The sequence below is a fragment of the Ischnura elegans genome, chromosome 11 (genome assembly GCF_921293095.1).
Source record: "Ischnura elegans chromosome 11, ioIscEleg1.1, whole genome shotgun sequence".
NCBI lineage: Eukaryota > Metazoa > Arthropoda > Insecta > Odonata > Coenagrionidae > Ischnura > Ischnura elegans.
In genome coordinates, this window is record NC_060256.1 from 57,619,127 (window position 1) to 57,907,484 (window position 288,358).

The 288,358-nt window shown below is 38.4% G+C and overlaps 2 protein-coding genes and 4 non-coding genes across 7 annotated transcripts; 3 read left to right on the forward strand and 3 right to left on the reverse strand.

The window, feature by feature from the left end:
- The first annotated feature begins 8,453 nt into the window (after window positions 1–8,453).
- On the forward strand, window positions 8,454–63,549 carry LOC124167638 (zinc finger CCCH domain-containing protein 13-like). Its single transcript, XM_046545617.1, has 18 exons — window positions 8,454–9,109; window positions 10,388–10,469; window positions 11,291–11,812; window positions 13,115–13,554; window positions 13,877–14,211; window positions 15,948–16,347; window positions 18,032–18,504; window positions 21,761–22,979; window positions 25,197–25,454; window positions 29,260–29,757; window positions 32,634–32,701; window positions 34,533–35,071; window positions 41,929–41,967; window positions 51,263–51,498; window positions 55,169–55,302; window positions 59,302–59,598; window positions 61,742–62,084; window positions 63,291–63,549. The coding sequence occupies exons 1-18, from the start codon at window positions 8,877–8,879 to the stop codon at window positions 63,403–63,405; spliced, it is 6,231 nt and encodes a 2,076-aa protein (XP_046401573.1). The 5' UTR covers window positions 8,454–8,876; the 3' UTR covers window positions 63,406–63,549.
- A 1,192-nt stretch (window positions 63,550–64,741) lies between these two features.
- LOC124168304 (myosin-VIIa-like) lies at window positions 64,742–172,487 on the reverse strand. Of its 2 annotated transcripts, XM_046546457.1 has the most exons (39): window positions 172,353–172,487; window positions 141,002–141,115; window positions 119,530–119,676; window positions 118,610–118,794; window positions 117,498–117,619; window positions 115,514–115,770; window positions 109,035–109,200; window positions 108,730–108,860; window positions 107,164–107,348; window positions 106,796–107,006; window positions 105,578–105,713; window positions 104,080–104,360; window positions 102,958–103,113; window positions 102,259–102,452; window positions 101,210–101,384; window positions 100,680–100,796; window positions 99,099–99,209; window positions 97,984–98,235; window positions 96,853–97,062; window positions 95,781–95,963; window positions 93,755–93,987; window positions 91,585–91,831; window positions 90,787–90,960; window positions 89,716–89,943; window positions 86,863–87,039; window positions 85,440–85,557; window positions 84,911–85,034; window positions 83,839–84,020; window positions 81,576–81,778; window positions 80,631–80,755; window positions 78,553–78,811; window positions 74,699–74,836; window positions 73,408–73,590; window positions 72,378–72,579; window positions 71,889–72,017; window positions 69,174–69,270; window positions 67,985–68,082; window positions 65,956–66,125; window positions 64,742–65,331 (listed from the first exon to the last, which is right to left on the reverse strand). In XM_046546457.1, the coding sequence occupies exons 1-39, from the start codon at window positions 172,374–172,376 to the stop codon at window positions 65,131–65,133; spliced, it is 6,645 nt and encodes a 2,214-aa protein (XP_046402413.1). In that variant the 5' UTR covers window positions 172,377–172,487; the 3' UTR covers window positions 64,742–65,130. The 2 variants fall into 2 exon arrangements, with proteins under 2 accessions (XP_046402413.1, XP_046402414.1); XM_046546458.1 differs by lacking the exons at window positions 141,002–141,115; window positions 172,353–172,487 and adding an exon at window positions 122,463–122,565.
- Trnav-uac lies at window positions 130,594–130,666 on the reverse strand. The gene has a single exon. It is a non-coding gene; the product is annotated as a tRNA-Val (tRNA).
- On the forward strand, window positions 166,076–166,148 carry Trnav-uac. The gene has a single exon. It is a non-coding gene; the product is annotated as a tRNA-Val (tRNA).
- Window positions 172,488–175,767: 3,280 nt separating the features above from the next.
- Trnas-gcu lies at window positions 175,768–175,840 on the forward strand. The gene has a single exon. It is a non-coding gene; the product is annotated as a tRNA-Ser (tRNA).
- A 48,794-nt stretch (window positions 175,841–224,634) lies between these two features.
- Trnat-cgu lies at window positions 224,635–224,707 on the reverse strand. The gene has a single exon. It is a non-coding gene; the product is annotated as a tRNA-Thr (tRNA).
- Window positions 224,708–288,358: the final 63,651 nt, after the last annotated feature.

Genomic DNA, 288,358 nt, shown 5'->3' on the forward strand with positions numbered 1-288,358 from the left:
CAGTAACCATATAGTTACGATCCCATGTATATGGACAAAAAATGCTTAAAATTGTCTCCCCTACCACCTCCTGAAATATAGAAGATTCCTCCTGGAACACCCAGTTTTTTTTAGGGATTCACAATACTTGCCATGGGAAAAAATCCCCTCGATTAAGAACCAGACTGCCTTTCTTTACTATTGCGCAGACCACCGCGCTATTCAAGTTCTTATGTTCCTGACAGATATCTTAACTCCGGTAGTTCGGTTGCCGGTCTAAGGCAATTTTTTTACCCATTGCAATGAAAGTAAATCTCAAGGTGCAGCTAGGCTTCCGGTTTGTCCTCTGCGTCGATTCATTTTCGTGACGAAAGTTTCGACGGCATAGCAGCGTCGACGGCGTCTCAAGGTTTTGAACCTTGAGACGCCTGCTGCAACGACGAAACCGCCTGCGCCTGCTGCTTGCTGAATCGGCGAAACTGCGGTCACGAAGACGAATCGGCGCGGAGGATAACCCGGAGGCCTATCTGCGCCTACTGCACCACTCCGCGCGAGCCTCCATCAACAACTATCTTTACCCGTGACGATGTATCGATGCCGGCGAGGAAGGGGGCCGAACCCAACTGAAAAACCGTGAATAATTTTTGACAGTATGACCATTTTCCTGGTTTGGATAAGACCCTTAGTTATGCATGCATCAGTGGCGCAGCGAGGGGGGGTTTTGGGGGATAAACCCCCCCCCCCCCCTCAGAGCTAAGAGAAATTTTTAAGTTTAATCCATTTTACTTAATTTGATTGATATTACTAATAGAATAGTGTAAGGATTAATCAAATATCCCTCAGAAAGCCATAAAACTCACCATTTTCAACCATTTATCTTAAAATTCCGCAGTTTATTAACATTTCACCGACCGCTTATCCTGGTGGGTATACCATACCCCAACACACCCAGTATTAGTTGCACCTAAACCCCCCCCCAGCCTTAATTCCTAGCTGCGCCCCTGGCATGCATAACCTAGTTCGTTACCTTATTATTGCTCCGTGATGGTTAATGCAGTTCACCAGGTCATCGTCTACTTCCTTCCAGTTGATAACGTCTAGTGCGGGTGTTGTGGCAATCCTTTTGGTATCCTCTTCCAATTCTCTCAACCTTCTACGTAAGTTTCTCAGCAGGAAATACATGTAGTAGCTTAGGGAGCCGATAAAGGTGTCGCTCATCATGAACAGGAAAGCCGAAAATGCGGTCCCTATCCCAAGTGCCGGGTACAGAATCTCGTAAGCCGGACTCTCGTCGTACGCAAATGGGTACCAGACGTTAGACGGCTGGTCTTTAACCCATTTCTCGGACGGTTGCAGCAAATTTCTCAGGATGGGATTGAAGAACCAGTGGAAAAAGACCACCAAGCCCGATATTATGTACACGATTGAGGCTCTCTTCGCCGTCCTCAAGGCTCCGTGGACGTTGTCGGGATTTTTGCCGAACTTAACGCTCTGGTCGAATAGTTCATCCAGATTGGTGAAAAGGCGCCAAAACTTATTCTTTTTGAACACGAAAACCACGCGGGTGAAGCACAGTATAGACACAGCGTTCAGGGGTATAATGTTCACTGTTTTTTCCCTATCGTCCACGTGAAGCAAAAAATTAAGTGTTTCACCCGTTACCCTGAAATGCAAAATGAGCAATATAAGATAAAACGGTACTCCTTAGCATTTATTAAGGCCTGGTTACACGGTACACTAGCATGTACAAGTTAATGCCTGTTTGCGTGCATGACTTTTGTGGACCGGAACGGAACATGTACGAATGCACGAACCAAATTAGAATAGGTTCTATTTTCTGTGCATGCATTCGCACAAGTTGGGTGGTTACACGGTGCATTTTGGCGTTCATTCTCGCGTTCTTACATTTAGACATTAACCCGTACGTGTTAATATATCGTGTAGCCAGGCCTTCACAAGATACTTTATCCAAGTGTTACCACCCTCCAGACCACTTTGGGATTGACTTATCAGTATGAGTGAGTGGAATCGCTTCAAAGATCCTATGACTGGATCTTCCATATGTTTCTGGGGGTTTGAACCCCTTTACCCTCATCCCCCACGATAGTTACCTGCCCGGCACAGAAATTCTCTCAGCAAAAACATGGGTATTGCTCACAACCTAGTAATAAAAATACAGAACTAGCATTTATAGTGATTTTGTGAATTATGACGGATACATAAATAATCCATCACCTAGGGTAGGGTTCAGCAACCTGTGGTTCGGGAGCTGCATGGGGATCTTTCGATGTGAAATTGCGACCTTCCACTTCCTCGCGCAAAAAATAATAATTTTATTATTTTATGATCAAAAATCGAAAAAAATATCACAAATAGGATAAAAAGCATTAATATAGGACGGAGAGAGGATAAAGCGTCCCTATAATAAATGAATTGCCGGTAATCAAATTAAAGCTCTGTCGAAATGTAGTTTCGCTGGTGGTTGCATAACCTGTGCAAATTCCGTCTGAAAAGGTTGCCGACCCCTAACCTAAGGTAACAGCGTCACTCCAGCGTTGAATATTTTTCTCTTTTCTTTTCTCAGACGTGAGGAGGTTCCACCACTCCCTTGCTTCTTACTTATTGTCCTACTTATCCGAATATTTGGCTAAATAATTTTCAGTAAACCGGATAAAACTTATTTAATGAATTGAAATCCAATCATGTATTCCTTTTTAGAGCAAATCCTTTTTCTCTCGCAATTTATCCAATTTTGTCACGAAAAAGTGCATATATAATGGCGTTTTATGAGAAGTAATTCAATATAAAACGTTTTAAGGGGATCGGGTTGGTGTTTTGGCTCTATTGTTGGCCTCCTGCCTAGAGCGCTCAGGTTCAAATCGGTAACCTATATAATTTAGATGATCTCGACTTCTGAGAAGTAATTCAGTATAGGAACTTTCAAACTTTCAAGGGGATCGGATTGATGTTTTTACTATATTGTCTTCCTCCTACGGGGAGCGCTCAGGTTCAAATCGGTTATCTAAATAATTTAGAGGATCTCGATTTCTACTTGAATACTATTTCTTGGGCATCCTAAGTACACCTCATTTCGTGGAATGGAACGTTGAGCGGCATCGAACGAACTGCAACGAACCCTTTGGGGTTGATTACCGAGTATAGTACTATTAACGAGAATAGACCCCCTGGTGTGAACCTTTGAGTACACTGTGAATGATAAGTTTCCAGAACAATCTCTGTAACGTGGAAATCAAAGCTTGAGTAATATTTCGAATCCTGCCGCGTGAACCACGGTGAAACATACATGAATTGCCGTGAGAAAAAGATTCCCCTGGGCCGGGAATCGAACCACAGATCCCAAAGTATATTCCACTAGTAGTCCTATCCTAGTAATGCCACTGCCCAAGGCAATTATACCGATGCTCGTGTTAGGCCCTGTTGTTGCTACATTGAAGTAATTTCTCTCTCGCGTTGCCATCCTTGTTGGACCTCGAGGGAGAATCACTCGCGGCATGACGTTTGTGCAGTGGCTCGGAAAGCCAAAGGTCCGTGGTTCGATTCCTGGTTCAGGGGAATTTTCTCTCATGGCAATTCATGTATATCAAAATTTGAGTTGGAAGTCTTGCGTGGTAAACTGATAAGACAAGCAAGTAGGTACCTGAGTACATTCAGCGCAAGGGATGTGAAGTGGAAAACACCAATCAAGAAAGACCGTACCGTGCCATTTGCCTGAAAGGGAAATAACATAAATGGCCTGAAAATATCCACGTGGAATTTCAAATATTTCAATCTGCGACTTTCCATTTTGCGGGAGACAAACTACGGGACAAGGCGGGAGTTACAATACATTTTGAGGCTACCAGTTCGCGTAACTTCGAGATACTACCATGGGAGTGGTATGAATTTGGTCGGGTGTCGAGTCACCTCTTCGTCGCCTAAATTACGACAACCAAGAATTTCGATCAAATTACGCAGAGCCATCGTGACATAGCGTTTCGTTTCCAATTGGCGTTAGATAATCACTCGTGGGAAATCAGCCAGCCTGCCCCAGTAACGAGATCACGGAAAGAGCGCGCATTATCTTTGATGATTGAACTCCCAAGTCTTGGCGGTGACCGATTTCATGACCAATTACTTGCGAAATTGCACCGTTACTGTCAAGTATTCTGCTAAAAATTGCTCCTGTATTACTCATCCCTTGCAATTATTAATACAGCATGCGTAGCCTTACACAGTGTACTTTCAAAACGCACAGAAAATATAACAGTGACGAAAAAAAAAGTCAAAGTTTTCTCCTGCTAAAACTTTTTCTTTTCCTCCATCAGACTTACCATTTTCGAATACGTCCTTATACTGTGTAAGAAAATTCTTTAACACTCCCTGAGGGTCTGAAATTGGAGTAATTTTGCTAAATCGTCATGTAAAGTTTTAAATTACATCATTATTCGAAGCCAGAGAATTCCGGATGGATCTTGATGGGGTAATGGAGTCGCCCATTATTTGTTACTTCTTTTATTAATTTCAATTTTACTGGAAAATGTTTCTAGCCTCATTCTCTCACCAACCTCACCGTTTTCGTCAATAGGGTGGTTTCCTATTATTTTTTTATTGCCTTAATCGAAAGATTATTACTCCTGGAGTACGTATTTCGCGCTTTTAGATTTTTAAATGACAACATCTATTTTTCGCGATTAAATGAAAAGTGAAAATTTTCAAGCGCGCGAAAACGAGACGCTTAAGTATGAATGTCGGGAAATATCTCCGTACGTCGTATTTCTGGTTCCCCCTCCCGCCCGGTGAGGTGACCTTGAGGCGAGGCTTAGCTCTGATACGTCGCAGGATGCTAGCGGATAGCTGAGTACCTTCCTGAACGGTAGCGCTTGGCTTAAAAAAGGTTTATTAATACCTTATCAAACGAAGAAAACTTTCCGACATTAGCCAGTTTTAATAGGTGATTATTAAGACATGTTTCCCTGAGCTCTGTGCCTCATGCTTGCATTGGTAACCTCAGACGATGCATAACTCCTATCCTCTCGTGTAGAAACTAGGTCCCTGTGACGTCACGCGGAGTGGAATCGCATGGGCGCCAATCTGGCCTTTTTCAAATGAGGATAAAATTTGACCCTTGCCATTCGTCTAAACCGGTATTTCAAAAACCAAATAATTTGTGTATTATGAATACACTAATGGTGGGTAACGAATCGCAATCAATGCCTTTCGTTTTCTTTGATGAAGGAAACTACCCTATTCTGGCATTTTCTGGGGTCAAGATGGACATTTTGTGTTCCGCCGAATGAGGGAAGTATACTTGTAAACAGAGAGGAGTACCTCGTTTTAATGTAGGATACTCGACAGTAAACCCCAAATACATTATGTTCCTCTCCGTTATCCATGAGTAGGGACGGATCATAATCGTTCTTTTATTGGGGTTAGAAGAGGGATGCTGCTTTTTGTGTTCCTAGTGGCTTTGCAGTACATTGCAGTGCATATATGTTTAGCCAATAGCTAACGATGAATTTAACTTTTATAACTATGCTAACGAAATATAAAGCTAATTTCATGAAATTTAATAATTATATCAAACCAAATGAAATTTATGGTTTTCCAATGCTTGCGAGTTGACAAGAAAACACCAGTTTAGGTAACCAGCATACCTCCAAACCGTGTAATCCTGCATCGTGAATTTTGAAAAAAACATTGAATAGTAGGGCGGATCGGGAAAATCGTTTTTTTCCATGAAACCTGCCCCAATGAAAAAAGTTGTCTGACTGATACAATATTATGCCAAAAATTTGAGACCTCTAGGTAAACCTGACCCTCGATCATAGACAAAATATGGGGAGAGAGTCACAAATCGTCGAATTTTATATTTCTTGGTCATTCCCTATAGATTTTATGGGCTGTTTTTGTGGACGGAAAATCAGGGTGGACAACCGCTTGATTCTCCTGATGGTAAGACAAGGCTGTCTCTTATCACCATGGCCTTTAATCGTGTACACTGAGGAGATGGTACGAGAGGCGTGGGATTAATTTTAAGGAGTTTGTTTAAACTAGTGAGGTTCGCGGGTGACTAGGTGTTGATTACCCAGTCAGCGAGGGGGCTGCAGGCTCTAGTGAACGCGTTAGGCAAGCGCTGTGCTAAGTATATGGTATGAGGATTAATTGCAAGAAGACCAAGGTTATTCGGTTTTGTAGAGCATCGCGAATAAGGATGGTAATATGTAGTGGCGGAACTACGGGGGGGGGGGGGGGGGGGGGTGATTAAGGGGATATATCCCCCCCCCCCCCAAAGCCTCAGAGAGATAAAAAAATTTATTCAAAACTATTGTCTAGTTTTCACGCATAATATCTGCTTCTGCTTAAAGTTAAATTTTAAGTGCCAAAATGATGTAAAATGTATTTCCAGACATGTCGTTTTTCAAGCATTTTCCCAAGTTTGCATAGGGGGGGGGGGTCGACCCTCCAGGATCATATTTATATTCTGTCCCTTAGAATGATAGCTTCATCGCTAAGTTTTCAAGGACCTAAAGGAGATCGCTTGACCTATCATTTTCTGAATCACAAGACAATTCCCATCAATCCTTTTTCCATAGCTTATTCCGTCACTTTCCGTATTTACAACCGGCATTCAATTAAAACCAAGTGTGGCGTTACAATCGCTGTTAGCGGCCGTGCGTCCTTAAAGATGGTGCCAGCGACGGAAAATGATACGTGCCGAGTCATGGAAAAAGATTCAAAAAGAGTCAAAAAAAAGATGGATGGGATTTCCATACCTCCAGCCATGACGGAAAATTTCCGCGTAGAACGGTCATTTTTTCGCAATCATTGGACATATCGCTGGAGCTGTCCTCGGAAGGGATGTATTAGAAATTATTGAAAAATATTGCCGGGAAAGGAAGGAAGATGGATGCCTTGGAAATTCGGAGATTGCAACAAAGGGAAGCCTTGTGAACGCCGTAACCTTTCCCCACCCATCCCCCTAATTACTCATCACCTTCCCAAAACCCCCATTCCCACAACCCGAATGACAAACTTTGTTTGCCCCATTCCCCTCCAGGAATTGCCAATTTCAGCTCTGAACTACCACCCCCCTCCATTAACAACCATGGCATATATTAACCTGTCCTTTCCATATTTTTTTGATATTTTATGGACTTGATAAAGGTGTAAAAGCCGAAACCGGTCGAAATTTTTAAACACATTGTGGAAGTAAGAAAGTGTCTTTTATTGCTAATACAGAGCCCTTCCACCAGGCAAAAGCTTCAACTTTCGTCATAATTCACAACTCTTATTCTAACATCTCCCTCCAAAAACTTTTCTTGGCCGAGGTGCAAGGGGATTTTCCCCTTTCTTTGCTCTTTTGGCTCATTACCGCTTCCACCTTACGCGGAGCCCCGTTGGGGGACATCCATTAATTACGTTCGGCGTTTAGGGGTTGGAGGGGATCAAGCAGAATCTCACTGGCAAGTATCACGTAATTTTTTCCCTCAAGAAACAAAGTAAAATGTGATTCTAGATTTTAGATGGAGAGTAATCTTAAATGATAGTCTTAACCGTCTTAACTAACCTCAAATAAAAAAGATTATACAAATTATTTTTTAATACATTCAACGAAATGAAGCAAGAATAATGTAATTACAATGAAAATAGGTACGCATTTAAACTATCTCACGTTAGATTAGAGGGAAGGGGTCGAGCAAAATCTCATGATATCTCACAAAAGGGGGAGGGGGTCCAAAATTCGCCAAAATCACCTCACGTAATTATTGGATGCCCCCTTGTCTGTAGGAAACGCCCACTGCGGTGATGGCTCCATTTAGTGTCTGTGACTGCTCTTGAGTTTAACGCCACTGAATCCCCAGTGACTCACATAAAAATGCCTCTATCAATGATTGCAGCCCTATATAGGGCGCGCGTGGAGGACCGTTCCCTTAAAACGCATAGCATACCTTCGCTACTCGCCCTAGCCTCGTATTCATTCGCTCCTTGTGGTTAGGATGCATAGTGAAGAGTTAAGATTTTGATATGGACTTATGCAATGGAACCTGAGGGCTTATCAAATTAGCAGGATTGTAGTATGATGTGTTCTTATGAGATTTCAAAAAGCATTGAAATTCTCTCATACACTTGCCAGCCTTGTCAAAGTAATAATCGGTGGGATTTAATGCAGTTGTAGGATTTATCAAGTCTATTTTTGAAGAAGCCGCGGAACTCTTGTCAAACAGAGATGCTGCGTTTCTTCATATATTAAACGAAGGAAAATTAATCCGCTTAAGCTAGGGGTGATTTGATATTCTTCTCTGCTGAAATGATTCATTACAGTGAAATACACAGCCATTTGGGGGCGAAGGGCAGTCGGTTCCTCCAACTTCTCTTTCAAACACGCATTTTTTTCCCTGACTGATGTTATCGACATCTTTTGCATATCGATTTCCAAATCGATACGAGCGTTGAATCGATAGATGCGATATTATCCGACTATCGTTGCGTTCCGTGTGTTTGTGTGTGCGTTTGCTGGAAGGCTGTGTGTCGGTGGATTTTCGGTGTAATTATTTTTGTGCAAGGAATTTAAAATGGCTAAGGAAGCCTTAGGGATAGTAATCTATAGTATAATTTAAGTCATCGGCATTTCTAGAGTTTTGGACTAACGGAAAACGTTCAGTGAGTGACAAATCCCGGTGGCCGCTGTTGTGTTGTTCACTTGATTCTTATGATCCATGGGATTAAAGTGAACTTATAAGAATCATAAGTCTCCCTGTGCATTTAATTCGTTGTAATCCACTAACTAATGGTTTTAGTTTCATCTAATTGTTACAAGTAACGGTGAGGATCGATAAAAAGCAATGTATTGGTTAGAGGCACATTCATGCACATAACTTGATGAGGAAACAGCAAAAATGTCTAAGCAGACGAAGCGTAAGATAACAGTCGAACCGTCTCCTCCCACATCTTCGAAGAACAGTAGTTCAAATAAAGATTCTCAGCGAAGACCAAGCGTTTTCGAGCGACTGGGAACGAAGACCACCGCCTCTAACTCGTCAAGCCAGCAGAGTGGTGCTCCCAGCAGCGGTGATAATTATTGCCGGCAGTGGGCCCAGAACGGGAGCTGTACTTTTGGAAAAAGCTGCAAGTGAGTGTTTCTATAAGCTGATCATTTTCCTTAAGATGGGAGGCCGTAGAACTTTGGAAGAGTTTGTTGGGTTGCTATTTCACTGGTGGGGAAAATATTTTGCGTAATTTTAATTAAAATGAAGGGATCAGGTTAGTGTGGTGGCTTGTGTTCCTTTCCCACACCGTGAATTCAGGTTCAAATCCTGGAAGTGCCTAAGATTATTCAAAGGTTGCCCTATCCTTGCTCGAATGCTGTACGGAGGGCAGTTCAAGTACACACCACTCCGTGAGATGTTACCGTCCCCTTATAGCTGGCATTAAGAGACTCATAGCAATCGTTACCAATGCATCGATTATCTCTTCAAAATACCTATGTTCATCAAATTTATAAGTCAATTTCAATACTTCGTAGTGTACTCGGATATATGATCATTGATGTCACTACTCAACCATTGAAGTACATACAGTTCTTTATATCTCTATTTTCCCTGTTGGTCTGCATTTTCATTCCTAATGTCATGTGAACCTCAGTGTGTATGCTGCTATATATATTCATTGAATTTTATAGATGTACTTCATGGTTAAATTTCTCAGAAATCGCATGTTAGGTCAATTAATGGCAATGGGCAGGTTCCGTCCGAATGAAAGTTCGCTTTTTTTTATATTTTTATAAACTTTCACGCACTTATCACTCCATTGTCAAGTGAAAGTTCTGTGTATGATTGCCACAACAACACGGTATCAGAACTATTATTTAAAAAGGAGTGCCGTATTAAGCTACAAGTGAGTAGATAATATTATATGAGCAGTGTTAAGTTTTCAAGCATCCAATGTGGTTGTATTCTGATGCTAGTGTATTGCGTCTTACCCTTGCCAAATGTCAGGCCTGTTAAGTTGAATTAACCTAACCTAAATTGTATAAAATTTTAATGTAGTCAGTGAAATATTTTGTTATGGTCTGATGCTTAATTTAATTGCAGTTTAATGTTTTATTATGTCTGACTTAGTTGTCAGCATTCATGATCTTTGCATGCATTTCTCTTCGTGAAATGGTCAAATTATCTATGGAGTAGTTCCCTTAAATTGAAATGCATAAAAACCTTAATGTAACATTTTTTATGCCTAAAGATCACTCCATTTCTCTAATATGTGTAACTTTTGTTTGGAATTCCTAGTGACCTTTTTTCGCAAGAACTCAACTTTGATAATATATTACATGTACATGGAAATCCTTCCCACTTTGTGATACTGTGTTAATTTTTTTCTTTAAAATTGTCTTTTTTTTAATTGTGAATAGGTACTCCAATACTCATACCTTGACCAGCCCATCTAAACAGCGTGCAGCCAAGAAAGAGGCGAGTGATTCTAAGCAGAGCAAGGTAGGGTTGGTCTTTCAGTTCCATATTTGTAATATTTTATGCTATGTATGAATTATAACAGTTGCTCAGGCCATCCACCAGTACGATTCCTCAAAACAACTACTACTAAGTTTTTGCTAGTTCCAGTGTGTGAACTTAAAGTAGCTCCCGCAATTAAAAAACTTAACCTAATGTTCTTAAATCATTTACTTACTTTGCCTGAATTTTTATCCCATTTTTGCTTCAATACTGGCCAAAGAATTTGAGATGGTACACTCGTAGGATGAGATGGAGATAATTTGTAAGGTTTTCTCATGCTGGCTTGGTGACACATGCACTCAGCCTGCAGAATAAGATCACCCTTACCATGACAATCCTCCTGGTTTACAGAATTGGAATTTTTTTTCCCTTTGATTCATAAATTAGAAGTGTTACTAAGTTACATATGAGCCCCTTCAAGGACATGGCATATTTACCCCTTACTGTTAGTGCTACATATTCTGCCTCAGTGCTTGAAAGTGAAATAGTTCTTTACTCTCTGAACTCCCATGACATTACACCACCATTTAGCTTGATAGTGAAGCCTTTATATGATTTTATCTCTATTTCGTCATTACTCAAAGTGGAGTTCACTTACTCAGTCATGTTTCGTCTAGCTTTTCTAATAGTAAAATCTTCCATCAAAATAATTATTAGCCTGACTCAGCTGGAAAGTGAATGATTTTCCCTCTCTGGAATTTCACATATTTGAGCACTGCAGGTGACTCTGTTAAGTTATCACTGTGGCCAGTCCCAGTATACTAGAATGAGTGAATAATGCTTAGTACAAATGTCCTTCACAGAGTCGAGGAGGTGGATCGAAGTCTAGTCGAGATGATGGTGGTGGTGGTGACCGGAGCAACAGCCAAAAGCGCCTGCACTCTGCAGTGGTGGTAAAGAAGAAGCAGCAGTCTTCCCAGTCAAAGAGAGGGTCTTCCGGTGGTCACAATGCTCCGTCATCGCAGGACGGTGCGCAGGGTCAGGGCAAAGGAGAGGGAGGGAGCTCGAACAAGAGGGGCTCCGGGGGAGGAGGTGGGAGTCCCTCTCGACACCAGGGCTCAGGCGGTGGGGGTCCTCCACCACCCCCTGGGAATAACGGTGTACCTGGGGAGGACGTGGACTGGGAGGAGTGGGACCAGCGTGAGTTGGAGTATGAGGATGAGAAATCTCTGGAGAGGAGGAGGCGTTTGCTGCAGAGGGAGTTGGAGCTGCAGATGAGGCGCGAGAAGGAGCAGGAACAAGGGGGAGCCAAGAAAGGAGGGGGCAAGCGGATGCTGTCAGGCGCGGGTGGTGCCGCCAAAGAATCCAAGAAGGGAAAGAGAAAGGTGAGCGAATAATCATATGTACTATTGTCTTACTCTGAGGTTATTTGGCTACTCTCTCTTTTGAAGCTAAGTTTACTTGGCATTCTGACTTTATCTGCATTTTGGAAGAAATTTGAGAAACAAGATATTTTGTGAAATGAAAATCCAACTTTTTTAACCCTTAATCAAAACTACTGTAGTAAGTTCGATACTTCCACTGCAGAAACGCTCAGCAATCGCCCATCGAATCAAATGCGCTCATCTAGATAGCCCTTATTATACTAGATGAGCAGATTTGATTCAGTGGGTGATAGTTGAGCATTTATCCAGTGGAGATATCGAGTTATTGAAATGAAAAATAAACGTTGTCAGGTGACATGCTGACTTACTCTGCATTTTGAACGTTATGAGGTGACTCACTAATATGTATATGAAAAAGCATGACCTGGGTGTCATAATGTAGTTACATCATCAGGGTTGTTCTTTTTTAAATATATTAGTGAGCCTAGCGAAGTTTATTTTTCATTTTTCATAATGGGGAGGTTTCACATAGTTAAGCCTGAAATCATCAGTTATGTAATTACATAGTTAAACTCAAAAAACTAGTTTGGTCACCATTAGATCCTAACCGAGGAAGTTATAAATGCAAGTCATTCAGCATGGAAGGAATTATTTCATCACATTGTTTAACTTATAGCGTAATGAATCTAAGCATTGATTTTAGGTTTTAATAGCCTTGTAGAATTTTATCTGGTTAATAAATTTTTATTTTATTTCGCCGTTATATTGATCTTCCTATCGATGGTTTGAAGGAGAGAAAAAAAAAGAAGGGAGTCTGTGCTAGAGAAACAAAAGGTTGGATTTATTCCCCATCAAATTAGGAAATTGCCAAGAATAACTGAGCAATATGTTAACATTTTTTAGTGTAATAGCATGATAACCTTAGTTCAATTCCTTATTTGATATTATATCTACATATCTACATATGTTCTAATGTGCAACATTTTGGGAAATTAACTTTAAGGTTTTCTGTTTAGGCTTCTGTGGTAGTTTGTAGATGAATGTGAAGTTTTTGGGTTACTCTTGGATAGGCCTAGTAGTCTATTAGGTAGAATGTTTAGCTTCTGGCTTAAGGGTCCTGGCCTTATCTCTGTTTAATTTGGACCCCTTAGGCAAAAATCTTTTAGGGACTAGGTTGTCCTGGGAAGGCAACTGGGCCATTATCCTACACATGGGGAGCTTCTTATTCCATCGTCTCATTTGGTATCTTTATCTGTGCATCTGAGTTGCTGCTAATTTCTTTCATCCTATAATGTTTTTCAGGGATCTAGGTCATCTTCCTCTAGTTCTGTCAGCTCAAACTCTTCAACATCAGAATCGACGAGCAGTAGTGAAGAAGAGGAAGAAGATGAAGAGGATGATGATGACTCATCAAGCAGCTCTTCAACGTCGACATCTAGTCGTGGACAGCAGAAGCCGAAGAAGTGGAAGTCAGGTGGCGTAAGGCATTCGAGAAGTGGTGCAGGACGGAGTTCATCAGCTGCCAGGAAACCCAAGGCACCGTCAAGTGGAGGAAAGAAACCAAAGCCTGCAAGTCCAGCTCGCACACCAAGTAGGGGAGGAGGTGGTGGGGTGAAGAAGGTGGTGCGGAGCCACTCGAGGAGCCGGTCAAGAAGTACCTCCAGTTCAGGTGGTGATAGAGGGAGGGGAAGGACCAGCAAAGGAAAAGGGAGCAGCAGCTTGCAAGGGATGAGTGGTGGAAGGTGGGTGGAGATTTTCTTGTCCTTAAACATGTTTTTCACGTCAGCAAGATACTGCCTGTAGCATGTTTAGGCAGTCAGCTGGTGAATTTACCATTCCTATTCACAGAAGTTATTTGAAAACTTACTTTTCTAGGATTCATTAACTTCAACTTTTTAAAAACCTGATGAAGCTATATGGAGGTCTTGCAATATATCGTTGTTAGTGAAATGTGCAAAATAAAACTTCAGACCAATGTTTAGCTCTATGATGTGCACATTTGCTATTTATTTTGGGTGAACTTCCAGGTTTATTGAAATGTTGATTTTTCTGTGTTTAATGCAGATCTGGGAAGGGTGGTGGCTCAAGAGGAAGCAGAGGCTCAACACCTCCCCCACCTCCTCCGCCACCCTCAAATCAGAAGAAAGTGTCGTCGCACGGCAATTCGTCCGCTAATTCGTCATCCAGGAGGCGGGAAAACTCCCAGACCAGGAAGAAGGGTACACCGCCACCTTCATCTTCGAGGGGCAGTGGGGGTCACCGGAGGAGGTCTGCTTCCCCTCAGGCAGCCCCTCCTCCGCCTCCACCGCCCCCAAGGGCTCCCCCTCCACCTCCGTCGTCAAATTCAAGGAACAGGAGGAGTGGCAGTGCAGGAAGGTCAACTGGGGCTAGTAAAAGTGGTAAGTCATTCATAGTCATTTAAAAATGGAAAATTAACACAAAATGGACAGTTTGAGACGTGGCGGATGTGCATTCAGCATGCGGAAAAAGTGGTACACATTTTTTTTTAGAATTTTAATGCAAGAAACCTATAACTCAGAAATTCCACTTGAAAAGGATTTTAGCATTAATTAGCATAGACCTGTCAAGCAACCCCTAGAAGAACATTCATCGCCATAGATGTATTCAAGTACACTAAATTGAAGGAGGCAAAAAACTTGCGGAATAAGTCGTCAAATCATGACCGCAGCTTCCGCAGCATAAACTATCGTTGGTAGCATTCGCTAGCAGATGTTGAGATATCTATCGATACCTTCCTTAGTCGGACAGTAAATCTGTGCTAATGCTTCTATATTTTGTTAATTTATTAATTTGTAAATGCATTCAGGCTCTGGTGTTTGATATATGAGATCCCTACGTGTCGCTGCATAGGTTGTTCGAGTATATTCATAGTGTGTGCTAACTTCCTACTTGTCCCAGAACAAGGCTGGGAGAGTGGTGGCACAAGGAGGCAAGTCGAAACATTACACAAAGGAATTTTCAAACGCTCCCGATTTCTGGGTTTCTGGATTCCGGATTTGAGGTCCTCAACTGTATGTGAAATCTTCAAACATTTTTCGATTCAACATGAAACAATTTCATGAATTCTTACCTCAAACTATCCATTTTATTATGTGCCCTATTACCGTGAGCTTTTAATACATGTGAAAGCAATGTACATATTCAAGGTTTTTCGATTCAACATAAATCAAAGATACCCAATGCAAATCCAGCTCAGATTGCCAATCACTTTTACTGAAACGCTGATAAAAATGCTGTAAAAACCCAGGAATGGACTTTTACCTGTAATAATAATTTTAAAATTGTATGTGGTGGTAATCTACTGCAGCTCTTGGCTGTCTATTGCACCAGAAATATCTGAATCTCAGATAATTTTCTTGAAAAATTTTAGGGGAAGAACTCTATTTTTGATTGTGACTGAATTTTTCCCATTTTCTACTTAATGCAAGTGCAAAAAGTTGTGGTAAGAACATGTTACTCATCTGCCAGGCTAAGATTGAGGATTTTTCATTACATCATAGTCTGACAATGGTGGGATCAATTCCACATTGTATTCACAATAAATGCCACGAATTTCATGGCCATTCCCTCAGCAGGTTAGAAATATATCATCAGAATCTATTCTAAACTTAATTCTCTTTATTAAACAATCATGTCTTTCTGTCGAGACTTAAATTTACCCCATCACTATCTAAAAGGTTGTAGAAAACTTCTTAACACATTGCGTATGGATGGCGAGAATTCTCTTCATTTTTTTCCCGAGTGTTCCGGATGGATGACGAAGATTCTCATCATTTAGGCGCGTCAACGTAAACAATTTTAAAGCGTACGATATGTATTCCTTAGTCCATTTTCAGTTGTTGCTCGTTATTCATAATTAATTGATGCATCATAAAGTTTGATTGGGTAATAAAGTTGTATTCTAAACATTAGCTTTTTAAGCATGTTTAAACCAAAGGCATATTTCCAATCTCAACACCTCCACCCAGAATCGGCGTTCCTAGGAATTTAAATACCCCAGTATTCAGCATGCTCATTCTCTCCTTCTTTTTTGGATATTCCATTCAATACCACATTGGTTGAGCTAACTTTGTTGACAGGATGAGTAAACTGATAATTATTTTTTATGCTTCAGGCTCCCGCCATCAGTCCCCTGGTCGTCGCGACACCAAGCGTTCTCTCTCTAACGAAAGGCGGGATCGACGAGGAAGGACGCCACCCTCACCGCCCCCATCGCAGTTGCAGCAGCAGGCGAGGGGTCGAGAGAGGGAGCGAGATCGCAGCAGGTCACCAAGGTCAAGCAAAGGCAGCCGCACTGAGCATACATCTCGGTCACCTGGGAGGAGGTCGGACACCAAGGGTGGGGACATGAGCGACAGCCGTAGGGGTCGCAACTCCAGCCTGGATTCCTCCGGGAGGAGGGGTGGAAGGGGTTCGTCTCCTCCCTTGCTGCCCCCAGCTGCTCGTGGTGGTGGTGGAGGAAATGACAGCCGTGGTGGACCAAGGGATATGTGGGGACGAGGCTCTGACTCAAGGTGAGAATGGGTGACAGCCTGCTTTTGGTCATTTCTGGTTAACTTATTTTGTACTAACATGTTCTGTAGTATATCTTTTAGAACTCTCAGGATAATTTTCATCGTAGCCATTTTAGGGCAACAATCCTGTGATTTTAAGATCTGATGCTTTCCCGGCGAATATATTCGGAAAAGGCTACGAATCCGACTATTGAGTCTATTGAAGGCTATTAAATCTGACCATATGGTGAAGTGGGATCAAGTGAAAATTCTATGCTGTGAGACTAAATTCTGGGAAAGATTGATTAAGGAATCCATCGAGATCCGGCTGACAAGTTACACCCTTAACTGTGGTGCCGGGTATTCACTAAGTTATGCATGGAAACTGGCACTTAGGAAAATAAGATTGGCTGCCTCCCGGCTAATCACGTTAGACCTTCCAAGCGATGAAGCCGGCAAACTTCATCCACTCACCATTAGCCCTGAGGATGTAATCCGACTAGTGTTCCGAAACGTCGGCAGAATGGAGAGAGAACACCCGGCTGGAAGCCCGAATAGCCTTTTTCGAATCCTGTGATTGTTTTGAATTAGAATCCAGATTCCAAATGTATTATGGGCTGTGATATTTGGAGGAAGTCCAATCAGTTGAGATCATAATACTCGACTTCTCTGTGAAGGCCACCTCAAGTACAAGATTGTTTGTTTGTTCTGACCTTTAGCCATAGTCTTCTTTGCAACCTTCAAAATTAGCATTGTAGTGGACTTCATCCTGTGTTTCTCTACCATGCCTTCCTACTCTTCTCTCATGGTTTAAAAGTATTTTAAATGTTGAATACCTTCTCCCAATACTAAATAATTATAATGCAAATATGATTTTAGGTCAACAGGAGTGTATATTTTGTAGAGGGAGAAAGAACGGTCTTCATTAATGTTTCTCATTCCTTGCTTCTAGTAATAGGCATCATCTTTTTGACTTAAGCTGAATGACTCTATTCTCAAGGCCTGTGATCTCCATCGTATAAATTTAAACTCTGATTTGAACTGGCCACCCTTTTATGCTCAACAAGTAAAATTGTATTAGGTAACATATCGTGTTTGATGTTGAATTATTATTGTTCTTCTAGTCATTTGAATTTAATCAAGATTTAGAGGTGTTACTTAATTTAAATCTGGTGTTTCAGTCGAAATTTGGTGGGTGTTGGCAAATTTTGATGACTTAGATTATTTGGTCCTGATTGTGCTTTTGACAGCTTAGAATTTTTATTTATTGCCTTTACAAAACATGGGAAAAAATTCATTAATTCAGTGCGCTGTAATAAATTGGCCATAGTCCTTATCTAACTTTTTCCATATGGTGATTTATTTTGTCTGACCATGGTTCTGTTACTGCGTGACCTTGTAAATGTTACGCTTTAATTTGGATTTGTTGGTAGAATGGCCATAGTGTTTTAAGTTATCACGGAGGTCCCTGAGATTTTGTGAATGGTCTTCTTTTGTTGATAAACTCATTTTGGGATTCTCACTAGGTTAAATTCTTGCTAAAATGGAGAATTTAGCACGGTGGGAATCCCAAGAAGAGTTTTTCCACAATATTTGCTGGAAAAGCATTAAATTTTGGTCTTCTATTGCATATTTCTTTCATGTATTCTGGAAGTAACTCGTTATATCTGGATATTTTTTTCTGACATCTCCATGTCTTTTGCAGGAAAGAGTTTGAACGTAGCCGCGAGAAGGAAGAGGAGCGACGGAAAGAGGAGGAGAGAAGGCGAGAGGACGAGAGGAGGAGGGAAGAGGAGAGGCGCAGGGAGGAAGAGGCGCAGAGGCGTAGGGAAGATGAGCGCAGGAGGGAGGAGGAACTGGCTCAGAGGCGTCGGGAGGAGGAGGCGCAGCGGAAGCGGGAAGAAGAGGCGGCTGCCGCAAGGCGTAGGGAGGAGGAGCAGCAGCAGAGGCGCAGAGAGGAGGAGATGCAGAGGCGAAGGGAGGAGGAGGCGCAGCAGAGACGTAGGGAGGAGGAGAGGCAGAGGGAGGAGAGGGAGCGTGGGCGCAGGGGAGGGAGGGGGAAGGACGACCGGGGCCGAGATGGGGACTACGGTGGCAAGGAACGAGACCGTGGCGGCCGGAGGGGGGATAACATGCCAATGCTTGGTGACAAGGGTGGCCGTGATGACCGCAGGAAAAGTGAGTTCTCTTTGTTCTAATGTTTGTTTATTCCAATTTTGTGCAAAGCTAAAATCTATTTTAAATTTCATTGCAACTAGCCTTTCGTGTAAGATCGTGCAGGGCAACCGATTTAGACTAGTTGTTAGAGTCAGTTGCTACCACATGGGGGGCCCACGTTCAATGCTTCCTGCTGGTGTATTTTTGTCCTGCCTCTCAGGGGCAAAGATATTTGAAACTCGTGAAAGATATGCACCCCTATTTTGAGCATCGGAGTTAAAGAAAAAATTTTCACCATTTTTTTCTATTCCATCACGCAGTGTTGCAGACGTACGCGTGGACTCATCAACATTTCCACTTTCAATGCTAAAAATTTATGCGGCATTTTTCAGCTAAATTTGCACAACTTGAATGGCACTCAAAGATAAATTGGTATTACTTTTTGTCTTAACCTTATGATGCTTACTAGGGATGGTTGGATCGGATACCTCAGATCCAAATATCCACGGATAATGCCCTTCACCGTATACTTTGGATCCAAACTTGCTGAAGGAGTCGAATCTGGATATGAAATTTGAAATCTATGCTTTCATGAATGCAGCGTCCTATAAGAGAGGGTTTCAGAGTTCCGGTCCTCTCTTTGCACATGCTGTTGCACTATGATGCTTGCCCTACTAAGGAACAATTTTTAAAAAAGCTATCTTACGAGTATTACAACTGAATTGCTGTGGAAAATTTTAAGGCAAAATACGATATGCACATAGCATGAATCTTCCTAAGAGATTGAACAATATTGGATGGAATCTCAGCACAGAAGGATAATTACCACGCTAAAAGTATGTCTACTGCGTCGCACATTTCACAAAATCACTGACTCACTCCCTTGACTCTCACCCCAAGCCTCTGATGTTTTTTATTTCTTTCCGAGACCGCACAGACCATAAATCATTACCTTCAAAGGAAAATATCAGGAACAATAAAAACGTGTGTTATACCTATCCTGTCTCACCAAATGTCCTTTTCCTGTCTACCAGCTTCAATTCTCCCAGTTTCTGGAGGCCAAATACTAGGTTAGTCATCTACTGAGCCTGAAGATATCTTGATAGCTTTCAATTGGATGACACACACGAGATTCAAAAAAGAATGAGACCAAACGGGACACATTTCTGATAGCATTTAAGTTTTTTATCCTCTAATTGATTGACACAAAGCTTTCTAGTTACAACAAAGCTACTAATATTCAATATAGTCCAAGCAACTCAATTTCGGAAGAAACAAGCATAGCTTGAGCACATTCAAACAAGACGAGACAGACTGGCAACTTCTGGCAATGCAAACTGCGCACTTGACATAGCTCGCCGGCCTTTGCTTTTAAGGCAATGATGTCACATGCAAGATCGGACGTGTTCGTCCCTTGTTCCCTGACTCGTAGCCTCGTTGCTTGAAAGATGGACAGAGCGCACTCCTTCCCTTCAGTCTCTCCTTTAGTGCTCTTCACTTTTAAACATTTCTGATATCTTCTATTTGCCATTTCATCCAACAGTGTACACACTTGTTTGAATGTTTCAAATCACAGGTTTTAACATTAATGTCAATTGCAACAATCCTTATAATAGCGTCTGAAGATGAATTTTGAAAAATCAGGCCCAAAGCATAATGGAATTACCCGGCCAAATAGCTGTTGACTATAAACTTGCTCTTGCCCTTCAAAACTACATGTTTCTCTAAGTTTGACATGCAAGTAATATTTGCAGTATAAATTCCGTAGGATTCACACTAGTGGCAGTGAATTTAACATGCCTTCTGGAGTGATAAACCTTGCACAATAATTTCTATGTTCACCTCTGAGGTTTTTGATGCGACAGTGCAATGCTTATGAGTAAGTAACGCAAACAGGAGCATTGTTAAACTCCGTCACTAAGGGAGATACTCCCCTCTCTCCCTCTTGTTTTTGACCTGGGGCTTTATATGACTGACTCGCACTGAAAACTAAGGCCACTTTGTTCCCCTTTGGACTTGGGGGAGAGGAGTGGAAGAAATTCATGTCAATTTTTGGTTGCGATTTATGGGAATAAAGGTGCGTCTCTTAGACGAGTTTGTACGGTATGTTAAGTTTTACTTTACTTATGTATTCATCTCTTGTTGATACACTATCCGAACATGTGTGAAATTCAGTAAAAGAGACTGAGAAGTCAGGAAAGTTATTATAAGAGCAGTCACTCTCATAGGCCAAAGTCACGCTCACATTCATGAAATTCACTATCACTGGTTCCTAAAGTTTTTTATGCTGCAAAATTAAGCATTCTTTCTAGTTGAGAGTGTAAAAATGCATGTAAGTTCTTGGAGTTGGATGGTTTCTGGCGATACTTTGTGGAATTTGCTGAACATTTTGGATGAATAAATTTAAACTTTGAAAAATATGAAGAACTTTGTAAATTTCACTTATGATGTTAATAACAACCAGTTTTGTTGCTGTGTGACATTGTCTGGTGCAAATACAAGATACAGGGAGAGTATGGTCTTATATTCATTGAGTCAGTAGGGGTGGAAGGCTGGCTAAGGTGGGCCTCTTGGCCTCTCATTTTGTTACATTGTGTGCTTCCCATTTTGTAATTTTGTAACTTAGTGTGCCTCCCATTATATGGTAACTTTGTATGACTGGAGGACCACCATACCCTCCTTCCTAGCTTCCCCACATTGGCCAGACTTCCTTCCACCGTAACTGTCCCAATGAATATAAGGTAATACTCTCTCTGTATCCAGTATTTGCACCTGAGGATGTCGCACAGTGATGAAACTGGCCGTTATTAAAATCATTTATGTTAAATTACATTTAGCAATTTCTCTAAGTCATGCTTCAAACTAACAATTTTAATGTTATCTATTACATTTTACAAAGTTTATTAATATCATTACCACCCTGTCATTTAGGATTAAATGCTAGCCCTAAAAATTATTTCCTAATCCTCTTTTTTGGTTTAGTGCTATCAGTGGAAACGTTTCATTTTCTTTTGAATTAATTTTAGTTCGCACAAGTTCATTCTATGTTTTCAAAAATCTCGAGCAACCTAGGTTTTATATACATTAACTTGGGCTCTAAATGTTTCATCCATAATTTCAGTCTGCAAAGTGCAATGGGTGGAAACATTTCGTTTGCACGTGTCATAATTTTACTTCTTTCAATGTGTTTGATAAAATCTTGTTCCACCTAGTATTCTGGTTTTGTGTATGATTTCTTCAACAAATCTGTGATAAGGGAAAATGCTTGTTTTTGCAGGCCGAGATCGAGACATGGGTTCTGATAGAGACCGTGATCGTGGTGGTGGCCTCCGTGGGAGCGGTTTGTCGGAAAAGGAGCGTGATAGGGAGCGAGAAAGGGAGAAAGAACTGGCCAAGGCGAGGGAGTATGAGCGGGAGATACCCTCGCTGCTCAGCTTGATGACGCACAAGCCACCTGTGGTTCCTCCCCCAGTGGTCAGTGGCCCCCCAGCTGTCTGGGGTCACCATCACCAGGGCCAGCCAAGGGGAGGAAGGCAGCACTCGCCACCCCCAATGCACATGTCCAGGCAGCAGGGATATCGACGAGAGGGAAGAAGCAGGGAGCGAGACCCTATTGGACGTGGAATGGGAAGCATCAGTGGTGATAGAGACCGAGGCCTCTCGCGTGAGAGGGGTCTTTCAAGAGACAGGGGAATCTCGCGGGACCGTGGCATGTCGAGGGACAGGGGTCTATCCAGGGATCGTGGTATGTCCAGGGACCGGGCTATGTCCAGGGAACGTGCCATGTCGAGAGACAGGGGAATGTCCCGAGACCGTGCCATGTCTCGGGATCGTGGTATGTCCCGAGACCGCGGGAAATCGAGAGACAGGGGTATGTCCCGGGATAGGGGAATGTCCAGAGATCGTGGAATGTCAAGGGACAGGGCACTGTCTCGGGAACGTGCACTTTCAAGAGACCGTGGCATGTCCCGGGATAGGTGCATGTCAATGGAGAGGGGTCTGTCGAGGGAGAGGTGTCTTTCAAGAGAACGTGTCATGTCTCCGAGACCATTATCGAGGGACCGTGATGGTGGTCGAGGGGGTAACGACCGGCATCGGCACCATCACCATGCCCAATCACGAGACTATCCCCCGGACGGCCGTGGCGTGATGCCCCCTATGGGCGACATGCGGGACAGAGGGCGAGGCAGGGAGCGAAGCCTTGAAAGAGTGTCAAGGGGCGGTGGTTCGTTGGATGGGGACCATGGGATGTTGGATCGAGGACGCCTCAGCAGGGAGAGGGAAAGAGACCGAAACATGGACAGGGGAGAAGTGGAGAGCCGGTCCAGGGGTTTGTCTAGGGAAAGAGATTTCGGAGGCCATGTTGGAAGAGATGAAGGTCCAATGCCTATGTATGGGGACAGGATGCCGAGAGGAGGACAGAGGTTTGAGGACCAGGGAATGGATCGACACATTCCAATGGATCAAGTCAGGAACTTCCCTGAGGAACGGAGGAGGTAAGAATCTATGAAAGAATTTGTTATCCCTGAGAAAATGTCATACATATTCTCCCTGTGAAGAATGATCGCAGGCTTTTCCGGCATATTGTGTAATGTGAAGTTACTTGGGATTTCCACTGGGTCAGGTTCTCCATCACTGCCGATGTTTCGATGAACAAGTTATCCATCAAAACGTGGGCGGTAATGTAGAACCTGGTCTGGTGGAAATTCCAAATAACCCATCACAACTTTCTCCCTGTGTTCTGCTCCTGTAAACAGAATAGTAAGCAAAGGTTCGATTGATAACTCCCTTGTTGATGATGGCTATGGCCGAATGGCTGTGAAGTCAGCGGCAGAGGTAGTTTTTAAAGCGTTCAGCAATCTCACCTAGTGGGAAGAATCCTGTCAAGTATTCATCAAGTTATGAATGATTTCAAGATCTCAGAGAATCATATTTAGATATTTAAATGATAAAACCTCATGAATGATGGAAAAAATTTAGTTCCAGCTTGATTACATGATCTATACAAAAATTCTTTCAAAATGTTTTCCAGTTCTACAATGTGGACTGGTGATTCAAGCATTTTGTTCAGCTAAATCCCCTCAAATGTCTTTTCAAGTAATGATGGTTTTTTGGTGTATAACATGGTTGGTTTTGGTTCGGTGGCATAACTTGGAAGAATCGGGAGATTTGGGTTCAAATCCTGGCGAAGTCAATTAATGTTTTTGCTGCAAATTTCCTTGTTTGATGATTATTCACGGTTCATATGGTAGAGAGTTTGGGAAATAAAATTGGGACTGGAAGTCGCGCAAATATTTGTTAAATCAGGTTATGCTCAGGGAAATACTCCTGAGGCACTGCGGAAAGATAAAATTGTAGTTGAGTGAGCCGAGCATTAGTGATTGTGGTATTTCAAATCATGTGGTACGTTGGATTTCTTAATAGGTTTCATGGGGGATTTTATCTCAAATTAGACAGAGGAGTGTAGGGTGAACATCACTGATTTCACTTAAAGTTATAAGCAGTGTCTTTGTGATGTGAAAGCAGTATCTTTATGACGAATAATGATCACTATATCTCAGCTCGGAACTGAACTGTTATGAAAGTATTATCCTCTGAATATTGCTGAGTCAGGCCTCAGGGTAAAAAATGAAAAATGACATCAATGCTGATTACTAAGGAACCTTGGCCCACAAAGCAGTGGATATTATTTCATTTTGAATAAAATGTATTTATCAACATTCTAACAACTTTCAAGTAATTTTAAGTTATAATTAACAAATAGGGCTTTTTTAAACCATAAAAATCAAAGTAACTAAATCTGATGCACTGAATTGTTGAGGCCTTTACTTTGTAGAATTCCATAATATGGTTGGAATGAAATTACTTTGCTTTTCTACAAAACACACACTTTATTGCCGATTAGTTTTGGTTACACTGTACCATTTTCAAGACTAGAAAATGGTACAGTGTAACCGAAACTAGTCGGCAATAAAGTGTGTGTTTTGTAGAAAAGCAAAGTAATTTCATTCCAACCATGTAACTAAATCTGACATTTCAAGTCACCACAAGTAATTAAGATAAATAGGGAAGACTTAGAATCAAACCCGTTGGTCTTGAAATTTTCCAATTCAAAGATATCCAGCACTCCAATGGCATTTAGAGATTAAACCTTACCTGCTTATACAGTAGACTCTCGTTATTACGAAGTTCACAGGACTGAAAAACGGGAGATTCGTAAAAACGAAGTTCGTATGAACGTTCGTATGAGTATCCCTCACGTCAGTCAACTGCTCCTTGAAGAGTCTTGAAACCTATTGATAAATGAATGGATAGGCATGCCAATGTATAATTTTTTCAACAATGGAGAAAAAGTGAATTAAAAATAATTTGGGTTAAAATTAGGGCTTAGCAAACACCAAATTTTCTACTCCAGTTTAGTGTTAGTATAGTTGGGCTAAAACACGCAAGTTTTTAGATTAGTTTGAGTTTCAATGCCATATTTTTATGTTATTAGGAAGAAAAACATTCACTTGCCTTATTTAATTCCATATTAACTTCCTCATTGTCATCAATACAACAAAGAGAACAGATATACATAATTGAATTTTGTGTTGTATTTACATAAACCTAGACAATGTTTTAGGCATTAGAAAAAACAATTCTATGAACTATGTAAAAATTGAAGACTTTTCCTTTTGAGTTATTAATTTAAAATGAAATTTTATTCACAGTCGTCGGGATGGACGTGGCAGCAAGGACAACTCAAGGGGCGGCAATAGGGATGTGTGGGAGAGGGAGAGGATGGGTGGAGGCGATCGGGATGGTAGGCGAGGTGGTGGAGGGGGTGGTGGTGGTTATGACCGGGATGAAGTCATGCCTGGCCTTAGGGAGAGGGACGGTCAAGCCTCGTCCTCGACCATTGTGAAAGGGAGGGACTGGGAGACCAGAGATTACACGGACAGTCGTCGAGAATGGGATGGCCGAGGAAGGCAAGTCATAGCATAGCAATATTATTATTCTTGATTATAATTCAGTTTAAACTGCTCAAGTGTCTAGGTGCCAGAATCTAAGAAATTGTTTTTTTTTTGTTTTCTGTGTGGAAAAAATGTTTTTTTTTTGGTATTGGAAAGCAAAGTACTTGTGCAGATAGATTATCTTATTGAGATATGTATGGTTATGTGAATACAACATTGCTTATACATAATCAGGAATGAGTTTGTTTGGTTCTTTGGTTGTCGTTTCCATTGGTTCTTGAAGTTTAAAAGGATCAGTACCGAATTAGTTTTTGCAAGAGCCCATTTGACCTCTTTGCACCTGCTGAAAATGAAACGCTCTGGATTTAATCATGTGTGAAAGTGAGTATTAATAGTATTTACTGGCAAATGTAACTCCATCAACTACCATATATAACTGATTATAGTCCCCCCTTTTTTTTCCAAAATTGTCTTTGGTAAAAGTATAGGGAGGGACTATATTCCTATGCATTTTTTCATTTTTTTCCCAAAACTGAAGCCTCAAAACTAAGGGGGGGACTATATTCGGAGAAATATGTTAAATTATGAATAGTCGTAATATGTAGTGGTCTGCACAGCGGCCTGCTAAGCCAAAGGTCCATGGTTTGACTCCCAGTTTAGGGGAATTTTTTCTCAGGGCCATTAATCTGCATTAAATCTCTCTTCACACTGCAGGTTTGAAATTTATTAGAAAATTGTCAGTTACCGTTATGCAACACTTCATAATTGCAATGGCTGTGAATTAGTCTTTTTCCATCTCTAGGAACTTGGGGAGCCAACTTGGTGTGATATCATAGTGTTATGAATTTTATGAAGTTCATAACTTAAATTTGGGCCAATGTATTATTTTTTTACTTCTAATCGCCTAGTATTAGATCTTATTTGTGTTAGTAATCATATTTTTAGCTCATAAGAAATTGGATATGTTTGCTACTTTTCTTAGTATATCTGCCTAGACAAATTCTGCTTCACTATTGCTGACATATTTACTTTTTTGTGTGTGACTAACAACAGAATTAATTGCTCATAGATTTATTTGTGCCATACATTTCAACCTTTTATAATATTGTGTGTGGCACCCTGTGACCTCCATTACAGTGAGTCCTCGTTCTACGTCACCCCGTTTAACGTCATTTCGCGATAACGTCACGAAAACTTTGAGACCATCATTCGTTTATCGCACCTTTGCTTCGCGATAACGTCAGGTCTGGTCATGTCTTTTAAATTTCGCGCGAGAAAAAATGCGAAGCGGCGGGCGTTGCAGGTTGTTCGTTTTGTGGGCGGTAATACAGTGAGTCTAAACGAAGTGTAAAACGGTGTGTTTATTGTCAATTTCGATTACGTTTATAGCAAATTTTCTGCTAAATGAATTCTTAGGTAGGTGCGCAAATGTTAAGTGCGTAAATGTCAAGTAAAGTCAATGGTTTTCTGGAACCTGAAAAGTGATTTCTTGGAATTTTTCCGTGTAGAACTCGGAGTATTTGTCGTCACTTTTTCGCCGTGTTCTCAAAAATCTTCGTTCCTGTAACTGCGACAATGTTTCAGCGATGATGATGCCCTGGCGACGCTCGACAAGGTGACCACCATAGCGAAGCCGAAAAGCAAATGCGGGAAGATACAAAAATGGAGAAGGATGTACGTCGCTGCTGGTATTGCCGTCGATGAAGACAGGGACTCGTATTTATGCCATAGTTTGGCATTCCCATCGTGAAAAATGGCCCAAATATGATACGCTAAAATTTTTTCACGTAGGAATTGTGAGGTCTAGGAGCCGATATTCACTTTTTACATTGTTTCTTATGGGATATTGTGCTTCGATTAACGTCATTTCGTTTATTGTCACATTTTTCAGGAACGGTAAGTTACGTTAAACGAGGACTCACTGTACATTAATCACTTGGTATTATTTATATTTCTTGCATTGGTTTTCCTGCACATGACACCTTGAAATCTAATTGTAGGCCTTGATTTGTACCTAATAGTATTGGGGCATTACAAATGTACATGGTGAAAATAATAGTTGGAGGAATTAGGAGCTTGTTACAGAGGGAAGATTTTTCTGGTTCATGTGCAATATTTTTTCCCTATATTGCATATTTAAGACACACCAATTCAATCAACCCAGACGCAGGGTTGTTGACCAGTGATGATGAGTCATTGTGCTTAGCTGTATGCCATGTATTGCTGCTGTAATTTAATTTAATGTTTGGAGCTGAGGAAATATTAGGTAGCCGATATAAAATAGATACTGAGACTTTTCTTCTGTCGCTCACCTGAAATAAAAATCTCTGGTAGTGGGTGAGAAAGCATTTGCATTCGTAACATAATGGTTGATCATGACTGTATACATTTGATGAAGTCGGGATCTCATAGTGTCAACAGTCCCTTGTATGTTTCAGTTACAGGGAATAAAATAGAAAACAACTTTACAGGGAATAAATGGAAAACAACTTTATTACAAAATATTTGTTAAGTTTAGTGAAGAAGTTAAATAGCTTTTATAAAGGTGAAGCTGTGGAAAAGTGTTTTAAGCATGCTAGAATGCATACTTTATCTTAATTTTGAACTTATTAATTCGTAGAATATTTTTTATTATTACCAACTAATTTGCTCTGTGCTATAGGTCTTTCTTGGATACCGGCACATGCCACAGAAAATATGCCTGGATGCGGCAGTAATAAAATTTTTGCCGTCAATGCACATTCCCAATGGTGATCCGATGATTGCCAACAGTGCATATCTGCCGCATTCTCTAGTTCATGATGTAACAAAACTTGGTTGAATTTGGGAAGGTAGGGATGAAAAATATGACATATGCAACATTTTACGGCTTATATGAAAGCTCACTTTTACAGTTTACATGATGCATTTAGAACTGGAGAGAAAATCATCACGATTCATTACTTTGAGGAGAGAGATTAAAATATACCAATCCTCTCTTTCCTCTGGTTAACACATTCAATGCAGGCCCGATTCTCATGAAAGTCGTCAGAATCGACCTATAAAATAAGGAAGTAAAACAGAGTGAGGTTTTCGTGCTACAAGTTCTGTTAAAATACTGCTATTTACAAATGGCGCACACGGGATGAAAGAGGGAAGCTTGCTGAAGGTCATGCACACTATCGGAAGACTCAGAATTGGATATTAGTCACGTACGGAGGGGGAGAAAGGGCTTCCAGCCCGACCGGCAGTGCACGTCAATTGACGTGCTCCGTATCTCGGCTTGGATGAGACCATGTCAATTGACATCCGCGCTGAATGTGTTAATAAGCACCAGGTGTGCACCACCTTCACCATGGTTGATGTTATCTCTGTTGATGAACTAATTCTTATTCCATATTTAATTTTTTTCCCTCTAACCTCAATCTTTTGGCCTGATCTTCTCCCATCTCATCTTTGCATTATGTGTAGTAAGACTTATTTGTTCAGTTTGTACCCGAAGATGACACTGAGAGGTTCAAATGCATCACAGTAAATTTAGAAAATTGTAAGCAATACCACTTGCTGGTCACATTTTTTTTTAGAGTGTTCATCTCAGGTATCTCAGGCCTGACGAAGTTGTATTATTTTATTCGTGAGGCATATTTGGTCAACTTGACTTCTGGCATTGGTATTTGTGTTACAGTTTGAGACCTCTGAATTGGGTTTTTTTGCGCCCTTCGAATAGCAAATTACCCATTTGGAGGTAATAGTGTTGTAGTGCTATGTCACAGAACGAAAATGAACAAAAATTTTGAGCATGTGCAAGAGTCGCTCACGAGGAACCTTGCTTCATGAACAGGCGAAGCGATTGGGACCCAAGACCTCTCCGTGGCGAGGAGGAGGAAGAGGGAGCTGCGGCATGGGGTGGTGGTGGTGGTGGGGGTAGCGGTAACCGTTTCCTTCAATCGGGTGGCGGAGGCAGCGGCGCGGCGCCCGCACCACAAGGCAACATATTCCCAGCATCCTCGAGTTCCAAGGGAGGTAGGCGCGGGTGGGGAACAGCTGGGGAGGAGATGGTGGGGAGCCACTCGAAGCCGCGGCGCAGTTGGGGTGGAGCGCCAGAGCCCGAGCGCGGGAGGCGCATGCTCCCACAGCCCCTTCTCGCGGCCCCCCTCCTGCAATCTCCGCTCCTGCCCACGCCCGCGTCCCAGCAAGGGCTTCTGCCCACCCCTGGCTCCTTGCAGGCGCACCAAGTCCACCAGGTGGCCCCTGGGGGAGTGTGCATGGACAAGGGGCTCGAGGATGGTGTTGAAGTCGGGAGGGATGAGGATGTTTACAAAGGAAGGAGGGGGGAGAGGTAGGTGTGGCCTTCTTGGAAGAGGATCTCACGTGCATGGTTGCTTCTTCGTCTGTGACACGTCTTGACCCTCTCATCTCACTCAGTGAATTTTTTCGTACCATTTAAGTGATGGAAAAGTCCAGGGGTTCAGTGCTAAGACTTCCAAGGCCAGCTGTTTTTCCTTTGTATTTTGTTTGTGTTTAATACTGAGATCCAAATTCTCCTGTGTAGTTTTTACTTTTCAAAGAATTAGTCAATTCCACATTGAATGGTGGAAATTTAGATTTACTGAAAGTACACTTAACATTTCCACTCAATTTTAATATCATCAATGTAAATCAGTAATTATTGTGTAATTTTCAAGGCAAACACCCATATGGTTTGTCGCTAATCTATGATATAATGAGCAATTTTACTTTATAATAGTTAAATGTAATGAAAATGCAATTCTTTTTTTTTGTGCTGAAAGAATCATTTTATATTTCATTCGAGTTCATTTTTTTTTCTTACATTTGCAATTTTGGGTTGAATTTTACTATTCAATTTTAATAACCATTCAAGTATTTCATGGCTATCAAAATTGACGTCTACAATATTATGTGCATAATAATATGGATCATTTTTCAAGCCGAAGTTAAACATGTCCTTAGCAATTTACAGTTATTTTAAGTTAATACATGATGATAAATTTTGCAAATTTTCACTTCATTTGAATATAATTGGGGTTCGATTCTGAAAAATTTGGCAGCCTTAAAGTCTACTTTGTTAGAATTAAATTTGACAACTTTGGGTATACAAACAGGGTGCACTTAGAAATACAATATGTATTATGTTTTGGCCATTGGAAGTTTTTGCACATCTACTATAAAGCTAGCAAGAGAAAGAGTCCAGTGAAAAACCCCTCTGGAAGCAAAAGGGTTCATTTTCTGATGAATGCACATAGAACTTGGAAATGACCTAGAGATTTACTACCAAATTATGTATGCTGTGCTTATATCTCCATGTGTGAACATATTTCCTCTTCATGTGGTATTTCAACAATTCTGATTATCGAACAATTTTTGAAGAGCTTCTTGCAAAAAATGAAAACATCATATGGGATGGAGGATACAGGTTGAAGTAAGGAAATATGTCACAGAATATCAGGATCTGGCTTTCTCATGTTTCTGATGACTGTCCCTTCTGTGTTGTTTGGTTGGCTGGGTACTAAGAACATCATATTTTTATTACTTCCTTTAAGAAATTTTTCTTGAATGATCACTCATTGATGTTCATAGTTCATGCATCTCTCAGACAGCCATAGTGTGCAATATCAACTCACATTTTTTATCCATAGGAAATTCTTGTGCCCAGCACAGATCTTCGAAGAAAATTGCATCAAAACAAAGGCTGTTGAGGCAATATCATTTCCTGATCTGGAAGTTATGGCTTTGTGGATACTACGTCTTCTAATGCTGTTTCCTCTCTTACTCTGCACTTACTCTCTACTCAGTAAATCGTGATTCAAGATTTTATAATCTCTTTCAATACATTTTTAGCTGTTAAAAAAGTGAATGAAGAAGATTTGAAATACTCAAAAGAAATCACTTTCATCGTTCAAGGACATATTTACTCCATGCAGGAAATACATTCCTTAATTTTTACTTAACTGGGAGATGACAGAGTTATTTATCTATCTCTTTTCTACGGTGATTTTTTAAAATGAAAATCAATGATGATTTCCAAATTTAATACCATGTCGTCTCACAAGCATATAATTGAGATTATCTCATCCAGTGAAATATGAACTATGCACGTCATCACTGGTTGATTCAAGAGGTTCCACATTATGTTGGGAGTTGCAATTTTGGTGGTTGTCTCTCTCAAGTTGGAAATTTTGCAAGGATAATCTTTAGGTGTGGTGTGATGATTGTCCATTGCACATGATGTAATGCATTTGATTTTTAATTCATAGAATGGTAGTGATTGGTAGATAACTGACTATATGCCTTTTCTATGCACATTATCTGTGATCTTTCATTAATATGGAGCCACATTTGAAATGTGTAGTATCAGATGTCTAAAGGTGATGTTCTTCTGATATTCGACTTCCAGGGTCATCAATGTATTCTTTGAAGGCTACCTCTTTTGGACCTGCTACACCCGTGTTCATTTCTAGGAAAAGGTCACTTAAATGTGATCACTTAAATCATCAAGTTTTCATTGCAACTTCTATCTCTCAAATGAAATGAATGGGCACAATGTAACGCAATTTTCCGTTAAGCTGCTTCTCATTGTTGATTTTGCTCATCAGTAAATTTATGCTGCGTTATCACCATTGTCCCTTTCCCTCAAGATCTATCCACTAATTTCATTGCTGTGAGGGATATTTTTAATTTTCTGCTTTATCTTGATTCAACTGCATGGCTAACCATTATAAAAGAATTTGTTAACTATTTTGCATGGTGTCATTTCTATGTAACCAATCATCGGAATAGTTATTTTATGGACATCTGCTTTTCTAGTTTACCTCTGCGGAATCATAATTCTATGAAGGAATGACATAATGGTGATTTTTAGAAAGAAATTGAAATCAGGATAATTACTTAACTCTCCTATGATAGATTGTGAACATCAGTAGTTCAGTGGTTGGGAGTAATTATGCTCTAAGCAACTGAATATTGTTTTCAGTACTAAAATATCATTTATTTTATAGAAATACTGAGGAATATGATAGATATTTGATAACATCTAGGATATTGAAAATGTAAATGTAATTTATTACTGTTATTTTAGAACTGAGGAAGTTTGTTTTTGTGTTTTAGTTTATTAGTAGTAAAGTATTTTTTGAGTATTAAAAATATAATTCATATAAAAGTTTGGTAAGGAAGTAATATCTTGCAATTACATTTCAGCCCGTCAATGAGATCTTCTGGAGACATGCGAGAAACTGAGTTAATGTCAGAGATAAAGGATGACCATGGTAAGGATACCCACTTATGCTTACTTTCAGAGTAGAAATTTTGTGTTCTCAAACGTGGATGCAAGTAATTTGGTAGCAGAATTTGTGACTGAAAAACTACTAGTGGCAGAATTTTTTGCACTCAATACTGCCTTTATTTTCCCTATACTTTGACGTAAAAAAATTACATTTCACTAGTGCAAATTTTTCAAATAGACTGCAATAAACTTTTCAAATGAATTGCATATTTTGCAATTTGCAAAGAAATGCATTTCATTTGCACTTATCACGGTTATAACAAAATACTTGTCTATTATTGAGGATGTTCAAGCAAAGAATAAACTATGGTGACATTAGCAGCTGAAGTTGAGGACTTATTACATATGCGTATCATTTATTAATGATGAAAGTATCAATCTCATGTACATATTTCACAGAAAGTGAATTTTTGCCTATCAATTGTGTTAAATAAAGCTTAGCAGAATTTAATGTCATATTATTCTTTTAGTTTGGTGATAATGCTCATGATTGTAGAAATGAAAATCAGTCCACCTTTATTAATTGTATTTTCATAAAACGAGCAAATTTATTTCTTCTTGGATTCAAATAACAATTTGGTCATCTCGCAATGAGAGGCTGAGTCTTCAACTTCAACTGAATTGCATGATTTCATTATTACATACACCTACGATGAAATTAGCCACGAAAAAATATTTGGCGTAACCAGGATTTTAACCTAGGTTGGAGGTCATGCTTACTTCGCCACTGTCGTAGTAATAAACATATTTATTTCTAGAAAGAAGAAATTTATTTCTCAGTTATATATTGACACTCTTGGGGTACTTTTCTGTAGATAGTGGTTGCAAGATATTGTTCTTGGGCTACTTATATATCATTATACTTCCATGTGTAAATCAGTCTTTAAGCTAATTGTAAGTTGGACTTGACTTTTTCCCAGCTAATAGTTGCAGTAAATTCTTCTCGGGATTTCATCCAGGAAATCTCCTCAATCTCCATCGTGGTCAACAATAGGGTGGTTTCCTATTATTTTTTTATTGCTTTAATCGAAAGATTATTACTCCTGGAGTACGTATTTCACGCTTTTAGATTTTTAAATGACAACATCTATTTTTCGCGATTAAATGAAAAGTGAAAATTTTCAAGCGTGCGAAAACGCGATGCTTAAGTATGAATGCTGGGAAATATCTCCGTACGTCGTATTTCTGGTTCCCCCTCCCGCCCGGTGAGGTGACCTTGAGGCGAGGCTTAGCACTGATACGTCGCAGGATGCTAGCGGATAGCTGAGTACCTTGCTGGATGGTAGCGCTTGGCTTAAAAAAGGTTTATTAATACCTTATCAAACGAAGAAAACTTTCCGAACTTAGCCAGTTTTAATAGGTGATTATTAAGACATGTTTCCCTGAGCTCTGTGCCTCATGCATGCATTGGTAACCTCAGACGATGTATAACTCCTATCCTCTCGTGTAGAAACTAGGTCCCTGTGACGTCATGCGGAGTGGAACCGCATGGGCGCCAATCTGGCCTTTTTCAAATGAGGATAAAATTTGACCCTTGCCATTCGTCTAAACCGGTATTTCAAAAACCAAATAATTTGTGTATTATGAATACACTAATGGTGGGTAACGAATCGCTATCAATGACTTTTGTTTTCTTTGATGAAGGAAACTACCCTATTCAATGGAAAAGGATTTTATTGAAACGTTGGCAGCGATGGAGGTCACCCAGATGAAATCCCGAGAAGAATTTACTGCAGTCTTTAAGCACTTTTGAGTTCTGGTTTGAACCCTTCGTTATCTTTTGTGAATCATGTTGCCTTTTCATTTCATTGCAGGCAGTGCCACTGGATCCCTCGACAGCAAGGGTAAGGGGTCACGTTGGTCCAAGAGGAGGCGCGAGGAGGATGAGCGGGAAGAAGGGGAAGCAAGGAGTGAAATAGGGGAGAATGAGGACGATGAGGACTCGGAAAGAAGGAGGCCGTCCAAGAGGCCGCGTCGGGAGAGCCCCGAGAGGGAGAGGGAGGAGTCGATTGTTGGCGAGGTGGACGAGGAAGAAGGCCGAGCCAGGAGCACCAGTCCCGACGTGACGGGTGCGTCAGGAGTCAAGTCGGGATCGTCTTCAGGATCCTCAGGTTCCTCATCTTCGTCTTCATCCAGCTCGTCATCCTCTCGCTCCTCAACGCCGCAACACCCGTCATCAACGCCACCACCTGAAGTGGGTTCTCAGCCGCCCATGTCCCCTTGCGAGGGCAAGGTCATGGATGGTAAACCGTCTTCGCCTTCCATGGGTATACCACCACTCGATCACCCAGAGGAAGACCTGAGTGACATCAGCGATGATGATGCAGACGAGATACTCAACCGAGATGATCCGGTGAGTTGCTGTGTCTTTTCATCTCAAACCTTTGACTCTATTGTTGTTTTCAGTTGCTTGGTCACGCGGCAGCATACCTGTCTTATTAATGCTCATCATCTATTTTGATTAGGGTGCCCATTCACCTAGATTTCAGATAATGCTGCGAAGGTGTTGATACTATTGCCTTGATTTGATTAAATTTCTAGTCTATTTGAACAATAATAATAAACCTTTCTTTTTTTCTGGTAGTTGCTATGATTTGTTTGATTGTGCGGGTAGTTTTACGACTGTTAAAACTATATAATCTACACAGAAATGGAAGCAGTCATTCCATTATCATAGTCATTTGAATGTTGCCTCCCTAAGTTAAGAAATGTGCATTTAAATAATATTCGTTTTTCATTACAAGAAAAAAAGGTAATCTTGTTATTTACAATATGATGCACTGAAGAATTGATAATTATATTCCAGGCATTTGTTTTCCATCATTAGTATAACAAGGCATAGTTCAGTATTTTTATCTGGATAATATTCAACCAAAGCTGAATATTTTTCAGTATTTGACAGATACATATCTGACTACTCATTGGAACTTGTACATGTAGTGGCTATGCAGTGTAAAATGATAAAGAAATCAATATATTTACAATCGCCAACAATTTAATAATCAGAGAATACCGTATATCTCTTAATATAGTCCTCTGAATATAGTCCCCCTCTGAATATAGTCCCCCCCTTTACTTTTACCACAGGCAGTTTTAGAAAAAAATTGGGGACCATATTCAGTTAAATATGGTACTTATTAAATAATGGACTGATTGAAATGGCCTACTGCAATGCTCTATTGATTGTCCCTGAACATAAAGTGGGGATTGTTGGAAAGTGTTCATGGCATGTCAAAATTTGGAATCCTACATTTTTCTCTGAACTTTAGAAATATAGTCCCTTTTCCTGAGGAATAACCTCTTAGCAGCTCCAAAACTAACTATGCCACCTTAGTCCTTCCTTGCTCGGGGGTTTCCTTGTTCAGCAGAAGGTTTGCGAATGTTAATGGCCCTATACAGGGATGGGGATTGGCTGAAGTGTTACCCCAACTTCAACTTCAGGCTAAGAAAATTTTCACGTCTGGGGTGATAACTTTTTTTTGAACTGAAGTGTACAATTTTCCATCCCTGAACACTCATCATAGTATGTGGAATAGTCCATTAATGTATGTATGTCAGTAGACCAGCTTTCACAAGAGAAAATGGTGATAACTGTTGAAACCCTTAGTCAGAGTGTTGATGCTTAGTTGTGGGCCTAGGTGGGCATTCAATAGATGTGCAAAATGTTTTATGTAGGCAACTATCTGCTTTAAGGCTCGTATATTTGCAGGTATTTTAATTTTTTTCTGCCACTAATTATGAAGGAAGTTTATTCCTCTTATGTGCTGGTATTACCTTATTTAAGGTAATGGTGCATTGAAGCTAATTTACGTTCAGATAAACTCCTTGGTACTTGAACATTGTATCTGCTCTCCCTTCGTAATATTTTTGTGATATCAGTGGGATGGACCAATGTTAGTCTTAAGATAGGAATTCATATTTTATTGCTGGCTACAGTACACTCCCGATTATCTGGGCTAATGATGGGGAAAGACGGCATGATTAATTGGAAACATGGATAACCCAAACTTTCACTTAAATGTCTTACAATGCTCATAATTTACCTAAAACATACAATATGCTATTATTTTTTGCAGTTATTCTGTTATTTTAGAGTGCTTCCCGGACTCAATGAGGGCTTTCTTTGCCAGTTTGCGATCTTTTTAGTGGAGCGAGGTTGCGCACTGCAAGGCTTGGAAAACAGGAATACGGTGCTCCCGTGAGTGCAGCTAGTGCGCAATCGCTTCCATTTTACGAAGGGGATTCTAACGGAAATAATAAGCCTTGTTCATCCTAGCATTAATGGAGTAATTCCGATGATTTTGCGTCTGATTTTATTTTTTAAAATAAAGATCGCGGAAAAAATTGAGCAAGAGTATAAATCATGCACGGATACTCTGCAACCTGGATAAACCGCAGCCAGATAGTCGGGAGTCTGCTGCACTTAATTTTTTCTTTATAATTCATAATTTCTTCATTTTTAATCAATGTAATAAACAACATTTACAGCTTTTAAATTTTCTCTGATGGCATGTAAATTTTCAGGTTCTATTAGTTTTGATACACTATAATTGATAGACATAATTTGCATGCTCAAGGTATTCACTCTTACAGTATAAAGGGTGTTGAGGTATTCCAAGTGGGAATAGATTTCACATACTTATTGGAATGACTTTCTGGTCCCAAAAGGAGGTTTATTGTGACTGATTTCTACTACAAATTGTTTTTCCTTAATCATATAAGCTAAAAGAATGTATTTTTTTTTGTGCTTATAAGATTGGATTTACCAGGCAATTTTTTAAAGATTAGTTTTCATTTCTCCAAGGCAGTATTAGAGTGATGTTATGAGGGGAATTCAAATACAAACAAGCCGATCACAAAAAGTAATGTGTTTAGCATTTAAGAAAGAAACACATTTTAATGTTTTTTCTACATATGTGCACAAATTGTTCAACCATTTGATCGTTGCAAAATCCTGTCGTCCTGTCGTCTTTCTGGAGAGGCTGACTTATGTGGAAATCACAAACTGAAAGGTCAGATCTGTAATTAGTGGAATCAAATGTAGTCCAATGAATTTTATACAGTTTTAGGGTTGTTAAGGCCTCTGCACACGGTGATTAATTTAATTTGCATGATCATGCGCATGATCATTCACAGTGTATGACGGGACAATTTGCAAATGAACCTTCATGCGCATGATCATTCAGTGAAAATTAGAACATGTCCTATTTTTCTCGCATGATCTTGTGAATGATCACGTGATCATTCAGGATGATCATTTGCATGATCATTCACCGTGTATAGTGGCCTTTAGGGTTGCAAGATCACCATAGTAAGCAGTGTTAATTGTGAGACAGTTATGAATGTAATCAATGAGTAAAACTCCTCAATAGTCCCAAAAAAACCGTTGACATCAACTTAGTGGCTGGCAAGCTAGTTTTGACTTTTCATGGTCCTTTTTTTTTCACTGCGTACAGGCCCTTATTGGCTGGGGTAGTGTAGTGGTGAATCCTAGTTTCATTGCATTTCAAAATGTATAGAAAAAAAAGCCTTTCCTCGTTTTTGAAAATAAGCAGAGAAGTTACTGCAGGATGAACCCATCTTATGCTTATTATGAGGTCAATGAAACAAGACAGCCAGCAGTGTGTTTCGCCTTGAGTCATCTAGATGGGTTTCCCTCTACACTTCCTGATGCTCCACCTATCTTTGACATGCTTTCTAAGTCCTCAAAAGTCAAAGGCTCGTTTATGTTTGAATTCCTCTTGTATGTTTGCATTACATGCATTAACAGTTTGTGCTCACTCTTATGATGTATTCTGCTTGTTCAATCAATTCCATCATGAAATCATTAATATGTATGTGGTTAAAGTTCTGTTTAGTGCTTATACTCAAGGCTTTATTGAGCTGCAGTTTGATGACTAACGGTTGTTCTTGCAATATGGATGGCTATTGAATGTTTTGAGTTTGTGTGAATGATTCATAAGTGAAATATGCAGGTTGCACACATCCTGCATTAGGTCTCTCTTTAGAATCTTACCATGATTTTATGTAGATATTCTGGTGAAGTTTTCATTTAATATTAGATGAAAATATTACTAGTTGTAATTTTCAATTAGTGCCACATTTTGTGGCATTGTTATTGATGTTATTGTTATTGATTGGATAAGTGGGCCAGTAAATAAGTATGTCTTAGAATGCATATTTGAATAAAAATGGGCCTAAATCACATTTTGATGGCATAAAAATTTGCTGATATAAAAGAATGTGTAATTCGGATCGTTGTGACTTAATGTCTGTTATTGGTTACTGTTTAGGCTAGGGTAAGATCAAAAGATTTTATTGAATCGAATCTATCTAAATTGCATGTAATTGAATGCGCAACCATTTTTCAAGGTAATTTTAGGATTTTGAATTACTGTCCAATCTATTCACGATGTCCAAACATGTATATACAGTAAAACCTCTATGTAGTGAACCTCTTTACATCATAAACCTCCATACATCATACCACCCCTATGGTCCCGTTTGATTAACTTGCAAATTTATAGGCAAACCTCTCTGTAGTGAACCTCTTTATATCGTAAAACCTCCACTTATCATACCAAGGAGACACCCCCGAGATGGCCTAACTACCTCCGCAAATCGTACTGAGACAACAAGAGACCATAAATGCAGCCATGGTTACGCACATGGAATGATACTTTCAGCAATACATTTTTCTCTCTTTTTTTTTCTTATACACCTCATTATGCTGTCATTTTCACGTTAGTAATAAGTTGTGGCCATTTTGTTCAATATGAGACCATACCTAACAGTAAATAAGAAAAAAGGTTTCCAAATATCCCAATCATTTAAAGTGACTGTTGAATTGAGAGATCACATAATTTTCTCTAAAATCATGGTAAAAATCATGTGATATCGTTCGCTGTCTGTTATTATTAAATAATAAATATATGTTCACTGATGCATGCATGTGTGTTTAAACACATAATTATAATGGTTTAAAAGACAGTAGTGCCTTTCATTTCCAAAGGATATGAAAAAATGGTGCCTATCACTAAAACCTCTCTTTAGTGAACCTCCATACATCAAAATGCCCAAATTTAGGTCCCCTCCATTACGATGTAAAGAGGTTTTACTGTATCTATGATGTGTATTAGCCTTACATGAAATGCATTTCATTATTAGTAAGATCCCCGAAGTAAGCATTGACGTTGTGAACGTAATACCTTTGATTATGTAGTGTGATGGAAGGAAAGCCCTAGACACAATCTGAAGTGAGAGATAATCCTTCCATGATCATTTTTTCTCGGCCATTAAATACCAAAGTGTGATGAATGGGAATGGGTTTGTAACACATTTCCTCGGGACCTATTCCAAATTTAAGGCTGTTTCCACTGTTTTTGTCGTAATTGGCACTGAATTGATACAATCTCTAGCGTGTGTCTTTGCTTGTCCTATTGTAAATTTTGGGCCAAGTCAAATTTTGTTAGAGTTAAATAAGGAAGACTTTTCACTGTGGAGATAATCAAGGACTTGCCGTAGAAGGTGTAAGATGAGGAAAAACATTAGTAATGGTGGCAGGAAAGCCAATTTTCTACTGTATTTAACATTTTATATGAGTCGAATGATTTAATTTCTCTGCAAACTACCTCAAAAATTTTCACAGAAACTAGTAATTTACGTGATGTTTTTGTGGTTATTGCGCTTATGAAAAATTTTGGCATCTCTAGCTATCAGTATTTCATATTTGATTTTGTTTCTGTACCTTGTGATGTAAAGGCAACTGGCAGAATTACTTTTACAAAGTGTGGTACATCGAGGTGGTTCCAAAAGTACTTCACGAGATGAAATCCTGAAGGATTACTGAAAAAAAAGAATCATTATGATCGCAACAAATACACTTATAATTCTTGGGATTACTCCTTATAAATCGGTGGATTGCAAACTAAATATTACACAAATTGGCCTTGGTTACCAATTGCTAATAAACTTTAGATGAAGACAAGACAATATAAAATGGGAACTACCCCATTCAAGTTTGCCTAGTAACTTTTTGTGGTAAATACGTATGAGAAGTTAACTGTTTACTAACGGAAATCTCAAAAAGATAAAAATCTGAAGGGGTGTGGTTCAGTAGTGGTCTTTTTTTGGAATGCCATCAAGATGCTTGTTCAATGTTTAAGTTTCAATACTTAGTGATTTATAATGATAGGATATTGGACATATAAAATTTTGGAGCGTACAGTCAATTTGATTGGATGAGTGCCGAAGGCTATTTCTGAAAGCACCAAACATCTAGTTAACTTAGTTTCATACTTATGTGGAATTTGAAGACAGTGTTCTAGAATAATACTTCTAAAGTTGGTACCTCCCACATAAGAGACATTATGCAGCATTACTGTGTTAAAAGTTAAAACAATGAGCATGACAATTTGAATGGCATAGTTACCATTAGTTACAGGCAAAAGTTACCTCCTCAAATCTATAATCCGGTCCTCATCAACTGCTGTTAACTGCACTCAGGTCAGAAAAACAAATTTTAGTGTATGTATGTTTATTGACTTCAGTAATGTTGGGATTTATATGCTCATTCATTTGATGTGGCGGTGGTAGAGTGTTGTCTCTCCCATTGGAGGATCTGAGTTAATCTGCTGTTTATCAGTTTAAAACTGCATTGTAGGGGCTGGCACACTGTACAGTGAAATATCTTTATAACGAACGCCAGTGTAACGAAATATTCAGTTTTTCAAAATTATTTTCCGTCCCATATAACGAAATTTCCCATATAACGAAATTTCAATTTAACGAACGTAATTTGGCAGTCCGTAGGATTTAGTTATAAAGACATTTCACTGTATTTTTCTAGGAGCCCATGTACATATCTGAATGGGCCTCGAGGGCTAGCTTTTGAAATATATAAATGATTGCTGAATGAACTACACTTAAGTCATTTATATGTTGTGTTTTGTGGAGAGAAATGAATGAAATGCCATGAATATTGAGTATTGAGAAGAGCAAAGATGGATCTTTTAGTTCTTTCCTCTCTTCTTTCACTCTCTTCCTTACCTCCTCCAAATGCCTATCCCTCTTTTTCTCCCTCTGAACTCGGTCATCATTTCAACCTCTATCGTCGTCATCGTCTCCCTTCTCGTGCATCCCGAAAACGAAATCCCTTCTCCACCCTCCCCCACCCATGGTGGACGCTTTCTTCAGTCCCCATCCCAGCAGGCCAAGGAGGAGTCGAGGGAAGCATTGGACGAAGAAGAGGTAAATGAGCGCGTCGAGGAAGATCGCGTCGTTGGTGGTGGCTCGGAGAGGGTGGGGGCATGTGGTGGTGGGGTCAGTTGCCCCCCTCCTCCCGTAAACGTTCCCCCCCCGTCCCCAATGGTCCCCCCGCAGTTGGGTGGCGTCGGTGGGGTAGTGCCCCCTATAGTGGCCGCCGCGGGCTCAGCCGCCTCGGCGGCGACGGGGGTCATGGTGGGCAACACGCCCATCTACTCGGCGGAGACGGTCATGATGATGGTGATGATGCGCTTGCTGCCGCAGTCGGCCCTGGCCGCGGTGGCCATGGCGACGGCCGCCCCTGCCCGCGCCGCCATGGCCGCGGCTGCTGCGGTTGAGGAGGAACGCCGCAGGAGGAGGATGGCCGCAGTGGCCGCCGCTGCCGGCAGCATTGACGGAGTTGTAAGGGGGGAGAAATTGAGGGTGCATGGCTTCATCATTGTTTGTCCCCAAAATCCCAATTTACTCTACCCTCTTGACTCCTGTGCATATTCAGGACAACAGGTGCCCTGTTGTTTTTCCCCCTTAAGATCATACCACCAAAGTGAATTTATTATAATTATGTATAGTGATACAAGTTACCACGGCGTTAGTAGCTAAGAATACCATTTTCAGGCTATTCTCGGTGTCCTTATGTTTAATTGGGCCATTTTACTCAATGCTTAGGTCAACACTAATTTCAGTACTGAAATCTTTAACCTGTCTCGAATTGAATTTGATCCTATGGAACCTGTTTTTACAAGATACTATTTGCAGTTTTCAGTGGTGCTGTACTTGTACTTATAGAACTCTACATAGGAAAGAAACTGCGTAAATCGGATCAGAGATAATTTAGGAGTTGCTGTTAGACTTTTTTTAGCACCACCAAAGTTATTCTATCCGTACGTTTAGCATGGGTGCTTTACCAAAATTGGTTGTGGGAGATGCAGGTTGTTAGATAAAACATGAGAGAAGCAATGTGTATATATTCATAAATGGATGTATTCACACCCTATTCATGGCATAGTTGTATACATGCTGAATTCTATTTGATTATCCGTACTGAATTAAGCATGGCGTAAAGTGACCTGTTGCTAATTACACAGCCTCATTATTTTTATCTCTTAATATCAAAAGACTGTCATTTTACTTCTAATTTGTTGATATCAATAGGATGCATGGATAAAAATTTGTCATCAGTAGCTTACGTGATGTAGAGGAAAACTCTGAAAACAGCTTTTACAAATACATGACCATTAGCCACCACTTAACATTTTTGTCTTATTTTGTAAGTATCATATTTAACAGTAGTAATCCTTAAGTAAGTTTAGCAACTTGTAGGTATTGTTTATTAGAGGTTTTCATGTTATGGGCTACAAGATAATTTGGCTTTGTAAATTCCTTTGACTTATGTTTCAAAGTGATTTTCAGTTAATGTATGAGTTAAAGAAGTCCGTTTGGTGTACTTAAATTGTCTTTTTTGGTGATTTCATCACTGCAGTAGTTGGTCGATAATCAGGAACACACTAGATCAGCGGTTTTCTGGTATTAACATAGGTCTGGTGTTTAAATCCCTTTCTTTTCAGTGAGCAATTTAAACATTAATTAGCATTTAACAGTTTATTAGCATATTGGAATAGGTGATATTTGATATCCATAAGGGTTATAGATATAAGGGAGGTTAGATAGATATTGAGATTGGAAAGAAAGTTTCCCTTATTAGGATATCATCATTTTGTGATTGAAGGCTATTGGAATTCATTGTTTTGGCTTTGAGAATATGTTGAATCTTATCACAACTCCTGAAGAAAGTAGGACTAAACTCATTATAATTCACATTACATGAGGAAGCAAGGGAATAGAACCCTTGAAGTTTTAACATAATCTACAATTTTTGCCTTCCACATATTTTGTGCCAAATACTAACTCTAACTAAATTATTTTCTGAGCCAATAAATTTTTATTTACCATGCTTATAAATGTTGTAATTAGAATTGATCATTGTTGCTATTTCTTGAAACTAAATTAGTGGTTGTTATTTTATGTAAATTTTATTATGCTTCTCTCCTTTTATTTGATTACGATTTTCATACACTGAGGTATGAGTCTTAAACATTAGGATAGTGCCTTGAAGATTAAAGACAGATACATGGCCCATGAAGATGTTCAAATATTTTTAAGCTTCTTTTTGTAAGGCAAGCATACTATGATTTTGCTGCGTGTAAGTAGAATCATGTGTTTATGATGCTAAGAACCATCAAAATACATAGTTTACATATACTATAGAAATACATGGTATACATGCATTATAATAGAGCTTCTTTTGGAACAAAAAATTTCAGTTGAATTTAAAAAATGTGAGTGATGGATCACTTCTGTATCGTGAGCGACTCAATGCTAGACTGAGAAAGAATCTTAGTGTGTATCTTACTCGAATACCTTAAAGTCACTGGTGAATGTGATTCCCTCTGTTATAAGATTTTCGTCTTATGTTTGTCAGTTTTCATCATCATTAACATTGGGATAATGACTATACCTACAATCTATCATTCCATGTATGCATTTTGCATTACGATTTTGTTGTCTTGGATGTTGCATCATGGAATTTACTTATTATTTTAAAATTCTTGTAGGGTATTAGAACAGTGAAAACTGAATGCAAGGTAAATTATGAAGGCTTTTTTTTTATTTTTGTGCTATCTGGGGATCTCAGTTGCTGTTTTATTTTCATTATTCCCTATCTTTTATGCCTAGTTAATTTTTTCATTTAAGTTTTTGTGGTGTATTTATCTCTTTTTCCTTTCATTTTCGACCAAAATTAATTAATCGTTAGAAAAAGATTAATTACATGTATTATTTTTCAACTTAAGGTATCAATATGCTCAATTCCATGATTTTTTGGGATAAATAAAGAAAGAGTGTATAGCAATGGAGAAGCCTTTAAATCAAGGTAGAGGGAGGAAAAAATTAGGATTTATGGTTCGAATGAATGAGAGAAATGTACAGTCTCACCTTCTTTCCTCAGCATCTACACTCCACTTAAGATAAACCTTTTGGGTTATTTAGAGCATGAGATGTCAATAGAGGTCGCCCACCTCTTGCCAACCTTGAGAGAAGGTGTTTGCAAAATTTGCTTCTGTCTTGTTGATTGTTGCCTTTTATACATGAAATGAGTTTTGATTAGGTACCTACCAAATATGTATCAAAACTTGTGCATGTATTTCGAAAGTGCATGTTGCCAAAGCATGTCTGTAACATGTATCATTTAAGTGCTTAGGCTATTACAGAATAATGCACATAGGCTGTCAGTTTTTCTCTCGGTGATAATTTAGACTGATGTACAGTGGAACCTCGTTAAAGCGAGTACGGGCTATAGCGACACCCCCGTTATTACGAGAGATAGCCGATGCACCGTCAATTGACCCTAAAATAAGCGTGTTAATACATTCGTTTTTACGAGACCCTTTCGGTGTTGGCTCTCGCCATAGCGAGGGTTTCACCGCCGGAAGTCTTTCATCAAGACTCCTTAACCTCTGTAAGCGATCTGTTAGAAATGAAGTTAATGGAGTGCTCAGTCTCAAATTTATGTGGTAAACTGTCGTTCGATAAATATGATTGATGAAACAATGCTTTGCATGATTTTTATTCAGTGCGGCGCTTATAAATTGTTTGAATAGTTAGTCGTTATTTGAGTAAGGAAATTAAGTGATGCAAAAAAACATCGCCTTTCGTCTGGATTTATGCTTACGTATATCAGATAGATGTTTATCTGTCGCCGCACCACTCCTGTTCCAGTATATCTGTTCGCAACAGGTATATTGGCTATTATTTGCTCCACCTCCGGTAAAGCGACAATTCGCTATAGCGAGTGTTTATTAGTGCACCGTGGGGTGTCGTTATATCGAGGTTGCACTGTACTGAACAGTGATTCATATGTGTTTTGTTGTTATTAACTCCTTATTTTATGAACTATATCAGGCATGCATATCTTATTTACCAAATTTGTATTCTGAAGTTTATACATTTATACTCACCATGATATTTTTATTGATACCAGGCTGAGTTTAAAAACATGGAAAGAGCTTTTTGAAGAGCTTCAAATTTAAATATGTAATATGTTTATCAGTGCTGCTAACTTTTCTTCTCCTTTAAAAGGGAAGAGTTAGTGGGAGCTAGTGGATATGGCTCATTTGCAGGTCGTGGAGACCAGCAAATGATCCAGGAATCACTCACAAGAGTATAAGTAAAGAAAAACCATGCAAGGCTGATGCACAAGATGATGAAATAGCTGACACATGGTGAAGTGCCAGGCATAAGTTGGTGGCATCATCAACTTATCTATGAAAAGGTTAAGGCTGTCAATTTTTTGCAGCGAATAGCTCATGATGTAGGCATGGTATCAATCAGGAGAAGTTTATGTGTATCTTCATTTTTCATTTGCTGCCACATCAATCAGACGAGAAAATTAGTGACTAGCCCCTTCCTTCAGAATTATCGCAAGAGCCTTAAACCTGACTCTCCTGGAATCCAATATGTTATGCAAAATTAAATTACCATGCTGAAATGTCACTTGAACGTCAGAAGAACGACTGAATTATAAATTAAACCATTACTTCAAGTAATTTCTTATGGCTCCCATTGTGCAATTATGTAGTATAATGTTATCTTGATTTAATATTACATATTATATGAACTGGCCCTATAATTTTTTATGCAGAATATACTTAATGTTATTAATAAAGTACTCCTTGGGTAGAGGCTGCAGGTTTGAATCAACCATTTGTGCCTTATTCCTTCTATCTCCCATTCTTCTTCAGTTCACTATAAGATCTATTTCCTTTCATTATGTCCTTAAATACTATTCTCTACCTTCAGCTCCTCTGAATACAAAACATTCCTCTCTCTTGTTACTGTTTACCCATTAGATTTTATCACCAAGTCTGTTAACATATTCACTGAGTTATAAAGGAGAACGTCCTCCTCAGTTATTGGGAAAACTACAATACATCATCAAATGTATTACTAAGTTTTTGATTGAGTTGTTGCGTAGATGTTTGTTTTTTCATGCTATCATCTCGATATATTTGTTAGGAAATAACAGTCGAGTCAGTAATCTTAGGAAAAGAATATTTAAGTTTAGAATCACAATTTAAATGCTGAAAATTTACTACATAATTACTATTGTATAATCAATGATACAAAAAGGATTTCAATCAAAGTAAATATGTTACATTTAAGGATATTTGTCCCTGTCGTTTGAATGGTGATGAATTTATGAGCTTGAGAGTGGTACTGCTGTTCTTCTGGGGTGTCATTTTTGCACTGAGCATCTATTATTGATGTTCATAAAACTCAATCTAAAAAGAAGTCAGAATCAAAGTTTATTAATAATTATTTGGCTCCATTAACTTTTTCCTAATTTTGTGGTATTATTATATTGCTGATTACTCCTAAAATTTTAGGATAATTATTTTATTAGTCCAGGATATTATGAAAATTCCTCTATGAGGCTTCAAATGTGAAACAACTGTTGCCGTTGCTTTTTGGCACTATGAAATTATGTAAACTATCCATATTTTTCTTTGCAATTTCCCATGCATGCATGTCAAAGTTAAATCATTTTAAGGTATAGTTTATGATTGTAGCAAATTCCGTCTTAAGATTGGATCAGTCATGCCTGTTTAGGAACACTTTTGTGCGACATAAATGATAAATGTCTGGACATGAGTGCAGTGTGTCTGTATTTCTAATGAAGCCCAATATATAAGTTAAGTTTTACATATTAGTTATGTTTTGCAATCTGCCATGCGGTTTTATAGTTTTTATGTTACATTGCTTGTTTGTTCACTTAATTTGTTCATCCCCTATCATTGCATTAATTCTCTTAATTTTAAATTTCTTTTAGCATGTGCCTTAAATAATACAATTTTCATTTTTAAATTCCCTTACAGATAGCGCATAATATTTTTAACCTTTGTATTTGTTTATTCTAGAGATGTGCGAATAGTATCCGCGAATACTCGAATACCTCGAATATTAGAAAGTATTCGATATTCGAGGTTTCGAATAGTTATGCGAAAAGTACCGCCTCGAATACCTCGAATACTTGGAATTTCGCGTCATACACTGTAGCGCGCACGTCGTTGGTAGTTGACTCGGAAAAATGTAGAGAACTGTAGTCATTTAGTGCTCGCAGCGCCGTTTTACGCAAGTTGACGAATTACATCAAATTCGTGGATTTTAGCGGTGAAAAGAGTTCGACGAGGGGAACCGAAAATGGTCGGGTGAAAAAATCCGAAAATTCCCGATTCCCCCCACCAGGAGAACCTCACAATCAGTGCCGTGGGATAGCAACCTTAGAGCATTTCCCACGATCCGCTATCCCCCTCCATTCAGCACTTGTCTAACCCACTCTGACGCTTTCCTCTTCTCCGAAATCAAACAAAAGGCCCCAGATCGCGTAGGGATCGCATTACGAAGACCCCTGCTTCGAAAAAAATATCGAGTTACGAGAACAATAAAAACGTGTTTCAAGCCCTCCCCCCTTTTCTCACCCACTGACCTTTTTCTGGCTACCTGCTTCGAAGTTCCCCATTTCTGGAGGTCAACTGCTGTGTGAGTACCGTGGGATACTTACATTAGCGCATTTCCCAAGATCCGGTATCCCTCTCCATTCAGCACTAGCCACCCTCTGAAGCTTTCCTCTTCTTCGAAATAAAAAAAAGGTCACAGCTCGCGCAGGGATCATATTACGAAGACCTTACAATTAGCTTCGAAAAAATACCAAGTTACACGAGAACAATAGAAACGTGTTTCGGGCCCTCCCTTTTCTCCCCCACTGACCTTTTTTTTCCTACCAGCTTCGAAGTTCCCCATTTCTTTGGAGGTCAACCGCTGCATGAGTCATCTATTACCACAAAAGGTGTCTAAGAATGACTTTCGTCGGTTGATGTTACACCTTTATTGAATTGAAATATTAGTAATGTGCGCGTAATTTCAAAAAGAATAAGACCAAACACGACGTATTTCTGAGTTTATTTAAGCATTTTACGCAAAGAAATAAATGTCAAAATACGACGGAGACGCATTCTGGCGAAACTCGATATGAGCAACAGAGCTTCTCGGAAGTTGATGCGGTATTTTTTTCCGAAAACATATATCAAGTTACAATTTATGAGTGGTCCTATAAATCTTTATTGTTACAGTCCCAGACAAAGGGATATTTTCTCAGAATATTTGGTTTCTCCCTGATAGCAATTTCAATTCATCTTCTTATCTCGTGAGAACTCCCAAAGATGGACTGAAAATAATTGAAGAAAATCCGGTGGACAAGAGCTTGTATTTTACAAAATGCCTCAGATTGTCAGCTAGCACTTGGCAGCAGGAGTGAGGGTTAAGCGATGTTAGTTGAATTAATTATATGCCCAATTGTTTCCATAAAATTAAAATATTCATTAATCAGCTAAATATCTGTTCGAATCATTTAAAGGAAATCAAAGTTACTCACCAAAATCCTGTGTTGCCTGCTGCATAGGCAACCGAGTCAAAAATACCAGCATTCATCATTTAGTATTCGAGGTATTCGAAATTCGAGGTATTCGAATATTCGAGCAATGATTTAACATTCGAATTCGATATTCGAATTCGAGAAATCTACTATTCGACCCATCTCTAGTTTATTCCATGTGAAAATTTATTCCCACTGGTAACTAATATTTTTTTATCCTTTAATTTTTGTTTTGCCTGATTTAACCGTAAGTTAAATCCAGTGTTATCTGCTGCATTGCCGATATCTGGTGTTATTTGGGAAAGCTTTTGTCACCTGTAAAACTCCTATTTGCCTCCCTATTTTTCTGTTGTATGGCTTGTGTTATTTATTTTGAGCTTAATGAAGCTGTTGTTCTTTGCAGTTGCTTCATTTTTGATTTTCTGTCATGGCTTCTGTATTACAAATATGAAACATTAATGCAACCATTAATGCACAATATGCTTAGGCAATGATTGATTTTTAAGAAATGTGAATTCATACACTACGCTTGCTAAAAGCTTTTCATTTTTTATTATGATTCTCAAAGTAGCTGCAAATTGGCTTTGATGGCTTAACATTCACAGTTTTGCTTGTGGTTATTTGTACGTCTCCTTTGCCGCAGGCATGTAACTTCTAAATTCAGTCAATGATTTTACTTTTTCGTGAGCATAGAGGTAAATTTTTTCCACTCAAGAAGAGTTATTGTTGTGGAATGTGAAGCATGCCCCGTTTGACTAATATCATTTTAAATGAACCATACTTTTTTACATAATTTTGCATTTCAAAATAGGAACAAATAGCTTTTGTCTGAAAATTCATCAAAAGTTTCGTCATATCTGATTGCGTCATAGTTTGGGGTCTTATTTGTGATGGCAGTAAGTGCCTACGTCTTTCTTCTTCTTAATTCTTAGACATTGGACTGTGCCAAGAAATGGAGCAGTGAACAGCATTAAAGAATAGAACCTACTACTGTTCGGGAAGTAGCACTTTTCACATTAGGCCCTAGGTCAAATTCTATCATGTGCATCCAATCACAATTTGCTAGACTATTTAAATGGATCTAGTGGTAATTTGGTTTAGTGTTACCTTAGAATGGAGTCTTCTATGTTATTTGGATGCTTGATGTGAAAAAATGCATGATGGTGCATTGATAATGTGGAACACATTCATTAGAGACAAAAAACTGGTACACATGAGAGTCAGCCATTGCCATTGTGATGGTTAAGTTATCAAATTACCTCTCACACAAGTACATAGTGAGTCACCCTCAAGTTATACTTTAAACTTATACTTGATATGGAAAATTACTGGGGCTGCAATGTGAAGACTTTTCATGAATGGTTTCTGGTCAAACTTTCTTTAGTTTTTGCATTAACTGAGTTCCAAGTATAATTTACCAAAGCCAAAGCCTTAAGGTTACATTCAATGGGTATTGTTTAATGAATTTACATTTCTTAAAGTTCTTTACCTGGAATTTTGAGTGCCCAAGTCCTGTCTGAATTGGTTAAGGCACCAAAAGGCACTAATGAAAAAGTATACATGTTAAAATAAAGTTCTACTTTTAATGCAAGCCACTCTTGTAATAATGTAAGTGTATATTGAAAGACTTTTGAGTCAGTAATAGTGTCAGTCATTATTGAGTCAGTAATAATGAAAGCCGAAAAAGTTGGTCACAGAAGCACATAGAGTTATCATATCACGTACTCATTGTCGTGGTTTGAGTGTAATGTACGGAATGATTTTATAATGGTGCCATATTTGGACTTTTCACAGGAAGCTGGATCTCTTGGTACGGCTTCACCTTCTGGTTTGCCACCAGTACTTCTTCCATCTCCTGGAGCTGCAGTGGCAGGAGTGAGGGCGTTGGACCTTGAGGAGGCCAGTAATGGCATCGAGGGCATTGGTGTGTCCTCAGGACTGGATGGTGAGGTTGGTGACGATGAGAGTGGAGAAATCGGAGAAGATGGCCAGAAAGGAAAGGCTGTTAAGAGACCAGGATCTAGGGGAAGGTAAGACTAGCTGCTAATGTTTCTTTGTTAGTATTGGAAGCTTTCCAGACCAGCTGCAAGAGAGAGATCATCATTCATTGCCCGATGATGCAACCTGAAAAGCCCGCTTAAGGTTGCTTGCGCTATATGCAGCTGTTCCCGAAAGCCTCCGGTAATAATGTATCTTGTAGCAAAAGCTTATGTTTCAAATGTTTCTTTATGCCTTCATTTTTGTGACCAAACTGCTGATAAATTTATCCCTTGATTAAACACAATTTACTGAGCATGATTGGTTCTCTTGATTACTCTAAGTTCAGGCACTCTTCATGTACACCCATGTCTCGTATAGCGCAAGGGATGCGTGCCTTGGGGTCTTTGCGCTATACGAATTTGTGTTATACGAGAGCGTTTTAACATTGGGAAGATAGGGATGCGTTCCTGGTAGCATAGGTCTTGGGTATTGAATTTCCTCTACAAAATATATATTCCCATAAATAGCCTTAGAAAACATTATTTATATAAATGTTTATAGTTTAAAACATCTTTAAAGATAGTATGCTCGCATTTGAAGACTTTTATTCACGTTAAATAAAATTCTTACGTGCTTTTGAAATTCCCTCCTGTCGTGCGGGTAGGCTAACATCAGCTATCTCAGGGGTTCGTAATGCATTGCCGGCAGTTGACGATTTTTCAAACCAGTCTAAAAACAACTATTGTGTCACCCAGGCCCTTTTGTCGCTCATCGAAATGACAGGCAAATGCTACTTTGAATGCCATTTCATAGCTAGCGGAGTTTATGAATGATAAATCATTTTAATTTGAAGTCATCCGAGTCATTAGCAGCTACGTGAAACAGTCTTTAAATGCCTTGAAACCTGACCCAGGTTTTCCTTCCCTGAAAATGAATGAACGAGAATGCATTCTTTTCCAAATGAATATCGTCTCGTCAACTCTAAAAACTAGTTGAGGGGGAAAGGAGCCACTTTCAATCACAGCTTGGAGTTCATCAGAAAATGTTGTGGTGACTGCGCTATCAACACTTGCAGATTCACCTGATATCGCCGCACTGAAAATACCTGCTTGCCGTTTAAATTCTGGAACCAACCGGAGCTTTCACTTAATGTCTCGGAGCGATTACCACTCTCGTCTTTTTGTACTGATTCACCATGAACTTTCCGTATGTGTAGACCGCTTGGTTGAAGTTGGTGCGGCTTAGGTCACTGATGTTTTAACTTCGTCTTTATTCAGAATAAGGCATCGTGCGTTTAAACTTCCGCGCAATTTCGCTTTGACGTTCTCCATTTTCAAAGCAATTGACCTATATCAATTTCTCTTCTAGGTTTATGGTTTTTCTTGATAAATTCTTGATTTTTCTACCCGCATTCCTATTTTTTGCCATCGTTCTCTTGGTTTTTACTCTGCATGGCTCTATCGAAATCACCTTCTACTGCTGAACTGTATTCTTGAGACGTAGAGGGCCTACGACTGCGGGGAGGGAACGAAGCTATTGTGTTTGAGACTCTATAGCCGACCCTTTTATGTGTTGATGCTATTCATGCGCAACTCGGCCACCGCTCCATTTCTCTCCCGTGAATACCGATGACCTTGAAGGCTTTAGCGTAGACCCTCTACCTGGAAGTCAATCGCCCGATAACTTATGACGGCAAAAATGACGTCTCAACCAGTATTGCTTAAAAAAAACTCATTTCCACTAGCCCCATGCTTAATTAATGATCTAAATTAATTCATTCTTTTAAGGAGACGAGATAAATTACTTCGGTAGGCCGGCTATCTGGACTCAATGACGAGTAATACTTTTGGCCATTGCACAGCAATGGATTTAGATTAATATATAAACAAAAAAGAAGATTTGAGGCAAGCAATAATATTAATATGCGTAAAATGATAGAAATTTCGTGTGTACTTAGCGCAAGTTCACGTTTTATCACGAGAGCGTTTAAGATTTTTGATTAGGCTACACTGCATTGCTATGTTTCCCCGTGGAACGAATTTGCGCTATATCAAAATTGCGCTAATCGAAATTGCGCTATATGAGACATGGGTGTATTAACTCTGCTACAGATGCACTGAAAACTCTTGTGTTACCTCTTTCTCCATTAATAAAATAAGGAACAAGTAAAGAAAAAAGAGAGGATGTCATTTAGCCTTAAATTTTCACGAATTAATTGACCCAGCCTTTCCGAGTGCATGCAATATTGGTAGTGACGAGCTTAATATTGTACTAAATAATAAACTGGAAAATAAGCTCTACATTGCATTACTAGCTTACTATTTGTCTTGTTTTGCTTCTAAAACAGCATGTTACGAAGAAGCATGATGCCAAATTGCGTGGTCATTAGCACAGAGCTGCCAAATGAGATGCCTGTATGGTGCAATGCAAAATTTAATGTTTCCGCCATAATTTTACTTCTTTGCCTTTCTTCCACTCAATTCCTAAACTTGCAGAGAAAAGAGTATGACCGTAGGGAATTTCATTTTATTCAACAACATAATCATTTCTCATTTTCTCACATGCATTTCTTAGGTATGTCATCAGTGTATTTTTTGGCTATCAGTTTTTTAAGATAATTAGTTTCTTCTTGTAGTAAGCATTTATCGTCTTTAACCCACAATCAAAGCAGTAAAGCGACACGGGTTGTACTTATTTTGTTTTCCTATGGGTTTTTGCCATGGTAGATTATTATTTCTTAGAATATGTCACAATATCATATTTTTTTAATCTTCCTGGCGGATCCCTCTTTGTCCTGTGGGTATTACAATTATGTATTACCTTCAGGGACTGCAGAAATTACTGGTTAGTTCAAAAATGCCACTTACTCTGTCATTTTCCGAATTGTTGTCCTCAGTATTTTTCTTCATTAAGTATGTTTAGTATTATAAATGAAATTCTGAAGCCATTGCTCTCTGGGTGGATGAATGGTGTTGCCAGGATAGAACTAGAGCATGTTCAAATGAATTCAGAAATGGACAGTACCAGTATTGCCATTGCAGGAGTTGAGACACTTATGTTTTGGTGATAATTTGAGTTAACCTTGAAAAAAAAAGTGAAAAACTCATTATTAAAAATGAGCAGTGTTCGTCAGCATTAAATTAGCCTTAGGTATAATTATATCTCTTGTCCAGCAATGTTTCTTTTAGATTAATACCTGCATCAAGTATCAAAAGGCCATTATTTCATTCTCGATACTGGAAATTGCTGTACACAGCAAAAGTTTTAACAAAGGAGTAAACCTTGTGTTTAACTTGAAATTCCTTAAACCTGACAGGAATACATCTCTTGTGGTGAGTGGAGTTTACATGTATTCTCTGAAGCGAATTTTATGAAAATAAAAATCTGTGGATTGGAGTTGTCAATCAATTCCTATGTGTTGTGTTTCAGCCCTTGTAATCAACACTACTGTTTAAATAGGAATTAAATGTATTTTTACCTCTGAACATTTTTTCAATCATTTGTGAAATAACTACCGACAGTTTCCATTTTTCCTGTTATATTTGACATGCTGAAAAAATAGCCTTAGCATTATACCATGCGGAAGGAGGAAATGAGAAGTTTTCTCTGGAAAGTAATGGCAAGCATCTATTATTTTTAGCCTTTTACAATAGATAGGTAGCTTCATTCACTATGGAAACAATATCACAGTATGATGCATTATTTTTTAATTTTTTTCAGCAAATCTTTCCTTCTTGAGGAGGGAGAGATGGTTGATGATGTCAAGACCAAAGATGGTGGAGAAGAGGAGCCTTTGGACAATATGGACTTTGAGGAAATTTCTGACGAGGAACTTGAGGAAGAAAACCGCCCACGTAAGTATGCATTATAGATTAATAAAACCCCTTTATTTTTTTATATTAAACTGTAGTGGAATTAGGACTTTTTTATATTTTTTTTGTAGAATTCATGTGAGGTCGTTAAAAAAACTTAAAAATAGTGAGATTCCACAAATTTAGATGCATATGTCGTACAATTTTAGCTCAATAATAGAATAAAATATTAGTTTTCTCTATATGTCGCAAATATAAAGAATCAAGTAATCTTACTCAAGAAAGATAGGGGGTTGAATGGGGTTCGAAAAGTTCTTATTTTGTGCTTGCAAGGGGAGGGGTTATAAATGCCTTAAATATACACTTCATTGCTCTCATATTTAAATTACAATTATTGGACCGTATAACCCAATTATATGAATAAACTATCATGGCTGAAACTCGACTCTCGACGCCGGCTGCATACTCTTTCTCTACTTTATCAAATTCTAAACACAAAAACACCTCCTTACCTATCATACCTTTAGAAGTCTTGCCTATGTCCACATGACAAATACAATAATATATATCTCTCATGCTATCGCACCCCATTGTGCTACTTTCTGTTGTCTCCAATGTGCATCGTGTTCTCATTACTGTTTGTTATGTTACGTCATACATAGGGGCACCGAATTTTCGCGAACCGCAAAACGCAAATTATAACGCGAAATTTCCAAGGCTGCGCGAAATTTACTTGGTTCCGCGAAATTTCGCGTTTCAGCACTTTTACTGCGAATTTGGCGCGATATTTTCTACTATTGCCGATAAAAAATACCACGTCACTTCAAGGTCTATTTTAAAACCGGTATCAAGAACCGATCGCATAAAGTCGGTGCTTTGCAACCGGCTCGGAACTGTGGCGAGGATTTGAATTTGGCGCCCAAAGCCGAAATGGTCTGCAGCGTATTCGTGGCAAAAAAGTGAAAAAAAGTAATAAAAAAATGCATATATTACTTTCCGATTGCATGGCGTCCATGTTTTTTTTCTTTTGAGAGTTGCTTGCTAACTCGTGCATATAAGGGTTTATCAGTTTGTCGCTCTCGCCAACATTGTAACATTCTGTTGCATTCTGTAGCCGCGGCCATGGAAGGAGGAGGAGGATATTATCTCCTCCTTCTTCCATGGCCGCGACCACGTAGGCCGCTTTCAAACAAGCTGACTTTTCGTCTGCCCCAGTCCACAGCACGGTGACGTTCTCTCAATTAACTGTAGCTCTGCATATCTTCAAACGAGTGGAATCGCTCCGTTGACGGCACGGCGCCCATTTCGATCCGGCCCGGCGATGCGTCGTCTGCGGGGGGTGCAGTCCGTTGAACGCAATATAGTCAACGCTACATTGAGGCCGCTTTCAGACGAAACGACCTTTCGCCGGCCGCCGTTCACGTGAAATTCAGGCGGCTTTCTGACGAGACGATTCTCTGCAACGCCGTGTGCCGTGCCGTGGACGGCGCCCGCGGCAAATCGTTTCGTCTTAGAGTGGTCTTAAGGTTGATTCATGTATATATACATTAAATCTTCGACATACGAGCAAAATGCGTTTCGAGGGCCTATTCGTTGTTTGATAAACCTATGCAAGGCCGGGAAAAGGGTGGTTATCCTGCAGAATGCAACACCGCATTACAATTTTGCGTTAATTCATGGCCGCTCAGTTCATCCAGTGTCGCTGTACCGGCGTGTTGAGCAGTTTATTGTTGAGGTTATAAGAACTGCGACAGTGAGGCATGCATAATAAGTTTTCAATTAAAGCAACAATTTAAGCTAGCTACATCAGAGAATGTATTTTGATCTGACGTACAAGTTACAACAAAAAACCTGGTGAAAGGACCAGTGGCTGCCTGATGTAATGAGACATATTGGTCGATCATGCATTCTTAATAACGTGTTATTTAACTTTTTGACTTAGAAAATAAAATTATGGAGACATTTTTTTACAGAGCTTTCCTGCTGATTAACATCTTTCGTGGAATTATTTTCATTCACTTCTTGTGGTTGTTCATTTAAATTTGCCATTAATTAAGGTAATTAGAGTTCATCCTTGGAACTGAGTATCGAGAACCGGTGGGGGAGAACCAGACCGGTATCTATCGAGATCCGAAAAAATTTAAGAACTGACTCAACCTTAATTTATTGAATTCCTTTACCCTAGTCAGCAATGCACAGTTTGGAAAAGAAACTGAATCTTCTCTTAATAGTCTCAAAAAATCTGTGCAAATTTTCATGTGTGAGGTCCTGAAGCAAATAGGCGGAAAGACTAATATGAAGTTGTCATTCCTTGCATACAGTGACCCAGGGAGGAACATTATTATAACCATGGGAAGATAATTCAACACAAGGTGTATATTGACAACTTATGTGAAGGACTTAAGCACAATTGTTGCTAATGTCCTCATATTATCATTAACAGAAACTCAAGAACTTCTTGGCTATTCTGCTTAGAAGGATTCTGTTAGATCAGTTCAGGAAGAAGGAAAAGAATTTTCAGTACTTCTTATTCTTGCCCTTTAAAATGATTTTCCCCATTTTGTAGAAAATTGTGTGAAAACCCTGTGGATACCTGTGGCAAATGTAGATGCAGAAAGAGGTTTTTCCATGCATGGAAGTATAAATAAAAGAACCACTAAACTTCCAAAAAATGTAGAATTAAAGTCAAGTTTGACCAATGGATCTCAATTCCAGTAAAATAAGGATTCAGCAAATTTTAAATTCCATAGTGTGAATAATTTCAGATGGCATATTCCAAAAAAAACTTTTATAGATAGAAGCAACCTATTGGTAGATAAATAGAATAATTTGTAGATAAAGTGTTGATATTATATTTTTGTGTAAGACCTTAAAGACTTTTGTTATCAATGTTTTAAGTGAAAACTATACGTTTTTTACATCATGCAAGCCAATGAGACAGTGAAATGTAGACAAATCAAATATATTCCCCGTCTGTACAACTCCCACATTTCTCTAGCGTTATGAGGTTGAAATATGTACACTTATAGCAAAGGGTGTTTATGGTATGTGTATCTTACAAATGCTTAACTTATTCCTTTAGCATTTGCTTTGACCCTTCTTTATCAAGGTTTTTACCATTAAAAATGTATTTAATATAGTAATAAGCATTTTTGTTGTTGAAATTATTGTTCTGGTGATAAAAAAAGGAATATTTATGACGAGTGAATTTTTATGACGAAACTGTATTTTTTGTGACGAAATTGAAATTTTATGACGAAATTTTAAACCGAAATTGACAGATTTTTATGACGAAATTCACAGTTTTTATTCACAGATAATCTTTGCCTCTAGTCATACAGCTTCTGTGGTTAGGTATCCTGTCGGGTAGGCACACCCATTGACACCGTCGAAGAGAAAACGTTACGTAAGTCGCAGATCGAAACGTCGGGAGACATGGACGACATCAACCGGTGGAAAACCCGAGAAACCTTTCTGCAACTGATACGCCGGGAAAATCTAAGATCATACGTTACTCGAGGGTTCTACACTTAAATATTTATCCTCTCGGTACAAACCTTATTTCTAGGGAATGTGTTCACTTTATTTCTAGGGAATGTGTTCACATTTTGGTCTACACACTTAGGGATACACATTTAATGTTCAAAAATTTTGTTTTCTGTTAGTTTTTATTTATTGTGTTATCTTTTAGCTATTATTTATTTACGTAAACAGCCAATGTAAAAGCCTTTGTGCAGTTTTTGGTGGTGAAATAAATAAATAAATAATGATGTTGTGGAGCAGGGTATAAGCTGACTCCATGCACGGCATATCTATGGAAACCGTTTTTTCCATTGTTTGCTGCTACATATGTATACCATCATCATACCAGCTTTGTTCCTTTACTTAAAATTCCTACCATATAACCATGAATTCCAAGTTCCAAGTTTTCCACTTCAATGGGTACTATCCTTCCCGAGCAATGTCGGGTGGCCCGCTAAATTTATGTAAAATTTCAAACTTTTATACAGTTTTCTTTTCTTCTCTTTCCTTGGATATTAGCTGTTGGAGATGCGCTAGGAGTGGATTGGGGTGAACTTGTATCAGAGACACGACTGAAGGCTGGTGCCGAAGAGAATGAAGCTGCAGATGATGACCCTGGCTCTGCATTGGGGAAGAACTATTGGAATGGAAGGAGCATACTAGCCCGATTGGGTGTGTCATTCAAGTATGCTGGAGCGAATATCCTCAAAGAATTAACAAAGAATGGAAAGACAATAAAACCAGCAGAATCAAAGGGTAGTGAAGAAAATAACCCAGATAAGGATGTGACGACAAAAGATGATAGTCTAAATGAAGGTAAGCTATTATGTTTACTCAAATTTGTGTAAAATCTATTTACTATTTGTTTCTGATGGTTATGCTGTCATAGTTTGAATTTCACACCTCATATGTCCCCTTGGGGTATTTATTGGAACTTATTTCTTAAACTAATATATTTAATGTGAGGTCATCACACAATATCTTGCGTGGAAATGTCATCTTGATTTTTATTAAACGTTTTTACTGAAAGTAATGATCTGTTTCTTAGAGGCTGGTTTGCATCATTGCTGACTTAAATTTCTCACCTTGTCAGTACAGGCGGTCCTCAACTTTCGTACACTCGACTTTCGTACAATTCGCACTTTCGTACGCTCAAAATTGACACATTTTACTCGACTTTCGTACGCTTAATTCGGACTTTCGGACGTTGGTCTGTAATTTTTTAAAAATTCCCGCGATGTTTATTGCGTATCCCAACATTCAATTGTTTCAAATGGCAGTTTCAGCAGTATATGCGAACAATACGAACATATATAATGAAGGGAATTGTTGGTAATTGACTCTAATCTAGGTGATTTATTTGGGAGAGAGACTGCCTGCTATAGGATGCTTTATCAAGAGAAGATGAAAGCCTTCATTGAAGATATTTTTCAAAAGTTGACAAGACATCATCGAATAGCTTTCAATAAAACTAGTAAGACCTTCTTTCTAATTGTGTTTTTTCGTTTGAGTGCTGTTTAATTCATATAAACCTTCAGCAACGATATTGCACGAAATATCACCCGAAGTCCGTTTGTCTTTTTTGAATAACATGCGGAATATACGCGATCACGAATGTCACCTGCCAAATATCGAATTTTGGTGTAAAAATTAAAAGGTATGCAGAGTGCGGGTTCAACAAATACATTTTGTTATGCTTCTTGATATGTCCTTTTATTTATAGTGGATGTAATAAGTGGAATGTCAACTTAAACGCCAAGAGGAAGTTTCACTCGATAGCCAACGGAGTTCTTGTTTTTTAAACTTTTATTTGCATTTTCTGCGTATTTTCGAAAGAAATTAGATGATTTGAGGAGTTTTATTAACATAATATTAAAATTAAGTCAATTGAAATGAATTCCGTGAAAAAAAAGGTTTCAGTACGTATATTCCGCTCTTTTGGAACGTAACCCCTAATTAGTATGGAAGTCAATGGTTCGACTTTCGTACAAGTTTTCGGGAACGCATTGTGTACGAAAGTCGGGGACCGCCTGTATTGCTTTTGTGCCTCCCTAAGTCAGTATTTGCGCAAATTTGATCACACATTCTACATGCAACAGAAGATGATGCATTTGGGCAAGGTTGTGGAGTTATTGCAGGAGATCTTCGTAGACTGAAATGCATCTGTGTACATGTTCATTCTCATCATCAAATTCAGGACCTTGAAATTTATCCAAAGGCAGTCGTGCCTAATGAATATGAAATGTATTAATTTGTAAAAATTTGTTGATTATGTGCTATGTACTTTCTTAGGAACCTTGTTAAATGTTTGATGGCTTTGAGATAAGAGTAGGTGTGGGATTACTCGACATTAATTCCTATGCATTACCAGGGACTGACCCAACAATGAAGTAATGAGCTCTTGGGTTCGTTCCATGCCGGAATCAATCTGTCAAATCAAACTGTCCACAGTCTGTATGTATATAGAGTACTTGTACATATGAAAGACAATCTCGAATCTTTCACAATTAGATCCGACATACATGACCACGACACTAGAAGAAAGAATCACCTATTTGCAGGTCAAATGAGACTAAATATAACACAAAATTCCTCCTCAAACATGGGTATTAAGCTCTTCAATCACTTACCTGCGTCTGCAAGACGAAGCAAGAGTACTAAATTTAAATCTGTTGTACACTCCTGGCTAGCATCTAAAGCACTGTACTCCATAAATGAGTTTTTTACTCAGGAAGCAGAAATGGTTTTCTGAATAATCCTGTTCTTTATTTAAGTATGCAAACTGTAATTATATGTATGTAACACTGAACTGACGAGGTCAAGTGTAAATTATTTACTTAACGACCAATGAATCTATTATTATTATTAATCTTGCCCATTTTAAAATCATCCCACTAAGGGCAGAGTAGCATGGGGTGAGGCTATTAACTTATGATTTTGCTTGAACGGTGACTCTTAGGTGAAGCAGAGAAGAGTCAAGCCGCTGAGGAAGTGATGGAGACTGGTGATGCATCAGGGAAGCAGAACCATGAACAAAATCACTTGCCGGAAGGAAGCGCTGAAGAAGAGTCGTTGCAGCAGACTGACGCAAAGGAAGTGAAGAATGAAGGGGAGGTCAAGGAGGAGAAGCAAGCCTCCAAAGAGGGAGAAGAGGTTGATGGTCTGCAGTTCCTTCACCCTGTGCCAGGCATTCATGTTTCTCTGCGTATCAAGCGGCAGCGCATCAAGAACCTTTTTTCATTTGCCACCCACAAGGGGCAGCATGGCATGGCCCTTTCTGCACGCCGTGATCTTGCTATCAGGTTAGTATGTACTCTCTGATCCTTTTCAAGTATCTTTGAGAATGCCAGTTGTGCAAGCTTCGATCAATGGATTTTTCTTCCTCATAGGAAAATCCACTAGGATAGCTAGAACATTAATTGCGTAAGCTTGGTTTCGCTAGTAGTAGGGCCCGCCCGCCTTTGTGACGGTGCGGGATTCCTCGTCCCTTCCCTTCCTTTCCTATCCTTCCCTTGGAGGTGTCGTCGGGCTCTTATCGCGGCGATGCCTCCCATCCTTATCCTTCCTCTGTCTTTCCCCTCTCGAGGTGGCATGGGCGTATAAGTCTCGGGCTGGTTCCCGGCCCTCGAGAGCGTATCCTATGCGGGGCCCGTTCTGGGTTTCCCGAAGCCACTGTGCAAGCTTGGCATTGTTTCGAGTGGTATTGCATTAGTAGGTGGGACCTGTGACACTAGGGATGTTTGATGGAGAATCAGAGAAGCAGGATTTGCCATGTTTTCTCGAAAGACTTGGCTAGTGCATGAAAATTAAAGACTGTCTCAAAATCCCTCTTCCCACTCGGCAACACAGTTAACTTAATCACGAAGCATACATCATGGAGGTTTGGAAGTCACTGAATTTCCTATAGGCCATGCACTGGCTATCGCATTTTGGTTGGTTTTCAGGAAGTCACCTGACCTCCACCCTCACCCCCACAAAAAAAACTGTCACAAAGACATTTGAAGGAAACTCTAGACCAGTGTGTGTTACCTGAGTTTTTGTAGCCACATCATATGCAATAAAAAGTTTCCCCTTTTACAAGTTTCATATTGTTATTATGATAGTATTGCTATCCTAAGAATAGTATTCTACAGCTTTCCATTTCTGCCTTTCCCATGCTATGTAGTTCCTTCATTTCCCTGATGTTTCAATTTCCCATTGCGTTGCCAGCCCCTTGAAATGAATCACTCCGAATGGTAACTGGTAGTAATAATTCAGCCATTAATTTCCCCAAGATAGTTCATTACCAAAGTTGAAACATGCTCTTTGCTCGTGGATGTTGAGTCAAGCCTTCTATTCACTAAATGAATTTTTGGACAACAATGCACTGATTTGTATTCTTTAGATTTAGCATTTATTGGCGAATAAAGTTACATGGTATTGTGTTTTATGTTGAAATAAGTATTATTATTATTAATCAGTTTTTGTAGATTTCAAAGTAATTAATCTCATTTCTGTTTGTGTTGCAGGCGACAGCTGTGCAATTTACCTGCTAAGGAAATGTGTGGATTCACCTCATCTTCTAACATGGACAATGATCTTTATCGCTTAAGTGTTCAGCTTTTCGAAAGAGCTGCAGTTTAAAGTATCTCCTCATCATGAGCCATTCTCTAGGGAGGATGTAAATTTTATGTAAGTTCTAATTTTTTTCTGATTCCTTGTTGGATAAATGCAGTTTTAGAGTATTTTATTTGTATATGAAGACGATAAATAAATAATCAAGACTGATTATTTAATAATTAATTTTTATGTAGCCCACTCAGGTATCTGCTCTCCAGATGTGATGTGGAATATTTAGTATTTTTGTATGATTCAATGTATTATGAAATCAACTTAAAAAATTAGTTCCAGTACTCAACCTAGCTATTCAATTTTTTAAATCTAGCTTTTTTGAGGCTGTAATGGTCCAAACATTATCATTTTCCCAGGTAAGAAAATTTCATGGAGGAAAAAATCGTCCCACTTGAGTTGAAGTCAGGTCTGATTTTTGAGTAGAAAGGTTTAGGTTTGTAATTGATAGCATAAAAATTGTAATACTTTGGAAGTTTATTTTAATGTGTATGGCATATTGTGGCAATCATGTGATGACAAGACCGTCCAAAGGATTTTGATTAATATGTATAAAAATGAGGATTCAGCAAGGTGAACTAGTCCTTGCCTTGGTATTACAAGTCTCTTCAGAGTGGTACATAACTAGCTAACTTGAAAGTAAGTGGGGGAACGTATTTTACTGGTGACAGGGAAAATAATAACTCCTAGAACAGGTCTACGATGTTTATTTCGCCCTCCACTAAACACCTAACCGTTATGAATGTATACTACAGCTCCTATTAAATTGCTAGGCACAAATCAACTTAGTGACTACTTGGAATGCAGGTATGGAGTCTTTATGAAAGGGAGGTGTGGAATTTGGGAGCACTTGACTATTGATCTCTGGGAAATCCCTGGAAATGAGAGGAGTTCAGTTCGTCCAAGGGTATGGATAATTTCCCAATGAGATATAAGGAAGAGATGCCTGTACTACTGCTGTATCTGAAGCATCAGGGAGCATAAAATCTGCCACTGAAATGAATCTATAAGTAGTGTGTACATAAATGGAAATGCCATGCCAATGCCAGAAAGAACCAAAGGCACACATAGTGTGAAGCCCCGGTGTGAACAAGGAAAGTGCTTTGAAGTTGGGAAAAAAATAAAAAGATAACACTTTTTAGCAGCAAATATGAGAAAAGGAGCCACAAATATGTGCTGGGCAGGGATCATCTTAAACTTGGATAACTGTAATCAGTCCGCCCCTGTCCCAAGATTACAAATTTCCCTTGCTCTCAGGAGGGAAGCAATCCATCGTGATATAGGATATGAGGACTGAAGAATGCTGAAGATAGGCCTTCCTCAAATCCTCATAAAAATTGAGACATTAATATAAACAATAATAATTTTTAATTACATGTAATTACATAATTTGATAATAGCATTCAAATAAAATTTCTTGAACTAGGGTATAATTACAATACTTGGTCAAAAAATAATTCATCTTCTACAATTCAGCTGGTGGCACCAGTTTTTCTTTCAGCCTTCTCTTTCTAGATGGTTCCATTGCCCACATTGGACCATTATTATATAAATAATAAGAATAACATTTAGACATTTTGTCATAACTTATCATAGTATGAGCAGAGCAATATCAATGGTGGCACACTCATATTAGGGCATGAATCCAAATTAGAATGATTATGAAACCAAAATTGAGCTTCCTGATTATTTCATCAGATTAACACACAAAATCATTCACCTATTCCTCAAAACTCATCCTTAAATTAAGCTCTTCCTTCTTCCCATATTGGATACAAGCAAAGATATGTATGATGACAGCAAGTCATCCATCTTATACCCCAGAGGAGTTTCAAACAGAAGCTTTTGGCCTCTCACAAGACTTCCAGCTGTCATGTGGAAGTAGGTGTTCCCAGAAGACCAGTTTGAGATGCGTGTGAATGGATGAGTATCCAAGATATCCTGTAACAAAATTCAAGTCTCTGATAAAAACGTAATAAGAATGGAAGATAAAAAAATATGTGTTAGAAACCTAGGTGAGAATAACTTTAGCAAGCAAATGGGGAATTAGCATTCAATCTCTCAAATTGATTCTTAGTCTATCATTTGGCATCTTTAGATACCGTATTCCCAGTGGCGGATACAGATGAGGGGTGCAGGGGGCGCGCGCCCCCTCCTTGCGGGTCCGCTTGTATTGCCGAACATTGCTAAACCACAATTGTAACTTTTTTATATCATAAGATGGCATTGTCTTTTACATGTTTATAATCACTTTAAATAAAATTTTCATATACTTTGCCTGTGACTTGATCATCTTTTATTACGATAAAAGTAAAGACAACTCAAGATATGTTGCTTGAGTTTTTTCTGTATCTGCCACTGCGTATTCCTCCGAATTTAGTCCCCCCCCTAATTTTGAGGCTTCAATTTCAGGTAAAAATTTAAAAGATGCATTTGAATATAGTGCCCTCCTTTACAATTAACACGGGTATTTTTGGAAAAAAATGGGGGGACTAAATTCAGATAAATACGGTTATCAATAAGAATAAACCCCTCAGCTATTCCTGTAGTGCTTCGATTCATTACCTTGGTTTGAGGGTGAATGATGCTGACTCCACTTCTGTTGATGGCCACAATGACCATTTCTGGGAATCTAGGCTCACTACTCTGCTTTACTTCAAAGAATGCAGAGCCGAATGTTGGCCATTTTGCAATAATTTGGAGTGCTGCTATTTTGGCATCATCTGGGCTCATTCCTTAAGAAAGAGAGGAAGAAAGGAAAGATTAAAAAACAAACAAGTTTTATGAATGCTCTCCAGATATAACTCTAAGGAAAAAACTATGGATGAGTCGATTCCACTCTCTTTCAAGTCCAATTATTTCAAATCGATTCCTGATTACATTCCCTCTGCCCACCTATCCACCACCCACCTCAACCTCAACCCTTTTCTTCCCATTTCACTGACCAAACCCTGCCCTTACCCACCAATAAACTGATCAAAACTACCACCACTTCTCTAACCCCTTCACTTCTGCCTCAGACAATTTAAGCATTTTTTTGCCCATCAGCATGGGGTCACAACTCCTAAGTTACTGAGATTTGGCAATGCAGACATTTTTTTTATTCACTCTGCAGCTACCATGAATTTTTTTTCTTTGGTATCCAGCAGCTTCTTTATACAATACTCAGGATTTTTAGGACATTAAATAATTAAGGTTGGATGAAAGTGTTCAATTATAATTGTCTGAAACAATCTCAATATGGGTGAGATTGCACTATCTTATTGTTGATACATACTCAAAGCTTTCGTTAAATTAAGCTCATGCCAACGAAGGACCTTATGGATAGAAGGTGCTAGATAAAGAAGCATGGTATGATACATTTGTTTACTTTTGCCTCCATTTAATTCTTACTATACTAGTTAGATTGCCTAAGGGAGAGGTAGGTAGCTTAGTGGGTAGAGTACAAATCCCAGGTAATGCATCAGATGCCCACACTCAAAATACTTGAATTGTGAGATAGTCCAGGGAAAGGAACTGGCCTCCCAACCCAGAATACGTGAAATTCGCATACCTATAGTGAGCTCTACCCTCACGTATCCTAACCAACCTCTGAGTTTAATCACTGAGTTAGTGAAATATGTAGTTAAAAAATTCAAATAGGAGCATTTACTTCAGGTAATAAACTATTTTTGCCCACCTTATTACCGGGGGTTACAATAACAAATGCAAAGTCAGTTAAATTGCTGATAATCAAAACTGTTAAAATATCATAATTCTGTAACACTGCATGAAACAAGTAACTTTGTATTCATTCAAATGCACAGGTGCAAAGTTAGTATGTGCAAGGATGAAATTCGCCATGGTAAAAATCATTTGGCTTAGCCAAGATTCAAACCCAGACCTCCAAATTGCCTGTCCAGTATGCTGCCAGTTACACCACCAAGCCATGTTCTTCCAAGGTGAATCTCGGACTGGGCTAACGGAACAAGGTGTTGCCATTGAAGATGGCATGATGGTAGCACACCTGACTGGGAATAGGGAAATACAGGTTCGAATCTCAGCTAACCCAAATTATTTTTTCAAGGCGAATTGCATCCTTGGTGTATCTAACCCATTTGTGCACATAACTTCGCACCTGTGCACGTGACCGCACGCAAAGTTATTTTTTTCACGCAGTATTTTGGAAAAGGTTTGTTGTGGGAAAGCAACGATGTAGCGTTTAAATTTCTGACAGTGACTAAGTAAGAAGGATCTCCAGTACCAGTGTAGACTTGAGACATCAACACCTTGTGCGGCTATTCCTGTCTGAGGTTCGCTCAGGAAGATCACATGATGGTGTGACTAGCAGCATACCTGACCAGCAATCGGAAGATCAGGGTGTGAATTCTGTCTAAGCCAAATGATTTTTACGGCAGTTTTTATCCGGGTGTAAAGCATAATTCCGTAATGCTCAAAACTCTACCCTTCTGAATGTTCTATCTTCCACAGTGCATTTTTAAAGCCAAACTATAATTGACGGAATTACTATAGTGAACTACCACTTTTGGATCTCATAACTTGACATGTTGAGCTTATTTCTTTTGAGTGAGATCATAAATCTCCATAACTTTACCAGAATTCCTCTGCAACACGTCTGAAATAGATTTAATCCAATCACTGTTTGTTTTGGTTCTCAGGATGTCACTTGGTACGATCTGCTTCAGGATTTCTCTGAAAGTATATAAAATGCCACCGTAAGCTTTCTCTGAAAAAAATTGCTGCAACTTCTCTAAAAATACAATTACAATTAGTTAAATGTGTGAAAGAAAAGAAATAAATTGAAATCAAAATGCTACTCTTTCATATTTTTACCAATAATTTGTTTTGCCCAATAATTCATTGTTAAGTGACCCATTGAGCATTTTTCTCATGACTTGGGCACACATTTTGTTGTTATGGACCAAATGGAGGAAATGCATCAATTGAAAAATTAAATTTAACACCTTAAAAAAACTTGCAAAATCATTTTTCAGGACATCTCATTCTTTAAGTAATTAATTGCTTATCATTGAGGCAATTTAGAATTAAGGAAACGATTTGAAATGCATCATGGGAGATCTCATCAACTTCTTTTCCAAATTCTGAAATGAAACATGTAACTGGTGAAAATGAAGGGTATACATAATTTGTTTTCACACCTTATTATTCCAAGTGGTCATTTTTGACCTAACTGAAATTTTTTTTACGAGAGATTAGGTTAGAAATTTAACTTCAACCATACAATAACAAGAAACTCGTTTAGTTTTGCTGATGAATGATATGTACATATCATGAAACTAAATGAGTTTCATATTAATTTTTTGTTTAAATAAGATTTCTAAACTAAATCTGCATCTTACATAATGTGAAATGAAATGAGTTTCATATTATTATGTAGTTAAAATAAGATTTCTACATGAAATTTGCAACATAAATAATCATTAAAAAAAAAATTTGAAATACTGGGCATTCAGGGGTACCAAATTCCACCAGAGTTAGGGGGTTGAATGGGTTACGGATAAAATTAGCAATAAATTCACTGTCAGGAGCACTTAGTGTGAGATTCCACGACCCATAAGGCAGCGGTGGCATTCATAGAAAAAATCAGTGTGGAACCTAGATTAAATATGTAATGTGAAAATTAACATGATGTTTGGTCCATTGTGAATAAGCGTGAAATTTTTGGAACCCACTGTGTCGTTGTCATTTGTTTCTAGGGCTCTTATTCCACTCTTTGTTTCGAAAAATTGGATTAAAAAGAACTTCTTAAGTGAAAAACTCACACGGCTAGAGATGACTCAAGTTTCATGTGACCATATTTGGCAATAAATATGTAAGCTGCTAGAACCACTGCCTCTTCCCTGGAGACTTTGTGATATCCTATAATGGCAAAATTATCATCAAAAGAATAAAATCATAAAAAGAAAAATAAATGTTGCCAGTACATATATTGTAAACATGTAATGTCTGATTTTTTCCAGGGATCCATGGCAGTGAAGATTTCTTGGGTCTCACACTAGGTTAGGTCCTCCATATTCCAGTAGGACTATGGGCGAGTTGCACATCGTCCCCTTCGGAAGGAGATATGGAGGACCTTACCTGGTGTGAGACCTAAGAAATCGTCACTGTCATATCGTAAGCATGTTAAATTGCACCTCTTAGGCTGTAAGCAGTTAGAAAACTAAATATTTCATTGAATTTATCTCCATTGAAATGAACCTGGAATAATAGGCTACCAATGATAATCAGCATAAGTTAAACAATAAGCCATCAAATGTCAATCCTGATGAAGGACTTATTTATTGAAATTATAATTGGAGATCAACAACATAATAAGGTTACAATAATACAAAAATAAGAGCAAATTATAAGCGGAAAGCCAAATAAAGAAAAACTAAAAAAATTGAAAATCTGACTTGCACAAATATGTTGTTATTTAAAAAATATAATACGAAGCAAATATCACAAATATTTAATAACTAATACAACTGTTAAAAAATAATAAACATTATTTCCCTACCCATCCTACCCTCTGGAAGAGTGCACAATTTTGGCTCACATTCCACTCTTAACTTTTGTACGCACCTAAATACGTCCAGTAGAGCTGTAGTACTTGAAATACAGATACAAAGAATTTTTAAAGTTAAGATATATTTTCAGTGATCCATAAAAGATATACATGTAAAATTATAGGGAAGCTTCTTTATTGGGAATTTCACAATCATGTGGCTTTAACTTTCTCAATCGTCACGTCAACCCTCAATGACAATTGCGAAATTTTACTAATATGATTAACCCAGAAATTAGTGTGATGACAGGATGTGCTATTTTTGTAGTTTTCATGATATCCTTATGGAATAATTTGCTGCTCTTAAAATGAGTGTTATGAAAAAGAAAAACATTGCTTAACGAACGGAATTGAAGTGGATTAGGAACTGACACAATATTGAAACTGTCTATCCTCACAGTTTGGCCGCTGAGAGTTGTCCAATGACAGGCAGAAGGGTCTTGTAAGGGGTAGGGGGCAAGGTTGCCAGGTCAGAAAGGGAATTGTCCTCTTCACATGCAAAAAAAAGGCTTCCATGAAGAAAGAAGTCAGATGGGACGACGAGCAAAAAAGCGCCAACAGAAGAATCGTGGTCATCATTACATTTTTACCCTTTTCTTCCCTCCTACTCTGTCCTCATTAAGAAAAATTGTGAGGCTTGTTTCGGTGATTCATAAACATTTGACAATGTTGTATGACTAGGTGAGGGTGTGAGGTGGATTTGGGGATAACAATGGCCGGCAAACCGTGCTGGTGCGGGGTTCTCTGCCCCTCCTTGTCATTGGACAACTCTCACCGGCTGGACAGTAGTTAATACCTACAATGGTTTGTGCAAGAGAGGCTGTTATCGAGGTCTAAAGATAACACAAGCCCACTTTCTTGCTTACATACTCATGGAAAGGGAATGGTGGGAAAGGAGATAGATAAGGGAAGACTGGAAAAAGCAGTGAGGTGTGAGTACTTCCTGCTTGTATGGCTGTAAAGTAGAATGGGGAGAGAAAAGAAGGGTAAATCCTACATCAGCAAATGTCATCCTAATGAAATAATAGCAAGTTTACATTCACATGGGATCCTACTGCTATGATACTCATCGTTACACTCCAGCAACTGAAGAAGCACTTACAATGTAAAGCTTCAGAAATCCAAATACTAAGCAAGCAAGTCATTGGGGTGATTGATGGTGCCAAGGGGTGGATTCAGCATCAAATTTGGGGGGGTGGGGTCATGACTTGGGTTTGGGGAGCATGGAATACTCGTTGGGAGAAAGGGACGTTCTTACTGTGTGAAGTGCTACATTCTACGATATATACGACTCAAACTTCTTTCATGTTTGGGACTTGTAACCATGATATTCACGTACACTCCCTTCACTCCTTTGCAAGGATACAATAACTACTAAACTGATAAAAATGAAAAATTTTTGATAAAATTTGGGGGAGGGGCATGACCCCTGTGAATCCCCCAAAATCCACCCATGGTGCCCCAGTGCCATGGGCTTCTGAATCGATTTCCTGAAAGTGTACTGAAAAATTCTTCCTTTCAATATATGCGTGGTAAATAGTTGCTTATAAGCTTTAACATATTACAATCTTTGTGATAAGATCTCAGTAAAGTATATTCAGTATGTTACAGCATTTTTCGGCGATACATGGGTTGGGAGCAGTGGCTCTAGTGGCAAGGCTTCCGAGATATGACTTGTGATGTCATCTGTCTTCTGCCTAATGAAAAGCTGTTGGGCAGCACTGAATATTTTCCACAGATTTTCATATTTTTAATGTAATGTAGCAACTAAATTTTATATGCTATATTTTAAGTTTTAATACTCCATTTACCATAAGCTCACAAAAAAATGCAATTATTTTATGACATAAATTTTAGTTCACAACCTCATTCTGATATAATTGCCACCTTTTTCAACACATGTATACTGCATTATCCATACTTTTCTTACCTCTGATGTATTTGGGGAGTTCTTGATAGAAGTGGAATATAAGGTCCGCATTTCGATCCCTGCCTGGATAGGCATTTACCCAAAGCTTCCTCATGAAGAACACTTGGTAAAGGAATTGAGGAGCAACACCTTCAAGAGATAAATAAGATTTTATACAATATATATCTCATAGAAAAAAAGAGCAAATTTATTTCCTGAAGCATTAAAATACTCTTTTAGCCATACATTCCTGAAAGAAATCACTGTGCCATCCACACATCTAGTGATACAAAAATGCTTCATAAAAATACAGACAAAATGAAGTTATTGCCCAAATGTTGCATTCAATTTTAGTCTAACATTTTTCAAAATACTTTTGACCTCGTTCTTTTAATGCCCCATGATTCAGGAATGATAAATGATGCAAAACAAAGATTCATTGCACCCTAATATTTTTCATCTCAAGGAAAACCAAAAAAGGACTTATGGCATAAATAATCCAAACAATACCATCTCTTGTAGGCCTTGTCTTCTTGATGTATTCAGTTAGGTAGTGGACAAAGTCAAAGAAGAATTCAGATTCGGGAACAGATATGACTTTATCGGCAATCTTGACGAACAAACTGAAGCCTTCTGAAGACCGTAATTTCAGCCTTGTTGCGACATTTTGGCAAAAATCTTTTGCTCTTGTTGAAGAATCCACCTCAAATGCCTATGAAGAGTAAAAATATGAGAAGATGATGTCAGTTAGTGATAATAATCCGTGTTGTTGATGCAACCTTGGGTTGTTCCTTTTTATGGCCACATTTGCACAATACCTAACAAGGCTGCATGAGTGTTAGCACACAAAAGGGGCCTAAGCTGCAATGCCATAAAATCCTGACTTAAGGTTTTTCACAAAGGGACAAAACTCTAAACACTATATGCAGAAAAACATTAAAAGAGGACCTGCAATTTGTATTAAGTTTTACAACATATAATTATTTAAACAGTAATCTATGAAAAATAATATATTTTAAGGCACTAAATGGTATTTCATGCAACAAAAAAATTTCATCAATTTAGTGTGCTGTTCCTAAAGAAAGTAGGAGAATACTTTTTAGAAAACAGCTAATAAATGAGAGAACAATTAAATATGAAAAGACTTTTGCGCATGGTATTTTAAGAGAATTATAATATCAAGTAACAAAAATTATTCCCACTCGGATTATTTTTGCAACCAAGAATGCGGAAATATGCAAGATGAGGAAACACTAACTAAGGATAATTTTTATTGTCCCAATATGCAAAGAATCAGGGCCTCAAAATTTAAGAGTTAAATGTGGACAAACATTAGTGGTAAAAACATTACATCTGGATCCAATTATACATTCTGAACTTCTGCAATTAAAAATCTAAAAGTACAATCTTTCACCAAAGCTAAGTATTCATGGAGGCATACCACTGAAAATGAAATTATCTCATAGTAATTGGTACAAAAAGAATTGGAAAGTATGTAGATGGATTAATGTCATTTTCCTAATCATATTGCATAACTTACTTCATCAGTATCATCTGGGAAATACACTTTGTGGAATATTTGCGTAGTTTTGTGGTGTATTGCTTCCACCTCCACTTGATGAGGTGGATATTTTCTTTGGCCATGGCGCAAAGTCCTGTGTAAACGGTGAAGGGAATCAGATGCCACTGGGTGACGCCTTGTGCGTAGAAACATGGTCAGCTCCTGGAGTCAAAATAAATTGAAAAATATAGATCTTCATTTTTTCAAGGAATGGAAACCCCATTTAAAAAAAAAACTGTTTCACCACCACAAGGTAAAAGGCATAACTCCACTAGAAAAGCCTGCCTCAGGGTACCATACCGTTCAACATCTATTAGAGCCCCATTTCCTTCAGATAGGGCAATAAAGGGTCGTTTTCAGGACAATAAGGGGCTGAAGAAGTATCAATAGCAAGCCTGAGGGCAAAATAATAAGTTTGTTGGCTTCCTTCCATGTTATAATAATGGGGCTCTGTATGGCTCTCAAGTACAAGAAGTTGTGGCTACAAAATGTTATTTCTATCGCTGTGGACTCCATACGTTGAACTGAAAGAAGTGTAATGATATAGTGCTTTACAAAATGTTGCACATCAACTTCATTAATCTGTTTGCTTGAGGTTTTAGATAAAAAAATATCTCCGCTCTTGGTTCAAGACCACCAAAGTGCAGTCATGACTTTTCCACTGTAAACTTTATATGCTTTAGACCATGCAATAGCTTATACATAATATTTACCACACTTGCACACAACACCAAAATGGTGGAGAGTTGTTTAGGGCATTTGTTTCATAAATAAACTTCACCAATCTTTCTGACAATCCTTTCTACAAAGAAAATCTTCAAAAAGAATAAAAAAAAGAGCCCGCACCCAGAAAGGGAGATCTCCTAATCCTTTGGTAAGCTATTTTCCTGTGAGAGTGTTTATTTCGGGTACAAGCACAAATAAAGGAGGACACAGCAAAAACATGGGGCATAGGTATGACTTTATGAAATCGGGGTCTCAAGCTGAGCTTTAAAAGTTCCCTTTGACTGAGACTGTATGAACTATCAGAACACATTAAAATTAATACAATCTAGTTAATATCAATGAGTTGTGAATTATACAACTATTTATAGCCTTCCTATATGAGATTTATAACAATGATATCAGTCAAAATATCAGATTGAATGATGAATATTACTCTTGCCTTAAGAAACATTTTATTCATAATTAATAACAATGACTTAATCCAACATTTATTACTAATGGTCCCATTTTGCATGAACAAAGCAGAAAAATTTCATTGCCATACCTTAAGTAAGCCAGGACTGCAGGCAAATAGCCCAGTGGCTAGCCACATAAGCTCCCAGCCCCTTTCCTCACTGATGCTGTTGCGATTATCTGTTAGCTGCTTCATAAGCTGGCAGTAAACCTCATCTCGAAGTATTTCCTGCAAAATAAACACTTATTACGTCTTTATCTTCGGGTAGGCTCTTGACCTTAATGCATCAATATTTTAATGAAGTTGAAACGTGAAATTGAAAAAAACGAATTATGTACCTGCTTTTTGGGGTTATAAAAGGTGCCATGGTAAGGTAGGTTAGTATCCCACATTTAAAGAAAACATACTCTTTACTATAATATCATACCATTAGCAAGGCAAAATGAATTTAAAATTTCATCATAAGATGCTACATTAAAATGTGAAAGTTGAACCTTCCTCGGAAACTTGGCGGTCATTGCTTGGGCTTAAATGTATCAGCTTGGATCAAAAAGTAATTGAATGCGAAGATGACCTCCTCTAACAAAATTACAACAGGTTCTCTAGTTATCCCTTTAAATTCTGATACACAGTATACTAACACTTTACCATCATTAACACACAACATCGAGCTCTTAGATTAGCCATGCTAATGGATCCACGTTCTGGCATACAGATACACTAGAACTTGTTTAGTACATTTCTCCAGGGACCACAAAAAATGAACATGCTATCCAGGAAACTGTGCAAACCAGGGAAGTAAATAATAGCAATTGAGGTAATTGCAATCCGTGAAAAATTAGTCATAATTATGATTACTTTTGGAGGTTCTCATAGCCATAGGATCACCTTCCTGAACTCATTTCCCATTTAAAATCAAGAAAATGAGCACTACATTGCTGAAACAATACCGTGCGAATGAAAATCACAAGGTTTCATAGTTTCCCTGAGAAAATTACATAAAAACAGCATCATTCTCCTGTGATTGGTCTCATATGCGTGCTTTTATATAAAGAGGACACGTTAAGCAACAGTTTAAATTCACTTAAAATATGTAGCCTGCTTTCTATTTCTTGTGCCAAGATCAAGAATTTTGGCATTAAGCCTTGCAGGGAGATCCAAAGCATCGTCTGCTCCCACAAGACTTGTCAAGTATGACGTACAGGTACTCCTTGCACTGACAAATGCATTTGGATGCATCACCGTAGTAGAAAGAGAGATGTGGGATGAATGTTAGAAAGTCAATGGCTCATAATAATAAAATAACTTATGAATTCCGAGGTTTACACACACACTCAGAATATACTAGGAAATGACTTGCGGGCTCCTTCATGATAAGTAATTGAGCGTACTACCCAGGAAATCATCACTATTCAAAACATACTAACTAAATAGTTTTACCTATATTTTTTTATTGGCACCGGGACTGAGAGAAATCACTGTGCTAAGGAGGAACATACTAACCAAGTTCTACTGTTTATGCAGAAAAGCCATTAATTATACCCAAATGTCATTTTTTAAGGCAAGCTCAATCTCTTTCTAGCATGTTGAAATACAAAAATAATTTCTTAACCCTTTTAGTGCGGCACACTGTATCGGCTTTTACCACTCGGCTGAAAAGTGCGGCACGCCGATATATCGGCGTTTACATAGTTGTTGTTAAATTTGAGGACATTGAAATAAAAAAACTTATATATCAGTAAACGTATAAAAATGTGGTGATTATTGCCCAATTTAATATCATTAATTAAAAAAAAAGCTGCTTAAAGATATCTAAAAAAATTAACTATACAGTGAGTCCTCGTTCTACGTCACCCCGTTTAACGTCATTTCGCGATAACGTCACGAAAATTTTGAGACCGTCATTCGTTTATCGCACCTACGCTTCACGATAACGTCACGTCCTTCAAATTCCACGCGAAAAAAAAAGGCGAACCGGCGGGCGTTGCAGGTTGTTCGTTTTGTGGGCGGTAATACAGTCTGTCTAAGCAAAGTGTAAAACGGTGTGTTTATTCTTAATTGCGACAATGATTTTAGCAAAAATTTATGCAAAATGAATTCTTGCGAAGGTGCGCAAGGTTTTACTTGACATAATGGTTTTCAGGAACCTATAAAGTGATTTCAAGGCATTTTTCCGTGTAGAACTCGGAGTTTTTGTCGTCACTTTTTTTGCCGAGTTCACAATAATTTTGGTTCCTGTAACTGCGACGATGATGCCGAGGCGACGCTCGCCCGGGCGACCACCATAGCGAAGCCGAAAAGCAAATGCTGGAAGATGCGAAAATGGAGAAGGATTTACGTCACTGCTGCTATTGTCGTTGATGAAGACAGGACCTCGTATTTATGCGATAGTTTAGCATTCCCTCCGTAAAAAATGCCCCAGATATGATACGCTAACATTTTTTCGCGCAGGATTGTGAGGTCTAGGAGCCGATATTCACTTTTTACATTGTTTCTTATGGGATATTATGCTTCGATTAACGTCATTTCGTTTATCATCACATTTTTCAGGAACGGTAAGTGACGTTAAACGAGGACTCACTGTATAATGTTTATTTTTCCTAGTTCCTACATTTTATTAAAATACCCTTCGCATTTTTCGACTGTACCCCGGGAAGAAGGATAGCACTAAAAGGGTTATTCATAATTCTCAGTCGACCCCGCAAGGCCAACCAATCCTGGATACGTCATCAGCCCCAACATAAACCGATCTCACCCTTCATACGCCACATCAAGCCCTACATATGGCCATTTTTTTAAACTAAACAGCCCTACTTGATTTAGGGTGCCTGAATCAGCCCTATACCCTACAAAAACATGGCGGCCAAATTTCGTCTGCTGATCACTTTGAATAAAGAATCTACGCTGTAATGCATATTAAGGGAGATGAGCTCACACAAACCATTTGAAAATGTTCAGAAACACAGCAGAAAGGTAATAATACTATCAAATTATACCCATCAAGAGAAATAAATAGTTAAATTGACTAATGTCAATATAGCGGTATGCACGCACCTTGTTTCTGCTATTATATATTAATATTTTTCACGTTAGGCACTTGATTTGCTTTAGAGAAACCAATGATTCGCTTACGTATAATCATAGAAAACATTTTAATGCCACTATTTGCCACATAATAAACTTAACTATGGAAGGTACAAGCGAATGATGAACCTTGATGATAAAACGTAAGTTCTCACGTCAATTATCACATTTGCCCCATACTTATCACTACCCCTATGAAAAAAATGTATAAACCTGTTTCAAAATTTTATACAATTTATACAATTGCCATGGCAATGTATATGATTGTATAAAATTTTGAAACAGGTTTATACAATTTTTTCATAGGGGTATATTCTACAGACCGCTTTTTCAGACCGCTAGTAATTTAAAAACAATAAGGTTCTACTTTTGGCTTGACATGAGAGTATTTGTAACGATAATTAATTAACCGACACAATGTGGTGGACGACACCAATTGCTTATTCACCTTGAGCCGTTGCCCTAACAATATGCCCAAAAATTATTGGACATCTTTTCTTAGTTTCATAGTTAGGTCCCACTATGCAACCAGAGTGGAAAATTGGCACTGCACCATCATCTACGTCATCTCAGAGAACTTGACGACGGAATCACCTCCCACCACTTAAGTAGGGTCAACTGAGGAATGCATGTTGGGGTCTCTTTTTATGAAGGGATGGATATGTAGGATCGACTAAGAATACGGGCCAAAGTGCTAGGGTATTTTTTACATGGCATTTTAATGTCCAATTACTAGCAATTACAGCAGTCTTACCATTTCTGGCAATGCATGGCATAAAGAAAAATTCTCATCAGAGACAGGCAACACAAGGAATGTGTTCATAGACATTAGCAAAACAATTGCACACAGTGTTACTCACATTATTCAAAGCACCAGCAAAAATCTGATCAGTGAGTTCAGTAGTGTTCCTAGTCTTGCGACATGGTAGGTCACCCATGTATTTCAGAATAGCCACAGAAATGAAACAAGCTTCAGCGAACTGGTCCTCTTTTCCATGCAATTTCAGCAACAGTGGTACCTTAAGTGGCTCACGAGAGTGACGCCAAAGATCTGGAGTTGCCCTTCTCGCAGTTGTCATGGAGCTACCTCTTCGGGAGATGGATTGTTTTGATACAGAGCTGAGAATAAAAGTAAAACTTTTCATTTAGCAATGGGGAATTAAATATCAACATCCACAATTATATGGAAATTTAGTTTGACTCAAAAGTTAATTACACAGGAAACTGAAACAGGTCTGAAAGCTACGAAAAAGATTTGGGGTGCTGCAACTGTTTATTTTAAAATAGTAAGAATAATCACACTAAGCTTTACTTTTATTGCATTGTGGAAAAAGGTTTGGTATAATGCAATCCCAGACAGTGGTGCAGCAAGGGAGGATAACCCCCCCAGAGCTCAGAAATGTTTTTAAGTTTAATCCATTTTACCAAATTGGATTAATAATCCAAATAGAATAGAGTAAGTATTAATAACATATCCCTCATTAAGCTGTTAAACTCGCCATTTTGAACCATTTACCTTAAAAATTTTCTGGGGGAGGGCCCCCACTCTTACCCCCCAGACTCCCTTGTATTAGTCGCGCCTAAAACCCCCCTCGCCTTAATTCTTAGCTGAGCCCTTCATCCCACAAACAATTTATTTATCTACTTATCTTCATTGGCCCGAAAACAGCTCAACAGGCCTTTTACAACGGGGGAATTAATGAGTAATTACGACTATCACACTCAACCATGCCCTGGGTTGGGGTAACCTACCCAGGCGGGACTCGAACCCTCGATCTTTGGTTTGGCAGGCGAGGAATTTACCCAACCGCCACCGCGGCCGGCAATGTCCCATATTGATGATAGATTATTATTACCTACATTTAAATTCCTCCACTACAACATTGCCATTAGAAAATGGACACACCTGCGTGTACATCCTTCAATCCATGAAAAATAGTAGAAATTTCCTTCCTCATAAGAAATTTTTTTCTTTTCTGTAGAAACATTAAAAAATGGTTTCGCTAGTAGTAGGACCTGCTCGCCTCTGTGACGGTGTGGGATTCCTCATCCCTACCCTTCAACTCCTATCCCATCCCAGGAAGCGTCGTCGGGCTCCTATCGTGGCGGTGCTTCCTTCCTTTCTCCTTCCTTGTCCTCCCCCTTCCATGGTGAGGGTGAAAAGCGAAGGCTTATAGACCCTGCCCCAGGAGTGTAACCCCACGTGCCAGCCCTGGAGTCTTGCTTCCATTGTACATCCTTCAACATCTGGGCATCCGTAGCAGGTCTCTCCAGCCCAGAGAAGATACCCTGGTTGTAGACCAAGAAGCCTAAGCTTGGACCCCTATAACTCTCACGAAGTTTCTTGGTTTTGTTGCATGTATGCCTGGGTGCGTGTATATGAAAGGGAGTTTGGCTATTCTGATTGAGAGCTTAGGGTTTGGATCCTGGAGCAAAATTCTCCCTCTTCCTACCCACCAACACAGTGATTAATTTTTGCAACGTGGACAAGCATTGGGTGTTAAGAAAACAAAGTGTTAAAATTATAAGTTTTCCTTGGATATTTCACTATTACTTATAACACTACTTTTTCACATAACATGACCCGGGTTTCGATGAGTTATCATCATCGTCAGGCATAAATTATGATGTATTTATCTTATTATTGTTACCGAGTTACCTAACGGAAGAAGAAAGAAATTAAAGACAGACACCAGAATAGTGGAATTGGATGAGTAAATATATTCGTTTATCAGAGTGCTGTCCTGACTTTCAATAATTTTTAAAATTTCCAACCGCTCTCTAGAGTCCAATTCATGGTGGTCGTTAAATTTTGTTCACCCTGAAAAACCTTAAACCAGGGTTCTACTGTATTAGGTCCTTGTTCAATAATTTCCCAAATTTTAAGCATAAAATTTTGTCCCACTAGAAAAACATTACACCGGATACACATAGTTACCTGAAGTGGTCCATGGCGTACTGCTGCAAAGTGTGAGGTTTTATTCTAGAAGTGGTGGAAGACTGCACACTACTCTGTTTACGGTTGGCCCCTCCTTCAAATATTCCCTCCTCTTTGAACAGTGACTGCAGCAAAAATAAATCAAGTAAACAATTATCATGTTAATACTGTGGAATAATTTCTTTGAAATGCAAACATTAAGCATCACCTAAACAACAGTATGACAATTTGATTTTTTCCAAAAGCTTCAAAATTAAAAATTCCTACAAAAAAGATAGCATGGTCACTTTACAAATTTCTACTACTCACGACCAAGTTTTCCTGAGGACATACTTTAAAGGAGAAAATAGATGCAATAACTTCAAATTGATGACTGCCAAATTCTGGGTTCTTCTTTCGGAAAGTAGAAATGATTTCTGAAGAACCCCTTGGCAATGAAAGCCTTAATTAGAATACAACACTGGCACCATAGATTTAGGGGGGGCAGCGGGGCACGTGCCCCCACCCCAGACCATTAAACATAGAGATAGAAACATAGAAGAGATTTTTAATACGTTTATCATTCGGTTCGGTTCATTTAGTGTATTATGGAGCCTCAACCATTTCATTTAATATTACATAATAACTTTCATAAGAAAATAAAGAGAATTCGTTCAAGAGTAATTGTTATGATTTAAAAAAAATCTCAAATATGAAAAGATCTGTGAAACCCTTGGGCCCACGCACCCAGAAAACATTCCTGGATCCACCCCTGACTGGCAGCATGGGTTAAAAAAATTCCAGGTCTATATTTTACAAGTTTCCCATAGCCAATTGTTGATTTACCAACTTTTCCCAAAATTTCTGATCTCCTACAAGTGTGTAACTAATTTGCTATCAGGAAAAATCATCCCTCTTGACACATGATAAGTGTCACACACAAGATTTAAGTGCAAAGTAGCTCACCACAATATTAGCAGGAGGTTGCAGAAGAGTGGGTAGGACATAGACTGTCTCAGAATGGAAGTACCCTCTCGCACCGGTACGATCAGAATGACCCTTGAACCAATCAGCTCCTTCCTTCTTACCAATGAATGCCTCTTCAAGTACAAGCAGATCCCCCCTCTGATAGTCCAGCATTTTAGTGTTTGGCGAACCCTTGTTCATGTCTGCAATAAAATTAAAATAAATAAATATTTTTAAAAAAATAAGAGCTTCATTGTGGATGAATATCACATTTCATATTCTTTCACAAACACATTTTTCCCCACAGGCAGCACTGAAAAATAGCTTTCACATTACACATGAGGATGTGTGGCCTATGCTAAGATTTAATTGATTTATTTTTAATCCACAGATAGCCATTTAATTGCTGTCTCCAGGGCCTGATCAAAGGGCTCAGGCCCTGGGCCACCCACCAACCCAGGGACATCAGCGAAGCATGAGCCTTCTGCCAATATAGAAGTAAATCTCACAAAATAGCAAAAAAAAACCATCATGTATGAAGGGATTAAAAGTGAAGCTGGGTTGTTCTTTAGTTTACATGTAGTCGTCAACATTTTCATCACTAAATGGCAGGGTTGATTGATTTAAATCACTTTGATTTAAATCTCTTGATTTTTATTTTTTTAAATCAGGTGATTTAAATCATAATGTGATCTATATTTTTGATTTTTAAAGAGTCAAGAAAAGGGAGCTGTAAGTGTATAATTTTTATTTCTTAATTAATACAATGAATCGACAGTCATCAGCACAATGGTGGCTCTTAAATAGAAATGATACTGTAGGAATGCATGTAACATGAAAATTTAAAAAAATGGCTTTGGTTAGAATACTAGTGTATCCGTTGAAAAAAAATTGTTTTCTGATTTAACTTCTAAGCGTAGGCACCATACAAAGTTGCAATTACAGAATTTTTCTAAACTTCATATGCTTTCGAACCGCATAATGTTGCACAATTGATACTTCCAATGGCAATTTTATATTATGCTGGCGTAATTTTTAATTTGATACCATTGGCATTTCCATAGTTCTCTCCCCTGATTAACTAAATGTTGTATTAAGTTTAGAGTATGTTGCCTCTTATTGTTTCTGCAAACGATCATTCTCCAATATGCAGCCCAAATAGTTAGTTTTGCAAATAACTGAATTGTTGATGAATGGAGAATCATAAAAATCTCATTTAAATCAATAAAATCTGATATAAATCAATAAAATCCAATTTAAATCAATAAAATCCGATTTAAATCAAAAAAATCAACAAAAATGATTTTTTTGAAAAAAATCATGATTTTTATCAACCCTGCTAAATGGTAAACGCTGCTGATAAGTAAACACTTTTCCATTTGGCATTGTTAATGTAGCTCTGAACGCAACCAGTGGTGCGCCAAACAGTGTTGTCGGAAACACAAGTTGTGCGCTCTTTGCATATTTAGGCCTCCCACCAAAATGGGCCCTGGGTCTCTCACATCCTAAAACCTGCCCCGGCAGTCTATTTTATTTGGATCCACTTCTCTACTGGTTTAACATGACCACTCTTCCCCTCAATTCAGACTTTTCTTTCTTTTACTTCCATCATTCAGAATTAGGTATATGAGTGCTTTCCAAAAATATTTTTCACCAAAATTACATATGTTGAAGGAAGCCCTCACCTATTTAAACCATAATTTGCATTGAAGTAGTAAATTAATTCCATTTGATAAAAATGCTGTTCGTTATTATTATCCATAAAAGAAATATAAGTGACTTTTTGTATTTATGCACTTTTTATTTTACAAGTGAGAGTATGACTCAAGCAACTTTAATCACAAAACTCTTCACAATGGCAAATTTTGTGAGCAAATAATGTTCAAAAAGCAATTGCTGATGTATATTGTGGTCTTTTCTGCAAGATGTTTGAGGAAGCTTGTCGTTGCTGGTAAGCAGCAATCAATTTCTTAAATTTTCTGAAAAATTTACTATTGACTAAAATTCTTTCTTACGTACTTGCAAAAAAAACTTGCACAAAAAAATTGATAAATTGGTAAATCCAGCTTTGAGGATGATGGAATTTTTAAGAATGATACATAGTAGTATAGTGTTCAGTATCGTTCTTATTACGTAGCAGCTTTGGGTATTTAGGGTACATGTACAACTAAGGTTGCTCACACTAAATTATGAATTCAGCATGCATAGAGCAGTGAGTGCATATATCGCTAGTAATATCAAAGGAAAAGGGTTTTAGACTTACTTTCCTTTCCTTCCTTTACTGCTACAACGTATTTAGATCGGTCCTTCAGGCCTTGGATGAGCTCATTCAGGAGTGATACAATTGTGTCAGCATATGGTGAGTGGAAGATCTGATCCTCTTGATGGGCAGTGGTAATTGTCAACATTGGAAGTAATGCATTCTGTTTACCAGTCTTCGGCTCTCTGGTAGAAATTTTAAGCAAAGTGAATTTGGACAGGTTTTGTGGCACTATTCTTTAAATGTATTTTTTTAAATGGCTCATGAATAATGTACTGAGTTTATATTCATTTTAATAAAGATGAAGGTTGTAGGAACAACTGTTATGCACAGTAGACTTTTTTCAAGGTTCGATCGGTCATTAATTAAAACCATGGTGAAAATTAATGTTTAATAAAAATGTTTCTTTCACAACATTTAGCTACACCATCCATCTACTTTTTTTTACATTATCACCATTCTAACTTAGACATTTGCAGTAGTATGATAACAATTTTCCAATCAGAGAAGATGGCCAGCTGTGCTGTCTGGCAACTCTATAACTGGTCTGCAGCTCGTTGTCTGAGCCAATATATGTTAAGATTTCTAAGAAATAATATGTAACTTCTATGTACTGCATAAAATGTACTGTAATAATATGTACTGTAAATAATATCCTTCCTCGACCACCTGCAAAACAAACATATCTACATCCCGTATCAAAGTTCCTGTACCACTGCCGCACATTGCTGTAATTCATAAAAATTTCACCATACATATAGTAATACTCTTTTGTTGATGAATTTCAGTAGCATTGCACACCTAAGCACGAAGTAATCAAACTAAGCATACACTTGGCAGGAGACACTGTCGTTGTGGGCATGCTTATAGCTCATTACACACTCAGAACTAACAATTGCAATATGACCCAGTCCAATGACATACTAATGATACTGCGTGGTACATCTGCACAGAGCATAATTGGATTGCCACAGTCGTTTTAATTTTAAGATCAATCAAACCTTGAAAAAAAATAACCCCTGTAGTTTTCCAGTGATAATTAAAATATATATTCACTTTAACTTTTGCTACCAACCTTTTGAATGTAACAGATATTATTTCTGGGAAAGAGAGCTCCAATAACACTTGTTCTTGGTCATCAACAACATAAAATCCAGTCCAGTTGATTGCAATGATGACTTCATTCTTGGAGGCACGGTCTGAAAAATAAATTTAAACAAATTTCAATAATCAAAACCAACTAAGGTTAAGTAAATGGTACTTATTAATACCAGACCGACCAAAAAGGCCGTTTTACACGGGGCACGGAATTGCGCAGGTTAGAGCTGCATTAATTTCTAAAATGGCGTGGAATTGCGCGAATGCATGAATGAAATTAGAACAGGGACTATTTAGCCGACTCGCATCCACGCATTCTTGCATGTGTTCTAGCAATTCACCGCTTTACACGACGCAATTTTGATTGCGCCTTCGCACGTACGTCAGATTGCGCAATTCCGTGTACCGTGTAAAACAGCCTAAAGAGATGCTGATAATTTAAAAATTTTTCTCTTTCTTTTGTATTTTCATTTGAAAAAAATAAAATTCAGCAGGTAATTTCTTACTAGAAGTCCACAATGCTTCATAGAATCTGGAAAACAGTAGTGGCCACTTCAGTCTAGCATAGGACACCACGTCTTCTTTCACACGCAGAGGAGGTACTTTTTCTTGGACGTAATAACTCTGTTAGGACATAAAAAAGGGCTATAATTGAGTAAACTTGGTATTATTAAATAAAAATAAGAAAATCATACAATACATATTTGATGCTTGTCTATATCTGTATCAGTCTATACAGTGAGTCCTCGTTCTACGCCACCCCGTTTAACGTCATTTCGCGATAACATCACGAAAATTTTGAGACCGTCCTTCGTTTATCGCACTTACGCTTCGCGATAACGTCAAGTATTTTAAATTTCGCGCGAAAAAAAAGGTGAAGCGGCGGGCGTTGCATGTTGTTCGTTTTGTGGGCGGTAATATAGTCAGTCTATACAAAGTGTGAAACGGTGTCACGGTGTTGTTTATTGATAATTGCGATGACAGTTTTAGCAAAAATTTCTGCAAAATGAATTCTTGCATAGGTGCGCAAGGTTTTACTTGACATAATGGTTTTCAGGAACCTAAAAAGTGATTTCAAGGCATTTTTCCGTGTAGATCTCGGAGTTTTTGTCGTCACTTTTTTCACCGAGTTCCCAATAATTTTGGTTCCTGTAACTGTGACGATGTTTCAGCGATGATGATGCCCAGGCGACGCTCGCCCGGGCGGCCACCATAGCGAAGCCGAAAAGCAAATGCTGGAAGACGCAAAAATGGAGAAGGATTTACGTCACTGCTGCTATTGTCGTCGATGAAGACAGGAACTCGTATTTATGCGATAGTTTGGCATTCCCATCGTAAAAAATGCCCCAGATATGATACGCTAACATTTTTTTCGCATAGGAATTGTGAGGTCTAGGAGCCGATATTCACTTTTTACATTGTTTCTTATGGGATATTATGCTTCGATTAACGTCATTTCGTTTATCATCACATTTTTCAGGAACGGTAAGTGACGTTAAACGAGGACTCACTGTATAATGAACGGTCCAAGCCTTAGTAACCTTAGTATCGACAACTTGTCCAAGCCAGGTCTATGACTCCACTGCTCTTTGGGGGTGACTGCCACCGTGTTATAGTACTCAAACACGAATTGTAAATCTCAAAATTATCTTGTAGCTTGGGAATTAATTTATTTTCCACATCTAATTTCTTCAATCAATATCCTTGGTCATCAATGACTAATTCATGCTGTATAAATCTACAGCGAGATACCAGAGTGCCTCGTTATACCAGGATCCCAATGGACAAATATTAAGTTCATGCAAACATAGTGATGAGAAATTGAAACAACATAATCAAGTAACACCAGCTGATAACTGTTTGTTGAAACCACTTCAGCTTTAAGCACAGGACAATTATTTAGTGATACTGTGAGAGCTATTTCCTTACCTTTTTGTACGAAAATGTGGTCAACTCTGCCCACCATTCTAGGGTCTTGTTTCCACTTCCAACCAAATAAAAATCTGGGATATAGCTAGGAAGTAAGCCTTTCAAGAGTTCAGGAATTAAATTAGTACCATGTTCCACATAATACTGTTGGGCAGCAATCATAGCTGTATCGTCCTCCTTATAAAAACAAATTAGGGTTATATTACTTATTCCGTCAAATTCAAATAAGCAGCTTTATATCTAATTTTATCCTGCATATTCTGATTTTGTGATTGAATATCAAATAGCAAATAAAGACATTCAATTAATTCCATGTAAAAGTAATTATCACTTTTGATGATAGAGACATACTCTTTGAAAATTAATTTTTAGAATTACAATGTTTTATCGATTATACTACATTCTTGTACGTTTCATATGTATTTTCAACAATAATGAGCAACTCATTTAAAATTAAGGTTTGAAAGAAATTGAGTTCTTGATTAAAATAATATTAATGAAATGAAAACAACACCAATAATGAATAAAAAAAGGCATTGCAGTTCAAAGTTTGACAAGAATACATATTAATAAAGAAAAATTATTGCAATAATTTTTAGAGTATTCAAGAAAAAGCTTGATAAGAGAGTAATACAAGTACTAATTTATTTGAATAATTGAACACTGAAGTGTCCCATTCAAGAAAAAACAAAACATCACACACAAAGTATGCTCCAAAACTTCTGGCAGTGAATTTCTACAACTGGCCACAAATGCTAGTACTGCATAGCTCCTGGCATAAAAAAATGGTGTTTGGCCTTGGCTAAGTAATGCCACTGTCTACAGTCACTGGTGAACAGTGGTTGAGTGAAGATTGAGCTAGCACTATATAAATCACCATACCCTCATTGAAAAAATGAGAATTTGTAGCATGTGTAATTACACGCTTAAATGTAGAATTAGGTTCTTTTAAGCAGCATTAAGAGAGAAGTGCCACAAAACAAAAATTACAGGAGGCACAGGAGATTCTGGGAGGGTCAGGAGACCAAGGATTGTGACGACTGCTAGGGAAACCTGTTGGCTTATGCTTGAGAGGCCCCTGTTGAGGCCTCCCGGCTAGCCTCCAAGGTACAGGAAAATAACAACGTACAGTTCAACCTCGATATAACGACACCCCACGGTGCACTACTAAACACTCGCTATAGCGAATTGTCGCTTTACCGGAGGTGGAGCAAATAATAGCCAATATACCTGTTGTGAACAGATATATTTTTTAACACGCTTATTATAGGGTTAATTGACGGGGCTTCGGCTATCTCTCGTTATAGCGGGGGAGTCGCTATAGCCCGTACTCGCTTTAACGAGGTTCTACTGTAAAATGCTCTAAACAGATTTCAAGTGTATGTTTAATAAATGAATGAATTTTTTTATTTTCGATTGCTTCCCCTCATGGGACCAAATATGTAAAACCTCCTTTGTCTGCAATTTTGATCCCTTGTCCAGTCAAAAAATATGTTATTTAATTTTTGTAGTTACAGCAGACTCCGAATTATCCGGCTGTGGTATATCTGTGTTGCGGATTATCCGTGCATGATTTTCACTCTCGCTCAATATATTCCGCAATCTTTATAAAAAAATAAATCTGACGCAAAATTCCAGAATTACTGCATTTGAATGCTAGGATACACCAGGCTTATTATTTCCATTCCCAGTGAGAAATGGGTGGTGGAATCCACGTGGAGATGCAACGTGGATACCACGTGTTTTTGGTCGTGGAATCAACGTGGAACCCACGTGGAAATTCAGCAGTAGGTGCTGTCCTAAAACCATAAAAACCTCAACCACTCTATATCTAAACCTTCTATATATGTGTCTACGATTTTTCATGTGCTCTCATGGCTTCCTTTCCACGAATTATATAAAAATAGAATGTGCGATACATATTCACATAACTAGCATGGTTTCAGGATGATAAATGACGAAATGTCACCAGAGAGTTAAGTTCCACAATTTAGAAATTCTGTTTAACATTTTATGCTAATCACCACAAATCCACTTGAAATCAACGTGGATTCCACGTGGGTCCAACCACTCAATATCCACCACCACCATATATCCACGAGTCAACGTGGATTCCACGTGGGTTCCACGTGGATTCCACCACCCATTTCTCACTGGGTTAGAATCCCCATCGTAAAACGGAAGCAATCACGCGCTAGCTACATTCACTTCTTGTTCCTGTTTTCTAAGCCTCTCAGTGTGCGCTCGCGCTCCGCTCACGTTCCGCAGCAGTTGCAACCCGGGCAACTTGTGCGAGACGCGACTACGTGGCGTGGTGCCTAAAAGTGCTGTTTCCGACGTAGCGCAGTGGTTTTTGAAGCATTCACGTAAACCATTTTTCTGTACACGTGATCACGCAGCCGCAGATGCGTGGTTTTCGAAACCAGTTCTTACATGGACACATAATAATACGAGTAAAACCTAGTTATCACAGCTTAAAAGATCGCCGACTGGCAAAGAAAGCTCTCAATAGGTCCGGGAAGCACTCTAAAATAACATAATAAGTGCATAAATAATACCATATTGTTTGTTTTATGTAGATTATAAACATTACAAGAGTGAAATTGAAAGTTTGGGTTATCCGTGTTTTCTGATAATTCGTGCCGTCTCTCCCCATCATTAACCCAGATAATCACAAGTGTGCTGTATCTTCTATTGTTGAAAAAAATTCTACATCTACATTTAAAAAATCCAAGAGGCAAAAGTATCAGACCGGAAGTCCACTGGGAATGCAGAAATCCCCAAAAACTGTGGAATAGGCAGCAGTAGATTTAAGTTACATTCTCACAAAACTTACACTCAATAAATTCATACCTTTCCACACCGATATTCTCCATGCTTGACTCCACGTATTACTTGCTGGTATATCAATTCAGTAGCCACCTTATCCAACGTTGGGTCATGCCATGGTGCAAAAATTTCCTTGCGGAAGAAAAGTCTCCATGGTGCATTACGTTCTTGGGCTCCTTGTTCTTTGGCATATTGCTCACACTGTGATATTGCATCCATTACGTGCTCACTACCACTGCCGATTGAAGATATCTGTAAAATCAATATGTATATGTTAATGTGTATACACATTCTTTCATCCTTTGCCATATGTGTTCCCACAGCCCCCATTTTTACTCAATAATTGGCGATAAAAAAGGGAAATTCAGTTATTTTTTTCTTCATTGATGAATTTCATAGTCATATCAATACCTGCGATTAAGTGAACATTATTACAATCGGTCCATATCCCCTTTATGCATCTAGAATTTTTTGGCCTGTATTCATCTGTTAGTTCCCGCCCACCCTATTGTTTGATTTGCTTTAAATATGTAACAATCAAAAACCAAAATAAGTATTAATACAATCCATGAAATAATGGGGGTATTAAGTCATCTTAACCAAACCTCCAAAGCTTCTAAAAACCTGCTCGTTATTTCACAATGTTGGATCCATATGGCACATAAAATTAAATGATGATTAACTTAACCCTTAACCTGATGCCATCGTTTATAAGCGATCGCCTTAGCAGACTGATCCCATCGTCTATTGACGATTCTTATTTATTGATATATTTTGAAATTATTTTTCTCATAATAGTAACACATGTCCTAAAGTTCATCATTTGAAGTAAAATCAGCAGAAAATTAGTCAATTAAATATTTTTGAAACATTTTTTCCTTAAGTAAAAAGTTATAATTAATACAATTATGCAAAAATAAATAAAAAATTATAATCATTTTTTTGCGCCTGTGGGGAGCTCTATTTCAGCTTATTTGCGCAGTTAAAGGGTTAAAGTTGCAAACAAATCTGCTATTCTTTCTAACATGCAGTATAGGAGTACCTATATGCATTTCACTGTCAAGCACTTGTCTTGTGGTTTGATAAATACTTTACCTTTTGATCCAGAGTGATGAACAAAGAAAATCCAAATTTGTCATGCAGCCCAATGTCTTTGCAAAGTTGTGAGCAAACCTCATTAGCAGTGGATGCAGAGTCAGTGCGTACAGTTTTGGTACACCCATCCATGAAAGTTACAGCGAGCAAAATAGGCTTCTTGGATTTTGTAGCCTAGAAAAGGGCAAATTCAAGTTTAACATATCATATCGCTCAAATTTAAATCTTTATTTTGTGTGTACTTGAGGACGAAATTAGTCGCAGAGTTGTAATTACACATTTTTTTCTCAAATTCTATGAACAATCAAAGATAAAATTTTCACCAATTACATGGCTGCTATGCTGAACAGAGGGGTCATAATCTCGGTGGATCATAATTCCACGCCTCATTATAGCTAGATTTGATATTCTGAGGAGAGCCAGGCAGTCCCGGATTTAGCACTAGGCAGGGAAAGCAGCCGCTTAGGGTAATTGGTTTCAAAGGGGGCCTTGCAGGCTCAAGATAAAAAATTAAAATTGAATTTGAACTAATAAGAAATGTTAACGTGAATTTTCAAATGTCGTAAAACACAACTTGGATTGGTGAGGAGGAAGGACAAATTACAAAGCATAATAGGTATTGGCTTATATAGAGGATAGCCAGTGCAGTGCCATAATAAAAAAAGAAGATTTGAGCACTACTCCAGTGAAAATGCCATAAAATGTCTTCAGTCAGAGTAGCTATACCCTCACCGAATAGAATGCAAATTTTCTGTCGAAACTTGTAAAGAAAGCAATAAAAGAATTTTAGCCACTAACCTGAAGCTCCAGATAGCTAGGAGGCTGGGAACGGGTTCCATTATGAAAGGTTCGGATGAGTCTGTTGTGACAATATGGAGCATATCCTGGAGGTCCATCTTGAATGAATGCACGCAGATAGTTGACAAATCCTTCAGAGGGAGCAAAGCATCCAACACATAGAGACAATAGAATCCATCCCCTAGCATGTGATGGCTTTGATGGGTTGTTTGTGAGCTGTTTGCAAATTTGGCAATAAATTTCATCCCTGGAAATGAAAGAACAAGATGTAAATAGAACCTCTTTAGCACATATGCAAGGGGGTGAATATTTTGATGATAAATTTGAAGTCTAATCAATAACTGAAGAGGAGAAGATGAATCACATTTTCAGGGACACAAAAGTCAAAGCTTTGCTTGAAAGCTTGGGTGCATTCTAATGACTGACAAGTTCATAAACATGCACAATTTTATTTCAGGCCTCATTACTTTTCTAAGAATAGAATCTTTCAAAATATTGCTTTCGAAAAGGATGTCATAAGCTGTCAACATTTGAATATTGGTTTGATGTGGCTCTCCATTCAATAGGGTGGTTTCCTATTATTTTTTTATTGCCTTAATCGAAAGATTATTACTCCTGGAGTACGTATTTCGCGCTTTTAGATTTTTAAATGACAACATCTATTTTTCGCGATTAAATGAAAAGTGAAAATTTTCAAGCGCGCGAAAACGCGACGCTTAAGTATGAATGTCGGGAAATATCTCCGTACGTCGTATTTCTGGTTCCCCCTCCCGCCCGGTGAGATGACCTTGAGGCGAGGCTTAGCTCTGATACGTCGCAGGATGCTAGCGGATAGCTGAGTACCTTGCTGAACGGTAGCGCTTGGCTTAAAAAAGGTTTATTAATACCTTATCAAACGAAGAAAACTTTCCGACATTAGCCAGTTTTAATAGGTGATTATTAAGACATGTTTCCCTGAGCTCTGTGCCTCATGCTTGCATTGGTAACCTCAGACGATGCATAACTCCTATCCTCTCGTGTAGAAACTAGGTCCCTGTGACGTCATGCGGAGTGGAATCGCATGGGCGCCAATCTGGCCTTTTTCAAATGAGGATAAAATTTGACCCTTGCCATTCGTCTAAACCGGTATTTCAAAAACCAAATAATTTGTGTATTATGAATACACTAATGGTGGGTAACGAATCGCAATCAATGCCTTTCGTTTTCTTTGATGAAAGAAACTACCCTATTCTCCTATCCGATAACTTTTAAACACACAATTTAATTTTTTTCACTAGTGGGTCACCCCTAAGCCCATCTTCTAGCCACTGCCTGGAGGTGGCACTGCCTTTGGTAGCCTTCCGCCAATAAGAGCAAGTAGAGAGAAATATAAGGAACATGGGATAGCCACTGTTCGGGCCCACTGCAGCTAGAGACTACACTAGAGGCCCTTTATTTTTAGGCCGTTCCTGCATAGTGCTTCAAGAATATGGCCTACTCCCATCACCAGGACTCAGAGCTATTTTGTCTGGTGGAAGATAATCCTCATTTCAGTATTTTCATTGGTGTTGTCTGCCATTGAACATAACATACCCAGCATTGCACTGATTCCCATCAATTCATTCTTGCTCACAATTTTGGCTGACTCATATGCATTGATGATTTTCAATAACTCATTGCAGTTAATAGCTGATGAATTTCGACATCACTATCAATGTTTTTTATCTTAGTTAAAAAAAGAGCTTTTAGCAATTATAAAAAATACGATTGTGCAATCTCACCCATTTTGAGATTAATTGTTTCAGACAATTGTAATTACACATTTTCGTCCAACCTTAATTAATGAACATCCTTAAAAATCCAGAGTATTAAATGAAATGCCAAAAAGGCTAGATACCCAAGAAAAACTGTTTTCATGGTAACTACAAAGTACATTAAAAAAATTGTTTGCGTTGCCATAGCTCAGTAACTAAGGAGTTGCGACCCAAAGTTTATGGGGAAAAAATGCTAAAAGTTGACTCCCCTACCACCTCCTGTAGTATTGCAGATTCCTCTTGAAACACCCTGTACATACATATATTATGTGATCACACGGTTTTTCCCCAGTATATTCTGTTGCCAGACTGAACAGCCATCCTGCCTGTGTGGGCAGTCCAGATTCTGTATCAATGAACATTTAAGATTGTCTTACCTGAGCTGCTCCCTCAGGATTCCATGCCCAATGATGAAATGCAATTTTTCGAGATTAGACGTTGGCCGGGACTGGAGCCAATTCTGGTAACTATCAGCAGCATACTCATCGTTGAGAAGACCTCTTCGAACATCCTCTCCCAATTTGTTCTTCCTCTTGAGAGTGAGGGAAACGAGCTTCTTTCTTTCTTTGATTCTTGCCGCTTTCTCAGCATCATTTAACTCTCCATTTTGCTATAATGAAATTTGTAATAGGCAAAGTTAAAGACCAAAATCATAGCTGCATGGGACGCAAAGATCTTCAGTGGAAGCTCATTTCAACAAGTGCTCAGAATACCTGGGAAATTGCTCCCTATATCAAGCGCTCAATGTATTAATTTCAAGTGACGGATGAAGCTCCCCAAATCCCATATTTTCCTAACCTGACTCTAATTATGTAAGGGTGCTATTTTGATGTTTGACAGATGAATAAAACTGTGTTTGCCTTAACTAGTGTATTTGCGTGCATAATAAAATTAAATCTAATAATAACACCCTTAGTAAATCCAAATAAATATAGTCTAATAAAATATCTCAAAGCAATTAACAGTGTTCACTTCCAAAAAACAAGCATCCGTGGTTGGGGGTCGCACTGTGTGTAGTCATGTGATCACAGATCTGGGACTGTATGAGATTGGTAAGAAGCATCCAATCACGGTGCGACAACAGAAACAATATTCAAGCCACTGCACCAAACAATCACATTGCACAACTTCGCATGAGAGTCATAACAGGATGCAGTTCTGTGAGTATGCGCTCCAGTAATGCTGCGCTATTCTCATACGCTGGATGATGGAAAGGAAAGAGGAACTGATTGACCACAAATTGACTGAATCCCAGGGTATTTATTACATCAAGAGTTTCTGGGAGAGATTGTTTGGGCATGGAACGTGACTGAAGTTGTCATTATGGTCAAATTAAGAGAAAAATAGCGTGAAATTCCTTTCAGATTAGGGATATGAGAGTACTCAAAAATTCGAGTTGAGTAGAGTAGTGGGTACTCGACTTGAGTGCTTCGAGTAGCATTACAAATGTCGAGTCGAGTCGTTTCGGTAACAGAGCTGAGAGGCCAGTAAGTTCAGAAGGCAAGTGTGTAGCTATAGACAATATTCTGTAGGCAGTAATACTGTTACATGGAGACTTCAAAACCTGCTGCCTGAGTATGTTGAACAATTAGTTTTCCTGCATGAGGACTTGAAAGGATAAAATATTACATGATTCATTTATGTACATGATATTTATTACAATTGTACAAATGCCTACAATGATCCTCCAAGCTGTTTGGATACATATATAAATTGAATTGGTGACATATTACCAGAGGTTAATTCAAGTTAATTGAGCCTATGGACCTGTTTAAGACACATTAATGCTCATTCATCTCCTAATTCTGTCACAATCACCATCAACGTTACTCACTACCTTTTCCTTTTTACATCCAGAATAGAAAATTCACAAAAGGGATTGGAAGAATGAGGGTATTTTGGAGCATGCATTGTTGTATTGCCTCGTCCAGAAATAACCATACTCGACTCTACTCAATACTCGCGAGTAGTTTTCAACTGGACTCGAGATCAAAAAGTGCGATTCGCACATCCCTATTTCAGATTCTTTATAATGATATCTCTACATGACATGAATCAATAATACACAACTAATGAAAAAAACACTCAAAGCATCAAAGGAACTTTAACTTATGCACTTTAACACCAATGCGTTAAAAAATACAGCTATTGAAATCATACTCATGTTTTATCATATATTGTATCAAAGAACAGCTAACAAGTTGGAGGGTGAAGTCTAAAGATAGGGAAAATATGTAGGTCTAAGTCCAGTTATAGCTGGGCTCCAGAGCAAGTGAAGAGGAGAGCAATTAGCTGCTAGTATAGAGAGTTCTACATAAAAGGCAAAGGAAGTGCTTGTGTTCTTTGTAAAGGAAAAAATTCCCCTTCATGATAATCTGAATGAAATGAGTTGAAGGAACTTACGATGTCATCTATTCCATTTACGTCAGCCAGAAGATCACGATTGTGCTGTCCCCATGCACGTCCAAGAGTAGCGGAGACACGGTTCATGACCGAAGTACTATCTCTCTCTGTGGTTGTGGTGTAGCGTGGTTCAGCCATATCACCCATGAAGCGTAGTATTGTAATCCAAAGAGCTTGGGCTGCCTGTTCATTGAAAATAATTTGTCATCACTTTCATGGTAGGACCAACAGCAACTGTCATTCAGTTCTCAATAGTATCCAATTCTATTGCTTCAATAATACAAATGACATTTATCCACCTCATGTAAGCAGTAAAAATGATCTGTTGGATTGAGATTAGATACTGAATAGCAGGTATGAAAACTACTAGGTGCAGCAACAATTCATGCCAAATAATTAAGGAAAGCCTATGTAATTTAAGCCTATAGAGGTCCATTGTTCCCTTTAGAAGTAAATAAGAAGTGTTACCACCAAAAGAGAAAGAATTTGATGGTGGGAATTGAAAAATTACCTAAAACTCCAGCTGATTACCATTATAGATACATGAAAATTTTTACAAGAAGGGCAAATACTTTTACTGAGACTATTCTAGATTTGTTCATACAAAGGTATTGCAAAAGGCGAAAGAAAATTCTAAGCCAGAAAGTATAAAATATTCCGCTTTCCTTGATTACAATATTCAATACGTGAGATAATGATAGGTTACTCAATCACTTCAATCATTTTAATTGACAAATTTTGATCAAAATAATTAGATTGTTCTCAAAAAAATTACATATTTATCTATTGGATAAAGTCCCCCCTTTTATTTCCTAAAATGCGTGTGGTAAAAAAAAGGAGGGACTATATTCAAACATATTTTATAAAATTTTCCAGAAAATGAAGTCTCAAAATGAGGGTGGGACTAAAATCAGAGAAATGTGGTGTATTAGGTAATTATATTTCTATAGACAAATACATAAGCCTCTAATACTTCAACAGGCTTCCAAAATATTACTCCACAGGTTTTGAATATTGTATTTCCTCGTAAAGGGGAGAAAAAAAATAAAAAGCCCATCAAAGAATTACTTACCAGTTGATCTCCTGGATTAGGGAGTTGTAGAAGAGGATGCTTCAGAGGCCTGCGCGAGTACATGTGGTTAACATTTCCATTAAAGTAAGTAGATGCAAACTTCTGAAAATTGAACTGAGTCAAATTCTCAGGAGTAGCTTTGGTGTCATCAGGAGGTAGATCTGGAATGTCGATGAAATCTTGCTGATTTGGACTACCCATTCCCAGGTCCTATTTAAAATTCAAACAATAATCTTAATGAAAATAGATCACAAATTTACAATTTGTTGGAGTGTATAAGGAGGATAGATGTGATGGGGGAAATATTTTAGGCAAATGAGGATGTGGATAACTAGACCAGATTTCACGAATAAAGTTAATGATGGGACATTGAAAAAGGAGATAGATTGTGAGATTAGATGCCAGAGGGGGTTGAGATATGCATTTGTGATTAGTCTAAGTTAAAATTATATGTTAACCAGCAGATATCCTTTCATTATCATGCAGACAGTCCACAGGTGATTTGTATTCTGACAGATCCTAGTAAGCAAAAATTTTACGTTAATGGAATTCTACTCCAAAATGAAGTCTGTGATATGTACATTTTTATCAATTCAGACGAATGCAGGGTAAATTATCAGCAAAATTTAATTCTGCTCATTGGGTAATTCATGAATTGTGTATACTCTTTATTGCACATTAAGAGGGAAAACTGTTGGAAAGTTAACTAATTTAATTAAATTAAATTTAATTAAATTTAATTAATTAATTAAATTTAATTAAAGAGTTTAATTAAAGCTCATGCGTATTAAAAAATCAATGGAGTCTCTTCATGTTGCTCCTAAGTTTAGATTCACCTAAGTCAAGCTTTGGGGACTGCCGGTAAAAAAATAAAATAGTACAAAATAGTAGACAAAAATTCAGAGAAGCTGTGACTAAGTGATAAGTGTTGGCCGTAAGAACCTGCAGTTTTATCCATGGGAGAAAATGATACCATTCAGTACCACATGGGTAATACCAGGATGACACAAATTTTCACCATTCACATTGAATAGGTCAATAATGGTTATGAAGAGCTGATGGGTGATATATAATATACAAAAATATATTTTCACAAATAATAAACACAGTAAATCTATTCTTGAATCTGACCTTGAAAACAGACGGTCCTGTATCAGTACGAACTTGCTGTCCAACACCACCTTCACCTTCAATGGGAGTGGTGCTTGAACCAGCAGATGTGGGAATGAGGAAATTGAATACATCATCGACTAGTCGACTTTCATCCATGGGCCCACTTGGCTTCCACTGTTTTCCTCTCGACTTCACTAAATCTTTACGGTCTTTCTTCCAAGCCTCTTCTGCCTCCTCTTCCCATGTATTTTCAAATCCTATCATTTGCTCCTGAAACATATTAAATTATTATTAATATCTTCATTAGGGGTTAGTATAATCCACTGTTTCCACAATTCTGAATCAAACATTAAGATTGAATCTTGAATATTGGGATGCGAATGAAAAATTTCATCAAATCCATGCAGAAAAATTTCATTGAAATACACACTTTAAAAAACTCATACATTAATGTTGCAGGTCTAGCATTACTCCCACAACTGCTAGGGAGAACAAATTATCATAATTCTCAATTCCCAAGAGACTGAAGAATCTTAACATTTGAGAAAATATAAATGGGAGAAAATACTGCAGAACATGGAAGTCAGTCAAGTTGAAGGGCTCGACTACATGGGCGTTGGTACTGGAGTTGATACTGCTTATTTTTTTTTACCAAAATTAACACTTTATTCTGCCTCATTGTACTCACGAAATGTATAATGATTGAACATGTCATCTCTTTCACAATTGAAGGGTGTATATTTGTGATATGCCATTTACCCAATCTGAAGTTGTGCACTGAAAACTGAACCGACTTCTCACTAAAAACAAAATAAAAAAGGATAACTGAATACAACCATGGCTAACAGGTATCATGCCATCACTCACATAGTGATTCATAGGTGAGGGTAGAGCTTACTTCTGAGTAAGCCACAGGTGTGTGAACATTCGGGATATGGGTGCCAATTCCTTTCCCTGGGCTACATAGCACTTTGAAGATTTTTGTTTGGGGGTGTCCAAAGGCTTAACCCCCAATTCGAACCAGAGACTCTTGCGTCAGAAGACCAGCTCTTGACTCAGTTGACTTCCATGCTCCCCAACAATGCTTCACACTCTCATGTAACGTTAACACTCAATGGCTAACTCATAATTACCTTGTATTTCTGTTCAGCAATTTCTTGAACTTTTTTCTTCCCCTCCTTTTTCAACTGTGCTATCTGCTGTCTCCTCATAGCTAAAATTTCATTATGCTTCTTTCTTCGCCACTGTAAATATATAAAAGTCCTTTAGAGTCAACACATGACTGTGACTTCAAGATGAAATACAAGACTATGTACAAGATAAAGTATGCATTAGGAATATATTAACTGTATACATATATACAAGAAAAGTGGTGACTTTTTGCATTCAAGAAGACAAACCATAAGGAAAAAATGATAACAATGACAAAAATAAGTTCACATCTTTCATTATTATGCTATTGCAAAGAATATCAAGCACAGTGGCATAAGTGGTTCAAGAAGCATAGGCCAATATGATTAAAATTTTCACTTTGAACAAGCAATTTCTACATTTTGAGGTGCAGCAATTTATTCATTGAAATTTTTCAACAAGTGCAATATCTATTCTTTTTGTTTAGGTGCATTTTTCAAAATTTAACAATGTTAAGTATTGCATATTTAGAAATTTTTTTACTATCTAAGTAATTACACACTACCAGGGGCGGATCCAGGATTATTCTCTAGGGGTTGCACAAGGGTCTGAAGGCTCTTCTCATATTTGAGATTTTAAAAAAATACAACAATAGGGTGGTTTCCTATTATTTTTTTATTGCCTAAATCGAAAGATTATTACTCCTGGAGTACGTATTTCACGCTTTTAGATTTTTAAATGATGATATCTATTTTTCGCGATTAAATGAATAGTGAAAAATTTCAAGCGCGCGAAAACGCGACGCGTAAGTAGGAATGATGGGAAAAAGTCCGTGCGACACATTTCTGGTTCCCCCTCCCACCTTGTGAGGTGACCTTGATCGAGGCTCTGAGCGCTGATAGGACGCAGGATGCTAGCGGGTAGCTGAGTACCTTGCTGGCTGGTAGCGCTTGGCTTAAAAAAGGTTTATTAATTCCTTACGAAACGAAGAAAACTTTCCGACCTTAGCCAGTTTTAATAGGTGATTATTAAGACATGTTTCCCTGAGCTCTGTGCCTCATGCATGCATTGGTAACCTCAGACGATGTATAACTCCTATCTACTCGTATAGAAACTAGGTCCCTGTGACGTCACGTGGAGAGGAATCGCATGGGCGCCAATCTGGCCTTTTTCAAATGAGGATAAAATTTGACCCTTGCCATTCGTCTAAACCGGTATTTCCAAAACCAAATAATTTGTGTATTATGAATACACTAATGGTGGGTAACGAATCGCAATCAATGCCTTTCGTTTTCTTTGATGAAGGAAACTACCCTATTACTGAAGAAAATGTTCTCTTTATTTCGATATGAAAGCTATTATTTTAAATTAAATGATTGACGCTCAATAATATACAAAACAAAACAAACCTAATGATAACCGTATTCAAATTCTTAGCAATTTTTTTAAGCGTCTGCAGTTCATGTGCCCCCTCCCCGAAATCCGCCTATGCATACTACCATAATCTTTCATAAATGATTATTCATGAAAGTAACTGTCTTATGTAAGACTGAGGTAAATAATCTACAAATGAAATGATGTACCTTGGCTTTGTAAACAATCTTTTGGGCTATAAGGCTTCTTGCAAGTGCTTGAATTTTCACCACTGCTTTCCTCTTCTGTTGAATTTCTTGGCGTACATTATGGCCTCGGCAATAAGCCTAAAAAGATTAGGATAATTAATTCACTAAATTAGGTATCAGGTGTTTAAAACTTAGTTCTCCATCTAAACTAGCACATCTCCATCTAATAAACTAGCACATTTTAACCAAAGTAAAACTGAACAATAGCTACGGAACAATAAAATATTGTCTATCACAGTGTGATTGAAACTTAATAGTAGTAATAGTAATAATTTTCATTGGTTCCTGAAGACAAGAGGTTTTACACAAGTATGGACCAAGTCATAGTGCTTATTCACAGGCAGCACTGCAGAGATACATATCAATATAGCTGCGTAGTCTTAGAGAGAAACTAGTGCTTAAGAGCAGAATCTACCATCTTAAGCCAAAGTAAAAAATATGAAATACTCTGACATAGGCACTCATGCAACTCATTATTACTACATCCTCACCTGAAGATGAACAATTTTACCCCTTAGCTTCTGAAATTTGTGCGTAAGAATGCGTGATCTGATAGATGCAGCCAATCGCAGGTATCCTTTCCTCTTTGCAAGGTACTCTTTCCTCGGTTTATGACCCCGCCAAAATTTCTGGAACACAATAGCAGCTGCACGTAGTTGTAGAAACCTATGAAATTATAGAAAACAGAAAAAATAATTATTTTGAGAAAACCTGTATACATAACACTATAAAAAAATGAGCAATCAAATAAATATGAAAAGTTAATATCAGCCTTCTTTTAAGTGATTGAATGATCTACGGCCGTTAAACAGTTGAAAGAAAATAATGGAGAGAGGAGTGACCCTTAAAACTTAAAATAGATACATAGCAAACAAAGTGGTAAAGATTCGGTCATTAACAGTCATAAGGAAAGTGGCACGCTATGCTATCAGTGATGTTGAAGAAAGAAATCCACTCAACATTTGAAGAAATAATGAATTTCATCCATAGAGTAACATAGTACATAATATCAAGCTAAAATTCCCAGGTTTTCCAGGATTTATGGACAGCTATAGCAATTTCAATTTTTTAACGCATGTATTCCACAAAATATTAATGTCTATATTGATGATTATCATTGAAGTGGAAGAAATAAATAACAACTGTGGTTGGGGGAGACAATCCTCAAAATTCAGCCATTCTGTCATAAATTAAATATAAGAAAACACAATTGTTGCCATTTACTTTTCATAAGTTGGCCACTTCATTAGGGATCTGGCCCATTTACTCATCCATGAAGAACCTATCGTTGAGTGAAGGAATCTCTCAATAAGAGCTCAACTGCAAGGAACTATAAGAGGCCAATTCACATGACGCAGGAGTAGCTGAGATGTGGAGACACACTCAGTATTAGTGACTCCATCAATTTATTCATGACTGTTGATTTTTGTTATGAATATCTCGAAAAGTAGGTTATGGATAAGAAAATGGAAAAATACAGTGGTTCATAAATATCAGAATAAATTCCCTATTTACATATTTGGTTAAAAATGCTTCATACCTTTTTCTGTACAACCAACCCCGCACATATCTTTGGATCGCTATCACAGAATGAGATAGCCTCTGTTCTCTCAATTGTTCCAGGAAGAGATCATGAGCATCTTTGAGAAACACTTTGGTATGTCCAAGTTGATAATCAGCATCTTTTGGGAGCACAGAACTAAGAATCTTTTGGCAAGCTGGACGACTGTCAGCCTGTATGAAGACAAAGGGGAATAAAAACTTAACATCACTCCAATTGTGGATAATGCTAATGAGTTAGGATGCAGTAAAACAGTTCAACAAAAAAAATCAAAGTGAGCGAATACAAAATTCAGAGCTATAAATAAAAATAAATGAATCATTTTCAAGTAAACTTGAAACATTCCTTGTTATCAAGTTAATAAAATAATTCTGTTTTATGTATGGAATTCTAATGGATATAATATGCCCACTGTAGCCTTACATTAAAATGCAATAATCCTGGTGTTTTTGCGTCCAATTTTATTTATATGAAGATCATGGAAAATATCAAAGGAGTATGAAACTCATGCATGGCTAATTTGGAACACGGATAATCAGTAGAGTCTGCTGTATATTGGTCTGCAACCAGCATTTTTGCTGGGTTACTGAAGGTGATAGTTGGTGATGTAATGATATCATGGAGGGCATTAAATAAAAAATATAATTCAAAAATACTATCAGAAAATCATTTATTTACCTTGTTTGCATGAGATATCCCTGGCACAAGCACACGATAACGATCAATAAAATCATTGAACATGTGCCTGATGGGGTATCCTGCTTGTCTTATTCGAATTGTTTCCATCATCCCAGAGTATCTCAACTGCCTACAGCATAAGGCCCTGTCAAACATCTGCAATGGATTTAACACACCAGAGGTACAGTGAAACCAGCAACAAAATATACTTAATTTTATTATAAATATTCAGAACCTTTTTGAGGATTTATCACACGCCAACACTAAAAACATATTTAGGTACATCCAAACAACGATTTCTAAATAGTCTGTGCATTCACTGACACAGGATGGCTAGCCATTAGCACAACTTGAGTGGCAGTTCATTCTCCATTAACTCCAGTGGCAGATCCAGAATATGGAAAAGGGAGGAATAGGAGGCTCTCCTTTCCTGTATATGTTTAACAATTTTACAAATCAACCTGAACAAAATTACCCTTTTATCTTGAGTAAAATGGATACACCAGGGGGAGGGGCTGGATCTGCCCCTAATTAACATGTTGACCACCACACCAGTCATGTAGCAACCGGCAACTTAAGTTCCCACCCCAATGTGTTGATCATAGTGACCTGCCACAGAGCGTCTAAATCCCAATGGATTTCTGATGCCATGGGGGACCAGGACCGATACTTTAGACATTGATCATGACTCCAATCCTTCAAAACCGAGTAGAATTAATTTTAGATTCATTTGTAAAATATTCCTGAACTAATGATATTTCATGAACTATCAATATGCCACTGATAAAAAAACCATTCATGCCATTACAGGAAATATATACCAACAACTTGCGGCAGCCAATGAGAAAAAACCTAGAGACTTAACTGCCAGCATAAAGTACAAAATGGGTTAATGACTTCAAGAAAATTATTCCAGGTCACAAAGGGATACTATTTTCCTTTAACATACTACTGTACTATGCCACAAAAATTAAAATATATTTCTATTTTTGATTCAAAGCATGTGTGAGAAGGATAATATGCCAGCCTTAATTTTTACTCAATCAGGAGGACTCTTATCCTTCAGTGACAGAAAAGAACAGAGTTGTAAAGCACCAATCAGAACACAAGCAACCCACAAACCTTTGGTTTCTTGGCCTCATTTGGTTTAATACAACGCACAAAAAATGGTTGGCAGGCATTGAGTGTTTTCATCAGCTGATCCAAGGACTTGCGAAATTGAAAGGATAATGTTGGGTTGCGTCGTTTGGAATCCAGGGTGTTTCTTCCCATGTTCAACACACCTCCCGATCCACTACCAATCCCATCTTCAGCAAACAGCAATTGAAGGAAGCGATTGTTTGAAATATGTACCAATTGCATCAAATCCAAGCTGAAGGTGTCACGATTCTTTTCCAGAAACCCTTTGAATAAGATTAAACACAAATCCGAGTTAATGCATATTTTTCTTATGGCAAGACGGAACACTCAACCTAAACCTTATAATGATCATTGTGTTCAAAATGACCCTCAATGACATCTGCACATGGTAGATTCCACAAATAAAAATAATTTGAATACTTATCACTTTTTTAAGAAGAAAAAATTGCAATCCCTATGAAAGAGGTATCTAAGTGTATGGTTAATTAACAAATATAATGTAACAACGCTTAATTCATAGCCCTACCCAGTGAGAAATGGGTGGTGGAATCCACGTGGAACCCACGTGGAGATGTAACGTGGATACCACGTGTTTTTGGTCGTGGAATCAACGTGGAACCCACGTGGAAATTTGGTGGAAAAATTAAAACAGCAGTAGGTGCTGTCCTAAAACCATTAAAACCTCAACCACTCTATATTACACCTTCTATATATGTGTCTACGATTTTTCATGTGCTCTCATGGCTGCCTTTCCACGAATTATATAAAAATAGAATGTGCGATACATTTTCACATAACTAGCGTGTTTTCAGGATGATAAATGACGCAATGTCACCAGAGAGTTAAGTTCCACAAATTAGAAATTCTGTTTAACATTTAATGCTAATCACAACAAATCCACTTAAATCAACATGGATTCCACGTGGGTCCAACCACTCAATATCCACCACCACCAAATATCCACCACTCAACGTGGATTCCACGTGGGTTCCATGTGGATTCCACCACCCATTTCTCACTGGGTAGGTACAAATACCAAAATAAATCATTATGAATTTTGATGCATGAATAATGTTGTCCAGCATCGTATTTTTCAAGTTGCTGATTTTTCATTTTTAAGTATTATTTCCAAAGTAAATGTCAAATTAAAATCAAATGGTATCAAATATTTACTCCAGGCAAAATAAAATTTTGAAAAAGATGTGAAAAAATTGAAAACTACCCTAATTGTGTACATACGACATGTTGCAAGGAGAAAGTGGCGAAAGTCAATTTCATTTTCAATCAGTTTTCCCACTTAAAATTTACATTACACCAGTTACAACATAGAAGTGACTGAGCACACCATATGATGCGTTCCATCACTGGATGATGGTCATAACTATGCCCGTAGATGAGATTTGCAATCAGTGTGATAAGGACATTTCCAAATATGTGAGAATATGCAGGGGTAGTGTTCATTATTTTTTATCATACTAACCTTTAGTATCATAGAAGACCATTCCTGCAAAATGATTTAATCCAAATGAAGATGCTGTGTCAGATTTTGGTTTCAAATAATTTTTATTTCTGTCATTGGCTTTATTCACCTTAGTTAACATTGTTTGATCAGTACCCTGAAAAAAAGGAAGCATTTGACGTACATACTACAAATCAACACAATAATAAATAAGCACACTCTTGATAGTAGAAACCAGTAGACAGATCAAATTATTTAATATGATTTTATATTTGCATCAATTTTTCACTGAAGTTATAACCTGATTATTCCTAGTTGATCTACCCTTGAATATAATATGGGAGTAAAATAAGGCAGCATTTATTGACTATTTTTGAAAACTATCTATATATTTACATAGGGAATGAATTGACTTTCAACTATTCCAGGGTTCCCACTCTAACTAAATTATAAAATTCACGGTTTTTTCCAGATTTTCACGGTCTAAATTGCGTCAAATTCACGGTCTGTTTGATAAGCCATTTTAGGAAGAAATATTGATCTCATAAAAATCACTGGCCGCACGTTATCTAAAAATATAGCAAACGCGATAAACGCCGGGAATGCAAAACGCAGCAATGAAAGTGCTCTTATGACGTCGCCTATCGTTAGCAAAATTTAGGGCCGGCTAAAGGTTGTGAGTGAGAAAATGGAGGGTGACAGGGAAGTGAAGAGGTGTCTCATTTCTCACCAGGGTTAATTATCACTTTGGTTAAAGGTCGTCCAATCATAACCTTAAGGTCTGTGTCGTCATGACACACGGACTAATATTTGCGTTTAGAATATTTTGCAGATAAATGCGAGGACAGTATCTGCGAGTGACTGACCTATTTTTATTTTGATCCGTCAATCGTATATCTAAAATCAAGTTTGAGAGGTTTTTAAGGTTTCATGACGAATTTCACGGCTATTTCCAGGTTTTTTCTCGGTAGACGAAATTCACGGCTTATTCACGGTTTTAAGGTTTTCACGGTTGAGTGGGAATCCTGTATTCATACCCTGGACCTTGGGAGCCTGCCACAGAAAACCGCTACCTGAGCAATCTTTAGCTTGGGGACTACCTTAAAGACCGAGTTTGATCCATGTGCAGTGGGACTCCATGTCCTCAATCACAGCACAAAGTTTTACACCGTGATGTAACAAATTATATACAGAAATGAAGCAGAAATCTATAGAATTAAACCACAAATATGAACCAACCTTGGGAAACTTGGATTCTTCATCAATTAGAGCCATTATGTTCAGTGGTTGTAGAGCTATCAAATCTAATATATCTTGATTATCAATGAAGGTCATGTGAGTCCAATTAATACCTTCACGTTTATATTCTTCTTGTTCCAATTTAAATATGTGATGTACAAAAAACTGCTGTAAATTCTCATTGGCATAATTTATACAAAATTGTTCAAAGCTGCAAGGAAATTATATCTCACTGTAGTTACCAAATATTCACAGTTTATCACAAATGGCAATGTTGAACACATGTCGAGAGAAAGAAATTAAAGTAAATCTGACATTTCAAGTCACAACAAGTTAATAATATAAATAGGGAAGACTTAGAATGAAACCTGTTGGTCTTGAAGTTTTCAAATCCAAAGATATCCAGGACTCCAATGGCATTTTGAGATGAGGCCTTAGGCTTATATATTGCATTGTTAATTTTGCTAACAATCAGAACAAATAAGCGCCCATATATTCCTTTGACAAAAGCATCCCTTACATCAGCCGACTGCTCCTTGGAGAGCCTTGACACCTATTGATAAATGGATGGATAAGCATGCCAATTAATAAATTTTTCAACAACAGAGAAAAAGAGAATTAACAAAATAATTTGGGTTAAAACTAGAGCTGAGCAAACACCAAATTTTTAACTCCAGTTAATTGTGAGTAGAGTTTGACTTAATCACGAAAGTTTCCAGTTGAGTTTCGGCTACAATGCCATATTTTAATGTTATTAGAAAGAAAAACATTCACTAGTCTTGTTTAATTCCAATTTAACTTCCTCATTGTCATCAATTCAACAAACGGAACAAATATAATTCCATTTTGTGTTATATTCAACAAACCTAACCAACATTTTGAAAATAAAATGGTGAGAGATTGCAGAACATATAATTATGCAGTCTTATTGTAGATTCAATGATGTAAATTAAACTTAATGATAGCACAAAATTATAGTGATATAACCACCAGTGGCGTAGCCAGGAGGGGTTCAGGGGGTCCGGACCCCCCCCCCCCCAAAATATAAAAATGCAATTATTTTCCTTCATAAAAGAAAACAAAGTATGTATTGAAAAATCATGACCTTAGTAAAGATTTCTTTGACAAATGAAGCTTTTTTCGATCATGAAAAATTTAAAATTTGTTAAAAACCCTCTACTTAGTATCCTGTTTTTCAAAAAATTTCACCCCTGGTTTTGGACCCCCCCCGAACGAAATTTCTGGCTACGCCACTGATAACCATATGAATAAAGCTTTATAAACATTGATAATGCTTTTATATGCTCACAGAAAACAACGATAGTAGATTGTGTGACATATTCTAAATACCATTTTCTTAACTCTTTAAGTGCAGGAACGTATTTATACATTTTGCACGCTGACTGCGATATTTCCCCAAAACTTTTATTACTACCTGGATATCTTGTACTAGGGCATTTTCCTGAGAAAGAATCGCTAAGGGGCTAAACTCTATCAGACTAGCCCTCGTGGCAGCGGGTGCCTCCTGCACCGGGGTTCTCTTCTGCACTGGCTGGCAGCTAAAATCGTGAACTCCCGCAGCCCAAGGTTAAACATAGGTAGGTATGCTTGATTCCTTGATTAATTCCCCCCTCTCAATTAATAGAACTTCATTTTTTTCACTTTCAGAAGTGAAAACTCCCGAGACTTCATATGCTGGACTGCAATTAACATAAGTTTTTACTGAATCCAAATAAATCACAAGCATTACTTTAAGATCATCTTCATTGACAGAATCTTAAATTAGGCCTTGAGAGATCACAATTTGTATGCATGAACAACTAAAATATCAAGGTTTTCTTCAAAGCTGGGGTGAGGATAATTTTAACACAAAGACGAAACACCTTGATAGAGTTCTGCATTAATTAAGGACATAAAGTTCTCTCCTTACTTACCACAGCCTCTCCTTGAGCGAATATTGTTTTCATGGTCAATGCATCAATCAAGGGCTGATGTCCAACACCCAGGAGGGAAGCTACCCTTTGCACATTTACTTTGTCTGGAATTTCGGTAGCATCCATGTTGGCTGTTTGAAAAATTAGATGTGTGTCCTTTTACTTCATTTCTATCAGGATTTTTTTTACAATATCCATCCTAAAATATTACATTTAAAAGACAATATTTTGGTGACACTAAATTTGTAACTTATGAGCATATGAGTAGCTGACAAAATATTATTATTGAATGCTGAATGTCTTACCAACTGTAGCTGCCTTGTATTTAATATTTCCAATGTGTAGCAGGGCAGCCAAAAGTTTGAATATGTCCCAAATTTCTTGTTCAGAAAACATCAACACCTTCATGGCTGAACGGATATCAGAAAAATCAGATAGGTCATCTCTGCCTTCACACACAATACTACCACCCTAAATAAATATGGGAATCGTGTAAAAATAAATATTTAATCATCAGAATCATTGGCATATCAATGCGTAGCAGGAGGTCAGGAAACAGAGAAGAGGAAAGGGAGGGTGTTTGGGTAAGGGAAATAATAGGTTGAAAATGCAATGAGTAGGAACAATGGATAATCATGGCTCTATTTTTTTCAATTTTAGCTTCTCTAAGCCCCTGCTACAGTATACCAGCGATAGCCAAATTTTCAATCATATTCGGCTCAAGCATGCTTGCACACAGTATGGTAATGATGCAGTAGCAAGCATCCTTGAAGAATTCTTGGATGAATTGAGTTCTTGAATAATTTGATGTCTTGGCTTTAGTGGAAAAACCGTCACAGTTGATTAAATAACATCATATTTAGTCGTATGTAGAAGATTTTAAGCCATCTACATGGCTTTAAGTCAACTTATATGATTGGTAGGGTATTTTGAGAACAACATGGCATGAGCAGTAGAGATACAGCAGACTCAAGGTTCTTAGACGGTAAGGTTGCCTCATTCGTAACTGCGCATGCGCCAGCAGAAGCCCCGTTACGTCACTGTAGACCCTGCATCCCAGCTGATCCTAGCCATTTCATTGTTTGCACGCTAGAAATTGAGAGAGAATAAGTTCCTGAGACCTTGCGCCGCCTTGTGTTTAACACGAATCTGAACACATTTCCTGCAATTTCACAGGAAATCGTCTTTGTAATACACTACTCATAAGACGAACTTTTTGTGGGTGAAGAGCGCCTTTAATCGTCGGATATGCCAGGCTGCCGTTGTACTGTGGCAACGTGCTCCAACAGCTTGTCGAAAACGAAGAAAGCTGGACGGAATGTCTCATATCACAGGCGGATGCTTAAATTGAAAAATCTTTTTATTGTATATATTAACTAATCGAATCATTGACCGTGTCTCGCCCCCCACACATGTGAAGAAAGTGGTGAAAGTGAATCGGTCAGACAACCTAAGTGGATATGCTAAAGATTTCGTAATCAAGAACTTAGATGCCCCTATTGCATTGGAAAATCTGGAATTCTTCCCTTTTAAGGCAAATTGAACTTAATATTTTGCGCACTCATTCATGCAGGGACTATTTTGCAAATTCATCGTTTAACTCGTATGCTATGAGTAACATCCTGTATCAATGGTAAGATAACAGGTAAACAAATTTCTAGTACTAAGTCTATAATTTTGAGTCCTTTCGCATGCCTTTGAGAGCTATTGAGAAATTTTCGAAATTGGCATATGTACTTATGGGAAAATGTCCTAAGTTTTGTTGAGTGTACGCAAAATTTTACAATTTTGACCTTTTGACCTCACAATGTGGGTCCAAACCAAAAATTTCAATTTGCCTTATGGGGTTTCAATGTTTAAAAAATCGTGATAGAAAAAAGTCTGAATTTCATTGACCAAGATGACTATTCCTAGGTTTTCGGACACGAGAAACCCGAAAATAATACTTTTATTCACGAAAATTCAACTGTTGACCCAGTAAGGTCACCGTCAAGGTCATAAAGGTGGCAAAAAGAATAGTATACCGACAAAGGTGTCGATCCATGGGTTTTATAGGGTGCCCAAGTCATTGGTAAAGTCCAAAAACCCTTATTATTCACTAATTGACCTCCGAGGGTCACAATGGGGGTCTAAGGTCATAGAGTTAAACGTCGGGCCATCATAACAACCAACGTGTCAAACCATGGGTTTTGAAGGGTGTCAAAGTCGGTTAGGCAGTTCATAGATCCGTAATGTTGATTTTTTGACCTCTGAGGGTCACAATGGGGGTCAAAGGTCATCGGGTTAAACGTCGGGAAATCATGATAACCAGCGTGTCAAACCATAGGTTTTGAAGGGTGCTAAAGTCGGCTAAGCAGTTCATAGATCCGTAGTGTTGATATTTAGACCTCCGAGGGTCACAATGGGGGTCAAAGGTCATAGGGTTAAACCTCGGGCAATCATGACAACCAACGTGTCAAACGATAGGTTTTGAAGGGTGCCAAAGTCGGTTAGGCAGTTCATAGATCCGCTCATAGACTTTTGCTGTTGAGGGTCACAATGGGGGTCAAAGGTCATAGAGTTAAACCTCAGGCCAATATGACAGCAAAAGTGTGGAACCATGGGTTTTAAAGTGTGCCCAAGTCAGTTTTGCAGTTCGCAGATCCATATTGTCGATTTTTTTTACCACCGAGGGTCATAATGGGGGTCAAAGGTTATGTTTTGAAGTAATAGGAAAACTAATGTCCCTAGCCAAAGGTTTAGAAGGGTGACCAAGTGAGTGGTGTAGTACACATATCCACTGTCTTTTCCGACAAGCCTCCCATGCCCTCTTAGTTTCGAGCCGTTGTTGATTATTTATTTCCCCTAGACATCCTTTTTCCCGACTTTGTGTCCGCGCACTATTGTCCGCGCAGCGTGTACTGGAAAATTCTAGGTGTGCGTTATAACGAATTTAAAAATTCTAAACTGGAAGACCTAGAAAGTGTAATGGTGCAGGAGCTTCAACAGAAGAAGAGCATGGCAATCGAAACCATATCTGCAATTGGATGGTTGAGTAGCACAATGAAAACTCCATGTTCACATTTCAGTTTATTATCCTATTAATGTTGTCGTTTTATGATATTTCTCTTAAATCGTCAAATTTTTATCACATTGCTTGATACAATCAAAATAAAAGCTGGATTCATCCATTGCTTAGTGAATTATATATATCCAATTAGTGAATAATAAGGGTTTTTGGACTTTACCAATGACTTGGGCACCCTTCAAAACCCATGGTTTGACACGTTGGTTGTTATGATGGCCCGACGTTTAACTCTATGACCTTAGACCCCCATTGTGACCCTCGGAGGTCAATTAGTGAATAATAAGGGTTTTTGGACTTTACCAATGACTTGGGAACCCTATAAAACCCATGGATCGACACCTTTGTCGGTATACTATTCTTTTTGCCACCTTTATGACCTTGACGGTGACCTTACTGGGTCAACAGTTGAATTTTCGTGAATAAAAGTATTATTTTCGGGTTTCTCGTGTCCGAAAACCTAAGATTAGTCATCTTGGTCAATGAAATTCAGACTTTTTTCTATCACGATTTTTTAAACATTGAAACCCCATAAGGCAAATTGAAATTTTTGGTTTGGACCCACATTGTGAGGTCAAAAGGTCAAAATTGTAAAATTTTGCTTACACTCAACAAAACTTAGGGCTTTTTCCCATAAGTACATATGCCAATTTTCATGAACATTGCTCGATGCAAAGTTACTAAAATTACAGGTCAAAAATGACACACGACCCTTGGGACAGTCTGTATTTTCAAAGCCCGGCGAGGAATGAAAACGAGCATAATTTCTATTTAAAAAGTTGCAGAACTGTAATTTTTTGAAGCAACTAATTTGGTTTTTGCGTATTTTCCTACCAGCCATATTAATGTAAGTTTAAATTATATTGCGGAAGTAGCAAGGAAAACAGTGTTTTGAGAGTTACAGGAAGGAAGTGTGGACACGGAATCAACTCGCACACCTTCCCATTTCATCACTTCATCAGGAAATTATGGCGTCTGAATACACGAATTTATCTTTTTTTAAATCTTATCATCATTATTTTCATAAATCGGCCTTCAATTTAAAATTCGGCTTATAGTGTTCGATAGAGGGTAACTTCAAGAACTCGCTGCGGTAAGCAGTTATGCCCGCGGAAAGGCTAGAATTTGAAATGGCGCTGGAAGTTGGGTCTACAGTGACGTCAAGCCAATGGGAGCCCGAGTCACGAATGAGGCAACCTTTACTCTAAGAACCTTGCAGCAGACTCCCGATTATCCGGGTTGCGGATTATCCATGCATGATTTTCACTCTTGCTCAATTTTTTCCTCGATCTCTAAAAAAAATAAAATCGGACGCAGAATCATTGGAATTGCTGCATTTATGCGAGGATACACCAGGATTATTATTTCCATTAGATTCCCCTTCGTAAAATGGAAGCAATCGTGTGCTAGCTGCATTCAAGTGAGCACTATGTTCCTGTTTTCCAAGCCTCGCCGTGCACGATCGTGCTCCGTGATCATGGATACTCATCCCGCAGCAGTTGCAACATGGGAAACTTGTGTGAGACGCGACTACATGGCGTGGTGCCGGACAGTGTAGTTTCTGATGTCGAGCAGTGGTTTTGAAGCATTCGTGCAATCCACTTTTCTGTAACCGTGATCACACAGCCACGGATGAGAGGTTTTCGAAACCATTCCTTACATGGAGCATTAATAATACGAGTACAACCATGTTATCGCCACTAAAAAGATCGCGAACTGGCGAAAAAAGATCTCATGGAGTCATGGAGTCTCATGGAAGCACTCTAAAATAACAGAATACCTGCATAGATAATAATATATTGTTTGTTTCAAGCAAATTAAGAACATTGCAAGATATTTAAGTGAAAGTTTGGGTAATCCGTGTTTTCCGATTATTCGTGCCGTCTCTCCCCATCATTAGCCCGGATAATCAGGAGTGTGCTGTATCATACATACATATTTACAATACCCACATCAATTTATCTTGTAACTATATTTTTGCATCATTTATAAGATCCTTTTGTTTGATGAAGAGTTTACATTGAGTCTTTACGCATTTATTTCAACTGCCTTTTTTAAATGTCACATACCATAGAAATGCTCATTTGCAGTTTTTAATTTGGAGTTCCACTAAACCCAAGCACTCAAGTACTCTTCAAGGCTGCTCCAATGATTTTTACGTGCTCAGGCTATGGGTTAGATGCTATGGCTAAAGAATTTGATAATCAGACAGGCTTCAGGTGTATTTGGGAACAAGTGAAAGTTCTCACCTGTAAAACTGAAGCATGATAGCTCCATTATGCACACAATTTGGACACAGCTACAAAGTCTGGCCATTTTAGGCTGTTAACCAACCCACTCCAGTTGACAGAATGTGAACTGAGGTAATAAGTGAATGATTTTAACCAAGGGCCTTAGGTATGAGTATTGTTTTCGACCATGTCGTGGGCTTTAATCTTGACAGCTAACCTCCACTTGATAGCTGTGTTTTGTTGCATTTTTCATTGCTTAGTTCATAAAAAGATGTTGAGTGACAAGAAACTATTGATTTCCATAGAAAACTGAACTGATTGGAGGCGGAGAATAGAACTTGGGAACTTGAGTTCCTTTCAGGTATGGGAAGCAAGACAGCAGCCAACAGGCTAGGTCATGAATTCATTTTTACAGTCAGGCGCGATAGAATTGATAGAGTTTGGAGAATAAAGAGACCCATACTTTTCTGTCTCAGAGCTTCTCAATGAGTGATTCTCCCTGAATGACTTACTGAACCAGAACTCTAAACATGTCATCAACACACGAAAAGCAAGCAACAACTTTTGGGGTTTTTGTTTTAAACTTAAGAGGGAATGGCTGAATGAAAAAGATTTTTTTCTTTATAATTGGTCTTTCTATTCCATCTACCTAATTCTTTGAATAAATTACTATTTCAGGTCTGAGCAAACAAGCCTAAACAGAACTAACAGAAGGGGGGGGGGGGGGAAGGAAGTATTCTCAAGTTCTCCACTGGGTAATTGGCTGCACGTCTCCTGATGTTTTGAAGAACGACTCGTTCTTCTTCCTCAGTGGATCTTCTGGATGCCATCTCTCAAAGTGGTCTGATATATACAGCTGCCGTCCATGGTTCAAGTGTAATCTGATTGACTCTGGTATGTTCTGCTTTTCACACCTTTTTTGTTACATATAATTAAGGCCATGATGGGACTCCCAAGCATTGCTGTTATGGAATCCAGAGTCTCGGTTGCTGGGGTTTATGTGGATCTGAATGGCTTCCTTGATAAGGAGGTCCCAGTATCCATGTGCACGGCAGAGCAGTTTGGCCTCCTCCTTTGAACATATATCGGACCACCTTGAGAGATGGCATTCAGAAGATCCCCTGAGGATGAAGAACAAGTCGTTCTTTGAAGCGTTGGGATACATGCAGCCAATTATCTTGGGGAGAACCAGAGAATCCTTTCTGCACCTGATACACCGGGAAAATCTAAGATCTTACATAACATAAGAGGGGTCACAATGCCAGCAACATAATATGCTATACATATTTCCACAGGGTTGGAGGTCAGTGAATACCCCAAATATGTGTTTATTTGTCTTTGGGGCAATGACCCCCTTCCAGGCACACTAAATAATGACTTCGAAGAATGCAGGGAATACAAAACAAACACAAGAAAAAATATTGAATAGTATACCTACATATGTAAGTACAAGGTTATTCCAAAATAATATCCAAGGTTATTAACTTACCCCAGTGAGATATTTATAGCAAGATGCATCCTCAACCTGAAGCTTTTGCTTTTCCTCACGAGATAATCCAGCTAGCATGCAGTAGAAGATATGATAGTTTCGTTCATCAGTACTTTGAGAGACAATCCTTGATTTTTCCAGCAGATATTGCTCAATTTTAGCTCCTTCAATGACCCCATCTTGATTGAAATGGATATCAATATATTTACCAAATCTTGAGGAATTGTCATTTCTTATCGTCTTAGCATTCCCAAAAGCTGTAGAAAAAAGTTTTGGAATTTGGCATTAATTTTGATGATCATTGCAACTTGCAAAAAATATACAATAGCCTTCTATGGCAACTTGTGACCACGTAGGGGAATGAAAAGTAAGTCATCTTTTTAATGAAAAATGCACTTTTACTACTTATGGATTATAGTTGTCCACCAAAAATTTCATTTCATACTTTTAGTATATTCAGTTTTTGAATGGATAATCATGCGCAAGCAAGGCGCTTACCACAGAAAATTATAAATGCATCAGTTACTATTAACGATAGTATCACGATTAAAAATTTTAGAAGCTAGCAAAAATAAGGACCTCATACTTACCACCATATTGCGGAAAAGACCAACAAACATATTTTAGTGGATAGTTAAGTCTTCTTGACTTCTACATTATTAAATTAAATTATATTTCTCTTGAGATGTCAGTCTGCACACCTCAATAGAAATACCTTCCATAATAACATACATATTTTAGTTCAAAAATCTTCTCTGTATTATTCAATGAAATAACAGCGAATTAATCAAGAGTTATTTTGAGAAAATTACAAGGTCCCTCAACACATAAGACGTTTAATCTGTGGTTAGCTCAGTGCTTCCAGCCAAAACTTCATGGAGTCATCCTCAAGTGCACTTTAAGTGCAAATATTCTAAAGAGGAAGGCAAATGATTTTTCCTCTGCATAATCCCCTTCCAATGTAGTTGAAAATACCACCTATTCCATGCAGCAAAAGGGGCTTCTTATCTTTCGAAGGGTGGAGACCAGTGGAGAGGGAAAGGGACAATGGAAATGAGGACTCAGGGTGGGATCGTGGGGTTACACTCCTGAGGGCCTGGTCTGTAAGTCTGAGACTTTTCACCCACACACCTCAGAAAGGGAAGGACAGGGGAAGGAAAAACAATAGGAGACGCCGCCCCAATGATAGTTCGATGATGTCTCTAAGGATAGGGATGGAGAGAGTAGGATAGGTATGGTATGGTATTTGAAGGAGGCAACTGACAGCTGAGGTAATTTGCGCCATTAGGGAAGGGTATGGAAGGAAGGGTGGAGAGAAACCTGGCATCCGCATTAGCCTGCTATTAACGAAAGGCACCAAGGGGACCACGGCTTAACGTCCCATCTGACTGACGGAGTGTTGCGCTTGAAATGTCCTCCACAGAACACTCAAGCAGGGATCTGGGCAGTCTCTGAAAATTCTCTGCCACTGCAAGTACGATAGGATAGGGATATCTCAACTCTATCATTTGGGTGGTGTGGGCCACTACTAGCGAAACCATAATTTAATGTTTCCACAGAAAGGAAAGATTTTCCTATGGAGAAGAAAAATCCTGTGATTTTCAGTAGGTAGGGAAAAGGACAGGCATACATCTGAGTTGAGTTCTAAGATGGCAATGATCATACCACCGGCATATTTAGGGAGGTGTTACAGGGGTCATGACTCCCCCAAATTTTATGAAAATTTCTTAATTTTTATTGGCTTAATAGTTCTGATAAAGGAGTAAAGGAAGTGTATAAGCAAATTTTAAAAACTAATAATTCTCCTATATAATATTTTTAAAAAATTTACATGGGAGAATGCCCCTCTCTCCCAGGGGGTATTCCTCACTCCCAAGACCAAGGTAATGAGCCCTCCCAAATTTTATGAAGAATCCACCACTGGATCATACCCACTTGATTTGTCTCCAAAAAGCTCTCATCTCATTCACTTAGTAAAACTCACCTTCTAAAATTGGATTGGCTTCCAATATCTGCTGTTCAATCCATGAGTGTTTACCGCTGATAGCAGCTAGATACTGAAGAATAAGTTTGGTGCTCTCTGTTTTCCCAGCACCACTTTCACCACTGTAAAATGAGTGGAGCGGTGCAAATTATTACTGATCCACCTAACTAAAGGTTTGCCACATACAATACCATGGACAGTGACAAAAAAAAAAGAATACAAATATAGTGTCCAAGATATAAAAGCCCAGAGATTGGTACATTAGGGGGCACGTGCCCCTCCTCCTAATGCTTAAATAACTGACCAAATTTTTTATACTGTTTTCATTACATTCATTTTGTATTGTGTACTACAGAGCCTCAATTATTTAATTTCATATTAATAACTTTCATGTTAAAATAAATAGAGTACAGCGCAACCTCGATAAAACGAGGAGAAATGGTGGGGGTCTCGCAATAGCCCGTACTCCCTTTAATGTGGCTCCACTGTATTATGTACAGTAATTGTTTTATCTTGTTTTTAATCTCAAGTATGAGAAGATAGTTAGCCTGTCAGATCCTTGTGCCCCCCTCAGAAAAAAATCCTGGATCCACCCCAGAATTCTCATACATTCTTTTATCAATAGTGCATTAATAACATATTTTACCACACTTTATATAGTTTCCTTTTTTTTACCAAAGCCTTTACATCAACGTGTGAAAAGATTTGAAATTGACTTTGGCTTATTTTCGTAATGATTCTTTTTGGCTTCAGTACTGCCTCCATTTGTAAGCTCAAACACTTGTGGAACTGAGAACCTCTGGACAGAAGTGATCCTTCCCTCCTAGTAACAGCAGTTTCTCAGAAAATTCTGGCAGAGGTCTAATGAAAAAGATTTTTGGGACCCTAATCCATATTTTAGCACAAGAGATGACATTGCACTAGATAATTCAGGGGGTGGCAGGTACACTTAGAGCCTCTGTAATTCACAGATGAATTAATTTCTTTAAAGAAATGCGAGGGAAAAAATTCATGAAGCTCAAATTTTGAGGCTCTTAAAAATTATGCACAAATAAAATATGATGGATCATCAGGGCAACTAGACGACAAGTTCATGGAAGCAATCATTTTACCTGATCACAATGCATTGGTCCTGGCCATAGCGTTTCATGTTAGCGTAGCTATTGTCTCCAATCGCAAATATATGAGGTGGTAGTTCTCCAATTTTCTTGTCCTTGTACAACTTGATTTGATCTACTGTATAAATTGGCAGCACCTGGTATGGGTTTACAGCCACTAATATGGATCCAGTGTAAGTCTGAAGCCACAAAAGAACAGCAAGCTTTAGTTTCAAGTGCACATGAGGGATTTATATTACTTATCCTAATAAAAACAATTATTAGTGTCATTCAATAAAAGAAATTGTTTATGGGTAACTCAAACTGTGAATAAAAGAGAGTGATTATCCAAGGATGGAGTAAATTTGAATTAACAGTCAACTGTTTGTAAAAAAGGGATCATTGGTGAAATTACCATTAGTAAATGCTATGGTTAAATCAAAATTAAGATGAAGACTATGCCTTCTGAGAAGCAAAATAATGAAAGCCTAACTTTAACCCTATGAAGAAATACAACACACAGTCAAATTAAAATGACTTTGCAAGCAGGAAAGATCCCTGATGAGATCATGACTCTAATCTATGGGTCTTTAAATCCTTTTCTGGCTTTCAGGAGGAGAAAATATAGATCCTTCCACGAATGCCCTCCTTCACTTTTGTATTATAATAGTTCAAAAGAGTGTCAGCTCATTCAAATGACACAGGCAATTTTAAATCCACAATTAGATAATGACATAAGGGTTAGATCACCCAGTGATGTAATGCCAGAAAATATTTCTCACTCAGATCAATTGTGTCGAGTAGGATGTGGTAGCCACACCTCGTTTGCATACCAAAACTACACTGCCTACATCCGATATTAACAGGTAAACAGGGATTAACTACAAGTTCATAAAATTAAAATAAACAATTTTGGATGTCCCATAGCTACTTACATAAATAAAATTTTCATTGTATCGAATCAGTAGATTTCTGAGAATTCCTGCTTCATGCAGGTCACCCAGTAATATCATATCTTCCACTCCATTTATGGAGGTTATGTGCATAGCCTTTATTCTGTTTTCCTCTGGAATCCATCTTTTCTGAAATGAGAGCAAAAATTATCTTCAGTGAATGACTAAATTATGAGCCCTCTTTACATTTTACATTGACCTTTTGAAAGTTCGTAGACCCTGATTTTGATGAGCAGAGGCAAGCGTAGGAAGGGTTCACTTATGGTGGGAGGAAACTCAGAGCCAAAGGCAGGGCCGAAAGTAGATTTTTCATGGGGGGCAAAGATCAGTTTGCCCCACCCTTCCTAGATCCCCCTTCGCTCTCTCACTCCCCCTCCGCTAAATTATAATAATTTTCCAAGCTATTTTTTTGAGTAGCAGTAATTACACACTGTATGATTGCTACTAAGGAGTTTTATTAATATTATTGTTTAATGATTCAAAAATTAATAATTGTTATTATATACTTAAATTAGAAAATTAATTAACATTTAAAAAAATCAATTTTTCAAATTTTGTTGTACCGCGAAATCTTCTGCTCGGAGCCCATTCCCCCTCTGCCCAAACCTAGTTCCGGGCCTGGCCAAAGGAAAACCTTTATTTCTGTTGCATCTTCGAGGAAAAGTTTAGGAAATCCTCTTGAGGGAGTGGTAAACAAAAATGGGCTCTTCCAGATGAAAAGAGCAATTCATGTATGGGTCTTCATACTTCTTGGTCCAGCACCCTTCACATTTGACTAGCCTTTGAGGCCTTGGCCATTTTAAGCATTTTTTTCGGGGAAGATACAATTATAATATTAGACTTACACAACTCCAGGACTAATTTATGTTTTTAAATACACATTTTCTTATAAATGTATATTTTTTATTTCTTTTTCTGCAATAATTGGTTCAAATAGTCCAAATTAACTCCATATATGAGAGTCACTAATCACAATGCAAAAACACATAAAAATACATGACTGGACCACTACTGCTGGATGCGGAAACACACTTACTTTTAAGCGAGCAAATCGTTATGTGTTAAGCATTCAAATGAGCTGTTGCATAATATGGGAGGGGATAGGGCCCCAATATTTTTATGGGTGTTTACCAATTCATGCATTAAGTGCTTCAGGACTTGCACTGAAATGCTGACAAACTTGGAAGCACATGGGTGGATTGATATGGCCATGGGTGTAGCTAGCTGGGGCCAGCTGCCCCCCCTCCTCCCCCTAGAAGCAAAAGTAAATTTCGCTCAAAAGGAAATTTCTGAACAAATTTCCTTTAAATCCAAGAGGAGTGATATAAATGTAAAACATGTAATCAAAATAAAAATATTTTTTTAGAGCAAATAATTTTAAAATGTAATGAAATGCTGTCATAATTTTCTTGAAATTTTGGTTTCCTTAACCTTTTCTGTGTTACAACTTGAAGGAGCACGGCTTGACCCACTCTAGTTTTGATCCTGAGTATGCCCTTGGCTATGGCTCAGTGCAAATACTTGTTTACTTTTGCTGATTTGCATTGCGATACTTCCACCACAAAAATGCTCAACAATCGCCCACCGAATCAAATCCGCTCATCTTGTAGCCCAACAATACGAATCCGCTCAGCTGGCAGTGTCCGGAGCATAAACGCTCATCTCCTATTCTCCAAGCTTGGTTGATTGATCATGATTTGATTAGGTGGGCGATTGTTGTGCGTTTTTGCAGAGGAGATATCAATTGAAATGTTTAGGTTACACTTGGATCTCAAACGCACACCTGAGTCTCAAGCCAGTGGAATTTTTTATGGAGTTTTGAAGGGGTGGTTGTTTTTCAAGGGGTACACTTGGAGGGGATGCACCTTAAGACTGTATCTTTCTAAAGTTTAACCCTTTCGCTGGTGCTCAATCGCCGGAAACCTCTCCGTCACTTGTAGCAAAAGCGCTAAGTGCACAGCAGGGAGGAAGAAAAGGTATGCTTGCAGCAGCCTGCCATGTGAAAATACCAGATGCATTCATAGCAGTGAAAGGGTGCATGGGCTAAACTCTTGGGGAGGCCACTCAAGTAAAGCCACTTCTATAAAATTTTTGGGGGGTTAATTTTGAGGAGAGTAAATTTCAAGTGGAGGATAATTTAAAAACAGATTGCACAGTATTTCCTAATTATGCTGGGAAACGATCTTGTCCCCTATGAAACTAATTCTGACCAGCTATCTACATCAAAAGGATGGTGTTCAGATAGGAAGCCGGTTTCAAAAAAGGCCCCCAAGGTAGAACAGACCAGCAACAATGACAGCGAAACAGTTTCTTTTCAATATTTTCAAACAAGATCAGACTTGTATGAATAGTTTTCAAATGGTGAGGTTCCTATCCAACCTTCACCCACTCTACTGACATAAACCGAAGGTGATCCACGAGATCCCGTGGTTTCTAACTATGAAGGAGAGCTTTTCCCAAGAAAGGTAGCTGAGAAGAGACAGGATGGTGTAATTGACAGTGCAATGGAAAAGAGAGGAAACAATTGGAAGTGGTCATTGAAACAAAATATAGTAATAAAAAACTGTAGAAATGCCAAATTTTGTCACACCGGTTCACGGTACATCTACATGCAAATTGAAATAATTTCTTGAAGAAAGGAGGTCATATAAACACCATTTAGGCGGGTGACCAATCTCAACTGCAAACACAGCAACCCCTATAGTAATAGTACTAAGTATAAAAGAAAATAAACCGACCTAATGATTATATAAGGCAAAAGTTTCTTCATCAGATTTATGAAACCAGTTACTTAATCCTATGAAATGAACAAACCATTAACTCAAAGCAAGACAATCAAATCATCGTTCGACATAACCGCCCCGTCGTAACATATAACCCTCGACAAAAATTCATATAATAAAAAATAAACATACCTATTTTCATTCTGAGAAAATAGTTTATCCTTCACTTCGTTTTTTAAGCAGTAGGTGCGAGTAGCATACGTCAAAAATTATTTGTTGTAGCTGAAGTTGTCTCGAATAACCGAAGTTGTAAATCACCTCCTCCCGAAAAACGGAGTAACCGACCAATTGCATCGTAAAATGCGCCCTTCATTTTGCCATACCGAGGTCAAATCAATAATTAAAATTCAAAATAATTCTATCCGAAAAACAAACAAAATCGAGAATCCAGACAAGGGAGACGCCAACTATCGGCCGAATTCGAAAGTAGAGCTTCGAGGGAACCTTTGGTGGCTAGGCATTTACCGCAGTAAGCCACGTTGATCAAGCATTGGTATTGTTCGGTATTCTCTGATTTCTGTAGTTATTTTGTTGACATGAAGCTATCATTACGTCGTAAGCAATATATTTTATCCATGGATATTGTGCTTGAGGCTTTTAGTTTGGTTTTATTGCTACAATACGTCACTCAACTACACAACGTTGGTAATATAGAAACACGTTGCGAAATCATAGGCATTGTAGGGTAGGTAGTCAGTTTTCTCTGGATAAATTGTTAGTGTTAAGCTTCGATAATTTCGTTAGTAATGTATTTTATGCATTTATATAAATGTGTGTGAGGTCTTTTAATTGATTTTGATCACTGCAATTCATCATTCCCCTTGACGGTAAACCCCGACGGTGGGAAACCACGTTGAGAAATCTTTGGCATTGTTGGGTATATTGTGTTTTCTCTAATTACACTCGACGGCAAAAACAATTTTTTTGAGCCCTGATACCATTCCTGCTGATTATTATGCAAAATGACCTCCTGAATCCGAACATGACATCCGCTTTCATCCATCACCTACCATTTTCAGGGGGAAGCCCCCACTCTAATTTTCATCACTTTCATATGTCTTGGAGGAATGAAAAGGATTATATTAGAATTTATATTTCTTATTAGGTTTTTTAGAGGTGAAAAGTTCTAAAACATGATAATTAATGGTAAGGTTGTAGATTTGGGGGGATTGATTTCCGTTAATGATTTAAAAAACCCATTAAAATGATGAACCTTTCCTTTTTTCGCAATTTTTTCACTTATTTTCTTCATTTTTCAGCTCCTATTTTATTTTCCCATACCCCAAATATCCTACAATGAAGGAAAAATATACACATCAACAGATTATATCAGCAATAATAAAAATATTTAGGTACACGGCATAGAAAAAATAATGAAAATGTGTGCCAACAGTTGAGAAGGTACGCTACCATGCTGGTGCCATCAACAAAGAAAAAAATAACCAGTGTGAAGTGAAGTAGAAGTTTCTCGTGCAAAAACAGCAGTAGGCCTAATAAATCAACATTCCCGCATTCAATTTCCCTGAAAATCTCCTCACAAATTTGATGATGTCTTTATAGAACCATTCCCTGTGTTAATCTGAAACTGCTCCTAAATATTCTATGAAAATATCCAGGTGTGAATGAAGGAAATGCATTTTTAGTGACACGTTAAACCCCGTGGCCTAATACGCTGACAGCAGTTCACACGTTTCTGAGCTCATTCTCACAGCTAACACACGTTTCAGAATCCAAGCCAAGCTCGATTTTATTTATAATTCAGGTGTTTCATGTACGTCGAATCTTTGAAAAGTTTCCTAATCTGGGGGTCCACGAGTTCCTTCCTTGGTTTTAGCCTCACTAATTGTAAGACGAGGAAATTAAGTTAGAAATTGAAATTCAGCTCCTGTCTTTTCGATTGCCTTCACAAAGTATTTCATCTGTCTTAATTTGATGTGCAATGGTGGCAAGTGAATATTTTCTGTCGAAACCAGGGAAACATAAGCAACATTTTTATAACCATGAGTAAAGCTTTCTCGCAGAGGCCAATTCCGTACTATGCAATGAATTTTCACGGGCGCGGCTGTTGTATTCACAAAGAAAGCAGCACTATTTCGTGAAGCCTGATTGCAGTCCCATGAGTAGAGCGACAACTTTCAGATCAGCGCAAACTTACCAATTATAATCACGATAATTAATTCTTTCAAGGATTCAACTGAAATATCTGTACGTCTCCTTCATATCAGCAGAGTATGCAGACAGGACAGAAGGTAACTCATTCCCATTGGCCAACAGGTCCACTTTAAAGCTTGTCTTTGACGAATCCATAAACAGTCTCCATTTTTTGGGTCACATGGCATCATCAGTTCTATCAATAATGCATTTAATTACAGAAAAAAACAAGCCTTTACCTTCCATAAAAAGTAATTTCAGTGCTGATTGACAGGAAAAGATTTTTATGCCCTTTTCTACGGGATTGTCATTCATTTACGCGAAACTATGTGCCATATGCTACAGTGGTTTGACCAAATATTTGGTTAAATTCCTGTAACAAGTGGTGCAACAAACACTTGGAGCTTAATCCTAGTCCTGACCGCCAACTTGGCCGCCAAAGTAAAATTTATAAGCAGTTTTAATAATTAAAAGAAGAGGTAATTGTTGCGATGCTTAAGTCAATTCAACGCAAACATAGTAGAAGCGATGAGGATGATTTTTACACATTTAATCTCGGTAATGATCACAACTCAAGCTCATATACTGACATTCACTTGGAAAAAGCCGGAGTGAAACAACTTCTACTGTAATCCTTGTGTAGGCTTTCGCGGTGTGGTGAGGATTCAGCGTGGAGGTTTTCGGGGTTACTACCGCGTAGATTCTGTAGATTGATTTGCGATCAGATTTGTCTGCAGAGATGAATATATGTAACCCCGAAAACCTCCACGCTGAACTTCTACTGTTTTGCACAATTTTAACTACTTGGAAAAAAAGGATCATCCTTGTCCGAAACAGCGAAAAATGTTGACTCTGCGATTGCTAGAGATACCGAGGGAAGATTACGATAACTTCAATACACACAATTGATTAGAGAGGCTGATACTTTGTGCAACTCCATTCTTAAGGAGAAAGAATACTTTTTAGTTGAAATGAGAATATTAAATCTTAGTCTTATATTTTTCGTGGAATAAGGAAGTATTACTTTTCCTTTTTGGCTGCGAAAGCTAAGAGTATTGCCGTCCAAGGCTAAGCGGGCGAGGCATTGTGAGGGCCAGCGTAGTAAAGTGAACCTTCCGAGGTATTGATACAAATTTTAATCATTGTTGCTATGCAGCAAAATATTTTTATTATTGCTGCTGTTTCTTGTTTTATATATGTTTTTATCATTCGGTGGAGGAAGACGTGAAATGGGAGCTGGAAATTTTTAAAAATACGTGAAAATTTGCGAAAAAATGGCAAAATTGATAATTCTTAATGCGTTTTCACACAATTTACGGAGACTTATTCCCCCCGAATCTACCTCCTTACCATATTTGCACCCCTCAAAACCCTTAGAAAAAATGCTAAAGTAATCGTTTTAATTCCTCCAAATGACTGAAAAGTGATAAAAAATGGAGGGGGAGCTCCCCCGAAAATGGTGGGTGATGGGAAAAAACGGAGTTCATATTCGGATTTAGGAGGTCATTTTACAGTAGAAGCAGCAGGAATGGTGTCAGGGCCGATAATCATGCCGTCCAGTGTTATTTTGTTAGTATTGTGATAACGTTGTAAGTAATATATGTTATGCGTTACCAATAGCCAATACTTTCCAAAGCCAATACTTTCAATTCACCGCCTTGCTGGCTAAGGCAACCAACGGAAATTAACAATTCCCTCATTTAAAATACACTCTCCCTGCGTGGCACAGCCGCTATTCGCTGTTGCCCCTAGGTATCTATATACCTCTTCATAACCAAGAAAAATCTTCCTCGACATATTTCAATTGATACAGCGGGATGCCTCGACGATACTTAATACCACAGAGTTGTGCTCCTACTACGCCTATGCTATTATCAGAACCCTAACCTCGCTGCGTCGGCCATATTGTCAGCGCCTGCAGCGCCGCCATCGGTGATTTGAGTCTCGAATAGCTTTCAGTTTGTCTTCTCTTCACGAATTCATGTCGCGATTTCGCTTCATTTCCAGCAACCGACCTTGATTTCCAGTGGCGCGAAAGGTGTCCTCGGTGTCAGAAGGTAATTGAGGCTTGTTATCGTCGTGATAAGGTTAATTTGATTAACTGGTGTGAATTTTATACCGTAAGAACCGATTGCTTGGAAAGAGTAGTCAAATGCGATTTTCATGCCTCAGTGTTCTTTCATCGGACCTTGTTTTACGTTAAGTCCTGATGGATGGACCTTGGGCAAATTTGGTTGTCCCTTTTGCCTTTCGTATTCACTTGCTTTTGCCTCCTGTCGAGCGTTGTTCTTCTAATGGCAACGGTTACGGGTCAATTACAGGATTCTGCCGAAGCTGTTTCGTTAGTGATACTTGCTGCCATTAGCCGGAAGATGTCCGGATGTTTGTTGTTCGTTGAATTTATGATGGGGGACAAGGATTTCCCCGTATCGTTGAAAATCGTCGATTGAATTGCAGTTCAAAGACATTTGACATCCGATTGGAGGTTGATCTGTCTTTCAAACCTTCCTGCCCGAATGAAATGCAGTAAGCTGCTCGAAGAGGAAAACAAGTGGTGAGTACAAATTAATTTCCAATGCTGTTCTGGGCCACATCGCCCTAGGGAATTGCCTGTATCTTTGAATTTATGATGGGGGACTAGGATTTCCCCGTATCGTTGAAAAATGTAGGACTGCGGTCACCATTAACGTACAACTTCAGTAGGTGGGGAATGGGTGAATTTGTGGGAGTTCATTTGGAGAACATATCTAACAAACAATGGGGGGGGGGGGGGGTTGAACTCCCGACCCCTCCCACGTTACGAAATTGGTATTTCTCTCTAGTGATAATGCGAAGAGTGGAAGGGTGTTGCGTTCGGATTATTATCCGTCAAGAGTGAAGGAGTTTATGAAGACCAAAAGGTCATACTTGGACCGCCTACATTTTGTGTCTTCACTAGACTTTGATTCTTCTTATTAGGAGTATGAATTAACAAATTTGAAAACCGCTGAAGTTGAGCATTGTTTGAGACTGATGAGATGAGATTCAGGCAGTGTCTCAGAGATGGCGTATGAGTAGATAAAATCTATGGACGTGTGGTATCTTCTAATATGGCGCGCTTTCTGATTCAGCGTAGCTATCTCTCAATACCTATTTTTGCAAGTGTTAATTCCGTGTGTGCTCTCGGACTGACTTTTATGCTGCGAAATAGTCGTAGTCACTGAGTTCGAATATCATCATAGCAGCTGAATGTCTTTTGATTTCTATTCTAATTTCCGAAAGGGTTTAGCCAATTGATCGCCTTGTAGAAAGGTCGAGGCCCTCGATATGTTCGGGAGATACGGTATTTAGTATACCCTATCCTTGCGAACCCCCCGGTACAGTTTGGCAGTTGCCAACCCTGGCACAAAAGAGTGGTGAGTGGCCTTTGTCGGCGTCTTTATTACACCCTTCGACGGAAGCCTAATTAATAGGGTAAAACCTTATATCACGGAGTCACGGAGACTACATCCTCTTAGTCCTCCAGACTTTTTTATGGCTAAAGCCTTGGATAGTGCGGTCAGCGATTTTATAAACGAATCTACTATTTCTGAACACATTTTAATGTTAATGCTACGTGAAAGGCCACAAATGAAATTAATGATTTTTGCGTTAAATCTATTAATTAGGGACGTGAAACAATTTTTACTATGTGGATATTGCTTGGGAAAGCACTACGTAACTGCTTGCTCTCTATTACTAATCATATACCCAGGACCTGCTGAATACTAAATGTTATAGTAAGCTTCCCATGAATAATCGTCCTAATATTAGATACAGTTGGTTGACTAACGCAACGACACTAAATCGAGCGGTAGCGTCAGCACAAAAATGACCGTTTACCTGTTCGTAATTATGTATGATATTAACGATAGATTATATCTTTGGGGAGATTATATCTTAACATAATCAATGTTAAGGTCACGTTAAGTAGTCTTAGTCATAAGGGCCCTGAAATTTGTCATTTAAAATTTATTTAAAAATTTAAAGAAATGCGGTAGTATGAAGATGTATACCAATAATCCTAGTGGATGAATTGGAGGTGCTACGGTAGCACTAAGCAGCAGGCGGTAACAAAACGCTAAAAGCGTCTCATTCGAGGGTCTCGCCCTTGTCTGGTAATAGGGTGGTTTCCTATTATTTTTTTATTGTCTAAATCGAAAGATTATTACTCCTGGAGTACGTAAATGACGATATCTATTTTTCGCGATTAAATGAAAAGTGAAAATTTTCAAGCGCACGAAAACGCGACGGGTAAGTATGAATGCCGGGAAATCTCTCCGTGTGACGTATTTCTCGTTCCCGCTGCCGCCCTGTGAGGTGACCTTGAGGGAGGCTTGAGTGCTGATACGACGCAGGCTGCTAGCGGGTAGCTGAGTACCCTGCTAGCTGGTAGCGCTTGGCATAAATAAGGATTATCAATACCTTATCAAACGAAGAAAACTTTCCGACCTTAGCCAGTGTTAATAAGTGATTATTAAGACCTGTTTCCCTGAGCTCTGCGCCTCATGCATGCATTGGTAATCTCAGACGATGTATAACTCCTATCTACTCGTATAGAAACTAGGTCCCTGTGACGTCACGTGAAGTGGCATCGCGTGGGCGCCAATCTGGCCTTTTTCAAATGAGGATAAAAATGGACAATTGCCATTCGTCTAAACCGGTATTTCTAAAACCAAATAATATGTATATTATGAATACACTAATGGTGGGTAACGAATCGCAATCAATGCCTTTCGTTTTCTTTGATGAAGGAAACTACCCTATTGATAATCTGCCGGTTAATTATTAGCTGTCCTTCGATATTTTTAGCCGATAGTTCCTAAATTGTACATTTCTCTCCACTGTGCAATCCTCGTAAAATTCGGATCGATTTACCATCAGCGACGTGAGTGGCGACTTTTGTAAACCCTATGAAATATGGGTGACATCACAGATAGTGGCCATATGGAGAATATTTTAATGCCATATTCGTTGCTAGCACATGCAAGATCCTGTCCGAGCTGATTTAGCTATTAAGTTGAGCATCCTCTCAAACCCATGGTTCGTTGCGTTAGTTTTTCCCATTGTCCAGCTCACAACCCGGTGACATTTGACACTCGTATGGCCCTTGGTGGCCAAAGGGTTGGGAATATGGATCAGAGTACTTCGTTATTGTCTTTCATACCCTGTATAACTTGAGGACATTTTCGCGTGGCCGCAAGAGTGATTATGGGTCCCCCCTTCATATTTAGTGTATTATTTGATTGAATGAATATCAAGCAGGTGTCCTAATAATATAACATGGAAATAACTATCTATGAATGAGATGTTTGGCACTGATACAGTGTATATACTTCGTATCTCGAATGTAGGACATTTTTATTTTCATAAAAAATTACGGCGATGGGAGTATTTCTAATATGGTATTTCTAATAAGTACGTATTCCTTATCTACTATTTCTAATCTAGTATTCCTGTCAGAGTCTTATCGTTTTCTTAGGGGCACAAACTTACTTGTTTCACCAAATTTTAAGTATGAAACTTGATTGCAAATGTCTACTGTTAATGTGGAATGGCATTGAAGGTTGAAACGTTCATTCCCGAATTTTTTCAAGTGTACCTACCCATAAATAATTTTTTTTATTCCGCTTAGACTCAAATCAAGTATTAGGCATATAAATACAAGTTATGCGAGTTAGATGGTAGCTCGACTTTTTAAAAATACAATGTCCACTTTTAAAGTTATAGAATTTTACTAGGAAATGTGTATACAAACAGAAGAGGTCATGAATTTTTGACACAGCATTGTTGGATTACGCCTAAATTTGTATTCTCAAGACGTCTATTTGTCATCTTTTTATGCCAGGCTTTTATCACTATCCCTATCCTTACTTGCGAGAACAGCCGTTATATTTTCCATTTGGAATTTTTTTATATTAATGAGAGCACAATGGAACAAAATTTCAAATGCCTGATTTAAAAAAAATGAATTTTCATCGAAAGAAAATAAGTGTGCAAAATTTCAAGCCGATCCGCAAATGAGAAGTGGGTTAAAAATTAATGGCAAGATTACATTGATGTAACAATCAGACAAAGCAAGTTAGGTAAAAAGTGTTCCCGCTCAGGTTTGAACTGAGGACCTTCCGCGTGTAAAGCGGATGTGATAACCACTACACCACGGGAACTTGTGAGAGTAAAATTCTTCAGGGCAATTCAGTAATGTTTTGGCTGAGAGGACGAGAGGCCCCCGAAAAATGTTACCGACCGCCGTAGTACCGTGAGAATACGTCGGGAACGACAGCAACCCAGCTCCTCAGCGCAGGAGGTAATCGGCACCAACTGACCTTCTGTTTACGATTATTTAACGTTGAAAACAATCGCTAAACCATGTTATTCTTTGCATAGCACCAGTAAAGGCGGTGACATTTTTCAAAATTTGAAATTCTGCTATAGTTTTAACTAAAGTGTGTTTTTTCCGTAAGTTTTAGAGCTACATTTAATCTCAGTTGGGCGACATCTCAAATTGAATACCGGGTCATGATAATAACGAATTGCAAGGAGGATCGGGTTGATGAAGTGGCCAGAGGGGCCTCACACCCCATGGACCTAGGATTTGAAGCAAAGAGTTTTCAGAAACTGCCCGATCCCTGCTTGAGTGTCGTATGGTGGACTCATCAAGCGCAACACTCCGCCCGTCGAATGGGATATAAAACCGTGATCCCCTTGGCGCCTTTCGTCAAGAGCAGGCTGATGCTGTCGCCGGGTTCTCTCCACCCTTCCCTCATGGCGCAAATAACCTTAGCTTTCTTCAAATACCACACATGCATACTATATGCATGCATTGCGATGGTGTCGATGTATCATTCGCTAGATGAAATATCGATAATCCGGCAATGATATATCACGTTACCTATTCTTTTGCCATTATCGGAGGAATAGGGTAGTTTCCTTCATCAAAGAAAACGAAAGGCATTGATTGCGATTCGTTACCCACCATTAGTGTATTCATAATATACAAATTATTTCGTTTTAGAAATACCGTTTTAGACGAATGGCAATGGTCCATTTTTATCCTCATTTGAAAAGGGCCAGATTGGCACCCATGCGATGCCACTCCACGTGACGTCACAGGGACCTAGTTTCTATACGAGAAGATAGGAGTTTTACATCGTCTGAGGTTACCAATGGATGCATGAGGCGCAGAGCTCAGGGAAACAAGTCTCAATAATCACGTATTAAAACTGGCTAAGGTCGGAAAGTTTTCTTCGTTTGATAAGGTATTAATAATCCTTATTTAAGCCAAGCGCTACCAGTCAGCAGGGTACTCAGCTACCCGCTAGCAGCCTGCGTCGTATCAGCGCTAAGCCTCGCCTCAAGGTCACCTCACAGGGCGGCAGCGGGAACCAGAAATACGTCACACGGAGAGATTTCCCGGCATTCATACTTACGCGTCGCGTTTTCGCGCGCTTGAAAATTTTCACTTTTCATTTAATCGCGAAAAATAGATATCGTAATTTAAAAATCTAAAAGCGTGAAATACGTACTCCAGGAGTAATAATCTTTCGATTTAGGCAATAAAAAAATAATATGAAACCACCCTATTTGTTTCCATTCAATTATCATGATAATCCCCATATCGCGGAAATTAATTAATTTTGAATACTAATGTAGATATTAGCACAATCCCAATCAAAATTGTGTATACAACCGTCAGATTCACCGTTTTCCGGCGTATTGAGGTATAATAAAATATAAATATTACTATTGTGCCTGAAGATTTTGCTATGAGGTGAAATCGAAGGTTGTTCCGTGCAGATATAAAAATGATGTGTGGTTGAATAGTCATGATTTTGAATAGGTCTCAGATATATTAATTAATATAATAGCTAAACGAATCTTTACTCCATTTCCAAAAACACCAGTGGCGGATTGCAGGGTACCAGGTGGATCGTGAGAACTTATTCAAATCGGAATCAATTTATCACTGTAAGCTTAGGTATACCAATAAGTTTTTCTAGTTTTGTGTTCATCGTTGTTGCTGATATTTTCCTTATCATAAATTCATGGCGTATGAATGTGTGTTTATAACCGATATTTTTCATATTGCTTAATATGAATTACGAAATAAATAATAAACAAATAAAAGAATGAATAATATAATAAGCTATTAATAAATGTTTAGTAGTTCATTTTTTGTTTATTTATCGGATTTGTTAAGTGATAATATAAAATCTTATTCACCATTTACCTATAATTATTTATGAATATACAAACTATGTATGTTGAGCGGTTTTACTGCTTTCATATCGTACTTTTATCGCTGCTTACAGGCTTCCACGAAATCCCGCCATGGAGTAAGTAAAAACAGTTGAAGATAGAGTTAATGTAGAAGTTCGACGTAGGCCTCGTTTGTCCCTGTGGCGCTGGTGTAAGGTATGCCGAAAAGGTTATCTATCCCTCCCTCTGATCTCTAAAACTCGCCACTGGACCGAATGACGCTCAAGGGATTCGAAGGGTCACCGTGTCCTCAGTCCCTAGGCAACCACAAGAGGTGGTATAGGGAGAAGAGAGGTCGCGTTGGTGTTATGTGTCCAGTACCTACATGCATGACGAGAGGGCAGTCTGATGAGGGTACACGACGGAGATATCACCGCAAGCTGGCGGAAGCCACGAGGAATATTTATCACCTCAGCGATGCCCCCTGCTTTACCATCCACGGCGGTCGCAATATTCGTTCACAAGGATTATAAGGACGAAGAGGAGAACATGAAGAATCTCTAGGATATAATTCGTTGTCTCAGGCGTGACTTCAGAGAATCGACTTAATACTTGTAATGAAATGTAAAAACTTCTGAAATTCCACATAAATTTAATTTTGGGCGACCTATATTTCGACGTGGCACGTTATCATTTGGTACCAGTGGCGTAATTAGGAATATGCTTTGGGGGGACGGAGGGGGGTTGGGGGTGGAGAGGCACGGGAGGGGAAACCCCCAGGCAATGGGGGTTCCGGGAAAATTTTTGAAAAATGGCATGCCTGGAAATATATTTTACATAATTGTGGCTTTTAAATTTAACTTTAAGCAGATGCAGTTATTATACGTCCAAACTAGACAATACTTTCAAAATAATTTTTCTATTTGTCTGAGGCTTGGGGAGGGGAAATCTATCCCATAATAATAGGGGGACCCCATATTAACGCCACTGTTTGGTACATTTTTATCGAAGACAGGGTCATTTCTTTCTTAGATGAAGTGCCACGTCGAAACCTAGGTCTTAAGGTATTAAATTTATCTGGAATGACAAAGATTTTTACATTTCATAATTAGTACTAAATAAGTTATCCGTGAACGACGGGTATAAACACGATATTAATTCGCAAAATGAAATAATAAAGCTGTTTCATCCCTTTCCAGGCTGTCGCTTAGTACTTCTTTCCTAACACCCAAGACGTGTTCGCGTGGTTATTAACATTCTTGTGAGCTATTGCATTTCTCAATGAAAGGTTCTCCCTGAACCGGGTCTAACGTGAACGACTGGTTTGCTATTGTGCCCATTCATTTTTTGAAAGTTCATTCGTGATGCTATTATAATGGCAGTTTTTGAGGACAAATTTAAGAAAAAGAAGTTAATTGTAGGCTCATCAAAAATCCAAATATCTGCTTCTTGTAGTCGCCCCATCTGAAATATCTCATTGGGATTTCTCTCCCTGCTTCAAAATTTACTTTCCAATTAGTGGCCACAGTCTCGAATCATATGAGTCGGAATTCATAGAACGATTGGTAAAACTGAAAAGTAGGAAGAAATCTCCTACAACGGTGGACCACGAGGCACTACCCCCCTCTTTTAAATATTCAGGAAAGTAGAAAAGAAGACTGCATAATATATAGCGAAATTAAAATAATTATTTTAGCAAACTTTCGTCTAAGCATTTACAATGAAAAACTGGTATAGGTACTGTGAAGTGTATTCTTAAAGATCGTTTCTTAAAATATTTGGCCTTTTATTGATACTGGGTGCATGATTTAGAAATAATTGGGTTATTTATATCTATTTGGCTACAAGGGCGTACCCAGGATCATAACTAGGGGGGGGGGGGGGGGGGGGAAGGCAAGATGTGACATTAGTTTATGAGATTATTTCCTCAAAAAAATAATTTTATGTTAACTACATATCTTATACTAATACATATCATTTTCCTCGGGTTAAAAGAAAATTTGTTGAATACTTTCGTTTCAACTCAGTACTGATTTCTCTTAAAGACTTTTGCAATTTTTGCTTCTAGGGAGGGGGGGGGGGGGGTCAGCTACTCCTCGCTGGGTACGCCCATGTTTGGCTACACTTCGCGAGGTAAGGCCTGATTAAAGATCTGAGTTGATTTTTTTGGCCCCTCCTTTTCCACATAATTTTATTAAATTTGTAATTAGAGTATAATTTGCAAGTCGGATCTCTTCTTTCTTCTTTCAAGAATTTATTTCACCAATCGATACCCATTACCATACCACGTGGCTAAGTGAACGGAATTGTTTACTTACCAGATTAATTTTTAATATCAATCATTGGATGAGATGGTGATCTTAACAAGCTTGCCCATGACGCAGGAAGCATTATCTTATCGTCCACTCGTAAATGTTGCTTATCTTTGCAATGTATCATATTCGTTGTATTATATGCTAATCTTATATGTAGATAGAACGTTGATTGCCGAGGCAATTCTGAGTTGGAAAGTATTGCTGGGCTGGCAAGCATCGAAACCCACTGTCTAATGTTGGTGCGTATAAATATCATAGTAGCCCGAGTGGTGATATCAATTGATGAACGATTTTCGGCCGTTGAATATTCGAAAAGAACTTAGCGAATTCGGATGGGAATCTTTATTTGGGCGTAGAGAAAAGTATAGTCTAAATTTACTAAGTAAACTCGGAGAAGATTATTTCTCAGGCGACGTGAAACACATCCTTCGTTTACCTTCGTACTGTGGTAGACGTAATGACGAGAAGGATATAAAGGAAATTGACTGCAAAATAGAGAGATTTGAAGTGTCATTCTTTCCTCGTTCTAATATTGCAACAGTGTCTCGATTAATAGAATTAACGGCGTCACTCACTAGGCCGACTCATTGCATTTATTATTTCCATTGTTCTATTCTTTCATGGATTTGCTATAGGAATTATTAACCGTCGGCAAGTCTTGCTTTTCATGATATATTTTTTGTTATTATGCTTAATATTTTATGACCGTGTGGCGTGTATGTGGCGGTCCTTTCAAATGTTGCATGTTGGTGATTGATCACCTCCAGCGGAACACCCTAGAGGTGACTCGAAGGATAATGTGTGGATTGTTTTTCATACTTTTCAATAAAACCTGTATTCTAAAGAAACAATGACACGTTTTAATGTTTTTATTTAAGCTTTGTATTATTATTATTATACTAAAGGTTTTCATGTCTGCTTCGCATTGAAAAAAAAGTCGCATGGATACGATTGCTCTGCCGCATTTATTAAGAACAAACCATAATTTCATGTCATTTGGCTAGTAAAGGTGATGTGTGCAGATTAACTCACAAATAAAAAGAATTCATTTTTACTCCTATAGGTTAAAGTAAACTTTTTGAAGGTTTTCGATTCTACGTACTGTGTAATAATTAAAATTTCAATATTAAATTACTTTTTTGAAAGAATTATATACCGTATATGACACAGGTAGATCGAAATCAACCAAGAGTCAAAGCCGATAAGTCATTGAAAGATTGGCATAATTCAGTGAAAGAAGAAAGGAAAATAACGTGTATTCTATCGTTCTGGGGAGAAGAGCGATTAATTCAACGTATTTGCGTTAGTGAGACATTCCAATTATGTGCTGGCCTTTGTTCTGAAAAGGGTACTTACTGCATGTGAACTAGGTACTCTGTTAGAAGGTCAATTCATGCTGATTTATTTTTACTAAGGTACGTTTGCTTCTCATCTCGTTCTTTTGTAATCGATACCTTCTAGCCTTGGGGTGTTCCCTCGGAAAACAGCAGGAAACGCGCGTTGCTTGCTCACGCTCGGTAATTAACGAAAATTCATTCATCCGCATTTGAATGAAGTGGAGATATGGCTTCGAGAGAGCTTCAGTACCAGCCGAGCGCCTGAGGAAAATCTCTCCTTTCGTGACCTTGTGCGCTCTTAATTAATGCCACTTTGATATCCGCGGAAGGCTTAGGTACCCATGTTACTTATCGCCATTGTCCTCCAGGGTTAGGGTTGGTGTTGTGGCTACAGTGTTGGCCACCCGCCCAGTGAGCTCGGGTTCAAATCCTGTTGGCGGCGGAGATTTTTTGGAGAATGCCCGATCCCTACTTGGGTGCTCTGTGCGGGGGGCACTCAGGACTCCGTCCGTCGGATGGGACGTTAGCCGTGGTTCCCGTAGCGCCTTTAGTTAAGAGCAGGCTAATTCCTACGTCGAATTTCTCTCCACCCTTCCTTCGCAAACTGAACATGACCGTTTTCCTGTTTTTTATTTGCTGGGTATTTGGCAGCAGGTGAAATTTCTTCCTCACATGCAGCCCGCTGCATATTTTATTATTACGGTACGCATCTATCAAGGCATGTTTTATTGGTTTTCTTTCTGCCTTCTTGAACGAAATAAATATAATCTTCGAATGGAAAAATTGGCATTCATTGAAATCCTCAGGAAATTAAGTGCCTTTTTAAATTCGTATTTTTATTTTATAAGTGGCTTGATGACAAGGACTGCCATATCAATGACGATAAAAATTCATTGAAGTTCCTTTTTCTTCCGACGGCCTTGAAACCGATATGCAATCGATAGATAATGATATCATTCCATTTTCATGGCAGATACTATTACGTATAAAGTCTGAGGTTTCAGGCGAGATGGAGTGGAAACATGACATAATGAAAATGAAAAAGCTGGAGCAATTTCCACAATTTTTGAATTTTCCACAACTTCTATTTTATATCTGTGTACCTACAGTATGTATTATACCCTATAAAGTATTCCTGCTCGTGAAAATAGGGTGGTTTCCTATTATTTTTTTATTGCCTAAATCGAAAGATTATTACTCCTGGAGTACGTATTTCACGCTTTTAGATTTTTAAATTACGATATCTATTTTTCGCGATTAAATGAAAAGTGAAAATTTTCAAGCGCGCGATAACGCGACGCTTCAGTATGAATGCCGGGAAGTCTCTCCGCGTGACGTTTTTCTGGTTCCCGTTGCCGCTCTGCGAGGTGACCTTGAGGCGAGGCTTAGCGCTGATACGACGCAGGCTGCTAGCGGGTAGCCTAGAACCCTGCTGGCTGGTAGCGCTTGGCTTAAATAAGGATTATTAATAACTTATCAAACGAGGAAAACTTTCCGACCTTAGCCAGTTTTAATAAGTGATTGTTAAGACATGTTTCCCTGAGCTCTGCGCCTCATGCATGCATTGGTAACCTCAGACGATGTATAACTCCTATCTTCTCGTATAGAAACTAGGTCCCTGTGACGTCACGTGGAGTGGCATCGCATGGGCGCCAATCTGGCCCTTTTCAAATGAGGATAAAAATGGACCATTGCCATTCGTCTAACCCGGTATTTCTAAAACAAAATAATTTGTATATTATGAATACACTAATGGTGGGTAACGAATCGCAATCAATGACTTTTGTTTTCTTTGATGAAGGAAACCACCCTATTGTGGAAATTGCTCCTGCTTTTTTCATTTTCATTACTATTACGTAGCTGCTCTAATATTTAAATCAATGCATTCCTTCGAAACTCTTTTTATTCTCTGACTTCTGACTTTGATTTAATAAATCTAATGTGATTTACACATATTTCTATTAGCATCATGGGAAAGATGCAACGACTAGCCCTGGATGGGAATTTTTGTAATGTGTTCAATTGGATTCAATTCTCTCGCTTGTGCCGTACTCGGAATTTCTTCTACGCACTCAGGCATCCGTCAAGTGCCATGACTTTAGCAAGAGAATATGTACTCATTTTCTCTACTGTTCTATAAATTATTTCACCTTTATATTTGGTGCTCGCGATGAAAAACTCGATCATATCCCATTCCGTGGTGACTTAAGCCATGGCACCTCTATTGTATATCTGTGTACAGTATGTATTACACCCTGCAAGGTATTCCTGCTCGTAGGAATTCTTGAGATGATTTTAAGTCTCAGAATGAATTGAATTTTGGGAATAATATTCCAATGATATAACGGTCGGTTCCAGGTATTAACAAGGACTTAATATTGAGCAAAGGAACTTTTTGAATTGGCCGAGGGAATATTTTGAGGTTCGACGTCCACTTAAAGAAATGATTGAAAATGGATTAATTTTATCGATAAATATTCTCGATCCATTCGAGCCCCGTAACTTTTAGTTAATCACGTTCATATCCATATCCGTAATCCGTTATCTTCACAAAACTACTCTGTCCGAGTACTTAAGATCTGGAACTCGGGATCTGTCGATGGTTTTTTCGGATTGTTTGAGGTACAGCTAACCCCAGAACGCACTGGCTTGCGAGTTGCCATATTTCTCTGCTTTTTTCTTTGATTCCGCTGGACACTATGTCTGCTCTGCCTGATGGAAAGTTTTCATTGAAGCTTGGTAATTTTGGGCTCCCTAATCTTTGCAAAGAGAATCGGGGGACACGGCTTTCATCTCCAAAAGCTGTTTTAGGCGGCGCACTACCTCGGCGGAAAGCGTAACGCAAGAAAGGCTATAGTTACGATCGGTCCTCTATTTCTGCATGGAAACTCTATGCAATACTGCGTTCATAATTAATATGTTTACAGTGAAGAATACTCTGGTGCATATTTTAAGTTCTTTTTTACATTACTCGGGGCAAACATCAGTAAAATATTTCGCAGTATCCTCAATCATTTTCAGTGCATAGTTCAACTTTTTATTCCTGAATTAAGTAATATGTACTGTTTACATTCGACGATGAAGGACCAATATTCGCAGCTATTACGTGATACCTTGATCTTTGAGTTCGAAGGTGCATTGTTGTAAGGGGATTGGGATGGGGGTAACTGGGGAAAAGCGTAGTGTCTATGCCTTTTCTCCATGTCAATGCAAAAATGAGATATGCTTCGTTATTAATATTCCTGATTGTCAGGGGAAAGGATGGCTTATTAAATCTCTCAGTTCTACTGTATATTTCGTGTATTTTTTTAGTAGTACTCGTATACCTCTCATTGTAGTATGGTGGTGAGCGTTGGGTATTTTTTAATATTATCTTAGACTTACTTCTTTATCAAAATCCAAATAGAATCTGCATACTCTGTAATTTGCCGTAAACGTATTTCAAGATTCCCAATCTACCTCGTCTAGCATCTTGGTGACGAGGTTGACTAGGGAATGTGCTTGACCTGAAGTCAGTGCTTCCGTATTGCAGGGCCGGAACTAGGGGTTTTGTCATGGGGGCAAATATTAGTTCCCTGATCCCCCTCTCGCTCCTACCCTCCCCATTCCCCGCCACTAAAATACAGTAGATTCCGTTTAATGGGTCCACCGGTTACTTGGGGCAGCCGCTTAATTGGGGCAGATCTTGAAGTACAGAACCCAATAGAGGAATATCCCAGAGTATTCTCCGCTTAATTGGGACAGCATGCCGCTTTATTGGGCCATGAGTCGGCGACATAGACTCTATACTCGCGACGAAATTAATTTTTTTTGTTTTCAGAATACTATTTTTTTTTCCTCCTTTGATTTACTCTTATTTTTCACAATTGCCCTATTTTGCCCTATTTTGAAAGCTCTTGTTGTTATACTGTCCGCAAGAGGATAGGAACTTAATAGGACTTATTAAAAGACATCCACTCAGCGTCGCCCGAGAATGTGAAAAATATTTTTAACTAAATTGTTATAATTCTTAAAAATGAAAATGAATTACCTTAACTCGCTGATTTATTAATCAAATTAATAGTTTAATAAACTTATGTTGCATTATAAACATTATTTAGTCTTTTTTCCGTCATTTCAACGTTTGTTTATGCCCATATACAGGATAGTTTCCCTAATTGGGGCAGCCGCTTAATTGGGGCAAAGTGCCCAGGTCCCGATATGTCCTAATTAACCGGAACCTTCTGTATAATGCATCGGTAAGGTGTTTTTTGAGGTGCGGTAGTTGAAGTTACAGTTTGTGAAGTCCGTATGTTTGATATAAACAAGGTTTATTAATATTATTGTTAAATATTTTATAATTTAATAATTAATGTTAAATAATTTAATTAGAAAAATTAAATAACTTTTCAAAGAAAATTTTCAAATTTTGCCGCTCCCTGAAATCTGCCGTACGGAGCACATGCCACTGCCCCGCCCTATTTCTGGATTACCGTGTTGGGTTCGTAGGTAATAAAATCTTTTCAGATTATTATAATACTAACTGTGAAATTACATGGGTTAGTATGAGATTATAGGATAAGCTTGGCTAGAAAATTGTCATTCGGTCGAAAATTAAACTGGCAATTTTCAATGCTCCGCTCTTGCTTAGTCCATTAGATTGTGTACTTACTTTTCCTTCGTCGTCCAAGACTTCTATTTTTTTCCCAGAGGTGGCCAGGACCCGAGCTCCCATCGGGACCTCGAACTCTCCGCTGGACTGTGGTTTGATCCACACATGGTTACTCTGGAAACAAAATGATACAATAGTTGTAGTCAAAGTATTTAGGCCCGTATTATAACAGTCGTTCCCCTGAGAGTCCCCTAGGAGATCCCTTCCCAAGGGACCCCCAGGGGAATCTTCTTAATGTTTGAAGTTTGTTTGGTACATACATACAAAGAACCGAAAAATCTTACCAAAAATTGAAAGGATATGGACTATAAGCAAGCGAAAAAAGGCTATAACGACAGACGAAATAATAAAAAAAAATATGTAATTGTTCTATATGATGTTATTTTTGTTTTTGTGATTAGTTGGCAATGATTATTGATAAGCCAAATAGTTTTAAAGTTTATTTTTTCACGCAAACAACAAATAACACACGACATGAAATACAAATGAAATATTAAAAATTTTTTTTATCACGCTGGTAGTGGTGGCCTTGTAGAAGCTGGGTCAATGCAAAACGCACCTTCGGCACTCCAGATCATCTGCTGTATAGGTTCTTTCATAGTCTGCTGTATAGGTTCTCAATTAATGGTGTGTGTAGGTGTGTATTTAATGCGGGTCTGTATTTATTGAGTGTATCTTTTTATCCTTGTTGACGGCTGAAGAATTCACAAAAATAGCAGCGAACATAATGTAATTGCTTCATGAACTATGGGATTGCGTAATAACTATGATAAAAATAAATGATTATCACTGTAATTTCTTCATGGGCTACGGGATACATAGCCTTGCTTAAGTATCTGGGGAGTATTGGTCCTCAAGTGCTTTCCTGTAAGGATCATGTAGTGGTTGCGAATTAATATGGCCTTTTATTGACGACAAATTTGTATCATTCCACCTAATTATTTTATAGACTGAACTTGCAAAATGGTGTGAAATACTGTGTCCTTACGAGGCATTATTTCATTTTCACTGAAAGCTTCCTATAATCAGTTTAGCACTCCATGAAACAAAGTAGTGATCTACTTATTGACTAGTTATCCAAAAGCGTTACTTCCGTGGTACAGTGCAGCTTTATTTGGATGAAAAAGTACATGCTAAAAATTTAAAAATCGATGTACTATCGCGTTTTGTTTCATTATTATTCTCTCAATGTATAAAACCCAATGTTAGGAGAATATTTTTTTATAACGCAAAACAAAATTACTTAATGCACTGCTTTGATAAACACTAGTACAATTCTCTCTAAATTTCCTGGAGTAATTTTTTGATGATTCCGGTAGCATAAGGATTTTTTACTGCGATATTATATCTGCGCTATTAAATATGCTCCGTTCAAACACACATTTCATTGGTTAGTCGAAAAAGGCATTTCTCTAATATAAACGCGCAAACGCGATGCATTTGGTCTTAACCAGGTATGAACTTCCAACAAATAATGGTCGCTGACTCTTGCCGAATCGTAGCGAGCCGGACGATAGTTTGTTAATCAAAATTGATGCCACATTCGGCGGAAGAAACATGAATACGTACCCGAACCCTGTAGACATAATATTTTGGATAGTCGTGTAAAACACCCATAAAACCCATGCAGATACCTGGCTCTTGAAAAGGACTGAATATCTGGTACCTGTTTAGTATAGCTCTCGAATCTACTGCGGACCCTCCTAAATTTTAACACCCAGGAATATGTTCTCGTGAAGCTGGCAGCGAACTTGTAATGGGCATCGTAAAGATTCATCGTAGTTTGAGGTGGCGTATTGCGTTACGTTGGAGTTCGAAAAAAATGGGAGAAACAACTTGACCTCGTTCAGGCCATTCGACAAAACGACCTATTTAATGACGTTATTTTGTCTTTATAGTGTAATCATTCCGTATTAAATCCCTTTAAAAATATCAGAAATAGAGTTGGCTGCGATATAGGTCACCGGTTTTCTGAAACTCAAAAGGAATAGACCTTAGAAAGAGCTGTTGGCAGATTTAAATGGAGAACGAAACCTGAATTGTGTTCATCATCATGCAACTTTTATTTGCCAAGTGAAGAGTTAATGACTTATCAGATTGCGTGGCTTCTGTTCTCATTTCCCCATGTTCTATTTGAATTTTTTTGTCCTGGAGCATTTCTCTGCGCGACAGTTCTCCCACTTTTTCCAGCCTTTATATCAACTCACCAACCTGTCTGTTTGTCTGGTACAAATCTTGTAACTCAAATTTGACTCACTTCCTGTGAAGCAAAAACGCTGAAATTTTGCACACTTCTTCATTTCCGATGACAATAAATGAAAATATAACTTTTTCTCTCCAACCCCCCTTTAACCACCCCCCAGTCAACCTATAGCCCCCCAAAACATGTTTTTGATATAAGAAGTTCCAAATGGTCGATTTTCGTGTTTTGCGACCACAGTAAAAGTTATCCACTTTAGGCATATCCACATAGTAGGCATTTAAAAGCATAGGGGTGGCATTTTGAAACATAGGGGGCTTACCATTCGCTGAAAATTTAATAAATATAGTGACTTTTTTAATACGTCACTTTTGGTTTTTCGGGGTCACTGAGTTTTTTTGCTTTGTGTCATATATAAACGTTGCTCATCCCCTGTAATCTAAATATAAAGGCTGGTTTAAAAAAAAAAATTTTATAAGAGCTTATCTTGTCATAGTTCGCTGTTCCTACTTCGAAGAAGAAATGGATAGGAGCTCTTGACTAGAAGTGCAGATTGAAGACCAGTGAGAATATAGAGGTCATTAAAGGGACGCATAAACTCCCGCGAGATCAGCCTTTCTGTCCTATTCTTTGTTTCAATCTTGAGTTGTTGTCTTGAAAATCTCAGGTTGCATAGAGTAGACTACTTATATCTCAGATTTGAAAATTGTCTCAGTATTTTCACAGTTGTGTAGTTATCGAATTTGAGCTACAGGCAAATGTTGAAAAAAGTCCTCTTCGAATACCTTGAACTTTAAAATGATAGATTAAGTTCTAAAACAAGTGAAATGTTAGGAAAAACAACATACGATCGTTCAATCGGTCGTTCTCCACATACGTATTAACGCTATGAAACTGCTTCATAGTTGAAATTTTCCATCAATTACGCTTTCCGATGAAATTTCTGGTCGTGTAATTACGTTTTTTACCGGGAACAAGTGAGCTTCAATGCTAATTATTGCCGTTCTTTAGCGGTTAATCACATCGAATTTAATCCTAATGAAAATATGAGGAATGGGAGTTGGTTCAATGAAGATAACATGTTTTATAAACTAAGACGTTACGGCCGCCTTTGAATGCTCTGTTGGTAAATGTAAATGGAGAATGAGGCCTTAATAATGACTTTGAATAAAAATATTTAATTTTAATTAATGTTAAATTAAAACTGAGACGTTACGGTCGTCTAAGGATGCTCTGTTGATAAATATAAACGGAGAATGAGGCCTTAATAATGGCTTTGAATAAAAATATTTACTTTAATAAATAAAGAATGCAGTTAACAACTTTTTCTTTGCCATTGAATAGGTGGACAATGATGGTCTCATTGAGAAGAGTGACAGAGTGTGAATTTTTCACATTTCTGCTGAAACCATTTGAAAAAAATTCAGGTGACGTCCATGAAAACGTCGCAGTTGGCAGCAATGAATAGGCCGCAATCAGCGTCACTCAAACCTTGCGAACTCTACCTTCTTTGTGCGACTATTCCCTACGTTGTGTGCGCTGCCGTCTGTCCTTTGTTTAATGGCCTGAATCCACGGAGTAGTCATGTAAACAACCAGGGTGCTAGGCGGTGTTCCCCTATGAATCGGGTCGTAACTATTTTCTAATAGCCTCCCTTTTACCCCATCTCTTTTCACGTTAGCTCGCCGAAATATGGGTCAAGGTTTGTCAAACAAGACGCTTTGATAAGAGCCCTTTTCGAGAGCATTTCATTGCGTTTGAATAATCCGATGGAACGTCGGGAAAATGGTTGAAAAGCATTGCAGTGGAAAAGCCTTCTCTCTGATGTCAAATAGACATAGCATCGCGAAAGAAAAGGGCTTTAGGCTGGGTGGTAGGATATCGGAGTAACAGTGTCGTTCTAATTAAAGCCACGTCAGGCGTAAATTTTGAAGAGGATTGATACTGTTGTCGATTAGATCCATATAAAGTTTTCTCGTATTTTAATTGAAACTCCGTTTATCTTAATAACGTCCATTTCGAGAAATATATCGTCGTTTTGGGCTGACTCACACCCGTGTTTATCGTCGTAAAATACTAGTTGTAGTAAATTAACTTGTAGTTCTATCGTTGTAAAATACTACATAAAGCATGTAGTTGTATAAAAATTACAAGATGTTGTAAAGCCGTTAAATATTTGTAGCAGATTCTAAACATGATTGAAGAGAAGGTAAACATCATACAACGTAAAACTTAAAAATAGTTTTTTTTTAGACCGTCTCTTTACAGTGGGCGCGTTAAATTTTGTTACGCAGTTTGGCGCGCGAGCTGCTGCAGGTAGCAGAGTACCCTGTTATCAGGTAGCGCTTGGCTTAAATAAGGATTATTAATACCCTATCAAACGAAGGAAACTTTCCGACCATAGGCAATTTTAATAGGTGATTATTAAGAAATGTTTCCCTGAGCTCTCTGCCTCATGCATGCATTGGTAATCTCAGACGATGTATAACTCCTATCTACTCGTATAGCATCTAGGTCCCTGAGACGTCACGTGGATTGGCATCACATAGCCGCCAATCTGGCCTTTTTCAAATGAGGTTGAAATTGACCATTAACATTCGTCTAAACTGGGATATATAAAACCAAATAATTAGTACCTATATTATGAAAATACTAATGGTGGGTTATCAATGGCAATGAAATACCTTTCGTTTTCTTTGATGAAGGAATACTACCCTATTCTCTAATATATGTAATATGCAAAATGAACGAAAATAATAAATGTAAATGCATATATTAATGGAATATGAAAGAACCGTTAAAGAAATAATCTTAAGTCAGGTAATGGAAGCGGAAATCCAAAATGTTCCCTGAAATGAGTTTAAATCATAATTATTCAATTTTCCTTGTTGCTTAAATCGTATTTTTGGGGCCGTTTTGAAAGACGACAAGGTTATCTTCACTACATACCGAGAATATTGGTTGCGTAAAATAAGGTATTCAATAGCAACTTCATGGCAGACTTCGTTAATAATGGCGTTTTTTGGCATTTCCAAGTAGATTTTTATTGTAAAAACATCGATGTCTATGCTTTCAAAGAATATTTCGCACATAAATGTTAAATTTTTACGTTTTTTTTGCAATTTTTTGAATGCATTCGTTTTTTAATATTTTCGGAAAAGTATTATTTTTCATCGATTTAGATTCATAAAACATACCGGTCGATGTATTGTCTCCCTGATCCTCGCGCAATGGTTTATCTCCGTCTTTTGTTCCGTATTTTATGACTTTTTTCGCCAAAAATGAATCCCTCCTTCGAAAATCTGTTTCAATGTCGCGGTATTGAGACAAGCTCAGGTACCTGGAAATGCCTTTTTTGCATTTTGCATAGGATTTTTAACATCACGGTTTTCAAGGAAAAATACCCAGAAACGAAGGCATTTCACTCAGAAATGGACACTAAATGATCCACGTCAACTACGTTAGACCAGAGTTAGGCTCTCGATGTGGACTTTCTTGACCACCAAAGCCACTTACCTCTACCTTTTTAGTAGTATATATTCTGTGCCAAGTCTGGCAAGTTAGAAGGATCCTCACGTATGGCTAATTTTGAAAATGCAATGGGACTACTCATGGAACAGTGATTGACCTCGGTGACAATGCACTATTACGAGATGAAGTTACTGCCGCACTTCAAAACGCCATCGTCGCCTGGACTAAATTTTCTAACCACATCCCCATGAATTTCAAGGAAATTCAAGAAGCCAACTTGAACTGCTGCAAAGCAGTTTGCATGGTGTACAAATGAGTTCCAAAACGGGTGACCGACTGGTACAAATGAGTTCCAAAACGGATGAACGAGTGGTACAAATCAGTTCCAATGTTAATTCCAAATGAGTTCCAAAGGTTGAAAATGTATTTCATAGCAGTAACTTTGTACTAGTATCTTTGACTTCGAATAGGTCAGTCACACTGGACGGCAGTCCGCTAAGATTGGGAAAATCGAGTCTTTGGTAAGTATGGAACCTTGAGCAATGCTAGTGAAAGAAACGCTTTTCGCTTTTTTGATACCAATTTTAATGCTAAATGTTAAATATATGAGAGCAGTAAAAAGAAACGCATTTATGAGAATCATGACTCAAGTTTCCCATTCACTCATAATTATTCTCAGTATTAGGTATTTAGAAATCTCAATAGTAGAGACAAATTAAGGATTATCAGAGCATTTTGTCATGGCGAAGGCAAAGACCTTTGGAATTTTTGAACTTTATTCCCGCATTGTGTATCCTTTTCATTGAGTTCGATAATAGAATGAGAATTCATCCATCCGCTATCGGGCGATCCCTATCACAAACGCTGTTCCTAGTTTACCCTGTAAACGAATCAACAGCTACCCAGCCAGTCTCGAGAGAACAGGGGTATTGGTAATTGATTAGGCAGGCAACACTGCTGTAATCTCATTCTCGCTGGGAAAATTAGGGTCTCTAATGTCCAACGGTATTGATCGATTAGTTAGTCATTGAACTGTGATGCGCGGGAACGCGTAATCTCTTAGGATATGTTATACATATTGTGGATAAGTCGGAAATTGTCATATGTCTGTTTGAATTTTTATTTCTTCCGTTGTTTTTGACTATCTTGAGGACAGAGAAATAAAACGCGCCAACAAGAGGGAATTATGGAGCTACGCCATGAAAACTAGTAAAGCTCTGAATGCATGTTTTTTACCTCATTCCATGTTTGCATTTTTTCACCGTATCTATGTTAATACTTTGTCTTTTTAAACTCGTATTCTAATTCATCATAATCCGTGAGCCATTTACCCTTACCATTTCAATGTGTGATCCTAATATTCGCATAGTTTGCGTGTTGAGTCAAAAATGTGTGTGATACGATGTTATGAGTATCATTTCCGAATTCAGGAGGCATGCATACATCACGAACTCTTAATTTTGTGACAAAAGTTTTTAGCTGATGCATTATGTAATCATTCGCACGCCATCGTGATCTGATCCCACAGGACCTGTCTCGTACTCGGTTATAACGTGCCTGCCACGCCAAAAAAGAGGGAGACTTTCGTAATTGGTCCCTACGTTCCCTGATGAAAGTGATTCACCTTCGCTCGGCGACCAAACCATCGTCGAACATAATAATTTCCTGGAAAAGGGAGCACTTCCTTAAAACCTGCCCAGTAAAATGATATTTAAAAATATTTGACGGTCTCGGTGACGTGTCGGGGTGAAGTCCTTGGTTGTTAATCCTGGGGGCGCGGGTTCGAATCCCGCCTGGTGGATTTTCTCAGATTTTTTGTGAGCGTGTCCATCAAGTTGATTATAAGAATGGACTTTATAGTTATAATTCGAGTGATAAATAAAGACATAATTTCATTATTATTCCAATCTTTAAGCTTTAAAATTAAATAATAAATCTTAAAAAGTGTTTTCTGTGCGTGAATTTGAAGGAAATGTGCTTAAAAGAACCTTGACCGTTAATGCAGGTGATTCAGCTGTATTGTGATGTTAGTTTTTTATGTCGTCCTACTGTGGGATGAAATTAAAAAAAAGGTGCTTAGTTACAGGTATGAAGTTATGAATTACGTGATTAAAGGTAGGAACTTGAAACATTGCAAAAATACTCAAAATTGTGGTTGTACAATCGCCTTTGTCTAGGTACAGGCGTGTGTATAAATTCCGTGTGGTTTTCTGTTTTATTGGAAAATCTTACAGTTTTAGTTGGTGCTAATACTATTGGAATATTTTTATTGGACATTTGAATATTTTATTGGATTTAAAAAAAGGACATCATCACTGGTCGGCAATCCTAAGGTTGCTTTGACACATCTCCCCTCTCAGTTATCGTATCACCTCATATTTTCACACCTACGTATTTTTAATCTTTCTCAATCTTCTTTGCATGTTCCTTATATTTTGTTCGAGCCCTTCCTTTTCTATTTTTGCCATCCACTTGTCCCTCGACGATTGTCTTCATTAGGCCATCACGTATCAAGATAAAGTTTTTAGCCTATACAGTTTTTCTGTTACATCAAGTTTTCATGAGGCTTCTCTTCTACTCTTCTTTGGACTTCCTCGTTGCTAACTCGGTCGATCAGTTTGATCCTCATCATCCTTCTGTTAAACCACTGAAGGCCTTTAATTGTTACTAATTCTTTATTAAAAATTGGAATAAAACTTTGTAAGGCTCACTATTATGTTAATGTGGGCCCGACCCGGGTTTCGTAACGTAGTTACATCTACAGGTGACTGTAAGATGTAACTATGTTACGAAACCCGAGCCTTTATTAATATAATGGTGAACCTTACAAAGTTTTATTCCATTATTTCCAATATGGAGAGGTTTCACAAAGTCAAGCCTGAAGTTAACAGTTATATCTTTATTTTGAGTTAGATTCTTTGATTTCAAACTGGATTTCCTTGCCCATAAGTTTCAAAGTAGATAAAATTAATTTTACGCTATATAAATTGTATAAAAATAGCGTATTAAATATGTCAGTGTACTACAACGAGACAATGGAAATTCATCGATTGCCAACCATATGTTTTTTCCAAAGTTGAAGTTCTTAAGTTCCATTTATGTTCACTTTTTTCGTTCTCAACCTACCGCGCGTCATCATAAACTTCAAATTAAACTCGTGAACAAAACAGGTATCACCTTTTTTGCGCCGTTTCTATTCTTAACTGTCCAAGTTTGAGGGACAGCCTCTGCGAAGGTTGCGTGTTTTCAGGATACACCCTTCTTAAGAACAATGAATTGAGACGAGAGGTGAGTTTTTACCGTAATGATACACGGCGATCCGTTTGACCGTTCTTCGCATCAAAGTAGAAGCGATTCATGCCAGATAAAGGCAAAAAAATTTCATCATAGCCCTTCAAGTGCTTTTTGGAACTCATTTCAACGCTCCTATATCAGTTTTTCTCTAACGCTACCAATATATACGAGTGAATATGTTTGCTTTAATTGACCAGTTGTACCTAATGGGTGTTCCACTTTTCTACACTACAGTACACCCATTCACCCTAAAGTATAAAGCGGCTTCTGTTGATTCCGCCAGTTACGAGTTTGCTAATTGTCGCCGAAGTAAAAGGTTTTAAACAGAGACTTGTCTGAGAAGCCATAGAAATGAAAAAGGAAGAGAAGAATAATTTAAACAGGGACACCGAATTCATAATAAGCAGTGCTTAGCAACCAGTAATCACGATAAACACGCAACAACCGACTCCTCTCACCTCCCACTACTGCCCCTTCAGCCCCTGATACAGATACCTAAATGTATGAATATAATTGCCTACCTCACCAGATTCCCTTGATAAAGTGACCAACGTCGGTGGGAAACGTTGGGGCCACCCGGTCATTATCGCGGCGACATAGCCCAAAACGTTTTTAACTATGTACCATCACTATGGAGCTCAGTTTTGAAGGATCTTTTTTTTCAAGAAATGCATAATTAAGGTTAATCGTGAATTTCTCTAGTGTAACTATTATTTAATTAGCATTATCATTAGTAAATAGCTCTTTGGCGAGTTGAAAAGCCGATTTTCTCCTTCAAATTCTGGGTTCAAGCCGCCTTTTTAGTATCCGTGCGTTGGTAAGTTGCAACCTTTTTTTCGGGATCTCTAACAATAAATAATTTACGGAAAGGTCTTTGTTTGGACAGTGGTGGGGATTAAAGAATAACTATTGATTTTCGTATTTCGGTTCATGTGATGGTTAACCTTGCCGAGGAGACTTTGCCTAGAGAGAAGTGAATGTCATATTCGTGAAAAATTAGAAATATAACCAGCTAAACGCCTTACCGGTTTTAGCTAAAAACATTAATCTTTCTTCGTTATGATTTTTGGAAATTGCTTTTAAAATCCTCCAGCCTTTAAGAATTTAATGGCATTGCCAATGATATTTGGACTAAATTGTAACTTTTATCAAAATTTGTCGAAAATGTGCCGCAATTAAGAATAGTGACACAGAGTAGATATGATATGAGTGTCTGTGATAGTGATACAAATAAATCTAAACAGGTCACCATGCTATGATTGAAGTAAAATACGTTTAAGAAAGAAATTATGTCAAATTAATTCGGCTTTTAAAAAAGGTTTTCACGTAATGTAAACCATTTACCAAGCAGTGTGTAATGTACCTTAATTTTTCCTTTTAAATTTGAAGGATGCCGTATTTAATAGGATTATTTTACTTGACATCAATTTCGCGAAAATTTTGAATGAGGTGTTTGTTTTCACAACCGTAGTCATGCTATATCCTCATAAAGACACGAGTGGATTGGCTGCGAATTCATCGGCGCATTCGCTCCCCTTGTGATTGTCCTGACGGTGAACCGTCGGAAATGAGGTCACATTGCGACCTTTCCCAAGGGGAAACTTAACCTTGCGCCGAATGTGGTGAATTAGGTCAGGATTAATGAAAAAGGGACGTGGAGGGCCACTGAAAAAGCGTTTTTGTTTGAAAGGAAAACGGAAAGGGAAAAAAAACGTTTTATTCGACAAATTTTCCGTCCTTTACTTAGGCGTTTCTTATAAAGAGGGGAAAAGCGTGAGCTTAGAGGATTGAATGGAGCTGGGACACGCTCAGTCAAATGGGTTTCTTAAAGAAGTCTTTTCTTCCCCCTACCCCGCCTATTTGCTTTCATTCATTTACACCCCTTTCAGCTCGGTCGTCCATGGGCAGCTGTGGCGTGCGGCCTTAGTGGGATTAGTTCCCTCTCTTGTTCTGAGGCTGATCCCGTCGGGTTTGAGAGTGTAATGGGTTTTGTGGGTATGAGGCTAAAATTGACCTCGCGTCCTTTTTTAGAATGCTCTCGCTTTTCGCGTGGATAACTTTTTTTTAAAGGTTACCGGTAAACTGTGAGAACAATACGGAATGAAGATTAATCGCTAGAAGACCAATAACCCCTTGAGTTTCTTTGATCATGGCACACAAGTGTTGATATAGGTTGAATGAATAAAAAATAGCTGTGGATTATTACTATTAACACTTTGAAGAGCGTGGTATTTTCAGGTGCAGGTGCATTTGATGTTTTTTTATAAAACCCAGTACATTTAGAAGTAAGTATTTTAGGAGCTTCTAAATGGCAGCATTTGCCATAAAAAAGACCTAATAGCTAAAGAAAAAGGATACATAGTTGGGGCCCGCGAACAATGCACTGTATATTTTTTCATGGAATCAAATACGACTGCCCGAGCTCTACTCGGGCTTAATCCAATGATTCCTAAATCCCTGAAAACGATGGGCGAGTTGCATATCGAAACGTTGGAAGAACACATGGAGGACATGACCCGGTGCAAAACCTGAGAAATCTTTACTTCTATTGGTCGCCGGTAAAGGACAAAACATTATATCACTCTTACTTCATCGCTTCTGTTGGACCTGGAAATATAGTGGGGCTATAAGATGATGTTCTATGTGTCGCTCCTAAATATTTCTATTCTCAATTTTTCAAGCAATCAAATCCTAGCCTCCGAGTCTCTAGCGGCTCCCAGCCTAATTCGCTTACCATTTGAGTGACGCTATCTGTACGTCCGGATTAGATTTTGACGAATCGCCCCCCTTTCTTTTGTATTTTATTCAGTTCATGGATTAAATCTTTCTGCACCGTATCTCGTATGCTCGCTGAATAATCAAGGTGCGGTCGGACGAGTGCGAAATAGCACCTTTCATTTACTTTCTCATCCGAAAATCTTCCCACAATACGCTTGATAGTTTTGAGTCTCGTGGCACCCACGGGCGGTGTATGAATACCTTTATAGCGCGCCACTTTCGCCGTTAGCTGCAATCAGATCCCATTACGATTACACATGGTGAAGCAATGAATTATGGCGATAAAAAGGCTATATTTCATACGTCAGACATTAATGCATTCCTTTGTCATGAAGGAGTGATAAGGGAGTCCATCCTGAATGATGTGTCATTCCTCTTGATGCGCATGTTAGCTGCGCGAACTAGTCATGATTCTAAGACGGATTTAGCTTATCTTGACCTGTACACTTACGATGAAAAGTCACCGAAAGATACACTAACAGGCGGATCTAGCGTTGTCTATGTTAATTGTACTTCTTCTTCGTGACACTAGAGCCCGGTGTGGGCATTCGCCTGCTGCACTATTGCTCCCCATTCTATCCTATAGGCAGTTTTCTCCCGCCAACCTCTCAATTCCATCCTGCCCAGATCACACTGCACTTGATCGATCCATCTGCTCTTGGGTCTTCCCTGTCTTCTTCCTTTAAATAGCCTTCCTTTAATCACCCGTTTTGGTATCCAGTAGCCACAAAGTCCATTGTTGGAGACTTCACATTTGGTCTATGCTTCATCAGCTGCTAAATTTATTAACTCTATCTAGTTGTACACTCACGAGGTAGGAGAGGGGCCAGGTTCTTTTATTGTTATCCCTCATAGGTCTGCACAAAATCGAAATTAACCTGTAATTGATAAGTCAAGGTCACATGGTGGTAGCATTGTCGTTTGTAAAGTTGATTTATAGCTCCTTATAGAATGCACTCGTGTAATGCCTACTATGACCAACTGTTAAAATCATAATTTTGTGAATAAAATAAATTTTGGTTACAATTATTTGAATAATTATGGCAATCACCGATGAAAAAAAATCTGAGCCCGCCTCTGACTATATCACTTGATGATTTCTTTTTCTCATACTATGCTGTATCTTCCTATTTTTGCGAACATGTAAACAAATGTGAAGTCTTTCTAATGAATTCAAATATGGTTAATTGCATACCTATGATGATGTGGAAAAATAATTTTTTATATCTTAAGCACTAGCTCTTGTATTATAAGTTCACGTAAAATGATTAAATCAATGAAATACAGAAAGCAGAGTCATAATGTTTTTTTTGAGGATGTCTCTATTTATTAATGAATCCTAATACATGAGCGTTGTGCGTTATATGTAGCTCAACATACACATTGTCGGCGATAAAATATTATGAACCTTCTTTAGCCCTGCTTTATTTATCTTGCCTCTTGAGAATTTTCAAATTTTAAACGGTAAATAGTAATTGGAAAGAGTAGTAATCCAATCTTCAAGCTCTTCCATGGAAGGTGAGTACTTTTTTAATGGAAAAATGCCTCCCTTACCCGGTAGAGTTAGATACAATGAGTAGTTCAGCTAATCACTCGCTTAATGCTTCAACTCTGAAGTTGGTCTGGTGGAGTGAGGGCAGGGGTTACCTCTGACTAACTGTAAGGCTCCCTAGCTTGAATATTAAACTTACCCCATTCAAAATATTTTAAAGTTGATACTTTTTTGGAGACTTAGTATAAAATAGACTCGGAGTATTTACTCTAATCCTTGTGATCTAATCTCAGCAAAAACTACTGCAATGTTCAAATTAATGCGTAAGTTAGTGCAACCAAACACCTAGAAGCTACCAAAGCTACTACCTCGCGCCTAGTTATGTGGTTGTTATCGCTTTTTCACGCTCACTACGGATTCAAAGGACAGCTGATAACCAGCGGTCGGAATGCTGATAAGAAGATAAATAGATGCTCATATGTCGTCCGTGTTGGAAATCCTATGTTGATTGATTTTTTTTCATTTATCGCCGTGATTCGGGTATTACACGTAATCCTAGCTATTCGGTCGCTCGATACTTATATTTGACACGGATCACGTGTGATGGGCTTATTGAGAATATGGATGTATAGTGGGGTACCATCTTTTGCGATTTATTTGTCTCAGAGCGAGTTGTAGTTCCCAGAAAAATATTCCATACCGTATAGTTACTATGGATGTGTTACTACTTTTCGAAATCGGATACATCTTCTGATACAGGTTTGTTTTGCACAGAATTTTCTCAAGTTTCTACAGAAGACAGCGGAAGGTGTGTAAACCTCGGGATGTGAGTTTATTTTTCGTCTAACTTTCTGGGGATCGCGGTAACTTATTGGTTAAAACTCGTGGCTACCGATGTAAGGGTCTCGGGTTCAAAAAGAGCTTTAGGCATCCTCAAACATAAAACCTTTAAGTGCGGGAAAGGAGCTACAAACTCCTACCCTGATTATGTGATATATCTTGCCTGTGGCGTAGGAATGGTTTAAAGATAAAAGTAGCTATAACTGCCCTTGAAGTGTCCTCCACACAACACTCAAGCTGGAATCGGGCAGTCTCTTAAAATTCTCTGCCACTGCCGGGATTTGAACCCGAGCCCGCCGGGTGGGAAGCCAACACACTAGCCACCACACCATTCCGATCCTCTGGGGCTTCAGTCAGCTCAAATATCGGAAAAAGTATAAAATGAAATTTATGCAATTCCCTGACTTCCCGTTGGCACTACCTTAAATTCACCACACCTTTGATTGGCACTCGAAGGCAGAATATGTGCTGTTACACTGTGTTTATACACACAGATTTTTTAGGTCTCTCTTACCTTCAGTTACCGCATTTCTTTGACCTCAGTGAAATATATACGGAAGAACTTCGTCTCTGAGTTCTTGGTCTTGACCTTTGCATTTCAATCAGGTGAAAAATAACTGTATATCTTTGCACTTAGCTTCCCATATTTCTTAAGTTCTAATCGTAACCATTTCAAATATGGGTAAACTTTTCTCGGGATTCCCACCGGGTTAATGTTTTAATATCGGCCAGCGTTTCAAGTACCGTCTCGGCACTCATCTTCAGGGCTGAATATTCGCCGGGAAAGCATTAAATCATTTTTCCATTTCAAGTATGGTGATCTCATATATATATAAACTCTGTAGAACGACCGCTTTTGAATGGAATAAAGCGCCTACAATCAATAGAGTTTTGTTGAAACCTGCTTGCCGTTTTCATGCAAACTTGTGCTTTATCTTAGGGAGCATTTTTTGGCGGACTGGTTTGAAAAATGCGGTGCAATGCTGTACCGGCTGCATCTAGTTCGGGGTTTGTCTTCTGCTTTTGCTCCGAATGAATTTTAAGTCCGTGCGTCATGAATTTCCTCTCTTCTCAAACGTTTTCCTGTGCAGAAATTTATTTGTTGGAGGCGCTTTGGATTTTATCGTAAAGATTATATTCTTGGAGAATATTTCTTTCAACCTCAGATGGCACAAACAATACAAATAAAGTGGCGCTTAAGGCGCAGTTTATTTGCAACTTTCCGGGAATAATTACATTTAGATATTTCATATATTTTGAAACGGATTGCATCTCTACTCCTTTTAAAAATTAATAATTGCCTACGTTTGAAAGTGTATGCCTTTTGTATTAATCGATTTCTTCCGTCGTTTCGATGCCGTCATTTAAAAATCTGAAAAAATCATGTCATACTTAGACGTCACGTTTTCGCGCGCTTGAAAATTTTCACTTTTCCTTTAATCGCGAAAAATAGCTGCCGTCATTTAAAAATCTAAAAAAATTATGTCATGTATAGAAAGTGTAGTAGTAAACTTTCGAGTGAATGATTGAGTTCAAATTCACCCATTTTCGTAAAAATATGTACAAGAAACACAAAAATTGGGTTCATCAAAAAGTTTCTTGCATGTAAATTACATGGTGTCATTGCTGAATTTGATGCCTTCTGCAAGGCGGCAGTGTTAAAAGGTGTCCAGCAACAGGAAAAACCGGTAAAATTGGCAATAGGGTAGTTTCCTTCATCAAAGAAAACGAAAGGCATTGGCAGCGATTCGTAATCCACAATTAGTCTATTCATAATTTACAAATTATTTGGTTTTAAGAATCCCGGTGTAGACGAATGTTAATGTTTAATTTTAACCTCATTTGAAAAAGGCCAGATTGGCGTCCATGCGATGCCACTCCACGTGACGTCACGGGGACCTAGATGCTATACAAGTAGTCAAGAGTTTTAGATCATCTGAGATTACCAATGCATGCATGAGGCACAGAGCTCCGGGAAACATCTCTTAATAATCACCTATTAAAATTGCCTAAGGTCGGAAAGTTTCCTTCGTTTGATAGGGCATTAATAATCCTTATTTTATTCAAGCGCTACCTGGTAGCAGCCTGCATCATATCGGCGCTCATAGCATCGCACCAACGTGGCCTCACACGGCGGCAGCCGGAACTAGAATGACGTCACACGGGCTTTTCCCAGCATTCATACTTAGCCGTCACGTTTTCGCGCTCTTGAAAATTTTCATTTTTCCTTTAATCGCGAAAAATAGATATCGTCATTTAAAAATCTAAAAGCGTGAAATACCAACTCCAGGAGTATTATTTCGATTTAGGCAATTAAAAAAATATGAAACCACCCTACTGTGTGTGAATTTTTAGCCCCTAGAATTACACATTAATTATTCATGAAATTTTGCTCCAACCGTGAATTTAAAAATCTTTTATTTCAAATACATTTCACATAAAATTTTGCCAGTTCCGCACCCGTTTTCTGGCCTAAAAAGTGTTCGTCGTAAATTTAAGTGCAGAATCTTGTTAGAGTTTTTAAAGCCGCATCTGAACGTGGAATGTCAGACGAGACAACAGAATCGAAAAATCTCTCTCTTGACTCATGTAAGATTCAAAAACACGAAGAATATAATTCCAGATGACGTCAATATTTACGTATCAGGTCGTTTCAGCATCGTGGCTTATATTGAATAAATTTGAATTTTAAATACAATTTGTGCTGACTAACCTATTCATTGTCCTTGTTAATACATATATATAATATTATAAAAAAATATTGAAGAAATTTTGGGCGTTTCAAAATTCTTACATAACGCTGTAATCACGTAAGATTCACCTGAAATTTTGGAAATTATGCATGAATTTTTCTGCTTTGATTGGCTGAAAACTGTTTTTAAGTATAAACAGCAACTTCGCTGTTTTGCTAAAATATGCGGGCAACTAATAATGTAATCTATATTATTCTTTTCCATTGTTTATGAATGTAATTTTAGTTTTAATATAAGGTATTTGTTCTGTCATTCATGCCTTAAAAATTAGTCGCGAGGAAAGGCCGGAGAGGCTGTCGCAATGCTTGCCTGCCTCATATCGTCGATAAAGCTTTCTGGCGAATGTTGGCAATCATTAATTTTAACCCTATCTGGAAAGCCATCTTCCCGTGATACCAAAGGAAATGCCGGCAAAGGGTAGATCCGCTTTTATGCGGGGATTAATTTGATTTCTGCCGACATGGTTTCGCTTCCCTTAATTGTAGGCAATGTTTTCGCTTTCCTCGATTCTTTTGTTTTTTCTACTGATGAGGGTGTCACCTTCTTCTTCGGCCAATCAGGCATTCCTTTTCATCCCCGCGACCGTTACGCAAGGACAGTGTGTCATCACATCACCATTTTCTTAATGATTTTCTTCTAATAACCAGTTTTTCATTTTTCTTGGAAGACAAGGCTTTCCCATTAAGAGTGTCATTGTGTTGGTTCTTAGAGAACTCGTTGCGTGTTCGGATTACAAGGCGGAGGAAAAAAACAGAAATGTCATCCTTACACAGCCTCTGGTTTCGGAGTTGATTACGTTGATTTGTGCTTATGAGAGACGTCGTGACGCTGATATTCATTCTACTCATTCACATTCGTTCTTAAGGTGGTGTAAACGTAGAGTCAAAACTTACGAGTGAAGGTGTTATTGCATGGAGAGATTTGAAACTTTCACTCAGGAGCTATAGTAAGTCACAGCGTCGGTGGCGTAGAGAAGTCCGGATCGCGAAAAAGAGGGACAAAAATCACATTCTTACCGTGCGTGTCGGAATAATTTTAAAATATCATCGTACAGGTTTTTAGGCTTCCTTTTTTTAAATCTGTTTTATTTGAATTTATCATCTTTTATATTTTACGGAGATAGGAATATTTTAGAAGGCATTATGTAGTTATAATTTTTCATATTCACTGATTATGGCGCGGCTGCGTGAAAAAAACGCTAGTTATTACCAGTTATGCTAATAAGTAATATTGTGTCCGTGGTTTTTAGGCGTGCTTTGTTAATATTATCCGTTATTTTCCTACGGAAAAAGAGTATTTTTCAAGACATTGCCGAGTTGTAATTTTTCACTTCACCGATTATGGTTATGACGAGACTGCTAAGGAAAACGCTTAATATTACCAATTGTGCAAATAAATAACATTGTTTTCGTAATGTGGCTTAGTGGCCTTCCAAATTGCCAAGTAACTAAAAACATAGACACAAAGAAAGATTATTCCATCTATTGACTTATGTTGAAAAGAAGCACTTTTCTACTAGCTGAGGTTGTGTTGTATGCAATAAACATATTATAAATTAGGATCAAGGGAGCATTTGTTTGCAAATTAATTCCTTTACTTTTATAAAAGTATGCCTAATATATTTTTTAGTTGTTTACTCTACCTGTAAGGTGATCTAGCCTATTCAATTTTTTTTATTTCATCCTCACTCACGGCTTTGATTTTCTTAGTCATGGGGAACCAGTCTTTAGAGGTAACTACGCTGTATTTTCATCGTGACATTAATGCCACTTATTTTGCAAATTTTTTTGTCGAAATGACAATATTATTGACAATCTTGGGTACTAGATTTCTCTCCAATTGTAGACAAGCATATCCATGTTTATGGACACTTAAGGAATTATAAATGAAAATTGAGGAAACGTAGCATTGGAGGCCAATTTTTTTATAAGTCTGCTAAAAGAATTAAGAAAATGATGTTTTGGCATTTTCGCTGGGAAGTGGCATTTACTTCGTTTCGAGGAATAGCTTATATACCTTCAGCGATAGATGTGTACTTCTGAAAACCATAATCTTTCCGGTACCATTAGAGAGAAACGCGATGTTATGTGTGGAAGTCATTTGGCATCTGCCCACATCATTAACTGTGGAATCCTTCGACATATGTCGAATACATCTATCCCATATGTCGCTCCTCCATCTCGCAAATCGACTGAACACAAAAAGTGGGCAAAGTGAATTTCCTCCGTGATTAAAAACACAAATTACCCTTGACACACATCAGCGAGTCGGGCTTTTAGGGCACGCGTGGTCTTCTCTCGGGAAGAGTCAATGTCATTTATGAGTAGCCGAGCGTACATTTGGTTGGAGATGATATGGTGATAGAGACACGCGAAACAGCAATCAACGCACTCTTGGATGCCTCTCCAAACATCACCCTGAAACTCATCTGATCAGAAACGGCGGCGAAAATTGGGAGATAGTTCATATGTAACGTAATTTTTCCGGCACTTTTATGTTGGCTGATCGTCGAAATACAGGGTTATCACAAAAGAATGGTCCGATTTTGAGCATGGTTTAAATGAAAATAGAATTACTTATAGTTTTATTCCAACTTAGTGTTCTAAATTTTAATTTGGTAAATTGTGAGGCCAATATACTTCTGTAGTCAGTAGGAGTTGACATCCGTGGAGGGGGCGTGCTTATAATTTGTGAAACACGCTTGAAGAATGCATAATATAATGCATTATTGGAAGTGATTTGATTTATTTCTTTTACCTTGTGGGCAAAGTGAACTGCCTGCATAGTACAAATATTAATCTCAGCTAAACATATCATAAGGTCGATGTTTTTGTAAAGGAGGAGCAGTCAACGGGCAAGGAAAATCGTGAAAAATTGGTCCACGAGGCTCCTCGTCCATCCATGATAACCGGCGTATAGAAAAAAACTCAGTCAGACCCAATACCGTTTACAGTGATACACCATAAGCTTTTGAGGGGAATGCAAAATTTATTGCGCAATTTTCTCTGTCAATTTTTTTACTGATGGAGATAAAAAGTACCAGCCCCATGGTCATGTATTGCAAGGTGAATGAAAATAGCCAAGAATGTGTAATATGTGCGAGCTCGCTTACTTCGATCGAATGAAGCCGGATACTAAATACATTAAATGTATATATAATGACACCGTTCAGAGCAAAATATATTTAGCTGAAAAGTTAGTCTATAAATGAAAAAAAAAGAAAGAAAGTTTTGTTCAATGAATCCAGTGTTCGGCCGATTTTTAAAATGTCTTTTCAGACAACCGACAAAAGGTGATGGAGCATTCCACCATCGCAATTTTAATTGGAGTTGGAAAAAAAAATCTCAGTCACTATCACTTCATTTTCATGGCTTCTAATTTGGACCTTTCCGCTCTCTTATCTATTTGGAAAAGCGATTTCAGAAAAAATTCCTCAATCACAAGATACCTTTTTAAAAAGATTCGAGATAAAGCCGCGGCGTTAACAGTACCAGCCCCCGCGAGAGTTATCTGGATGTAAGTCGATTGCATTTCGGGGTGATAAAAAAAACTCGGAACTCAATTTCTTCTGTGATCAGCGGAAAAAAGTTAATAAGATGTTCAATGAAGACGATCAGATACTTACCAGAACCACTGCCTTTGATTTCCTCGACGAAATTGCGCGGTTTAAGATCCAACCTTTGACCTTTTTACTTGTTTTGCGCATCGCGTGATGGCACGGTGGTGTTTATGCGGGATGGGGAAGGTAATTATAAATAGTAAATTCATGTGCCATCAAGTCTCGTGAAAATTAACCCGTGTCACCCGGAGACGTTGGTTCTTTAGATACGGTCGAGCACGGCAACGAAGACCCCGTGGCTCTCTCTCCCCCCGATCAAAATTCGCGACGAAACAATTGAAGGTCTGCGTGCGCATGAACATGGCGACGACGCGAACTCCACGTCACTCGTAATTCTCCGTTTTTTTAATATTTTTTTTCTTTCGAAGCGCAAACCCAGCATTCGAGCGGTTTTGCCTTTGTTTCCCTCATTTTTTTAAGCCCTCAGCGTCGTACTCATGGTGGGGGGAATGACGTAAAGGTCATGACGAAAATTACTGTTTCTCTGCCATCCTCCACGTGGTAGCTCTCATTGCGGATTATGAAGTTTCCGCAGTGAAAATATTTTGGATTTTTATTGGTGTGAGATGCTAGCATGCCTTTACTTAATGCGCACTTTGCCGCACTATTAAGAGGCTCTATGATCGCACGAGGTACTCAATTGATGTTTACTGTAGTTAGGAACGCGATGAAATTTCTTTTTGTGGTAGATAATTACTCGAATTAAATAAAATACTCCAACGCTCGACATACCCGTTCGTGATGAAAAGTGTTAGACGATCCAAGGCGTTTTGATAGCAGTAATATCTACGTAACCTCTGAGCCACCTCTTCTGTTTTGCAGGAGTACTAATCTCCAACATTACACAGCGTTTTAAAGGCTTACCATGCGTACCTGGACGATCATAGGGCTTTTTCAGACATTATTTAATTATGATGCAGTCAGATGCATTTCAAGAATATCAGTGAGCATTTACAATGTCTTTAAATTCATGCATCTTTTTAAAAGTTGCTATGTGTCGCAAAGAAAGACGTTTCGATCAATAGATTTTTCTTTGTCTTAACTACAAGTAGCTTCAGTACATACTTGCAAGGGCATTCAAAATATGCTCTAAGGCGCCCAAAGTGTCTAAAAGGGGTTTTAACTCACTTTTCAAGGATCCTCACTTGCATTGTAAAATATACGTATTGAGCCTATTTCAATCCATTTTCAATGTACCTATCTTGGCTTTCCTATAGGCCTTAAATATCACTTCTTACCATGGCATAAGGTGTGTTACCTTTTCCTTGGGCTTCAACCTTACCGCGGTGAAAAGCTGACGTGTTCCTATGACCCCTAGAGCTGTACTGGCGGGATAAATTCTCAATTATTCCCTCTCAAGGAAGGGATGGAAATGAAATAGGAGAATTTTCATTAAGAAACGCGATTTTGGTTTGTTTGTAAATTTTTCTTCCGGCGACCAAGTGAAAGACCAAGACCAAGGCCGGCCTCGGTGGCGGAGGGGTAAGGTCCTCGCCTGCCAAACCGTAGGTCGTGGGTTCGAATCCCGCCTGGGTAGGTGATCCCTAGCCAGGGCTTGGATGTTTGTGTTGTGCTTTGTTAATTTTGGAAACCCTCGTTGTAAAAGGCCGTTATGTGCTGTTTACGGGGGATGTGATAAATAAATAATAAATAAATAAATACATAAAGGACGTCCCAGTCCGTCCCGTAAAAGCTTGACTGCTCATAGCCCCGCTATTCGGTATACACTAAAGTGGCCGACTGGAGATAATCCTGTATTAAAATATTCGTGGCGACTACGACGTGATTCGCCCCCGGAGTGAGTTCATAGTAAATTTCGAACACAACAAATTCTGATTGCTCATACAGCCACTCGGAATCAATCACTCGTAATGGAAACGATCGAAATAATGGGGTCGTTCAATTAGACCCGAAATCACAATTCATCACATGAATGCGTTAAACAGAAGGTAAATATATTTAGCGACGAACAATAGTCTTCCCCAAGTTGCCACTGTTTCCTAATTTTATAATAACAAGACGAAGGAGTTGACGCCCATTTGAATGAGTTGGTGACGTTATTAGAATTCTGGCTAATTCAATAGTTAAGGGATAACCGTTGATTGATGGAAGAATACGCTGCCGAGCGTGTAAATAACTGCCAACCACGTGCTTATGCACATCCAGAAACATGCACAAGACCGTGGAGTATCTGCGAAGCCGTTGCCCGCTCGGTAAGAGTTCGTGACGTCATCAACTTGTCTGAAAAAGGCTTAAGGCCGTCGAGTTTTCGTCGCGAATAGCTCGAGATAAGGGCGAAAGATCGTAAAACGGAAAAATACCGATTTTTTTTCAAAGTTTACAAAATATCTATTTTCAAAGTGTTATCGCAATCTACAGTAAAATTAAATCGGAGAACGATACTATTCCGATCGCCGTTTCTCACAATCAGAATCGACCACTCGGAATGAAAACGATCGAAATAGTTCGAAGTTTTCCCCTCCACTTCCCTCGCTGCTGGTATGATGAGTAGAATTCTAATCCACTCATCGGCGATTGATTCTTCTCGTTCTTGATTACCGTCGCTTGATTTCCTGGTACCAATAGGACGCCTGGTCGATGAAGAAGTTGCCGCGATGATAGCCTTAATTGAAGCCGACAAAATGGAAAGGTTTGAGAGCGCGTCACTCGGCTGCACTTAAGAAACGACCATTATCGTTGATGAGGGAATCTGTAGAGGCTAAGTATTTCAGCGTCATTATCTGCGGCTTTTTGCGGGAGCGCCCTACCTTTTAAAAAGTAAGAGAGAACGCTAAGATATGAAAGATAAGGATTATGGAAGATAAAATGCGGAAAATCTTAACTTTATATTCGTTCTTTGTGTGAGATCCATTTATAAACCATACAAAGACGGGGACGTTTCCCAACATCGAATTTGGAGTTATAGGAAAAAATATTCTTCATTGGATTCTTAGGGATGTAAACTTTTAGAGATGATATTTAATGCCTACCTACATTTGAACAATATTATGTATTGCTTTAGTTTTTACTTTGTTTTGAATTAATTTTTATCTTTTCCATATTAATTTCTGTCTTCATTTTAAACTGCGCGGTGAAGGTATTTTAGTTGAGTTTGTAGATTAAGTTCAGATTTTTAGTAAACTTTTCATTTCGTTACTTTACATTCTTGAATTTGAACCTTGTATTGTCGAGTCTGTACATTCGAAGTTCCATGAATAATTAACCATCAAAAGTCAGGCTATCTGCAACGGTTCTTTGGCCAAAACCGAGATCAGCTTACAGGTGTCGCTGTAAATTTAAAGCAGTAACCCGTGAATTATCTGTTTCAAGCTCGAAGCTTCGAAGTTCCATGAATAATTAACCATCAAAAGTCAGGCTATCTGCAACGGTTCTTTGGCCAAAACCGAGATCAGCTTACAGGTGTCGCTGTAAATTTAAAGCAGTAACCCGTGAATTATCTGTTTCAAGCTATAGGCCTGATGAAGAGCTCGATTTTTAGCATTACTGGAAAAAAATTGTGAGGTACAGTACAATTACATTGTTTTTTCATGTACCTTCTGGAGAATTTTCATGTATCTTATCTGTTTTTTCATGTCTCTTCATGCAGGTTCAGCAATGGGAATCAGTTTCTCTCTTGTGCAATGATGGACTTAAATGTAATGTTGAACATAGAAATTGAATATCTTTTAACTTAGATCTCGTTTTCTTTTTTTATTACAGGCTTTTTCCAAACATGCATCGTCTGTTTGTCCGTTTCATCGATGGAATCTTGTAATTGATTTTTACGCAACTTCCCACTGTCGGATCGACCTGAAATTTTGCACACTTGCTTGCTTCTGATGTAATACAAAATTCAATGATCGGGATCAAATTTTGTTTCATTGTGCTCTGATGAGTCACCTAATATCCACATGGAAAAATGGTTTCAGATTTTATCATAAATATAACCCTAAACCTCCAGAAAAAAACACCGTTCAGTGAAAACTATGGAAGAATTGCTCATAATATGCAAAGATAAACGTGGTTTTGCGATTTTCCGAACGCATAAAATTCTTAAATTAGGTTCGCCAAGTCGGTTTGTGCCATCTACCTTCTACGGTGCAGGGGTTAGGTCGCTTTCGTTCTTGAGGCAAACTCGTGGGCACGAATATTGCAAAAGAGAATCCTCAAGTCGGGTTCTAAATGTGTTGTCTATCACCGCGCGTTTTAAATGTGTTTACAGTAGTCACCACATGCGTCGCTAAAGGAAAAAGTTATCCGAGTTTCACGGGGAAATAAGGTATTATTGGGCCTGTAAATCGAAATTTATATACATAGTGATGAGATCTATCAAAATCATAACTTTCAACGCTATTCCTCGCAATAAAAAAACATAATGCTGCAAAATATGGGAAAAAAGTGAATCGCATTGCACTCATCATATCGCCGCGGACATTAATGAAAACCGATTGAAATGCGGCCGCAGTGGCAGCAGAAATCACCCTTCTGCGGGATGGCATTGGGCCTCTATGTAGTCTCCTTGCTCGCGGGACTTTGGCGGTTGGTAGACATTTTTCATGGCCCCTCCTCTCTGCCAAAACTTCCTCCTCAAGTGAATCGCCGTGAAAAGTTAACCTTTCACATGAAAGTTCCCGTGGTGTAGTGGTTATCACATCCGCTTTACACGCGGAAGGTCCTCAGTTCGAACCTGAGCGGGAACAAATTTTTACACGCTTTTTTCCTAACTTGCTTCGTTTGTCTGTTTTATCAGTGGAATCTAGTGATTGATCTTGGAATTGGTTTGAAATTTCATAATCTTGCTTGCTGCTGATGCCTATACATTATTCCATTATCACACTTTTAAAGCATTATTCCATTGTTCTCTGTTTAATTTAGTAAATTTCAATAAAGAATACTGTGACTAGGTAGTTCTCCTTGATGTCAAGGACGGAGATTTTGGAATAAAGAATACTGCTTTAATTTTTCTCAACAGATGGTATAAATTATAATATTTTTTGCAGAAATGCTTTTTAGTGTTTCATTGTTTATTTTATGCTTTTGTTGTTTATTTTTTGTTTCGATTCCATTATGTACCACTAAAAAGTAGAAAATAGAAATAAAATTTAAAAAAATAGAAAACATTCTTCTTTTTACTTTTTTGCGCATTTTATACCTACTTATTTTTCAAAAAGTGTGTTTTTTTATATTTTCAATTTTAGTTTTCGTTTACCGCTGACGTCCCAATGCACCCGTCACACATCAATTATGGCGGCTTTCTGGATAGTTTGTAGAAGCATTGGGAAATAGGATCTCGAGGGAGCAGGTAATGAGGGCGTTGGGGATGGGTGTGCTTTGGGAAAACTTCCTTCTTGAGACAATCGTCTATAGTCTATTGAATGTTCTTTTCGTGATCAATATATCACCTTCGCATCGTTGTCTGACAGAAATCATAACATTGGTTTGACGCAGCTCTCATCTCACTAAGTAGTTTCCTTCATCAAAGAAAGGAAAGGCATTGATTACGATTCGTTAACCACCATTAGTGTATTCATTATAAACAAATAATTTGGTTTAAGAAATCCCAGTTTAGACGAATGTTAATGTTTAATTTTAACCTCATTTGAAAAAGGCCAGATTGGCGCCCATGCGATGCCACTCCACGTGACGTCACGGGGACCTTGATGCTATACAAGTAGTCAAGGAGTTTTAGATCATCTGAGATTACCAATGCATGCATGAGGCACAGAGCTCCGGGAAACATCTCTTAATAATCACCTATTAAAATTGCCTAGGGTCTGAAAGTTTCCTCCGTTTGATAGGGTATTAATAATTAATCCTTATTTAAGCCAAGCGCTACCTGCTAGCAGGGTAATCTGCTACCTGCTAGTGGCTCGCATCGTAGCTGCGCTCATTGCCTCGCACCAAGGTGGCCTCACACGGCGGCAGCCGGAACCAGACGTCACACGGGCATTTCCCAGCATTCATACTTAGTCGTCGCGTTTTCGCTTGCTTGAAAAGTATTCACTTTTCATTTAATCGCGAAAAATAGATACATTTAAAAATCTAAAAGCGTGAAATGCGTACTACAGTAGTAATAATCTTTCGATTTAGGCAATAAAAAAAATAGGAAACCACCCTATTCTTATCAGCTCTTCTCGCTACCATTCGTACATTCGCATATTTCACGTTTATATCCTTTATCTTTTTTGCTATTTATCACATCTGAGGCCTGCCCATGGTTTTCTTCTCTTCCTCATGTCCGTCGATGATTTTCTTCTTCAAAACATTTTGTATTATTATGTGGGCGAGTAACTTATTTCGTCTGCTTCTCAGGATTTTCAGAATGTTGCCACATTCCCCGCTCTTTTTATAAATGCCTCGTTGTTCAATGGATCAATTTATATAGTATTTATCATTTTTCTGTAGTACCGCTCTTAGGCTGCTTATGCATGACTTTTCAGGAGCTAATTTCTTACATATCTTACTGACATTGAAGATATATGCTCCAGAAGTGAGTCCTCGTTAATTTTATCACCAACTCTACCTGCGCCGGATCTAAGGTAGTGAAAATAGAGGTTAGAAGGGGGATAACATCCCAGCAGTAGTGGGGGTCTGAAAAAATTTACTATTTTATCTAGTGTAAATTCATGATCCTCTATGGATTGCACGGTGAACTCTACGCCTGTATTTACAACTGTGAATTGAGTATTCTTAGCGCTTAATTCCAGCTTCTCGAGCGTTGCCGTTAATCGTTAATGAAGTACATAATCTATCTAGTACTCATATAGAGTGGCCACCACACATCTACCTTGGGCATGGACCACTCGTGGGTCATTATTGTTTACACTCAATTGAGCGATTCCTATCATCAATAAAAGGTCATCCCTGAGTTCTTCTACATCTGCATACTTCGTACCCCGCAGGCCGCCTAAAAAGGGTCGTGGCGGGGGGTGTAAGTACGCCAGCCGTTCCCTTGTAAAAAGAAAATTCTCAAATAAAATTACGATTAGTATTTATTTTTTAAAGTCCAGTAGTATTATTTACTTAAAGTTTAGTATTAGTATTTATTTAAAGACCTTTATGGGTCGGGGAACAGCGAATTCCTACACCTATCCGTTTAGTAAAATATCCCCTAGTTTATCGTTTCTGTCGGACCTGGAAATAGTGTGGGATTCTGATATGATGTTCTCCGTGTCGCTCTTAAAGATATTTATTCTCAATTGCTCAAGAAGGCGTAGTGAACCTTCTGTATGTGAACCTGAACTCTAATGACTTAATTACTTCACCAACTCATGAAAAGTGGACGGTAAATTTTGCGTTCTCTTATTTTAAACTAGGGATTGAAAAGTCGAATGGGTATTTTTTTTCATCGTAGCTTGTTTTTACTTTTCATCTATCCTGGGGCTTAGCCAGGAGGGGCAAGTTCGGGCGCCACCTGACCTTGGGGTGGGGTGTCTTGGAATTTAATTATTTTTCTGCCACACAAACATAACTCAACAAAAATGTGGACATTGACAAAAAGTACTTGTTACTTTCAATGGCATTAAGGATAGGAAACTACAGTTAAGGTAAGTTATCTTGCTTAAATCAAGTTACAAATGTGTTTATGGTAAAAATTGATTTTACTTTTAACTGTTATAGTTCCTGAGTTATGCGTTTCAAAATGTACATCTTGAACTGCAAAACATTTTACATTTGCATTCAATTACCCTTCCTCCAGTAAAGCACACCTGTGGCCCAACGTGACAACTTGTCTGCCCCCCCCCCCTTAGCTAATAGTCTATGCTACTCTAATTGTGGTAACTGTTTAACCAGTTATTGTCGCGATGTCCAGCCGTTGCTGGTAATCGGTGTTTGGCTTTTAAGTGAGGTGTGGCGTTATTGTTTTAGGTGGCTATTCTGTGTGTATTATTGTGTGGGAAGTGTTATTCATTTTTAGATCTATTGCATTTGAAATGCGGGTTGTAATTGCAATTCCAGAGTGTTTGTAGTGGAGTGTTTTGTGTTTTGTTTAATTAACATTCGAATGATTATGCAATGTCACTTAGGCATTGTGTCAGTGTTTTGATCTTGAGGTTTTCTTGTATACACGTGTTGGGGTAACCGGGGGGCGCCCGTGATTGTCCTTAATTGGCCAATAATCCTGGCTACGTCTCTGCATATAATGAATGATGAAAATGAATTGCGATTACGGGTCTATGTGAACGACCCTCTTGCCACGGCAAACTGGGCGCACTTCTTGACGATGATAAATGCATTCTAAAAGCCGGGGGATTAAGCGATTTCTTCACGAGGAAATGTCACCGCTGATAAGCCGTGGAAGTTCCAGCGAAGGAATTGTATCATCGGTTGAGACTTCTGAACATGTACTATCTCCTCTGTGCGATCGCTCCAGTGGTATATATTTATCGTGTGAGAAAGTAATAGCCTACAAGAGCATCTTTGCGTCCATCAAAAGGATGATATTAAGAGAGACTTGTATAATATGTATTAACAATTTCCCGTAAAATTTATTTTGTTTTTGGCAAATTTATTGAATAATTTGTCCCAAGGTATCGCTTTAACCTTATATTTTCGACATAAGGGCTTTAAACTGAAAATATGTAAGAATAATTGTGCGACAAAATGTTTTTCAAAACCCGAAAAATTTTGTTTATAAAATTCTGTTACGCTTAATAATTACGCATTTATACGCTTATGTTTTTGCAAATTTCGGCCCTTATGAAGAAAATAAGGTTTCAAATGCTTTGCTATAAACAAATAATGGTATTAATTGACTAAACCTCAATAACTTTTTCAAATATTTTGTCAAGAATATATTTTTATTCCTCTTGAATTCTGCCTGTCCTCAACGTTTAGGCAAGCATTTCCATTGCAAAGCAGAGTAAGTTTGGAATTCTTAAATGCAATATCCGAAACGTGATTTAGAGAGAGCCTTCTATTATTAAACGACTGTCGGGAAAGGGCATATTTTACAAATTTCGCTGAAATGACGATTGTTTGTTTCTTGGCAGGACAAGGACCTCCTTTGGCAAACTGCAGTTCCTGCGGCATTGCGGTTGGTATCATCAGGTTCCATAAACTCGATAGTTAAGGCTTAAAGATCATAAAACCATTTATTTCAATTGAATCACTCCTCTAAATATTTGTAAGGATCGGATATTCGCTTACTTAATGGGAGTCGACTCTTTTTTTCAATTTCCCGCACCCAGATCAAATTCGTGCAGCCTTGAGTGACGTCGGAATGCACTATTTATCGCTGCTTGCGTATCTCGATGATTTCACGATTAAGCCATTTGATGATGGAGACATAGTTTAATTGTTTGACGCTCATTTAGCATTTGAAATCAATCCGAAAATGTGTCTTACGATAAATCTAATGGAATCACTAGTTAAAGGACACATTTTAAATGCTTTACATCTCAGGTTTATAAGTTTGGATGCTGTGTTAAAGTATAACGATTGAAATTTCAATGCCTCTTTAATTTGAAGAATTCGACTTAAAATTCGATTTCTGAGTTTTCAATGGGAAACTAAAATTTAGTCTAGGCCCAGTAAAGTATACAATAGCAGTCTCATGAACTCGATAGTTCAATTTCATGGCGACCTTAAAAACTTATTTCATCTCAGGTTTCTCAAAATTGATGCTGTGTTGAATATTTCATAGAAATTTAGACTCCTCTATTATTTGAAGAATCTGGCGATTGAAATCGAATTCAACGGTGTTGTGAGGGCACGGAAATTAAGTCTAGATTCAATCATTAATCCAATGCAGTGCTGGGTTATGATAGTGCCGGGCCTAGGAAGTACTTAACTATCTCTGCTAAAGATCTTATTTTATCTTTTGTTCGATAGAGAAATGACTCGCGTTTCAGTTCTCCTTTGTCGATTTTGATGAAATATCTTATTTTAATGTATTGAAGTGATGTGAGGCAATTATTTGTGTTCTTCTCGGGAAATGCTGCGTGCGAATCATTTTTCGCTCGACTTTTTGCTCCTTTGGTCCAAATGTTCGTCACTTTATCGTTGCGCCAATGAGAACTCAGCCCGTTGGACGTTAGGGCAACAAACATGTACCTTCTTACAAGTAAGACGTAGAGCTGATGTTCTTTTTCTATGAATTAAAAAGCCATTTCCGACTACTGAGTGACTGATTAATACAATTTTTGGAGGTAAACGAGACGAGATACGACAAAAAGTCATGTAATCTACCCCCTCTAAAATGGCCTCGAACCCTAGGAATAATTATACATTTTCTATCTATTGCATTATATATGTTATTTTCTTAATTAATTTGAGATATGCTACCTCATTTATGCAGACAGAAGCTCTCGACAAATCCTTTTATCGCACCAGGATCATTTAGCCGAATTCCCGAGATTCTACAGAGGAAAAATCATTCGTCTTAACCGGTATTCGAACCCGGATCCCTCGATTTCCTGCCGAGTGCTTTATCCAGTTAAGCTATTATAGCGTTAATCCTTTCTGTGGAAATTTGTGACGGCCGAATGTCGAGGGATTCGGGTTCGATTCCTGGTCAAGGCGAACGATATTTCCTCTGTAGTATTTCGTGCATATGTGCATCGCGGGTGACTACGTAAAGTTGTCACCGTGGCTACTCCCGGTATGATAGAATCATTTAGCCGAATATTATGGATATTAACTTAGTTGGACACATTTTGAGGCATGATGGCCTGATGAAGACAATCGTTGAAGGACAGGTGGAAGGAAAGAATGGCAATGGACGGCCCCGAATGAGCTACATAGGACAGGTTATAAAGGATGTAAGAGAGAAGATATACGTCGCTATAAAAATGCTAGCGGATAGGAGAGAGGAATGGAGAGCTGCGTCAAACCAATCTTAGGATTGTTGACTAAATATGATGATGATGATGAATATTATGAATGGATTTATCAACACTTACCGACGCGCCTATAGTGGGCGGCATTTTGTAGGCTTCTTTACACCGCTCACTGTACTCTCCTGTGTGAAATTCACCGGAACATCCCCGGGTTTACGCGATCCTTCCTTCGCTCACACACATAGCGATCTGACTCGAATGCACCTGATACTCGAGATAGTGGAAAGAAATTCCCTCTTGGCTATCTTCTTATCAAAAGTAATATCACGGTTTGCCGTCCCGCTGCTAGAGGACGGCACCTGTCGATATGTTAGTAATCTTTCTGATTACGTGGTGAGTTGTGAGTAATGGCTTTACCTTTAGAGATTATCTCGTCCTATTTGGCTCAGTGCACCATAGCCTATTGATGGAAAAATGTCGGTAGAAATAATTTTTTTCGTGCAATCGATTAATAAGCGAAATGATGACCTCGACTTTTCGACAGAAATCGGAATTTGGATCAAAAGATCGATTAATCGAAAAAAATCGGAGGTTATGTTAAAAAGTTTCTACAAAAACGTGTTTATAATTCATTCGAATAACGCTAAAAATACACATTTGAATATAGTAAAAATATTACTCAGAATACTTGATTGAATTATTCGAAGAAAAAATTTACAAATGGACGCACATTTAAGTTTTCGGATCACCGCTTGGAACCATTCGGATTCACTAAAAGATCTCCATGAAAGATCAACTGATTGAGATGCTTTCTTAATGAGCGAGGTGGTGCCTTTCCAATTTTACCAGCCTTATAGAAAAGCCTTTCACATTGGACGGATGAATTGTCATAGGCCGGTAGTGACGCTGCTGAAAGCAAATGAAATGTTCTAGATCGAAGTTGAGAAATCGATTTTGGATCGAAACTCGACGGTCATCTGGCTCGACCTCCATTTTCTTGACCTTTGACCATTAAAATTCTATTTTCGATTTTAATTTAAATCAATTTTTCTATCGCTACCTTAACCCTGCTCTATTACCATTTGCGTGCTATTTTTTGGTTGCCTCGTTCAACTAATAGCTATAGACAGATGTTAGGAAATTAATAATAACAAATTTAATTTGAATCTTCCTAGAATTATGGCCTGGACCCGCCAAGAGTTTTCTAGGTTTTCCCGCCTCATATGCTACAAATGCTTGGACGTTTCACATTAATTTCATTCGTGCAGCACATACAATAAACAGTAACGGATTAGAGTTTGGGATATAAGCATGTCCCTTATGACGGGACTCTCGAAAGTGATATTTGATAAGGTGATTCATTAGAAACATCCGAACTCTGGAGTGGGAAACCGCTCACGTTACTCGTTTCTTCACATTTTTGTTAGATAGGATCGTTATGTAAGAGTTTAAAGAAAAGGGTAGAGAATGGTTTGATCTGGAGTGTAGCTCTCTTCGTGGACACTATGGAAAGAAGACGAGAGAAGATTAGAGGCATTCGAGATGTGGGTATGGAGAAGAACGGAGAAGGTGAAATGGACGAAGAGGAGGAGAAACGACGAAGTGCTGGACATGTTGGGCGAGGAGAGGCAACTTTTATATGAGATACGAAGGAGACAGAAAGTCTGGATAGAGCGAGTACTTAGAGGGAGGGGATGTTGAAAATGGTGTTAGAGGGTAGAATGTTAGGGAAACGAGGGAGGGGAAGGAAAATAATAGGATTTTTAGATAGATTGAAAGGGAATAGGCCTTACAATGCATTGAAGAAGGCAGCGCTGGAAGGAAAGGGAGGCTCCCAGATCACTTCTTTAGTACTTTATGGAAACGTACCTTAATCGGTAGAAGGTGACTGAATTTTATATAAAGGATGAAACACTCAGTGATTCAATGGTAAATGAAGAGCAAACTTAGTGCATGTCCACAGTAATTTTATTTGGTGCGACGCGTTTCAGCGACCTTACTTCGCTATCATCAGGTACAAAATGCCAAATTTTCGTCAAGAAGTCATATATATATACAGTCATGCAAATGGGAGGGGTATATTTATGAGTCGGCGGAAGTGGGAGAGGGAATTTTTTAAGCGTCACTAGGGAATAAAAACAGAATTTAAAACGGTCTCTCGGGAAGCACTTGGAAACTTTGTAAACTTTGTAAAGAGTCATACAAAGTTTCCAAGTGCTTCCCGAGAGACCGTTTTAAATTCTGTTTTTTATTCCCTAGTGACGCTTAAAAAATTATTTGACAAATCATTAGATAAATTGGACCCTCTTTTAAGATCCGGCATTTATGCAATCAGCTGCGACTCATGTGATTCAACATATGTAGGACAAACTGGTCGGAATTTCAAAGTAAGGACAGCAGAGCACAAAAGATGTTTTGATAAGAAAGACACCAAATCCCAGCTGGCCACTCACCTTATCAACGAGAACCATTCATGCAGTTTCCAACCTAAAATACTGGCCTTCGAAGGAAAAGGACGTCGGCTCGACGCACTCGAGCAATGGGAAATTACCAGGAGGAGAAAACGCAAGGAAAATCTTTTGAATGACATTGAGTTCCTGAGTCATTCCCCGTTGTTAGCCCTCCCCCCTCTCAAACCTTCAACCGAACCCCAAATCCTTACGTATCCCAACCACCTCCCCACCCCCTTCCCCCATCCTTTACCCCCCAAAGCCTCTCCCACTTCCGCCGACTCATAAATATACCCCTCCCATTTGCGTGATTGTATATATATATGACTTCTTGACGAAAATTTGGCATTTTGTACCTGATGATAGCGAAGTAAGGTCGCTGAAACGCGTCGTACCAAATAAAATTACTGTGGACATGCACTAAGTTTGCTCTTCATTTACCATTGTATCATTATGTTCCACAACATCTCGCCGAACACCGTTGAATACATCTCAGTGATTCAACAAGAAGTTTTTTCTTTGGTTTGTTTAGCGTAAGACGGGCGTGTGAATTTTCACATATTCATGGTTGGAGGTGGTGGGGGGTTTCCTGAGGCTACCACGCACTTCCAAGATTTTTATCTGGGTGTGTTCGAATGCTTTACTTGGGAATTGTACCCTTGACCCTCTAGTTAGCAGCCTAGTGACTTATTTTACTGAAATTTGTGAGGCTGACTTTGATAAAGGAATCTTTTTTATTTCTCTATTATTAGTTTCTCTAAAGTATGCATATAAATGCAGTTTTTAGCTTCTTAACTTTTGAGCGATTAAATGCTTTCAGTGCACACAACAGTGTATGTATACAACTGGAAGAGAACACGTTGATCAAAGCACTGCAGGAACAAGTGACTTTGTACGCAGTAACGCGCACGGGTGCAAAGTTAAATACTCCAACGGATGAAGTTTGCCATGAAAAAATATTTGACTTTCCCGGTATTTGAACCCGAATCTCCCGATTGTCGGTCAGGTGTGTTAAGTGCCACATTGTGGACTTGTGACGTCAACATCTTGTTCGGTAAAACCCATCCCGAAGTACGTTCTGAGAAAATGGCTTGGTGGTGTAACTGGTTAACACGCCTGACCGCTAATCCGGAGATCCGGGTTCGAATCCCGGCTAAGTCAAATATTTTTCATGGCGAACTTCATCCGTTGGTGTATTTAAGAGAACACGTTACATACAGCTCAGAATGAAAATCGTCACTCGATGTGACAAACCTAGTGGCGCATCCGGAAGAGAGTAGGAGGGAAAGCCCCCCTCTCCCATTGGGTTATCCAATTTTCTCTAGATAAAATGGTAATTTTGTTCAATTGTCGAATATATATAGGAGAATAGAGCCTCGAAAACCCAAGCTTGTTTGAGTAATCGAGGTAAAACCGATGAATACATTTTTGAGTGAAGAGTTCTCGGGTTCGCCACCGGGTCAGTAACTGCATAACTGCCGATGTTTCGATGACCGACCCGACTGCCGATGTGAGTGCCTCATAGCCCTGAGGACGATGGCCGAGTCGGGCATCGAAACGTCGGCGGTTCCCCACCCGGTGGTGATCCCGAGAACTCTTCACTCGGTCTACTCGCCGGGAAAGGACTAAATATTTCTTCAATACATCTTTGCCTTGGTCCTTTTACAATAAGTAATAAAAACATAATGTATTATAGAAACTTACAATGAGGTAAAAGTACTAAAAATGTTCGTAAATGTTTGTCTTAATTCTATGAAATATTAATGATGAGACAACCTTAAAGGCTTGTTACAAGCCTCTAAATTCTGAAAATCTTCCCTACGGCAGAGAGGAAAGGCCTTGGATGAGGTGCATAGACTATAGGTAATGAAGGATTTAAGGCAGAAGATTATGTAATTATGGAGAGGTTAGCTGATGGTAAAAACGAGCTGACAGCTGCATCAAACCAACATTCGGATTTATAACTGATTATGACGGCACATCTAATATTAAAATACTTAAATATTTGTGTTCTATGTTTAAGTGCGTCCAGTGGCAGATCCAGGATATAGACAAGGAGGGGGGGGGGGGGGCTTGGTGGCGGGCCTGGGGGGTAATCTCCCTGCAGCAGAGGGTTTTTTTTCTTCGAGGAACATTTTCTCCCAAATTCAAAGTATATTTTAAACTGCACAAGCACATACAATTTTAGAGATGAATACTGTCCTTCCTTCTGTCTTTCAACGATAATTTTCATGAGATCGTCATGATATGGCCGATTAGGTTGTCCCATTTTCTTCCCAAATTTTTCCTTAAGACTTCTCTCCTACTATTCTCGCACCAAATAATGCACACGATCTATCCATTTGATCTTCAGTATTCATCTCTAAAATTGTATGTGCTTGTGCAGTTTAAAAAAATATACTTTGAATTTGGGAGAAAATGTTCCTCGAGGAAAAATAATTTATCTTCAACCTTATTTCCCTGAAGGGATAGGTAAAAAAAACTTGTCAGTAAGGAGACAGTTTTCTTACATTTTCTCCCGAAAACGTTCCAAATCCCAGCAGCTGATAATCTGATTACGCTTTCCTTGACGCGATTGCGCTTAATGTCCGCGGAGACACGACCCACAGTTCGCAGGAAATACCTCTTAAGACCCGAGGAAATCACGTGATAGAAGCATTCGACGGGGCTGTGATAGCAAATGCGATTAACGCTGCGTCGCATTGAACGCAGAGGAGAGGATTACGGAATCTAGCGTTGGGGCAAGAGAACATGAAAGAGCTGAGGGGTCAAAGATCGCCGATTTCTTTTATTTTAAATTCTCGAATCAATGTTTCCTGAATTGGTGGAATGGTCGTGGCGAGTTTAGGTTATTAAAATACCTCTCTTAAGTTACAAAATCCTATCACATCTACGGTAACGGTTGTACACGCAAATATAAATGGAGTATTTTATACATTCTCTAAATATTACGAAAGATAACATTGATATTTTCTACCGACTTGCGTGCTTGCCTTTCGACTGAGGTAAGGATATCGATTGTAATTACTTTTGTGACGTAAAGGAAAAGTGTGATTCACATAAATATAATTATTTGTGTAAAGTTTGAAAAAAAATAATTGTGTAATAATTTTTGTGTTATAAGTGTTACTTTTTCATCGATCGACGATATATCGAATCGATGAATTCCGATCAGTTTTGAAAGTGGATTGCTCGTTGAAATACGTTAGAGCAATGAGAGTATGATGGTATATTTAAAAAACAATGTTAGTGCTGCAATATTTCAATTTTTTCTTATTCTCTTCCTACCTCTCTAAATTATTCATTCTTTACTTTCCCAAATAAATAAATTTATGATTTTTTATTAACTCGAGACAATGAGAGAGGTGGTAGGTACTCATGGCTACGAAATGTCCAGTTCTCATTACATTTAAGTGAAGCTTCAAGTCATCATACTTTGAATGCTCGGTATTCTTTTTCACCAGAAGTTTGAGTAGATGCTCGGGTCTTTGAAATATCTGGGCTCAAGTTAAAGTCTGATTCATCGTCATCATAATAGGGTGGTTTCCTATTATTTTTTCATTGCCCAAATCGAAAGATTATTACTCATGGAGTACTTATTTCACGCTTTTAGATTTTTAAATGACGGTATCTATTTTTCGCGATTAAATGAAAAGTGAAAATTTTCAAGCGCGCGAAAACGCGACGGCTAAGTATGAATGCTGGGAAAAGTCCATGTGACGTATTTCTGGTTCCAGCTGTCGGCGTGTGAGGTAACCTTGGGGCTACCTAGGAAACTACCCTATTCAACAATCCTAAGATTGGTTTGACGCAGCTAAACATTCCTCTCTCCTATTCGCTCGCCTTTTCGTAGTGACGAAGTTCTTCTCTCTTGCATCCTTTATAAGCTGTCCTAAAGGATGTAAAAGAGAATAAATACGTCATAATGAAAAGGTTAACGAATACTGATTGCGAATAATTTTTATCCCATGGATATAATTTCTGAAAGCAGAGCTTCCTCATTAATGAGGAAACATTTCGAGGCGGCATGAACACGTGAGAATTTGGCGAAAGATGTGGGGCTGCGGCCTCCTCAGTAAACATTAAGTTCCACGTGACTTTTTTATTTTGCATTCCTGGGTTCCGCGCGTATCGGGCGTGTTTTGTTTTCCTTTCTGGGCGCACGTGTTCCTTCCATTTGGGACGCTGTAATTGGCGCGACCTGTGAGGAGAAGGAGCAGACGGCTCCACCGTCTCAGTAATGTTTTCGTATTCTGCTCTCCTTCGCTTTCTAAATTTTGTCGGCTTCCTCAGAGGTGCGAAAAAACTGTTTAGGAGAATGAACTCCATGGCATCAATTGCGCTCACTCCATAACGCGTGAGCGTTAACGGATTGATCGTTCCTCCCAGTACTTGTTAAAGGTTCTCTACCAGGTGCGTTAAAATGGAGTATTTTGTGAACTAGCTCTCCTGTTCTCTTTATTTCTATCTATAAATCCTATTTTATCCCTCCCCCTTCTTCTGTTACGTTTCATTCTCCCGAAAGACACGGTTTTAGGCTCCCCTTCCTTCTTAATACTCGCTCCGCTAAATTTTACATTTTCACAATATAAGTATTCTGCCGATTAAGGTAGGTTTGCATGGAAATTTAAGAAGCATTCTGGCAGCCTACCCTTCCTTCATGTACTTCCCTCTTCAATTCTCAACCATTCATTTCATTCTGCCTAAAAATTCTATTCTCGTCCTTCCTCTCCATCGCTTACCCAACATTCTACTCTGTAACCACTGTTTTCAACATCCCCTCTCCGCTAATTGTAAGTACTCTCCCCATCCATACCTTCTGTCTCATCCGTATCTTATCTGGAAGTTTCCTCTCCTCGCCCATCATGTATATAAATTCATCGATGCTCTTCCTATCCGTCCACTTTACCCTCTCCAAATGTCTTCTCTACACAAATCTCAAACGCATCCAGACATTTCTCGCCCTTTTTTAAGTGTTTATGTTTCCGCACCGCAAAGCGCTAGACTCCAGATGAGACTCTTCACTTGTGTCGTTATGATTTTGCATAACGATCCTCTTATGAATAACGAACCTCATTTATTTACATGAATGCCTCCTTTGCTTATGCAATTCCCTTCCTCCTATATCCGTCATCCTCCAATTTGCTGTCCAAATAGTTGAACTGATTACCAAGAAGAGAGGAAATCGTCACCGTGGTTCATTATACCTAACTTTTGGAAAAAAATTACTATGGTAACGAACCCCGGTTAAACAGCAGAAATTCATAATTATCCGAAAGTTCATGACGCCCTAGATAATCATGACCCGTTATGGGCAAGCCCTTAAATGTAGCGGCCAGAGGAGTTGCTTTTGATGTTAAGGATTTGCGAACGAGCGAACCGTGGATTTGGAAGACATTTTTATTTACGAGGAAGAAAAAGATGCAAAAACTTACCTCCCCGCCGGGTTTAATGGTGGCGGGGTAAAGTTCTCACCTACAAAGTTAGAGGTCGCGAGTTCGAGTCTCGCCTGGATAGGTTGCCCATATCTAGGGCATTGGTGTTCGTATTGTGGGTGAACACTTCTAAAAAAGGGATATTCTTCGCTTATTAATTTTCCGGTACTTCTAAATACTCTTGACTTAAATAGCAATTTCGTTTCGGCGTAATTTACCCCCTCCATTCTACATATAGCCGTTTAGGTTAACATTTTTGGCCTTGGAAAATCTTCAATAATCCGGCGGTATCCTTTTAATGAAGTAGATTGACCTCCTACATTAAATCTATGTTTAATATTCCAGCTTTCAAAACGGTTGTTCTCACCACAAGCAATCATTATGTGTACGGAAATTACTTGGAAAAAAATATTTTTTATGTATTATGTAGTAGCAAAGTAAAGTACACCGCATCTCCAGCAACTTCCCCGTCGATTTCGTGCCATTGACATACATTCATTCCTTTCGCGACCTTCCATTACTTTTTTTTCGAATGAGCACAGCTCAATGCCACAGGCTGTAGGATGATAAGTGATAATTTCCCAGCCTACACACATATCCTCACTCTTCAAGACGAATATTTTCCCACGAAAAAAAATCACCACCTTTTCGACATGACGGAAATCTTTGTTACCATTTGAAATGTAGAGAAAGAACGCGTTTCATTAAAAGAAAATAAACCTTTCTTGTCGTTTCTTTTTAATAGGGTCGGAGAAATATAACGCGTTCTCATTAATACGAAAAAATCTTGCGTATATGGTGAGGCGACGGAAAAATCGCATGGTGTAGCGCGAAAAGATATTTGAATAATAAAATAAAATAATGAAGAAGGGCACAATTAAAGTCTCACGCCCGTCGCCATGTTGCGGATCCCCAAGCTCGATGGTGGGCGCTAGAATTTACATAATTTTCCGGCATTTCCCTTTTCACAATCTCTCCGTCTCTTCGACTTATTTCGTTCCGTCGTTCTCGTCTGTATATCTCCGCTCTCATTTCGACGGAGCCTTTTCTATTCACTCCCTCCAACATTCCCGCCTTGCACGCTCGGCTGATCTCAAATGGAGTTGGAAATTCTTCAGGGTCTCTCCTCCTTCCTCCGTTTGCGGAAACCATGGAGACGAGGCGTAAATAGGTGAGGGTGTACATGTATATATGTATTTATTCACTTTGCCGCGCGCGACAAGTTGGTGTTGGCCTTAGCTGTGCGAATTCTTCTCTTACCTTTTCATCCTTCGGAAATATGAGGAAATAAAAGTCATTGCGTATTTAGAGAGGAGACCCTTCGAGGATATAATAAAGTGGTTTCCTATCATTTTTTTTATTGCCTAAATCGAAAGATTATTACTCCTGGAGTACGTATTTCACGCTTTTAGATTTTTAAATGACAATATCTATTTTTCGCGATTAAATGAAAAGTGAAAAATTTCAAGCGCGCGAAAACGCGACGCGTAAGTATGAATGCCGGGAAATCTCTCCGTACGTCGTATTTCTGGTCCCCCCTCCCGCCCGGTGAGGTGACCTTGAGGCGAGGCTTAGCGCTGATACGTCGCAGGATGCTAGCAGGTAGCTGAGTACCCTGCCAGCAGGTAGCGCTTGGCTTAAATAAGGATTATTAATACCTTATCAAACGAGGAAAACTTTCCGACCTTAGCCAGTTTTAATAAGTGATTGTTAAGAGATGTTTCCCTGAGCTCTGAGCCTCACGCATGCATTAGTATTCTCAGACGATGTAAAACTCCTATCTACTCGTACAGCATCTAGGTTCCTGTGACGTCACGTGGAGTGGCATCGCATGGGCTCCAATCTGGTCCTTTTCAAATGAGGATAAAAATGGACCATTGCCATTCGTTTAAACCGGCATTTCTAAAACGAAATAATTTGTGTATTATGAATACACTAATGGTGGGTAACGAATCGCAATTATTCCCTTTTGTTTTCTTTGATGAAGGAAACTACCCTATTGTGATATGAATTTCAGCAGGAAAGTTTTATAGTGTTACAAGGTCGTAAACCGTGGTACATCAGGCCGTGAAGGCTATTTTTGACTGTTTATGGTGTTAAACCTTCCGTTATGAAAGTTGGCCAATGCCCTGCGAATTTTTCATGTCCTTATCACCCTGATGGAATCGGGGGAAAAATAAGTAATTACTAATTGCAAAAAAGACGTTTCAAGGTAATTATTATGAAGTTCATTTCTACAATGGTACTTACTATCACATAGTTACAAGGTTGTGATCCACTATAGGTAAGGCCCAGAAATCTATTTTCGACTGCGTATCCTATTCCTACTCGCATAGAATCCCCTCTCTGACATGCAGTTTGTCTTCAAACAGCAATTCTTTGGGATATTTTACTTGCATATCCATTCTCCTATCAATTTCTGTAATTATTTTGTCTTTAATTTTATTTTTATGTAAATGAATAAGGAAGCGTTGCCGTTTGTTGTTGGCTCGTAAGTGATACCGGAACAAAATTAGCTGTTACGGTATCATATTATATACGGTAGTTTAGCATGCTATTAAATAGAAAATGGTATTGAGATGGGATCGTAGGCTTACTTTGCGTACTAGTTGCAGGAATTCTTCTAGGGTTCTTCTCCAGGGCCAGGTTTTCCATGACCATAGAAATGGTGTAGTTATGGTAGTCACGTCATTAGTTTCCATTGTGCATCTGCGTGATAAATATTTCAATTTAGGATTAGGGTAGTTTCCTTTATTAAAGAAAACGAAATGCACTGATTGATATTCGTTACCCACCATAAGGGTTTTCATAATATGCAAATTATTTGGTTTTAGATATCCCAGTTTAGACGAATGGCAATAGTCAATTTAAACCGCATTTGAAATAGGCCAGATTGGCGCCCATGCGATGCCACTCCACGTGACGTCACAGGGACATAGTTTCTATACGAGTAGATAGGAGTTTTACATCGTCTGAGATTACCAATGCATGCATGAGGCACAGAGCTCAGGGAAACATGTCTTAATAATCACCTATTAAAACTGGCTAAGGTCGGAAAGTTTTCTTCGTTTGATAAGGTATTAATAATCCTTATTTAAGCCAAGCGCTACCAGCTAGCAGGGTACTCAGCTACCTGCTAGCATCCTGCGTCGTATCAGCGCTCAAAGCCTCGCTCCAAGGTCACCTTACTTGCGGCAGCGGGAACCAGAACGACGTCACACGGACTTTTCCCAGCATTCCTACTTAGCCGTCGCGTTTTCGCGCCCTTGAAAATTTTCACTTTTCGTTTGATCGCGAAAAATAGATATCATCATTTGAAAATCTGAGAGCGTGAAATGCGTACTCCAGGAGTAATAATCTTCCCATTTAGGCCATAAAAAAATAAAAGGAAACCACCTTATTGGTTGATGGGACTGAAACAAGCATTTACTTAGGTAGTGATGTTGCTTCGGCTTTACGTTCTTGGACCATTTAATTATGGTGCGGTACGATGGATAGTCCATACGATATGATAGATGGATACTAATATGGATGGATGAATAGAATATGAGGCGATCGATATCCTAGCGCCATTGTTAAAATTGTTGCATTGTTAAAATAAAGTCCTAGCAGACGCTGCTACTTTCCTTACATAGGCACCCATGTGTTGGAGGCAATAAAAATATCTAACGCCTTTAAATTTTGGTAGTGACAGTGTTCCTCTTGCATAGATAATAGAGGCGATAGATTATATTTAAAAGTGAAAAAAACTCAATTTTTCCATCTCACGTGATCAAATTATGCATTTCAATAATTATTTCATGTCAAATATTAGGATGTTCATGTCAGAGACTTGTTGCCATCAAGTGGTAGGTAGTTCTCATAATTAACCATTAATTGACAAAATCATCACCCAACCAATATTAGGTCAACAGGTTAAAAAACAGATGAGTGTTGTCTTGATTCATTTTTGCAGCTTTCCCTTTCCCTTCGGCTACAGGCGAAAGCATCAAATCATATTGCATTAATTAACATGTTTTTTGCCAAGTTTTAAAAAAGAACCGTCGAGTTTTTTCGATCCATCAATCTTTTCGTTTAAATTTCGAGTTTTGTCGAAAATTCGAATTTTTCATTTCGATTACAAATCGATTGCTCCGGCCGACCGCCATTTTTCCATTATAAGACGTCGCAGCCTCCAGAAGTCTTGGGTAATTAGGGGTTGCTCACGCAGACCTGAAATCTCAACTCATGAAAAACGGCAGATGGAAGGGAAGGCTAGTGACGACGTTATAAATATCTTCCTCTTTCATCCATTCACACATAATTTTTAGATTATAAACCGCCGCTATAGTTGTCATTTTCATTTCATGAGTGAGTGATTTGCGATTCGCTAACTGAATCAGGTAACACTGCTGTTTGAGGGAAGGAGTCGTTCACAATAGCGTTAGCAAAAACGAGCTAGGCGAGACCGATGCAGGAAAGGGAGGTGTAAAGGTCGTTTTACACGGGGCATGGAACTGCGCAGGTTAGAGCTGCATTAATTTCTAAAATGGCGTGGAATTGCGCGAATGCATGGACGAAATTAAAACAGGGTCTATTTTGCCATCTCACGTCCACACATTCTCGCCTGTGTTATAGCAATTCACCGCTTTACACGACGCAATTTTGACTGCGCCTTCGTACACACGTCAGATTGTGCAAGTACGTGCCCCGTGTAAAATGGGCTTAACAAAGATATTTCCAGCCGCTCGGTATGAATCCGTGACGTCATCAACTTATCTGCGAAAGAGGTGAAGGCTGACAATTTAATTTAAATGAATAACTTTGAAGGCGGGAGACGAATCGAAAGATAGAGAAATATAGGTCTCTTTGTTTTACAAAGTCCGTTTTACAATTGAAAATAAAAATAATAATCTTTGAAGAGCTCATTTTAAGAGCCGGTGTCATAATCGCGTAATTTTAGATGTTCCAAAATTATGAGACGGGGATCGTTGGAAGGTGAAGGTGCCCATATTGAATGACTTGGGTTTAAAGTCGATTCGCGTCGTTCAAAAAAAGAATTTACTGTTGAAAAAATCTGAGAAATTATGCGCCATTGAGATACCTTACAGCCAACCTGAATTTAAAACTATTTTTTTCATGACTGAAAAGGAGCAGGACCATGAAATTTCCGCCCCATTGATCCACTTTTCTTTTATATGATCTCCCGTGTCATGAGGCGGTCGGATTCCCATTAGTCAGAAATCTCGTGAAAGGTCTTTCGTGGGCGTCGAGACTTTTTTTCCGAGGAAAATGGGATTTGGAGACGATGGGTGCGGTGTGACAAAAGAGGAACTCAACCAGACCATTTTTGGCGTGGAAAATCTATTTTCGACCCGGGCCCAAGAAACCAAGGCCTAAAATTGTGGCTATAGGGCAGAATAGTTTTACTGAGAGGGCAGAGGTCATAAATAGGAAGCTTTCTTGTGTCCAAAATGGGTCGCAAGTCTTTATCATGCTTTACTTTTTAAAGTGTTGGAATTTGGCTCGCAATTTTGAACAGTATTTTAGCTATGAAAAACAGTCATAGCAGTCCTTAAGAGCAATAGAAAATGTTCGAGTTTATTTTTGCTTGCTACGAATCGTTTTCCAGAGCAACAAATTTTAGAAATAGAATGTTTTTTTCGTGGATATAATAGGGTTTCGAGATTAATGTTTCGTCATCATCAGTCAACAAACCTAAGATTGGTTTGACGCAGCTCTCCATTCCTCACTACTTTCCGCTAGCATTTCATCATGACTTATTTTTCCTTTGTATTCCCCATTTTTTCTGTCTTTTTGTTGCTTTTTTATCTTTTTATATTTAAAGTTGGAGTACCTGCGACTTCTCAGGATAGCAATGTGGTGGTTCCCCCTTGTCTTCCACATCTCAGGACTACAGCCGTTGAATAAAGGTTTCCCTGCTCGCAGTGAAATGAGTGTCGCTGCTCTGTCCATCGTGGTCTCCATCTTCACTCATATGAGGAAGAACTGGTAACTTCTCCCTCGGGTGATGGGAGTCATAATTGTTGGCAGCCTCCCGTCGCCAAGTAACGGCATCTTCACAGGCTTAATGTATCATTTAGATGGCCTATCTTACCCAGAGATAGACCCATACCACCTCGGGATGCCGCCGCATTTTGCCCACGACTGCTTATTCGACTAGTAAACTCTCTTATATCGCAGCTGACCTAGAGGTTGACCGACCATCCGCTACCAGGTGGACGCACTCGATGGCTTAAAGCTCAGCCGCGAGTTTTATACTATTGAAATTGTGGAATTTAGTGGCTTAGTGCACTGATAGTGAGTAATTAAGCGTAATTAAGAGTAATTAATCCCCCTACATCTATATAATATCCAGAAACCGCTTCAATAAGCATGTGGGGATTGGTTTTATGAGACTAGCCGTTTACTCATATATTAAGAAACGCTCAAACGAAATTACGTCTAGTATTTATTTAACTCCTTTATGGTTTGGGGGAAAAACGAATTCCCACATCTATCCGTTCAGCAAAATATCTCCTACTTTATCGTTTCTGTGAGACCTGGAAATGTAGTACGGTTCTAATATGATGGTCTTCGTGTCGTGTCTTAAAGATAGCCATGCATAACGCGTATCATCCAAGTCTCTTGCGGCTTTCAGCCAATTTCGCTTAACAGCAAAGTATCACTTTCTGTACGCCAGTGGCAGTTTTTGACGAATCGAGCAGCTTTCCTTCTTATTTTATTAAATTCACGGATTAAGTATTTTTCCACCGAACCCCATTTTCTCGCTGTATATTCAAGATGTGACCGGACGAGTGCGAAAAAGCACCTCTCTTTTACTTTCTCGTCCGAAAATCTACCCACAATACGCTTGACAAATCCTAGCTTCTTCAGGGTTCTCCAAAAATATTTCTAATGTGTGTTTCCCAGGATAGGTTCGAAGTTATCGTAACTCCCAGGTACTTCACTTCATATGTCACCTTAGCCTCTTCAGACTAATGCGCCGACCACTTTGCTATCCAGTTTCCATAATTGTAGTTAGTGAATTAAATTGCCATAAAATTAAAGAATATAGATAACCTAGTGGTGTGAGCAGTGGCGCAGAAAGCTGAAGGTTCATAGTTCCATTCCCTTGTGTCCATTCATATTCGTTTCTTTCCTGTAGGTATGACTTCACAAGAATCTTTGTCAGAAGGAAGAGAATTGCATAGAGGAGCCCAATTTCACCCCATAGAAAGCTGATTTCTGTTGCCACTTCAGTCGCATTTTAATCGGTTTTCAAAATTGTCCGCAGCGTGGCGATGAGTGCAATGCGATCCACTTTTTTCCAATATTTGGCAGTAATATGTTTGTAACTACGAGGAATAGCATTGGGCTTTTACGAATTTGATAGATCGCATCATCATGTATATAAATTTCGGTTAAAACCACTTATTATACCCATAGGCGGATCTAGGGGGAGGCACGGGGGGACGTGCCCCCCCCCAGACCCTTAAAAATATGCAAGATTTTTAATACGGTCCCATTACCATTGCGTTCGTTTTGTATTACGAGGTATCCTTGTCCCCCCCCCCCCCAGAACAAAATCCTGGATGCGGCCTTGCTTGTGCCCCTCCTAGAAATAAATCCTGGATGCGGCCCTGATTATACCTTATTTCCCCAAATAAACTTGGATCAATTTATCCGTCAGCGGCGCGAGTGGCAACTTTCGTAAACACATTTAAATGCATGGTGTGCAACAACACGTAGGGATGCCGATTTGTGGATCATCATTTGTAATATTCGTGGTCGGAATCATCACTTCTATCCAATCGCGCTGTCGACTTTTCTTTCCGGTCGCTCGCTGCCCGCGAGACTTGTTGTGGTAGGCAGCGTAATTTCGGCTACTTTCGCTCCACGTGGACTTCATAAGCGCAAAGCGAGATTTTTCGAGAAGGTGTGGGAAAACGGACGGGTGGTCTCTCATGACTTGGAGAGGGCGCCTTTAAAAGGTCAGCCTCGCTTCCATTCGTGTGTCGGTGTGCGGTCGTTAGCTTGAGCTCGGAAGGGAATGAGTGAGAGTGTTTCTTGGAGGGCCGAGTTGGCGTGATAAGACCGTTTTAGCCGACCCATATATTGGAGCCCTGAAAATCGAATCGAGGGAGAAGTGCTCGAGAATTCTTCTCGGGAATCGCTCGTAATGGCCAATGCCTTCGCAGACAGTGGTGGTCGCTGGTCGAGGGTATGTGCGATTGCTCGCCCTCCTCGTAATTTCTGGAAAATTAGGAATTTATTGTTATTTTATATTATCTTTACTTTATACATGTATCCGTCTCGATATGTACATGGAAGAGGATGTCTGTTTGTCTGTCCATTATGCATAGGTGCATCTCATGATCCCAAGGCCCGTAGAGTTTCTTCTGGTTGTGTCTGGCACGTCCTTTGCGTCGTTTTCTCATTGCAGTTTGTTCCGTCATGTCATACAACTTCTGTGGTTGGACATCCTTCCGGGTAGGCACACCTCTTGATACACTCTACGGGAAAACATTACTCAAAGGATTCTACCCTTAACTATTAATCCTCACGGCGCAAACCATTATGCTGGGGTATGCGTTCACTAGACGTTGTTTGTCTACGCACGTACAGACGCACATAATGATTAATATTGTGGAGCGGGACATAAGACGATCCTATACGCGGTATAGGAAATTGTTTTTTTCCATAGGTAGCTTTTACATATGCATCCATGCTTTATTCTTTTACCTAAAAATTCTGTAATGTGACCATGAATTCCAGGTTGTAAGTTTCCCATTTCTCTGGGTACGTAATACCCTTCCTGAGCAACGCCGGGTGCTTTGCTAGTATAGGTACAAATGTAATACAAATAAATTCACAGGTAAGAAAAGAAAGGGGTAGGAAAATATAAAAGAACCGTTGTTCTCGTCCTTTTTATAGGCAAGAAAAGAAAGGAATAGGAACACATAATGGAAAAAGGACGAAAACTACGGTTCTATAATATGTTCCTACCACTTTATTTCTTTACCTGTGAATTTATTTGTATGTTTGCGCTTAAGGCGCCGTGTTGTAGCGCCATTTTCATGTAACTAACGCGATTTGAGTCCAATTGTAGTATGAATATGATGATGATTCAAGAGGTTGTTAGCGTCTGATTTTATTTTTGTGACGATTTTTACTATTTAACGAACTCAATATCAGCTTTTTACTGTATATATTACTATAGTTGCATACTATAATTATTACTGTAGTAATATTTATGATTTAATAATTTATGTGTATCTATAACCCACTACACGCATATCATGCCTCAAACGCATTATCAGCGAAAGGTATTGCATACCATCCAGGCGCCGAAGCAAGTCCTGAAAACCTTTAAAACAACGATCTTAACCCCTTGTTTGCAGTTACATGAAATCATGTCATTCGATCAGTATTAATCTAATTTTTTTATTATATTTGTTTCGGAAAGGGGTAAAAATATAATGGTGAAAATGCAGGTTAATGTTGTCGGAGCGCATGTGATGGATATTTTGGCAACTATGAGATATTGTCATGAAGCCAACGAAAGTTGAAGAAAGAATGGCCCTAAGGTCGATATTCGGAAGGGGAAACGGATGTCTGATGTTATGGATTAAGACGAAAAACGCTTACTCACATGGTCACGTAGGGTAGGGTGCCCATTGAAAGGGAAAGTCACAAAAGCTCGTGGAAAACTTGGAATGGCCTATAAAACATTATCTTCCCGTTAATCAAGGGGCGTAAATGCGGTATATGGGCGATCGATCCACGTGCTACGAGACGAACAGAAAGTATTTAGCACGCGTTATTTTCAACCATTTTTTCCGGAGTCGTTCCCGTGAAATTTCCGATTGTTCGTGTCTACGGCGTAAATAAAAACGTTTTGCCCGTGGAGTGCTTTCGCTGAATGCTAATTTTTTCCTTCTTTTGCGGATATGAATATAGTTGAGATTGATGTACACATATATGGCCCGAAAACGTCTTCATTCTTTAATTAAATATAATATATTTTGATCGAAAAATCACTAGTGCTCTTCAGATTTATTCATACCCTTACCTCAGTACATATTGTCCTTTTACATCGCGGTTTAACAAGTTAAAAATTATGTGCCCTGCAAATGGGCATGGCTGTTCGTGGGTGTAATATTGTTAACAATGTTAAAAATTTTCTTGGATGTATAATTGTTAACAACGCTGCCTGGTTGGTATGCGGTGCCTGGGGGTATCTTTCACAGATAATGTGGCTTATGCATGATATCCGGATTTTAGTGGGTTTTTAGATATCCATAGATGATTAAATATTACTATAGTAAAAATATTACTTTAGTAAGTTTTCCTCCGTGTTAGTAAACTTACATCCACCCTTGACTTTAAAGTAAGGGTTTTAATTTCAGCTGGAAAGTATTTTTTGTTTCGACAAAACTTATGCCCAGGTTGGTCTTCAACCCGCGACCTATTGATTGACAGGCGAGGACACTACTCCGTCGCCACCGAGAAATCATTAAAATCATATGAGTAAGATGTATTAGGCACGTTAATTGATACCATTATACGATTTTCAAGGCCATAATAGGGTGGTTTCCTATTATTTTTTTATTGGCTAAATCAAAAGATTATTACTCCTGGAGTGCGCATTTCAAACTCATAGATTTTCGAATGACAATATCTATTTTTCGCGATTAAACGAAAAGTGAAAATTTTCAAGCGCGCGAAAACGCTACGGCTAAGTAGGAATGATGGGAAAAGTCCGTGTGACGTATTTCTGGTTCCAGCTGTCGGCGTGTGAGGTGACCTTGGGGCGAGGCTTGAGCGCTGATACGACGCAGTATGCTAGCAGGTAGCAGAGTACCATGCTCGCTGGTAGCGCTTGGCTTAAATAAGGATTATTATTACCTTATCAAACGAAGAAAACTTTCCGACCTTAGCAAGTTTTAATAGGTGATTATTAAGACATGTTTCCCTGAGCTCTGTGACTCATGCACGCATTGGTAATCTCGGACGATGTAAAACTCCTATCCTGTCGTCTAGAAACTAGGTCCCTGTGACGTCACGTGGAGTGGAATCGCATGGGCGCCAATCTGATCTTTTTCAAATGCGGTTAAAATTGACCGTAGCCATTCGTCTAAACTGGGATTCCTAAAACCAAATAATTTGTGTATTATGAATACACTAATGGTGGGTAAGGAATCGCAATCAATGCCTTTCGTTTTCTTTGATGAAGGAAACTACCCTATTCATGTTATAATGCATTTCATTGATGGAAATTTTGAAGATAAAAACCACAGCCTAAAGCCGAGCCACACTCGAGAAAGAAGAACCTCGAGGAACCTCAGAAACAAGTTTAGGAAAGAAAGAAATGGAACGAATCAGTTTACCAATCCTATGATTGTAGGTCTATGAATAAGCGTATGGATGAAGCCAATAATTATGAAGCAAATGGTAAATTAAAAAAAATTCGCATTGCTCTGTTCGAGTCTTTCCATTCTGACAAATCATATGAAACGATTGAGTTGGTGTAAATTAGTTTTTTTGTTTAATATGAGATTTTATCGCCGGTGGTAGTCAACAAAAAATGTTGTATCATTGTTTGAGGTGAGAAGTCATTAGACGTACAATGAATTGCATCAGGGCGGTATCTTGTTCCAATCAGATCAAAATCTGAAACAAAAGCAGTCGAAATGTTTGTTGGAATTACTCCGAAACGGCTTTCATCATTAGTAGTAAATAAACCTCAGATTTTCCCCGGTTCACCTTCGCTCTTCTGTCCTACTCACCGGTGATTCCTTTAATTTAAATTCAGAGCGACTCAACTCCTGTTTCGATTGGCTTATTGCTTGTTTGGAATCTCACGGTTGAAGGGACGGAATTAACAACGTTGTTTTCACAATGCTCGTCCTGGAATCGATTCTCTCCGATTTTAGAGGTGGGAATTCTGAAAAGCGAATGGAAAAAAGCCGAAAAAGACTTGCGTTTGGATAGTTAGAGCAAGGGACTTGATTTTTTGGCAGGAATGAGACCATCACGATTGAAATGATAGAACCAATTAAAAATTTCAGTTTTATGTTACCATCTACCCTTTACGTGACCTGCCCAGTGACTGTGGATATTTTTTATGTTTTTAATTGAGTGTATAAAATCACTGGCTATAATCAACCGTGGGGAATATAGATAGAAATAGGCATCACATAATGAATGAACCCTTTTTGGGTTTCCAATTGGGTCAGGGTCTGCATGCTGAAGGCCGAAGTTTCTTTGGGAGACAATAATATTAACTATAATATGCAATTATTGGGACAGAATAACCAAAGAAGCGATACAGATCCGGCTTCATCCCAAGAGAGATCAACGACTCTATCTAAGGAGCACTTGGAATCCGACCTTAAAAAAGGCGGGAAAGCCAACAACAATAATAGTCGAGGAAAGATACGCAAAAATAAAGAAATTTTTGCGTCCTGGACGGATCGGAATGCGGTTTTTTGCATTTGCTTGCTAAAATTATTTGTAAAAAAGTTACCATATTTTCATTTGGGAGAAACAATTCCGCGGAGTAAACGATTTTGATTTTACATTGTCGTGATGGGCGAATTTTCAAATTCGGATTTCGGCCTTGAGACATGTGCTATATGAAAATGTGGAATCTCCTAGAAAAACCGTTTAGGGTTCTTTGAACCCTAACGTTTAAGCCTGCTTTCCCCGTAACCTTCTTGGTTAATTCATTATTAAATTCCGAAAAATATCCTTCACGCGAAAAATCATTGTCGCCATTTTTTTGTGGGGCATATAATCTTGAATATCTTAGCAACCGTTCAAGCTAGATTAATGAAATTTTTAGGGTAATATTTTAATCAAAAAGGTCCACTTTTGAAATTATGTCCATTCCGCTCGATCTATTCATGTGCGAGCTATATCGATACTAATCTCCTTAGTTACGCTTTAATCGCTAATAACTTTTTTGTTAATCAAGTTTTGAATATGAAAGTCAGATATATAAAAGCTGATAATGTGTTTTATCCGACAAAAGTTAAATCAAGCGGATCGAATGATTAGGGCCGAAGTTATTATCGATCCAAGTGTGCATTCGATAGATCCCTTTTTTATACTTATTTACATAGTTACGGGCATATAAATTTTAAAATTTAGTTAAGATAGAAAAGCTCTATGCACACATGCAAATAATGTTGATGGGTAACGATTCCTAATGAAAATATATCGATATGAAATTATATCGATAGGACTCATTTTCTCCTTTGCTATTGACTGTACCTCTCCGATATTTTCAGGGTAGTACCTGATCGGTAATATAGATGTTTCGTTATAATAAGGGCTCCATGGCAACCATAGTTTTCATTTTATATCGACATTTAATTTCAATGTAAAGTAAATGGCGATACACTCATATCGTTTTTACGTACGATTTGATTCAGGATTTCGAAGTGGTTGCTAAGGCTGGAAGTGATTGTTGATATCTGGTAAACTAACTCTACTACACGTAAGCGTAACCAATTCATTATTTTGGTTTATTTTTTGTAATGGTTGGTTTATTATTTGGTTTGGTGTAAAATTACATACTACATTATGCATCATTGAAATACGAAAAATTAAATATTCAAGGCGCATCCTTACCCATTCTTTCATCAAATCATTTCAGTCGCATTATTGATTGCCTAATGTGCGGAATAATTTCAATCATAGTAACCGGTAATACTGACCATTATATACCAGGGTTGCTTTTTCCCGTGGTTATTTAACCACACGAAATTACGGATAGTTTGCTATTAAAGAAAGTTCTTGGGGATGACGTCCAGGTCCAGGTTCTGGTGCACCAGGTGTCCGGGGGAGGTTCGCCGATGCCATATTTGAATTCAGCGACCCAAAAAACCCCCAGATGCCGCTTGTTTTTCCTTTCCCGCATGAACTCTGGGACAGTTCCACGGAGATGACGTTCGACGCTGTTCCTGAGCCCCAGGTGGTCCGGGTGTCAATTTGAACATCATAATCGTGATCAGCGACCTCAAAAACCCCCGAGTACCCGTTCCGGGCCAGTTCTGACTCTTTTCTACAAAGTTATTACGTTTTCCAAAGGGCGTCTCAGAAATTACATTTTCCGAGTGCATTTTGGCCTGCAGCAATGCAACTAAAGGTTTCTCCCAAATGAAAATATGGTAACTTTTTTACAAATAATTTTTGCAAGCGAATGCAAAAAACCGCATTCCGATCCGTCCAGGACGCAAAATTTTCTTTATTATGGCCTTTTTTCGCGTATCTTTCCTCGACTATAAGAACCAATCAAGGATAACCTTGGTGAAGGAGAAGAGGTTTATGCCGTAAAACTATTGAAATCGGCCTCATCAGCTCTGAAGATTTTGGGAAAGTCTCCTAACGAAACGTCGGCCTACAATTTGCAGACCCTAACGCGGTTGGAAACCCGAGAAGAATGCATTCTAGTCATTTACCGGAAAAACTCAGGTTCTTCAGACGTCATTGAATGTTTAAAAAAATCTTTTGTTTTGGTTTAGAAACCAATATGCATAATAGAAGACGTAGGAATTCATAAAGGAGGGCCTAGTCCATCCCGCGGAATCTTCACTGATGTTGCCAACTTTGGCAAATTTCATTCGATCTCGAAAAATTCCCGTAGCACCGCGTTGAGCCAAGAGATACTAATACGACCCCGGTATTTGCTATTCAGCATTTTTATTTCAAAGAGTAGCATTTAAAAGTTATTAATTTTATACATCATACCATCAAGGGTATAAATTTCGGTAAACATCCCTCATTGTGGCTTATTTACCCGTGAAAATCGGATCGCTCTCGCGTGAACGACGCCAGTGGCTCGTTAATCAAATGCATTTTTATTGCACGGTGAGTTACAACACATTAAGTAGCCAAATAGAGAATTCTCATTTGTAATATCCGTGATAGTAAAGATCAGGGAGGGAGTGAACAAAACTGCTTGATTTTATAGCGATAAGCGTAGAGATAAGGAAATTAGAAGGCGTAAGAAAATCCATCAGATGCTAAATACAAAGCATGTTTATGAAGCGCGGCTTGGACGTTAACAGTAGCAGAGGAGTCAAGAGTGGAAGCATTTGGAATTTGGTGCGAGCGAAGAATGATGTAGATAAAGTGGATCGACCAAGTAAGTAATGAGGAAGTGCTGAGGAGATTGGGAGAAAAGAGAAGTCTTCTTAAAAACTTAATACTTTGCGTACCATGGGCGTAATATTACGTCCAGTCAATCTTTCTGAAGATTGCCGTGGACGTAATGTTACGTCTTTCAATTTCATTAACTTGTTTGCGTGAAGCTGTTACATTTCGCCCATATTACCGTTCCAGTTTACTGCTTAGTGGTTCTGTTATTTCAAAAATCAACTGCTCGATGGAAAAAGAGTTATTTTAATGTCTCGAGGACAAAAAGTCCTCTTTAGCTACCGGCACCCTTTTCTCAGCCTACTTTGTGTGAAAATTCTTTGGAGGAAAGAACCGTTCGTTGAGGGTGCAGTGACCCTTTTTGTCATCTTTTACTTGGAGCAATGCAATGCTTTTGCATGATTTCCATGGTTTAAATAGTTCAAATTGAGCGTAATAAAAATATTATTAATTTTATGGCGGTACCTCATTTGTTGCGATTTTTTTATTTTTCAAAATCAGTAGGTTTACATTGCTAATGTACATATTTCAAAGTTAGCCATGAATGTTATTCAACTCATTCATTAAGAAGAGCAAGGTCCATTTTTATTGAAATACACATCGATATAAATATATTTTTGATGCTAATGTTTTTAAAAAAATTGCGAATTTATTAAAAATGGCTGGATTTATCAGTAGGGCTTTGAAATTAGCGGACGGCTTGAAAAGTGTTAATGGAGAGACTAGACAACTTAGTTGGCCACCGTATGAGATATGATGACCTGATGAAAACGATCGTAGAAAGTAGAAAGGAAAGGGGTGGCCCCGAATGAGTTACATAGGACAGTTTGTAAAGGATGTAAAAAGAAGAAATACGTCCCTATGGAAAGAGGCTCGCGGATAGGAGAGTGGAATGAATAGCTGCGTCAAACCAACTGAAGTCCGCTATACACGGTGAATGATCGTGCAAAATAAATCATTCGCGCCACCATCATTCACGGGATCATGAGAGAAAATTAGAACATTGAATATGAAACATAATTTTGAATATAATTTTCATTTAATGATCATGTGCATGACGGTTCATTCGCGAATTTTTCCGTTTTGCACGGCGAATGATTTCATTCGCATGGTCATTAACCGTGTATAGTAGCCTTTAGGATTGTTCACGTAAGTAGATTGGACGATTAAGGACGAGGGGCGTTATTCGTCTTTGGTCGCAAAATTTTACTTCCGCATTTCAGATGGTATGACTTATCATGAATCGCAGTTCATGCGATTACGTAGAAGAGAGTGTGAGACACCGTGCAGGGAAACTTTTTTTAAAAAAAGATCACTGACTGAGGCGATTAACCCCGGTAGACAGGGGCGTGACCGGAAGAAAATGGGAAACAGAGTCGGTCGAATGAACTTCGATGCAAATGAAATGCAGAAGCTTTTCTAGATGCACTTAGTCACGGAATAGCAAGTGCGTGATTTTTTCATTGTCTCTCGCGTGATTGTAAACGTAAACTAGCTTCAAAACCAAATTTACATATTGATGAATTCTTCTCGGGTTCTCAGCCAGGTTAATTCTTTCGTATAAGCCGACGTTTCGAGAGACGACTTGTCACCCATCTTCAAGGCCGTGTTACTTTCAGTGTGAAATCGGACTTTAAAAGAGTACCACGGCCTTGAAGATGGAAGACAAGTTGTCTCTCGAAACGCCGGCTTATACGAAAGAATTAACTTGGCTGATAACCCGAGAAGAATTCATCAATAGAATTCACCAGGAGAAAAATAAATCGTTTACAAATTTTCATAGTTTATCTCAGATATTCGTACGGTATTTAAGAAAAGTGGCCGGTTACGTAGGTGAGATATGCATTGTTTATGCGAGAAAGATATTTCGAATAAAAATTCGATCTATTTAGGACGCTCTTAAGATGCTCTGTAGAACACGTTGTATCTGGGATCAGGTTGGTGTGGTGACTAGTGTTAGCTTCCCACCCCGTTGACTCGGGTTCATATCCCCGGCGGTGGCAAAGAATTTTCAGAGACTGCCCGATCCCTGCTTGAATGTCAAGCGGAGGATATATGAAGCGCAGCACTCCGTCCGTCGGATGGGACGTTAAGCCGTGGTCCCCTTGGCGCCTTTCGTTAAGAGCTGGTTAATGCCGACGCCGGGTTTCTCTCCACCCAATTTTTTCCATACCCTTCCCTCATGGCCCAAATGAGCTTAGCCGTCGGTCGTATCCTTCAATCACCATGCCATACGCATTGTATCTGCATTAAAACGAAAATATTCCTATGCGACTATTTTAAGTATTTTGTGGTTGTTAAGTTTAGGGATTGGCCCCTTAAGGGTTTTGTCGTAGGTCGAAAAATAAATGCTCGCTGAAATGAGTTGGCTGTATGTGAAATATATTCGTTTCCAAGGAAAAGTGGCCTCTAAGATGAGTTGGCCGTTATGGCAGGTTTCATTGTGCGTAGAGGAATCGGTGGTCGCTTGTCATTAATTATGCAATTATTCTTTATTTTCTTCATAATTTTGTTAAAGCGACCTTGTTTTCAGCTTCGGCGTCGTTGTGTGACACTACTTGTTGAAAACTAGGTCACCATTTGCAAAGTTTTCAGTGGGTGCACAATGTGCTCTTCTAATTAGTTATGCATCGCTCCCATAAGTTACACAAGACATTTCTTCGCTGTGCCCTTAACTTTCGTAACTTGATATAATAACAGGAAAATCACGTTTCCATTGGGATAACTTTGCGGCTTGGAAGGTATCTTCTGGCTTTTACTTTTTGGAGTGATAACTAGAGCACGTCGTTCTTAATCAGAGTTGTAAGGTTAATTATTCATAATTTTTAATGGAAAATATTCTCCTCGTCAAGGTCGATATTTAGGAGTTTATACGATTTTTTTGGAGCATGATAAAGTATGATGAATTACAGAAACCTATGATTAACCTAATCTTAAATGGAAACATTAAAACGTGACATTTAGGGTTGGAGAAGACTATTATTTAAGACGACGCATGCCTCACTCTCGATTGTTGGTTGTATTTTGTATATTTTGGAGACGGTGAGGCAGCTGCTGGATGAGTTACGGAGGAGAAAGACGGTGTGGATGGAGCGAGTACTTAGCGGGAAGGGTATGTTGAAAACAGTGTTAGTGGGTAGAATATTGGGTAAACGAGGGAGAGGAAGGAAGAGAATAGGATTTTTAGATAGATTGAAAGGGAGTAGGCCTTGTTATGAATTGAAGAGAGAAATTCAGGAAGGGAGGAGACACTGCCATAATACTTCTTAATTACTCAATGAAAACCTGCCTAAATCGGTAGAATACAATAATAATTATATTGCTAATTGAAAACCTACTATATAGTCTTGAAAATTTCAGCCTTTGATGCCTGATGATTTCACCAGTGCTTCTGATGTACCTGATGGTCACCTAGCTGTTGAAAAGCGTAGTACCAAAGTAAAACCTGTGGAAAAAATGCCATATTGTTTTCTTCAACCAAGATTATGAAATAGTCTAGAAAATTGTGGGAGTGATCTAGAATTTTTGGAATATTCGCGAAAATTCTGCTAATTATATGTATAGAGCTCTCACTAAGTAGACTTACCGTAAGTAACTCAACAGTCAGTAATCTTGTATATTTTTGGCATTTATAATGGCATGGTTCATCTATACGTTAACCCGCAAGATGAGTTCGTAGTGGGAGGTATTGTGGCGCAGTCCGTTAGCCTATAAGGGTAACATGCTTCACTACATGTCATCTAACACCGTTGAATCTTACCTGTAAGAGAATTTGAAAAATCCCTCAAGTACGCGTTTGGAGAGATTTGACTGCCCATGTAGGAAGTAGTACTTATAAAAGTAGTAAAATCTTCATGGGAAAAACGAATTCGTTTTACCTACCGATTCGCCAAAATGTCCTCATCATTTTATCTTTTTTATCGCACCTGGAAAAGAAGTGCGGTTCCAAGGTAATTTTTCATCGTTTCACTCTGCAAGGTGCTTTTATATAAGCATTAGGGGCAGGCAACGAATGGGAAGCTAGTTATCGATGTTTGACTTAGTTTAACTTTGCGCATAGTCATTTAAGCGTGCCCGCCATGCAAAATTCCCATTCCAAGGTTAGTACTTAGACAAATCTTTTCGCTAGACGAACTTTCTTTTTTTGTGATGAATATCTCCCCTCTGACGTCTGCAGTGAATTGGTTTCTTGTCGCATCGCGTTTCTATGGACGGCCGAACGAATTCTTGCTCAGAGATCCATTAACAAACCCTCCTTCATCTTGGGGTTGAAAATGTGCCTTCGGTAAATAATTCTCGTAGCGGTCGTTTGGCTTTATTCCCTGGTCCCGAAATATCTCTCTCTTTATTCACAGTCTGGATTCATTAATTTTGCTGTCAACGTGGCGTGAAACGCGAATATATTTGAGGGATAAAAAGCATTGCTTTTGATTCCCCATTTTCACGGGCTTACTTCAGCTGCCGAGGGGAATCACGGCATGTAGTTTCCTGCGAGAAATATGAGATAGATAGCATGTCTATTCATCTTTGAATTCGTGTTATTCCAACCCAATTCGCCGGCGAAGAATGACGAGTAGAAGTTATTTTACTTTTACATTGATAGTTATATCCCAGTGGCGTTTTCAGGTGGTATAACACAAGATTCTTTTCTTAAGCAATGTCACCTAAATCAGCATCTCATGCGGTGGTGTCGTGGGGAATCAATGAGATGTATTACCTACCCCCAGTTCCCTCGATGCTCGACAGTTTTTTTTTCGTTATTAGTTACCTGCTTAATACATAGGTGTCCTCTTAAAATTTTCTGAGCATATAGAATTGATTATCTTTAAATTTTCCCTGCTTCTTGAACTTCTCAGATGTAAAAATTTATGAATTTGGGGACAGTCATTTTGAGAAGGATATACTGTAAATAACCTGAAAATTTGTATTAGCATGAATTTTCAACGAGTGGCGTTTTCAGCTGGTATAATACAAGCTTCTTTTCTTAAAAAATTTCACTTTAATCAGCATCTCATGCCGTGGTGTCATGAAACTTTCCTGGATCTGGCAAAAAAATTCTTTAGTCCTATCAAATTCAATATAAATATCAAACTGACAATATATTTAATCCGAGCTATGCATGGCCTTCGGGCATTGACCAATTATGTAAGTGATGGTTTCATCGCACAGTAGGCTGAGATCGAAAAAAACTGGCTAAAACCTCAAAAACGATCTTTTTGAGCTGGTAAGTTGAAACTTCGCATAAATATTCTCATATAAATTGCGGATTGCTTTTCCCAGTTTATTCATCCTATTGAGCACACGTTAACGATTTATATGAGATTAAATTTGAAAAAAAAATCATAGAAAAACGACCACTCTCGATTTTTCTGAAAATTGTCAACTTCATCATCTTGCAGTGGTTTCATGAATTGCTTCATTAGCAAACTGCTCTACCACGTTAATAAGAAGTTCTTCTTCTTCCTCTGGGAGGTTTTTTAAAGTTTTTAAAAAATTATTTACCATAGATATGTAACAAAGTGGGGGAGCCTGTTTTCAACAAATTTTTATACGTAAGCGTAGAGAAAAAGTAGATACTTTCACCATAGTCCGCCATGTGTCTTATTTCACGCCTTCTGTGAAACTTCTAAATTGTGAATTTAAGGTAAAAAATACTGTCAATACTTGCGACCGCGAATTTTACTTCGTTTTTTCGAGCATACGGTCCATTTAAGATTCGTCAAGCGTATTGTGGGAAGATTTTCGGATGAGAAAGTAAAAGAAAGGTGCTATTTCGCTCTCGTCCGACCGCACCTTGAATATCCTGCGAGCGTATGGGATCCGGTGCAGAAAGACATAATCCGCAAACTGAATAAAATACAAAGGAAGGCTGCGCGTTTCGTCAAAAACTGCTACGGGCGTACAGACAGTGTTACCCAGATGCTAAGCGAATTAGGCTGGGAGCCGTTGGAGACTCGGAGGCTGCGCGCTAGGCTTAGATTGCTTGAACAATTGAGAATGGATATCTTTAAGAGCGACACAGAGAACATAATATTAGAGCCACACTATGTTTCCAGGTCCAATAGAAGCGATAAATTAAGAGAGATGTTTTGCCGAACGGATAGATATGGGAATTCGTTTTTCCCCCGAACCATAAAAGACTTTAATAAACGCTAGTCCCAACCTTGTTAGAGCACTTCATTTTTTTAAAGCTGTAAACGGCTGGTGTCCCAACACCCCCTGCCACACGCCTTTTAGGCGGCTTGCGGGGTATTATGTAGATGTAGATTGCGGTTCTGGCTGGCGGCGGCGGAGAGTGTAGCGATGCGGCAACAGTGTGAAGGCGATATGCGACGCATCGCTAAAAAAGAATAATTACGTGCGTGTGGGTGATGCGTTCTCTTGGAGGGATGATACAGATTATTTGCTATTATTCGAAGTAAAATCTCAAAATCTTTCATTGAATACGTTTGGAGCTAAATATTCAGAATTTAAAAGTTTCGCAAATGACGATTGACGCCTCGGTAGCTTAACTGGCTTAAGTACTCGGCCGGAAATCGAGGGATCCGAGTTCGGATGTTTTCGAAAGATTTTTCCTCTGGCGAAAGATTTGTTCTCTGTGGATTTTTCGTACTAAATATTCAGAGTCAACTTGCTCGTTATCTGAAGTATTTGTCTGTTTCCATTGCCATGTTAACTCCAAGCTATCGCCGCGCCACGGTAGCGGTAATATTGAGTCTAATACTCTCTTAATTTTTCCGAAATGCGTTGTGTTACATTTTTCTCATTATTTACGAAATTTTGAAGGATCTGAAAAGAAGAATTTTCTGTGGAGCATGCGAACTGAAGATGAAATATCTCCAGCGATTCGATCATTTGTATTCCAACCATTCAACCTTTTTTTTTGGTGAATTATGATATTCTCTGAAATGTCATACATAACATTTTTGTTGTTATTATTGTGCTTTCATTAATGCTTTTTAGACATATTCCACGTAATTTGCTATTTTTTTTAAATTTTCACACTGTAGGGATAATTATTTTCCACTCTTCGCTATGAGAACCTAATGTAAAAAGAGGCTCCGAAGTACTGTAGTTGAATCAATTAATTAAAAATTACAATTGCAGAATTTGTATGTGCTGGTCAGTGTTTAGGGCGTATTGACATTACTAGATCATATTGTAATTCATCTTTTTATTGTTTTACTTTTCAGGTTCATTCGATCCTAATGAGCGATGACCTTAGAGCAGCTCAGTTTTATTTGGGATGTTGTTTCTTCTTCTATCTCATACGCCTAAGCGCTGTCTTCCGAAGCGATGATACCTCTTGTGAGTATTAATTTTGCACGTCAAAGTAATAATCTGTGCAACTGAACTTAAGCTTGGGTGGTAATGCCTATCCATCGATGACACGGCATTTTTTCCACTCGCACAGTAATCAGGGGCCCCAAAAAAGGAAGTCCTCGGAGTATAAATATAATCGAGCTCGTGAATTGACATTCACTTAATATGTGGCGTCAGTTCCTCGTAAATTACAACTATTCTATTTTTAAAGGTACATTTTGCTACCTTTGTGTGTGACACTGCCACTCCACCCATTGTATATGATCATTCGTAGGTACGGTAATCGTGAGTGTTTCATTTTACGAATTTGTATTGTTTCTTTTAGCAATAATTTTCTTTTCGTGGCAAAATTTTTGATGCGTCTAACCGGAAAGAAAAAAGTCAATCAACCTTGCTACTTTCCGAGTTATTTCCAAAAATCGTCTGCAGTTTAAGACTTAATATGGCATTTGAGGGGAACTTGGGCTACAGTCGGTTAAATGATGTGATGATGATGATATAGGTTAGATAGTGAAAATATTGAGTAATCTTGTTTCTGTATCGGTTTGACTTATAATTTCAAAAGGTGCTACATGTGAAAATATAAAAAAAATGCGTGGGGGAAATTATGCTTAAATCAGTGATATTTGCGGATTATCAGGCGTTGATCCAGAATGATTAGGAGTAGCCAGTCCGCGAAAATATTCTAGGCACTGGTGAATATGCTATAGATAAACGTTTAGCGGATTATGTCATGCAATTTAATTACAGGTAGACTTTAGTTTTGCGATTTGTAAAGCATCATTATTAAGGAATGTGAGGCACAACAGTAGATGGACTCTAATCAAAGCTGGTGGAGCAGTTCAATTAAATGGGCAGAGCATTAGAGCAAAAACGTAATCGGCAGTAAAGGTATGAAGAACAGTATTGCGTTAGCAAAGGAAGCAGTCATGAGCAGGAAATTGTTGATATGAGGATCAGTCTTTTAGAGTTTAAAGAAAAAGTTGATGAAGAGTCTGATCTGGAATTAAGCACTTTTCGGTGTGAAAATTTGGTCGTTGTGGAAAGAGGACTATAAATGACATGAGACATTTGATATGTTGATGTGGAGGAAATTAAGAAGGTGAAGTGGACGGTGAGGAAGAGGAACGACGGAGGTAAGGAGGAGACAGAGGTTTTGGATGGAGCGAGTATTATGCAGGTAAGGGTAGTTTTACACCGAGCTTTACGGAAGAATACTACGCTAGAGAGGAAGGAAGAAAATAGGACATTTAAATGAAATGGAATAGGTCTTACTCGGGAGATAGGCGGCATATTTCGAGAAATGCTCCGCTTTACCTACCGTAACTGTTAGAAGGCCTATTACATATGTGATAATATTAAATTTATTACTCCAAATTTCTTAAATGTGCCACTTTAGAGACAAAAATGAAGGATCTATAGGTAGCTTCAGTGGCTAATTCATCAGTGTGGATGCTCATCATCGTCAACAATCCTAATATTGGTTTGACGCAGCTCTCCACTCAATTGTCCTATCAGCTAATCTTGTAACACCTATGTATTTAATCTCTTTTCCATCCTCCTTAAACTGTTCCTTATATTTTGCTTGAGGTCTTCCTTTTCCGCTCTTGCTATCCACTTGTCCCTCGACGATTGTCTTCATCAGGCCATCGGCCTACAAGGTTGATCCGTCTTCTTATTAAGATTTTCATGAGGCTTCTCTTCTATCCTAATCTTCTTGGGACTTCTTCATTACTTACTCGGTCGATCCATTTGATCCTCATCATTATTCTGTAACAACACATTTCGAAGGCCTCTATTCTTGGTTTCATTCCGCTGCTGTTATTGTCCATGCATCGCTTCCATCTAGGAGCATACCTTAAAAGTGGGTTTTTATAAATTGTTTCTTTACTTCCCGCTGTGAGCAGGTCTCTCTTTTGGTGGAATGCTCTCTTCGCCTAGGCTATTCCGCTGATAATTTCCTTCTTCCTTCTCCCGTCACTAGCTATCCTGCTTCCCAAATAACAGAATTCATCCACCTTTATCAGTTTTTGTTTCCCTATTTTAATGTTATTCTTGACTTCTTCTCTTTTGCTGCATGCTAATATTTTCGTTTTTTTTGTGTTTATTTCCAATTGGTATTTACCCAATACCCGACCCTTATTAACCATAATATTTTTCAAATCCTTCTCTGTTTCTATTATGGCAGCCACTACTCAGAACACACTATGCTATCCAAGTTCCTGAATTCTCATGACAGTTGTACCTTTGATGACCTCATGAATGTAAAACATTAGTTGCATCAATGCCTTAACTTCTAAAATAAGTTGTAGAGACAGCTGATGACACTATTAAATATTTAAAAAAATTCAAAACAAATGTTTAGTATTATTTATTAAGCGCCTATTCTACCCCGAAAAAAATGCATCACAGCAAAGTCGCGGGTGAGCCTGATTATCACTCTTCCATCCTTAAATTTAATGCTATGAAGTCACACCAAAAGCTGTAACAAACTGTATTATTAACTGTAACATATTAGCTGGAATTATGTTTAATTTTTGAGTCGCTAAGTCGCAGCGTGACGCAAACTGCTCCAATATCGACCCAGCCCGGAGAAGTTTGTACAATGCGCCACCTCTAAGCTTCATTGTTTCCCCGCTACTTCGTGTCCGCAGTTCGTGTCTCCTCACTGCGCCAGAAACGCTCGTATATATTTTCTCTTCGTTTGCGTACATGTTTCGAGGCGTGCACCATTTGCGTGCGAAATGCAGTCCCCTTGTCGCGTGATCTCTGCGGTCGGAAGGAAGCTCACGCAAAACAAAAACCGAGCACGGAGCGAAAATAATCGCTTAAGGAGTAAGCGAGTACGGGGTTAGCGGTCCTCTTGGTGAAAAAATGGAGAAGGGGAAGCAGTTAAGTAAGTTCAACCGTGACTGCATAATTCAAAACAAATGTCAAAGCACTTTTCACATGCGCTCCGGAAAATGGGTTTTTCATGACTGACATTTTTCGTTGCAAATAGGGAACTTAGTGTACATAAACATTTGTTTGAGGGATAAAATTAGTCTATTTTTAAATCTCTACTTATGAAGATGTTTTATCGCGCTTATCGCCATTTCCATTCAACTGACGCGTTTTGGTGTCAGCCGAAGCATTTTTTTTATAATAACATAAGAGGCTGCATATTAACATGAATACGTTTTTTTTTGCTTTCAGAGTATTTACGTTATGGTGCACCACCCATCAATTTTTGGTATTCTATGTTTTTGACTACATTATAATAATCTGAATGGTCGGTGCTTGGCAGTAGAGGAAATGAATATTATGATTATGGGGAAATGAGTATTACGACCAAAGTCTTGTCGCCTGTCTGCGAGGAAGTTTATTTCCTTTCTGATGGTATATTACTCTAAGGACTAATTCCGACCGAGGAAATGAAAATAAATCACATAGTCCTCTCTTCAGCATACAAGAACGGATTTCAGCTAGAATCGAAGTTTAAACGAACGTAAATAGGTAGATTCTTTTGAATGAATCCATGAAAAACTACTGAGAAGGTATTTTTTCCTATATATTTAAAATAGCAGTAGTGCCAACCTGCCTGTTCTACAGCCAGATTGACTCTGCTGCGCTACCGGTCGTTGCCTTGTCGTCCATCGTTGTGGCGCTGTTGCCTGTCACAGTGTTTCACCTGGTGATGGTTGTTAGAGTTTTGCAGAGGAGAATCAGTGCAGTTGGGCGACAAGAATTACCTGTGGCTTTCCACTGTTTGTCTCCCGTTTTGTGGACAGGCTGTTTTTGGTCCGTTTTCGTACGTTTTTTTGGCCGCAACTTTACGCAATTTCGAGCTTCAGCGCTGGGACCACGTGACTACGTCTCTACGTCTCCTCGTTTCCGAGATGTCGGAATCGAACCTTCCGTTTCCGTCTCCGATCCCGTTTCCGTCACTTGGAAGCGCTTTTATGCTATACACTATTATGCTAAATTTACTGCATTGTTGAAAAGCGTTAATGCCTTCACAGACATTAACAGGGGCGGATCCAGGATTTTTTTCTGGGAGGGGCACAAGCAAGGCCGTATCCAGGATTTTGTTCTGGGTGGGGCACAAGGATACCTCGTAATACAAAACGAACGCAATGAAAATGGGACCGTATTAAAAATCTTGCATATTTTTGAGGGTCTGGGGGGGGCACGGCCCCCCCCCTGGATCCGCCTATGGACATTAATGATTTTCAACAATGCGGTTAACGCTTACAACTGGCTTCGCCTGTAGCTTTATTTCATTCCGTACATTATCATCCATTTCCCATAATATTTAGTACACATACCGTGCCAATATGGCAAATTACTTGTGACTTCTCACCAGCTTCTGCAGCACCACTTTCGCGTTAAATATATTCCATAACTTACCAGCTGGCACAGTGACGGAAAGTTCGGATAGACCTTATTGGATTCCGAAATTATGACGTCTTTCCGTGAACCAACCACGAACTATCCGAGAGATTGCCTTAAGTCCGAATGATACTTACCAATTTATTGGCCAATAAATCGGCGCGCAATATTGTTTAAAACATTGGGCGTTACGAACCGTATGACACGTACCTACTCATATTTACACCAATATTGGCCGAAATAGTGTTCTAATGTCCCGCAAGAGAACGCCTTTGTATTTCGATGATTTTACTTTGTATACGCATTCGTGTGATTTGTATGCTTCAATCAGTAGTGAAACAACTTCTTTTCGTCCACATTTAGAAACTTCAAGCGAATTTTCGGAACAAAACCAATTTTTTACAGCAAAAAGGTATGTGCGACATAGTACGAGTAGTTAAAACTAAACTAAAAACTAGCTACATAGTAAAGGATGTGCTTATAGTACGACTGAGATAGACCCTGTGACGTGTGACTGCGCGAAATGCAGACAGACTGACACGCTACAAAGTTAACACGAGTATATACAGATTTGAGTTCCCTTTCACTGGAAATACGACGGTGAGGGGAGTCGGTTTTAAACCAACCGAATTTGACGGGGAATGTCTTCCCATAGCCTCAGTCGATGGCTCGTGGCAATCGTCTTGGATTCCATCTCATAAGGAATGGGAGAATACGTAAGATATTTCTTTTTATTGCGGTATTTGTGGTGAGACCTGTGCAACGCAGTGCGTGTGCTTCTTGCATCCTCGTGCCCTTGAATCAACGGATCATCCGTATTTTCAATCAGTGTTGCCGATCAAGAAGTTTTGAGAGTTACAATCACTGATCTATAAAATCCACTTCTGATCACTGACTGACTGATTCATGCCAATGTTTGAAGTGAACGAGACGAGGAACGACGAGAAGTCAAAATTCCTCTAAAATCGTAGGGAACTCGAGGAAAAATTATCGAAACACTAACTTCTCTCTCTAAAGGCTGGTGACACGATACATTAACACGTACGGGTCAATGTCTAAATGTATGAACGCGAGAATGAACGCCAAAATGCAGTGTAACCACCCAACTTGTGCGAATGCATGCACAGAAAATAGAACCCTTTCTAATTTGGTTCATGCATTCGTACATGTTCCGTTCCGGTCCACCAAATTCATTCAAGCAAACGTACATTAATTTGTAAGTGTTAATGTACCGTGTAACCAGGCCTTAATGCAATGTTGCCAACGGCCTGTATGCCTTTACTTTTTAGAACATTTGGAGGCCAACAAATTGATGGTGATGAGGGATTTGAACATCGCGTAGAAGCTTGTTAAAGGCACCAAAGGCATTGTGGCAGCCATCAGCCATCACCTTGTAACAGTTATGAGGGCCACTCCATAACTAATGCACCCAAATTTCCTGACTCCGCAACATTTATTCTGGGAACTTCCAATTTGTACATCCTGTAGGCAGGGGCGGATCCAAGATTTCTTTCTGGGGGGGCACAAGCAAGGCCGTATCCAGGATTTGTTCACAGGGGGGGGGGGGCACAGGGATACCTCGTAATACGAAACGAATGCAATGATAATGGGTCCGTATTAAAAATGTTGCATAATTTTTAAGGGTCTGGGGAGGGGGGGTGCACGTGCCCCCCCTAGATCCGCCTATGCCTGTAGGAATATCATGCCTTTTTTAAACATAATCTCCGTCCTTTTCAATAGCCTCACGCAACCTAGAATGAAAGGTCTGCTCACACGGTACAATGTAATGAAAAGTAAAAGTAACACCAAACGTTGCAAATGATTGAAGTTGTATCACAAGATCTCGTTAATAATGAAGTAGCCTGAATTACTAACAAAATCAACATTTTATTTTCCAAAGATCAAAAGATACTTAATTACCTGGGCAGAATATTCGACAAGCTTCCTCAGTTTCAAAGTTATTCATATTTCCTCCACAACCTTTAAATGAAAAATGCACACACTGCTTGGCATTAGTGTTGAAGTACCACCTCTTTGATGGAGCTTGATAGCACTCTCTCCCTGGATCAGCAGGTTCCAAGCAGGAACCCCCTGTTATACTTAGTAAGAGTTTTTAATTTATCATAATTTTAATTGTTTTCATACTGGCCATAACAGCACGCATTCGAGTTCGTCAAATATCAGTTTTGAATTCTGCGTCTCACACTAAAAAGTTTCTGTTCTACTATATAATTCAATTTTAATTAGTTCTTTAAACTTACTTAACGCTTACTAATACATTAGAATCAATAGCTCCATGCTCACAACTACTCTTCTTGTCCCGGTGCCGGGGCATGATGTTTTTTTTTTTGCACAATTTCAAACAAAGTGTAAAATGGTACTTAAAATATCGGGATAAAAATGTTCACCCTAGAAAAAGTACAATGAAAGTACAAAAATAATATTATATGCAAATAAAACAAGATGATCTACAATAATTAAAGAATTAAAAATGTTCTTTTAATGGTTTTCTATTAACCTCTTGATTTTTCTCCGGTGTTCCCCGTAATGTTTTTATAAATGTTCATGGAATGGCGTATAATTCGTTTCTCTCTTCATCCTTCTGAATCTGATTGTCATTTTTTCTGTTTGAGCCGTTTCGTGGGCGACTAGCAAACAACTGCTCGTGTGGGAAGAGATGAATGGAATACGTGGGAGCGCGTGGAAATACGTTCGATCAGCTTCTCGATTTGGAAGCGTATTTCTGTCCATCGCTATTTTCGACCACCCCGAAGATCAATCGGCGTTCGGAAATGAGCCGTGCCGAAGCTATTTTCGAATCGTTTTTTTTTTTTACCCCCATCGGGAAAATCACTTTCCTCTCGCGGGAAAAACTTTCCGATTGCCCCTCCGGAGGGTTCGGATGTGTTATCACGTTCTTCTCTCCTAGGCAAACGCCGCCTCTCACCCGAGTTCCGAAGCAGAAGCGAAGAATTTCCGCAAGAGTCTATTTTCGGTTTAAACGTGCACTTGGATCAGTGACGTGAACGCCGTTCTGAACAAAAATTTGTCCTTCAGTCCTTTTTTGAATTACTATACGGCTTTCAGTGAGTAGTTGCCTAGTTTTGTAAGTTTTTTTTTGTTATTGGCCCGCTGCAAATTGCCAATATTGCTGTTTGCGGGCATTTTAACATATTGCGTACCAGAGTATTTAAATGTAGAGGAATGACGTAACTGGGTGGAGATGCTGAGATTGAAAATGTGTGCCTAATTGGGTGCATTGCCTTTGGTTTAAACATGGTCAAAAAGATGACGTTAAATATGTAAATTCAATGTAATGTAATCAAATATTTCTACATGTTCATTCATAATAAGTTACTGAAAACGTGCAACCAAATACCTAAGTATGGTTTACAAATGTTTAGGTTGACATGCCTAAATCTTCGTCAATCGTCCGGAAGGCTCGGGAAAAATGACAAGAATTCTCGCCATCCTCCACGCAACGTGTTAAATAAAATAGAAAAATAAGTAAGTGAGCTCTTTGTTGAGGTTGTTCACTCAGATTCGCGAAATCACAATTCATTCGAATAATTTGGTAGGTGGAGGGGAAGAAAAAAGAGTCTTCATCATTCGAAAATTCTCTAGTAAGTTTAAAAAAAAGGGAATCCATTAAAGGCGGCTCAAGAACATGGCGGTGTAGCGTTGTGTTTGTTGCCGTTTCGCGCGCATTTTGTTCGGCGGCGCCACAAGGCAGAGGTTTCTCGTTCAGTGTGACTTTCGCTATTAATCGTCGTGGAAGTGGTCTTTCATAGTTGACAATCGTCTCCCATGCTTCAAAGGTGTGGTTTATATGATGTGTTGGCTCAGTTACGTATTACTGCCGTGTGTTTCTGTTATTATTTTTAAATTTCAGTTGTGTTCCATGTTTACTTTTTTATCGATGATGTTTTTTCTTCGTTGGTTGGTGACCAATCATTTATTTATGTACTCTCTGCAGCAATACCCTTCTTATGTTATGTTCTTTAAATTAAGTGTCAATCGATCTGATTTGAAGTCATATTATTCATTTACGCTTAAGCAGTGTCTTCCAGCGGGAATATAAGTTCGCGATAAAAAAACTACCAATTTCCCTGTAAAAAGTAAAACCGATGACTGGTAGCGCTGCGAGTGGCGATTTGTATATCTGATTTTAATACGCGCGCAGTTCTAACAACTCAAGCAGCAAGCTGGAGAATCTTACAATACAATATTCGTCGTTTAAAAAGACATATCGTGAAAGCTGGCGCCCACTTTTATAAGCAAATAATATAATCAGTATTTTGAATCATTACTCGTTCAATGAGATGTGGGAAAGAGTAACTCGAATGAGTGAAAAAAAACAATGAACCTCGCTAGTCCCATAAAATGAGGCTGAGGAGTTGCGTAGAAGTGGTGAGCTGCTCGGCATGTGTTCGTGACGTCACCAACTTATCAGCAGGAAGGTTAAAGGCTGTCTATATATTTCCCACGATTTTTTTTCTCCCTTTATAGTTTTTACCCTTGTCTTACAATTAGTGTGCAAGTCGTAACGGTTACCACGATAAGGAAACTTCCTACTACTGGAATACCTTATCATTTTCAGTTTTTAGAGGTTATAACACCACGTGTCACAGTCAATAACTGATTATTTTTTAGACTTCGGTCATTTGTCAATTTTTTCCTCCACAAACCCGCTTGTTGACGAGTTTATTTTGTGGAATCGCCGCCACATTATGCCATTGTAAACACGCTCTTGTATTTCTTATATGTATTTAAGACACTTTAACATTTGTATTCCACTGTATATCTTAGACACTAGTGGAATTGTTCTATTAAAAATGGCCTGAAGAGACCGCTACCGGAAGTGTTTTTAAATTTATTTGTGGAATATTAAATGTAGTTTTCATTATCATCATGACTTATTACTTCGGAATCAACGCCAGCTTCGAAAATTAGATAATTTTATGACCACTTTTACCGATTACTCTTGATAAGGAATCAGTGAAGTATTTTTAATGGAAAATATAGTATAAAATGAACTGCAGGAGCGGATTATGGCCGGAAATGGGAAATGGAATGTTTAATGTCACCAGAAATGCAGGCTTTGGTTCAAAATTCGATCGTTTTCAGGGGCACAAGGCCGACAGGTTTCGTTAAATATGTTTCAAATTCTATAAATTCAATAAATAAGGATACGGTTTTCATTTTTCGCGCCTTAGTTTTTTATGCACTGATGTCTGCAATATTTGATTTTTAGCGCATTTTCTCATATGTGTGAGAAAGGCGCTATTGTATTCGGTTTGTCTGTCTAATTATATCTGTCCTCAATTTCACGTCAATTTAAAAAACACCATACAGTATCACATGATTTAGATGGTGGAACTAGGTTTGGTATGGATTTTCAATTTTAAAAACATATGATAATGCCTAGGTCTCGAATCTAAGACCTTAGTCTGAGGCTTTATTTGATTAGACATGATGATTTTTTTTGCTATTTCGCGAATTTTGAGAAATAAGTCCAATAATGTTGATTGTGGTGTGAGGCATAATTTTGGAGGTCTCTTGTCTATTATTTATAGTTTTATTTACGATCAGCAGTATAATGCACTGATTGCTGTAAAAAAACGGATTTAAAGTTTCTTTCGCATTTCAATTTTTTTGGTTAATTTTAGCATTATACCTATCATAACGTAATAAACTAATCGCATTTAAAAAAACTGATCTGTGAAAGAGAAAAATATCATGTATGTCACTCACTGCAGTGAGTACTCTACTATTTTTTGTATTGCCGTTTGTGCTTTAATATCTGCCTTATGTTAGCATTTTTTTACAAGGGATTTGGGCAGCACTGCTTTATAGTTTTTAATTTTAGAAAATTGCACTTGAGTTCCTGTCGTCAGCAAACAATTATTAACCATGAAAAAAGTTTGATCAGACAAAAGCCCATTTTCGCCTTCCGGGCACGTACTATTCTGTGAGCCCTGAGAACGGGACTGTGTAAACAGTGAGACCAAATGGAGTTCCTCATAGCATTTCGCGAGGCCAAGAAAGGGTTGGAAAGACCTTTGATCTCGCATTTGATGCAAGATATAATTAGTTTCTGGCGGTAAGCTGCCGAATGGCTTAAGTTTTTCTCATACACTATCATGGTTTCCAGTGACCGGGAGAACAGGGAATTATGCGTGAATTTTTACTCCCTTGAATCAATTAAATTATTCATTAATTATTGCTCCGACCTGGAATTTCATTATCTTTTATTTCTAATTCATTTCTCATAAATTTTTTTCCAATTCAACGTCAATTTTCTGGCCTATTTTAAGTACGCAGATACTTTACGATGCATTAATTAAATTTTAAATTGCATTAATAAAAAAATACATTACATTTATCTGCGTAACACTTATATTATGAAGAATATCTTGAGGTGCCAAGTGAGACATTCATAAATCAAGTGTAAAATTTCAGTTACTAAGTGTAAGACTTTCAATTAGGGACGAAAATTCATAAATATAATATCATTTAAAAGTATTGAAGTAGTTATGGGTATTTTTAATTCTTATCTATCGCAGTAATCACGTACGACCTGGAATTTTGTAAATATTCCCCGGAGAACATAGAATTATGAATGAATTTTTCTGCTTAGATTGGCTGGGCACCATGTTTATAAAAGTTTTAGTCTCTTCATAATAAGAGAAAAGATCTTGTCAATAAGAAACTATTGCGTTTTCCTTCTCCTAACTATTATGTCTATAGTGTAAGCACCTTCTGAGGACCTGCTCAGACTTTTTATGGTAAATAATGATTAGAGATGCGTGAAAATCGCAAATGCGATAAATGCGATATAGATGCGATGTGCGCAAATAAATGCGACGTAGATGAGATGACTGGACTTTCATGATATTTTTACGCAAATTTGCCTTTTCGACGGCAAAATTCGTACATTTTGTGCCGAGCGCAGTTTAAATGCTTCGTCGACACTCACCGCTTAAAGCATGTGAGAGAATGGCCAGCTGCTAGTTGGCTGGGACACTACGTGACCGAGAACTACAAGTGGGCGCGGGCAAGCTACACCTCCGCCACTATATGTCTTATTCCTTAATTTATAATTGTTCTACAACATGATTATTTAAAATATTCTGTACGTTGCCATATAACTGTGTTTCACTACATTTTATCGTCATCTACCTCATGATGAAAATAAAAAATGAACGCTACAAAATGCGATAAACTGTCATTGAAAGTGCGATTTCCACGTATCTCTAATAATGATACAGTGAATTTACTTCTTACTTCGAGTGCTAACTTTCGCATGAAATTTATTTTACCGATACATTAATTTTGATATAAGTAGCCATAATGACATTTCTCCAATATGAAACCAGAAACCGTCATATACGCATTTTTGAAAAATAATGGAATGCCAATGTTTTAGGTCAATATATTCCGAGGAAAAAAAGACGTGTTTACTCTGCGGTATGCGCAATATTGCCTTTGCCAGATTCGCCAATAAAAATTCATCCTGATATGAATTCTGGCTGCTCAAATTCAACAAGGAAAATCTAAAAAAATAACTCGGTATTTTGGGGATATTTTTGTTATTTCATTTAGCTCCATGGTATTTTTCGCGGGGGGAAGAAGCCATGAGCTCAGAAGTGATCTCGTGTAGAAAGCTTAAAAATTTCTCAAAAATATTGTCCGCCACACTTAAAACTGATATGCTTTTATTTTTTAAGGATAACAGTGATTACATTAAGTTTTTAAATATTGTTAATTGATTGTTTTTATTTTCACAATCTTTTGTTGGGATTTCTGCACTAATGGTTTGTAATTGTGTTTTCGATAGCGGTTTTAACGATTAAATTCTTCTCAATTCTCTTCCACACCAACATCTCAAATGCCTCTAGTATTTTCTTATCCTCCGTCATCATTGTCTACGTTTCTACAGCGTAAAACGCCACACTTCAGATCAGAACCTTCGATAGCCTTTTCTCTCCACTCTTATATAGCGGTCCTACCAGCAGCTCTTTCCTATTTACTCAAGCCTTCTTTCTAACGCAATTCTTTTCCTGGTAGCTTTACCGCTTTGTCCGCTTTTCTTAAAGTCGACCTCGGAGACGCCGGAGTTCAGTCCTCGCCTGCAAAACATGAGGTCACGGGTTCGAGACTCGCTTGGGTGGGTTTTCCCTATCCAGAGAATGGATAGAGGAACCTACGTTCATGCACGCGTAATTGTTAAATATGTTGAAAAACTCGATGCAAAAAGGCCTGTATATGATGTTTTCTGTGGAATGGGAATAAATTAAATATTAAAGTAAGGTGTCGAGTAAATGGCTGAACTGCTCCATCATTGCAAGTTTGTGACTACTTTATTTTACCGTTAGCTTTACATTTATAGCTGGCGATGCCTTACAAAACCGCATCACTGCGGTATTCTTGTGATTAAGATCCACCATTTGCACCCTGAAAATTTGAAGATGATCACGCGAGTAATACGTCAGGAAAGACGATCAAGTACGACTGGCCCGTATATCACTTGGACTAGCGGGAGTGATGTGTTTCTCTTAAGGCCGTTTTACACGGGGCACGGAATTGCGCTGGTTAGAGCTGCATTAATTTCTAAAATGGCTTGGAATTGCGCGAATGCATGAACGAAATTAGAGCAGGGGCTATTTTGCCGTCTCGCATCCACGCATTCTCGCATGTGTTCTAGCAAATCACCGCTTTACACGACGCAATTTTGATTGCATCTTCGCACGTACGTCAGATTGGGCAATTCCGTGTACCGTGTAAAACGGGCTTGAAGGATTTTTATGGTAAGTTGAGACTGGTACGAACTGAGAAGCGTGCCTGAGACAATAGCCTGCAAAAGAATATTATGTCCTTGAGATTCGTCTCTTTAATTTCCGGGGAAGCATTCGCCTCGTTTTTTTAGCCAGGGACACTTTCCGTTTTACGAGTTCTAGGGGGTGATATGCGGATGAGCGATTATTCTGTAGCGCGACCATCCGTCATGGAATTTCCCTCTACTCTGCCACATTTGCTTTTTCCTACATGGAGCACGCGATGTCCCCGGAATTCATTAGAAAGCTTCAAAAGAACTGGCCTGGAACAAACGGAACCTACTCCCGCCGGAAAATTTGGAGAAGAAAATGTGTCTATTTTTAATTTCCCCGAATACTTGCCGAAAGATTCTCTCGGAGCTGCTTTTTTATTACATTATCAGAAAGGAGTTTATGAGTATATCTTGCGAATTTAATGTTACATGGAGTATTTTAACCCTTTTTAACTGGGATATTTTAATGCTAGAACCTCCGCGTGAGCCATTAACAAGTTTATGTCATCACCGTTCGAACTGTTATCTTAGGAGAAATAAATGCTTCCCTGGTTTTTACCTGTTTAGGGCCTCAATTTACATACTGACTCATACTACTCGAATCTTTGAAATAATTCGAAAAACAAGTGCTTCACCCTGGAAACCCCGATAGGGTCATTTTAACAGAGTGTTCTACAGACCTTTTTTTTCTACCATTTACATAATTTTCTCGTCGAAGTTGTGCGTTTTTATATTATATCACGCATTAAACTCTATGTCATAATTTATTCTGGGGTCTACTTCATCAGTAAATGTTTTTTTGAAACAGAATTCACTAATGCCCTATGTTGGAGGTTATAATTAAGGGGTTATGGGTTTTAAATAACGTTGCATCAGTGCTTATTATTATCAGTAATTTATTTACCTTTTGATGAATATTTCTCGGGTTTGCAGCTCATTTTTATTTATTTATTGTATATTTACCCTTATTTTTTGGCTTGTATTAAAGCATTAACCTGACTGCAAACCCGAGAAATATTCGTCAGAAGTATTCACCAGGAAAAATTAAAATCGTTTATTTTCGTTTTAATTTCGTACGACAGAATTAGAACCAAAAACGTATCCTTCCATTTCTCACGATTATCCCTCCAAAATTACCCTAATACCAAGAAAACCCGTGGAAACACTACCTTGTATACGTCACTAAAAAGCGGAGGTAAGTCACAGTCCTAAAAGTCAACACTATACCCAAATCTATATGAGTAGGTGAGAAGCCAAGGGGTGGAAGTGATTTCTATTTTATTATAAACTGAGTTGGTTAAATAAATTAGGCAAAGAATACAAACGAGTTCAATTTTCAGCGGTTGAAAATCTTGCTAGATAGTGCGAGTCAAGTTTCATTCATAATTAGAGAATGTGCTGAACGTTTGGGGTTGCCTGTTGAAAGGATAACAACATCTATTTTCGGTTTAGCCCGAACCGTGGTGGGTGTCGCGCGCAGTAAAGTAACCGTCGTATTTGAACCGACCTCGAAGGGTGGACCAATAGAAGTTGAAGCCTTGATTATTGAGAATATTGGGCGGTGCTATAACGTAAGATGGAGGTACAAAAGGAGCAGTGGCAATTCATTAATGGCATAATTAATCTCAAAACGGATAAGATTGCGCAAAAGTATTGCTGATATTCGCTCCAAGCTCTCGTTTGATTAAGCTCATAGACTAATTGAGTGGTTGAGAAGCCAAGGGGTACAAGTGATTTCTTTTTTCTATACAGTGATAGGTACAGAAATTAGGCGTAGGAAACTAACCAGATCAATTAGATATTTTTTAGTGTATTTGATTTTCCACTTGATGTCAGCGCAGAACAGAGACTCACTGGTACCCCTAGGAAACCAAGTTTTTGTATATTTCTCTGAACAATTAACTGTACCTAACTCTGTTTAGAAAAAAATTACTTGTACCCCGTGGCTTATCAACCCCTCATAAAATGTCGGAATTTACGGGTCGGAATGAGGAATAAAAAGGACTCAGGTGTGATCAATTGAACGTGCATGTCATTGGTTATGATTACATAGTTCCAACACTTAACACATTAGCATAAACGGAACTTGTTGCCAAACGTTATAGTTGAAACTATTTGCTTATATCAAAGTGAATATTCCTTAAAGAGCACAAAGTATATTTTATCCGGCGAAAAAATATACGCATACAGCTCCTGGGATTCAAGGGGTTGGGCCACCCCTGGGACTTCTAGTTCAGAGTTATATTTTCTTTCTACTACGATTATCTTTGGGATTTTTCTTTTTTCATTATTAGAATTTCTCCCCAAATTCGTATTCTCAGTTCGCAAAATGGAGCTCTTACAATTAGACTTATTACTTTTTGATGTCAAGGTTAATTTGCTTCTCTTTTGAGAAATCTTATTTATATTATTTATTTTACGTATTCGTTTCATCCCCTGTTGTTTCACAATTGGATACATTATGTGTCTTCATACCTGTGGATTATATATTCTATACATCTGTTTCCGTGAAATGAAAAAAAAAACAGTTATTCATTCGACAATTAATTCGAGGTACACTTTCATTTGAATGTTTAATATGCCTAAGTTTTATTCTTGAGAAAAAATATTCGTACGTTCAATATGTCGTATATTTTAATATCAAAGAGCTTATTTAATTTCCAGTTTCAATTCAAACATACCTTAGCCGTTAAGAAGGGGCCAATTTTTTTTATTCTCTACTTTGTGAGGTTTTATAAAGGAGACAAAAGGTCTGCGTGACAAGGAATTTCATTATCTTCTTCATTTTCTCCGGAATTTTTCTTTTTATATCATTAAAATATTCAATTTCCCTCCCAATTAGTATTCTCAGTTCGCATAATACAGCTCTTAGACATCCACTATTTGATGTCAAGGTTGCTTTGCTTCTCCTTCGACAAATCTTATTAAAATTATTCATTCTACGTAATTTTTTCACCCTTCTTTGTTTCACATGAGATATTTTGTGTGCCTTCATATACGTGGAAGATATATGCTATGTACCTGTTTCCGTGAAATTAAATAACAGTTATTCACGACAATTTACTCGTGCTCTAAAATCAGCAAAAAACCTACCGCGACCTCACCGGCTGAAACATGTCCACCGCCGAAATACCCGGTTTTGGTAACTTTTATCGTATAATTTTTTTTTCGTTAGCTCCTTTGAACGTGAAAAGCTTTAAATCCAAACAAGTTCTCCTTGTTTCGGGTCTGTTAGGGGAATTACAAATTATGGCTAATTCCATCCATAACAAATATTAGAATATGGTATTTGAGTAAATGGTATTCTTGTAATTTTTAGATTCAAATTGATTTCTTGATGGAATTACCTATAGTCAGCATAATTAGGAACTTTCATTATTCCCCAGATAGATTTCGATGGGCAATTGTCGTTTGAATCGACTCATAGTCGCTGTTCACTGCAAAACTAACCGGAACCACTGTTTTATCCGTTTTTCTGCCTTAAAAAATTATTTTGGACACCAGGTCAACGATTTATGAAGCAGTCATGGGTAGTGGCCATAATGTTTTTTGGTGAAGTTCTTTAATCTTATGAGTAAACGTTTACGCCTCCTCATACGATTTACTATTGAGACAAGCGTGATGCGCCCGCTCCCAGCGGGCTTCCCCCGCTCTTTTCAATGCAGGTCCACAGAGGGATAGGCGCGTTTCTAATTTTAAAATGTAGAAAAAAAGGCAGGGTCTTATGTACAAATTTAATTGGAATGTTCATGTACAAATTGAGGTCAGAGGACCTCTTTAAACACAACATTGGAAGTAATTACACTATCCTCTGTTAAACGCACATGATGACTCATACTTACGTATCAACAGGAGACTTGAATGTGGAATCAGCCGCATTTTGATAATAATTATTTAAAGAATGCGAGATATTGTTGCAAATGAACAAATCTATCAGTTTGTGCGGCGTTAACGTCAGGAATATTTACTGGTTTTTGGTTTTATATTTTATTTATTTATATTTTAAAAATATTTTTTATTTAAAACAAATTTTAGGAAACAATAGCAATATTTAGGAAGTAAGATATGCCGTCGCATGTTCTCTGATAAATTCTGTGCATTTTGGTACTTCATTTGTAGAGTTTGGTTGCGTATAAGTTGAGGAAAAGGTGTCTATATAGTAGAAATAATATAGAAGATAGTTGGCCCAAATATCATCCCAGGCCGCTGTCGTCACAATGCTTGTATTTCGGCTTGAGAAACTCATTAATGGCGTGATTTTCAGTTGTTAGATGATTCGATTTCAGCATACGCAGCGTGAATCACGCGACGGTAGTCGCCGAAAACTCATCATCTTTTACTAATGAACAAGTTTGGACCAGCAATTAGCTGCCCTAGCTATAAATCTAATGTTTACATAATCGAAATGAAATATAGTATACTTATAAATCCATTTTATAATTTCTTGTTTCTTTTATTAGAACTGTGGTCATTTACAGGAAAATTAAAGATCAAAATGACCTGTTGGGAACTATGTTTCCAGTTGTGCTTTCCAGGAGCGGCGTATTCCAGCTCTGGGAACATCTGCCGGTCCAAGGACGTATCCCCTTGGGAATCCGAGGTTTACCCTCCTTACTTCCTTGTATTACCAGAGAGCTTGTGCTAACATGAGACAGTTCTCACGTCAACGGACAAATGTGGTTACATTTTCACCGTGTACCTACATTGATTATGATTGAAAAGCAGGGATTTATAAGTAACTCCGCAAATTTTTTTAACCAATCATAGTTTCTTAGTAGAACGTAATAATCAGGTACAATCACACAGTAAAAACCTAGTACGTATTTGTTTGAGTATCTTTATGTACCTAGTTAAATGAGATTCTTGTACAGAAAAAACCGGCGAGGCTCCTAATGTTGAATCAATGTATCATCGGGATATGCTCCAATGCGCAGTAGCTTCACAATAAATTTGTGTAGTTAATTCATATCACTCGAACAAATCCATGTATGATTCAGGAAGGTTTACTCGAGTGCCGATAATATTTTTTTCGTCGGCTTTCTTTATATTGACACGGAAAAATATTTTTGAACGCATTTGAAACTTGAATCCGCATGAATGAATCTTTATGAAAAATAGAGTTCTAATCTCATGCATTTATGCCAACTGCCTCTACGCCTCAACATTTTTAGGGGCATTTGGGGGTGAAAAAAATCGAATTTTCAAAAATCTAGAACACGTAATCCGTCGAGAAACCATTTTCAGACTGATCTGAGCACCAGCAAAAATTCGCGAAAACGTGACGGCTAAGTATAAATGTTGGGAAAAGCCCGTGTGACGTCTGGCTGTTGCTGTGTGAGGCCACCTGGGTGCGAGGCTATGAACGCCGCTACGATGCAGGCTGCTTGCTGCCGAGCGTGGCGGTAGCGTAGAGTACTCTGCTGGCAGTGCTTGGCTTAAATAAGGATTATTAATACCCTGTCAAACGAAGGAAACATTCCGACCTTAGGCAATTTCAATAGGTGATTATGAAGAGATGTTTCCCTGAGCACTCTGCCTCATGCACGCATTGTTAATGTCAGACGATGTAAAACTCCCGACTACTCGTATCTATAGCATCTAGGTCCCTGTGACGTCGCGTGGAGTGGCATCGCATGGCCGCCAATCAGGCCTTTTTCAATTGAGGTTAAAATTGACCCTTGCCATTCGTCTAAACCGGTATTTCCAAAACCAAATAATTTGTATATTATGAATACACTAATGTTGGGTAACGAATCACAATCAATGCCTTTCGTTTTCTTTGATGGAGGAAACCACCCTATTACCGTTTGGGCGTGGTTCACTCCGTCCAGTTTCGCAAACTCAATCTTATTTAAGACAACTGTCATTGCTGAAGGAATTCGGGGTATATTTTGCTACATTTATAAGTTCTGTTAGTTTGTTGCTCTGATTGAATAAATAACCCAAGGTTCCCGAATACTTTTGAAATGAATACAGTAACCTTCATCGGTTAGCCGTTCAGCGTTTGGACCCACTGTCCTCATATGATGTCGAGATACCCGAGTTTGAAATGATGGAATTCGGTATCTACTCGATTAATTTCAATGAAATAAATATTAAGTGAAAGGAAATTTATTTCTTCCTCTCCTTATTATCATCAGTAGCTCACCATAGCATTAACAATTTTTAACATGATGTATGAAAAATACGGTAATTGTATTATAACGAATAAAACGAAAAACGGTAGTCAATTGTTTATGTAAAAGATATATGTGAGTGTTACGTATTGCAAGAACCGACTCTTTTAAATTTATTTCGTGGAGCATAAGTTTGAAGGTTTTATGCTATAAATTTGTTGTTAAATAAAGCTTATATTTTCGTTTAAACCAAGTCTTTAAATCAATGTACTTTATAAGGCTCGAATAAAAATAAAACAGACATTTAAATTAATGTCGCAGTTCGTTAATGTTTTTATTATTTCAAAGATTTACCGAAAGAAAGCTGCTATTTTCGTTCAAAGTAAGTCTCGGAATCAATATCTAAGTAAATTCTAGGACTAGGTGCTCGTTAAGCGATGTCATCATTGAAGCTTATAACCAATCATAGGAGTAAATTAATGGGATTAATTTATTCATGGTGAAACAAAATCCAGTACTATTTCACAAACTTTTTATTATTAGCTGTCAACTAGTTTCGACGTTTATACCGTCATTATCAAGACTAAGGAATGTTAACGTAGAACCCATGTCTGAGTGAAAATAAGAAAACTTCAACCGGCTGAAGGGCCGCCGCAGGTTCTTCAGTTTCCTTCACCTGTAGGACTCATTCATCCCGGAAAACGGATCCCCTGTTGTGTGCAGAATTGCATTTTCTCCAGTGGTCGTTCTTTTTCTCCTCCCTGTGTGTTGTGCGCGCTGGCCTTTTTCGTTCACACAGTCGATAACGCACGTCAGCGACTGGCGAGGGTTAACGACTTCATATCTCATCATATCGATCCATTCGTCTGCGGTACGCAGGAAGAGGAGCGCTAGACAACCGGGGAACTTCTCCAGTTCCCCTGCTCTTTTTAAGTTCTCTCTCTGCCTGGGGTATGGGGCGGGAGGCTCTGGTAGTGATAATAACGCGAGGAGCGTGGTAAAAAAATTCCACTTCGTCGAATTAACATCCGATCGATTTTCCCACTATCTTTTTCTGGGTGAATGGTATAGCTATTGTGTATCATGCAGTGCTACTGCTGAATGCGTACACCAAGGATGAAATTCACCATGAAAAAAACACTTGGCTTAGTCAGGTTTCGAACCCGGATCTCCCGATTAGCAGTCAGGTATCTACCTAGCTACCAGTTACACCACCATACCATCTTCTCAAAATCACTTGTTCTATGCAGTGCTTTGACTTAGCGGGAGTTTGATTCATAATTTGAAAAAAAAATCATAAAATGTGAACAACAAAAATATTCCCTTTGTCTTTTGACTGTTGCTGATATAATTCATTCGATATGCGTAAATGTTAAGGATGTTTATTTTGAGACATCTCGTCTTTCGTTTGAGCCAAAATTTCCATACTTTTTTTCATACTTCAAAGCCATATTTTATCAATATGCAACAATATCTGAGCCAAGCAAAACCTTTAACTTGCGTCATCACGATATTTCTTTCTGATTCTTGTTCTTGTAGGACTTTTCATGGCTGTAAAACTTATCGCCTTGATGAACATAATTAAATTAAATTTCATTTGTGCGAAATTTTAAATATTTCGAAATTTGTATTACGCTTTCTTACTACTTAAAATCGTTGATTAGTAAAACAGTGAAAATATTGAGAATTGATTCAAAATGAAGAAAATGAACATTGCAGTCTTAAATTGTTTATGCTATGCTATAACTTCAATATCTGACATAGAAACAAAAAAACAAAGGGCCGTATTAGTAAAATAGGCAGCTTTTGATAAAACAATCCTAATATTTTTACGTGATTCAGTAGCATTCAATATCGTGCGATCATGCTTACTTTTTCCATGGTTTGTTTTAAGGTGAAAGTAGAGTCTATAAAGATGGCTGGAGATTTTATTAGAAAACGTAAAGATTTGCTTGAATCTTATCAAATGTTTCTATTTTTTCATATCCCCGGGTAAATTTGACAAAAATTCGATTCGACTTCTAATTTCCTTGGTCTGCAATGCAATGTCCCAAACTCACATGGATCATGGCGTAAAAATACCGCATAATTCAATGGTAAACTATCAGATTTTTTTGACGGTTTCAAGAAAACTTCAACGAAATTTCACCATTGTTATTGTCGTGTAAATATATTTAAAAGTAATTTTTACTGACTTCACATAACAACATGCATATGCATAACAACATAACAATGCCTTTTAAAATTCTTTTTTGCCTTTGAGATCGGAAAGCTCTGGCTGTTACTTATATCTTTGTATGTAGCATGTAGGTACCTAATATTTTATTATCTGTAATGACTCCCATTTTGACATTTTTATGTAATTTGATTTTAGCATGAACTGTGAAAGATTAGCGATTGATATTTTAACCATCTTAAACCATTTGTATGCTACTCATTGTCTATAAACCGGATGCTTTCGTCATCATTAGCAACATTATTTTTAAATATAAAACACTGGCAGTTTTTGACCACCTAAACGGGGTATCTGTTATTCTAGAAACAATAATAATGCTAATGTTCAAAATGGCTGATATATCGAGAAATTATAACACTAATTCAGTCCTCCGATGAGTTTTAACATAACTTTATAAACACGCTGATCAACACCCTACTCTGGTGTTACATTTAGCCTACTTTGGTGGGATGTGAATCTAGACCTGCATGAAGTCATGTGAGGTCCATAAAAATAATTGCCTCCTGAGAGAGTTGAACTCTCGACCCCTGGTTTACGAGACCAGTGCTCTAACCACTGAGCTAAGGAGGCGATGTAAGGAATGTTTTGAAGTTTAGCTCCAGTTTCTGTGACGGCTTATCGAAATTACACACTTCATCTCTATTGTGTAACATTTTCTATCGCTGATAGGTAGAGGATGCGATTTTTCCCTTTATCGTCCTACGCCATATCTCACTATGAGGCCTACCAAACATATTTTATATCCATTTAATTCCCAAGATTTACTGTTTTCTTTGTGCGGCTACTCATTTCTTGGGAAGGTTTTCGGATGAAAAAGTGAATAAAAGGCGCTACTTCGCACTCATTAGGCCGCACCTTGAAAATGCAGTCTCATAGAATGCGATCATATGGGATCCGGCGCTGAATAATTTAATCCATACACTTAATGAAACCCTAAATAAATCTACTCGATTCGTCGAAAAATGCTTGAAGTGGACAAAGAGCGTTAAACAGCTTTTGCACGAATTAGGGTGGGAGTCGCTAGAGACTCGGAGGCTAATTACTTGGCTTAAATTGCTTGTGTTATTGAGAACAAATATATCGTTCAGAGCGACACCAAGAACATAATCTCAGGATCTCAGTGTATGTAGGCCCAATCTAACGATCTGATCGTTGGATTATTCTTCCTCATAGAATAATCCTCCAAGGTTGTTAGAATATTAATAGCTTTGCCTGGTTTCGCTGATGGTAGGACCCGCCCGCCTTTGTGACGGTGCGGGATTCCTCGTGCCTTCCATTCCTTCCCTATCCACTACCAGGAGGCGTCGTCGGGCTCCTATCGCGGTGGCGCCTCCTTCCTTTCTCCTTCGCGTCCTCCCCCCTTCTGGGTGCAGAGGTGAAAAGCTCGCGCTTATAGACCCTGCCCCAGGAGTGTAACCTGCGAGCCCGCCCTGGAGTCTCGTTTCCACTGTATGTAGGCCCAGTTATTTCTTATTATTTGTATTAGATAGTGAGAAAATAGTTATAATCCAGTAGATTCTATTCATCTGACAGAAACGATAAAATAAGAGAGATATTTTGTCGTACGGCTAGGTTTAAGAATCCGTTTTACCTATAAAGGATTCTGGAGTCTCGACAGTGTTGGTATCGAAACTAGTCTCCTCATTAAATTGTTATATTAAAGGGGAAAATTGAAATTCATTTTATAGTACATGATGGAATATTTCCACCACATCAACCTAAGTACCTTACCTAATATACATGCTGTATGCTAATATCTAGCACAATCCTCTCACAACCCTCTCATAACTTTTACGAAATATTCACACACTGGTTAACGGCTGGCGTCCCAGCAAATATGCCTAACGCCTGCTGAGTGGGCTTGCGATAGTATACATACTTGCTAACTCTATGTATATGGTGCTGTAAATCCCATACCCAGCAAATCTTTCCGGTGGTGGTCCATACTGTTGAAATTAATCGTAATGCCGTGATTAAACGTAATTTTCGTTAAACTTAATGCTTAACTTTGCATAAAACAAGTGACTTTGTACGCAGTCACGCGCAATATTATATACACCAAGGATAATGTTCACCATAAAAAACTATTTGGTTTAATCGAGATTCGGACCAGGATCTCCCGATTACCGGCCTGGTATGTTAGAATATTACACCATCAACCTATCTTTTAAGAGCGAACTTCAGGATGGGTTTTACGGAACAAGCTTTTGACGCCAAAAGTCCACTCTGTGGTACCTGAGATGGAAGTCGTGCTTATTGAGCCACTGTGGGAGAAATAAACTACTTTGTCGCTGACATCCAAGTGAGAGATTCGGGTTCGAATCCCGGTTAAGTCAAATATTTTTTCAGTGCGACCTTTAGCCCTGGTATATATAATACTCAACTGTTCTTAATCACTTTTTTATGACCCTGAAATCTGAAGTTCGGCAAAATATGTGTTAAGAAAGAGTTTGGATGAGTATGGTAAAAAAGTTAGGAAAACCTGTTGTGGTCTTCAGATTGATATTGACGCGGTTAAACTGTTATGTTCCCCTGAATCGCCAATTCGTGCAATTCAGTTCTGAATTATATCCCGTGAACTTGTTCTGGGTCATGGGGGAAGAGGATATGGGCCTTTGTTTCGGCCGGGATAAAAGCGTGAGTTGCCTAAGGCGGCGACTGCGCTCCGAAAAATAACATGAGACCATTTCTTCGTGGTTCGAACGTTGTTTGTATTTTTTCTTCTTTCCTGCCATGCGAGGGAATGGACAGATACGGTGGTCTCTTAGGTTAGTTTATCGTGTCGTTATGAACTCACAAACCTTATTTTTTTATTAAATCACTATCTATAAAGGTAGGTTTCCATGAAGTCCTTCGAAAAACATTTTGACTTTCTCTCCTCCCTTCATTGACTTCCTTCTTCAATTCATAATGAAGCCTACTCCCTTTCATTCTATCTAAAAATTCTACTTTATTCCTTCCTCTCCCCCGTTTACTCAACATTCTACCCTCTAACACTGTTTTCAACGTCTTCTCTCCGTTTAGTAGTCGCTCTACCCATGTCTTCTGTCTCCTCCGTATCTCATCCTTGTAAAATCTATTTTATTTAATGCGTAAGGATGAGTTTACCTCGAACAAATACGTAAACAGCACAATGCGCTCATAACCTTTTCTCCGACATGTGTCTTTTGGGTTAATTTCAAAACTTTTCGATAAAACTGCCAAATGTATATTTACCAAAATTAGACTTAATAAACTTAACTGCTTGTAATTCACTCGCCAGAATATTCATGTTATGCTATATCAATAAATGCATCACAGATTAAATAAATTAAATGCTATCGGAAAATACAAACTGCGAGAAATGTGAATGATCACGAAATATTATATCGCTCTCCTTCTCAATTTTTTCCTAGCGGTTACAAAAAACAGTAATTTACCGCTACGGCGATATTCTTATTAAGTGATTAATATAGAATGGCAATTTCACTAATACCAATTAAATTCGCAGTCTTGATCAGGTTTCTCAATTTTATAGTATTAGCGTGCGGGTAAACATTATTTCGATAGGAAATTTTCACCCAACAATTGCTGCTCATTATAAAGAAATGCTCATTGCCCATCGCGGCAAAGCAATCAAAATCGTTTACATTCACCCAATGAGCTTTTTCACGCTGGCGAGGGGAAGATGGTTGGGGAATTGAGATACCTATACTGTCCATTTAAACCCGAGGAATGGCAATTTTTCCTCGTACCCTGACGCATAGCAGTTTTTTTTTAGTAATTCCAGCTGTGCAACCAGCGCTCGGTGCTAGGTCGTAGTAGTTTTTAATGCATCAAAAAAACTACCAGATTACACAAATATTTCCGCGTCGAATATACTCACACCCATGAAAAGTTTGAATTACCCTAACGAGAATGTGGGATATCTAGGCCTTATGCGCAGAAACTGATGAGCGCTATTGTATATTTTTCCTCTGAGCTTTCAGGTTTGGTGTTAACCCATAATATCCAAATGTTGCTTTTAAGTAGGTAATATCAGAAATTTACGAATTTTCAGCTCCATTCACGAAAGATTTAAACTACGTATTCTTTTGTGCTTTCAAGTTTAATGTCAAAATATGAAGCTGCCGTAATAATTGTGGATGAGTAGAAAATTTTCTCTTTTTTTTTAAATGAGAAGTCTTGGAATTTAATTTCTCCCGGAAGCAGCTCTGAGTTAGAAAGGGTTGAATATCCTTGCTCACTCGCAGAACAAGGAAACTGGAACGTTCAAATAATGAATTTTATAAAAAAATATTGTCTGGAATTCTCAATTTTAATCCTATTCAATCCAATTCTGTCCTCTCTTGGAGCGTTTGCATAACTCTCGATGCCAAATGGACCGGGTCATGTTGAATAAGCAAATGTCAAGAGGTATGGTCAGCCATTTCCTTGCCAGCTTTTTCGGGAACGGTGAGGGTAATGTCCGCCAATAGAATCTCCAGACTTGCGGGCAAACAAAGGGGACGATTTCTCATAAATATGGATCACTTCAAGCCACCCCGCCCTGCGTCCTTTCTCACGGGGTATCTCGAAATTCGGACTGACCACGCGAGCACAAAAGGAATTTAGGGAGCTTCTGATTTCAGGAACGGCGGGAAAATGTCGTTTCCTTGTGGGTTTTCGTTTCAACTGGTATCCCTATCCACGAATATGACAAAAGAGGATCCTCAAGTCGGCCTCTAAATATGTCATACACGGCGCATTTCTATGTGTTTACAAAAGTCGCCACTCGCGTCGCTGACGGACAAAGTGATCCAAGTTTTATGGGGAAATAAGGTATGATGAACGGTTTTAACCGAAATTTCTATAAATTTTGATGCGATCTATCAAATCATAAAGGCTCAATGCTATTCCAAAATGCAATTACAAAAATTTTAGTGCAAACTTTTTTCATCACTATTCCACTTTAATGTTGACTCGTACAACTGGTTTCGACGCATCTTTGGGTACTGCTCATAGTTCATGTTTGTGGGAGTTTTTATACCTGGCGTTAGCAAAAACAGTTTAAGGGTGGGCAAGGTGGGGATTAAATGCAATAAGGATATCCGGGAATGGGTTTGGTATTCAATGTCATTCATCGGTCTTTCTCATGGCTGCGTTGGAATTAGTTCTACGAATCGACATCAAAGTGCACTTATTCTACAGACTTTGCATATTTCATTTTCACTCATTCATGGAATTAATTACTTTAGTTACATCCATTTCAATCACATAATAATTTTACGAACGCCAAAATGTAAAACGGATGGATTTAGAATATTTTTTTCCGCGATCAATAAGACTATAGGTAACGGCAGTGTAAGGACTTAGAGATGGATTAGTAGACTGGCAATGTAGCTTACTAACTTATGTATTCCGTAATGTATGTTTATGAAATTTCCAAGTATGTTTTTGCGTTCAACACAACATGTTTTGCATGTTCTAGCTTCATAGGAAATTGCCTTCATGAGTAGTTGGCAAGTTTAGACTTTACAAGAATGTGGAAGAATAATTTGTTAGTATGCGTAATATTTTTATGACCGAGTGGTGTGAATGTGGGAGTTCTCTTGAGGTCGCTATACATGGTGGATGATCATGCTGAATGATCATGCGAATGAAATCATTCGCCGTGTATGACGGAAAAATTCGCGAATGAATCGTCATGCGCATGATTATTCAATTAAAATTAGAACATATGATATTATGCTCGCATGATCCCGTGAATGATGGCATGATCATTCACCGTCTATGGCGGCCTTTATATGCTGCATGCCGGTGATTGTTCACCCCCTGCCAAATACTATATAGTTGGCTCGCTGGGTATTATGTAGATGTAGAATTACAGGGATTAACTTACTCAAATAAATTCGTACGGTAAAAACTGATATTTGTTTGCATTGAAGGGCCATTAACCATCAATGCAACTGTATAATCGTATGGCCCGAGGTGTAACTTAATTCTGAAATCCCCGCCAGCACTGGAGTTAGGAATAACGTGGTGCAGCAGCGAGATGATTTTTGTTGTCATTCCGCGAAGGAAGGGTTGGATAAAGTTCCTCTAGCATTTTCTTTTCTCAACCCAACAAATCTTTTCTTGGCCGATCCAAGCTTATTGGATGAATCATTTTTTCGTTTCTGATCAATTTTTTTTAAGAGTATTATTTTTTTGATCCGGCCTCGCCTTTCTCTCAGGATTGCCCCTAGGGGAGGGGAAGGGGCTGGAAGGTTTGAGATTGGGGCTCTGGCTATTGCCGCCGACGACGTGACTGGGCGTTAACACAAAAGACACGAAAATCAAGTGAGATGGAGGCAGGGAATGAAAGAAGGAGATGATGTTCGACACGTTGACCTCTCGCGAACCGGTGAGATGGATTGTTCACAGATTTTTTAACCACGAATCAGCGCTCACCCTCACAGTCATGTTTTTATTTTACTATTTTGGCATCATTTTTTTCCGAGCATATCCGTCTTTTTCATGTGATCGATCTAGTTTGGGTGTTACCTGATTCCTTTCTTGAGAAGTCACCACGCTAATCCAGCCAATATATTTGATTCAAAATGACGCGTCTGATGTAGCCTTGCTTACTCGTCGTAGTTGACCGCTTTAGCAATAGAATGTTTTAAGGCCTATTCAGTCAATACATTAACACATACGAGTTATTGTATGAACGATTTTTGTGGTCATGCGCATATTCATGAATCACTTTAGAAGAGGTTATATGTCATCTGTTCATGCATTCGCACAAGTTGGTTGGTTACACGGCGCATTTTAGTGTTCATTCTCGCGTTCATAAATTTAGGCATTAACTTGCACGAGCTAATTTACCGTGTAAACAGGCCCGTATTACAATCCATTCGTACGTATGAAAACTGGCTACGAAGCTATGTGCAGAGATTACGTATTAATGGGGGTCTGAGGTCATGAAATTTAGTGGCACTCCTGGGACACTTCTGTGTTGATAATAGTGGTTAAATATCGTTTTTAAGCTTCATCACTACTTCTACGTGTAAGCCAGGCTTTAGACGGAAAATTGCTCTGTCCTTCAGCTCAGGGATGGCTGCTATAGGTAAGAGTAGATGGTAGGGTTCGACTGGGAGGTCAAAATATACCCTAAACCGTCAATTTATTTTTTTAACTCTTTTTCTTAACTTTCTTTGTCTGTATGACTGATTCACCGTTGGAATCTTTTGACTTTAATCCACTTCCCATTATCTGATAGCTTTGACATTTTACTCACTTGCTTGCTTCTGATGACATTTCAATATTCAATAATCAAACATTTGAAATTTTGTTCAATTGTACTCTAATTATGCTAATAAATAAATTCCCTTTGGAAGAATATTTTCAAATTTTCTCGCAGATGGCATTATTTATATTTTTTAGGTAGAAATTTCTTTACCGACTTTGGTTTAATCGATTACATGTTTCAACAGTAAAAATTTTAAAATATAGTAAAAAATGAGAAAGATAAACAAAACGTGTTTTTTTCAAAAACAAAATTAAATGCACTAAAGAGGAAAAAAATCGTCTAAAGTCTCCAGCTGAAGATTCGGTACTGGAGTATTCACCTTCCTATTCTACTGTTATGGTACTCCCATGCATGTAGAAAGTGTTGTAAAATTGTGTTTGTTTGGTAGAAAGAAAATTCAATGAGAAAGAAATGCGTAATTTAGAAAAAAAATGTAGTCATGGTTGATAGACGATTATAGAAGGTCTTAAGGCCGTTTTACACGGTACACGGAATTGCGCAACCTGACGTACGTGCGAAGGCGCAATCAAAATTGCGTCGTGTAAAGCGGTGAATTGCTAGAACACATGCGAGAATGGGTGGACGTGTGATGGCAAAATAGCCCCTGTTCTGATTTCGTTCATGCATTCGCGCAATTCCTCGCCATTTTAGAAATTAATGCAGCCCTAACCTGCGCAATTCCGTGCCCCGTGTAAAACGGCCTTTACATGAAATGTGTATTACGATTGTCCAATTTCTCAAAGGCGTGATTTTAAAGTTTTTGTCAATCCGTCTTCAATTTCTTCATTTTTAGCGTCTAGTCGGATTTTGGCAAAGAAAGAGGAAAATATAATATTTCGAGTGGTGTATCATTTTTAATACGGAAGATTGGTTTCATGTCCGACGTTTTGGGAAGCCAACTTGTTTACGGTCTTTGAGGATTAGCAGTGAATCTCTCTCTTCATCTCTGTAGAGGATCGTACGTTAATTACTGAATCGTGGGACGTGTATCCCATCACCCGGAAGATAGTGAAGCCTTTGTACGCAGCATCCATCGGAAAACTCTGAAAGCTTTCTTTAAAGTTTTTTATTGTTTACTTCGATTGCTCGAAAATTCATTGTTTTTCATTTTATGCTATTCCTGAAAACCTAGTTACAGGAATTAAGAAAACCAGCGTATAATTTGTAATGTTTTATCAAGTTTCATGCAAACAAATACCCTTAGATTATTTCCGTCGAAAGTTAAGGTACTGAGAAAAATTCTCTAGCACGAAAATCGTTGATTGGGCATTCCAACCATTAGATACCTTTGGGAATTTAATGAGTGTTGGTATTTACCAATGGAGGTACTCTGCGGTTAAAAGCTAGGCGGATCATAGCAGCATTGGTCTAATTTTCCTCTAATTACCTACAAGGCACCGACTCTACTAGTGGCAATTTGCTGTTAACGACTTTGATTAATCACTGCGTACGAAGTAATGAAATTCGGCCTATTTCATGAACCGAGCCCTAGACTGATATGAAATACCTCTAATTTAACGAACCATGAATAAGTAAGTTTTGATGCAGTATGGCGTAATTATTTTGTAATTAATTCATACGCTTAGAATTATTTGTAGTTGCGTATTTTTAACTTATAATTTTTAATTACTGGAAGAATGTCATTTAGATAGGATGCCTTTTAAAACGCTCTTACGTGTAATATTGGGGAATATTTCTTACGAATGCGAAATGTAATCCGCTGGACTTACGATGCTGCTTTTATCATTGATTAAAGATTATCTTTGATTGATTAAAAAAATGGCGAAATAGGGTCCGCCATTGAAATCCAAAAGCTACACCGTGATTTAGTCTTTTATGGCATATGGAGCGGACATTTTTGTCGTAGTTCGCGCATTTAAGTATGCGACGATAAGCGGATTTATTGATGCCTCGATGTTATCCTCATATTTCATATTTTATGCAAGAGGCTGCTCTGTGAGTGAGATGAGATAAAAATAATTTACGAAAATCATGAACTTATTATTTTATATAATTAAATATGCTTAGGGAACTAATGAATAAAATTATCTGTCGGTGAAAATATTCTTCAAATTACAGTGAAAATGTAAACGTAATCAGTAAAGAAATTCAGCAATTTCCGTGAGTACCTTGGTTGAGTAATAATAAAAGTACATTACTTGTGATCGGAGATATTCATTTTATGATGACATCCCTATGATCACCAATAGTACTCGTCTCCCGTCCGAGAATCTTTAAACTCCATACCCATATCTGAAGGAGCCTCATTCTGATCCGTGACCTTTAATGGATAAAACTCTACGTACTGTGCGAGAGGCTTCTGATATGGTAGAGACTCGACTGAATACAAAAAAATTAAAGACTCGCGCGCGGAAGCGAAGCATGCAAATGTCAGAGAGCATCCAGAAATTAATGCATTTTCCCGCTCAGAGTAACGAAGTTTCCCGCATCCAGGAGAGCTAATCCGAAACGAAGAAATTTCCCACTCGAATCATCATTAACTTCTTCCCACTCTAAGGAAAAAAGATGATACGTTCTTCGAGTAAGACAGGAAGTATCCTCACGGACGGAGTTAACATTAGTCTCCACCAGAGCGCCTGATGGGTCCAATCTCTTTTCATTAGCGTAAGGCATCTTCGCGCGGAGGAGGGATTGCAAGACGCCTATGGTAAAAAGTAACTCCTGGGGAATCGAAGGGAAATAACACAGTTTCTGTCGCTCGAGGAAGATAGGGAGGAGTAAGAAAGGTCTCGGGAGTTTTCCGTTCTCTTCGTCCCTCGCCCTTATGTCATTAATTTGCTAGCCGTCCGACGTGAGGATTGGATTTGAATGGGCTCACTGCGATCTACCCATCCTTGAAGAGTTAGGTAGTTTGGCAGTGGATAATGTCCGCCTTTGATAGGCTTTAATTCTCGCTAGCTCTTCTAACTGCCTTCTTTATCCTAAGCTCATCTTGCTTTCTCTAGCTAAGGCTTAATTGACCAGGCTGTCGGAAGATCGCTATATGTGTGCCCAGAGTTGCCTCCTCTTCGTTTACACTATATTAAACTTTATAGAAAACGAGGAAAAATTTAAGTCCTTCCAATTCGTGTGTAAGTGAATTCCACTTGAAAGGTTATGTGCTCATGGAAACAAGGATAAATTTATGGGAAATATTTGAGCTCGCATTAGAGGAAACAGTTAACTACTAAAAAAATTGGTGAATATTTAGACTATTAGAACTAAATTATAAAAACAATCTTCTTTGTTAGCAAAACAGTATCAGAATTAGAATTTTGTTGATGCTGCATTTTATTACAGGTGGATATTATACAATATTTTTTACAAAAGCCTGAGTGACTGATGATAAATCGGGGATTCCCGATCCTCATCAAAATTTATCCTCACCTAAAGAATATTGAACTCTCTCCATTTTATTTCGGAATTCTCATAGAGGAATTGTTGGATTTATTTGTTATCGATTTTTAAATTGACCGTGTAATCTATGGTTCTAGTTATCTTTTCAAATGTGCCGCGTTTGGGTATATATGCATGGAACAAATGGATCGTATACTTTCTAGAAACACTGTAATAAACCTTCCTCCCCGTTTCATACATGATGCATAATTTTTCCCTTTATCGGCCCATTTGATCTTCATTATCCGTATCCGATTATTGAGTTCACGTCGTTGGCATGAATGAGTAACAATAGCTGGCCTATTACGCCTCCCTGGGGTACACCCGCCTTTATCACATCGGAATAGCTCAGTAAATGGCTTTCGCTCGAATAATTTAATGCTCTCCGTCATGGGCTGCTCATATCCAGCGTTTTAGAAGAGGATTCGGTGATGACAGAAAGAAAAACATATCGGAGGAAAGCTTTTGGTAGTCTGACGGAGGGGCTGAAAGCGTTCTCGTGTGGGTGGAAAGGCTGCAATGGAGATGAAATGCGAGAAAGAAAGGGACGAGGGTGATGGCATTGCCTAATTGGGCTTGAAATCTTAATTCGACGTTCCTCCCATCCGGCGACACACAATCCGATATTCAGGCTATGAAAAGGGATGAAAAGTGGATGACTAGGAAATCTCTTTCACCACTCCTGAAAGGACACAATATCGCATGGAGATCGTGAATAGAACGTGACTGTGGCAAGTGAGATATGAGAGGGACAGGAATTTATCAGAAAGTGACTTATACTTTCCCGTTTCTAAAATATAGCTCTACCACGGTCGTGACTCTATGTCATGACGCGATGATGTTAAGGTTGGAGAAAGGTACCGGTCATTCAAGAAGGTGAACGTTGAATTATGTTCCTGGTATTTTTTCCTTCTCAGATTTTCCTTTTTAGTATTATTATCAGTTCCGAAGCGATTTTTAATTGTTTCAGCCTTCATTTGGTCGTAATGATGTTATGAATTCCTCAACATTAAAGTAAACGGAGGGTCTACAGTTGAAGGTTGAAGGCGAAAAAAATCGATTCGTTGTCTCAGGCTCAGCGACTTCCTTTAATTAGCGGTAATTAAAAGCGCGAAAACTTTTTAATTCCACATAAATTGATTAATGTAACTCCCGTAAAAGCCGTAAAACTCACCATTTTGTGCCATTTATCTGAAAAATTTTCTAGGGGAGGGCCCTCACACCTGCCGCTACCCGGAGATATTCTCTGCTAAAGTAAGCGTAGTTTCTTATTCCTAAGTCTATTTATGTGTCACGTCTATTTTTAACTCTCCACGTTTGTGGGGTGGGGAGTTAAAAATACAAAACAACAGTAAATTTTTATAAAAAGCAACGTTTTTATCGCGAACTAAAAAGATTAATAGTAAATATTTGTTCAATAAATTTTTAAGTGAACTTTGATTTAAACAAATTTTTTGTTGTATCTCTATCATTCTCGTTCATTTAAATTATCACAGCGCCGCCGTAGAATTTTGATGGACATTTTTTAAAACCAATCTCCATATTTTATTTTAAACTCTAAATAACTATCGAGATGCAGATAAAACTATGATGAAAGTGTTATGATATTGCATTGTCATCTGCTTCTGAGTTATTCGGAAATTTTCAGCTTAATAGCTAATCCGAAAGTGGGTTTAAATTGAGCTGCAAAATTTGAACCGGACAAGGTGACAAACGACAAAACGAGTTTATATAAAGTTATAAAATAAGCCTGAACACGTAAAAACGTAAATTGGAGGTATTTTCTGCTATCCTATGCGTTATTTCTTTTGCCTAAGTCTATTTCCGCGTCGCGCCTATTTTTACCCTTCTACATTTAATGGGTGGGGGATTTAAAAATAGGCGTAAATATATCGACAAAAATCTCACCAGAACCTTCCTACAATGCCCTATTCAATGCATCACGACGAACGGGATCATGAGGATTCCGAAGGGTGAATTCTACGGTTTACCTGGCAACCTAATCCGCCTTCTATTGTATTTCCCAGGTTAAGCTCTTGCTCGCGCTACGATCCAATAATTCGGTTAATTCCCTCTCATTTTTTATTACCCCTGAGAGATTTATAGCATTCATATCGATAAATTGTAATAAGCCCATTGCGCTCTACGTTACTTTTTAATTTCCAACGACAATTTGAAATGAAGAATCCATATTTCATAGCATGCCATTTTTATCGAGTATAATAACATCTTTATCATTGATTTTTCTACGTTCAACTGAAATAATTTATTATTTTTAAGGCAGTTTTCAAACTCCAGTTTTGCAGTTTGATCCACTTGCAAATGAGATACTTAAAACAAACATTTTCCCCCTCTTTTCATATCTATTTAAATTTCATGCGCTATGTTAAAAAAATGCCTCCGGTTCGAACATAATTGGTGTGGGGTGGGTTACTTTCCTTTCTCTTTTGCACCGCAAGCGCTATTCTAACGTCTATTTGACAAATTTTGATTTCTTATTTACAAAAAAACACAAATGTTGTATTATTTTTAAAGGAATTGCAGGAATTTTTTGTTCCAAAAGCAGATTTTTTTAGGAATTTTTGTGGCGCTAGGGATAATCGAGACATTTTTATTTTAACATGTACACCGTATTCCAATGTAAAAATTTCATTCATTATCCTTGAACTCGGAGAGAATTTTTTTTGCGAGATAGCCAAGATCACAGGAGAGACAATGTTACCTCGCATGGAAAAAAATAATCCGTTTTTCCTTTTATCTGTACCTTTGGTGTATTCTGCGTAAGCAGTACGTTAAGACTCTCTGGTGTCCCGTAGTTAGCTAACCGTTAAGGGGGCACCTATGAACCATCTTTCAGTAATCTGATATTATATTGCGTTCTAAAATACCGTTTCAACAATATTTTGGTAACTTAGTATTCATCTGTATATTTAATCCATCTATATTGTTACTTGAATAGGGTAGTTTCCTTCATCAAAGAAAACGAAAGGCATTGATTGCGATTCGTTACCCACCATTAGTGCATTCATAATACACAAATTATTTGGTTTTTGAAATACCGGTTTAGACGAATGGCAAGGGTCAAATTTTATCCTAATTCGAAAAAGGCCAGATTGGCGCCCTTGCGATTCCACTCCACGTGACGTCACAGGGACCTAGTTTCTATACGAGTGGATAGGAGTTTTACATCGTCTGAGGTTACCAATGCATGCATGAGTCACAGAGCTCAGGGAAACATGTCTTAATAATCACCTATTAAAACTGGCTAAGGTCGGAAAGTTTTCTTCGTTTGATAAGGTATTAATAAACCTTTTTTAAGCCAAGCGCTACCAGCCAGCAAGGTACTCAGCTACCCGCTAGCATCCTGCGTCCTATCAGGGCTCAGAGCCTCGATCAAGGTCACCTCACAAGGCGGGAGGGGGAACCAGAAATGCGTCGCACGGACTTTCCTACTTACGCGTCGCGTTTTTGCGCGCTTGAAATTTTTCACTTTTCATTTAATCGCGAAAAATAGATATCATCATTTAAAAATCTAAAAGCGTGAAATACGTACTCCAGGAGTAATAATCTTTCGATTTAGGCAATAAAAAAATAATAGGAAACCACCCTATTGATGCCATATTTTTTCAGCTCACTCCCTCACCTCCTTATTTTATCGTCTAAGGGTAGGTACTTTTCCCGTCGCCCAATTGCAGTTATACCCCTCTGCCTAAAACCTTGTTCACGGCAACTTAACCTGACGTTACTTTGGGGTCGAAAACTCAAAATGATATTATGTTGATTCACAACAACTTACAGTGGCGTAATCTGGCTTAGGATAGTCATTTGTTGAGATTAGCTCAAATCTCTCTTGATTCTACCAGTTGCAAGAAAAATTTGTTTTGTCCATGGAGTTTCGAGAGGCATAAAAACTGTCTAAGTAAAATCCATTTCACGAGTGATTCACATTTTGTCATTAATTGGTATGGTGGATATTTTATTTTTTTATGATTATTTTGCACCTTAGATAGAATATTTAAGAACTTAACAGTGCATAAATTTTTTTTCTAATTTTGAATCTCCGATTTGCCTTAATAGGATAGTCTACTTTGCTTGTTTGAACTGTGATAAGTTTCTCATCACTTCGGGGGAAGAGATTTTGATTTTTCAGTAGAAGTAATTTTCTTCTAAGAATTAACTTTAAAGACCATAACGTTGACCAAATAACCATAGGTCACCGTATGCCTAGCAATTTAAAATGGCCTAGCCCGGATTTGGATAGTCATTTGTTTAGGTAGCTCAAATTTCTCTTGACATTCATCAGCTGCAAGGAAAATAGTTTTGTCCATCTAGAGACATTAGCCCTTTTGCGGTGCATTGTTTTCAATTCTAATAGTCTGGTTCATATTAATTTTTAGAAAAAAGAGCATTCATTGACAGGATTTGTTGGTGCTTTTTAAATGTTTTATTTTGTTGTTTAAAGTAAACTTCCACTGACTGTAATATTATACTATAGGTTCAGTTAAAGAGTTTATTATTTTAAAACTATCTATGAGAGACATCTCTCGAAACATTGCACTTGTATAATCCCTGTATGTAACCTTGTGATGTTGAGCTCAACTTGGCGTTGGAGGTGATGCCTGCCTGTTGAGCCAGCCTCGATGTTGGATTGCATAGGGTAAAACTGTCTAAATATAATCGATTTCACGAATGATGCACATTGTGTTATAAATTTGTCAGGTGAATTCTCTTTCAAGTTACGCCAATTAATGTTGTTGTGAACGGTTTCAAGGGGTTAAAGGTTAACGCTCCATGTAAATGAACTTTACCCAGGTGTGTACATGCGGTTGAAGTCACGTGTTAACTCTGACATGCGTCTCCACGGAAACCAGGAATAAACAACTTAATTCCTCCTCGGTTGAGCACTGGCGAGGGAGAAACACGTATGGCTTCAAGGCAAAAACCCTGCCCACGTAACGGCTGGAATTAAAGCCTACCCGACAAAGCTTCATATTTAGGCATCACACAAAGGATCCTCTGTCCCTAATCCTCCGCACTTCGACGTCGAACGGCTGCCATGAATCAATTGTGGATACAGACTGGAAACAATGTTATGCAAACGATCCTGCAATAATAATTCGTGCCATATTTAGAGGACAACAATATGCTAGAGGCCTATTCAGCGGTGAAATTGGTCTGTTCGCGAGTGACTTCGAAAGTTCGAGTACACGTGAGAGAGGATTTAGCATTAAGTTTTGGGGAGTTATGATCGGGGTACGGAATATTGAATATCCTCCGGGAAAGAGAGGTGTTTTCCATGGAAAACTATTTAAAATACCAAATTTCTTATGAATTTTAGACCCTAAAATTTCATTTTCATTGTTAACAACAGATGAAATTGAGCAATTAAGACATTCAAGGATAAGAAACTTTTGAAATACTAACAATTAAAATATTTTGATAAAATTTAGGGAGGTTCATGACCCCCGTGACCGCCCCTAAATCCGCCCTTGCATGAGAGCGCGGAGAAAATAAAGACAACAAGCTTACGTATTGAATCAGAACCAACTAATGTCAATGGATTGGAATTCCTTAATTTGGATCTTTCCGCTCCTCGTGTACGTGAAATCTCAATCCTCAATCAATGCATTCTTGAAAGCGTTACCTACCATATTTAAATACCAACGCTACCATTAAAATCACGAAATAAACGTTTAATAGTGCTGATTAAATTACAAAACAATGCTAAATTTTTAGTGAACTAGGTCATATCAACTGTGTATAAAGGTTTTGATGATGATTACGTACCTATTATAGTAATTCAGGTATAAACAGCAGCAGCACGTGCTTAAATACAATTGGATTTATTGAAAATATTATTCAAAGATGTAATTTTTTCAAAAGTTCCATCATGTACCCTAGTTGTTTTCACTTTTAATATGCTGTTGATGAAACGTTAAGCTGTTAAGGAAGACATCATCGAGGTTTAAAAGCATAATGTTCTAAAAGGAGCGTGGTTGCCTATTGGGTGTAGCTGTTGGCTGCTTATCGCAGGATTTCGTGTTTATTTCCTAGGTAATGCCCTCTAATACCCTGAATAAATTCTCGGAGTGCGAGGTGGCGCATAGAGTGGAACTCCCCCCCACCCTCTATGCGTGATATTCACACACCTGCAGCTTAATCAGGGATGAGCTCTACCCTCACCTATCCAAATCAACTTTCGGGTTGAATCACTGGGTGAATGAGTCTGTGGATATTCGATCGTTATATTCTTTATTTAATACTTTTATCAGCTATTTTAGCCGACCGTAGTGCTATTTTATGTAACGATCCTAAATTGACTTAATATATATTATTATTTTTCTATCAACTAAAAATAAATCAGTGACGTGCCTAATTTTTTATCATTAATTTATATTGTTTCACGTGAATTAAACCAGGTTTTTTGTCATTCATATGGGAATTGGAGGTCTTATAACTGTGACTAATTGGTGGGTTAGTGATTCTTATACTGTAATAAGTGCATTAATATTTTTCGTTAGGCATACTTTGCTTGGCTAATATTTCATATGAGCGAATGACATATGAACTTTCGCAGTAATCAACATTTTCCTATACTGGAACTGCCATAACAGCCTATGTAGGAAACAAGATTTTCAAATGCAATTTCCTGAAATGTCATGGTGGAAAGCCTATTTTTGTTTGCAGTCAGTCGATGAACTAAAATTCAAAACAGTATAATTTGAAATTTTCATGAAAATGACGTGAATGTTCTTCTTTCGCTGCATCGAACTCTAAATGCTTTCATAGGTAATGAACCCCGACTAGCCTTCCTCCCGGCATCGCATGAAAAAAATTCATTCGCCATAAACATTCCTATCTCAATCGCTTCTTCTGAATCTTATGCGATCTTTTCAACCTCGTGAATTCCGGAAGGGAAAGGGAAGCGAAAGAGTCATTTATAAATGAATGGTTTCGTCTGTGGTGCTCGCTTCGTCTTCCGCAAGGAAATTGCTTCGTGCGCGTTCGTGGAAGACGTCTTCTTATCCCGGATGATCTTTTGACCGCGCCAGAGTACAAGAAAGAGAACAGGACCCTCGCAGCGATCTTTGAACCCATCGGACCTCTTGGGTCAAACGTGCGCGCCAAGTCCTCGAATCATCTCGACACACGCAATAAAAAAGAGCCACTCATGTAAAAAAAACTCCAATAGTCTTTTAAAGAACGGTCGTTGATTCAAATGAGACAGCACTTCACCGCTATCGGACTGAGGTGATGTTCCCTAGCGATTCAGCTTGAGTAACGTCAACAATCAAATTACATAAAAGCAAATGGACAACAATAGAAATGTGACATGTATTGTTGTGTTGGTATATTGCTTGCATTTTATAACCTCAGCGGTACAAGAGTGGAGGTCAAGATTAAAATTCCCGGTTTTGATGTGAAATAATGGTAATGATAATAACAATAAAAATAATAAAAATAATGACAACAATAATATAATAATAATAAAACTTTATTCCTTTAGTACACAATTAAAGTATACTCTTTACAATAGCAGTGGAATAAATAGTAGGTACTCTAATTAAGCCTATTTTAGGGCTAGTCTCATACATTCCTCCAACAGAACTGAAGCTATGGATAATTCACACAAATTTTTAAGTCATTGATTATTTTTATTATATTATCGTTTGGGAATCCAATTTTTAGAAACCGTTCATGATGCACACATAGAATACTTATAAGCCAATGATAACTTGCTTGAAGAAAAATTGCAATAACATACACACAAAATATCTTACCTTAAGAACATTTAATGTTACCTTTCTCAGTAACATGCCATCAGTTCGCTATGCATACTTAGGAATATAGTTTTTAATTCTGACATTTCTACCTCGTTGTTACAGATTGATTTAATGGAAATAAAAATTTCAATCGAAATGAATAAGATGAAAATAAAAGCCACCGATCGCCTTAGTCAGCCAATTAGATCCATCACGGGTTCTCGGATTTTGCGATAAAATAATATATCTTCACCGCCCCAAAATCATCGCACTTAAGCAACCGCACAACCATTAATATGGGTTAAATGGCTTCCTAAATAATGGTTTACGGGAATATTCTGTCCTTAGGTTTATAAGCTTAGTGTACTATAAACAATGCTTTGGTGAGAGGAAGGGTTCTCAGGGTTCAGGTGAAATTGTTTTCAGTGTTCACCCCTCCTCCCCTAAATGCGTCCCGTTAAAATCCCCTGCGCAACAGTGTGTTTCTTTATGCTCCTGCCTTGAATATAGATTTCAGATTTTCCTAAACAATAAAGTTTCCTTTCCTATTTTATTTTTCTTTCATGCTTGTACTAGTGCGATGTGTGCAAAACTTTTATTTTATGTGGCCTTAAGATTGTGGAATATATTTCTTATTTCAGTTATCGTCGATGGATTCAACATTCCATACTACTGGTGTGCGCATTCCATCACTACTTCTTCCTTCATCAGTCAAAGATACAAGAACTTCTTCAATTACTCACATGGAACCTTTGTAGACGATTGTTATTTTATTTCGTTATTTTGTTTCGCGATATACCGCTGTACTGTAATGATATTGCCCCAGATCTCAACTATAAGGTTGTTAATAATATTAGACGAATTGCATCATTTTTTTCAATCTATTGTTGCAATAAGTGACAGTGGTAAGCGGCAATGACAAAGGGTTAAAATGCGGAGTGCGTCTCACCGAAACCGAGAGTTAATGAGTAGAATAGCGTTTTTACTTATGGGAATAAATTTACTACTTCTCAAGTCCCGTGAGATGGTATACATAATCCCTCCACGAAACGGAACGTTGGGAGCACCCTCGTTGAAAAGTGCCTGAAACGCCTAAGCATTGGATTAATCGGCAAGTGAAACGAAAAATAATTAATAACAATAATGAGTGTATTTACTCTTTTATGTTAAAATTCAATCGAACGAATAGGAAAAGTAGGAACACGTAGCAGAAAAAGGACGAGGACAACGGTGTTATGGTAGACGGAATAAGCAGAAATCAGAGGACAAAAATTCAGCCTGACCGGGACTCGAACCTAGAACCTATCCCTTTCTTTTCTACCCTATGAATTTATTTCTATGCTTGCGCTTATGGTGTCGTGCGAATGAATGAAGAGTGCATCGGCCTAATTAGTGCTAATTAGGTGCCCTTGTGATTAATATCTTGCTTGAGGTTTTTAACATTTTAGGCGGACAAAAACAATTTACTCAAATCAGAGGTTCTAAATTTTCAAATAAATAAAAATTATAAATTCGTTACAAAAATAAAATAATATTTAAAGAGGAACAGGAAAAAGAAATGTTATTTAAATCACAATAGTTAATGTGAGTGGAAAATAAAATATTGAAATACCAAGATGATATTCAGATACGTTTGGTATCTATATTTCATTTGGAGTAATTTTGCAGTCTCGGCCATTAATCTATTATTCCTGACTTGGCTAAGCAAGATAAGCAAGAAGGAGAATAATCAGCATTTAAGTAGGCAATATCTTTAAGAATTTCATGTGCGAACTCTTTACATTTTCCATAATTACACTGAGGTCGGAGTTTCCATGCTGGTTTCAGCTTTTTCTTACTGTGCCGTGCAACCACCGAAATCGCTTGTAGTACCAACCTGGCATGAGATACATGGATAAGAAAATATGACGCTTCCAAAATGTTTGGCTTCCGCTCTCTTCCGAGGTGAAAGTTACGAAGCTTGTATGTATACCGGGCACACGTATGTATGTATAAGCTGAGAGGAAGGACGTCATAGATGTTGTGGGGGAAGGGACCTTATTGATTGGCAACCAGGACGATGCCAACGCGCGTATCGGTAGATTGGCTAAGGTGTTTGACTTGCCTGGAGTAGGCATGATATGAGTTTTATAGAATTGATTAAAAGTATTTCCATAATTATTCCCGGCAAAAGTATTATGAGTCTCTTATTGCTTGATAATATAGCTTATTCGCCTAGAGTGAAGTAGATGGCTATGAATAAAATCGTCTGTATTTGAAACACTAAAAGGAGCTAATTGAATAATATTAGCTCCCCCTATAGCACTGAAAAGAAATTACTTTTAAAATCAATTGACTATTTTCCTTGACCTGAAATAAGCCTGTACTCAATTTTCGGCTTTATTTCCTATTTTGCCGTTAAGTGATATAATTAATTGTTCCGTATTTTAGTTCTAAGAGCAGTATACATGCTTTTCGCTTATTTGGGCTCATTTTTTGGCATATTACCTTTTCATTATGATTTTCTTTTTCCAAGTGTATGGCAAAGGAATGCTATACTCTCTGTTCGGTGAATAAAAATCTGTAGACCAGGCATAGGTTATTCAGTCATTATTTTACATGTTACACAGTTGCAGAAAATACCACTACGTATTCTTAAGTTGTCTTTATTCCCTCTCTGCCGGTCGTAGTCCGCCTTTTTGTGCCATTCATTTAAAACTTACGTTCTTCCATTGCAATTTGTAGGGTCTATAGGATTATAAACATTTATCTGTTTCTCAAACGTCGAAAACATGTACATCTGAGAATGTAGCGAGGCAAAATTTTCGAAATCGATATGCAAGTCAGCCGTGGACAATTTTATGCGCCTTGAAAATGTCAAGATGATGGTATAAATTTATAAACAGTTATCACGATCATTCAAAAATCCTAAATTGGTTTGACGCAGCTCTCCATTCCGCTGTGCTATCCGATAGCGTTTTCATAGCGGCATATTTCTTCTCTTCATGACCTGTCCTATGTGGCGCCGGCCTCGGTGGCGGCGGGGTAAAGTCCTCGCCTGCCAAACCGAAGGTCGCGGGTTCGAGTCCCGCCTGGGTAAGTTACCATTATCCAGGGCATGGATGTTTGTGATAGTTAAATGTTATCAACCCCGATGTAAAGGCCGAACAGTGCTGTTTTCGGTGGTGTGTGAAATAAATAAAATAAAAAAATTAAATAAATATTTCGGGGAAATCCCTTGCCCTTCTTCTCTTACACCTGTCCTTCCACGATTGTTTTCATTATGCCTCACTATGTGTCCAACTAAGTTGTTCCGTCCTCTCCTTAAGATTTTTGAAAGAATTATCTTTTCTCCCAATCTTCTCAGCACTTCCTCATCACTTACTCGATCGATCCAATTTATCTTCATCATTATTAGATCGCACCACATTTTGAATGCTTCCACTCAAGGGCGTACCCAGGATCATAACTACGGGGGGGGGGGGAGGCAAACCAAGTGGTGACATTAGTTTATGAGATTATTTCCTTGAAATAATAGTTTTATTTTAGTTACAGATATTATACTAATGCATATCATTTTTCGTGGGTTTAAAGAAAATTTCTTGAATGCTTTCGTTTCAATTAGGTACTGATTTTGCTTAAAGACTTTTCCGATTTTTGCTTCTGGGGGGGGGGGGGCAGCTGCCCCCCCTGCCGCTCGCTGGGTACGCCCATGCTTCCAATCTTGACGTCTCTGCTGCTGTCAACGCCCAAGTGTCGCTCCCATAGAGAAATATTCTCCATAAGTAGCATCAGATGAATTGTTTCCGTACTTCCATGCTTGCATTCTCAGCTGTAAAAAGATTCTTCTTTTCGTGGAGATCCTTCTTCCCCTGCGATCTTCTACTGACTTTTTTTCTTGCTTCGTCCTTAAACGAGTTATATCAATGTAATGTGAAAATACTGTTTGAGCGAGAGTGATGCGCGAAAAATCCGCAGAGAAAGAAATCGTTCGCCTTGACCGGGATACGAACCCGGATCCCTCGATTTCCGGCCGAGTGCTTTAGCCAGTTTAGCTGCCGAGACTTCATTCTCGCCTGTTGAAATTTCGTATCCCTACCAAGGCGAATGATTTTCTCTCTGTGGATTTTTCGCACAATTTGTTCATTGCGGGTGACTCCCGTAAAGTTGTCACCGTAGCTAGTCCCGGTATACTTAAAATCGAGAGTGATTCGTTCTCTTTAGCATTCGGTGTGTGGTATCTTTACAATAAGCCCCTACCCTATTCCTCCCCTCACATTGGCTACGTCCTCGGTTACTCCTTTCAGTCTGGCTCTGTCGAGGCTTTTAGTGTAGAGCAAGAGGAAAAACGTGACGCACGTACCGCTGGTCCCATGACGGTTGTAAATATCTCTTGCTGTTTTTCGCTCGACCAACGTGATTACGTCGGCGCTTTTGGTGATTCGGGGATGCAATGTCGGGCGAAGGTGAAAGAAACTAGTTTTGTCTGACCCATTTTAGGGAAATAGTTACTCGCTGGTCGAGAAAGGTGGAGAGAGAGGTGGTCTAGTTGGTATACTGCGGTATAGCGTTATACCATTGTTTGAAGGGTGCTGATTTCATATCACGGGTGAAGCTTTGGGGCATTCTAAATATTATAAAAATCCTCGAAGTACGAGATGGTTGTGGTTGAACCACTTGCGATTAGTCTTAGAGTGAAAATACAAACCAGGAAAAACAACAAACAATATAATTTATATTAATATTTATAATAAAACCTCAAACTGCAAAAGGCAATTTTAATTTTAACTTGCCACATCAAGAGAAATTGTCAGAATACAAGAAAATATTGAAGAATTACTTTGGTAGCAATTTGTACTTTTTACATATAAAACTAAGTAAAAACTGAAGAAATTTTTATAAAAAAGTTAATGATAATAATAATCAATAAATGGAAACAGTACAATGGAATATAGTTTCTCTAAACGTTAACCTGAATCGGGGTTACGATCATGTTAGTGTAAATCAGCGGCTGGTGCAGATTACTGAACGTTTTTTATATCGAATACCAGAAAAAAATAATTTAGATATTCAAGTACATATCGTATGCTGTTCAAGATTTGAATTAAGAAGAAAATTTTATGAATTACAGCAACGCAAATAAAATATAAATCATGAATTCAAAGAATAAAAGAAAAATATGAGAATAACTTGTAAAAATAATAGCTTTTAGCAATGCAACTACTAAATAAATAACTAGTAGAGCTTATCTAGATTACGGAAAGGCTTATAACAATTGTTCAGCATATTTTCACTTTCTTAGGACTGTTTTAGTTTAGCCAGAAACAAAAGCATTATATCCAGTTAGTTCGAATTTTTCAATCTGGGAATCATCATGAGCGATCCAAGCACATTATTACCCTGGGAATCGTAACTTATTTTTATCTTCCTTACCCCTACCGATTTATTTCTATTAACTGCGATTTCGGGTCTCAGTGAACTACCCCATAATGAAGGGACCTTGTCAATATCAAAGTTATCCATAAATAATTACAGCTCTGTTAATAATTAATAACTACAGAAGCACCTCACCAAATCATTTTATAAATCGTATATTATCAATAGCCGGCCTCGGTGGCGGCGGGGTATAGTCCTCGCCTGCCGAAAATGAGGTCACGGGTTCGAGTCCCGCCTGGGTAAGTTTCATTTATGCAGGGCATGGTTGTTCGTGTACGTTTCATTGATGAATTTGTTGAACCCCGATTTAAAATGGCCTAGGAGAGCTGTATTCGGAGGTTAGGGAATAAAATAAGAAAAAATGTATAAAATTTTTTTGTGGCGGCAAATGAATGCAAAGACTGAAGCCAGAATAAATTGATTTAACGACAGTTGCATTTGCTGACTCAGAATTCAGGATAAACTTCATTAAAAATACGCATTTATTGATTTATCTAGGCGTCATATACCCTAATTTTGATTTTTGATATGCAATGATTTTAACCAGGATTACACTATTTTCAGCAAGTATCTATAATCATCTTAGGATTACATTGATATAATGGTGGTCCTTTCATAATGGGGTATTTCACTCATACTCCATTTGCTGTGGAGTTAAAACAACTCTGAGGGCCCTTGAATTCATTTTGATAACCTAGAAATATGCTGTTAAATATGGATTGGTTGAAATAAATAATTTATAAGTTAACCAAAGGTTACAAACTGGAAGATGTACTCTCGATTTAAAAACCTACTTCATAAATTTTAATCCACTGGCCTGAAAATGTATGCAGTTTGCTGGTAGCGAAAATAAATAATTAATAAAAAATTGATTGTGTCGTGCATGGATATTGAATTCCCCGTAAAATAATGTCTCGCCTCGGGAGGGATTTTTTTTCAAATATCGGCAGAAAATAAATTTCAAGCGTTCTCTTAACTCCTCTATCACATAATAAGATGAATGATTTGGTTACGGGTCGAGGGAAATTTTGCTCGTATTCCCAACGTCGCGTAGCATCAGCGAAATGTAACTCTGCCACATCAGCATACTGCAAGGAGAAGTTTTGGGGAAAGACGGAATCAGCGAGTCGTGCGGAGATGTAAGTCGAATATATATGAAGTATCTTGAGACTTTCAGGCAAGTCACTTAGTTGCTGGGTAGCTTCTCTAACCTGGCAAATGCTTCAATTATGGCATCGAAAATTAACTCGCCCAAGTTGGTAATTTGACGTAGTACGTGTATCCTAAAATATCGTGGAGTTATAACAACCTCGAATACCCTTGAATTCGTTCAAATAACCAACAAGTATGTTATTAAATTTGGATTGATTTAAATGAAAAATTCAAAAAGTAACCAAAGGCTAGATACTGGAAAGAAAATGTACTGTCGATTTCAGCACCTACTTTATACAGTGTATTACCCTTGTCTGAAAAGGTATGCAGATAGTGAAAGTAACTTTTTTTCTTAGATCTCCAATAAACCCCTAAAAATCACAGGTAACCAGTCTAGAAGCCTAATGCAGAAAGAATTTTCGCTTCTTTTAAATTTCCTACTCTGAATGCATTCAAACGTTTAGGCGTGTTTTATTATGCAAGCCGCGCAACACACGCAACATGTTCCCCTATTTTCAATGATTACGCACAGAATTAGATGAGACCATCTGATTTCTTTGGATTTCAAAAACCTTCGGAATCCTCTTGCTTTTAGCTTAGGAGGTATACGCTTTGACATATCGCTAAATATCTGGACATATGGTTAAAGAAACTTTAAAATTCCATATGCGAACGTTTATTGGCGAGTCGTTATACCTTTAAGGGTCACAAAGGGATCTTCTAATCACGAATACCAACGTGATCTTTATGCTTGGGCTACCTAAAAAAAATTGCTTTGAAATAAAAATCTTATTAAGACGACTTAATTTTTGTATACCGGACGTGTACAAATATGTTTTGTAGATGGGTGGAAGAATCTAGTAATGGATGGCAACCCGCCTTAAGGGCTAATTATGCATTACTAATATCTTCTTGTCCATTTAAGTATCCTTTAATTCATCGTTTTCAGCTTAAATTATTAAGATGGAATTAAAATATAGAAGTTAGCAATTAATTGGTGGCCTAAAGGTTACTTGCAAGCACTAAAACTTTCTGGTGTAAATAAAAAACCTAGTTTGAAATTATTCTATTGGAATCACATTTTTAATCACAGAGTTACATTTTAATATGATTTTAAATATACTATTCTGATATGTAGGAATTGGTTTCAATGGTAATATCATCAATATTTAAAGTGCATGCTTCAAGATTATTCATTTTTATATTGTTATTTTATTTATATTTAATATATTATTATATTATTCATTATAATAATATTATTCTTGTTATTTTTATTCATTATTATATTACGGCCATTTCAAACTTCATTAAGTTTCTCGTAATTTGAAAATTTTACCTCAGTATTTTCTAATGTGGAAAATTTTTGTTATGTTGAATAAAAAACTCTGTAAATTTCACGTATGATTTTAATAACAACCAGTTTCGTTTCTGTGCGACATCCTCAAGTGCAAATACAGGATTCAGGGAGAGATATCCCTGAATCCGGTGAAGAAACTGGTTGTTATTAAAATCATATGTGAAATTTAGTTTTTTATTCAACGTGAAGCAATTTCACCAGTCACGCCTCAAATTATCAATTTTAATTTTTGTGGGATTGGAATCCAAGCAATTTTTGGCAAATGTTGTGCTAAAATTTCAAGATGACAGCGTAAGTTTTGAAGGGGTGATGCGTTGCGAAAAATGAAAAAAAAACATGATGAGCGGAGTGACAGTGTGTACTTCTCTGAACACCCTGTCTCCAAACGATATTTTATGCTGAAATAAGTTCATATACATTGAATTAAGTAATATAATTTCTTTCAATAGCATAATTATCGACACATAATTATTACATAATTTTTATGAAAGGAATTTTACCGCTCATAAACTTTAATTAGTTGACTTTTACCGGTGATGCAAAACCTTCCTATCCGTCTCGAAAAAATTGGTCTTTATCTAGAGAGGGGATGTGCATCGCGGAGGTGCACGGACGTCACAAGCAACGGAATAGGATTGAGTCACAGTAAAGGGAAAAAACAGTCGGATAAACGAATTAACTCACTGTGTTCTCGCCGGCATCGGGTGCTCTACCATTTGTTTTTATTCTTACTCAACTTATTTTCCTGATCTCCCCTACGGTGGAGACTGCCTGTTGAAATCAAGTCGCCACCGTCGGGGTGGTGTACTGCTGTTCTAACTTATGCATTAGGTGACGGAGAACGGGATAGTTTGTATTTAAGCATGTGGTAGCGCTGGATATGGGATATGCTTTGTCTACATTTTAGAGCCGCGTATTTTCTTTCGCTGTACTCAGTATTTCTACATGAATAAATTATTTTGCACTGTATACCGTACTGTATGGCATTTTAGCGTTCGGAAGGGCTTTCTTTGCGGCCCACACGAACAAAAAAAGATTGTCGCTTGGGTTACTTTCTAAAAGATTTGGTGGTAGCTTTCTGGCCCTAGAGAGTATATACCAAATATTCGCCTTAATCTTGTTTACTTGGTAAACTGTAGCTTGTAAGAAGCATCCATGCATCACGTGAGATATATATTGATATATGGTAAAGAGTGACTGGCGAAATTTAGTGTTTCGCGAAAGATTTTGCTGAAGTATCGTCAGGTGAAAGTCTTGTATTTTTATCTGTTGGATAAAATCCGCCATATTGTAAATTTTAATTGCTGTCTTGATGATACCTTGTGTATGAACTACTGTACTCTTTTTCATTTCCTCTGTTGGCTAGATATCCGACTGTCGTTATAGTGTCCGTTGTCTGCTAATCTTCTCTAGCGGTATACGCGTTACTTCCTAGAATATATTCGTCATGTCTCTTCGTCATAAAGTCGATCATTATTAGATTTCATTTGATCTTATTCCTTTCACTTTCACATTATAACCCGATTTTTTTTCTACATGTTCTGAAGTGTGATATTTAATTACTTTATTTCGTGATGGAGTTTTACCCAAGGGGTATTTATTTCATTTTCTTACTAATATACGCATCTATGTTATCCAAAATAATTGATTTATTCATAGTCGATGCTTCTTTTAGATGTTATGTGTCCATTATGTGCCCATATGTGTCCATTCAAATACGTACATGTTATTTCTATTCTGAGGAACAATATTTTTAGTTTTTCATTTTGTAATGAGTATTTCAGAAATATAACTCGTATCTACTGATTCATAGCTCACTAGACACGTGTGTTATCGTAAATATATCATTTGATATGTATTCGCGCAAAATTTAGCGTCATATAGTGGAAAACTTGATAGTATAGCTCATTATTACTAATACCTCATTAGCTAATACCTCATTATTCGAGTTGTTATCAGACTCAAAAATATAAGTTGGAGATTTCGTTCGGAAATTGTTGTCAGCAATGAAGTTCTTGTCAGGTATTGCATATATAAGCTCCTTTTTTGGCGGTCGGTCGTGCATAACGAAGAGGAAGGATACGTCATCGGGAGAAGAATCAATTCACGAGACTAGAGGAAATAATAGTTGGTATAACCGAGTTACCGCAGCTTATTCTAGAGGCCGTAGGAAAATATTTTTTTCTGTCGTCCTCTACTGAGGGCATTCAATGGAGCGTTGGGCGTTTATAATTTTCTGATTTTGTATTGCTTCTTCTCGGAGATGCGTATGAGGAAATATTGGGTAGGGTTCGGGATGTGTTTTTGTGGCGGACGCGCTGGCGATATAGGGTATTGTGTTTCGACAAGATAGTAGTTTTGAGCTCCCTTTGTTTGAAATGCTACTTTTTGAACGAAAATACAATTATACATAACTGTATTCAAATATGCTTATTAAATATTTAAAAGATCGCTTATTGGCTTCTGCGCGTAGGATCAAGAGTGAAATGTCAAATTCCGATGTCACGTGATGGATCAGAGGTCTTATTGACTGACGATAACAATAGCGTCTGTTTACTTGCTGTTTATTTCGATTATATTTTTTTACGACTTCGAATAGGTACTCACAGAAATGACGGTGTATGTAATTTTAACTAATTGCATTCCTAAGTATTTAGTTTGCTGTTTAATTTTCCACTGCGATTCGTTGGTTTGGGTTTCGGTACTGTCCTGGTCTTTTAGTTAGATCGCACCGCACATCTACAGATGCACTTTATACAAATATCCTTTGTGACACCACCTAGGGGTCATTTCCACTGGACTGACTTCTTTTGGTTGCTGCTCTCCGATTGAGTATTAGTCTTGCTGATTTATCATGATTGTTTTTCTTAATTCAAATATTGCAGACGGTACATAATATACGCATACAAATTATTTCAGTGGCTTCCTGCCCCTATCTATGAAATGCCTTACGCTGTCCTGTAGACACATTCGAGAGACTTTTTAGGTATATGAATGTGTGTTTTGCCAATGCATCCAAATATCTATAAAAATATGTCATAGATAATATCTCGCATCTCTCATGCATTTTATGCTGGATACCAAAAGGCTACTACTTAGATATTTAATTCTTTTGTTCCTTTGGTAACAGAAGTAACATGCTTCTTACCTCTGTGAAGGAAGAAAGATTCATCATAAATGTGCAATGAGTGTAGAGGAATTTACTCAAGCAAAATGGCGGAAGACCCATCCTCTCCCTCTTATATTTCTCTTTTTCGGTCATACGGGCAGAAAATTTATTCGCGAGGTAAATTTTAGCTTATTCATTCGGGTAGTTCGTTTATATTTGGAAACTAGAAATTTCGAATTTCGGCTTTTCTCGTAATTTTCACATTTTTTCATGATTTTCTTTACGAGCGGAAGCGCCTTCTGGCTCGGAAAATGGACTGTCCGCTACAGGTGTATTTAACGTGTTGATTGAGATGGGTCCGTGTTTTTTCCCTGTTAGAGAAGGAATGTGTAGAGAGATGACGTATACATGGTGTCGGAGTACCCTCCCTCTACGCTTCGTTTTTCCCTCCACCTGTCATTCGAATTAAATATAAAATCACGTGTCCAAGAAAGAGTGGTCTTAAACTTTTAATAAATTATACAATATAATTTAACCTCATTTATGCAAAATTACAGTATACAAGCAGCAGAATATTTAGGTACCCCATATGAATCTGTTTAGGGCTTTCCATCATAAACTGTTCCAACAGAACTGATGCTATAATTGTATTATACGAGTTTTCTTTAATTCAATTCAGTGATTATTTTTATTCTCTTATCCTTTGTGTATTCAATTTAAAAAATCCAGTTTTTATACATACATAGAAAACCAACTCACTAGATAATTAAATTGCTTTCATAATCATACAGCAATTACACACATAAAACGTACCCTAAATTAAGAACATTTCATTATACCTTTCTTAGTAAAAATCCACTTCCTCATAGCTCTTAAGCCATTTTTTTACGGCAGAATTGAATCCCCACCTTTTCTCCTTCTTTGTCACATTTCTTGGCAAACCCTCGGCGAAATTGCAAAAAAAAACTGGAAGATCTGTGCAGCACTGTAGCAGAGACTCTATTCACCGTATTTTGGCATGACACCAAGGCTGTTTACCAGAGTTACGCGTTCAGTAACCTACTTCATCGATCCAGTATTCAAGTAATGTCTTCAATTAAGTATTTAGGATCAATGGAGACCGAATAGCATGCCTAAAACGAATATTTAAAATGATTAAGTTCCAAGAATGTGAAATATCCAATAGTGTCACAGAATCTCTTGGCCCTAGCGTCGCGAAGCCGGGACGTGAAGTGCGATCGAAAAATTGCGTTCATTTTCGCAGCCGCAATATTTTTTCCAAGTTCTATGCTCTTAAACTATTTGTAGTAAATACTCGATGAAAATAAAAGAACTTTTAATTTCATTAAAATCCTCCCAAAACTCTACCAGCAGCTTAGCTCTTGTTTTTCGAAGAAATGCGAGATAGAGCGTGATAGATGTTTGGTCCTCTGTACATTAGTAACGGATGTGATCGATGAAAATTGACTTATTGTTTAATGATCACCAATTATTAGTGAGCATATACCCCAAGTTTCCAGTCTCTAACTAAAAAAAGCAACTTTGGACTTAAATCCGGCTTTTTCCGATTTCGGACCACTGTGCGCTGCTGGTAAACCCAAATCAGTTTTATCTACAGGGTACTTATATTCTTCTTCACTGTTTTATTTATTATATATATTTATTTTGCAATTTATGAATAAATTGATAATAATAATGATTACTAATATTATTATCATAAGAGTATTTGTGCAGGTACCTTGTAGTGTTTTAGTGCTTAAAATTTTATATGATTGATGTAAACTTATGCATTTTTGTATGAATGATGAAAACATTGAACCTCTTGATAAGCAATATCTTAGCAGGACCATATGTGAGGATATTGGAACAGATAACCATATTGCGGATTTTATAGTGACCAATGCACTCTTGTGGACTGCGAAAATTCCTTAGATAAAAAAATCATTCGCCTTGACCGTGATACCAACCCGGATCCCCCGATTTCCGGTTGAGTGCATTCCTCAGCTAAGTTACCGAGACGTCAATACACTCACAATCAGTGGAAATTTGTCGACTCAACCGGACAAGGAGAATGATTTGTTCTCTGTGGAAATTTCGCTCAATTTTTGCATTGCGGATGACTCCGTTTGGTTATCGCCGTGGCTAATACCAGTATGCTTGAAAATATACTTTAAAAACTTACATAAACTTTCAATTTTAAATAAATTATTTTTTCGCTGTTTCCCTTAGCAAACGCGATTTTTTGTGTTTCCGGCGGCTACCGGAATCGCCTATTTGCTTGGGAAAAGAAAGGCTAGACGGCACTGTCTGTTGCTTCTCGGACATTACATGTTGAGCGAACGGGCTTTTTTCGTTGGAGGGGTGATTACGAATGCGCGATGTCCCACCCACTCACCTCAGTCCGTTTTTTTTCTCCACACCGGTCATCCGGGTAGAAAATTAACTCGCGTGTCCAAGAGGGAGAGGGTACTGTAAGGGAACGAGGGGGAAGCCACACCGGTAAGGGTCCGTCCTTCCCCTGGAGGACGCTGCAACGTGAACGATCCACCAAGGGGCCGCTAGTCCATCCCTCGCTCACGTTTCGCTCAGCCACAGGAAGCGAACCACACGGGGTTGCTGTCTTCTGGCTCCGACGCCTTTAGTCCCGCGGCTGCTGCTCCGCTGATCAGGTGCGAGAGAACCGTCGGGTTTTGAGGCGCTGGATGCCCGAGGCGCAACTACCGTAACCTAACCGGGAGAGAGGGAGAGAGAAATACAAGAAGACGACCAACATCATCACCACCGATCCACATGCTACGAGTCCGATTCGCAGACGAATCATCAACCGAGTCGAAACGCCAGCTTCGACGAGACTTCGCCGCCGCGAACGTAGTGTGGAGTTCGAAGGCGAAATTCGATACTTTTACGAAACCACCGTTTTTTTCAAATTCGACGTAGCTCTATTGAAAGTTTTGATTCAGCTGCATCCGTGCTTGGTGGTAAGAAGAAGAGACCAGAGGGAGGAGAGGAGTTTTCAAGGCGGTGCCATCGAGTTCTGCGAGAGGAGACGAGATGCTGCTGCTCGAGGTAGGGAAATCGACTGGTTCCGTCGGATGCCGCATCAGAAAAGTCTTCCAGTGGTGCGGTCCCCTCGTGATAGCGCAAACGGTTTGTGCGAACGGTTTGTCCCCATTTATGCAGTAGAATAGCTCGAATCTATGACAGGTTTTTTCAGTCATGTTCATTATTTGACTAGAACAGACACAACTTTTTCTCACAAAAATTCAAGCGGTTGCACCCGTATTACGCACATTTCATGACCGTCAAAATGTGTCAGAAAAACGTCCACTAATCCGTACGTCTGTATTCCGCAAATGGCCAGTTGCTGGTTGTTCCGAACGGGTAAAGTTGGAATATTCCTGCTAGGTGCACGACGTATTGTGAAGTTGTGATTTTGTGGTATTGCTGTTCTACTGATTAAAACTTCGCTGAAACTTCAAAGTGAAATTTTATTTTTTTGTTTAATCAATCATGCCTATTTTGTGCCTCACACCGCAAGAATTTTTTTCCACTACAAATGAAGATGTTTTTTGCTTATAGGTACCATATTCATTCACTTAAGATCTGAGAGACGACCTATTGCCGTTGGCATGAGCAATATGCGAAGTTTGGACTCTCGCGGTCAGAAAGTTGGGTTAGTGGTAATGCACAGAATAAGGACAGTCGCAATCAAGCCATTTTTGGGCACTGTGCGGAAAATAGACGTTGTTTTAAATCGAGGCAGGTAAAATGTGCGGAGTACTGATGAGCCGCGGCCCTCGATGTCGCCTTAAATGTGTGGCTCTGAAGAACAGAGTTGGGAATCTTAATTGTTATTTTTTTAAATTTTGGCTAGTTAGCTGCCACTGCAAGCTGTTCATGAAAGACGGTCACCCTTTCGGTAAATTTTTTCTAATAAATGTTCCCTTGCCTAAAAATCTGCCTCACACCCTAGAAGTGGCTAGCAGGGTTTTATACAGGTGTAGATGAAATCTCCATCGCCCAGATATGTGTGCTTGGCAGATTATTGGAATTATTCCGTCCGTTTTCATTGCGAGCGGTTGATTCCAAGTTATATTGGAATTGGAATGGGTGGTGTTTTAAATTTTGCATCACGACGACTTATTGGTAGAGCTCATCGCGTCGATGAAATGAAAATTTTCTAACATCTTCTTTAAAAAGTAGCCCGTAAAACTCTTAACGGGCTACTTTTACTAAACTTCTATGGGGTGAAAATCCTCAGAAATCGCTTCTTACAAAATCTTTCCATACTTTGCACAGACATAAGGATGTACTCTAAATTGTTATGTTCGTATGATCTTTCTGTCGCCTCTCTTACGTAAAGTAAAATAAAACATAAACACACACCCCTAACTTTTTTCCCAAACCCTTCAAACCTTATTTGAATATTGAAATTGCTAAGTGCAATCGTTAGATGTTGACACGTGCGTTATATAATTTTGTAACATCTTCTTAAAAAAGTAGCCTGTAAAACTCTTAAAACGGGCTACTTTTACTAAACTTCTACGGGGTGAAATCATCATCACTGGTCAACAATCCTAGGATTGGTTTGACGCAGCTCTCCACTCAGTTCTCCTATCAGCTAATCTTTTCACTCCTACGCATTTCTTCTCTTTCACATCTCTCTTTACTTGTTCCATATATTTTGTTCGAGGTCTTCCTTTTCCATTCTTGCCTTCCAAAACCTCAGAAATCGCTTCTCACAAAATCTTTCCATGCTTTGCAGAGACATCGCAATAACGATGTACTCTATATTGTTATCTTCGTGTGATCTTTCTGTCGCCTCTCTTACGTGATGTAAAATAAAACATAAATAAACGCATTTCCCGAACCCTTCAACCCATTTTTTAATATTGAAATTGCTGAGTGCAATCGTTAGCGTGATAATAATACCTGCGTTATGGAGGGAATTAATTAGTCATGCAGTCGAGAAAATGCGTTCTGTAAATAGATACTGTTTGGACCCTAAGTTCTCAAGTATTACCAGCTCGGAGGACTTCTGAAAATCTTCTTTATAATTTAGCGTAGTAGTGCTGAGCGCTCTACGTGTGCTTGTTAGTGGCCTCAAACATGCATTCAACCCTTTTTTGACTCCTTTGTTCGCCCCAGCTCATCTGCACTCCGCACAATTTACCTGCCTTAGTAGATAAAAACGTCCATTCTCCACGCTGTGCTCAAAGCTGCCTCGACTGCGACACTCTGTTTTCCGCAAATTACCCCTGACGCAAATTTCCTGACAGCGAGCGTCCAAACTTCGCATATTGCTGCCATGTCAAGGGCAATAGATTGTCTTTCGGGTCTTACGTAGGCATATAGTAGGCATATATGCCTGCCACGTATAGGCGGAAAATATCTTGATTTAAAAAAAAATGTTGTTTATTTGTTGGTAGAGGCATAAATAAGACACATCTGACCTAAACAAAAACCATGCACTCCACCTTGTTGACAAAGTCTATCTCATGAAGATCCCATATACCGGCTGCGTATACTCGCTCAGCGAGGTCTAACCAGGGAAAAGTAACCCGTTTCTCTTATTTAGTCTTCGCATTTCCCGATTATTCTTTTTACAAAACGAATAACTAGCTAATGGTCATTTGCGGAAAATAAACGCTCTGGTTAATGGACTTTTTTCGGTTATAATCAGTGACGTAGCCAGGAATTTCGTTCGGGGTGTCCTAAATTATGGGTGGAAATATTTTTAAAAACAGGGTACTTAGTAGAGGGTGTTAAACTAATTTTAACACTTCATTATCGAAAAAACTTCATTTTGCGAAAAAATTCATGATAGGTATTTCAATATTTTGTTTTCTTTTATGAAGCAAAGTTATTCGGTTAAACTATTGCGGGGGACCGGTCCGGACCCCGCCCCCTTTGCTACGCCACTGGTCATAATATTTGCAAAATACAGATGCAACCGTTCTTCTATACCCGGATTTTGCCAGGTCTTCTACCGGGCCCTCGGCGTGGCCTTCAGTTGTGTTGCTCTGAAGAACAGTTTTTGGAATTCTAAAAGTTTTTTTAGCTCATCTTATTAGCTGCCCACTCTACACTATTGATGGAAGATGGTCATGCTTATCGGGACATTTTCACATGTTCGCTTACCTGAAAATCTTGGATAACCTGCCAACTGTTGGGACATGGAACAGTCACAACTACTGGAAAATTCAAAAAGTAATACTAGTGGATGCTCTTAAGCTATACTGGTGTCTATTATATAATTTACAGTTGTTGACCATCCGTAAATAATACTGTCATTAATGTATCTTGGTAATTTCGTTGTTGTTTTCTAGATAATTCATTATTCAGAAAATAGATTCCATTTAATTATTTCATTGACAGGGAGATATATTAAAACATCAGGTTTTTCGGTTATTTCACTAGTTCGGTATGATGACTCTAAATTGACCGCTGTTTAAAAAAATCTATATTCTAAATGTGGGCATGGCAAACCTAGATAATTCATAATTCAGCCTCGAATGCAGCAAATTCTCTGAAATATCTATCATTTGCTTCGTGATTTGTTGTTCTGTTCATATTTTTCCTTTCGATGGCTCTCGGAAGAGGGCCTAAATGGTGGTCACTGAAAGATGTTCTGTTGGAAAGGTTGGGACATTTGCGGTCTTCATGGGACATGAGAGCGTGGCATAAGTTGGTAGATATTCATGTTCCACCAATGGCTCGACAAAAACTCTTCATAATTGTCGATTAAGATAGTTTGAAAAATAAAGAGAACCAAATTCTTTCTTCGCATTATCCACATTCTTAAACGTCCTTAACCCTCGTAGATGAGTTGATAACGTCACGTGCTCATTCCGAGTGGGTTACCGCTTCTCAGAAATTCTCTCTTATTCGCATCGGTCTGATATTATTCGCTGCTGCTAGTACTCTTTTCTTGTTGGCTATTTCTTCCCTCAATGACAATATTTTCTCTAGACGAATGAACCGTAAAAATAAGACGTCACCAACTCATGAATAGTGGGGAAAACTTTTGTTTTGTTTCATTTTCACTTTCAAGATATTGGATAAAGGTTGATGATATTTTTCGCTGTAACTTACCTTTCCTTTCTATGCATCGACTTTTTACAATGAAGATGAAGGTGATTTAAAAAAAGATTTTGAGGGCGATTACGGGTATTAGTGAAGGCCTGAGTTGATCATATTCATACTATACTATATGTACCTTAAGCCTTCTGCAGTTTTATAGTTTAATAATAAAAGAATAGGCCTATGCATTATTTACAGTTTGAACTCCACATTTGCTGAATAATAATGATAATAGAAATTCCATATTTAGTAGATAATAGTATTTCGGGAATTTTCGCTGAAGCAGAGCATGTCTGTCTATGGTTGGATAATGTAACGTAAAGATGAATGAAAAATGAAGCTGACGTGAGGATACGCGTGCCTACCTTAGGGCTCACGTGTTCCGTGTTTGCTTACGTATCCCTGTCGACCTGGAGTATGACGTCAGTGATTACGCGTTCGTGTGCGCTAGGGGCTAGAGGTAGGCGTAGAAGAGGAGCATCCGATTTTGAGTTGGGTCTATTTTTGCGGACTCAAAATGAGAATTCTTTTTCCCTTTGACGTCAGCGACCCGCGTAAGCACCTCCGATTGCGAAATGACTTATTTATAGCCTGAAATCTTTGCGCATTACAAGCTGTTTTTCTTCTACATGGCTCTAATTTCTTTTATAGATTTTGCTATTACGTGATTGGTGGTGGTTGTATAGAGGTACTTTCTTTTTCGACACATTTTATGGGAAAGGAAGATGAATTTATTAGAAACCAATAATCAATAAAAAGTAAGCAGTTGTTTGTCTCATTTATACCAAGGATTACATTCGTCATGAAAAAAAATAATTTGGCTTAGCGGAGATTCGAACCCGAATCTCTCTTGGAATGAAATGGCTTGGTGGTGTAACTGTTAGCATACCTAGCCGGCATTGAAAAGGTCCCGGGTTCGAATCCCAGCTAAGCCACGGCGAATTTTATCATTAGTTATATATCATTATAACTTCGCAACAGAGCACGTGACTGAGCACGAAGTTACTTGTTTCATGCAGTGCTTTCGAATGTTAATTATGCATACGAAGGAATGTTATTTTTTTACGTTCTTTGGATCTTAGGTTTCTTGCCATGTTTTACTTTGCGCGATGGATACTAGTTCCATTTGGGGTGTTTTGTATTCGGATTCTTTCACGAGGAAAGTATCCTTACCGGTCGGTTACCTTTAGTGATTAATATTTATGTAGTTATCTCCACAGGAGTAAAGTGATCACAATAGATGCGATCATTCAAAAATCTTCAATGGCTGCACATATGAGTTAGGCAATGTTTTTTTTTCAAATTAAAAATTCAGAAAAAAATATTTTATATAAAATTTGTGTTTTTTGGAATGTAGGTATTGAAAAATTGTAATTGAAATTTTTGCCAACGTTTCGTTTAGCATTTTTTTCATTTAAGAACGTTTTTAAAATTTATAGGTAACCATGAACTGTGTAAGCTAAGTTACCATCAATAAACATTGCAAAAGGTATTTCAAAATTCTAGTATCTTCTTTTTGATTTACAATTGATTTTTTGTTTTATTATTGTAGAAAAACATTGTTATGACCTTTTATGCTGTTCTTTATTCGTATTATGTTCTCACTTTCATTCCAAGCCCTTAAGAAGGTGTATAAAAATACTAAAGCGTTGGAAAAAAATTGCGATTGAAATTTATCAAGACTTACACTCCGAGACACTAATTTCATGCTAAATTACAGGTCAAGAGAGAAAAGAACTCAAATTTGAAATTTTTTTATTTGAATCGGCAAAAAAGCCGAACTAATTCATGGAATTCGTTATAAAAATTGTAAATACTATGGAAGATACAAAATTAATTGGTGTTTCCTATAGTATTTGGTGAGGAAGTCCGTGCCTGATGTACCTAATATCATGAATGAAATATTTATAATTATATTTTAGTAACATCCTTATACTTCTTCTTCTTCCTGGTGATTAAATTTATTAAAAATTTGCAATTTCAATAAACAACCATAGAAGCAATTTTTGTCGTCGTAGTTAGCAAATGTAATCCATCACTTGATCTCGGATTTGTTTTTTCAATCTTGGCCCCACGCCCAGTAACCGTTAAATGTCGCATGTATATGTTTTCTGAGATTAATACGAGGAATTGTAATGCTACCTACCGTAAATATTTCCATGAGCTTCCAAAAATGTGAGTTTTTCCGAAAGAGACTTAAGCAAAAAAATTTAATCCAGCTTCATGTTCATAAGCCCACTGTTTAAAAAAAGTTGAAAGAATTTTTCTCGGGCTTCTGCTCGGGTTACAAACTCCATTGTCGCCAACGTTTCGAAGAGCGCGTTGCTCATCATCTTTCGGGGTAGTCAGATGCAGGATTCGAAAAATCGGTCCCATGCGATACAATAGCCCAGCGGTAAAGCAGTTTTACATCAGCCCATTGCCCAGCCGGTTCTTTGTCCTGTAAAAATCGTTAACAAAAACGTAGTTTAATGTCGAAATGTTGGTATTTTCTTTAATTTATTGCACCGTGGTGGCCCGACGGTGGTTTAACGGCTTTCGCGCCATCCTTGGGTGAATGCAGCGCCAATACCTCTCCCGTACCAGTGATTCAACCGCAGTAATGCTGAAAAAGCGCTAGCCTAAACAGCTCTCCAGGATTATGTTATTATGTATTTCGTCGTTATTATTTTCAGACCATTTATGTACTATTATATCCGTGAAAATTAATATAACAAGAATAAACATTTTTGCACTGTTAAAGTTATTAAACATTTGTTGGACTTGAAGCCAAGTCAGTACTCCGTATTCAAGTCCGTAGGGGTTAACATCCAGCACCATGGTAACCAGGATGAAGGAGCATCAACGGTACCTTGCTTGCACAACCTGAGAAGTCGGCGGTCGCAGAGTACGCTATCAACAATGGCGATGCCATCAAATGGGAAGACACGAAACTGCTCGGCCACGCTAGAGGCTTTTGGGACAGAGTGGTGAAAGAAGAAATTGAAATTCGACTGAAAAAAAGAAAAAGCCTTAGCAGAGGCTAAGGGTTCCAACTCAGCCAATCGTTTGGCACATCTACCGCCTAATGATTGGGTTCTATGGTTGCCATATCCGGTTTGACCCCTGGGAAATTGTATACAGGGTGGGGAAAAATTGTGGCATGAAATTTTAAACCGGGATAGCTGATACCAGTAGGAACGAAAATTACCATTAATGTTTTGGTCGAAAATGCACCATTTTTAAACTACAGAAACTTTGAGTCAAGCGCTCCGATTTGCCGCATGTTTGCTCTGTTGCCGGTAGCCTTGGATACATCGCAATCTCCGGACAGGCAAAGAATTCGGAGTATTGAATTGTCCAGAGATTCCGGCAACAGGGCAAACTCGCGGCCAATCGGGGCGCTGGGCTATGTGTCAGTAGTTTAGAAATGATACGACTTCGACATAAACATCATTGGTAATTTTGGTTCATATTGGCATCAGCTATCCTAGGCTAAAATTTCGTGCCACAATTTTTTTTCGCACCCTGTATCAGCCCGGTTGATCGAACCCTGCGTCAGACTGCTCTGAAGACGATGAGCAACACGCTCTTCGAAACGTAGGCGACGATGGAGTTTTTAACCCGAGCGGAGACCCGAGAAACATTCATTTTTCACACACGCCGGGAAAGAGTCTCTTCTATATAACTTTATAAACTGGATTGCGCGGATCATCGTGGGTAGCGCGACTCCTTATCCGTGATCGATTTTGCGGCCGCGGATGTTAATTGCCTCCCGTGATACGAATGCGGTGGGTGGCCGAGGTGATCTCCTCCTCCTTCTCGATATGTAGTGTCGTCGTCGCCGGAGTTGCGTCCTCTTGCTGTCTGCTGTGCGCGGCTTGGAGGTCCCGGTGGATCGATGGCTCGCCACGGGGCGGGGTCGAGCCCTGGGCTGGCGGTCTGGGAAAAAGGGTTGCGCTCTCTCTCTCTCTCTCTCGCCGGTTGACGAGTAGGGAAGACCGCCAATGAATTTTGAAATATGCCCATTGCATATACATCACCCCTTTTAGAGTGAATTCTCCGCCCTATACATCTCATATAGGCTTCCATTACTCTAGGAACAGTGAATTCGGTAGCCGTGCATCTACACACCCCGCAAGCCACCTCAATTAGTGTGTGGTGGAGGGTGTTAAATGTGTTTGGGTGACACCAGTCGTTGAAAAATAAAAAGGAAATGCTCTGACGAGCACGTATAGCGTGTAGCATTTATTAATGTCCTTAATTTTTCGGAGTAATAACGAATTCCTATTCCTATATCCGTTCGGCAAAATATCTCTCTCAATTTATCGTTTCCGTCGGACCTGGCAATATTACCATTAAAGTATTCTACCGATTGAGGTAGGTTTCCATGGATTACTTAAGAGACTCATGGTATTAGATGTCGCGATCCATTAAGGATGACAACGCAAAGAAAGAAGGACTCTATAAGTCACAACCGGTTAAGAGCCGCAAACCTGCTCTTAAGCCGCACATGGCGGTATGTGTAATGTTTCGAAGCCTTCCGCGTGAACGGCGGTAAAATTGTTCTTTTTAAGAAGTTTGAGCAGTAGCCAAGAAAGCCAAAGGTTTGTGGTTCGATTCCTGGTCTACGAATGTTTTTCTAATGGCAAATAATGTGAGTTGATTTACTGTGATTTCTGCTCCTCAGATAAGCTTCACTGAGGCTCCCTAATTAACCGTAATAGAGCGAGTACCAAGCAAGGATGTTGTTCACGACTCAAATCATATCCGGGAAGGCAATAACTTTTGTAACGAATTTTCTCCAAGGTGCGCTGTAAATTTATAAATTGAGACTTCGCTAGGGTACTGTAATATGTATCATAATCAGCGACTTTCAATCTAAAGATTGGTTTATCTTGTGTCAATTCTCCTGTGGGCACCTTGCTATTTCCCAGAAGTAGAAGGAGTGGACAAGGAACGACAAAGTGCTAGATCTGGTGGGCGAGAAGACAAAACTTCTACATGAGATACGACGGAGAAAGAAGGTTTGAATGGAGCAATTACTGAGCGGGGGAGGGAGGATTGCCGAAAGAGGGAAGAATTTTTGGGAAGGGAGAAGAAGATAATAGGATTAATAGATGGAGTAGGAAAGGAACGGGAATAAGCCCTCGTGGGAATGGAAGAGGGAAGTTCAATTCGAGCTTCCAGAATAGGCGGCGTGATTCGTTAAATATTCCATGTAAACATCCTTCCTTGACCGGTAATGACACAATGAATATCTTATAAAATATTGCTCGATTAGTATTAGAAATTTTATTTTTGAAGCGTCGTCGACTGTGGTAATGTCGCATCTAAATAATTTTTGTGAAAAATTTGTGCCGCAAGATTTACCGTTGACAACGCAGTCTAAGCTGAGAAAGAGATGGACTTGAGAAGGATTGTAGTAAATATGGAAAGGATAATGGACTGATATCAGCTGAAAATAAAAACAAAGCAAATTAGAATGTTGCAAAAGAGAAGAGGTTAAAAATACGCTGATCTGGGAAAACAAGCGTTGAAGAGGCGAACGAATTATTTTATATGGGAAACCAAGTAACCAACTATGGGAAGAAGCAAGAAGGAATTCGTATTTGGAATCGCTCAAGCGGAGAGTGTGTTGGAAAAATAAAGATGCAATTTTAGCGGGGAATATGTGCCAGTCTAAAGCAATAGGTTACGATGCAGCTCATCAGAACTCACATCAGAATCATGCAGAGAGGCATTAACGATAGCAGCGACAGAAAAATCAAGGGTGGAGACATTCGAATTGTGGTACTATTGAAGAATGATGGAAGCCATTCTGAGCATATCTAGGGGTTTCGTTCAGGTGCTTTCAAAGACCCAATGTTCGAACCTGGAACTCCATGATCAATCGCCATGCAGTTTTCTGTGTGGCCGAGTATCACCCAGAATTTGAACCCAGTACCTTTCAATACAACGTCATCACGCCCATAGGTCATTTATTGCACGCATTAACTTGCTTTCTTTTTTTTTGTTTCATCGATGGAATCTTGCGATTGATTTTTCATCCACTTACCATGGTCGAATAGACTTGAAAATTTTCACATTTCATTGCTAATGATGAAAAAACATTACTCATGAATCAGATATTTGGAATTTAGTTTCATTGGTCTCTCATTACTCATCTAAATTTCCATATGGAAAAATTGTTTTAAATCTGCTCAATAGATGGCATATTTATAGGCAGCAGATTTGATTAGAAAAATTTCATTTGCGTAACTTTTCAAATGCGCGGGAATGATAAGTAGATGAAGTCTAAAATTTATAGAATTTCTTCTGCAGAAATTTGTTTAACAGCTCAGGTTTAATCGATTGCATGATTCCGTATGATATTAATACTGAGTGCCAATCATCACACACTTATTGGACTCTTCTACATTCATTTGCAATAAACCTCATCAGCATCCATGCTTTTACTCTCCGAAAAATGAAAACCTTATTTTATACTTTTTAGTATATTTTATGCCATTTTAGACAAAAGCGTGATTTTGAAATGAAAAAATCTTATTATAACGCCAATTAAGTTCCATTGAATACCTTTGGGATATTCCATCGCTATGCTTCCATTACCAAACATACTTTCTTCCAACAATCGGAAACAGTGCTTCAGAAATACATGATGGGGAGTAAAATGGCCTAATGGGTAGTGTTTGATCCCTAATCTAATCGTGCCTAGTTTTATTTCCACATGACCACTTAGTAATCCTTTACAAAAATCCTCACGGTGGCAGATGGCCTAAGTCTAAGTAAAGGAAGTGGCCTACCGTACGCTGTAAGTATGAAGTTTATTCGACTGTGGTTTGGTCTGGGTTGAGTTTACCCTCCCATCTCCAATCCAAAATTTTGATCATAATTTTAATTGAGTGAAATAACCCCTAAAGTTTTCGTAGATGGCATACTTCGAAGTAAATAACGAATCCCGATCGCGTTGCTAGCCAATTGTAATCAACCTTTCGGAATTATCCAGATCAGGGTCAAGCACGCACCTCCAAGAAATATGCTGTGAAATAGCGGTGAAAGGTTTACATGGAATTAAACGAATTATATTATTACAAGAAAATGAACGATTGCATGGAATATAATGACTTCCTAGCGCTTCGTTGGATCAAGTTTTTCTTTTTTTGTCATATTCTCTGGCAATATTCTTAACCGCAAAAATACCAGGTTATATGAAAGAATGGTGATTGAATGAAAGACTTTTTTTTAAACTGAAAACAGAATTACTTACAGTTCATGTATTTTTTGTTTTTCGAATTTTTCGTCTCAAATAATTTTTTTTACACTGTTAATAAATTTCAATATGTGCTCCCTTAGTCGCTCGGCAAATGCGTAAATGATGCTAAAACCCCTGTCCAAACATACATTAACATTTCTTTGTCAATGGTTTTCATAGCTTCATTAATCCTGTTCATTTAGTGGATTACTTAGGTTGCGAATATATATATAACGCTTTTGATGTACCCCACCAGAACAAATCGCAAAAGTGAGATCTGGACTCCTTGGAGGCCAAAGAATTGAAACCGCAGCATACTTTAATATGACCATGTATGTAAGAAATAGCCACAAGCCATTGGCCCCTCGGAGGCATACACTATAATGGCTTCCTATTCGAAGATCCCATAGTTAACCGTTACCTACCTCATCGCTTCTCTTCATTACACCCAAGAGGCAATTCCCTTCTGTATTAGCTCCTTAACTTCATCCTGAAAGCCATGGCGAGACGGGAAATCCTAGCGCCGGGAAAATCTTACTTCTCTACCGTAATATTCGATTATCTCCTGGCGACAGACCTTCAGTTAAACCCTCCTTTCATCGAAGGCAATCGGGTTATGAAGTTTCCATACTCAGGGATGTGATTAAGGCAATCATGTGCCTTGTTACCGTTACTTCCCAGATTCTCAATGGCATGGCGGTAGCCTTGAAGGTTCATCGGCTCCCGAGCTATGTATGTGTACTTGCCTGATTGTTCCGCCGTCGAAAGCTGAAGCCGCTCTTTGTGAAGATGTTTGAACTTGTGCACGCGAGAAGTGATTTTTCCTTGTTTGTGTTTGTTTGTGTATGTAGGTATTTATAAACAAAATGAAAAGCTGATATATAGCAGTGTTATAATATGTACGGTCATTAATATTGCACAGATTGACAGCTTTTCACCCTTTCTCACCCAGATCTGCTTCTGGGAGAAATTTATTTACCTCTCATTTTAATAATGTGAAAAATTTCTACTCAATCATAATTATTGTGGGAGCTACGCATTTCGCTATTAAACTTTGCAGCAGAAAGGGGCACCTAGTTTAAATATTTCCTGAATAGAACTTAATATGTATGCACTTTTAATATTACTTGGAAGTAACTTTTGGTTATAATAGGTTAAGGATATTGGTTGTTAGGAAATTAATAGCAAGGTAACAACAATATGCAGAGTCTTTGACCGACGCATCAATCTTATTTGTAGATTGTACAGTGAATCTGTAGAACATGTTACTATCACTTCCTGTCTTTTTGTCAACTAATAATTAGGTGTATGTCACATTTTCTATTCCACATGACTGTTTATATATTTTAATTGCTTTATGTAATGTAATATCATACTAAATGTTCTTAAACGTTCTTGTTCTGCGTACTTCAGTTCGTCATGCATGCATTTATATTTTAAACCCAAAAGTCAGTCTCTTGTTAGTTCTCCAGTCGTGAGACTTTTTGCTATTGACGAAACCGTGGACGTATTTTGTGGTTAAATAATTGTTTATATATATTTAATATTAAACATTTGTTTAGTGGCTGGAAATTGCGCATTGTAGTCGAATTTCCCGCTAGTATTGATGAATAATCATATCGGTATGTTTAACAGTCCTAGTTGATATCTCCATTTACGCGTGATATTCTTTAAATTTCATTAGTTTTGACCTGGTAAGATAAAATTTAGGCCCTTTATACTTTTATAGGAGAGAGTATGATGAAAAATTATTTAACCCCCATAACTGCATGGAAAACATTTTTCCGCGATCCCTCTGACTACCTCAACTTGTTGAAAATTTTGCCAAATGGAGACGAATGTCGAACATCAAGTTCCCGAGGTAGCTATTTAGCTCTTCCTTATCTATTGTATGGATGATTTCTGTGGTAATTTCCGTGAGTATATTTCACAATTCGCATATTCATTCCTCGCTGCTTATTTTATATTTTGGCCTTTCCAAGCACTTGGAATTTCTCTCCATGTTTTACTTGGCTTCGCACTTTTTTAAAACCACTTACGGGTTTCCTAAGCTGCTATTTTCACTATCCGCTGGATGAGGATAACGTTACAGAACGTTTCCCCAGGAGTGAATTCCAGCTAAAAATGAAAACATCTTGCTAACTAATTCTTCACTGAAGGAAAGGTTATCCCACTTTGTTAAGTTCTGGTCACGACTTCCTTGTGAAGTGGCAATTCTTCGCGACAGTCTCATCCTGTCCTCTCTTGATTAAGTGTTTTCTGGTAATAAATCCCTCTTTATTTGGCGTGCACCTCTCGTTTCCTGATTTTGCCTCGCCGTGTTCATTGGAATGTACTCTTCGAGTCCGTGCAGAAAACACGGAACAGAATAGGGAAGTGTGCTGTGAAAATACCGTAATGGCTGACAGTGTAAAAGACCCCGTGACAAATTTATTGGCGAGAACAGATGGACATTATTTTAGTAGGACCCGTTCCTTGTTCGTGAGCCTTACAAATCCTGGTTCTGGAAACTTGGGGCGAAGATCAATTTGAGCGATAACATAATGAATGACAGTTGTACAGAAGGGTTGAAATAAGAAGGAGAAAACTTTGGCAAAAAAGATTTTATTTTTTTTACGGAAGAAAAGAAGAAAAATCTACTTAGAATACCTACTTTAACTATTGGTAGAAAAAAATTACAAATGCACGGACATTTAAGTTTTGAGATCTTCGCTTGAAACCAATGGGCTTCACTGCATTTTTTCTACTGATTGAGATGATTTCTTGATGATCTAGAGCGTGCCTTTCCAATTTTTCGGCCTGAAAAAAAAGTTTTTCACTAGCCCCGGAGGACGTCATCATAGTAGTATCGCTGTTGAGATCATTCGGAATGGTCAACATCGAAATTGTAAAATCGAGTTTGGATCGGCACTCGAAGATAATGATTCAATCTCGATTACCTTGATGTAGAATCTGAGTTTTTCCCGGCGTATGCTCTGCAGGAATATTTCTCGGGTTTCCCACCGGGTGTCGTATCGGGTTGTAGTTCCCATAGGGGTGTAGGGGTGTTCCCATGTAGGGAACTACAACCCGATACGACACCCGGTGGGAAACCCGAGAAATATTCGATTACCTTGATATTTAAGTATTAAAGCTCGATTTCTGATTTTTCCATTACTGTAGGGATAGACTGTGTAATCGTGTAATCAGACCCGTTTCAGAATTCGTTTAACATGAAGAAGAAGTAAGATGAAATTTTTTTTTCCATTTAGTTAGTCTCTCATAAGTTTTAAATAATGAAACGCTAAATTTACCGGTCACTTTTCATGTGTTAATGACATCATTAGAGTTTATTTTTATTAACCCTATTGAGAGGGGTCACAGGGGCCACGACATCACCAATTTATGTAACAAGTTCTCATTTTTATTACTGTAATTGTTTTTGTAGCCTTGTAAAGGAGTAAAAATTTACCAATTAATTATTTCCACATTTAATGTTGCATGAAACATAAATATGTTAAAATTATTTTAAACTTAAAGTTGGCTATATATTTCTTCCCCATTGCTTAACTTCTTAAATGTCTAAAATTGCTCAATTTCATTTGTTTTTATGTAAAAAAGGAAATTTTAGTCTCCAAAATACGTGAAAGAATGGCTATTTTATAAAATTTTATACGGGAGAAGGCCCCTCTCCCGGAGGATATTCTATACTCCCTTGACCCAGGTCATGACCCAGCCCCCAAATTTGATGCTGAATCCGCCCCTGGTTCAGGAACAGGCTCACATTCAGGGGAGGAATAGATCAGAAGTTAGTGTCAGCGAGTACCTGCTCGGTATGAGTTTGTGACGTCATCAACTGATCTGCGATAGGATGAAGACCATCGATTTTTCGTCGCGACGTAGGCGACGGAGCGAGAATGGAAAAAATACGGATCTCCTTATTTTTTCTCATGCACAGTCGAGAATTTAAAAAAAAATTGAAGAGCGAGCCCTGCACCGAAATCATGGAAAACAAAGGAATAAATGGATGCGATGAGTTTTAACTTCGGCAGAAAAAACACGTGATTCCTATAAGCCCCTCGTAACACGCGGAAGCGAGAGAGGTTCGTTCGATCGGTAAGGAAATTGGGATTATGTGGGTGGAGGTTAGGAGACTCTCATAAGGCTTCCTCTATTTTTCTTACCGTATTTTTTTTAGGCTGGCTAATATTGGCGACCTTGGAGATCCACCTTGTCGTCGTTGGAGGGAGGAAGTGGAGAGGAGGGGAAACACGGCTATGAGGGAAGATCAACGTCTTCGAGCCTTTTTCGCCACTAGTCACGTGTCTGGGAAAACGTGTTTCCATTCAGAGCGAAGACCTTAAGAGGTCAAAAGACTAGGCTAGTTGGATATAGATATAACAATGTCCTAAGGTTACTACGATAAACTTTCATTCAATGTATCTACTCTAACTGAAGGGAAGAGATTTTTGTAACTAATAAAAAACGAAGTTATTTAATGTACCTACTGCGTTCATAAACACAAATACCAATATCTCATAAATTTTCAATGAGTAATTTTTTGATACTCCCGTTAGAATAAGGGTTTTCAACTGCCATATAATATCGGCAATACTTAATATGTTCCGTTCAAATAAACATTTCATAAGTGAGTTGAAATACGTCGTCCTCTAGGATTGATAAACGTGAAAACGTACATCGCGTTCGGTCCAAATTAGGTCGCGGACTCTTGCAGAATAGTAGCGAGCCAGACGACGATTTGTTCAAAAAAATTGACGCGTCACTTGAGAATTGGCAGAAGAAACATCGATACATACCCAAACCCTATAGACATAATATTTTGGGGGATCCGGTCGGTGAGGTGGCTAGAGTGTTGGCTTCCCACCCCGTGGGCTCGGTTCCATATCCCGGTGGTGATACGGAATTTTCAGAGACTGCCCGATCCCTGCTTGAATGCTGTGTAGAGTACATTTCAAGCGCAACACTCCGTCCGTCAGATGGGACGTTTAGACGTGGTTCCCTTGTCGCCTTTCGTTTAGAGAACTCTAATGCCGACGCCAGGTTTCTCTCCACCCTTTCCTCTATACCCCTCGCTCATGGCGCAAATGACCTCAGTTGTCGGTTTCCTCTCCCAAATACCATACCATAGTTAGAGCAGCGTTAGTGCATTGCTAAATGAGTTAGGCTGGGAGTTGTTACGTAAGCGAAGAACGATTTATAGGCTGAACCTACTAAACAGATTGAGGGAGGACGTGTTCAAAGATGACGTGATGAATATAGTTCATTTATCGTCGTATTATGGCAGAAGATTTTATGAGAGGACGACGAAAGCTGATACTGCAGAACAGAGAGATTTAACATGCCGTTGTTTTCTTGGGCTATCAGGAAAATTAACAGATGTGCCGTAAGTGTAATTAATTTCTGCGATGTCTAGGTTGACCAAATGTATGTATTGCTTTCTTTCTTTTTTTTACCCTTTTCTGGTTTGGGTTTGTTGGTTCTTGTTTTCCTTTTTGGCATTTTAATAGTGTTTTTTGCAGCTGCATGGATTTTTAATTTTTTTTGCATGGTTGTAGTGAGCTAGTATCGAGCACTTATCATTGGTGAGAGCTCACACCGTCTGTTGGCATATGTTAAGGCCTATTTTTTCGGCGGTTACGTTGCATGCTGCATGTTGGTGTATGCTCATCCCTTGCCATACACCATCGAGGTAGCTCGTAGTTTATTATGCACATGTAGAAATCTTTGTCTGTTTCTTAATTGGACACCAATCTATTCATATCAGATGGTCGCGACATGCATTATTTTATGCTTTTCCGGCGGATAATTTGGATGATATTTTCTTAGGCTCGCCACTTTGCTATTAACCCGACATTTTAAGCCGTGGAATAACGGAATTGAAAGGATGAACTAGCCAGAAAAATTAAAACCCACGGATTTTTGATTTATGAATTTCTTACTAAGGCTTTAAAATTTGTTCTCATAATCGTAAATACTAATGTATATCCACGTGCATTGAAATGAATACCAGCAAAAATATACCCGAATCAATGTATTCTTGAAATGATATTTTCACGGCAAAAATAAGTAGGTATTCTTATCTCTTCTTAAAGTCATTCTTGTTTGTTTAAATAGCGGTCGTTGCCTGCTCACATAGATAGGGATTCCCACATCTTTCTACAACGCAACATGTTTTCATGGTATTACCGGATAAGTGCTCTGGACGATTTTTGTGTAACTGAATTTTTATTGCCATTTCGCAGATAAAGTTAAAAATTTTATTCCTATTGGAAACGACTTTTCCGTGGTAAAAAGTTCGACCAAGATTCGGGGAATAAATAGGATAGGAAGATAAATAATGGAATATCTCATTTAAGTTTTCGTTGACTTTTATGCCCTTCGTTAAATTTGACTAAATTCACGTGTGTGGTGTCCCGGCTGACGATAAGTCTCTCTCTCTGCTTGAATTACGCTCTCGACGTCACCATTAAAACCGTTGGTTCAAGTCCTCAAGTGATTCGGACTTAATAATGTTTTTTCGCTTGACGGGATTTCGTCGCCAAATGAAAGAGTTTTTATTTTAAAGACTCACTTAGCCTTCATCGTATTTTACAACCAGCTGTATCCTACGCCGTCTCTCAAACCAGTGATGTGTTTTTCCTTTTTAAAAGGAATAAATGTTGACTATGTTAGCAGTGTATGAGGTTTTTAAAATATCTGCTATCAGCTGATATTTTAAAAAATTGTCTTGAATGAAGTGCAATAAAACGGCGGTGGAAGAATCACAAAATAGCATTTATTATTGAATCGTTTATCAGAAAAGAGAAATTTATGTCGTGGAAACTTAATGTAATGCGGAATAGTATATATTTTTAAGAGTTCAGGATTCTTCCTTCATTATAATTACTACAAGTGTGCAAATTGTTACAAGCTGGCTTGTTGCCTGGTAGTAATAGTGACAATGAAAATATCTCATAATAATTAATCAATCAAATCGAAAATCTGAAACTAGCATTGAAATTAGTTTTCCAAAATGAATTTTTTGCACCTATGCATAAAAAATTTTTAAGTCACTCGGAAAGGGCTGCAACTACTAATTTAATTTTATCAGAATTCCGTTATATTATTGGCTATTTTTCTAAATTTTGCAATGAGGCATTAAGTATGGGTTCCGTTCTTCATCTGTTCATCGCGGTGGCAACAGCACGTTACGTCGTTTTTCCTACCATAGCCATTTCCCCAACCACTCCATGTCTGAGTGTGGGAGATGGGGAATGACGCCATATCCAATTCCATCGCTGAGGTCTTTAACGAATGGCCCGGTCCCTTCCGATTCACATTTTTTTATCGAATAAATATTTCGTCGAGGAAATTTTATATGGGGCTACAGCTAGTCTCCCCCGAAGCTTTCTTAAAATTGTGTACTCTCCATTTGGATCTGTATTTAGAACTGAAATGGCCATCATGCAATACTGTCTTCACTCTCTCTTTGCAACCCTACTCTCCCACACGCTCCCATTTTGATGGTTTAAAAAAATTGAAACGCGCTGCGCGATGGAAACTTTCACTCACGACTCTCGAAAGTGCAACAATACAGTAAGGTTCAAGAAGGCTAGCCGGTTATGCAGGGTTGAAAGGAATACTTCTTCGGTTTTTCTTTATGACATCATTCCCTAGTCTACTTTTTTCACACTTCGACATATTGGGAGTCCACTGAAATACATTTGTGATGGCAAATCATTCTCGCGTCTGGTTTTATATAAAATCTTGCTTCACACATATCGGTTTAAATTAGCTTATATTATTTACTTTGTTGTTGCGATTGACTATTCAACGATGAGCACTGAAAATGTGTATGCAGTGACGTCATGCGCGGGCGCTCTGATGACGTCGCGTTTGCAAGCGACCGATAAAGAGTTATTTCTAATGACTGATGCCTCAGTTGAAAACATCATTCATCCACAAATTTGTCAACGATTATATTTTAGGTAAGGACCCTCTCATTCTAGTAGTTATAAAAACTGTACATCTTCCCCAGTTGGCTTTGAAGCATAGGCGGATTTGGGGGCGGAAGGGGGGGCACGTGCCCCCCAGACGCTTAAAAATAGACAAAATTTTTAAAACGGTTATCAATAAGTTCGCTTTGTTTTGTGTATTACGTAGCTTCAATCATTTCATAACTGAGAACTTCAGGCTTGACTTTGTGAAACCTCTCCATATTGGAAATAAAGGGGTAATACTTTGTCAGGTTTATTTTTATAGTACTATTGCTATTATATGGGCACGACCCGGGTTTCGTAACGTAAGATGTAACTACGCTACAAAACTCGGGTCGTGCCCATATTAATATATAAAAGTAAACCTGACAAAGTTTTACTTCTTTATTTCATCAATCATTTTTTTCATATTAGTAACTTCGATACTAAAATAAAGAGAATATTTCGAACATTAATTGTTGCATCTTGTTTTCAATCTCTATTAAGAGAAGATTGTTTGCCTGTCAGGCTCTTGAGGCCACCCCAGAAAAAATTCTGGATTCGCACCTGCAATGAAGCAAACTTATCATATGGCTTTTTCGCTATTTTTCCGGTTTGCGTGGTAAAAAAACTCATTTTGCTTGGTGCTGAAGATGAAGAATTCGCTCACGGCGCATATTGGTCGTCCGATTTTTATTCCTATTCACTCTGATATGCATAGGTGATTGAAGCTCTCAAGGGGATTGCATAGAGAAGGCCCAATTCCATCCCATTAAAAGGTTTATTTCTGTTGCCACTTCGGTCGCATTTTAATCGGCTTTCGAAATTGTCCGCAGCGTGGCGATGAGTGCAATGCGATCCACTTTTTCCAATATTTTGCAGTATAATGTCTTTAATGGCGAGGAATAGCATTGAGCTTTTATGAATTTGGTAGATCGCATCATATATATATATATTTCGATTAAAACCACTGATTATATCTTAACTCCTAGATGCTTCACTTCATCTCTCACCTTAGTATCTTCAGACAAATGCGCCGACCACTATGCTATCCAGTTTCCATAATTGTAGTTAATGAATTAAATTGCCATAAAATTAAATAATATAAAGAACTTAGTGGTGTTCGCAGTGGCCTGGAAAGCTGAAGGCTCATATTTCCATTCCCTTGTGTCCATTCGTATTCGTTCCTTTCCTGTAGGTATGACTTCATAAGAATCATTGCCAGAAGCTAGGGAATTGCATAGAGTAGCCCATTTTCATTCCATAGAAGGTTGATTTCTGTTGCTACTTCGGTCGCATTTTAATCGGTTTTCAAAAATGTCGGCGGCGTGGTGATGAATGCAATGCGATCAACTTCTTTCCAATATTAGGAAATAAAATGTTTTTAATTTTGAGGAATAGCATTGAGCTTTTATGAATTTGATAGATCGTATCATCATGTATATAAATTTCGATTAAAACCACTGATTATGTATAATTTCTCCATGAAACTTGGATCAATTTGTCCATAAGTGACGCGAGTGGCGACTTTTGTAAACCCATTTTAATGCGCGTCGGATAACAAAACATTTTGAGGCCGAGTCGGGGATCCCCTTCTGCAATATTCGTGGAAGCTCTTGTCGTCCATTCATCGAGGAATGGAGAATGAAATGAACAATGGTCACTCCGACCTGACGTAACTTTCTCCCGTGAATCGCTTCCGAATCGTGTGCTATCGTCTGGAGGAGGTATGCTTCCGTCAGCAGAGTCTTGCCTGGAGGTGGAGAAATTTCTATGCGATATGCAGATGGTAGTCTGGACGTTATTAATCGGTCATCTTCTTTTTTTTTCTTACTCGACTCCCTGGGGGTAGAGTCTGAATACGTTCCGTGAGAAACCTCGTCCATCTGAGGGCATAACAACTTTCTCGCCCGCTAAATTCCTCGCTTAATTTCATCACACGCTTTCTAGTTGACTCGATATCGAATCTATTTCAATACTTAACCTGTTGAGATTTATGATGGCAGTTATTGATTTCTGTCTGCCTTCTCCTTGTGCCCAAAAAGAAGGATGATGATCTTGTCCGTCAGTTTCTCAATTCTAGCTTTTTTCTGTGAAAAAAATCTCAGATTTACCGTGTTTATCATCCCTTGCGGGACATGTCATTTTTCAAGGAATCTTTGTGAGTTACATATTTTTGACGGGCTGTAACATAGTAACATAAAAATTAATAATGACAATTTAATATTGTTCATATTTTTAGTATTGCCCATGGAGGCTACGATGTCGTTTTGTTTAATTTAGCAGCAAAATTGTCAGTGGATTCGTAATAATTGATTAAAATATCTTTATTTCGCAATTGGTATACAAAAAACATGTTACGTAAGTAAAAAACATGTTACGTACAAAATGAATTATGTATGTACATATTATGTACATATAATTTTGAACCGTTTTGCTATTAGTGAACTTGATTTTTTTTTGGCTGTATTTTCACTCTCTGATATTACTAAAATAAAATTTCGAAATCTAATAATGAGGAAATTCTTCTATTTACTCGAGACGACCTAAAAAAGTAAACTCTTTTTATTATATTAGAAAAATGTACAAATACGCCGCATGAACCGATATTTAAGGTCTCTTTACCCGTTACTAAAAAGAAAGGAGTAAATCGTCACAGTCCACCTTATCTCTAGGAAGTATCTTTTGCTGAATTGGCCACCACCCGATGACCGCCGTCACTTTTGTCTTTGTTCTACTTCTCCATACTATCCAGAAGGCCGCCTCAATGGGCGTTTGGCGGGGGGTGTTAGGACACCAACCGTTTACATATTAAACGGAAGTGTTCAAACGAAATTACGCCCAAAATAAATTAAGGTCTTTTATCGTGCGTGGGAAAAATAAATTCCCATACTTATCCTTTCGGCAAAATATCTCTCTTAACTTATCGTTTCTGTCGGACCTGGGAGTAAAGTGGTGTGTTTAGTGTATACAGTGGAACTTGGTTATAACGGCATCGGCTGTAACGTCAACTCGGGTTTAACGTCACATTTTATACAGACCAACCAAAATTGAACATTTTATGTTGTACGAAAACCAGTTTATATCGTCAACAAATATTGTAACGCTCGGGTATAGCGTCAAAAATTTTGCGATTCTTAAGTTGCAAAAGTGGTAGTGTGATTTTATTATGTCCCAAAGTTTATAGAAACCATGTGTAGAAACATCAAAAGCAAAAACAAGTCACAAGCTGGACGTTGAGCTGGTGACGGGATGCAACTCTTTTGTTTAATTGGTGTCTGGAGGGAGCGGGGGCTGTCCCGCATACCTGGGTCTTATCCCTTCCCACCCCTACATTTTACAAGGTCACTTACAGTGGCACACTGTATTGTATTGTATTCACTCAGATTTAAGGCTGCTTTTTTTATAACGTCACTCGGATATAACGTTAATAATCTTCTGGTCCCTTTGATGACGTTATAACCAAGTTCCACTGTATTATGTTCTCCGTATCGCTCTTAAAGATATCCTCAATCTATTGAATCAATATATTCTCAATTGCTCAAGCATTCTAAGTCTAACGCGCACCCTCCAAGTCTCTAGCGGCTCCCAACCTAATTCATTGAATATCCGTATAACGTTTTCTGTACGCTCTTAGCAGTTTTTAACAAATCGCGCAGCTTTCCTTTGTATTTTATTAAATTCACTGATAAAGTTTTTCTGCACCGGATACCATATGACCTGTTCATAATCATGATAAATATTTTTCGAAATGGTCCCATTCCTCCCTTGAATTCAACCTAAGGATAAGGACGGGGACATACGTATGACGGCACTTGCACAAATAATTGCGTCGTAACTTACGGTTCTTCTCCCTCAGTTTCACTCGGACCACCGATGCCAACCCAATTCGATCGTATTTTATTTAACGCGACCGTTGATTATTCCTCTTTCTTCCGCAACACTCCGCCTCCGTAACTGCATCTCTCTTCATTCGAAATCTACTTTCACATGCACGAAAGTAAAATTGGGCTCTTTATTGTCGCCAAATACCCGAATGTCGCTGTCGCTACCGCCTCTTCCCACCGTGTTCGCTTTCAGTACCCACTGGGCTCATTCGAGTGGGAATGAGTGTCCATCGTTATGGAGGTAGTTTCGCGACTGCGCAATCCAACACAAGCTATTATCGCCTATGGTATTAAGCCATGTCCACACCCCAAAGTATTCTGCTAGATAAAAGAAATAAGAACAGCATCTCGTTACCATTATCTTCACAGAATTGTCCGAAGGATGCTAATGCTCTTCCTGATGGAATAAGATGCGTTAAAAAAACAAAAGGAGTGGCAGTTGCGAAGGAAATAAAATTTCACCTATTCTTCATTGTGGGAATATTTAGCAGTTTTCTTCTCAACCTTGGTTCCTTCTTTTTAATAGATTGAAAAAAGCAATCCTTAATTATATTCTTAGGTGTAGTTAGTAGTTGGGATATAGTGTAGTTAGCCCCTTGCAATATAACTGTCTGGAGTGTAGCGGTGCGGAACATGGACGCTTCGGAAGGAGGGCGAGAGAAGAATGGAGGCGTTCGAGATGTTGGTTTGAACAAAAATTAAGAAAGTAAAGTGGCCGAAAACCAAGAGGAACAACGAGGTGCTGGACATGGTGGGTGAAGAGAAGCAGCTTCTGGATGAGATCAGGAGGTGATAGATAGATAGTGTAGGCAGGATAGATAGATAGATAGATAGTAGAACTTAACGGGTAGAATGTTGGGTAATCGAGGGAGAGGAAGGAAAAGAATAGGATTTTTAGATTGAATGAAAGTGAGTAGGCCTAACCATGAATTGAAGAGGAAAGTCCATGAAGGGAGGGTAGAATCATGGGCGGTGTGGGGTGATTGGGGGCCTTCGGCTAGGGTTCATGACGGGGCCCCCCCTCGCAGGGGAATTCGGGGGTCCTCCGCTGGATAAATGTAGGAAAATACCTGTCCAGAAGGGGACTTTGATGCGATTTTATCTCTTTAGAAGAAAAAAATGTTATATTTAAAAAACAGCAATTTCGTAAGAAAAAATGTTGTGAAAAGTAAAAATTTCACGTCGTATAAAATTTAATAGTGTATGAGGGTATCATATCTATTTAGTGAATTTATTCTTTGAAAATGAACTGAAATCTAAAAGAATCTATTACAAACCTTTTCGAGTAGCCCTTCAAAGAAAGCATCAGGTTCTTTTCTGACACCTTTATTTTATTAATACTGATGAGAACGTAGAATTTTATTATTGTAATAAAATTAAGTCTTCTTTATTACACCTTTCATGTACCTACTCTTCACGAAAGACACGAGTGTCGTGGGGGCCCTCGGCGATTGCCGACCAGCCCACCTGGCCATACCGCCCCTAGGTAGAATGCCAGTATGCATATTAACTACTCCATGCAAACCTACTTTAATCGATAGAGTACTTTAATGATAATATATCTCTATCCATCGACTCCCACTGAGTTCAAATGAAGTGCTTCAGTTTTGCTAATAGATCGAATCACGACCTTTGTCAATTCGTGCTCTCTTCTCAGTCGCTTCCACGCGGTCGAGTTTAGCCCAACAGTCGACTTATATATTTAAGTCAACTTCAACTCGTAAACCCTGCATAAAATGTGTTACCATCATAGACGACATTCACCTTGGCTGGAAAGGAAAAAAAATGATTACGCTAATTTCAATTCTTATATTACAAAGTTTGAAGTTTTTACTGCTAAATGAGCCGACCTTTTTCGTGTAATCAACGTGGCGTGACGTTAATGGCAGCTTTCATTCGGTTATACCTTGTAGTAGTGCGATGATGTTTCTCCATTTTATTTCTATATTGATTCATATGGCTCAAAGCGCTATTCCCACAACAGTTTTTTCAACGTTTATATTTCCCAGTATAAATAAATTTTTTTGGCATGGTTAGAAGAGTCTTGCAACGAGGGTTTTCACAGTCCATTTTTTTGGTCCTCAGAGAATGAAATACAGTTTCAAGATTATATTTTAAATTTTCATGGAAAGGACAGACTTCGTTTCTCGCACAAATCTCCTTAATGCATAATTTTTCCTTGCATGGGGAATTACTATACTATAATACCTGACCAGTGGAAAACTATGTTTTTCACTCATAAGTGTGTTACTAGACAACCACAGCGGAAGTGATCTATTTAATCGCCGCGTGTTTTCTAAAGGCAGTTTTACACGGGGCATTGAATTTCGCAAGCTAAAACTGCATTCCTTTCTCAATACGGCGTGGAATTGCGCGAATGCTCGAAATTAGAACAGGGGGTGTTCTTTCACCTCACGTCCATGCATTCTTGCATGCGTTGTAGCAATTAACCACTTAACACGTCGCAATTTTGACTGCGCCTTCGTACACACGTCAGATATTGCTAGCATGTGCCCCGCGTAAAAAGGCCTTAACGCTCGAACTGCAAGTTAAGCTTTTTCTATATAAACACGAATTTTCACGTCTTGTGCTGAGAAAAAATATTTTCCCTGTATACTATACGCAACCCTCCGAAATCAAATATTCGCGCTTGACATTAGGGCATTCATTTCGACGGCTTCGGTATAATCCTCGCAACACCATTCGTTACGAATCATTACTCTATATGGTCCGTTTCGGCGAATTGGCCCGTTCCGGAAATTGAAAACTCCAGGAACAGACCCGTTTCCAAGAGTGACTGCCACGTTATTGGTGGGATAATGGGTTTTTGAAGTCCTACACACCAGTATGTACGTATTCATCGATTTCCGTTGGTTATGGCAGCGAGAATGGCTTTCATCACACGATCGGCTAATCGTAACGTTGGATCATTTTAAAAACGAATTTTCGCTATTACAAGTCCCCATCTGGGGTTCGTATAATTTAGCCATCAGCCGTAGGCATTGAGGTCTTCATTTCGTTGCATGAATTTGGTTCCTCACAAATAAAGGTCGCCTTGAATTCCCGAACAGTTTTAAGATTCGGCTATATGTTTTGCGGCTTCGTCCTTGCAATGAAATTCATGCAATAATGTAATGATTTTTCGTGTGTATCGGATGTTTATTGGTTGCTGGTCAATTTCAATTTTATTTCCGTTTTCTTACATACTTGTATAGAGAAAAATCATGGTGAAGCAATCGGATAGTATACTGATACGAATGGAACTCGGTATAACCATGTTTATTTCTTCGAACTTGACTACTTCGTTTTGATGTTTCGCAAAATCTATTGATGGAGGATTTTTATCATACAGTGGTTGAAATTTTTCTTAAGTTGATTTAGTTTCGAGTAAATGCTTGTTGGAATAAGTCATTGTTTTATGTATAACTATTGTCATATTATACATTTTTATATCCTAATGCAGCGTGCCGCTTATAAAGCCTTGTAAATTGCGAAATAAAAATGTTTTAAACCTTAGCACAATAATATGTTCATTATAACATTCATATTGTATCATACGGTAGCGAAGGAGCCTAACTTAGAGCCAATTTGTGCCAAGAGTTGTGCCAATATCAACGCAATGTTGTTTTATCGCACGTAAATAAGTAAAACCCATGACATATTTCATCTTTAAGAATTTGAGAAAAACAATTAGTATCATTGAATATCGCAGCCATACCTTTGCGCTCGTACTTCGGCGTTTATAAACTAATTTAGATCGCGGTACGTAATTCCTTTTTTGTAGTTGCCTCATTTCGGGTTGCGGTACCAATGGACTTCGCCTCATATGGGCCCCTGCCAAGAGTCAGTCGTTCGATGAATGGAGGGGTTGAAAAGGCAAGGGGTGCAAGAATTTGTTTTGTAAACAGAGGTATAGGGTCAATCCATTCCAAATCACCCTGGCAATGTTGCTCAACATTTTCAATTCTCCTGATTCTTTTATCATTGGTTCCCTACAAGTAAACAATTCCCTACAAGTTTAATTTCGAAGCTATTTAAAATATATCACAACAATTAAATACCAGTGTGCTCATCATGAAAATAACTTATGGAAACCATTTTTTAATTTTTTTCTAAAAAAACAGACAATCAGTCTAAATCTTTCCGTGAAAACTCGGCAAAATATGTCAATACTAACTTTTTTTCGCCATAAATTGTTGTGAAGAAAACGAAACTCTTCAATAAAATGTCATTTCTGAGTTGAATACTTAAAATACTACTTGCAGTACAAGTTTTAGCTCTGAGAATGCACCCCTTTCTTTTCTAGAGTCAAACAATGCCGAAAGCCTTCTAACGTCGATTTTCGCAGGTCATTATCTAAAAAGAGACAATGTGAAAAATTTGTGAAAAATTTTCAGAATGTTCTTTGTACGCATGTAAATACCACATAAAAGTTATAACGGAGACTCTACTATATTTAGAGTAGTGGAGCAGTGAATTTCGATGAAAATGCAACCACTTTACATGCTCCTGAAGTGCAAACAAGGGCTCGTGCAGTGCAAGTTAACACATAGAGGCTTGATTAAATGATTACTCAAATTATTTTTTGTTTATACCATTAAAATTACGTTTATAAGGAGAATTTATTTAAAATAGAAATATTTTGCATGGTCTGCATAGTGACCGCCTTCTGTTGTAACTATTTTGTACTGCAGCTAACTCCCGCAAGTGCGTTGTGGTCAAATGATTTTGACTGACTGTCTTTTATTATGGAAATATTTAAAAAATGGTTTCTAAAAGTTCTTTTCATGATGAACACACGGCACCCTTATACTGTGAAGAGATGTAAAACGAACCAATTTTAAAAGTGTGCTAACAAATGCTACGAGAATCATATTAAAACCGAATGAATAAAACGTAATTGTCTGATCTTACAATCTAACATTTTATTTCCTGCCTTAGAGATTTCCATCAGAAGATCATACATTCGGACCAAGTTTTCAATAATATTATTTTAAGTTATACCTCACAAATGCTATTCATAAACCTCACCCAAGCAAATGTATAGCTGTCTGACATATCTCTATTGGCGAAATGAATATAACTGGTAGAAACATTGAGATAAATCAGAACTCTGCTTTTGAATACATTAATTCCACGGAAGCACAAATACGTCGATAAAAAAATGTGTTTTGTTAAAGAAACGAAGGTCAGATTACTGCTTGAGCTGGAGCAAAATTTAACTCCAGTTATGTTAGCTTACGTTTCCAACCTTAAATAGCCCAGAAGTTGCGGCAATTTAACGATGAACCATGGATATTCATTCAGTCACTATGGGCCAAAACTCAATATGAAAAATTATTTTTTCTCGGGTTAGTAGGTTAAATAATAATAGAAGAGAAAATGGTTAAACAGATAAATTAAATTAAGATCGGTATTTGAAATAATGATACAAATATCGATAGTTATCTACGCACTCAATGCAACACGCAATCTATGCATTTCAATCGTATTCTTTCCGGGTGCAAATACTCTATTCTGCTATTTAGGCAGCACGTTGGAGGAAAACGGATACAGTTGTAAGGTCATCAGGAAAAGAATTGCGTTAGTAAAGGAGGCATTTATGAACAGGAAAGAGCTTATGAGAGGATCATTATGAAAGAGTTTAAAGAAAAGTTAGTGAAGAGTTTGATATGGAGTGTAGCGCTTTACAGTGCGGAAACGTGGACACTTAGACAGGAAGACGAGAAAAGACTGGAGGCATTCGAGTTGTGGGCGTGGCGAAGAATGGAGAAGGTGACTTGGACGGAGAGGAGGAGGAACGACGAAGTGCTGGGCATGGTGGGTGAGGAGAGACAGCTTTTAGATGAGATACGGAGGAGACAGAAGGTATGGGTGAAGCAAGTACTTGGTGGGGGGATGTTGCTAGCGGTTAGAATGTTAGGTAAACGAAGGGGAAGGAAAATAATAGGACTTTTTGACAGAGTGAAAGGGAGTAGGCTTTATTGTGATGTGAAGAGGGAAGTGCTTGATGAAAAGGGATGCTCCCAGAATTCTGCTTATGTACTCCATGGAAACCTACCTTATTCGGTAGAATACATAAACAATATTAAATACTCGACTTCAATATTCCTAACTCCGGTAGTGCCTCCGAACATTTAGTCGTGTGAATCTTTTGCGTCTTTCATTGTGGTCCATACTGTGATTACTCAATCTGGGTTAAATTTGTGTTAAACAATTCATCGAGAAACGTCAAGAACTGTCCATTTTTAAAATCTTATATTTGGAATACTGCCCATCTCTGCCTTGATTGAGGTGGAATGACCCTTAGGTAGACATCTGGAGATGTAGCGGGAAGAGTTCGCTCGTATAGCATCGTGCACGGTCTGTGTAGCTGGTGTTCTCCGAAATCAACAATGGGGAAGAAGAATGAGAATAGGGAGGTAGTTTGACAAACTCACGATTTCTTCCTCGCCGAAATAAACCCGATTTATTATCGCGCAAGAGAAGCCGTTATGTTCCTCCACCTCCGACGTAACAGATTTTTTTGTAAAGGCTGCCGTTCCCCGTGCAGAAAAAGAATGGGAAAGAATTATAGAAAGGAGGATGGTTGTAAGCCCTCGCTCTTCTTCAAGTTTCGCTCGTGAGTCCAGAGGTTAAAGTGAAACATTATTTTTTTATGGCCCGCCATAATGGTTGAAATTCCGTAATAGATTATATCATTTTTCCCGAGCTACATTTCAAGGGGTTGAGCGAGAGATTATGTATGCCTGGATTTGTATTTTGATTATGTTCCGGCACGGTTTTGTTTGGTTGAAGTTTTTTTGGTAAATTTATGATATTAGCAGTTAGCTACAGGATTGCTATTTTAGGGAATTGTACCGATGAAGATAGGTTTGCGTCGCGCATTATGGTAATCACCCAAAATTAATACTCATGTAAGTTTATACGTGCTGGATTTACAGCTGAAATAAGCCAGTAACGAGACCTAATTTATTTTTTGTTTTATATTTTTAAAGAATGATGTTTAATTTATAAGATGTATTTTGTACCATATGATACAATCTGAACACTAGAATGCAGATCTTATTTTTCTCAGGTAAAATGTATTTATTTCGCAGATTACAAAGCTCGTCTGTGACACGCCGCATGAGGATTTAAAATAGAACTAAATACTAATTAGTTGTATGAAGACATTGCTACTCATGATTAATATCGGCCATGGCTCATGTTATCTATCTTTTGGTTTCATTCTGCGGTTCCAATGTCTAACCTCTTTCACAGAATTATTAGTACAGGTGGAGAATCAAGAGGTAGTACCGAGGGCCTCTTTAGGGGGATAAATGGCGACGATGTTTTTATATCCTAAAGACACTTACGAAAGAAAGAGTCGTGATTTTCATTTGTCCGCGGCTTTTCCTCCCTTGTGGTGGTTGGCGGAGAGTAATCGGTGCATGAATGGCAAAGGTGGAGCCGCCGAAGAGATGGCAGGTCTGTCGCGCTCGGGGAACAAAAGAAAGGGGGCGTTGCGCTGCACGCGACGCTGCTGCCGGGGATAGAGAAAAAAAATAATCTCAGAATTTCATTGCGTCATCTACGTTCTCTGTGTCCTTTTTAGTACAACATTTGTGCATGTTGCAGGTCTTTGCATATGTCAGAAATATTTTGTGAGAATTTTAAACTTGTTTTTATAGGAAGATTCTAGCTGATTCATAGGAAGGTGCTTGTAGGAGGATCGTTATGTTAGAGTTCATAGAAAAGGTTACTGAAGAGAGTAGCGCTTTACGGTGCGGAAACATGGACACTTGGGAAGGAGGGCGAGAGAAGACTGTAGGCGTTTGAGATGTATGGAGAGGAATTGAGAAAGTTGAGTGGACAGAGAGGAGGAGGAACGACGAAGTGCTGTACATGGTGGGTGAGGAGAGGCAGCTATGAGAAGAGATTCTTCTAGTTGCTGACGCCATAAGATCTCTGCTTAATGCCGTGAAGTGATCGAGGAGTGGTAATCCCCTTGTAATGACTTCGTGACTTTATCAAATTATTTATGACAGGGTTAAGGCGGTCAATTTTTCGCCGGGTTGCAATAAAAGTAGGCGGTGAACCGTGAAAGGGAAACGCACGGTATTCTTTAGTTTTGAAATACACGAAAAAATAAAAACACGCTGATAAAAAAAATAATAAGCGTATGAAAATAGTGAAAGAACTCATTATTACCGTTAATCCTCCGCTAAGGTCAAGTTTCCAACTCTTTCCGGTGAAGAAATGCTTCAATTTCCAATTATATTTTCTTATATTTCCTAAATTATGCTATATACTGAAAGAGAAGGTTAATTGGGTGCTCCATCGTTAAAGGTTATAGTATAGTCGTCGTGTGGACGTCGCCTACGCATAAACGACCCTGGGTTGGAGTTTCCGGCAGTACTGATTGGCATAAATTAATTTTTTACTTTAAACATGAACGGATATAGCTGACACCCGCTATTAGGATTATAGTACATCACGAAAGCCATTTAAACGAAGTATATATATGATTAGTTGTTTCAGGCGTGACTTTGTGGTATCTACTTAACATAATGAAAAGTAAAGGAAACTTTGTATTTCAACGTAAATATTTAATGTACGACCTAGGTTTCGACGTC

Bases quoted from the DNA above. Each gene is read 5' to 3' on its own strand.
- LOC124167638 (XM_046545617.1), top strand. From the start codon at position 8,877: ATGTCTAAGCAGACGAAGCGTAAGATAACAGTCGAACCGTCTCCTCCC. The intron at 11,813-13,114 runs GTGAGCGAATAA...AATGTTTTTCAG, and splicing joins CCAAGAAGGGAAAGAGAAAG to GGATCTAGGTCATCTTCCTC. The intron at 14,212-15,947 runs GTAAGTCATTCA...TTTATGCTTCAG, and splicing joins AACTGGGGCTAGTAAAAGTG to GCTCCCGCCATCAGTCCCCT.
- LOC124168304 (XM_046546457.1), bottom strand. From the start codon at position 172,376: ATGCCGCCCACTATAGGCGCGTCG. The intron at 72,580-73,407 runs GTAAGTTATGCA...TACTCTTCATAG, and splicing joins TCCCAGATGATACTGATGAA to GCATTTGAGGTGGATTCTTC. The intron at 72,018-72,377 runs GTATTGTTTGGA...TATCTCTTGAAG, and splicing joins GACAAGGCCTACAAGAGATG to GTGTTGCTCCTCAATTCCTT.